Source organism: Mobula birostris, chromosome 13 (genome assembly GCF_030028105.1).
Source record: "Mobula birostris isolate sMobBir1 chromosome 13, sMobBir1.hap1, whole genome shotgun sequence".
Classification (NCBI taxonomy): domain Eukaryota; kingdom Metazoa; phylum Chordata; class Chondrichthyes; order Myliobatiformes; family Myliobatidae; genus Mobula; species Mobula birostris.
This window is the reverse complement of record NC_092382.1, coordinates 57,445,751-57,734,108: the sequence shown is the minus strand read 5'-3', so window position 1 is coordinate 57,734,108 and position 288,358 is coordinate 57,445,751. Positions and strand designations below refer to the sequence as shown.

General features: G+C 45.4%; 4 protein-coding genes and 1 long non-coding RNA gene across 19 annotated transcripts; 3 read left to right on the top strand and 2 right to left on the bottom strand.

Annotated features, from left to right (window-relative positions):
• Positions 1–53,183: 53,183 nt before the first annotated feature.
• On the bottom strand, positions 53,184–78,461 carry LOC140207625 (NACHT, LRR and PYD domains-containing protein 3-like). The gene is made up of 10 exons (XM_072276177.1): positions 78,350–78,461; positions 71,019–71,111; positions 68,662–68,828; positions 60,199–60,370; positions 60,031–60,096; positions 56,200–57,934; positions 55,027–55,113; positions 54,664–54,834; positions 53,418–53,585; positions 53,184–53,271 (listed from the first exon to the last, which is right to left on the bottom strand). The coding sequence occupies exons 2-10, from the start codon at positions 71,077–71,079 to the stop codon at positions 53,184–53,186; spliced, it is 2,715 nt and encodes a 904-aa protein (XP_072132278.1). The 5' UTR covers positions 71,080–71,111; positions 78,350–78,461.
• A 6,348-nt stretch (positions 78,462–84,809) lies between these two features.
• Positions 84,810–138,755, top strand: LOC140206866 (NACHT, LRR and PYD domains-containing protein 3-like). 9 transcript variants are annotated; one of them, XM_072275126.1, is made up of 16 exons: positions 92,508–92,593; positions 112,383–112,473; positions 113,475–113,563; positions 115,965–116,131; positions 120,282–120,453; positions 120,547–120,612; positions 125,135–126,935; positions 128,078–128,170; positions 128,340–128,510; positions 128,733–128,903; positions 129,039–129,209; positions 129,411–129,581; positions 130,401–130,568; positions 130,704–131,531; positions 134,980–135,108; positions 137,083–138,755. In XM_072275126.1, exons 2-14 carry the CDS (start codon positions 112,403–112,405, stop codon positions 130,789–130,791), a joined length of 3,399 nt encoding a protein of 1,132 aa, XP_072131227.1. In that variant the 5' UTR covers positions 92,508–92,593; positions 112,383–112,402; the 3' UTR covers positions 130,792–131,531; positions 134,980–135,108; positions 137,083–138,755. The 9 variants fall into 9 exon arrangements, with proteins under 9 accessions (XP_072131231.1, XP_072131229.1, XP_072131227.1 ...); XM_072275124.1 differs by having other exon boundaries at positions 137,017–138,755; XM_072275125.1 differs by having other exon boundaries at positions 134,980–135,183.
• Positions 93,764–117,001, bottom strand: LOC140206868 (uncharacterized). Its single transcript, XR_011888412.1, has 5 exons — positions 116,740–117,001; positions 102,606–102,747; positions 102,291–102,330; positions 97,499–97,590; positions 93,764–94,339 (listed from the first exon to the last, which is right to left on the bottom strand). It is a non-coding gene; the product is annotated as an uncharacterized lncRNA (long non-coding RNA).
• Positions 138,756–141,122: 2,367 nt separating the features above from the next.
• LOC140206865 (uncharacterized) lies at positions 141,123–187,542 on the top strand. 5 transcript variants are annotated; one of them, XM_072275122.1, is made up of 7 exons: positions 141,123–141,257; positions 150,874–150,944; positions 162,942–163,185; positions 166,567–166,751; positions 168,374–168,559; positions 179,923–180,054; positions 187,007–187,542. In XM_072275122.1, the coding sequence occupies exons 4-7, from the start codon at positions 166,575–166,577 to the stop codon at positions 187,220–187,222; spliced, it is 711 nt and encodes a 236-aa protein (XP_072131223.1). In that variant the 5' UTR covers positions 141,123–141,257; positions 150,874–150,944; positions 162,942–163,185; positions 166,567–166,574; the 3' UTR covers positions 187,223–187,542. The 5 variants fall into 5 exon arrangements, with proteins under 5 accessions (XP_072131223.1, XP_072131222.1, XP_072131220.1 ...); XM_072275121.1 differs by lacking the exons at positions 179,923–180,054; positions 187,007–187,542 and having other exon boundaries at positions 141,127–141,257; positions 162,942–164,819; positions 168,374–168,857; XM_072275119.1 differs by lacking the exons at positions 141,123–141,257; positions 150,874–150,944; positions 162,942–163,185 and adding an exon at positions 164,078–164,819 and having other exon boundaries at positions 166,567–166,679.
• A 48,644-nt stretch (positions 187,543–236,186) lies between these two features.
• On the top strand, positions 236,187–272,096 carry LOC140207624 (NACHT, LRR and PYD domains-containing protein 3-like). Of its 3 annotated transcripts, XM_072276174.1 has the most exons (11): positions 236,187–236,361; positions 240,174–240,293; positions 246,540–246,632; positions 250,546–250,638; positions 256,024–256,190; positions 258,062–258,233; positions 258,336–258,401; positions 263,145–264,882; positions 265,983–266,069; positions 270,388–270,555; positions 270,720–272,096. In XM_072276174.1, the coding sequence occupies exons 2-11, from the start codon at positions 240,191–240,193 to the stop codon at positions 270,805–270,807; spliced, it is 2,775 nt and encodes a 924-aa protein (XP_072132275.1). In that variant the 5' UTR covers positions 236,187–236,361; positions 240,174–240,190; the 3' UTR covers positions 270,808–272,096. The 3 variants fall into 3 exon arrangements, with proteins under 3 accessions (XP_072132275.1, XP_072132276.1, XP_072132277.1); XM_072276175.1 differs by lacking the exon at positions 246,540–246,632; XM_072276176.1 differs by lacking the exon at positions 250,546–250,638.
• Positions 272,097–288,358: the final 16,262 nt, after the last annotated feature.

Genomic DNA, 288,358 nt, shown 5'->3' with positions numbered 1-288,358 from the left:
CAACAGCTCTTGCTTCCGATATAACCCATCTCTTCATTAAACCTCTTTTATTTTCCTCTTTCTGTACCTGCAGCCTCTCTCTGCCACCATGAACTATCTTCCGGTAGCAGATTTTGCGATTTTAAAACTTACGACAAGGAAGCAAGACAGAGTGGTAGAGCGAGGGAGAGCGAGAGCGATAGTGAGCGTGGAGAGCGCGAAAGTCAGAGAGAGACAGGGAGAGAATAAAAGCGAGAGGGAGACGGAGAGGGAGGGAGATTCGGAGAAAGGGGGAGTAAAAGGGAGAGAAAGACTGCGGAAGAGCATGAGCTAGAGAGAGAGAGTGAGAGAGAGAGATGGATTGAGAGAGATGGAGAGAGAGAGAGATGGAGAGCGCAAGAGTGGGAGAGCGTAAGGGAGAAAGTGGGACTGATAGCGAGAGACGGAGGGGCAAGAGAAACAGAGATAGAACGAGTGGGAGATAGAGAGAGTGTGGAAGAGGTAGAGAGATAGAGAGAGGGAACAAGTGTGGAGAAGGAGATCGAGGGAGTGCGAGAGCGATAGTGAGTGTGCAGAGCGTGAAAGACAGAGAGAGACAGGGAGAGAATGATAGATGTGATGGAGAGAGAGCGAGAGGGAGACAGAGAGGGAGGGATTTTCGGAGACAGGGAAAGCGAAAGGGAGAGAAAGACTGAGGAAGAACGTGAGCTAGAGAGAGAGGGTGAGTGAGAGAGATAGAGAGCGTAAGAGTGGGAGAGCGTGGTAGAGAAAGTGGGACAGATAGCGGGAGAGGGAGGGCAAGAGAAACAGAGATAGAACGAGTGGGGGAGAGAGAATGTGGCAGAGGTAGAGAGAGAGATAGGATGAGAGAGAGAGAAAGAGAACGAGTGGGGGGAGAGAGAGGAGAGGTAGAGAGAGAGGTAGAGAGAGAGAGAGAGAGAGAGAGAGAGAGAGAGAAAGAGAGAGGGAGAGAATGAATAGCAGAGCAAGAACGAGAGCGACTGACGCAAAATGGGACCAGATATGGTCTAATCATATGCAAAATGCAGGAGGAATTGATGTCAGGCAGCAACTATTGGAAATTGTGCACTCGCCGTTTAGGTCTAAGGCTCTTCAACAGGTTTGGGAATTAAAAAAAAAAAAGATCCAGCTCTGCTTAAGGTTCTCAGCTCATTACAATGACTGCTTACTCTCTTCCATAGATGCTTCCTGGCCTGCGGAAATTCTGCAGCACTTTGTGCGTGTTACCTGGATTTCTGACATCTCCAGACTTTTACTTGTTTGTGATTGGTCTAATACTGATCAATATCAGAGTGATATTGGATGGTGCCAACACGAAACCGACCCAAGACAAACATGAAGCGAATAATGAATGAAAAGGACCGTCTAATAGATTGCAGAAAGCAGAAATAGACACATGATAATTGATTGAATTATCAGTTATTTTTGAAATCACGGAAGCGGAAAGTTGGACAGTCACTCTGAACAAGCACAAACTGGAAGATTATCATTCAGCGGATTAGAACACAGATTACTGGGCGACGCAGTGATTCAGCCATTACACATGTTTGCTTGAGAGAAGGGCAGGATTAGTAGCTAAACATTCCAGATGACTCACGCAGACCAGACGAAGGACAAAGAGAGTGAGGAGCTGCGCTGCTGATGATGCAAAATGTCACAGAGGCAAAGTCATCCCAGATGCTCAACTAATCAGACAATGCGGAGCGAGCTCAAGAACTAGACATGTGGAATCACCGTAATGGGATTGTATCTGTAGCCTGTAAGAGAGATATGCCGGGAGTTTATGGGCTGATGTAAAAAACAATAGGGCAGCTATAGTGGGTGAATAATCTCCTCAGCGTGACTGTGATTCTCTTATAGCATTAGGTTTGAATGGGGTTTAGGGTTTCGGTGCGTTCAAGAAGGTTTCCATAATCAACATGTAGTTGGAAGACCAGGGAAAGAGATATTCTTGACTTAGCATAGGGAAATAACATAATTGGATTTCCATTGGGAAATATTTACGGAGTATAATTCTGGAGGTTTTTCAAACGGTTATTGATAAGAGTAAGAGTGGACCTGCAGGAGGATAAATGCAAATTCGGGGAAGGTTAATGTCAGTAGAAATGGGCTGGAATTTTAGAGAGTTGTCATTGTGCCGATACTATTAGTTAAGTAAAGTATATGAATGTCACTTACCGTCCTGTTGGTCAAAATTCTTTGGTACCATCCAGGTACCTATCCAAACTTCTTTTAGATGGTGACACCGAGCTCATATTCACCACTTGTGCTGGCATCTCATTCCACATTCTCACAACCATTTCAGTAAAGAGCTTTTCCACATGTTCCTGTTAAATTTTCACCTCTCCCACGTACCCATGACCTCTGGTTGTCATCCCACCCAACCTCAGTGGAAAAAGCTGCTTGCATTTACCCTATCTATACCCTCAAAATTTTGTATACTAACAAATCCTCAAAGTAATGTATAATTTCCTTGTTTATGTTTAGAGCCTTTTTTAGATGTATAAGATGATGAGGGGCATTTATCGTGTGGACAGCCAGAGGTTTTTTCCCAGGGCGGAAATGGATAACAGGAGGGGGCATAGTTTTAAGGTGCTTGGAAACAGATACTGAGGGGGATGTCAAGAGAAAGGTTTTTTACACAGAGAGTGGTGGTGCGTGGAATGCACTGCCAGCTATTTGTGTGAGAGTTGTTCAGTTACTGTGGGGCCAGGAACCCATGCAGTTCAGTGGGAACAAGGAATAATACCAATGGACAGAGTCAAACTGAGCCAAGTCACAGATTGGAGACAGTAGAAATGCCGCATTCTTAGAGAGACAGGAAGAGCATCAGAGAATTTGATGGTCATTCCAGATACCAGCACTGTGCCCAGTTAGAAGGTGATTTCTCTCCCCAGCTTGGGTTGAACCTCACTGTAACAGTGTGTTGTCAGATCATACCTAGTCAACTCAAGTGATCTCATCTGAAATACTGTCCTTCACTCATTGATGGATTTTGTAAATCTTTTTACAGGTTAAAAATGACAAGGAATTTGTCTACGGGAATCTCGAACACAACACGCTAGTTTTGCTGTCTCTGTCCAAATAGTTAAGAAGTGGAACACAGGATTCACTCAATCATCCTTCCTGCTCAGACTGTGGGGAGGGATTCACTCGATCATCTGAACGACTGACATGCCTGTCATATTACACAGCGGGGAGCCCATTCATCTGATTAGACAGTGGGAATGGATTCAGTCGGTCATTTCCACTGAAGGTGCATCAGCAAATTCACACTGGGACAAGGCCATTCACCTGTTCTGTGTGTGAGAAGGGATTCAGTTGGTCTTCCCACCTGTGGACACACCAGTCAATTCACACTGGGCAGAGGCTGGTCATCTGCTGAATTTGTGGGGAAGGATTCACTCGGTCATCTGACCTAATGGCTCACCAGTGAGTTCACACTGGAGAGAGGCCATTCACCTGCTCAGACTGTGGGAAGGGATTCACTTGGTCATCCCAACTGAAGGTACATCAGCGAATTCACACTGGAGAGAGGCCATTCACCTGCTCAGACTGTGGGAAGGGATTCACTCAGTCATCCACCCTAATGGCTCACCAGCGAGTTCACACTGGAGAGAGGCCATTCACCTGCTCAGTCTGTGGGAAGGGATTCACTGAATCATCCTCCTTAAAGAGACACCAGTCAATTCACACAGGGGAGCGGCCATTCACCTGCTTAATCTGTGGGAAGGGTTTCACTGAATCATCCTCCCTACTGGGACACCAGTCAGATCACACCGGGGAGTAGCCATTCACCTGCTCAGACTGTGGGAAGGGATTCACCTTCTCATCTCAACTGAAGGTACATCAGCGAGTTCACACTGGAGAGAGGCCGTTCACCTGCTCAGACTGTGGGAAGGGATTCACTCAGTCATCCCACCTACAAGCACATCGGTCAGTTCACACTGAAAAGAGGGATTTCACCTGCTCAGAATGTGGGAAGGGGTTCACTTGCTCATATGAACTGAAGGTACATCAGCGAGTTCACACTGCAGAGAGGGACTTCAACTGCTCAGACTGTGGGAAGGAATTCACTTGCTCATATAAACTGAAGGTACATCAGCGAGTTCACACTGGAGAGCGGCCGTTCACCTGCTCAGTCTGTGGGAAGGGATTCACTGAATCATCCTCCTTAAAGAGACACCAGTCAATTCACACAGGGGAGCGGCCATTCACCTGCTTAATCTGTGGGAAGGGTTTCACTGAATCATCCTCCCTACTGGGACACCAGTCAGATCACACCGGGGAGTAGCCATTCACCTGCTCATACTGTGGGAAGGGATTCACCTTCTCATCTCAACTGAAGGTACATCAGCGAGTTCACACTGGAGAGAGGCCGTTCACCTGCTCAGACTGTGGGAAGGGATTCACTCAGTCATCCCACCTACAAGCACATCGGTCAGTTCACACTGAAAAGAGGGATTTCACCTGCTCAGAATGTGGGAAGGGGTTCACTTGCTCATATGAACTGAAGGTACATCAGCGAGTTCACACTGCAGAGAGGGATTTCAACTGCTCAGAATGTGGGAAGGGATTCACTTGCTCATATAAACTGAAGGTACATCAGCGAGTTCACACTGGAGAGCGGCCGTTCACCTGCTCAGACTGTGGGAAGGGATTCACTCAGTCATCCACCCTAAAGGCTCACCAGCGACTTCACACTGGGGAGAGGCCGTTCACCTGCTCATTCTGTGGGAAGGGATTCACTTGCTCATCTAAGCTGAGAGTACATCAGCGAGTTCGCACTGGAGAGAGACTGTTCTCCTGCTCAGACTGTGGGAAGGGATTCACTTTGTCATCTCAGCGACTGAGACACCAGTCACTTCACACCGGGGAGTGGGCATTCACCTGCTTAGTTTGTGGGAATGGATTCACTCAGTCATATTACCTACTGGTACACCAGTGAGTTCACACTGAGGAGAGGCCGTTCATCTGTTCAGACTGTTGGAAGGGATACACTCGGTCATCCAATCTACTGGCATACTGGTCAGTTCAGACTCGGGAGAGGCCATTCACTTGGTCAGAATGTGGGAAGGGATTCACTCGGTCATCTCAACTACTGAGACACCAGCGAGTTCACACTGGTCCGATCCCCGACTAAGAGTTAAGGAAGAGATTCTCTCAGCCAAATCAACCATCATTGAGTTCCCACTGGGGAGAAGCTGTTCACCTGCTGTGAATGTGGGAAGTGATTCACTCAGTTATCTAACCTTGTGACACCTTACGGGGTTCACACTGGGGAGAAAGTTTCAATAAGCTGCATGCTGGATATTTGTCCATCACCGTTGCTGAATGTAATTTCGAGAGTGTCTGACGGTGCTGAACTGTGTAATTATTGCTGCTGCTCAGCACACCCAGTTCTGCACCCTGGTCACTGGGCATGGGAGGAGTTTCTTCTGCTGCACATTCACCTTTAATGGGACTGGAGTTTAATATTCTGGATCTGAGATAGATAAATCAGTTCTATTTTAAACTCTGTCTCTGGTACTTAGTGAATTTACAACACAACTAGTGTACAGTAGAGAATCAACTCAGGCCGGCTGGACCCTGCCAGTGATTCTGTTCTACAACAGTCCTTTTAATTCCTCCCCTGTTGTCCATCTCTCGCTCTCCCTGTGGTGATGGGTTCCAAAGAGTCACCACTCTGTGGGTGAAGAGGTTTCCTTGAATTTTCTGCAGACTGAAGAAGTCGAGCTGACTGCAGTTCTGTCTGAGATGTTCTTCACCCCTCTAATCTCTGGGCTGAGGAAGAAGGACATTGGGAGATAAACTTATTCAGGGCTCATTTCCACATTATGGGTCATTTTCCCTGCTTGTAAAGGATTGTCAGAAAAAAAAAATACAGTCCTCTAAAGACTGAAAGCAGAATGGGAAACCATCAGTTGGATGTTCAACGAAGCAGGGTCAGAAACCAGAGGCTGGTCTGAACAGGGCAAAGTTTTGGGCTCTGGATGATGGTCGGGGTAAGAATGTATGATGAGGAGAAGGGAATCAGCAGCGGGGCGTTGCAACGAATGACAGAGTAACAACGTTTGGAAACTGATTGGCAGAGAAAATAATTCAGTTGTCTGACTGATGACACAAACAATGCCTGTGGTGAGGTGCTCCACTGGTCGAGGATGTGTGTGTTGAGAATGGTTTTATCTATTGAGGGAGTTGTTCCTGCTTGTTTATCCCGTAATATTATATCTGGATGGTTATTTTAGATTATCCTATCAGATGTATTGATTATCATATAAATTGTGAGATTCTGTCCCTAACTGGATCAGGCTTGAATTTATGGTGCCTAAATGAAGTTATGGTGGTCATTCATGAGTAGGTATTTTAAAGCAAGATTTTGGTGAATGATATTTGCCACTTGATTGTACCTGCATAAGTAATCAGATTGAGTTTACCTGCTGCAGGATCCTGGAACGTGTTGGATTGTGTCTGGTTTCTCTTGGCAATTTCTGCATTTCCTTGTTTGTTTGTTTTGTATGTTTTTTTTTCTTTTTGTTAACCACCTTGTCCAGTATTTCTGCAAGGAACCCCTCTGTTTCTGGGAAGAGGTCTCCAACTCTCAGTCAGGTGCTCGATGCTTCCTTGTCACCATCTTGTCTGCTCAGATCATTGGGATGTCTCCCATGGAGGGTCGTACTCATTCCACTGGTTAATGTTTTCTTCCATAGTGATGATTCATTTTTCTGAGTTAGCCTCTCATTTAAGTTTTTTCGTCTGTATCTCTTATCACAATTGCATATGCACATGGGGCACTGAATCCTGTTATTTTTTGATGAAAATATATACTTAGAAGTTTTCTCTGACTGTTGTGTGATTTTTTTTCATGTGTGTTATTCTTTCTCCTTCTATCCAGGGTAGTGTTAATCTAAGTGGGTTTCAGTGTAAATAGTCTTCTCTAAATTTGTTATTTCGGTTCTTATTTATCTTTGTAACTTTTACTGATTGAAATGGGTCCAAGATATTTTTATATAAAAAAGTCAATGTCGGTATTGGTGAAACTGTTTATTGCCTTTGTTGTATTTGTTAACTACTGAGCTCTGTTTGGCAGGTTTTTTCAACAGCCTTGAACTAAATTTTGTCAAAGGTTTTCTCGATTTTGCACTACTTTCTATTGTTTTTGCTTGTTGATTTTCCAGATATGTGGGTATCAAGAGTCCCAAAGATGGGTCTTGGCCCGAAATATTGATTCCCATCCATAGATGCTGCCTGACATGCTGAGCCCCTCCAGCACTTTGTGTGTATCTCTCTAGATTTCTAGCATCTGCAGGTCCTTTTGTTTCCCAGATACTTATGTGTTTCTTGAAAGAACAAGCCACAAACAAGCTGGTATTGGGGTTGTGTGCCTCTATTGGTAAAATATTAAATAAAATCATTAGAAAGACATGGCATAGGGTTGGAAGGTGTACAATCTGTGGGTAGAACAGCAAATGTAAAACAAAAAAAAAATCCCTGATGGGAATTTTATAGAGGCTCCGAAACAGTGGTCCACAAATTACAATGGGAGATAGAAACTGCGTGCCACAAGGGCAATGTTACAATAGTCATGGGGGATTGTCATGCAAGTGATTAGGAAAATTAGGATCATGTTGGTCTCAAGAGGAGGAATTCCTGGAATGCCTTCAAAATGCTTTTTTTAGAACAGCTCTTGATTGAGTCCACTTGGGGATCGGCTATTCTGGATTGGGTGTTGTAATAAACCGGACTTAATTAGGTCACTTTAAGTTCGAAGAACCCTTAGGGGCAAGTGATCTTAATCTGATCAAATTCACCCTGACATTAGAGAAGGAAAAGCTAAAATCAGATATGGAATAAAGAGAATTTAAGAGCAAGAGAGAAGAAATGGTCAAATTTGATTTGAAAAGAACATGGGCAGGGATGAAAACAAAGCAGTGATAGCAATTCGGAAGGCACAGGATAGACACATCACAAAGAAGTAGTAGTATTCTGAAGGTAAGGTGACAAAACTGGCTGATAAGAGAAATCAACGACAACTTAAAAACCAAAGAGAGGGCATAGAGCAAAATTTACTAGGAAGTTAGAGGATTGGGAAGCTTTTAAAAACCAACAGAATGCAACTAAAATAAATAAGAGGGAAAAGATGGAATACATAGGTGAGCTAGCCAGTAGTGTTAAAGAGGATACCAAATTTTTCTTCAGGTACATAGAGTGTAAAAGGGAGGTGGAAGTGGATATCAAACCACTGGGAAATGATGCTGGAGAGGTAGCAATGAGGTGGGGGTGCAAGGTGATGGTAGATGAACTGAATAAGTATTGTACATCACTCTTATCTGTCGAAGACACTGGCAGGAATATGGAAGTCCCAGATGTCAGTGGTCAGAATGTGTAAAGTTATGTTACTCGGGAGAAGGTTCTTGGGAAACAGAGATGGTCTGAAGGTAAATAGGTCACCTGTACACCCCAGAGGTCTGAAAGAGGTGGCTGAAGAGATGTGGAGGCATTAGCAATGATTTTTCGAGAATCGTTAAGGAAATTATATCCTCAGAAGTTTTTACATTCACTACTCCCCATCTCCCACTTTCACCGATCACCTACCACTTCTTCCACCCCTCTCACCCCCACACTTCTTCATCTGACGTCTCATCTTTTTCCCCAGTCACCATGAAGGGTCTTGGCCCGAAACGTCGACTGTTTACTATTTCCCATATGTGCTGCCTGAGTTCCTAGCTTCCTCCAGCTTTTTGTGTATGTGTTGCTTGGATTTCCAGCATCCACAGATTTTCTCCTGTTTTTGATCAAAGCTGGAGCGAGGTCATATAATATAGCAAGAAAGTAGTGGGAAGCTAGAGGATTGGGAAGGTTTTACATAACCAACAGGAGACAACTAAAAAAAACACACAGGAGAGACGATGAAAAATGAAGGTAAGTGAGCCAATAATATCAAGTACCAAAAGTTGTTCAGGTCTATAAAGAGTGAAAGAGAGGCAAGAGTTGATATTGTACCGCTGGAAGATGATGCTGGAGAGTCAGTAATAGAGCAAAGAAATAGCGGCCGAGCGTAATTAAGTACTTTGTGTCAATCCTCACTGTGTAAGATGGGGTGTCAGGGAGGGGTAGCACCCCTGGTGGGGGAACACGTCGCGTCCTTTTCAAGGCGGTTAGTCCACCTTTGGTCCCCACCTGGCACTCAGCTCTCACCTGTGGCTCCTCGTAGCTGTTTGCATGCGACAGCGGCCACACCCCGGGCAACGGCTTCGACAAGCCAGCTAAACCAGGTGAGGGTAGCCGACGGGTCTCAAACCCTCGGTGAGATAGGGAGTTGTCTATCCCAGCATGTGAAGACAGACTCCGGCGGATTGAGTGGACGAGACCAATGGAAAGTCCAACGGTCAGGAAGGCGGTCTCTGCAAGCGTCGTGGAACGTGTAGAGCAGGACAAGACACTGAAGACGTCCTGGTCATCCACTGCGCCTAGTCCCATCTCCAGCCGTCTAGACTCTGTCTTGCCACTGGACCCAGATGGGAATTGGGAAGAGAGAGTGAGGCTGACGCTGCGCAACTCTCCCTCCCTTCAATCTAAATCACGCGCTAGTCTCGACACCATCATTATGGTGTTGAGGTCCTCATCGACGTCAACGATGGACGAACAACAACAAGACACTAGCAGTATAAGATCATAAGACACAGGAGCAGAATGAGGCCATTCAGCCCCATCGAGTCTGCTCCGCTGTTCTATCATGGCTGATCATGGTTCAGACTCAACCCCATGTACCTGTGTCCTCGGCATATTCTGTAATGCCCTGACTGATCAGCAAACTATTAGCTTCTGCCTTAAATGTACTCACAGACATGGCCCCCACCGCCGTCTGTGTCAGAGAATTCCATAGATTCACTGCTCTCTGACTAAATAAAATCCTCCTTAACTACCCTAAAAGGTCGCTCCTCAGTTTTGAGGCTGTGCCCGCTGTTATGGATACAAAAAACATACGAAATATCCTCTCCTCACCCACCCACCACAACACGCTCCTGTCCCCACTTTACCCGGACCATTGGCCCCGCTTGCAGGGCAACAGTCTGCCGGTGTTTGACCCCCAATGTGGTGAATCACTCTGCTCGCCACCACCGTGGGCTCAGACATTTCCACAGATGAGCCCCTCCTGTCCCCACCGGGACAAACATCCTGTCCGCCCCCTCTCTCACCGTCTTCATCCTTTCAATAAAATCCCCCTCTCCCTCCCCGGGGAACCGGCATCAAACCGACGGGCCGAGCGGTCTCCTCCTACCTCTCAGCGATACATCAGACTCCGGCCGCAGGAGACGCTTCACAAACGCCCCAACTTCCCTCAGAGGGAAATGGAAATAAATCAGAAAGCGGACATTTACTTTGGGGTTTGTTCCTCTTGAGATGCCAGCGGGGTAACGCCCTCTCGGCTGGTCCGCCTCCGCTATTGGGCGTAAACAGTGATTGACATCGCTTCGGGCCAATGACTACAGCGCAGCGGAGGTGAAGGGTGGAGGGGTCTCGTGGTCGGCAGCTCCGCCGTTAAAGCAACACACATAAGAGTTTCTGTGAACGCAGCAGACCAGGCAGCATCTCTAGGAAGAGGTGCAGTCGACGTTTCAGGCCGAGACCGTTCGTCAGGACTAACTGAAGGAAGAGTGAGTAAGGGATTTGAAAGGGGGAGGGGGAGATCCAAAATGATAGGAGAAGACGGGAGGGGAAGGGATGTAGCCAAGAGCTGGACAGGTGATAGACAAAAGGCATACGAGAGGATCATGGGACAGGAGGTTTGGGAAGAAAGACAAGGGATGGGGAGGACCCAGAGGATGGGCAAGGGGTATATTCAGAGGGACAGAGGGAGAAAAAGGAGAGTGAGAGAAAGAATGTGTGTATAAAAATAAGTAACAGATGGGGTACGAGGGGGAGGTGGGGCATTAGCGGAAGTTAGAGACGTCGATGTTCATGCCATCGGGTTGGAGGCTACCCAGATGGAATATAAGGTGTTGTTCCTCCAACTTGAGTGTGGCTTCATCTTTACAGTAGAGGAGGCCGTGGATAGACATGTCAGAATGGGAATGGGATGTAGAATTAAAATGTGTGGCCACTGGGAGATCCTGCTTTCTCTGGCGGACAGAGCGTAGATGTTCAGCAAAGCGGTATCCCAGTCTGCATCGGGTCTCACCAATATATAAAAGGCCACATCGGGAGCACCGGACGCAGTATATCACCCCAGTCGACTCACAGGTGAAGTGTTGCCTCACCTGGAAGGACTGTTTGGGGCCCTGAATGGTGGTAAGGGAGGAAGTGTAAGGGCATGTGTAGCACTTGTTCCGCTTACACGGATAAGTGCCAGTAGGGAGATCAGTGGGGAGGGATGGGAGGGACGAATGGACAAGGGAATCGCGTAGGGAGCGATCCCTGCGGAATGCAGAGAGGGGGGGAGGGAAAGATGTGCTCAGTGGTGGGATCCCTTTGGAGGTGGCGGAAGTTACGGAGAATAATATGTTGGACCCGGAGGCTGGTGGGGTGGTAGGTGAGGACCAGGAGAACCCTATTCCTAGTGGGTTGGCGGGAGGATGGAGTGAGAGCAGATGTACGTGAAATGGAGGAGATGCGTTTAAGAGCAGAGTTGCTAGTGGAGGAAGGGAAGCCCCTTCCTTTAAAAAAGGAGGACATCTCCCTCGTCCTAGAATGAAAAGCCTCATCCTGAGAGCAGTTGCGGCGGAGACGGAGGAATTACGAGAAGGGGATGGCGTTTTTGCAAGAGACAGGGTGAGAAGAGGAATAGTCCAGATAGCTGTGAGAGTCAGTAGGCTTGTAGTAGACATCAGTGGATAAGCTGTCTCCAGAGACAGAGACAGAAAGATCTAGAAAGGGGAGGGAGATGTCGGAAATGGACCAGGTAAACTTGAGGGCAGGGTGAAAGTTGGAGGCAAAGTTAATAAAGTCAACGAGCTCTGCATGCATGAAGGAAGCAGCGCCAATGCAGTCGTCGATGTAGCGAAGGAAAAGTGGGGGACAGTTACCAGAATATTTTTTTTTCCCAAAAATACTTTATTCAGAAATATTACAAAATAAAAATAATTACATACAGGAAAAGAAAACCATTCGTTGACTGTGAGTCCTTATTCAATACAGTTATTAACAATAAAATTTTGCGTTGACTCTGTTCATTTATAAATGAAAGATGTTTAAAGTAAATCATGCGTTTACTCTCAACCCTTGGTCAAGAGTTAAGACTTAATAACAATCAAAATTTTCAACAATAAAGGCAGGCAATGGCTCTAATACTTTCCCAAATTAACAATTCCACCCACTCCTTGGGCACCATGTTGATTATCTGTCCACACCGTTACCAGAATAGTCACGGAACATAGATTGTTCCACAAAGCCAACAAAAAGGCAGGCATAGCTCGGACCCATACGGGTGCCGATAGCTACACCTTTAGTTTGGAGGAAGTGGGGGGAGCCAAAGGAGAAATTATTAACAGTAAGGACTAAATCCGCGAGACCGAGCAGAGTGGTGGTAGAGGGGAACTGATTAGCTCCGCCGTTAAACTGTTTCAGCTCGAGCACAGCAGCGCGTGCGTGACGTCAGGTACGCGCGATGGGAACCATGTGTGACGTCAGGCTGGTGGGTGGGGGTGCGCTTGTAATTAAAAACACTTGAATGGACATTTCTTATGATTTCAGCTGGACAACAACATTAATCACGGGTTTCATCACTGAATCCAGTGTTGTGAGATGTAAAGTCCCCTGTTATGTGTCCGGCTGTGCCGTGTTGTTGGTGGAGTGGGCAGCGTGGTGTTTGTCTCGATTCGGGTCACAGCACCAGAATTGCCAGCGGGGTCCACACACAGTGTATTAGTGACCAGAAAACCTCCCGTCCCTGCAGTCTTTGTCTCCTGGTAAACTCAACACCCTGACAATGTGGACCATAGATACCCCTTCCTCACCCGCTCTGTTTTGATTCAGATATTTTCCCCCTTCCTTCTCAGTCCTGAAGGAGGGTTCAACTGGGTACGTTGACTGTACATAGATGCTGCCAGGCCTGCTAGGTTCCGCCAGCATTTTGTTTGTGTTGCTCTGGATTTCCAGCATCTGCAGACGTGTTTGTGATTTATCTCTCCGTTGTCCCTCCCGCCTCCGGCCACGGGTGGCGCTGCGGCGAACCTCCTGGTAAACGCAGGCGCAGTGCCAACCGCAGCTGTTGCCGTTGCCGGTGTGTCTGCCATTCAGGCGGCGGTGAGTGAGTGGGTTATTCCTGGAGTGCGTGAATCGGGGGCCTGCTGCAGTGGGAAAGGGCCGGGACCGAGTTCTGCCGGTCGTCCCGCAGCCCCGGTTTTAGCTTTGCGTCCGAGCCCGGGCTGTGGGATCAGTTAGTTGTGGTTCCCAGGCTGGGAAGGGGTTTGGGGTGAAGGGGATCTGTCGGTGTGTGTGGGTAGAGGTTATGGGTGGACTGTGGGTGTGGGGTGAGTGGTTGGAAAGATGTGGGACCGTAGTCGGGTGGGGGGAGGATGGGGTTGCTGTTGTGAGAAAGTGGGATGATCGGACGTTCCGTGACCCGGGTCAAATAAAGTTGTAAACAGGGGAGGATCTGCTCCGTTGTATGGGACGCTCGGGTATCCGTTCAGTGAGCAACAATTCTCTCCTCAAATTAATTACTGTCTAATCTTGCTGTTAACATTGTGTTTGTTACAAAGTCCCAGAGTCTGGGAAGAGCTGTCACCGTCATGGGCTGTTGGTGCAGACTGGGATGGCGGTGGGGTGTCAGTGACCTCTGTCTGCACAGTGGGTTCTGGTCAGTATACACATCTGGAGTTTGTAAGGGGAAAGGGAGAAAGGGAGGGGCTGAGGAGAAGAGTTTTAAGCGGAGAAGCGGGGTGGAGGGGCACAGGAGTTGTCTGATAGATCATTTTAATTGTTTTTGTTTTATATAATCTCACAGATGGTGACTGAGGAAGAGGCTTGGTCAGGGAGGATACCCGGAGGTGAGCAGGTCACACATGGTATCAGGAGAGTGACAGTGATGTGATTTCCTGTGTCACGGGTACAGACAGTCGTCTCAAGTGAGGAGTATGTGTGGAGATGCAGCTTCCCTGGAGGTGGAGGAAAGAGGACACACCAACAGGTGGAACCAGCTGTGGGAAGACATGGTTTGTCAGGTCTGACGATGAGCTGAATGTACCACAAACTTCAGACTGAATCAGAAAACCATTCTGAGGGTATTTGAAATGTCAGAATCAGGGGAGATGTGATTGCATGTGCAGAGGGCAGGGGTTGTGTCTCCATCAGACCCTCGGTGAGGTGGTTCAAGTTACAATGTGCAGGGATAAAAGCACAGTGTTTGGGACCGGATTTAATCACTGATTCTGACACAGTGAAAGGGTTAGTTTTGCTGTAATGAAGCAACATTAATGGAAGAAGACACAGGAACTTCATCAATTGCCAGTTGTTTAGCAGAAGTGACCAATCTGTATGTTACCCTGTCAGAAACAGATATTCACAGTGGTGACAAAGGGGTTCAGTCTGGTTTATTTCAGGTTGGAGAGGAGTGTGGGGTTTTGAAATCAATGCCTTGTGGTGCCACCATCGTTAATTTGTCATGTCCGGAATGGTGGATCACACAGCACGGAAACAGGCCTTGATCTCCACATGCTCCACTTCCTTGTCTTTGGTAAATATTGATGTAAAGTACTCTATCAACTTCAGCCATATCTTTTGTATCCAACCAAATGCTCCCCTCCCCCTTTGTCCTTGAGTGGTCCCACACTCTCCCGTGTTATCCTCTTGCTCCTGATGTATGTATAGAATTCTTCAAGATTCTCTTTAATCATACTTGCCAAGGAGTTTTTATGGGCCGTCATGGCTTTCCGAATTCTCCTCGAGTTTTGCTTTTATTTCTTGAAGTTCATTTCTGGCTTCATATTAATCCTCCATGTCCCTGTTTGATTCTAGCTTCCTAAGCTTTCCCTACTTTCCATTTTATTCTGGACTGCATTCACAACATCCTTGCACGCTCTCTATCTGTGCTGGGTTAAGAGCTGGTGCTTTCAAGGCAATGGCAAACCCCTGCTATAACTTGCCTTGAATGCGATTTCCCAATACGTCAGAGCAGTTCTGGAGGAAATCGTCCGCTAGCTGGAAATAATTCCAGATGCGACATACCTTTCCTCATCTGCCTCAGGATAGCAAACATCTCCTCTTCTTTAATCTGTACAGGGACCATGATGTTAATGCCACTTTCCTACACTTCCATAGACTCTGTGTCCATCTCCTGAGTAAGTATTTCAGATCTTCCCCGTCTGCTTTAGTTCCAAACATAGATTACCATTCTGGTCTTCCAGAGGACCAACTTTGTCCCTTGCAATACTTTTGTTCTTAATCTATCTCTAGAATCCTTTAGGATTACTCTTCATCTTTTTTTCTGTGAGAGCAACCTCATGCCTTCTTTTAGACATTCTGATTTATTTTTTATGTGTTCTCTTGCATTTCTTATACTCCATCAGAACTTGCCTGCCTATCCTTGTGATGCAAATCCATTTTGTGCTTCACTGGGGTTTCAATATCTCTTGAAAACCAAGGTTCCCCACAGTTTCTATCATTACATTTTATTCTGACAAGGACATAACTGCTTTGTACTTTCAAAATTTCGCTTTGAAGGACTCCCATTTATCAAGCACATCTTTGCCATAAAGCAGCTTGTCCCAGTCCACAGTTGCCAGATCCTAGTGTCTTAATTCCGGGTGTTGTTCCATGCCCTGAACACATCCATCTTTCCTACACTGCTCCTTGTATTGAAATATACAGGATTGAGCATATTCACTGCACCATACTCAACTTTTTCATTCCTGACTTTGTCTGAGGTCTGAACAGTATTTGTCTCTACAACCCCTCCACTATCTGTTCTGTTATTCAGGCCCCCATTCCCCCTGCAACTTCAGTTTAAACAACCCCCCCCCCCCCTACCCCCACCTCCCACCAGCTCTATCACCCCTTTGGTTTTCATCTTCCGGATCAATAAAAACAGGGTGCATACCAGGTACAGGCAGATAGGAACAAATGGGGTACTTATGAAGTACAGGATATTCAAGCGAACACTTATGAAAGAAATAAAAGAAGGCATGAGGTTGCCCCAACAGACAAGGTGAAGGAGAATCCTCAGGGATTCTGCAGAGATGTTAAGAGCAAAAAGGTTGCAAGGGACAAAATTAATCCTCTGGAAAATCAGAATGGTAACCCATATGAGGAGACCAAACTGATGGGGGAGATTTTTTTTTGCATCCGTATTTACACTGGAGATGGACATAGTCGATGGAAGTGAGGCAAAGCAGCATCAACTTCATGGCCACTTTACAGATTACAGAGGTGGAGGTGTTTGCTATCTCAAGGCAAATTACCATGGTTAAATACCCAGGGCCTGACAAGTTGTTCCCTGGGACATTGCAGAAGACAGTGCAGTAATTGTCAGGGCCCAAGCACAGATATTTAAATTACCCTTAGTGACAGGTGAGGTACTGGAGGATTGGAGGACAGCATCTGTCCAAGAAAGGGTCTAAAAATAAACTAAGATATTGTATGTTGGTGAGTTTGACATAAGTAGGGGGAAAGTTATTGGAACGTATGTGCAGGAACCGGATATATAAGTATTTGCATAGATGTGGGCTGATTAATGATAGACAGCATGGCTTTGTTCATGGTAGGTTATGTCTAACCAATCTTATAGAATGTCTCAAGGAAGTTATCAGGAAAGTGGATGAAGGCAAGGCAGTGGATATTGTCGACATGGACTTTGGCAAGGCACTTGACAGAGTCTCATATGGGAGGTTGGTCAAGAAGGTTCAGTCACTCAGCATTCAAGATGAGATAGTAAATTGAATGAGACACTGTCTTTGGGAGAAGCAGACTGTGGTAGCAGATGGTTGCCTCTCTGACCGGAGGCCTGTGACTAGTGGTGTGCCACAGGGATCAGTGCTGGATCTGTTGTTGTATGTCCTCTATATCAGTAATCTGGATGATAACATGGTTAGCTGGATCAGCAATTTTGTGGATGACACCAAGACTGGGGATTTAGTGGACTGTGAGAAGACTATCATGGCTTGCAGTGCGAACTGGACCAGCTGGAAAAATGGGTTGAGAGTTGGAGAATGGAACTTAATGTTTACAAGTGCGAGGTGTTGCACTTTGGTAGGACCTGCCAGTGTAGGTCTTACACAGGGACTGGTAGGGCACTGAGGACTGTTGTTGAAGAAAGAAATCTGGGAATACACGTCTATATTTCACTGAAAGTGGTATCACAGGTAGATAGGGACAGAACGAGAGTTTTTGCACCTTGGCCTTCATGAACCAAAGTACTGAGTACAGGAGATGGATGTTATGTTGACGTTGTACAAGACATTGGTGAGGCCTAACTTGGAGTATTGTGTGCATTTTTGGTAACCAACCAACAGGAAGATGTAAAAGCGGTTGAAAGAGTTCAGAAAAAATTCACAAGGATGTTGCCAGGTCTGGAGGACTTGGGTTATAAGGAAAGGTTGAACAGGTCAGGAATTTATTCCTTGGAACGTAGAAGAGTGAGGAAAGATTTGATGGAGGGTCATTGATGGGGTAAATGCAAGCTGGCTTTTTCCACTGAGATGGGGTGGGACTACAACCAGAGGTCATGGGTTAAGGCTGAAAGGTGAAACGTTATGTGGAACAAGAGGGGAAACTTGTTCACGGAGACGGTCATCCAGGTATGGAGTGAGCAGCCAGCACTAGTGGTGCTTGCAAGCTGAATTGCAACATGTTAGAGGTTTGTATGGGTAACTGGATGGTAGGGGTATGGGAGTAGGAAGTTTAAGTAGCTCGACGCAAAATTGATAGGCCAAATGGTCTGTTTCTGTGTTGTACTTTTCTATGACTGTGACAAGAATCTTAAATAATACTAATATTCACTCTATTTCCTTTTAACAGCTGTGCAGACCAACCATACATCTGAGTAGGAGATATTTACATGGCATTAAAACTGTGGGACTTTAACAGTAAATAGAAGAAAATCCCAGCTGCAAGTTAACAAAGGCTATTTGTGTGAGAGTGTTTCAGTTGCTATGGGGCCAGGAACCCATGCAGCTCAGTGGAAACAGGGAATAATACCGATGGAGAGAGTCAGACTCAGCCAGGTCACAGATTGAAGATGGCAACAATGCTGCATTCTTTCAAGACAGGAAGAGCATCAGAGAGTTTGATGGTCATTCCAGATACCAGCATTGTGCCCAGTTAAAAGATAATTTATCTCTTCACCTTGGCAACTAGAGTGATCTCAACTGAAATGTTGTCCTTCACCCATTGATGTATTTTGTAAATCTTTTTACAGGTTAAAAATGACAAGGAAATTGTCCATGGGAATTCAAACACAACACATCAGTTTTGCTGTCTCTGTCTAGATATTTTAGAAATGGAGCAAGGGATTCAATCAACCATCCTTCCTACTCAGACTGTGGGAAGGGATTCACTCGATCATCTGACTGACTGGCATGCCTGTCATTTTACACAGGAGAGGCCATTCACCTGCTCATTAGGCAGTGGGAATGGATTCACTCGGTCATCTGAACTGAAGGTACATCAGCAAGTTTACACTGGGCTGATGTGTGTTCATCTGTTCTGTCTGTGAGAAGGGATTCAGTCGGTCTTCCCACCTGTGGACTCACCTGACAGTTCACACTCGGCAGAGTCTGGCCATCTGCTGAATTTCCGGGGAAGGATTCCCTTGGTCATCTGACCTAATGGCTCACCAGCGAGTTCACACCAGAGAGCGACCATTCACCTGCTCGGACTGTGGGAAGAGATTCACTTGCTCATCTAAACTGAAGGTACATCAGCGAGTTCACACTGGAGAGAGACCATTCACCTGCTCAGATTGTGGGAAGGGATTCACTCGGTCATCTGATCTACTGACACATCAGTCAGTTCATACTGCAGAGAGGGATTTCTCCTGCTCAGGTTGTGGGAAGGGATTCACTCGGTCATCCTACCTACAGAGACACCAGTCAGTTCACACCGGGGAGAGGCCATTCAGCTGCTCAGACTGCGGAAAGACATTCACTCAGTCATCCCACCTACAGATTCACCAACAAGTTCACACTGGGGAGAGGCCATTCACCTGCTCAGACTGTGGGAAGGGATTCACTCGGGCATCTCACCTACTGACACATCAGTCAGTTCACACTGCAGAGAAGGATTTCACCTGCTCAGTCTGTGGGAAGAGATTCACTTGGTCATCCAACCTACGGAGACACCAGTCAGTTCACACTAGGGAAAGGCCATTCACCTGCTCAGACTGTGGGAAGACATTCACTCAGTCATCCCACCTACAGAGTCACCAACGGGTTCACACTGCGGAGAGGCCGTTCACCTGCTCAGACTGTGGGAAAAGATTCAATTCATCATCTCAACTACTGAGACACTAGTCAGTTCACACAGGGGAGAGGCCGTTCACTTGCTCAGTCTGTGGGAAGACATACACTCATTCATCCACCCGGAGGAGTCACCAACGAGTTCACACTGGGGAGAAGCTGTTCACCTGCTCAGACTGTGGAAAGAGATTCACTCAGCCATCCACCCTATTGGCACACCAGTCAGTTCATAATGGGGAGAGGCCATTCACCTGCTCAGACCGTGGGTAGGGATTCACTCAGTCATCTTATTTCCTGACACACCAGTCAGTTCACACTGGGGAGAACGTATGATGATGAGAAGGGAATCAGCAGTGGGTCGTGGCAACGAATGACAGAGTAGCAACATTTGGAAGCTGATTGACAGAGAAAATCTTGCAGTTGTCTGACTGATGACACAACTAATACCTCTGGTGAGGTTCTCCACTGGTCGAGGAACATGTGTGTGTTGGGAATGGTTTTATGTATTGAGGAAGTTGTTCCTGCTTGTTTAATCTCTAATATTATATCTGGACGGTTATTATAGATTGTCCTATCTGTAATAATGTATCGATTATCATATAATTTGCAAGATTTGTAAGAAAATATAGTAATAATTATTATAGGTTTACAAACCCTCTATAGACAAAGCGTCTCGGCCCTAAACGTCGACTGTACCTCTTCCTGTAGATTCTCCTTGGCCTGCTGCGTTCACCAGCATTTTGTGTGTGTGTGTTGTTTTTTGGCGAATTATATTTACCACTTGATTGTACCTGTGTAAGTAATCAGATTGAGTTAAACTGCTGCAGGATCCTGGAATGTGTTGGATTGTGTCTGGTTTCTCCTGGCATTTTCTGCATGTTTCATGATGTTTGCTTCTCTTTTATGTACTTTTGATTATTTTTAATGTTAACCTGAGTTTCTGTAAGGAACTTTTCTTTCTGCGAAGAGGTCTCCAACTTTGAGTTGGCTGTTCAATGCTTCTTTGTCAACATCTAGTCTGCTCAGATCGTTGGGATGTCTCCCATGGAGGGTCATACTCATTCCACTGGTTAACATTTTTTTCCATAGTGATAATTCATTTTTCTGAGATGGCGTCTCATTTAAGTTTTCTGTTGTGTACTTCATGTCAAAATTGCATATGCTCACATGGAGTGCTGAATCCTGCTTTTTTTTTAAGCAAAATATATATTTAGGAGTATTATCTGACAATTGTGCCAGTTTTTAATGTCTGTAATTCCTCATCCTCCATCTGTCCTAGGTAGTGTTGAGCTAACTTTGTTTCAGTGTTAATACTGTTTTCTAAATTTGCCATTTCAGTTCTTATTTTTCTTTGTAAATTTCCATAACATATCGGAACGGGACCAAGATATTTTTTTCTGAAAGAATACGTTAATATGGGTATGGTGAAAGTGTTTACTGCCTTTGTTGTATTTGTTATACTATTGAGCTCTGGTTGGCATATTTTCATAAGACTTGAAGTAAATTCTGTCCAATGTTTTAATTATTTGATACTGTTTTCTATTTTTTTGCTTGGTGATATTCCAGATACCTGGGTATCAAGAGCCCTGATGAGGGGTCTTGGCCGGAAACATTTATTCCCAGCTCTTGATGGTGCCTGACCTGCTGAGGTCCTCCAGCACATTGTGTGTATTGCTCCAGATTCCCAGCATCTGCAGTGTCTCCTGTGTCCCATATACTTGTATGTTTCTTGAAAGGAAAGGGGTTGATAGATTCATCATTGGTCAGGGCATGAAGGGATACAGGGAGAAGGCAGGAGATTGGGGCTGAGGGGAAAATTGAATCAAACATGATGAAATGGTGGAGCAGACTCGATGGGTCAAATAACCTAATTCTGCTCCTATGCCTTTTGGTCTCATGTTTCATATTCATCTCTCGGTTGTATTGTACCTTACTGATCTGTTTCATATTCCACCAGCTGTATTGCAACTTTCATGTTTTATTGCTCTGCACTGATCCTGTCCAATGTTCATGTTTACATTTTTAGAAATGATTAAGGTCCATCTATAGAGGGTTTGTAAACCTATAATAATTATTATATTTTCTTGTTTCTCAGCTCCAGCTGATAAAACTTGAGGTACAGGCATCATGAAGCACACTGATTTCTCAGTTTTCTAGCAACTTGTCTGCTTAAATCGCTGGGTTGTCTTCTATGGTGGGACATGAGTGGTTAACTTGATCTTCTATCGTGACCATTTCTTCATTTTCTTAATTGTGTTTTTATTTCAGTGTAGAGATTGTGAAGGCATTAGAGTCATAGAACACCACAGCACAGAAAAATGCCATTCGGCCAATCTAGTCTGTGCCAGAGCATGCATCTGCCTAGTTCCAACAACTTCCACCTGGACCATAGCCCTCCATATCCTCCTCATCCATGTACCCATCCAAACTTCACTTAAATGTTGAAATTTCCCAAGCCACTTACTCTGGCAGCTCATTCCACATTCTCACTGCCTCTGAGTGAAAAAGGTTCCCACTCATGTTTCTCTGAAGGATTGGGTAATGAACTTTAAAGTGTCTCTGGATTTTGGAATGATTCTGGCAGACTAGAAAATTGCAAGTGTCACTTCACACTTTAAGAAGGGAGGGAGACAGAAGAAAGGAAACTATAGGACAGTTAGTCTGACCTCAGTGGTTGGAGTCCATTCAGGATGATTTTTCAGGATTGTTGGAGGTGCATGTGTTACGTACCCCGTAACTGGGTTACCAAACCAGCAGAAATGGACCACTTAGTTGGAGTCTGGATTACTGGAACTAAGAAAGTTTTATTAAAGAAACAAGTAACACAATACTCTAATAGTAAGGATATAAATGCAACAGGTTAGCAATGATAAAACACACATGAACACAGAACTAGGATAATAGGATCAATCAAGCTCTATCGCAGTCTAGGGGTAAAATGATCAGTCACAAGTGACAGAGGTCAGTTTATTTCAGTTCGCAGTAATTGCCGTTGGGGAGAGAGAGAGAGAGAGAGCGAATGCTGATATTCAAATCGGATTCAACAGACCTTTGATATTCCTCGCAGTTAGCTTTCAGACGAGCCCTTTTTAATGTCTCCTGAGGTCACCGACTGTGACCCCTCCGTTCCGGATACAATCGTTCTTCTGCGGTGAACTCGGCACCCAGGCAAGGGTGGACACACACACCAGGTTCCTGCCGATCGTACCGTCTCACCCTGTGCATCTATGGTTGGTCCCGCGACCAGACCTGCAAAACTCGCACCAACTTGTGGGGGCACACCGCACTTCCAGGGTCTCATTATCTCGTGGTGTCGTGGTGTCTTGCCTGAGCGAACCTGTTCCTTTTATCCCCCTGCTGGGGTATCGCCTGTCCATCAAACTTCAAACAGTTCAGGTTCAAAGCAACCGGTTTCTGACAATACTCGGAACTGTGTCTCCTTTTTGATAATTCTTCTCGTCTCTCTCTTATTAGCATTTTGAATGTTTCCCCCATTTGTCTCTTTCATCGGCATCTTCTGATAACTTGGTCACACATGATCTAATAGGCCTAAGTCAGGGGAAAACTTGTTTGAGAAATCTGTTGGAATTCTTTAATGAAATAACAGGCAGGATAGACAAAGGAGAGGCAGAGGATGTTGTTTGGATTTTCAGATGGTCTTTCACAATGTGCTGCACATGAAGCTGCTTAACAAGATCACAGCTCAAGGTATTACTGGAAAAATACTGGCATAGATTGAGGATTGGTTTACTGGCAGGAGGCAAAGACTCAGAGCAATGCGAGCCTATTCTGTTTACTGCCGGTAGGGAATGGTGTTCCGCTGGGGTCGTTATTGAGACCGTTTCTTTTCATGTTAGATATCGACGATTGGATGAGAGAATTGATGGCCTGGTGACCAACTTTGCAGTTGATACGAAGGTAGTTGCCGGACATGTAGGTTAGAGTAAAGCGGGTGTCTGCAGAGGGACTCAGACAGGTTTGGAGAACAGGCAGTGAAGTGCCAGATGAAATACAGTGTAGAGACTGCAGTCTGCAGTCGGGGACTCGGGTTCACTCAGCATAGTGTTGCACGAACATTATTAGCAAAATGTTCTGATACAATACGGGTTTCATTTTGTTACAGACAACATTAACATTTTGGTACTACAAGTAAAGTACATTTCCACAGTGGTGGAGAAGTGTCCTGACACCCCTCACCATCCCTGAAAACCCTTCAAACCCCTACATCACTCTCCATTTCTGTAAACCCCTCCGACCCCTACAGCACCCCTGCAAAACCCTCCACCATCCGCCCTGGTGCGTTCAGGTGACAGATGACCGGAGAAAGACACTGCCCATGGCAGACGGCAGGGATCATAAAACACCCTCACACTTTCTCTTGGTAGACTTATCGATCTGCATGGCTGTCTTGACTAAACCTCTTCCCACTTCACTTCTGTTTAAAAAAAAAGAAGCAAGCTATCCCCTTTTCTCAGTTCCTTTGTCTCCACTATATCTCACAGGGTGAGATTTTCCTTTCCAGGACATCAGAGATGGTCTCCTCCTGAACAGAATGGGTTTCCCTTCCTCCAGCATTGATGCTGATCTCAGTCCAATCGATTCTATTTCCTGAAAATCCGCCTTCACTCCATCTTATAGTCACCTTAACATTGACAGAGTCCCTCTTGTCCTCACCTGCAGCCCCATGAGCCTCCACATCCAAGGCATCATCATCCACAACTTCTCTCATCTCCAACAACCAAACGCCCCGCCAACACTTTGCTTTCCACAGAGATTTCCCTGTCTATTCGCCCCTCCCCACTCATCCCTTTCTTGGAACGTGTCCTTCCAAGCGAGGGAAGTGCTACACCTTCCTACTTACCTCCTCCCTCAGCTCCATTCAGGATCACCATCAGCCCTTCCAGGTGAGGCAACACTTCACCTGCGGGTCTGTTGGGTTCTTCTACTGTATCCAGCGCTCCCAGTGCGGCCTCCTGTACATCAGTGAGACCCGATGTAGATTGGGAGACGGCTTTATCAAGCACATTCGTTCCGTCCGCAACAAACTGTGTTTCCCGATGACCAACCATTTAAAATCCACGCTTCATCCCAATATGACATGCCGGTTCATTGCTCTACTAACAAGATGAGGCCACTCTCTGGTTGGAGGATCAACACCTTATATTGCATCTGAGTCACCTCCAACTTGACGTCATGAGCATCGATTCCTTTAACTTCCACCTCAACCTTCTCTTTTCCCTCTCCCATTCAGTCCTCCCTCCTCGCTTCTCCTCCACTGCCTCATATTTCTCTCCGGTGCCTCCTCTCCTGCTCTTTCTCCCGTGATCCACTCTCCCATGCTGTCAGATTCCTACTTTTCAGCCCATTACCTTTTCCAAGCAATTGTGTGCTTGTCGGCATCGAGAACAGAATTTTTAGCTGAGAGAAAAAGTAAAAATAGGAAACATGCAATTCTACTGGAGTGAATGTAGAGGGGAGTCGGATGAAAATTTGTTAGAAATCTGGAAGTGAGATGTCATTATTTTCCTCGAAGCAGAGTAGGCATCGGTGGTTTCGGTCAAAAAAAATTGCGCAATTCGGAATCAGTGCTGTGGTGTTAAATATTCCTCCATAACATTTTTGTCTAATGTGACGGACAAGTGCAAGCTTTACTGTAAGTTCGTGTTAACTTTCTTTTCCATTTAATTGTTATGCAAAAGACTAAAGTAGGAAATGAGCGGCATTTTTGCCGATTTGGTCTTGAATGTCCCCAGAACCTGTCTGGCTTTCTCAGACCGAAAAGGGTCTGGCGGTGACGAGGGCGGGAATATGGTGGAAAGCTGAAAATAAAAGGTAGAATGAGCTTAATAATCGGTAGGAGTGGAGTCGCGGGGTGCGGGTGTCGGAGAGTCTGTTCCTGTGCTGTGTTTCTCTCGGGTGCTAAACCAGATTTACTCTCCCCCGCTGCCACGTTCTCCGATGACTGCCGGTTCTGTAGAGTCAAGATCGAAAACATTGCGACCGCCTCCGAGAAGAGCTCAGATATTTTTTTATTAATTAGTTGAATAATTGACGTGAGCGGATATTTTGCTGCGCTGATGAACTGCTCTCTGAACTTGGACTGCTTTACTCCATAAACAAACGTGTTTGTGCAACAACATAATATCATCAGCATGTCTCCGGTGTGTTGAAAAATGTGTTCAGAATCATTTTAATTATTTGTGTAGCCCCGCCTGGCCAGCCTCAGGGTCGCTCAGCTCGCCGTCGTCTGGGGAAACAGCCCTCAGCCCCGCCAAACTAGATGATTGGCTTGTGTGGATGCTGTGTGATATACCCCACCCCGCCCAAATAACAGACAATACACCAGATACGATTAAATGAATTACAGTTTTATAGATATTACTGGAACTATATAATTAATAGAGAATAAAATATAAAAGGAAAATAAAAGGCGCCACACCTATCAAAGTTCTATCGCTTAGTGTACAAACAGTTGGAGCTCAGGACCCTCCTCGTTCACCCTGCGTCTCCCCTCGGACCACCTCGACCTGCCGCCTGGGACCAACAACGATGGTCGACTAGACGCTCCACACGCGTCCGTCTCCGTCTCCTCTCCTCGCCGAACACCCTGGACCTCGGACTCCTGCTCGGGGTCCGACCCTGTTAGCGGACTCACAGCACCTTGTCCATCCTCTGTCTCTCTCTCCCGCCTTCTACCAAAAACCCACATCACGATAACTTACAGACACACAGAAAGAATAGCATCTATCCCAATTGGTTTGTTCACCCTCTTATCTGTACGTAATCCAATCAAACTGCTAGCGGGAGGACTTTCTCAGCAGTTAACATAACAAAGAAGCCATTTCAATTATAACATAACAAAGAAGAAACGCCTTACACTCTTCCCCACCAAATAAAATTCATGTCCTCATGACATTAACAGAGTTCACCATTTCTCCTTACAAAACACAACACTCAACCCAGGTGCATAAAGCAGTGACATAACTTCCCAGGGTTGTAGAGATCACACCATTTTCTCCCGGCGCTGTATAAGTCAACCTCTCCGGGGGGTGCCTACTCCTCTGAGACCTCTGTACCTCCTCAGCTGACTCTTCTGGCTCGGACTCCACAGGTGACACCCTGGGCGTACCTGTCGGACCCTCACCCTCACTGGGATCCCTCGGCACCTGTGAGCCCTCTGCCTCGGGCTCTGGTTTCACCCTCTCTTTCCCCAATGCTGGCTGTATTTCAGGTGGCTCCTCAGCACCCTCCCTCCTCTCCCCTAACTCAGTGGGGGAAGGGCCAGGAGCCTCTTCTTCCGGTACCGGGGAATCAGTGAACGGAAAGAGGTGCCACACGTCCGAATCATCGTCTTCCGATGACATATCCCTTTTCGGGGTGTGGACCGGCCCCGTCCCTTTCGCAGCGGGCTCTTCCCTCGCCCTGCGCCCTTGCAGAGTTCTCATACCAGCCGTAAACTCCCATTCGGGCTCTGGGTCTACCTTCACCTCTCGACCCAGAGGCAACAGGTGGTTCTGATGGAGTACCTTGACAGGCCCCTTCACACCCTCTGGCCTCACCCGGTAAACAGGTAGATTTGGCATCTGGCTCTCTACCACATAGGGGGTGGCCGCCCAGCGATCCGCCAACTTGTGATTACCAGGTAGTCCTAAATCCCAGATAAAGACCCGATCTCTCGGCAATAGTTGGGAGAATTTTACTTTCTGATCATACCTCTTCTTATTCCTCTAATTCTGCTTGGTGGCCGCCGTTTCAGCCAACTCGTACGCCCTTTTCAACTCTCTCCTTATATCGGACACATAATTCAGATATGGCTTCAAAGGTAATTCACCCACTTCAGTCCCAAAACACAGATCAATGGGCAACTTCGCTTCCCGCCCGAACATCAGATAATAAGGCGAGTACCCCGTAGGGTCATTGCGAGTACAATTGTAACAGTGAACCAAATGGCCGATGTGCTGACTCCACTTACTTTTCTGTCCAATCTCCAAGGTGCCGAGCATGTCCAGCAGGGTCCGGTTAAACCTCTCGGGCTGAGGATCACCCTGCGGGTGATAGGGTGTGGTCCTGGATTTCTCAAACCCAAGCATACTCAGTAATTCATGGATAAGTCTGCTCTCGAAGTCCCGTCACTGATCACTATGGATCCACCAGGGGAGGCCATAATGAACAAAGTACTTCTCCCATAACAGTCTTCTGTGTCTGCAGGACTGGCTGGCGGAGTTTGGTGCAATGTGAGAAAAATGACCGGACATACCAGTTGCATGTCCTGTTGATGGAACATATGGCTGGGAACCAGGGGTTTTTGGCGGGGAGTTGGAGGAGAGACCGTGAGGAGAAACGGAATTCCGAGCCGACACTATGGTCATGTACTGATGAATTAATTCAGAAAAGATTGGAAGACTTACAAGTTGGAGAAGATCAAGGAAGTGGTCTGACTAAGGTGAACAGAAAACTGAGAGCCCAGAGAGGGGAGTTTGACTACACTCCAGAGGAGATGAAGCAAAGGAGAACAGACCTCGGAAAAGGTACTATCGACAGTTTAAATGAAGTGGAAAAACTGAAAGTTGACCCAAAAGAAGTCATCAGGAAGAAAAAAACTGGAGGCTGAACATCCTTTACCTGCTGCTTTTCAGGTCAGGGTGGAAGAAGCTGGTGGGGTGCGAGAGGTCCCGGGTTCAAATCCCGGACGAGCCCCCAAATGTAGCCCCCATGGCCAGCCTCAGGGTCGCTCAGCTCGCGGTCGTCTAGGGAAACAGCCCTCGGCCCTGCCAAACTGGGTAATTAGTTTGTGTGGATGCGGTGTGACGTACCCCACCCCGCCCAAATGACAGACAGTACACCAGATACGATTAAATGAATTGCAGTTTTATAGATATTACTGGAACTATATAATTAATGGAGAATAAAATATAAAAGGAAAATAAAAGGCGCCACACCTATCAAAGTTCTATCTCTTCGTGCACAAACAGTTGGAGCTCAGGAACCTCCTTCTTCACCCTGCGTCTTCCCTCGGACCACCTCAACCTGCCGCCTGGGACCAACAACCATGGTTGACCAGGCGCGCCACAGGAGTCCGTCTCCGTCTCCTCTCCTCGCTGAATACCCTGGACCTCGGACTCCTGCGCGGGGTCCGACCCTGTTAGTGGACTCACAGCACCTTGTCCATCCTCTGTCTCCCTCTCCCGCCTTCTCCCAAAAACCCGCGCATCACAATAGCTTACAGACACACAGAAAGAATAACATCTATCCCAATTGGTTTGTTCACCCTCTTATCTGTAACATAATCCAAACAAACTGCCAGCGGGAGCACTTTCTCAGCAGTTAACATAATAAACAAGCCATTTCAATTATAACATAACAAAGAAGAAACGCTTTACACTTGGATCCAGTCCGGCAATGGTGTAATAAAGGAATTTGACAACATTCACTGACCACAGGATGATGAAGCTTCCGGAGATGGTGAGAAGTAAGATCACAGACCTCCTCCTGCTCCCCATCTCTGGGTCACTGCGGTTCTCCGCCTTGCTCTGACTCCTCAGCCCTTTACGGACGCGACTAGTCACCAAAATGTGTCTGACTGTCAGAGCGTTGAACAGTAGTATTAACAGGAACTGGAGTAATGGCGTGAGGACGGTAGAAAGCCGGTCATATCCCACCCACCCGGGATCCATATAGTAGCCCGGTATTTCAATACAGTCCCAGGGTATATTGTCAATCACTTTCACAGGATGATATATAAAGACGAAGGGCACATTATTAAAGCAGAGCAGAACGCCGGTTGTCGTCAGAACCACAGCTGCAGTTTTCCCGGTGCAATATTTTATTTTCCGCTTCTGGCAACAAATGGCGACAAACTGATCAAAAGTAAAAGTGACGGTGAACCAGACAGAACAGTCTGTGACTGCCTCTCCCAGGGCAGAGATCACACTGCACACGGGGGTGATGTACAGGAAAGTCCCGGGGAGGTAATAATAACTGCACCGCCACAATATCACCGCAAACACGATGGTCAGTAGATCCGCCGCTGCCGTAGCTGTCAGCAAAACAGAAAATCTAAAGCAGCACTTCAACACTACACATGCTGCCAGTTTCAATGCCAAATACCCTGCAAAATCAGATCAACACTAACAAAACATCGCAAATATAATAACATCATAAAGCACTCCATTTCTACCAGCTATAGGTCAACATCTGCGCAAGAGAGCACAACAGCTGCATCATTGCATGTGTCATGGGATCTTGCCAAAGCTAAGAAGCCATTCGCTGATGCCGAGTTGATTGAAACGTGAGCAATTGATACAGTTGGCGAAGTTTTAAGTCATGATGAGAAAACGGTTGTGGAGCTATTAAAGACGGTGCCATTGTCGGCTAACATGGCAACAAGAAGAATAGAGGTTTTAGCGGAGAAGTGTACATGTGTGAGTCATTGTTTCCTTCAAAGAACTCTATCAAGAACCAGGACAGAAACAGACTCTCCAATGCACATCTCGGCCAGTGCCTCAGGATTCCCACAACAGAATACAGGCCCGACATCAGAAGGATTACCTCATCCCATCACTGTCACTTCTCTCACTGATTGGTGAGTCAATCAATTTATTTTTGTCCATTTGTCAATCTTATTGCGGTATAATAATATTACAACAACAATAATACTGATAATTTCATTTATAGCTACACTTCATACTTCAAATGCTACATAGCTTAATTTAAAAGAAGAAATAGATTAAATGAGAGAAGAGAAACAGTGGAAAAGGCAGTACTACCAAAACTCCGTGTGGAAGATGTGTTCTTTGTGTGGAAGAGAAGTGGTGAAGACTACCATGTTTACTGTGTGTGTGTGTGTATGTGTGCGTGGGTGTATTTTAACTCCAAGATGAGGTCTCATGTTATGGTCCGGTCTGTGAAGTCCGCATTCCGGTTCACGGTCCGGTCCGTGGACTCGGGACTCCGGGTCTTCCAGCTGTCCCTTGTTTTGGTTGAATTATTTATAGGCACCTGATTCTCAACTTGAGGCTTGGAATATAAGTAGCCTTGGGGTTGAGTGTGGGCTGCTGATATGTCTTGTCAAGATCCCCTGGGAGCAACCTGCCGATGGAAGGCTGGAGTGGCCACTTGCCATCTTTAGGCCGCGATTGGGGAATCATCCCCTCATTGAGCCTTGCTATCAGTAGTCGGAGCTATCTTTGCGGTATGGATTCGGCCGTTTCCTGAGCCAGCTGAGTGGTCGTCAGTCACTCCGAGTTAGACAGAGAGCCGGCTGTTTCCGTAGCCAGCCGAGTTTGCCGGCCGTAACTGCTACTCGGAGCAACCCCAATGCAGAGATGGAACTGTCTGTCATTCTTTGGTGTTTGTCTCTTCTCGTCCTCGTCTCTGTGGGGTTAATCAGGCCATTCTGCCATTGCCCTGCAGGGGGATCTCATGTCTTGTCTTGTCCTCGCCTCCATGGGGTAAGTCAGGACGTTCTGCCGTTGCCCTGATGGGGGGACCTGTCTTGTTTGGTCTTTGTCTCTGTTGGGTGAGTCCAGCAGTTCTGCCGTTACCCGACGGATGGTCCCGTCCCACCTTGGTGTGGAGAGGTTGATTCCTGGTTTGTCTAAGTATAATCCCGGCTCTCTGTCTATGTACTGTCCTGTCTCATGTTGGTGTCGTGCTAAAGATGAGTCCCGGCTTTTCGAAGGATAACTCCCGGCTCTATGTTGATGTACATTTCCCAGTCTGTCTCCAAGCTCCAGCCTCCGAGATATCAGCTTCCGCATTCCAAGTCCCAAGACCCCAGCCTGTAGCCTCGAGACCCAAGACCCCAGCCTGCAGCCTCGAGATTCGAGACCCAAGACCCTGGCCTGCAGCCACGAGAGCCCAGACCCCGGCCTGCAGCCTTGGGAGCCTAGACCCCAACCTGTCTCCAAGTTCAAGAACCAAGACCCCAGCCACGTCCTGTCTGGTAGCCATGTCATGTCCTTGCCTGGTTCCGAGGTCCGAGCCCGAGGCAAGTCCCAGGTTCTGGGTCCTTGTCCAGTCTCTGGCTCAGAGTCCAGGCCTTGTCTCCTAGTCCATAGTTTCCAGTCGTGGTCCCGCTCTCCCTAGCCCAGACTCCTAGTTCATAGTCCCTTGTCCGGTTTCCCTGTTTCTTGTCCATGTCTAAGCCCAGGTCCTGCATCCTTGTTCTGTTCCTAGTACTTCAGTGTCTGTGTCTTGCATTTGGGTCCGCTACCATCTCAATGTGACAGCTGACAGCTGCGAGAGCTAGAGTCATAATTAAATGGTTGGTTTTGGACTTATTTTGTTTCAAGAGTGCATTTTTTTCTTGTGTGACCCACAACTCAAGCTTTCAGAATCCCAGGCCTATATTATTACTACTACTACTACTACTACTACTACTAATAACATAATATTAATGTTAATAGCAGCAACAACAACATCTGCTCATAGCTGTGTACATACATCTATTGAAACTTCTGGACACATCTTCAGTGATGTTCCTGGAATCATCGGGTGTTTCGGGTCTTTCAACATCATACAGCCTCCTCCAGGTGACCCAGCCGGGGCTGATCAGACCCCAGCTTGTGTCCAGATGGCTAGCTACTTATGACTCCATGGCTCCCCTCTTTTGAGCCACAGCCATCTTGAGGCCCTCTCTGCTGCATCAGTCCACTGCGGATGGCTCTCCTCTTCCCCTCTCGCTCGATGCCCAAAATGCTGAAGGCTCTAACTAAAGAACGGGCTACGAATCCCCTACAACCAACCTCCACTGGGAGACACCTCGCTCTCCATCCAGCCTGCTGACAGTTGCTGACCAGTCCTGTGTACTTGGAGAGCTTCCTTTCAAAGGCCTCTTCCAAGCTATCTTCCCATGGGACTATCAGCTCCAGCAGCACCACTTGCTTAGTAGACTCAGACACTAGGACAATGTCTGGTCGCAGGGTGGTGGCTGCAATATGGTTAGGGAACTTCAGTTGCCCTCCGAGGTCCACCAACAGCTGCCAGTCCCTTGCAGAGGTCAGAATGCCTGCAGATGTTCTTTTGGCAGGTATTGGCTGCTCCCTAGCTCTGACAAGGACAATGGTCTGCTTGGAGGGTCGGGACCGCTTCGCCCACTCAACTCCTGCGCTGACGGCTTCAGCGATGGTCTTTAGGATCTGATCATGCCTCCACCTGTACCGTCCCTCACCAAGTGCCCTTGCACAGCCGCTGAGGATGTGCTCCAGGGTTCCTCGCTTGGAGCACAGTAGGCAAGGAGATGACTCTGCCTTGCCCCATGTATGCAGGTTTGATGGGCTTGGAAGCATATCGTACACTGCCTGGATGAGAAATTTGATGCGGTGTGGTTCGGCTTTCCAAAGATCAGCCCAGGTCACTTTCCTCTCAACCGCATTCTCCCATCTTGTCCAAGCTCCCTGCTGCTTCATTCCCACCGCTTTGCAGGCTCTCATCTCCTCCACTACTGCTCTCACCTCCTCCTGAACTAGACGACGCCTTTCCTTCCCTCTGGTGTCCATTTGGGGAGTTGGAAAGGCTCCTAGCCCAGCTCGGCCTCGTGTGACCACTCCCACCAGCCTCCTGTGACGCAGCTTCGCCTCTGCCTCCTGAATAGCTTCCTCTGCCCTCCACTTCCTGCCAGTACTTACTTGGATCCCTGCTCCAGCCACCTTCGGGTCACCTGAGTCCCTATACTGTAGCACTTCTCTGGCTCTTATTATCTTGAATTCTTCCTCCAAGGATTTGAAGGGCAGTTGCAGTTTGTTGTGGTGTCCATAGAGTGCGATGCTGCTCAGGCTCTTTGGCAGCCCCAGCCATCTCCTGAGGTGGTTGCTAACCCTCCTCTCTAAGGTTTCGGCTGTCGAGATCGGAACTGCATAGACAAGGATGGGCCACAGAATTCTGGGAAGAATGCCATGCTGATACACCCGGGCTTTAAACTTCCCAGGTAGGCCAGACTTGTCCACAGATTTCAGCCAGCCATCCAATTCGGTGCAGGTTGCCTGAATGGATGTTGTGTCCCTTAAAGAGCTGTCAAAAACTTTGCCTAAGCTCTTGACTGGCTTTTCTGTGATGGTTGGGACGGCTGTGCCTGCGATGCTGAACCGGAACTTGTTCTCCACCTTCCCTTTCCTCAGCACCTTCGATCTTGATTTGGTGGGTTTCAAACGCATCCGGGCCCACTCCACTAGCTTTTCGAGCCCTTGCAGAATCCTCCGGCAGCCTGGGACTGATTATGTGGTGACTGTGAGGTCATCCATGAATGCCCTGATAGGTGGTTGCTGTTGAGCGGAATTCATTCTGGGCCCTCTGCACTCTGGCTCAGCAGACTTAGTGAGCATGTTCATGGCTAGGGAGAACAGTGTCACTGAGATAGTGCACCCTGTGATGATGCCGATCTCCACCTTGTGCCAGGTTGATGTAATTGCTCCTGAAGAGACCCTCATCCTGAAGTTGCTGTAATAATCAGCGATAAGGTCTCTGATTCTGCTGGGGACGTGATGTTTGGTCAGTGTGAGCTGCACCAGCTTGTGCGGAATGGAGCCATATGCATTCGCCAAGTTGAGCCACAACACTGACAGGTTGCCCTTGTTCTCTCTGGCCTCCCTGATGAGCTGTGTCACCACACCGATGTGCTCCAGACAGCCCGGCATCCCTGAAATGTCACCCTTCTGGACTGATGTATCAATATAGGTGTTCTTTGCTAGGTAGGTGCACAGCCGGTTAGAAACGGCACTGAAGATCTTCGCCTCGACACACAGCAGGGAGATGATGCGAAACTGATCTATCTGGGTGGCATTTTCCTCCTTCGGTATCCACACCCCTTCAGCCACTCTCCACTGTTCTGGGATCTTCGTCCTTCTCCAGAAGATTCTCAGGATCTTCCACAGACGCAGCAGGAGTTTGGGGCAGTTCTTGTACACTTTGTACGAGGTGTTGCTTGGTCCTGGAGCCGAGCTTGCCCTTGCTTTGCGGACGACCTCTCTGACTTCCTTTAGTTGCAGCTCTGACACGTCGAACTGCACATCCGGTTCAGGTGGGTCTATTAGGATGTCACACTCTCCCAACTCCTGCTCCCTTTCAGGATCATTATATATCTTCTTCAGACGTTGGTCTATGTCTTCCTGCGAACAAGCCAGTTTCCCACTGCGCTTCTCCCCCAGCAACTCCTTGGTGAACTTGAAGGGGTTGGCGATAAAGGCAGCACGTTTTCGAGCCCTTTCACGACACCGCCTCCGATGCCACTCTGCGCGGCGGAGGACCCTGATCTTCTTTCGTAGTGTGCACATCCGCTGGGCCAAGCCAATGTGCACAACTTACTGGCGCAATAAAAAATCCCTGGACGTTATGGCCCTTGGCTTGGCATGTTTGACATAATTTGGCCCTCGTGGAAAGCTAATTGGGGAACCCTGGCTTAGATCACATGAACTTATCCCTCTCCGACACGTGTTATTCTCCCAGCTGGTCTGCATAGATTTATTTGTTACTTCCTCCACGTGGATATTAAAGTTTTCCATTTAGTCCCTGTATTACATTTCCAAATTGCCTCTTCTGCTTTTATACATTTAATTACATCCTAAGTTCCCTGTATTGGCCAAATTTCATTTCTCAAGTTTTTTAATTTCAGCATGGCGACAGGCATCTGAACCGTTCCTCATCTTTGGGGTTATCCCGACATAACCGATACAAAGGGGTTCCAACACCCGGCTTATCCAATGTCTGTCCCAAACTTAAAGTGCCAACTCCTTAACTTATCTCTATGTACTAGCCCAGTGTCTTTGCTCTCCACACACACTTCAGGGTCCTGACCTTTGCGTGGGGGACTTCCCGTCTTAACAACCGGTCTGAGACCGGGTGGTTGAGATGGGCACTGTAATTAACCTTATTTTCAGGGACTAGAACCCCACTATCGGAGGACTCTCACCTCCTTTTCCGAAAACTTACAGCTCTGAGGACTCTAACCTCCGAACTCCGGGGAATCGAACCTCCCTGAGACGAATCCGTCGGCGTACAAGTGCCGTCACGACAGAGCTCTATGGGACAAGGGGTCGACTGAGTGATGGGTTAATGAGAGAGATCAAGGTAAATCTTACCTTGTGGGCCCATCCGTCTCACGTCACCGTCACACAACTGATCACTTATTCATTCCACCTAGGAGCTCCGTTTACGTTATAATCCCATCCTCGTCACCACGTCATGTCGGTTTGTTTTCTTGAGATTCTTACACAGTTGATACAAATGCAATACGCCAACTTCTGTGGATAGCCACGATTCTTTATTTAAGCAAGTACAAGCTTTTTGGAGGATCGCTTAACAAACTTCGCAGTACTTGCAGAGCCCTGTCAAGCGATGCTCTTCGAACAGGGGAACAGTCCTCCCTTTTTATAGGGTTTTACACCACAGTCAGTCACGTATACAAGATACAAATTTTAGCTACACCCGCAGTCACGTGCCTGGCAACACTAATAGTACAAGACAAAGATACTTCAGCACCTAAAGCAGAAGCAAAGGTCATCCACCCAAGTACTATGTGTGTGATTAGTATCAAAATTCTTGCATGTCATCAGCACAGATTAACCCTTTAAAATCTCAATAGTACTTGACAAAGACCACGTAATCACCTGAGAGCATCTAATTTCCAGCAAGTTAACAGGACAAATTATCCTTTAACATCTCATCTGTTGGGTGGAAGAGTGAGGGAATCCTTTCCCACAGTTTGACTAGTGAACGGCTTATCTGCAGTGTGAACTTGCTGGTGTCTCTGTAGATCAGATGACCGAGCGAATCCCTTCTCAGTCTCAACAGATGAATTGCTTCTCCCCTGTGTGAACTGACTGGTGTGCCAAGAGGGAGGATGACTGAATGAATCCCTTCCCACAATCTGAGCAGGTGAACAGCCTCTCTCCAGTGTGAACTCGCTGATGTACCTTCAGTTTAGATGACGATGTGAATCCATTCCCACAGTCTAGGCACGTGAATGGCCTCTCCCCAGTGTGAACTCGCTGGTGCACCATGAGGGTGGATGACTGAGTGAATCACTTCCCACACAATGAGCAGGTGAACGGCCTCTCCCCGGTGTGAACTCGCTGGTGAGCCATTAGGTCAGATGACCGAGTGAATCCTTCCCCACAAATTCAGCAGATGACCAGCCTCTGCCCAGTGTGATCTGACTGGTGTGTCCACGGGCGGGAAGACCGACTGAATCCCTTCTCACACACAGAACAGATGAACAGCCTTGCCCAGTGTGAACTTGCTGATGTACCTTCAGTTCAAATGCTCTAGTCAATCCAACCCACTGTCTGAGCATGTGAATGGTTTCCCCCCTGTGTAAAAGGACCGGCATGCCAGTCGTTCAGATGATCGAGTGAATCCCTCCCCACGGTCTGAGCAGGAAGGATGATCGAGTGAATCCCTTGCTCCACTTCGTAAATATCTGGACAGAAACAGCAAAACTGGCGTGTTGTGTTCAAGATTCCCATAGACAAATTCCTTGTTGTGTTTAACCTGTAAAAAGATTTACAAAATCCATCAATGGCTGAAGGACAATATTTCAGATGAGATCACTTTAGTCACCAAGGTGTGATCTGATATCACACTGTTACAGTGATGTTCAACCCAAGTTGGAGAGAGAAATCATCTTCTAACTGGGCACTGTGCTGGTATCTGGGATGACCATCAAACGATCTGATGCTTTTTCTGTCTCTATAAGAATGGGGCATTTCTGCTGTCTCCAATCTGTGACCTGGCTCAGTTTGACTCTCTCTATTGGTATTATTCCCTGTTCCCACTGAGCTGCATGGGTGCCTGGCCCCACAGTAACTGAAACACTCTCACACAAATAGCCTTTGTTGACCTGCAGCTGGGATTTTCTTTTATGTACTGTTAATTTAAAGTGCCACAATTGTAACGCCATGTAAATATCTCCTACTGAGATGTATGGTTGGTCTGCACAGCTGTTAAATGGAATTACAGTGAATATCAGCACAAACACGAGGAATTCTCCTGACGAAGGGTCTCGGCCCGAAACGTCGACTGTACCTCTACCTAGAGATGCTGCCTGGTCTGCTGCGTTCACCAGCAACTTTGAGAGTGAATATCAGTATTAATTAAGATTCTTCTCACAGTCATAGAAAAGAACAACACAGAAACATGTCTGGCCTATCTAGTTGGTGCCGAGCTATTTTAACTTTCTACTCCCATACCCCTGCCATCCAGGTACCGATACAAACCTCTTAAATGTTGAAATTGAGCTTGCATTAACCACTTGCGCTGTCTGCTCATTCCACACCCGGATGACCATCTGTGTGAAGAAGTTTCCCCTCATATTCCCCCTAACGTTTCACCTTTCACCCTTAACCCATGGCCTCTGGTTGTAGTCCCACCCAATATCAATGGTAAAAGCCAGCTTTCATTTACCCTGTCTATACCCCTCATAACTGTGGTATACCTCCATCAAATCTCCCATCAATCTTCTACATTCCAAGGAATAAAGCCCTGACCTGTTCAATCTTTCCTTATAACCCAAGTCCTCCAGACCTGGCAACATCCTTGTGAATTTTTTCTGAGTTTTTGCAACCTCTTTTGCATCTTTCCTGTAGATTGGTGACCAAAACTGCAACAATACTCCAAGTTAGGCCTCACCAATGTCTTGTACAATGTGAACAAAACATCCATCTCCTGTACTCAGTACTTTGGTTTATGAAGGCCAACGTGCCAAAATCTTTCTTTCCATCCTATCTAACTGTGACACCACTTTCAGTGAATTATCGACCTGCATTCCCAGATCCCTTTCTTCTACAGCACTCCTCACTGCCCGACCAGTCACTGTGTAAAATCAAGGTCGTACCAAAGTGCAACACCTCGCACTTGTCTCCATTAAATTCCATTTCCCATTTCTCAAACCATTTTTCCAGCTGGTCCAGATCACACTGCAAGCCATGATAGTCTTCCTCGCTGTCCACTACACCACCAATCTTGGTGTCATTCACAAATGTGCTGATCCAGCTAACCACACTATCACCCAGATTACTGATATAGATGACAAACAACAGCAGATCCAGCACTGATCCCTGTGGCACACCACTAGTCACAGGCCTCTGGTCAGAGAGGCAACCATTTGCTACCACACTCCAGCTTCTCCCAAAACCAGTGTCTCATCCAATTGGTATGCACCCCCTTTTTATTGATCTGGGAGATGAAAGCCAAAGGGGTGATAGAGCTGCATGGTGGGAGGTGGGGGTAGGGGTGGGGGGTTAAAAAGAGGATGCTGTCTAAGTTGCATGCCATCTTGGTCAATGTATCCATTCCACTACATAATGTACTGGGTGGGCACAGGAGTACATTCAGCCAGAGACTCATTCCACCGAGATGCAGCACAGAGCGTCATAGGAAGTCATTCCTGCCTGTGGTCATCAAACTTTGCAACTCCTCCCTTGGAGGGTCAGACACCCTGAGCCAATAGGCTGGTCCTGGACTTATAATTTACTGGCATAATTTACATATTACTATTTAACTATTTATTTCTATTTTCTATTACTATTCTATTTCTATTATTATTTCTATGACTATTACTATTTACTATTTACTAATAGTAATATTACTATTACTATTTATTATTTATGGTGCAACTGTAACAAAAAACAATTTCCCCTGGGATCAATTTCCCCTGGGATCAATTTCCCCTGGGATCAATAAAGTATGACTATGACTAAACTAAAGTTGACAGGGGGAATGGGAGCCTGAATAACAGAACAGATAGTGGAGGGAGACAGATGTTGTTCAGTCCTCAGACAAAGTCAGGAATGAAAAAGTTGAGCATGGTGCAGTGAATATGCTGAGCCCTGTATATTTCAACACAGGGAGCAGCGTAGGAAAGGCGGATGTGTTCAGAGCATGGAACAACACTGGAATTATGACACTAGGATCTGGCAACTATGGACTGGGACAGGCTGCTTTATGACAAAGGTGTGCTTGGTAAATGGGAGCCCTTCAAAGCGAAATTTTGAGAGTACAATGCGGGTATGTGCTTGTCAGAATAAAACGTAAAGTTAGAAACTGTAGGGATCCTTGGTTTTCAAGAGATATTGAGACCCCAGTGAGGCACAAAATGGAGTTGCATAAGATAGATAGATAGATAGGTATACTTTATTGATCCCGAGGGAAATTGGGTTTCATTACAGCCACACCAAACAAGAATAGAGCATAAATATAGCAATACAAAAACCACAGACAATCAAACAACAATATGCAAACTATGCCAGATGGAAATAATTCGAGGACCAGCCTATTGGCTCAGGGTGTCTGACACTCCTCGGGAGGAGCTGCAAAGTTTGATGGCCACAGGCAGGAACAACCTCCCGTAACGCCCAGTGTTGTATCTCGGTGGAATGTGGCCGGAGTCCAACAGCAAAACGTTCAATATCCAGCCTACAAACACGTTCCTCGGTCGTAATATGACCAGGATAACAGGGATAGGCAGGTAGGTTCTTATGGAGTATAAGAAATGCAAGAGAACACATAAGAAATAATCAGGATGACTAAAAAAGGTATGAGGTTGCCCTCACAGAAAAATTGAAGGATAATCCTAAGGGATTCCAGAGATAGATTAAGAGCAAAAGTATTGCAAGGGACCACGTTGGTCCTCTGGAAGACCAGAATGGTAATCCATGTTTGGAACCAAAGCAGACGGGGAATATTTTCTTCATCTCTATTTACCCAGGAGATGGACACAGGGTCTTTCGAAGTGTGGGAAACGGCATTAACATCGTGGACCCTGTACAGATTAAAGAAGAGGAGATGTTTGCTATCCTGAGGCAGATTAGGGTGGATAAATCTCCAGGGCATGACAAGGTGCTCCCTCGGACCCTATGGGAGGTAAGTGCAGACATTGTCGGGCCCCTAGCAGAGATAATTAAATCATCCTTGGGGACAGGGGGAGTTACTAGATGATTGGCGAACAGCCAATGTTGTTTTGCTATTTAACAGAGAACATAGAAATCTACAACATATTACAGACCCTTCAGGCCACAAAGTTGTGCCGACCGTGTAACCTACTCTAGAAACTGCCGAGAATTTCCCTAACACATTGCCCTCTATTTTTCTAAGCTCCATGTACCTATCTAAGAGTCTATTAAAATACCTGATTGCACCCGCCTCTACCACCGTTGCTGGCAGTGCATTCCACACACACACCCCTCTCTGTGTAATAAAACATACCCATGACATCCCCTCGGTACACATTTCGAAGCACCTTAAAACTGTGCCCCCTTGTGTTAGCCATTTCAGCCCTGGGAAAAAAACCTCTGGCTATCCACATGATCAATGTCCCTCATCATCTTACACACCGAAAAGAGGCTCTGAACATAAACAAGGAAATTATACATTGCTTTGAGGATTTGTTGGAAGTATACACAAATATGAGGGTAAATGCAAGCAGGAATTTTCCACTGAGGTTGGGTGGGATGACAACCAGAGGTCATGGGTAAGTGGGGAAGGTGAAAATTCAAGGGGAACGTGTGGAAAAACTCTTCCCTGACTGTCCGAGTAGGCCCACTGTCACTGCCTGCTCCTGCTCCTCTGAGCTCCTGCCCACATACCTCGACTCCATTTGGTTCAGTCCCTTACTACAGGGGCTCCCAACCACCGGGCCGCGAGGAAACGAGATGACTTGGCGATATGAGTCAGCTGCACCTTTCCTCATTCCCTGTCACACCCACTGTTGAGCTTGAACACACGCGAGGTCATTACCTGCGCGTCATCCATGTGAGTGCGGGAAGATCAACTCCTCGAGCTTGCAAATGACGGCGGGCTGAAAAGTATGTTTGATATAACATCTCTGCCAGCATTTTGCCTCCAACTTCAACTCGGCCTTTCAATTTACTTGGTCCGTTTCTGACACCTCCCTCCCTGTCCTCAATCTCTCTGTCTCCTTCTCTGCAGACAACCTGCCGATATCTTCTGTGAGATCAATCTTGTCTACGTTAGCAGCATCTCGCCAAAAGTGCACATTGAGGAGAATGGGGCAAGGGGTAGGGGAGGCCGGAGTGACAGCGAGAGGGGGCCGAGGGCAAGGCGGTTGATGGTGAGACGGGAGTGATGGCGAGAGGGGGCAGAGGGCAAGGCGGGAGTGACGGCAAGGCTGGTTGAGGGCAAGGTTGGGGTTGAACGGGAGAGGAAGGGAAGACGAAGAGGAAGATGGACGAGGGGAATAGGGCTGAATGGGGGAGTGGGTAAGGCGGGGGAGACTAGGGGCAGATGAGGACGGGAGATGTGGCTGGAGGGGAAATGGAGAAAAGGAGAGAGACAATCGGAGGTGGAGTGTTGAGTGGGAAGGGGAGGGTGGAGAGGGGAGAGGGGAGAGGGGAGAGGGGAGAGGGGAGAGGGGAGAGGGGAGAGGGGAGAGGGGAGAGGGCCAGTGGAAATCTGAATAAGGAAGACAGAAGTGAAAGAGGGGATAGTGAGACGAGGTGATTTGGACGTGAAGATGAAGTGGGAGGGGACAGGGAAGAGGGGAAGGGAAAGGGGAAGTGTGCGTAAGAGGGAGAAAGTGAAAAAGAGGAGAGTGTGAGGGAAAGGCAGTGGATGGTGTCGGAAAGGGAGACAGAGAGAAGGTGAGACTGTGTAGGAAGAGGGCAGAGTGTGGGGAAAGGGAGGATTGTAGGATAAGGGAGAGAGTGGGAAGCCAGAGAGGCTAAGAGGGAGAGGGGAAGAACGTGTGGGAAGGGGGATGTTTGTGAAAGTTGGGGGTGAGATGTTTTCAAAGCAGGGAAGAGTGTGTGTTTGTGTTTTTTTTAAAGATACGGCCATGGTAACAGGCTCTTGCAGACAAATAAGCAAATAAGCACGTGATGCTCAATTACACCCACGGGACATTTAACCTGCTGTCTGATGCGTCTTTGGGCTGGGGAAGGAAACCGGGGCACCCGGAGGAAACGCACGCAGTCACGAGAAGGACACACAAACTCCTCATAGACAGCGGTTTGAACTGAACCCATGTGCTGGTGATGGGGGGGAACAGGAAAGAACGTGTGGGGAGAGGTGAAACTGTGTGGGAAAATGGAAACGTATGTTGGAAGTGGAGAGAGCCTGCTGGAGGTGGGAAAGTGGAGGAGGGGAGGGCAAAGACGAGGGAGGGAGATCCGGAGGGAGAAGGGACATAACAGCGGAGCAGGAAGGGAGAATAGGGAGGAGGGGCTGAAGGAAATGGGAGAAGGGAGAAGGGAAGTCACGGGGAGAGAGATGAGAATGGGGTGGAAGAGGGATGGGGAGGGGATATGTAGAGTCGGGTATAGGAGAGGGAGCGGGCGTTGAGAGGTGGGCAGAGGGAGGGGGAAGGGAATGGGAGAGTGGGCACGGCCGGAGGGGAAAGGAGGAAGATGGGGCAGAGGAAGGGGGAAAGGGAAGAGGGTGTGGGAGGGAGGTGAAGATGCTGTAAAAGGGAGGTGTATGTGGAGAGAGTGGGCGAGAGAGCGGGGAGAAGTGGGAGAAAGGCAGAGAGAGGGAAGGGCATCACCATCACCGTTATACAGACCCCAGGAATCAGACCCTTCCATCTCCTCTGCCTCCTGAAGCGCACATCCCCATCGTCCACCCACCGCCTCCCGGAAACCCCTGCCCTACCACATTATCCCTCACTCTGTGGCAGCTGGGCTGGCAGAACTCCTGGCATTCAGCGCCTGAGACCAGGGTTCGATCCCCACACTCCCCCACCTCAAGGTGCAGACAGCCCGTGAGGCTTGCAACTTCCATTCTCCACAGGGTAGAGCGAGGGGATGTGGCGGAGAGGGAGAAGGGATTGGGGGCAGGGGGTGGCAGGCCATAAGTGAAGGGGCTGCAGTGAGGGAGGAATAGACAGTGAGGGGTGAGGGAAGGATGGAGTGTAAGAAGGGGAAGGAGGAGGGGTGTAAGGGAAGGGGGAACCTGTGAAGGGATGCAGGAGGGGAAAATGGGAGGGAAGGTTACGCGGGGGATTGGTGAGGGTTGGAGGCAAAAGTGCTGGGAGGAGGGGGAGAAGGGTGGCTAGAGGTGTCGGGGGGAAGGGAGGAGAGTGTGAGGGGAGAAAATGGTGTGAAGCAGTGGTAGATGAGTGCGCAGGGAGGGAGAAGGTGTGGGGTAAGGGGAAGGGTGATAGGAGATTAGATAGGGAGTGAGGGTGAGGAGGGAGGAGTGTACAAAGGGATGGGTAGGAGGAGGGAAGAAGGTATGAATGAATAGATGGAGGGCGTGAAAGGAGGAGGTGGAGGTAAACTGAGGGAGGGGCTGAAGTGAAAAAGAGTGTGTGAGCGTTTGGGATAGGAGGAAACTGCAAAGGAGGGGGGATTGTCTGAGGGGAGGGATGAGAGGGTGAGACGAGGAACGGGAGGAGAGGCTGATGGTTGAGGGGAGAGAGATCTGAGTGGAGAGCGAAGGGAGCAGGGGGTGAGGGGATGAGGGGAAAGGGAAGCAGACGGAGCAGATGGGCCGGAAGTAAAGGGGCTCGAGAAAGGGACGAATAGAAAGTAACAGGGGAGGGAAGGGAGGAGGGGTGTAGGGGAGCTAGGAGCGTGTGAATGGAGGGAGGAGGGGGAAATGGGAGGGAAGTTATGCAGGAATTGGTGAGGTTGGGTGGTGCGGTGAAGGTTGGTTACGGGGTGTGAGGGGAAGGGGGCAGGGAGTAAAGGGGGAGATTGAGGGGTTTGGAGAGGGAAGAAGGAGGAGTGTACGAGGTTGGGTAGGAGGAGGGAGTAAGGTGTGAAGGAGTGGAAGGAGGGAGTGAAAGAGTGGAGAGAGGAGGGGTGTGCAGAGAAGTGGGGGATGAGGGAAGAGAAGGGGACATAAATGGAGGGGGGTGGTTAAGAGGGGATGAGAAGTCTGCCTATCAGGTCGAGAGAGCACGGACACCTGATTGGATGAGGTCCAACCAATCATTAGGGAGGGAGGGACAATGGGGGGTATAAATACCACTGGACTATACATTGCCTGGCATCACCCCTGATGAAGACGGCAGAGTTTGTCCTCGAAGCATTGGCTACAATCCACACCTGCAACCGGCTGGAAAGCTGAGAAAAGTGAATTGGTGGGGGGTAGGGGGGGGGTGAGAGGAAGTGAGTATTCAACACTTTCGGAACAGCTTCTTCCCCTCAGCCATCAGATTATTGAACGGTCCGTGAACACGACCTCGCTACTCCCCTTTGGGTTACTCTGAAACACAGTGATTGTTATGCCCTGCTGTCCAAAATTAACAAATTTCACTAGTTGGGTGTTTTTATTTTTCATTGATTCTGTTAAAGTTATTATTTTCTACATTTAAAAACGCAAACACGAGGAAATCTGCAGATGCTGGATTTTCTCCACAACACATATAAAAATCGCTGGTGGAACGCAGCAGGCCAGGCAGCATCTCTAGGAAGAGGTACAGTCGACGTTTCCGGCCGAGACCCTTCGTCAGGACTAACTGAAGTAAGACTATCTCTTCTTTCAGTTAGTCCTGACGAGGGGTCTCTGCCTGAAACGTCGACTGCACCTCTTCCTAGAGATGCTGCCTGGCCTGCTGCGTTCACCAGCGATTTTTATGCGTGTTGTTATTCTATACATTTGTTGAGTCTGACCACAGAGTTGGTATATGGTGAGATATCTGTATTTTGATGATAAAATGTGCTTCGAACTTTGACTGATGTCAGTGATAAAAGCTTTTAAGGTCTAATGTCAGGGACCAGCATTCATGTGACGCAACATTTGGTAATACTGTGGGCCGAAAGCCCTGTTCCTGTACCGTTTCAAAGTGATTTTCAGTGTGTTGTTTTACCATAACGGGGGTTCAGTCATTATCAGCAAAGCTTCGTCCCTTTCAAACCCGCTCCCAGCACTTCCGATGGGAGCTGCTTCCACGTTCTCAACAGTTTCTCCACAGGTTGCTGTACACTATTTCACCTTTAAACTATGACCCCTCGTGTGTGAGGGAGAATGTGGGGTGGAGAGCGAAGGCGGGATGGAAGAGGGGAAGGTGCGGGAGGATAGAGACAGCTGTGAGAAGGAGACAGTGGGGAGAGAGAAAGAGAGGGGATAGTTTATACTTACTGTCATTCAAAAGAAGTAACTGTTTGAACTTACTAACCATACCGTGTACATTCTCAACCAGATTATTGACATAGATGACAAGTAGCGTAACCCTGGGAACATCATTAGGCAGGGCCTCGAGTCCAATAAACAGCCTCCCACCATCACTCTCTGCTTCTTGCTATCAGGCCAACTGGAAATCACATCACTGGCACTCTCCTGTTACCGTGTCTGACCTGCTGACCTCTGGGTATCCTCCCCGCTCACTCTCCTCCTCAACAAGCCTCTTTCCCCAGTCACCATCTGTGAGATCATAAAAAACAACTAAAATGATCCATTCGACAGCTCCTGTACCCACCACCACTGACCATGCTTCCCCAGTTAAAACTCTCTCTCCTCAGCACCTTCCCTATTCCCTTTCCCACTGTCAACTCCAGATATGCCACCAGATCAGAACCCACTGTCAGGACATTTATATCTCACAAGAGGCTGTAAGAGGACAAATCAAAGGGACAAGAAAACTTTTAATTGGGGAAAGGCAAATTATGAGGCTGTAAGGCTAGAACTTGCAGGTGCGAATTGGGATGATGCTTTTGCAGGGAAATGTACTATGGACATGTGGTCGATGTTTAAAGATCTCTTGCGGGATGTCAGGGATAAATTTGTCCCGGTGAGGAAGGTAAAGAATGGTAGGGTGAAGGAACGATGGGTGACAAATAAGGTGGAAAATCTAGTCAGGTGGAAGAAGGCAGCATACATAAGGTTTAGGAAGCAAGGATCAGATGGATCTATTGAGGAATACAGGGAAGCAAGAAAGGAGCTTAAGAAGGGGCTGAAAAGAGCAAGAAGGGGGAATGAGAAGGCCTTGGCGAGTAGGGTAAAGGAAAACCCCGAGGCATTCTTCAATTATGTGAAGAAAAAAAGGATGACAGGAGTGAAGGTAGGACCGATTGGAGATAAAGGTGGGAAGATGTGCCTGGAGGCTGTGGAAGTGAGCGAGGTCCTCAATGAATACTTCTCTTCGGTATTCACCAATGAGAGGGAACTTGATGATGATGAGGACGATATGAGTGAGGTTGATGTTCTGGAGCATGCTGATGTTAAGGGAGAGGAGGTGTCGGAGTTGGTAAAATACATTAGGACTAATAAGTCCCTGGGGCCTGACGGAATATTCCCCAGGCTGCTCCACGAGGCGAGAGAAGAGATTGCTGAGCCTCTGGCTAGGATCTTTATGTCCTCGTTGTCCACAGGAATGGTACCGGAGGATTGGAGGAAGGCGAATGTTGTTCCCTTGTTCAAAAAAGGTAGTAGGGATAGTCCGGGTAATTATAGACCAGTGAGCCTTACATCTGTGGTGGGAAAGCTGTTGGAAAAGATTCTTAGAGATAGGATCTATAGACATTTAGAGAATCATGGTCTGATCAGGGACAGTCAGCATGGCTTTGTGAAGGGCAGATCGTGTCTAACAAGCCTGATAGAGTTCTTTGAGGAGATGACCAGGCATATAGATGAGGGTAGTGCAGTGGATGTGATCTGTATGGATTTTAGTAAGGCATTTGACAAGGTTCCACACGGTAGGCTTAGTCAGAAAGTTAGAAGGCATAGGATCCAGGGAAGTTTGGCCAGGTGGATTCAGAATTGGCTTGCCTGCAGAAGGCAGAGGGTGGTGGTGGAGGGAGTACATTCAGATCGGAGGATTGTGACTAGTGGTGTCCCACAAGGATCTGTTCTGGGACCTCTACTTTTTGTGATTTTTATTAACGACCTGGATGTGGGGGTAGAAGGGTGGGTTGGCAAGTTTGCAGATGACACAAAGGTTGGTGGTGTTGTAGATAGCGTAGAGGATTGTTAAAGATTGCAGAGAGACATTGATAGGATGCAGAAGTGTGCTGAGAAGTGGCAGATGGAGTTCAACCCGGAGAAGTGTGAGGTGGTACACTTTGGAAGGACAAACTTAAAAGGCAGAGTACAAAATAAATGGCAGGATACTTGGTAGTGTGGAGGTGCAGAGGGATCACGGGGTACATGTCCACAGATCCCTGAAAGTTGCCTCACAGGTGGATAGGGTAGTTAAGAAAGCTTATGGGGTGTTAGCTTTCATAAGTCGAGGGATAGAGTTTAAGAGTCGCGATGAAATGATGCAGCTCTGTAAAACTCTGGTTAGGCCACACTTGGGGTACTGTGTCCAGTTTTGGTCACCTCATTATAGGAAGAATGTGGAAGCATTGGAAAGGGTACAGAGGAGATTTACCAGGATGCTGCCTGGTTTAGAAAGTATGCATTACGATCAGAGATGAAGGGAGCTAGGGCTTTACTCTTTGGAGAGGAGGATGAGAGGAGACATGATAGAGGTGTACAAGATAATAAGAGGAATAGATAGATTGGATAGCCAGCGCCTCTTCCCCGAGGCACCACTGCTCAATACAAGAGGACATGGCTTTAAGGTAAGGGGTAGGAAGTTCAAGGGGGATATTAGAGGAAGGTTTTTTGCTCAGAGAGTGGTTGGTGCGTGGAATGCACTGCCTGAGTCAGTGGTGGAGGCAGATACACTAGTGAAGTTTAAGTGTCGCCTCACCTGGAAGGATTGCTGTGGACCCTGAATGTTGGCGAAGGGGCAGGTGTAACACCTGACTTGCTTGCAGGGATTTTAGTGCCAGAGACAGGAGTCATTCGTCTCAAACCATTGAATAAGTGAGTGTGTTTCCCAGATCCATGTATGGCCCGAGCTAGTCCAAAACAGGCAGTGCAATGTGTTCAGGAGGCGGTTTTTAACGAATTCACTCTACGTTTCTGACCTGGGGATTAGCCACCTCTCCCATTCATCAACTCGGGAGGTTATTTTTAAATTTTATTTTACGGAGATACAGTGCAGAATAAGCCCTTCTGGCCCTCGGAGCTACAACACCCATCAATCCCTCAAATTAATCCGAAACTAATCCCGGGAAAATTTACAACGACCATCTAACCTGCCAACAGGTATGTCTTTGGACTGTGGGATGAAACCAGAGCACCTGGAGGAAACCCACATGGTTACGGGGAGAATGTACACACTTCTTACAGATGGCTGGTCATAACTTGGAAGAGGCAAGTGTGGAAATAGACGGTGAGGTCTGGAAGTGATAGGCGCCAGTATAAAGACTGAATTATTCAGTTGAAATTAACCTGCACTACTCCGTCCCTTCCCAGTCCTGATTCACCCAACTCCGCATTAACAACCCGACAGAAACACCTTCCCCCTCACCCAGCTTCCTTCTCCTCCTGCACCTAGTCCACTCTACATCTATGATGTCCCTTTCCCCCTCAGTTCCCAACTGCCCTCCCTCCTTCCCTAACTTAGGCCTATTCTCCACCTTCAGTTCCCATCAGAGTTCCTCATCTGCAAACCACCCATCACCTCCATCCCTCTACATCTCTTTCCACCCCTCCCTCCTCCATCTGCCAGTCACACTATCCTCACCGGGACCTACATGAAGAAGTTTGGTATTATCAGAAACTCTGCTGTCAGTAAAACAAGACTTGTTCTGCAGAGAGCAATTCTGAGAATCCCTAATTAGGGCATGGTTTTTCAAATGCTCATACATCTTATCTGTACGAATTTTCTCCACTAACTTCCTTCGATGTAAACTCGCCAGTCTATTAGCTAACCCCTATTGACATCAATGGATCTATGGTTGAAAGGGTGAATAGGTGTAAGTTCCTTGGTGTACACATCACCGAGCATCTCATGTGGTCTGTACGTACCGTCTGTGTGGTGAAAAAGGCACAAAAGAGTCTCTTTCACCTCAGACGGTTGAAGAAATTTGGCATCAGCTCCCAAATTCCAAGAGCTTTGTACAGGGGCACAATTGAGAGCATCCTGACTGGCTTCAGCACTGCTTGCATATGAAGGATGTAAGTAAGGAATTCAGTTCAATTCTTTACACAATATTTCTTCTCATCTACTCATTGGGTAAATAATCAGGATCAGGTTTAATATCACTGGCATATGTCATGCAATTTGATGGTTTTGCAGTGGCAGTACAATGCAATACATAACAATAACTGTAATTGTGTGTGTATATATATATATATATATATATATATGTGTGTGTGTGTGTGTGTGTGTGTATATATATGTATATATATATATATATATATAATATGGACCCCAACCCTCTTCTTCTCGGTCGTCCCAGGAAACCTGGCCCGTTAGCCCCTCACTAGCAACCACCGAATCCCACGGCGATAAACCCACCTTTATTGGGCTTCGTACGTCTCGGGTGTGTACAACTTTGTTCCTGTCAAACCTGTCAGGTTAGGATGTCTTGCCCGACCAGTCCCCAGTTTGAGTGATTGACTGCACCACCACCCCTCCTAGCAAGAAATAACAAATTGTACACTGCAGGCAGTTTATAAAGAAGTACATTTAAGAATCTTAATTTAAGCGGTTATTAAATGAAAGAAAAAAAAATCAAAAATGGTCCATTACTCTCAAACAGTTAAATGTGCAGAAGTTAGAGCTCATCTGAAACTTCCCTGTCACTCACTCGCCGGACCCTCGGTCAGTGTGAAAGCTCACACCACTTTGCGATCGTTGCTCGCAATCCATCTCGAACAAATGCTTCTCCCACAGGAGTGTTGGTTCTTCCTTCTTGAAGCCGTTCATCTGCATAAAGCGCCCTGTGCGACAGGGACGGTATCCTAAGCCATACACATCCCCACCCCAGACCTCCTCCAGGTCCCGCCAACAACGACTCTCTACCAAGCATTCTCCAGAACCTTCTCCCAATTCCACTACACCGACTGGCTGACAGCACTTTGCTAATTTGCCTCTTATCTCAGCTCAAACCCAAACAAGCTGAGAGCCAAAGAGAGCGCTCTTACAGAACTGCTAAAATGAAATTGAGTGAACTTGGCCTTTTCTCTTTGGAGTGACGGAGGATGAGAGGTGACCTGATAGAGGTGTATAAGATGATGAAAGGCATTGATCGTGTGGATAGCCAGAGGCTTTTTTCCCGGGGCTGAAAAGGCTAACATGAGGGGACATAGTTTTAAGGTGCTTGGAAATAGGTACTGAGGGGATGTCAGGGGTAAGTTTTTCCACACGGAGAGTGGTGGGTGCGTGGGATGCACTGTTGGCAGCGGTGGTGGAGGCGGATACCACAGGGTCTTTTAAGAGCCTCTTAGATAGGTACTTGAAGATCAGAAAAACAGAGGGATGTACGCTAGGAAAATTCAAGGCAGTTTCTAGAGTAGGTTACATTGTGGGCGAATGTCCTGTCATGTGATGGAAATTTTTACGTTCTATGGAAATACCTACAGCATAGCAGTAAAAATCTGAACTATGGCTACCCCCACCAAAAATAGTCATGCCCTCGTGACTTTGAAACCTATCAACCCACCATTAATAACAATTTTCATCAATTCCGTGACGCCAGGACCGCCAATCCATTTGTGAATGGTAGTGACTCGGGGGATAGACACAACAGTCTGTTCCCCTGTTGCGTCATCGGGACGCCAATCTGGGGTTTCCTGAGTCTTTCAGACTTCCTTCTCGTTTCTTCGGCTGCCCCGGCTTCAACCACCCCTTGTGGCCCTGCCTGTCTACTGGACGGTGCCTCTCCCAGTCTACCACTCGTGTGTTCCAGTAGCCCAGGCTCTGCCGCCCCGCTGCATGACTGAATTTAACTTCTGTCAGTTAACAGTAATGCGGCCAAACACCCTCACCCTCCGCTGGTGCTAACCAGTGAGACTTCTCTCAGAAAGGGGTGTCCTCGGTCGCTTCAATAGTCTGGCAGGTACTCCCGGAGTAACCAACATCGGCCTCACCAGTAGAAAGCACATCTTCATCTCCCAACACCTTCTCACTTAAGCTTCCTTCCCATCCTTCAGACATTCCGGCAAATTTGGGGGTTCCTGTCACTCTAGCTATCCCCACCTCCCCCCCACCCTGGGGTGTATGAAGTGTCAGGGAGGGGTAGCACCTCTAGTGGGGAACATGTCGCATCCTTTTCAGGGCAGTTTGTCCACCTTTTGTCCCCACCTGGCACTCAGCTCTCACCTGTGGCTCCCCGTAGCTGTTTGCATGCGACAGCAGCCACACCCCGGGCAACAGCTTCGACAAGCCGACGAAACCGAGTGAGGGTAGCCGACAGGTCACAAACCCTCGGTGAGATAGGGAGTTGTCTATCCCAGCATGTGAAGACAGACTCCGGCGGATTGAGCGGACGAGACCAATGGAAAGTCCAACGGTCAGGAAGGCGGTCTCTGCAAGCGTCGTGGAACGTGTAGAGCAGGACAAGACACAGAAGACGTCCTGGTCATCCACTGCGCCTAGTCCCATCTCCAGCCGTCTAGACTCTGTCTTGCCACTGGACCCAGATGGGAATTGGGAAGAGAGAGTGAGGCTGACGCTGCGCAACTCTCCCTCCCTTCAATCTAAATCACGCGCTAGTCTCGACACCATCATAATGGTGTTGAGGTCCTCATCGACGTTGACGATGGATAAACACATCTACTCCCCCAGGAGGTAGCAGGATAGGTTTAGTCTGGGTGCAACCCACATTTCCCCCTTTCTCCTCATCATCCTGCTTAGGAGGAACTTGCAGCTCCTCAGAAGCTGCTCTGAACACAGGGTGAATGAACGAGATTTTCAGAGAGTTCTCTCCATTTCTCTCCTCGCATGCTCCCAGGAGCCTTCTCACAACGGCAGTGTTTGTTCCCACAAGAATGGACCATCCTTCTCAACCGGATCCGGGCAGACCAAAACTAATGTGTCATTAGTCTTAGTTACTCCAACGTCTGCTTCCATAAACTCCAACTTCAATGCCAGGTAACCATCGTATTGATACCCATCAGTACTAACCCCCAGAATCTCCAGGGCACTGAGTGTTGTCAATGGTAAGAGCGTCAGATACCGGTTGCAAAAGGATCTATAAACTAAAGTAACTTGAGAACCTGTGTCGAGCGTGGCTGTCACATAAACACCTTCAGTCCATGTAAATACATCAGAACTGGGTCCCACTAAATCTTCAGGAATAGTGTTTGGTACTTCTCCATTTCCCTTGGCACACTGATAGGACCATATCCTCTCCAAAACGTCAGCCCGTTCCTTAACTGGGTCCCTCCATAGTTTTACCTCGTTTTGACTGTTTGATTGCTGGCTGACTTACTTTCCGAAGATTTTCCTATCCTTCACACTCTCACTTGAAGTGTCCATCTTCTTCACAGTGGTAACGGAAACTGCCGGTCACTTCTCTGGTTGAGGGATCCTGTTCAGAAGCAGGCCTCTGCTTGTTACATCCCATCGGCTCACCGTTGGTGTCCTGGTTGGTGACGGCACCCGGAGATTTCAACCGCAACATGTCCGCTGTAAAATCTTTCACGACATCCTGTAAGACTCCTGTTGGGCACTGGAGGTCGTTTCAGCAACAGCGGCTACTACTGAGGCCTGCAGCCTGCTGACGGAGGCCTCCCACTCCTCCATCACCTGTTCCACTCTCTAACCTCTCCGAGGGACTCGGTAAAGATGGGAAGAGGGCGCATCTTATGGGCCACTCCAGTACGCAGAGCAATCACACCATGTGTTAGCGCTCCCTTCACAACTTGCACCAACCTCCTTTGTGGCGTGCACACTCCCGAGAGGATAGGCGGCTGAGTCACTTTGCTGCAGGGCCGCCTCTGCCGCGACTGGACCCGGGGTCCGGTAGGACTATTGCCCGGCGGTTAAAATGCAGTGTGTGGAATCGGCCAGGGATGTCCCCACCCCGTGGCAGAGACGTCCGCTCATTCGGATGGTCAGAGGGTCACTTTCAGACCGTGTCTGGACTCTTGTAGAGACTTCAGTTGCTTCTTCCCATTTTGACTGAACTGATTCCCCGACACGCTGGAGCAGGTGGGAGAAGGGCGAGAAAAGCAACAATGACAAAGCAGTGTCAGTACATCATGTTTCAACAACACAGACAATTAACACGGGGAAAGCCACACGTGCGCTGAGTTCTCATCACATCGTCGACTGCAGAAAACACTCACCAGATCTGTCTGAGGCTCGGGAGGGCGTGTACAATGTGGCGGAAAGCAGGGAGAGACCCATCTGTGAAGGAGTTCGATTTGAGATTCAACACCTTCAGAGAGCGGTGTGCACTGAGAGCAGAGACGAGATCCTCCATGCAGTCATCTGTGAGATTGATATTGTACAGCCTGGAGGTGAGAGGGAGGGGGAGACAGAGATAGATAAATAGAGAGAGACAGGGGGAGAGATAAAGAGACAGAAACAGAGATGAGATAGAGTGAGGGAGAGGGCGTGAAAGGCAGGGAGTGGGACGACGGGAGATAGAGGGAGGGAGAGGGTGTGAAAGGCAGGGAGGGGGACGACGGGAGATAGAGGGAGGGAGAGGGTGTGAAAGGCAGGGAGTGGGACGACAGGAGATAGAGGGAGGGAGAGGGTGTGAAAGGCAGGGAGTGGGACGATGGGAGATAGAGGGAGGGAGAGGGTGTGAAAGGCAGGGAGGAGGACGATGGGAGATAGAAGGAGGAGGAGGGTGTGAAAGGCAGGGAGGGGGACGACGGGAGATAGAGGGAGGGAGAGGGTGTGAAAGGCAGGGAGTGGGGACGACGGGAGATAGAAGGAGGGAGAAGGTGTGAAAGGCAGGGAGGGGGACGAGGGGAGATAGCAGGAGGGAGAGGGTGTGAAAGGCCGGGAGGAGGATGAGGGGAGATAGAGGAAGGGAGAGGGTGTGAAAGGCAGGGAGGAGGACGATGGGAGATAGAAGGAGGGAGAAGGTGTGAAAGGCAGGGAGTGGGGACGACGGGAGATAGAGGGAGGGAGAGGGTGTAAAAGACGGGGAGTGGGGACGACGGGAGATAGAAGGAGGGAGAAGGTGTGAAAGGCAGGGAGGGGGACGAGGGGAGATAGAGGGAGGGAGAGAGAAAGAGAGCGAGAGAGATGAAGAGATAGAGAGACAGAGAGGGATAGACGGTGGGAGAGAGAGACGGAGATGTAGAGAGACAGAGCGGAAAAGAGAGAGGTGGGGGAGAGTGGAAGTGACAGAGAGGGAAAGAGTGGAAGAGAGAGAGCGAGTGGAAAAGAGAGGGAGAGTGTGCAAGAGTGGAAGAAAAAGAGAGGGAGAAAGTGGGAGGAGGAGAGAGGGGAAGAGAAAGGGTGAAGGACAGATTGAGAGGAAACAGTGAAGATCCAATCAGTGATTTAATTACTGATCACATCAGTGTTCAGACACTCAGTGACTGAAAACGCGTTCTCTCAGTGAGTGCTACTTACTCCAGTTTCTGTATTTTACAGTCCGGTTTCCTCAGAGCTGCCATCATAAGTCTCAGTCCCGAATCATTCAGTTTATTCCCACCCAGGTCCAGCTCTGTCAGAGAACGATTCATGCTGATAGCAGAGGCGAGATCTTCTATGCAGGAAGCTTTGAGACGGTTCCTGTCCAGCCTGGAGATGCGAGTGAGGGAGAGTGTGGGTGTGCAAGACAGCGAGCGAGAGAGGAGAAAGTAAAGGGCACAGGGCGATTGGACACGGTGCAAATCCCCAGTGTTTATCAGTAACACAATTACTGATCACATTAATGTTCAGTGTCAGACACCCAGTGACCACAAACACGTTCTCACACAGTCTGGTACTTACTCGAGTCTCTCTATTTTACAGTCTGGGTTCCTCAGAGCCGCAGACACCAGTTTCACTCCAGGTTCTCGCAAGTCATTTGTTCCCAGTCTAAACACAAAGAGAGATGCAGGTAGATTCAAAATCTGGGGTCTAATATAACAGGATTTCACTGTATTAACAAAGGAAACATAATGAAATTAAGAGTGATTTAAAAGTTATTCCTCTTTCACTGCAGCTCCTGGTTATTTGTGAAATATGTTTAATAAAATCCTGTGCGTGTGCATTACATCTTATTCCCGTACGCTGTCTGCTGGAGACATTCCCGGTGCGCGTGAGAGCTATCGAGAGAAATCTCCCACTCATGAGGGGGACAGAGGTCTACCAAGATCATATGACTTTCGACCGGGGGTGGAGGGGTTGGGGAGCCAGCGGAAAAAAAGCGCGGTGACGGCAGGCGGAGAAACATAACAGTGGGTGCGGCGAGTGAGAGAGACAGAGAGAGGGAGAGATTAACAGACAGACAGCAGGAGTATAAGAGAAGAGTGAGAGAGAAAGGTTGAGAGAGAGGGAGAGAGGTCGAGAAAAAGTGGGAGATGAGAGAGTGACTGGGAGAAGAGAGGGGAAGAGGGCAGAGTGAGAGAGATGGAGAATGAGAGTGAGGAGGGGTGGTGAAGTGATGGAGAGGGACAGAGTGAGTGAGGGAAAAAGGAATTGTTAGTGGACCATATAGCAGAGTGAAAGAGAGACGGGACTGAGGGAGTGGGTTATGAGTCTGGGGGAGAGGCAAGGAAGGAGAGAGGGAAAGGGGTTTTGGAGTGAGTGAAAGAGATAGAGACAATGATAGAAATAGGGGGGGAGTGGGAGTGAGAGGGAGCGAGCAAAGAGAGACAGAGAGAAAGTGAGAGAGTGAAACAGAACCGGACACAGAAAGATAGAAAGAGAAAGAGAGACTGAGAAAGCTAGAGATGGAGAGATAGAGTAAGAGAAAGCTAGCGAGAGAGACAGACAGAGAGGAAGAAAGAATGAGAGTGAGGGACAGCGAGAGAGACAGAAAGAGGGAGAGGGAGAGAGGAAGAGCGAGAAGGAGAGAGAGAGAGAGAGACAGAATGACAGGGACTTTCGTTGAGGGCAGCAGAAGTAAGAAAACGTGCGATAAAAAAAACGATTTAGAGTGTGAGGAAAAATGACGTTTACCTCAAACCCTGGCACTTGTGCAGCCCGGATGCCAGTCGCTGGAGTGCGTCACACTGAATGTAGCAGTGATCCAGGTCGAGGTGTTTTATTGTATCACAGAACCCGATGACATGAGACAGGACCGCACAGTCAATCGGGGTCAGTGTCATTCCACTGAATGAAAGTGTTTCCACAGATTCCAGTGCGGCCTGAGCCAGTCCACGATTCTGAGACTCAAACAGGTAGTGCAGTGTGTTCAGGAGGCTCCTTTTACCGGCTTCATTCCTTGTGTTTCCACTCTGACGTTTGACCTCCTCTTTCACCCAGTCGATCACCTGGCGGGCTGTATCGCCAGGAAATGGGCCCAGAAACTCCTTCCATCGCCAGGCTGACCCCAAGGAGAGACCAGCAACAAAACGGAGAAATACCTCAAACCGCCCATCTTCCCTGCTATGTGCTTCAGTGAGGAGTTTCACAATATCCCTGCGCTCTGAGTTCAGGAATTGTGCGAGTGCAGCTACAAACTCTTGGATGGTGAGGTGTGGGAATGTGTACACCACGTTCCGGGCAGAATCCTTTTTCTCCAAAAGCTCCATCAGGAATCCGGACAGGAACTGGGAAGGCTGCAGATTGTTCTTGATCAAATCTTCATCTGTAAACACAATCTTCCTCTCGGACACTCCTCTGAAGGCCATCTGACCAACCCTGAGTAACACATCACGGGGGTTCTCAATCTCACGGCCGTGGTTTTTCAGGATGTTGTAAATATAGTAGGAATACAGTTGGGTGATAGTCTTGGGAACTCGCTGCGGGTCCCTGACTCTTTGTGTGAAGAAGGGGCCCAGTGCCAGAGCGAGGATCCAGCAGTAGGAGGGGTTGTAGCTCATGGTGTACAGGATCTCGTTCTCCTCCACGTGTTTAAAAACAGCTGCCGCCACCGTCTGATCTTCAAAATGCCTGATGAAATATTCCTTCCGTTCATCACCAACAAATCCCAGGATTTCAGCCCAGACACTGATCTCTGCTTTTTCCAATAAATGTAACGCAGTGGGGCGGGTGGTCACCAGTACTGAACACCCTGGGAGCAGCTTGACCTGGATTAAACTGTACACGATGTCAGAAACCTCAGACCACCACTCGGGATCTGGGCACTGGTGCTTGGGTTCTGTGTATCTCCGACTGTCAGCAAAATCGATTCTGTGTTTGAATTCGTCCAATGCATCGAATATAAACAGCAATCCCTTTGGGTTCTTCCAGACCTTTCTCAGTAACTTCCCAAAATAAGGATACTGATTCAGAATCAGTTCCCTCAGGTTTATTCTACAGTTAATGGAGTTTAAATCCCGGAATTTGAAACTGAAGACAAACTGGAATTGTTGGTATATTTTCCCCGTGGCCCAGTCGTGAACAATCTTTTGAACCATTGTTGTCTTCCCGATCCCAGCCACTCCGGCCACCGCTGCTGAACTCCCAGATTTGTGTTTACTCCGTGTAAAGCTGCTTTGGAACAATTGATCAGTTCGAATTTTTTCTAGCTCTGTGCGGAGATGTTTCTGTCTCCATTTTTCATGGACCCGACCCCTGGCCAGCAGCTCGTGTTCCACCAGTCTCCGATCTCGAACATTAGAAATGACCGTGAGCTCAGCGTATCGATCAACCAGCTGGAAAACCTTCACCTTCTCCGTCATCAGGATCGTGTTCACTCTCAGTGTTTCAGTCTGTGTCCGCAGAGTCTCCTTGTGTTTCCGTTGAACATCTTCAATAGGAATAGTGAGAAAGTTATCACCGCACTAGATGTGTGAAAACATTGAAAACTCCGATTGGAACATTATTAAGCTGACAGGAAATAACTCAGTTTCTATCGATCAGAGTGCGGGAAGTGAACCTCTGCAGAGGCAACTGACTCGAATGTGATCAATGACCAAGGGAATCTCAGGTCCTCATCCAGAGTGGTGAAGGTAGAAAGTGCCCCCCGGTACTTTATGACACCCTGCCCGTTCACTTCACGCACGTTCCTTTCGAAAACACAGCACCCACTTTCTTGACAACACATACACACAATGCTGGAAAGAACTCACCGTTTTGTGTGTGTTGCTTGCATTTCCAGCAACTGCAGGTTTTGGCTTGTCTGTTTATCTATCTATCTCTATCATCTATCTACTTATCTGTATATCCATCTGTCTATCTTTTTATCCAGCTATCTCTTTATCAATCCATCTTTCTATTTATTTATCCATCTATCTATTTCGTTACCAATCCATCCAGCTATCTATCCATCCAATTATCTATCTATCCATCCAACAACCTATCTTTCCATCCACTTATTTGTCAATCTTTCCATCCACCTATCTGTCCATCTATCCACCCATCTATCAATCTACCTCTTTATCCATCCATCTATTTATCTCTTTATCGATTTAGTTATCTTTCCATCCAACTACCTATCCATCCATCCAACTACCTACCCATCCATCCATCCATCTATCTATCTACCTCTTTATCCATCCATCTATATCTGTCCCTCCACCCATCTACTAATCTATCCATCTATCTATTCATCCAACGATCTATTGGTCCATCTATCTATCTCTTTATCCATCCAGCTATGTACATACATATATATCTTTCAGCCATCCATCTATCTATTTATTCATCCATCTCTGCATCCAACTATCTATATATCTATCTCTTTATCCGTCCGTCTGTCCCTCCATCCATCCGTCCATCCATCCATCGATCCATCTATTCCATCTCTTAGTCCATATATCGATTTCTTCGTCCATTCACCCGTCTATCCTTCCATCCAACTATCTATCTGTCTCTCATTGTCAGTCATGGGTGCCTCGTTCCCCACTCAGTATTCTTTTTCTTTCTCGGGATGAAATTCTGCTGTTTCTCCAAAGCAACCCTGCGAACCTGTTCCACGGCTTTAACTGCTACTGTCCCTTTCTAATCTACTCTGACTATCTCTTCACCCATTTCCATTTAATCAACTGTGACGCCTCTACGCCAGATTTCAGATTCTCTCACAAATGCCGGGTTAACATCTGTCATAGTTACTATCACTTGTTCCTGATCGGCCGCTCTGACCTTCTGGTTGGTCTCGCTGCCTCATCATCCATCTTCCTGACGTTGTCTGAAAGTCTCACACCCGTGCCCAACTCTCAACAAGCCCCATTCACGTAACGACCCCATATTTATGTTTCTGTACTGGAATCCCTCCGCAATGACTTGAATTAACAACTCTTATTCTCTGTCAGAGACCATTGCAAGTCCTTAAATGTTTCTGGTGTCTGACACCTAAATTAGCCCAACTGCCCTCACGATCCACGTGCTCCTTCAATTCAGTCATGCCGCTGCTCCGAGGATCCCAGAACACTGACATCCCAGGGTAAGACCATAAGACAGAAGAGCAGAATTAGGCCATTCTGCCCATTTGGTCTGATCGACCATTCAGTCATGGTTGATCCCGGATCTCACTCAACCCCATAGACCTGGCTTTTCACCATATCCTTGGGTGCCCTGACCAATCAGTGAAACAATCAACTTCCGTCTTAAATGTACCCACGGACTTGGCCTCCACCACGGTCTATGGCAGAGCTTTCCACAGATTCACTACTCTCGTTAAAATAAAACCTTCTTACCTCTGTTCTGAAGGGTCGCTCCCTCAATTTTGAGGCTGTGCCCTCTTGACCTGGATGCTCCCCACCATAAGGAAACATCCTCTCCACATCGACCCTAACTAGTCCTTTCAACACTCGACAGACCTCTAGATTTCATTCACTAAAGCACCTGAAATTGTACGGGACTGCAGTGAAGTAACTGGTTTGAGATGACTGCATCATCACTTACCCTTTAGTTGCGGGGACAAATCACAAAAGCCTCGGGTGATACTCATGTGCTCATAAGGATCAGGACCTGTCGATATTGGAAAGCTTTCATGAAATCATGTCTGGCAAACATGGTTAAATCTGGAACTTGCAAATCTGATTTTAGGCTGAATGTGTTGCTTTACCGTACCGAGTTCCTGGATTTCCTGTAGTATCTTATCCAGCTTCGGTAATCCGTCCCTCATTTTGACAAAGGATTCCCACATCACCCTCCGGGCCGGGGCTTCTTTCTCCATCACCAGACTGAGGAAAAGTTTGGAACTCTCTGCTGGGTTTCCCTTCTCGACGAGCTCGGCGACTTTCTGTAAAGGGGAGCAATAAATTTATTGTGAATATTTAGGGGATTGGTTCAAAGGGAGAAGGGTGTGGGGGTCAGTTTTTTTTTTAAATCAGAGACCCGTGGATGCCTGGAATGCGCTGCCTGGTGTGGTGGTAGAGGCAACTGCATTACAGGCTATCAACAGATGTTTGGATAGGCGCACAGATGTAAGGAGGATGGAGGCATATGGATATCGTGTGGGTGGGAGGGTTCAGGAATACTGGAAAACCTTCTCCACAGTCCACACCCTCCAGTCCTTTCAATATTTCATGTTGGTGCGAACATGTCGGCCCAGCGCATCTGTAGATGTGAACTTCCCCATGTTCGGGACACTTACAAAGATTGTTGTGTAAAAAGGACCCAAAGGATCATTGGGGGCCCGAGCCACCCCAACCACAAACTGTTCCAACTGCTACCATCTGGGAAACGGTACTGCAGCACAAAAGCTGCGGGACACTTCTTCCACCAGGCCATCAAAATCAATTCAATTCAACGAGATTCTCCCTCATTCTTCCAAACTCCAGGGAGCAAGGGTCCAGAGCCACGGAATGATCCTCGTCTATTAAACCTTTCCTTCCGCGCGTCGCCTCTAGCCCCTCTCCAATGCCAGCTTGTCCTTTCTAAGGGACCCTCAAACTGCAGAATATACTCCAAATGCGGCCCGAGCAATGCCTCAGCATTATATCTATGTTCATACATTATCACCCTCTCCAAATTAATTGTATCTTTGCATTTGATTTTTCTGTCACCGACTCCAGCACTGGAACCTACGATTTCTGAATTTGCTCCCCGTTTGGAAAATACTCTGTACCGTCACTTCTCTACACCTTATCCCATCTGATCGTTCCGCTCTGTCCAAATACTTCTGGAGAATACCTGTTCTTTCAACTTTCCCTGTCTCTCTACCTTTCTTCAAATCTGGCCACAAAGTCGTCCAGCTCGTTAAGATATAACGTGAACAGAAGAGGTTCCAAAAATAAGCTTTGCTAGAAAAGTTTCTAACTCGAAAAACTAGGGTCAATTGCTTTATTTGCGCACTTGAATTTTCAGAAAGCATTTGACAGGGAGCTGCGCACGAGGATGGAAGAAAAAAAAATCCCCGTCATTCCATCAGCTTGCCTCCTGTTACTCAGCCAACGTTCTGTCCATGCTGGTATGTTTTCTGTGATACCACGGGATCTTGTTTTGTTTAGCATCCTCGTTTGCCACTCCCTCTCAAATGCTTTCTGAAAATCCAAGTGTGTAAATAAGGCAATTGACTCCCCTTTGTCTATTGTGCTAGTTACGTATTAGAGCATAGAATAGAATAGTACAGTACAGTACAGGCCCTTCGGCCCACAATGTTGTGCCAACCCTCAAACCCTGCCTTCCATATAAGCCCCCACCTTAGTTTCCTCCATATACCTGTCTAGTAGTCTCTTAAACTTCACTCGTGTATCTGCCTCCACCACTGACTCAGGCAGTGTATTCCATGCACCAACCACTCTCTGAGTAAAAAACCTTCTTCTAATATCCCCCTTGAACTTCCCATCCCTTACCTTAAAGCCATGTCTTCTTGGATTGAGCAGTGGTGCCCTGGGGAAGAGGCGCTGGCTGTCCACTCTATCTATTCCTCACATTATCTTGTACACCTCTATCATGTCTCCTCTCATCCTCCTTCTCTCCAAAGAGTAAAGCCCTAGCTCCCTTAATCTCTGATCATAATGCATACTTTCTAAACCAGGTAGCATCCTGGTAAATCTCCTCTGTACCCTTTCCAATGTCTCCACATCCTTCCTACAGTGAGGTGACCAGAACTGGACACAATACTCCAAATGTGGCCTAACCAGAGTTTTATAGAGCTGCATCATTACATCGCGACTCTTAAACTCTATCCCTCGACTTATGAAAGCTAACACCCCATAAGCTTTCTTAACTACCCTATCCACCTGTGAGGCAACTTTCAGGGATCTGTGGACATGTACCCCAAGATCCCTCTGCTCCTCCACACTACCAAGTATCCTGCCATTTACTTTGTACTCTGCCTTGGAGTTTGTCCTTCCAAAGTGTACCACCTCACACTTCTTCGGGTTGAACTCCATCTGCCACTTCTCAGCCCACTTCTGCATCCTATCAATGTCTCTCTGCAATCTTTGACAATCCTCTACACTATCTACAACACCACCAACCTTTGTGTCGTCTGCAAACTTGCCAACCCACCTTTCTACCCCCACATCCAGGTCGTTAATAAAAATCACAAAAAGTAGACATCCCAGAACAGATCCTTGTGGGACACCACTAGTCACAATCCTCCAATCTGAATGTACTCCCTCCACCACCACCCTCTGCCTTCTGCAGGCAAGCCAATTCTGAATCCACCTGGCCAAACTTCCCTGCATTCCATGCCTTCTAACATTCTGAATAAGCCTACCGTGTGGAACCTTGTCAAATGCCTTACTAAAATCCATATAGATCACATCCACTGCACTACCCTCATCTATATACCTGGTCACCTCCTCAAAGAACTCTATCAGGCTTGTTAGACACGATCTGCCCTTCACAAAGCCATGCTGACTGTCCCTGATCAGACCATGATTCTCTAAATACCTATAGATCCTATCTCTAAGAATCTTTTCCAACAGCTTTCACACCACAGACATAAGGCTCACTGGTCTATAATTACCTGGACTAGCCCTACTACCATTTTTGAACAAGGGAACAACATTCACCTCCCTCCAATCCTCCGGTACCATTCCCGTGGACAACGAGGACATAAAGATCCTAGCCAGAGGCTCAGCAATCTCTTCTCTCGCCTCGTGGAGCAGCCTGGGGAATATTCCGTCAGGCCCCAGGGACTTATCTGTCCTCATGTTTTTTTAACAACTCCAACACCTCCTGTCCCTTAACATCAGCATGCTCCAGAACATCAACCTCACTCATATTGTCCTCACCATCATCAAGTTCCCTCTCATTGCTGAATACCGAAGAGAAGTATTCATTGAGGACCTCGCTCACTTCCACAGCCTCCAGGCACATCTTCCCACCTTTATCTCTAATCGGTCCTACCTTCACTCCTGTCATCCTTTTTTCTTCACATAATTGAAGAATACCTTGGGGTTTTCCTTTACCCTACTCGCCAAGGCCTTCTCATGCCCCCTTCTTGCTCTTCTCAGCCCCTTCTTAAGCTCCTTTCTTGCTTCCCTATATTCCTCAATAGACCCAGCTGATCCTTGCTTCCTAAACCTCATGTATACTTCCTTCTTCGTCCTGACTAGATTTTCCACCTCACTTGTCACCCATGGTTCCTTCACCCTACCATTCTTTGTCTTCCTCACCGGGACAAATTTATCCCTTACATCCTGCAAGAGAACGCTAAACATCGACCACATGTCCATAGTACATTTCCCTGCAAAAACATCATCCCAATTCACACCCGCAAGTTCTAGCCTTATAGCCTCATAATTTGCCTTTCCCCAATTAAAAATTTTCCTGTCCTTTTTGATTCTATCCTTTTCCATGATAATTTTAAAGGCCAGGGAGCGGTGGTCACTGTCCCGCAGATGCTCACCCACTGAGAGATCTGTGACCTGACACGGTTCATTACCTAGTACTAGATCTAGTATGGCATTCCCCCTGGTCGACCTGTCCACATACTGTGACAGGAATCCATCCTGGACACACTTAACAAATTCTGCCCCATCTGAACCCTTGGAACTAATCAGGTGCCAATCAATATTAGGGAAGTTAAAGTCACCCATGATAACAACCCTGTTATTTTTGCAGCTTTCCAAAATCTGCCTCCCAATCTGCTCCTCTGTATCTCTGCTGCTACCAGGGGCATATAGAATACCCCCAGTAGAGTAACTGCTCCCTTCCTGTTCCTGACTTCCACCCATATTGACTCAAAAGAGGACCCTGCTACATATTAGCTCAAATAAATCTGACCGATTCACCTCATAGAAGCCGGCAGATTCCGGCCTGTTTTATCACGCACCTCGAAGTATCCTGAAACTTCATTCTTAATGATGGACACCAACATCTTCCCAGCTACTGAGGTCAGGCAATCTGGCCTATAATTTCCTTTCTTCTTCCGTCCTCCCTTCTTGAAGTGTGGAGCTGTACTTGCAATTTCCAGTCCTCTGGAATCACTCCAAATGGAAAGAGAACTATGAATGTGTCCACAATCTACTTAGCATCAACTTTTTGCGCCCTGGGGTGGAATCCATCCCATGCAGCTGACTTATCTCCCTTCAGAACTTGGAGCTTCGCAAGTTTCCTCCCCCTATGTAATAGGAGCTGCGCTCAGCTCTGTCCTCTGACACTCATATGACTGGTGTCTTCCACAGGGAGGGAAAATACTTACTGAGCTCTCCCGCTGTTTCTTTGTCTCCAATTACTACTTCACCAGTGTCACTTTCCAGTGATCCAATATCGACTCTTGCTTCTTTTTAACTTCCTTATATGACAGTAAAAAGCAACGTTTTGGTATCCTTTTTTATATTATTGGCCAGGTTACCTTCATATTTCATCTGTCATCTCATTATTGTGTTTTTGTCACTTGGTGCTTAGGAGCTTCCTCATTCCCAACTCCTCACTAGTTTTGTGTTGCATCACGTGCCCTTTCGTTTGTTTTTACGCAGTTTTTGATTTCCCGTGTCAGCCACGGTCGCACCCTCCTCTCTTCATCGTGCCTATTTCCTCCTCGGGATGAACCTTTCAAATTGCTAGCAATATCTTCAGCCATTGTTGATCTGCCGTCGTCCCTCCTAATGTTTCCTTCCCATCGATATTGGCCAGCTGTCCAACAGTGCCTCTGTAGTTCCCTTTAATCCACTGAAATACCAGTGCGTCTGACTGGAGCTTCTGCCTCTCAAACCACAGGCTGCATTCTATCGTATTATGATCACTTCCTCCTCGTGGTTCCCTTACATTAAGCTCCCTGGTTATAAACCCCCCACCCGCAAATCCAGAGTTGCCTATTCCCTGGTGGGTTCAACCACAGACTGTTATAAGAAAGTCAACCGATAAGCATTCTACAAATTCCTCTCTTGGGACACAGCACGAACCTGATTTTCCCTACATCCCTGCATATTGAAATCTCCCGTGGTTATCGTAACATTGCCCTTTTTACTTGCCTTTTCTATTTCTCGTTGTAATTTGTACCCCACGTCCGGACTGCTCTGTGCAGGACTGTAAGAACTCCCAGCACACTCACTTTGGCCTTGCAGTTTCTTGTCTCTACCGACAGGGATGCTACAAATTCTGATCCAATTTCGCTCCTTTCTTATGTTTCATATTCAGTTTTTTAACCAACAGATTCACTCCCCCCAATACACCCCTGCCTGTCTTTTCGATATGATGTGTATCATTGGATATAAACCTCTCAACTATGATTTTCTTTGATGCCCACAACTGTATCCCGCTGAATTTCTAACTGTGGAAGAAGATTAACAGCCATATTTCATATATTCCACCTGCATTCAAATCGAACATTTTCAATCTGGTTTTCGTCACTTTTTTCAGTCTTTCTTCCATGTCACTGGAATCTATTTTTTATTCATATCTAAACATAGTCTTTTTTTTTTGAAATTCTGGAAACTTCCACAACTTATCCTGCATTTCCCTTTCATTTTTCATTCTCTTGTAAAGGACCCCTAAAAGGGAAATAGGAACAATAAAAAAGGCATGAGGATCTTCTAGCAGACCAGGCGAAGGAGAATCGAAAGGGTGTCTACAGATTTATTAAAAGCAAAGGAATATCAAAGGCAAAAATTGGTCCTCTTGAAAATTAGCCTGGTCATCTCTGCATGGAGTTGATGATTTTTGTTTACTTTGGAGACGGTTGCAGAGTACACACACTGAGGCAAAAGAACAGTGAGGCAGTGGGCCCTGTGCTGATTACAGGAGAGCAGATGTTTGATGCCTTGAGGCAGATTCGGGCGCGTTGGAGAGCTAAATAGTCCCATTGATGAATAGAAGTTTTCAGAATAAACCAGGAAATTATAGGCCATCAGTAGTGGCAAGGTTTCGGAAGAGGTATTTTAAAAATCCGGATATATATCTGTTTGGTTCGACAGGGACTGGTGAGGAATACTCGACGTGGCACCGTTTGCCTGTATGTGCTACAGTATGTCATGTCTAACCAATCCTACGCAGTTGCTGTCGAGGAGATTACTAGGAAAGCTGATGAAGACAAATCAGTTTCACAGGATCTCACATGCGGAGGTTAGTCAAGGTTCAATCACTTGGCATTCAAGACGAGAAAGTTGAATTTGACATTGGCTTTGCGTGAGAAGCCAAAGAGTGGTAATAGACGGCTTCCTCTTTGACTGGAGTCCTGGTGTGCCGCAGGGATCCGTGCTGGGGGTTTGTCTCCTATATCAACAATCTAGATCATAGGATGAACACAATTTCCGAGGACACCAGGACGGGCGGTGTAGTGGACAGTGAAGAAGTCCATCATGGTTTGTAGCGCTATCTGCATAAGTGGTCTGAAACTACAAGTGGAATTTAATGCAGATAAGAGTGAGGTGTGGCTTTTTGTGAGGACATGGCATGGCAGGGCTAACACAATGAACTGAGAGGGCAGTAAAGTGGAGGGATCTGGAATGCAGATGACAGTTCCCAGAGGGATATTTAATACAGATAATAATACAAGAGGGATCTGGAATACAGATAATATTTCCCAGAGGGATCTGGAACACTGTTGATGATTCCCAGAGGGATCAGGGTACAAATAGTAATTCCCAGAGGGACCTGGAATACAGATGATAATTCTCAGAGATAGCTGGAATACAGATGATAATTCCCAAAGGGATCTGAAACACGGTTGATGATTCCCAGAGGGATCAGCAATACAGATAGTAATTCCTGGAGCATCTGGAATACAGATGATAATTCCCAGAGGGATACGGAAATGCAGATGTGCACAATTATTTAAAATGATGTCACCGGTAGGTTTGTTCGTATTTCGTGTTTCTGGCACGTTGGCCTTCATAAGTCACAGTACTGAGTACAAGAGTTGGGATGTTGTTCATGTTGTAAAAGACGTTGGCGAGGCTTACTTTGGAGTATTCTGTGCAGTTCTGCAGCTATTTACCAGAATGAGCTAGGGAAAAAGACGACGGTTCCCTGAAAGTAATGTCACGGGTCAACAGATGGTTAAAAAGATCAGTTGCCATGCTGGTCTTTATCAATCAGGACACTGGGTAGAGAATTTGCGATAGCACCTTTCAGTTTCAGATGCTGGTGAGGACACATTTCAGTCTTAGTTCCCTTGATGCAAGAAAGATGCCAATGAGCTGGAAAGAGTGCCGAGGAGGTTTACAGGGATTTTCTGGGATCTGAGGTACTGGGTAATAGAGAGAAGCTGCTCAGTTTGAGACTGTTTACACTGGTCCGTACAAGATTGGTTTTACACTGGTGCATGAAATGTGAGAGGCATCTGTAGAGTGAACACAGCAGTCTTTTCCCCGGGGTGGAGAATTAAAAAAACTAGAGGGCATAGTATTATGGTCAGGGGGAAGGGGGACTTGAATAGGGTCCCGAGCAGAAAGGTTGTTCACACAGAGGGTGGCCAGTGTATGAAATCAGCTGGAGGGAGTGGTCAAGGCAATATATATCAACAGCAGTTAAAAGATAACTGGATAAGCATATGGACAGGATATGTTCGGGCGTTATGAACCACATGGAGGGAAATGGGACTAGCGTAGATCTGATCTTGATCGGTAGGGATCAAGTGGGTTGAAGGCCCAATTTTTAGCTTAAAATGAATTCAACAGCTACAGCACATTAGTCCACGACTGCGGGCGTTAACCTGCAATATTATTGAATCAGGATGAACGAACCTCACGCTCGCCTTTACACTCGTTACTGAAGAATGACAATATACAAACTTTAGCCCTGTTTCTGGAATATGGAGTGGAGTGGAGGACAGGCATCTTTCTCCAAACGAAAGAGTTAAACCCGGACAAACGCAACTTTCTCGTGGTTAAAATTGGACAGTCGAGATGATATTTCTACTGGATAGTTATTATTGACAGCGACTCATTAATTTACACTCCCCACACCAACGTGTTGAGCATGGTTGGAAGGTGCAATCGATTCTGAATCTACAGGCCCAGCTCCCCGCCTGTTATTGCAGTATGAGTGTTGGATGGTTGGGAGAAATTGTTCTGTGACCAGTGTCATCACTGCAGCAAACAGAACCGAGAATCGAACCAGACTGTCTCTTCCCTCGCGTTGCGATCGGTTCTGTCGCCGCGAAGAGAAACCGGCCAAATTCCGCCCGCTCACCTCATGCTCTGGTCCGCTGAAATGACCCTCCCGTCTCAAAGTCAGGCTGAGTTCTTCGACACCTCCTTCGATCGCGTGCTTCAGTCTCTCCCGGTAGAAATCTGCCAGCTGGAGGAGCTGGTAATTTTCGCACTGGGCCAGGAGCTCGGAGATCATTGGCTTGGTACCTGCAAATACAAGCGGGAGAAGTAAGCACCGTGGGCGCAGCACCCGCCCCACATTCGCTCGCCAAAGTGAGCTCTGCGGGGCCATCTTCGCTGTCCGCTCCGTCTGCTTCTATCACCATCATCGGTACAATATTACTGTCTCCTTCAGTTTGTCGGCGTTGTTATCACCACTAGCATTATGAGAAAAAGGGTGCAAAACATCCAACAGTCGGACTACGAGCTCGGAGACGGGGAACTGGGCCAGTAGATTGAAAGTCGCTTGCGTCTGCAACACACCTCCAAATGACAGCACTCCGCAGCCCTCTCCCACCCGCCGACACTCACATCTAACGATGTTCATTGGGTCGCAAATTCCACTTGGATTTGCAAAATTCCCATCTTCCTCGAGTATGCCCGTTCTGAATTATTTACTGATCTAGTGTCTTGCCTGATCTCTAATTGGCTCAACCACAGTTTGAGACCGTCGTCACACCAGCTCTTCCATACCACATTCCGGAGGGAGGGAACCCCTCCATTTCCGAGGGCAGGCGATGAGTGGCTGCAGTATATTTGGAGTCGCATGAAGACGTGGAGTGGCACTGCTAGATTTCCATTCATGGATTGGATGTTTGAACCATTTGCGGTTTTGTAGATAATACAGCAGTTTCAAATTTAAAAAAAAACAGACCCTGGCCTTTCACCCTGATTTTGTTATTCCAGATACGGTGGGATTTGAACCTGAGTCATGCTAAAGGTCCTTGGATGTCCACAGCCAAACTAATGCCACATGTCTGCCATTTAAAACTCTCGCCTTTCCTATCCTCATTTAAGCTTCTATTTCACTCCTCCCATTATTGTTCCAGTCGCTGCCCAGGTATAACAATGTTTTCAAATGTTCTGCTGGAAATTCTGTGCCTTTTCTTCGAACAATGCGGGTTTTACCTGGGCAATTCTGCCATTATTGTCAATAAACATATCCCTCACCACCAGAGAGCGGCTTTCAGATGACCTAACCGTAATCCTCGTGCAAGTCCACGGCCTCCTCTACTGTCACGATCAGTCCACACCCAGGTTGGAGGAGCAACACCTTATATTCCACCTGGGTGGCCTCCAACCTGATAGCATGAACATCGATTTCTCGAACTTCTGATTATGGCCCCATCACTCCACTGTCTGACGCATCCCGATCCCATTTTCCTTTTCTCACCTTATCACCTTGCCTCCCCATCGCCTCCCTCTGGTGCTCCTCCCTCCTTTTCTTTGTTTCATGGCATTCTATCTCCACCTATCAGACTCCTCCTTCTCCAGCCCTGTATCTCATTCACCAACCAACTTTCCAGCTATTTCATCCCACCCACTCCCGGTTTCACCTATCCCCTTGTGTTTCTCTCTTCCATTCACACACCTTTAAAATCTACTCCACGTCTTTTTGTATATTTATTCTCCAGTCCTGCAGAAGGGTCTCAGCCTGAAACATCGACTGCACAATTTTTCCATAGATGCCACCTGGCCTGCTGAGTTCCTCCAACATTTTGTGCGTGTTGCTTGGATTTCCAGCATCTGCAGATTCTCTCTTCTTTGGTGTTTTTTTTTTTTTAATTTACTCTTTTTTAATAGGTTCCGCACAACATTGTGGGTGGAAGGGCCTGTACTTTACTATTCTACGTTTTCTTAGCATTGAAGAAGGTCTGGGGAAGTTCTGGGAATGAAATGGTTAATGCACGGGGAACTTTTCATCGCTCTTTACCTGTACTCGCTGGAGTTTAGAAGAATGAGAGGGGATCACATTGAAACTGATCCAATATTGAAATGCCTAGATAGATTGGGTGTGCAGAGGACTTTTCCAGTCGTGGGTGATTCTGGGACCAGACAACACAGCCTCACTACAGAGGGACAACTATTTAGACCAGAGATGATATAGAATTTCTTTGGCCAGTGGGAGATGAATATGCGGAATTCATTGCTACGGATGGCCGTGGACGCCAAGTCATTGGGTCTAGTTAAAGCAGAGGATGGTTCTTGGTTTGCTAGGTCATCGTGTGGAGAAGGCAGGAGAACGGGGTTCAGAAGGAAAGTAAATTGGCCACGATGGAATGACGGAGCCAAGTGAACTAACTCATTTCCTATATCTTATCATCTGATGGTTACCTTTGAACCCCAAGCATCAAATTTGGAGCAAATGTTTATATTTGAAATAATTCTGTAACTCACCTGTTTCCCCTCTCTCAGCTAAGGACCCTCGAACCCCGTCCTTGTTTGTGCCTTCAGCCATGGTGGGGATGAAGTTTTCAATATTCAGGCTCCCTGCAATGAACAGAAGAGAGACACGAGGATTGTCAGAAGGATGACTTATCTTTGACAGCATTGAAGTGTATTTGCTGATCCCTCAATTGAAAACAGCTCCCCATTAGGTTGTTGAAGTCATACCACAGAGAAATAGCCCTTCAATCCATCATGTCTACACCAACCATCCGTACTAATCCTAATTACAGGCACTTGGACAAATCCTGCAGCACATCCTGCCAGTAATAGTCGTCAGTAAACTTAAATATGGCAAAGAAGTCATACTTTGTCATGCAGACATGAACATAAAGCAAATGGAGCTGGTGAGGGGCGGGTGGGGGGAGATCAAGCCAAAAGTCTTGTGGTGATTGTGAAGGAGATGTTGCATCGGCCATATCAGAGTCACATAAGGCATCTATCAAGAGACTAATGACCTGACAACTCTCCATAACTTATAAGTCAGCAGTTTGTTAGCATATGCCTCAGTTGAGCAGATAAATGCAACACCAACTCCCAGAAAACCCAGAACCATCCAGGACCCCCCGATTGACTGGCACCCAGCCTCCGCCTGCACGTCAATTTCCTCCAAAATGGCCACGCAGTGTCCCCGCGTAAGCAATCCGCACCACTACTCTCGCTGGATGTTCCAGCAGCACCTCTGAAACCACTGACCTCCAGCACCGACATGGACAAGGACCTCAGTCCTGCAGTCATAGAAAAATGTAATGCATAAGCAGGACTTTTGGCCCATCTAGTCTGTGCCGAACCATTTAAACTGCCTGTTCCCATCGACCTGGGCCCGGATAGGTACGTGGATGGTGAGGGGTATGGAGGGCGTTGCTCTGGGTGCAGGCCGATGGGGCTAGACAGATTAAATGGTTAGGCACAGACTAGATGGGCCGAGGGGCCTGTTTCCTTGTTGCAGTTCTGTATGATTCTGTGTTTCTTGCTCTGACTTCTCACGTTTTTTTTTCTTCTCAGGACTTGATGAAGGGTCTCGGCCCGAAACGTCGACTGTTTACTCCATTCCATAGATGCTGCCTGGCCTGCTGAGTTCCTCCAGTGTTTTGTGTGTGTGTTGTTCTGGACCTCCGGCACTGACAGGATTCCTCATGTTTGTTCTTGTCCATACCCAGCAATGCCCTCTCAATCCATTCAGTTCCAACACAGTTGCAGTTGGGCAAATGGCCTCACAGTTGGTGCCCACAGCCCATGGATGAATAGGCAAAATGAACTCCCGAGCTTGAGATCTGTGCGAGGTTCGGGTCTGCGCGGTGCTCATAGTGAATATACTGGTGAGACTTGGGAAATCGGAGCACATAGCAACAAGAGTGGTCCAGGAAAGTTGCTGGTATATATACAGACGGGAAAGGGGGTTGTAGTTGGTTTGTACTCTGCATGGACGATGATGACCAGTGGTGTTTCGTTGGGATCTGTTCTGTGATCTCTCCGAGATTCAGCGGGACTGTCGGAAGGATGTAGAACTGGGCTGAGAAGTGGCAGATGGAGTTCAATCCAGATAAGAGTGGTGGCTTATTTCCGGAGGTCAAATTTGGAGACAGGATATAATATGACATGACCCTTGGTAGTGTGGATGATCAGCGAGATCTTGGGGTCCATGTCCATAGGATATTCAACGCTGCTGCGCAATTTGACTGTGTTGTTAAGAAGGCTTATGGTGTGAGGGCCTTAAAGATCCGTGGGATTGAGCTCAAGAGCCGTGAGGTAATATTACAGCTCTATACGAACTTCATTCGACCCCACTTGGAGTACTGTGTTCAGATTTGGTCATCTCACTACAGGAAGGATGTGGATACTATAGAGAGACTGCAGAGGAGATTTACAAGGATGTCGTCTGGATTGGGGAACATGCCTTATGAGAATATGTTGAGTGAACTTGTCCTTTTCTCCTTGGAGCGAAGGAAGATGAGATGTGACCTAATAGAGGTGTATAAGATGATGAGGGGCTTTGATCGCGTGGATAGCCAGAGGCTTTTTTTTTCCAGGACCAACACGAGGAAGCATAGTTTTAAAGTGTTTGGAAGTAGGTACAAGGGGGGATGTCAGAGGTAAGTTTTTCACACAGGGAGTGCTGGGTGCGTGGAATACACTGCCAGCAACGGTGGTAGAGGCAGATAAAAAGGTTTCCTTTAAGATACTTTTAGATACGTACATGAAGCCGAGAAAAGAAAAGGGTTGTGTGGTAGGGAAATTCAAGGCAGTTTCTAGGGCAAGTTACATGGGCGGCACAACATTGTGGTCGGATATTACAGCGGGACCTCTTGTTAACCATTTCCGCCTTGGGGAGAAAAACCCGCTGGCTATCCACACCATCTGGCCTCTTATCATCTTATACACCTCTATCAGTTCACCTCTCATCCTCCGTCGCTCCAAGGAGAAAAGGTCACGTTCACTCAACGTATCCTCAGAAGGCATGCTCACCAATCCATGCAACATGATCGTAAAACTCTCTCTATAGTATCCACATCCTTCCTGTAGTGAGGTGGTCAGCCTTATCCACAGACTGGACTTATGTCAGTGACATGCTTGGACCGTCTTCTGATTTCGTGCTCTGATTTCCAGTAACTCACAGACTATAGATGCAGTGTCCGTACTCTAATTCAGCAATTGCTACCTTATGGAACTGTTCGTTGTGACTGTGAAGTGACTCTGATTCAATGGGTTTCAATAAGCACTTCTAACGTTGGAGGAACGTATACAATATACATCCAGAATTTTCTTTTCTTTGCAAACATCCACTAAAACAAATTAGCGCCCCAAAGAATAAATTATATTTATTCGTTAGAAAACAAAGCCCCCCAGCTCCCCCACTCAAAAAAGCATCAGCAAGGCAACGAGTGCTCCCACCGCTAGCAGCAAAAGCATCGACGTCAATGAATACACAGACTTGCAGTGCCCCAATGACTGCATGTTCACCCAGTCATTCGACATACCACAGGCTCTCTCTCTCCCCAATAAGGGAAAAAAAGAGGTGTATCCGTTTCACAGACTTAACAAACAACTTGCTGATGTACAATGTTAAAAGTTTGATGCATCGCTTTTTCCGGGCTCTGTTCCCAGGCTGTAAATAAGAAAAAAAAAAGGTGTACTCAGGGAAACGAGGAGATTATTTATGCAATATTCAGAATAGGTTTGGTCCATTGAGACAGGTGAAGGATTCATCATTGATATGCGATGTGACAAATCTAGAACATAAGAAACAGGAGCAGGAGTCGGCTCATCGAGCCTGCATCGCCATTCAATAAGATCATGCCTACTGTGCAAAAATCTACCCAACCTTCTCTTAGCTATATTTACTGAGGTAGCCTCCACTGCTTCATTGGGCAGAGAATTCCACAGATTCACCACACCCTGGGACAAAAGCAGTTACTCCTCATCTCCGTCCTAGATCTACTCCCCCAAATCTTGAGGCTACGTCCTCTAGTTCCAATCTCACCTACCAGTGGAAATGACTTTCTTGCCTCTCTTATCTATTCCTTTCATAATTTTTACATTTCTGTAAGATCTCTCATTCTTCTGAATTCCAGAGAGTACATTTCCAGGTGACCCGATCTCTCCTCATAGTCTAATCCCCTCAGCTCTGTAATCTACCTGGAGAAGGTCCTCTGCACCGAACAATAAATTATAAATTATGATGAGAAATATATAATTAAATAGTTGTGCAAAAGTATAGCGCAGTAGAGTTCATGGATCCACTGTCCATTCAGGGCCGTGGGGGTGGTGTCTGAATGAGAAATGCACTCTGTGGCTATATTATTACGTACACCCGGACACCGGCTCGTTAATTCAAATCAGCCAATACAATAGACAAATACAGGGATGCTAGAGGATCACGAAATTTTTAAATAACAGCAGGTTCGTCAATAATTAGGTCAGATTTAGACACCGGCCCTCGTGGGGGCAGGGTGGGGGGTTATTGTTGTCTAAATAGAAAATGCACTCAGTGGCGACTTTAATACATACACCTGCAGACCGGCTTTATTGTGGAAACCAACCAATCATGTGGCAGCAACTCGATGCAGACACGACCAAAAGGCTCAGCTGTTGTTCAGTCCGAAGATCAGAAAAGTGGGCAGAAATGCGATTTCAGTGACTTCAACCATGGAACTATAGTTCGTGCCAGTTGTGGTGGCTTAAGTATTTCAGAAACCCACAGATCTCCAGGGATTTTCATGCACAGCATCCGCATAAGATGGTACAATGAAAAAAAAAACATCAGAGAATAATATCTAGGGTAACTCAAGCTGACATGAAGACGACACTGACTGAAATTACCAGGCGTTACGACAGCGCTGCGCAGAAGAGCCTCTCTGAACTCTCCAGCCGAGAAGTGGAGACCCACAGCAGCCGACCATGAACATACACTCAGAGGCCAGTTTGTTAGGTATAGGAAGTGCCCACCGAGGGTAGACTTCAATATTTTTAACAACAATGAGGTGATATTTACTTCAGGATGTACCGGCGGAAGTACCTCGTCTTTGCTAAAATGCACTTGCAGATCTGTAAATCTGCACAATTTTAAAGACAATATTTTACTATTCGATATACTACCGTTAAAAGCGCATTAACTGAAACACCTTAACGTTTCCCAATAGAGGCTCTGACGTTACTTTGCGCCGAACGTCTATTCTGGTAGCAGAGTTCCTGAATCTAATGTGCCCCAACAGTAAGTGAAAGCGCCCTGGGTAATGATCATTTGATAACAGGGGCTTCACCCTAATCAGCCAGTAACCCCACATCCTGCTCCACGCAAGGAGCACATGAGGACTCATTCAGACATGCTGCTCACTTCAAAATAATGACTCCACTGGACGGTGGCAGTGATTCACCTTCTCTCGACAATTCCATCTGCCCCGGAAAGAGGATTCGCGACCTGCATCATGCTTCAGTTTGCTGGGGCTATTGTTCACATTAAGACTGGTTTATTGTCAGACTATAAAACCCAGCGACATCCGTAGGGCAAAGATCTCCGTGGTTCTATTCTACAGAGACAGCGGAGTGAGTGCTGTGAATTCTGCTGAAAAGTTATGAATTTGGAATAATAATTTTCCTTTCATCACCGGGCATTCATTTCTCCAGGATTTATCTGCGCACGCGCTGACGGGAGCTGCAGCGATTTCAAGGTCAGGCCCGTTTGTAAAGCAGACTTCAGCAGTTGTCACCAGTCGGGATAATTACAGTATTGGGAAAGGTAGCAACAGCGCCGAGATTATGATCTGCATGTTATGTGTGTTAACAGTAAATGAACACACCCTGGTTAATGTTCAGCTGCTAACATTCAGATAAAACTGGACTGCACCCTAATCAGCAACTGATTCCACACCCTGTTCCACAAAGTTGGGACGGAACCACACAATTTCCTATTCAAGCAACTTGTCCCAAAGTGCAGTCCAATTTAATATCATTACTTCAGTGCGCGGTGACAGATAAGTGGTTAACAGTCAGAAGCGGACAGGGCCGGAGTCAGAAGCTAGAGAGTACCCCGGCGGCTGTCCCCCTTAACAATAAGTACTCCTGCCCGCGTCCTGATTCGGTTCAAATGTGCTGACACCTGTATTTACTGTTCACCTTGGGACCGGTTTATTGTCAGACCATAAACCCTGAGAACAAAGGTCGCTGTGGGGTGATTAGACGGAGCCAGCAGAAGAAAGCGGGCTGTGAGTTCTGATGAAAAGTTATGCATTTTGAATAATCTTTCCTTCTGAATGTTCAATGTATTTCCGTTGGCCAGAGTTAACCGGGAGCCTGCTGCCTGGAGCTGCACTGATCTCAGTCTCGGCCCTTTCATAAAGCCACCGTCAATGGGACCAGAACAGTAATACAAACAGAAACATAGGAAACCTACAGCACAATACAGGCCCTTCGGCCCACGATGCTGTGCCGAATATGTACTTACTTTAGAAATTACCTAGGGTTACCCAAAGCCCTCTATATTTCTAAGCCCCATGTACCTATCCAGGAGTCTCTTAAAAGATCCTATCATATCCGCCTCCACCACCGTGGCCGGCAGCCCATTCCACCCACTCACCACTCTCTGCATTAAAAAAATACCCCTGACATCTCCTCTGTACGTGCGTCCAAGCACCTTAAAACTGTTTGCTCACCATTGGGCAAGGCAGAATCTATACCCGAGGCGGTCATCTCTGGGAGACAATCTCCTTTACAGCAATACACAAAGATAGAATGTCCTTTACCTTCACTTACGACGTAACTTCCTGGATATCTTTGCCTGATCACCTCAGCGCACAAATACAATTATCCCTGTTTACCTTCTTCCTGATGGTACATTTCCCTGATATCACATTTAAATTTACAAATACATCAACCAGTCCTCAGCAGTGAGTGAGAGAAAAGCGCTGAGCATTAGATTCGCTGGGGCCCTTCACTGTCAGAAGGTGTTACTGGCATACTGAACAAGGAGCAGGCAATTTGGCCCCTCAGTCCTGTTCCATCATTCACTTTGATTGCGGCTACTCTGATAGTAATCAGAGCACCGCAAATCCTGCGACAGCCGGCAACAACCCACTCCCTCCCTTATCACACTGAAATAAACAGATCCTAAAAAAATGTTTCTCTTTCCCCTTGAGGAAAAGAGTCTAAAGACAGATTAGTCTCACACTGAGAAAAAGAAACATAAACCAGAGAAACTCTGCATATGCTATGAATCAAGGCAACACACACACACACACACACACACACAGAATGCTGAATGAGCCCAGCAGGCCAGGTAGCACCTATGGTAAAGAGTAAACAGTGGAAAACCCTTCATCGAGACCGGCGAGAAAAGAAGTCTTATTTGGTCGACATCTGATTCAGTTATGGGTCGGCACAACATCGAGGGCTGAAGGGCCTGTACTGAGCTGTGGTTCTCTAGTGTCTAGTGTCTAGTTCCTCCACAATAGTAAACGTGTTTTCCAGATCACTGTCGAAGCCCCGCCTGATCTTATAAACTCTCACCGTAGGCACCATCACTCGACCGAGCACAGTGCCAGTACATTCAGAAGCCCCTTCCCCTCATTCATGTAAACACCATCGGATACGATCAAGTGTTCCCATACTGGACTAAGTACCACTGGGCACAGTGATTCAATGATAATTAGGGCAGATCTCACCCGTGCTCATACCAGAGACTGGGTGGAATATTGCGATGGCTCTCTAAATGGGAAATAAGAGGGATATTTTATCAACAACCAGTGAGATTTAGAAAGTTTCATTTTAAATATCACTGCCAGAATTACCTTGCCTTCGCCAGAAAGCCCTTGCAGATCCAAAAAGCCGCACAGTATCGCCCTGCCGGATACTCCGCTGCGACGAGAGGACTGATTAAAACACCTTACAATTGCCCAGTGCTGTCTCTGTTCTGACTTTGTGCTGAGTTTATGTTTCTGGTTCCTGGAAGCCTGAGCACCTGAAAGTTATGTATGCTAACAGTAAGTTAACACACCCTGGTTAAAGTTCAGTTGATAAAACTTTAATAAACCTGGACTTCACCCTCATCAGCAGGTGACGCCACACCCTGCTTCATACAAGGACTCATTAACATAGAAAAGCTACAGCAGAATACAGGCCCTTCAACCCACAAATTTGTGCCGGACATGTCCCTACCTTAGAAATTACTAGGGTTGCCCATAGCCCTCTATTTTTCGGAGCTCCATGTACCTGTCCAAAAGTCTCTTAAAAGACCCTATCGTATCTGCCTCCACCACTGTTGCTGGCAGCCTATTCCACCCACTCACCACTCTCTGAGTAAAATACTTGCCCCTGACATCTCCTCTGTACCTACACCCCAGCACCTTAATCCTGTGTCCTCCTGTGGCAACCATTTCAGCCTTGGGATAAAGCCTCTGACTATCCACAAGATCAATGCCTCTCATCATCTTGTACACCTCTATCAGGTCACCTCTCATCCTCCGTCGCTCCAAGGAGAAAAGGCTGAGTTCACTCAACCTGTTTTCATAAGGCATGCTTCCCAATCCAGGCAACATCCTTGTAAATCTCCTCTGCACCCTCTCTATGGTTCTACATCCTTCCTGTAGTAAGGTGACCAGAATTGAACACAATACCTCAAGTGGGGTCTGACCAGGGTCCTATATAGCTTCCACATTACCTCCCGGCTCCTAAATTCAAGTCCACGGTTAATGAAGGCCAATACACCGTATGTTTTTTTAACCACAGAGTCAACCTCCGCAGCTGCTTTGAGCATCCTATGGACTCGGACCCCAAGATCCCTCTGATATTCCACACTGCCAAGAGTCTTACCACTAATACTATATTCTGCCATCATATTTGCCCTACCAAAATGAACCACCTCACACTTATCTGGGTTGAACTCCGTCTGCCACTTCTAAGCCCAGTTTAGCATTCTATCAAAGACCCACTGTAACCTCACACATCCCTCCATACTATCCACAACTCCTTCAAACTTTGTGTCATCAGCAAACTTACTAACCCATCCCTCCACTTCCGCATCCAGGTCATTTATAAAAATTACAAAGAGTCGGGGTCCCAGAACAGATCCCTGAGGCACACCACTGGTCACTGACCTCCATGCAGAATATGACCCGTCTACAACCACTCTTTGTCTTCTGTGGGCAAGCCAGTTGTGGATCCACAAAACAATATCCTCTTGGATCCCATGCCTCCTTACTTTCTCAATAATTCTTGTATGGTGTACCTTATCAAATGCCTTGCTGCAATCCATATACTCTACATGTACTGCCCTTCCTTCATCAGTTATCCAGATAAAGGGATCTACGTGCTGCTCACTTCCATATGATTACTCCAGTGGACGGTGGCAATCATTTATGCTTCTCTTGACAATTCGATCTGCCCGGGAGAGAGGATTAGCGACCTGCATCGTGGTTCGGTTCGCTGGGGCTATTGTGCATCTTTGGACCCATTTATTGTCAGTCAACAAACCCCAGCGACACCCACAGGGCAAGCATCACCATGGGTCAATTCTACAGAGGCAGCTAAGTGAAGTGCCCTGTGAACTCTGATGAAAATTTACACATTTGTAATAATCTTCTTCTTTTTCTTCTGAACAGAAGTCATTCGTTGTTCTCGGCTTTATCTGCACACGCGTTGCCACTTTCTCCAGGATTCACCTGTGCACGCGCTGCAGGGAGCTACACCGAGTTCCGGGTCAGCCCGCTTGTAAAGGCGAACGTCAGCAACTGTTACCAGTTGGGCAACGAAGAAACAGCACCAGGAATACAGTCTCTTGGAGATAACCACGTGTACATAACAACAGCAAAATAACAGTACATTTCACTTTCATCCATGTGCTCATTTACTGGAAATAAGTGACCGCTGATCAGCGCTTACTCTCTTCACGTTTCCCCCGCAATCACGTTTACTTCACATATGTCTCAATTGTTTCTCCTTACGGAGTAATGAAAACCCCTCTTAGAATTACAATTCCCTGGATATGGTTTCATCAGCCAGAGTTTTAATTACATCCAGCTACCGGATTCACCATGAGAAAGGCAGATCTGACCAGGATCTCAGCACCTTCACGTTCCCTCTCACCAAAAACATCACACTCTCTTGTCAATTCAACTCAATTCAATTCAATAATTGACTCGTTAACTTGAGCCTGACAGGGTGGCCTTGTCCTATTGATGTGCACTCAATGCCTCTGGACACTCAGAGATTGTGGTGAAGTACAGTCAGCCCTTACCTCTGATGTAACCAGACGTTGTTAAGTACGGTCCTGGATACCATAGACTCACGGTCCCAGGTGAGCGACCAACCTGCTCACTCGGCACGGGAGTTCAGGTTGACCAGCCAATGCCTGGACTGCTCGGTTAAGTAGAACTGGTCGCTCAGAACAGATTTGCGTGCAAGTCTGACAAGCTGTCTTATTCTTCACCCATCCCTTCCAATGGGGCGAAGGTTCTCTGCTAGATCACCGAGAATTTGATCTGCCCACCCCAGATTCTGAGCTCCGCCAGGACTTTGACCGGGGATGGCCGGGGCAGGACGACTTTTAGCTCAATCATTCCTTACCTGTCCCAAGACAGAGAGCTGCCGGATGTCTATTTACTCCCACTGCAACTGCGAACAAGTTCGGTCAATGCACACACACACAAAATGGTGGAAGAACTGAACAGGCCAGGCAGCATTTGAGTTACTCCAGCATTTTGTGTGTATGTTGCTCGGATTTCCAGCATCTGCAGAATTTCTCTTGTTTGTAACAAGATTGGTTAAATGTTTTCTCAGTACTTTTGGTTTCTGGGAGCTCATTAATATTCATTTCTTGACATTGTCATTGAGAGATTATTGCAAATTCAATCCTAGCCCTTGCTGCATCAAGCTCAGAAACACAAGCTAATTACTGTATAAACCAGCAGTTTTTCTTTTTCACAACCAGAACTTGCTGATCCACACCTACGGGAAACATTTGTGGAATATGACTCTTCTTAAAAAGATAATTACAAGTTTTAATGAAACTGATATATATATATATCAAGTTTAAGAGCCATGAGGTAATGTTCTGGTCACCTGATTACAGGAAGGATGTGGATACTATAGAGGGAGTGCACAAGAGACTTACAAGGATGTTTGCCTGGATTGGAGAGCATACCTTATGGGAATAGTGTGAGTGAACTTGGTCTTTTCTCCTTGGTGACGGAGGATGAAATGTGACCGGATAGAAGTGAATAGGATGATCAGAGGGATTGATCGTGTGGAAAGTCAGAGGATTTTTCCCAGTGCTGAAATACCTATCGCGAGAGGGCACAGTTTTAAGGTGCTTGGAAATAGGTACAAGCGGGGATGTCAGAGGTAAGTTATTCACACAGACTGTGGTGGTTAACTGGAATCCACTGCCAGTGACAGTGGTGGAGGCAGATACAATAGGGTCTTTTAAAAGCCTCTTAGCTAGGTACATGGAGCTTAGAAAAATAGAGGGAAATGTGGTAAGGTAATTCTAGGCAACTTCTAGAGTAGGTTACATGGCCTGCACAAGATTGTGCACTGATGGGCCTGTAATTTATTATGGGGAACAAGAAAATGGTAGACGAATTGAACAGGTACTTTGGATCTGTCTTCACTAAGGTAAACACAAACAATCTCCCAGCTATAATAGTGGCCAAAGGACCTAGGGTAATGGATGAACTGAGGAAATTTATATTAGGCAGGAAATAGTGTTGGATAGACTGTTGGGTCTGAAGGCTGATAAGTCCCCGGGACCTGATGGTCTGCATCCCAGGGTACTTAAGGAGGTGGCTTTAGAAATCGTGGACGCATTGGTAATCATTTTCCAATGTTCTATAGATTCAGGATCAGTTCCTGTGGATTGGACGGTGGCGAATGTTGTTCCACTTTTCAAGAAAGGTGGGAGAGAGAAAACAGGGAAATATAGACCAATTAGCCTGACGTCAGTGGTGGGAAAGATGCTGGAGTCAATTATAAAAGATGAAATTACGACATATTTGGATAGCAGTAACAGGATCGGTCTGAGTAAGCATGGATTTACGAAGGGGAAATCATGCTTGACTAATCTTCTGGAATTTTTTGAGGATGTAACTATGAAAATGGACAAGAGAAAGCCAGTGGATGTAGTGTACCTGGACTTTCAGAAAGCATTTGATAATGTCCCACATAGGAGATTGGTGGGCAAAATTAGAGCACATGGTATTGGGGGTAGGGTACTGACATGGATATAAAATTGGTTGGCTGACAGGAAACAAAGAGTAGTAATTAACGGGTCCCTTTCGGAATGGCAGGCGGTGACCAGTGGGGTACCGCAGGGTTCAGTGCTGGGAACGCAGTTGTTTACAATATATATTAATGATTTAGATGAGGGAATTAAAAGTAACATTAGCAAATTTGCCGATGACACAAAGCTGGGAGGCAGTGTGAAATGTGAGGAGGATGTTATAAGAATGCAGGGTGACTTAGACAGGCTGGGTGAGTGGGCAGATGCAGTTTAATGTGGATAAATGTGAGGTTATCCACTTTGGTGGTAAGAACGGGAAGGCAGATTATTATCTAAATGGAGTCAAGTTAGGAAAAGGGGAAGCACAACGAGACCTAGGTGTTCTTGTACATCAGTCACTGAAAGCAAGCATGCAGGTACAGCAGGCAGTGAAGAAAGCTAATGGCATGCTGGCCTTCTTAACAAGGGGAATTGAGTATAAGAGCAAAGAGGTCCTTCTGCAGCTGTACAGGGCACTGGTGAGAGCACACCTGGAGTACTGTGTGCAGTTTTGGTCTCCAAATTTGAGGAAGGACATTCTTGCTATTGAGGGAGTGCAGCGTAGGTTCACAAGGTTAATTCCCGGGATGGCGGGACTGTCATATGTTGAAAGATTGGAGCAACTGGGCTTGTATACTCTGGAATTTAGAAGGCTGAGGGGGAATCTGATTGAATCATATAAGATTATTAAGGGATTGGACACGCTGGAGGCAGGAAGCATGTTCCTGCTGATGGGTGAGTCCAGAACCAGAGGCCACAGTTTAAGAATAAGGGGTTGGCCATTTAGAACAGAGTTGAGGAAAAACTTTTTCACCCAGAGAGTGGTGGATATGTGAAATGCTCTGCCCCAGAAGGTTGTGGCGGCCAAGTCTCTGGATGCTTTCAAGAAAGAGATGGACAGAGCTCTTAGAGATAGCAGAATCAAAGGTTGTGGGGATAAGGCAGGAACACACACACACACACACGCACATATATATAGTTACAAAATACACGTGGACTAAGATGTTAACTGTCCTGTGCTATCACCAGTGGATTCATCAGTTGATCTGCCACCTGTCTTCAGGAGTTCAGCCTGCTTATGATCAAGACTCCCTCGAGGTGGTGGGCCAGCAGTGCTAAAGCACCACCTCCCACTGGTGAGCTTAAAAACTTGGCATCTGCCTCTATCACAGTTGTTGGTCACTTCCATCCAACAGATAGTCAGCTCTTCAGGTGTCTATGCAACTACTGAAGAGTTTGCAAAAGATGGATACACTGTCCGACAATCTGCCCCTCTGGACATAGTTGGTCCACACCCATGCTGATCCTTTCTCTGCTTCTTCAGCTACAGCCCTGCTGGTTGACTTGATCTCTCTTCTAGTGAAGCCAAGGTCACGCAGCCACTTCTGGAGAGTGAACGCAATAAACCCACGGCAGCCTACTTCGAATGGATAGCATGAAACCTTCCACCCTCTGTCTCTGCACTCTGATCTTAATTCTGCATACTTGGTTAAATTGCGCTCATGGGCTTCATCGACGTGTTTTCCCAGGAGACTGTGAGTTCACCAATAACCACTTCTCTACTGGTGTCAGACCATATGATTATATCTGGACGCAACACTGTGAAAGCTATTTGTATATATACAGATACATGTACAGATGATGAGTGTTTAAGGTAAAATACAACTCTGGAAACTCTCAAAATCTGATAGCAATTTTAACAAGTAGACACTCAGACTGCAGACATTGGTGAACTTTCCTTTCTATATCTTTATATTTCTATTGATTTTTCCCCCTGTAACAGAAGTATTTAAATACAGTATTAAATTAGCTTTGTTCACGGTTGAAGGTGAGCGCGAAATTTCAGCAGAGAAGCCGCTCCCTGCTCTGAGGAATGTCTGCGAGTCGGAATCTGCTCTGCAAACAGGCAGCAGCTTACACACAGAAAATCGTGCTGTGAGTTTCACAGAACAGAACAGCCATCCCAGCTCCTCACTCATAACTACTAAATGACCCTCGCCTGATTGTCTGGTATGAAGTTAGAAGAAAACGACATGAAAATATACCCACATGGAGACTAAGCATTCTTGATGAATTAAGGTGAGAATAATTCAGCTTCTGATGTTTATTTCCAGTCGACACGTTGCCTATGTTTTGGATCAGTGATCAAGAAGATTTTCACAAACGAGAAAATGTTGCAGATGCTGGAAATCCAAGACTCACACACAAAATATTGGAGGAACTCAGGAGGCCAGGCAGCATCTGGGAAAAGAGTGAACAGTCGATGTTTTGGACTGAAATCCTTCGGCAGGACTCCTTTCCTAGATGCTGCCTGGCCTGCCGAGTTCCTCCAGCATTTTCTGTGTATTTCAAGAAGTTATTCACTCTATTTTGTCTCTTCTGGTGGTCGTGGTATTTGTGTTCTTGCAGTTTCCTGTCTGCACGATAGAGATTTTCCACAATTTATGTCAAGGTTAAAAACTTCTCGAATCAAGGGTTATGATTTCAAAGCAAGCATGCGATAAGCTGTTTGGCCAACACGGCTTCTGTTTCTAAACCTTGTCATTTCAGATGAATGCATGTCGTTTTTCTCTTCGTGACTGTGTTTATTGTTGGTCTTTCAAGGTGCTTTCCTCAACATTCTTTAGACATAAAGATGTTGATTTTGTTCAAGGCCTCAATACACAGCAAACAGTGTGTGTGTGTGTGTGTGTGTGTGTGTGTGTGTGTGTGTGTGTGGCAGGGGGGTGGAAGTTGTGATCAGTTACAGAAAGTGGCAGGCGGCATTGTGGAATGAAAGCCATTATTTCATTGTGTAAGGCAGGAGGCTCGATGGGCTGAGTGGCCAATTTCTGCCTGGTATGTTCACAAGAAAAGCTCTGACTACAGAGTTACTGTAATCTAATTTAATGAGTACGGACCAAGGCAAATAACCTACTGTTGAGCCAAAACCAAACATTGCAGTAAATCATCCAGATCGTTGACAGAGACGACAAGCAACAATGAACCCCGCACCCAACACCGCTGCACCCCACGAGTCACTGGTCTCCAGTCAGGGAGTCAAACCATCTTCCACCGCTTACTGGCTTCTCCCGTGAAACCAATGTCGAAGCCAATTTACCACCTCATCCTGAATGCCAAAATGCCAAACCCCTGAACCTTCTTGACTAAAGTCTCCCACGTGGGACTTTGCCAAATGTCTTGCTAAATTATATTAAACTATATATTTTTTAATTCTGTAAATTAACTGTTCTTTCTCCCAGAGCAGTAAGTGTCACGTTGTTTCCATCTGGTAACTGACTAAAAACGTTCTTGCACATTATACTTTCACTGCTCTGGGGAGAAATTAACCGTGAAAGGTTTGAAATGGGGGTGAAGTTATGAAATATGAAATTGCGTAGTTGTGCTGTTGCCCAATGCCCAGGAGCTGATAACCCCAGGGCTGCTGTAGCACCTTCCACACTGTAAGTGTCCTCTCAGGGTAGTGGAGTGAGTCTGCTTCAAAAAGCCTCGGATATCCCTATGAACACAGCCCCAAATCGGCAAGGCCCAGAGTCCGGCTCTGTGGAAAGTGAAATGAGAAAGATGGTTTCCCATCTCCAATGAACTGAGCAGTGGCATTACTGCCCTACGGTGGCTGTGACTGGGTCCCAGGGGTGGGGAATGTCATCTTTGTCCGTCTATCTGCCCAGTTTGTTATTGGGGAACAGAGAAGAACACAGGAACTGGATCTTCCGCCCAATGGACCCAATTGGAATAAATCCCCGAAGAGTCATCAGATCTGGATGTCATATTGCAGGCATAGGTCGTGAACATTGTTGGCATTGCGGCAGCAGTACAATGCAATATATGATAATAGGGGGAAAAAAACTGCATTACAGTAAGTATCTGTTACTAAACGTTAAATTAAATAAGTATTGCAAAAATAATTTCAGTGAAGTAGGATCATGGGTTCCATGTCAATTCAGAAATTGGATGGCAGAGGGAAGGGAGCGATTCCTGATTCGTTGAGTGTGTGCCCTCAGTCTCCTGTACCACCTTCCTGGTGATACCAATGAGAAGAGGGCATCTCCTTGGTGAAGAGATCCTTAATGATTGACGCTGCCGTTTTGAGGCATCGCTCCATGACGATGTCCTGGATGCTACGGAGGCTACTGCCCATGATGGATCTGACTGAATTCTCAACTTTCCTGGGAGAATTTCGATCCTGTGTAGTAGCTTCTCCACTTCCCCCACCCCACCATATCAAGTGATGTGCAGCCAGTTAGAACAATTCTTATGGTACAACCGTAGAACTCTGCAAGTCTTTGGTCACATCTCAAGTCTCATCAAACTCTTAATGAAATATAGTCTCTGCCGTTCATTCTTTGTAACTGCATCGATGTGTTGGGCCCTGGATAGATCCTCAGAGATGTTGACACACTGGAACATGAAGTTGCTCACTTTTTCCACTGCTGACTGATCAGTGATGATTGGTGTGTGTGCGCCCTCATCTTACTCATTCAGAAGTGCACAATTAGTGTGTTGGTCTTCCCGATGTTGAGTGCAAGGTTGTTGCTGCAGCACCGATCACCTAGGTGATATACCTCGCTCCTGTTTGCCTTCTCGCCATCTGAAAATCTGCCAACGATGGCAGAGTCATTAGCAAATTTGTCACTGGCATTGGAGCAGTGCCTAGCTGCATAGCCATGGATGCAGAAAGAGTAGTGCAGTGGGCGAAGCACATATCCTTGAGGTGCACCAGTATTGATTGTCAGCGATGTGCAGGCATTATTTCCGACCCGCACAGATTGTGGTTTTCCAGTGAGGAAATGGAGGATCGAGTTGCAGAGGGAGGTAGAAAGTCCCATGGGGTTGAGATTTTTGTTCAGAACTGTAGAAATAATTGCGTCAAATGCTGAGCTCTAGTCGAGAAACAGCGGTCTGATGTAAGAATTCGTATTGTCAAGGTTATCCAAAGCTGCGTGAGGAGCCGAAGAGATCGCATTGTGACCTATTGTGGATACAGGCAAATTAGAATAGGCCCAGGTCGTTGCTGAGAGAAGAGCTAATTCTAGCCATCGCAAACCTCTCAAAGCACTTCATCACAGTAGTTGTAATTGCTGTGGACGATAGTCTTTAATGCAACTCACACTGCTCTTCTTGGGCACTGGTATCACTGTTAGCCTTTCAAGGGATGTGGAAACTTCCAACTGCAGCAAAAATGACCCCATCTCCGAAACATTCATAGAATACAACTCCTGTTGTTCTGGGGTGGCTGAAATCCCTTGTAACTCTGTGTGACGATAGCATCCACCACATCCTCTCTCTCCCGAAATCGATGGAAACACAAAATTTTCCCATGATCTCATTAGTGCCCCAGGATTAGTTTCAGTAAGGGTCTCTAGTAATGCCAAGAGTGTCCCAAGATGGTGTGCAGAATGGCACATGGTAATGCTATTCAAAGACCCAAGTAGGGCTCGGTCTCAGACACCAGTAATCCCATCAGTGTCCCCGGATAGGGCGCAGAATGGGACCCCAGTAATCAGATTCATTATCTCAGGGGTGAGGTTATGCAGAGCGAGAACCTGTTTGGCTATGTAATGAGGTCGATACATCAGGACTGTTTACTCCTGTCCCTGTTGCAGCCTGTCTGTTTAATGTTAATTTAATAAATATCTCAGCAGTTGACTCTGGATCTGCGTCATATTTGGTCACGCTGCTGCACTGTAATTCTATATCAATGCAGAATGACGGTGATAACTGGGAACAATTTAACTCATTATTGTTAATTTGTTAATGATGGTGAATTTAAAGTCTGGAAGAAAGTGTTGAAGTCGAATGGGTCAGGGACAGTGGAAGCGGACAGATCAATTGTCTTTGCTCCTGTAACGTGCTTGGAGATGGAGGCTGCCATTTTGTGGAACTGTTTTACATGCACCACTTTGTGAGAGAAAGTTGCTTTTTTTCTGTGTTTAAAATAGGCACAACAATGCTTCAGGTCATCTACTAAACTAGAGATCCTTTCCAAAGAAGGTATTTGTGAGGTGTTCTTTGATATAATACAATATGCAGTTTTCTGAATGCTGGGGATGGTGGCAGCCTAATGTGATTCGAGCTGATTACTGAAGAGAATGCATTACGTTTCCCTCCCTAGTTATCCTCCTGCTCTTGATAAATGTATTGACTGCCTTAGGATTCACCTTAATCCAACTTGCCAAGAATTTTTCATGACCCCTCTTGGCTTTCATAATTCCCTTTTTTAGTTATTTTCTGGTGTCTTTATACTCCTCATGTGTTTTGTTTGATCCTAACTCTGAAGCTTTATATAGGTTTCCTTTTCCTTCCTGACCAAATTTATCACCTCCCTGGCCATCTGATGTTCTCGTGCCTTTTCACCCCTGCCCTTTCTTTTCACAGGAGCTTTTGATAAATATGAAAAGTTGAATGATTCACACAGTAAGGAGGAGAGTGATGGGGTGATCAGGGGGAGGGGAAGGGCAGGGTGAGTGTGTGAAAGGTGGAGGGGGGAAGTTGAAATTGTGTGGGGGAAGGAGAGAGAGGGGGAGACGGGGGAGTGAGAGATGGGGAATGAGGGGAGAGGCAAGTGAGGGGGAGGGAGGAACAGAGAGAGGGGGAGTAAGAGTGATACATATGGAGGGAAAGAAGGGGAAGAGGGTCAAAGAGAGGGAGTGAGGTGGGGAGAGGAAAGCAGGGTGAGAGAGGTCTATAAAGAGGGGCGAGGGGATGGAGAGGGGGAGCGGTATGGAGAGGGAATGGAGGGGCAGAGAGAGAGGAACAAAAAGGGAGAGTGGGGAGAGTGACTGAGAGGCTGAGAAAAAGTGAGTGAGAGGGATGGATGGATGGTGAGAGGGTAATGGGAGGCGTACAGAGAGGGGAGTGGAATGGGGGAGAGGATGAAGGAAAGAGGCAGAGAGAGATGAGCGAGAGCGCAGAAGGAGTAAATAGTGGGGAGAGTGAGGAAGTGACAGGGAGCAGGAGATAGGGTTAGGGAGAGTAGGAGGGGAAGTTGGAGTAAATGGTCTCAAGGAAGTGGTGAGTGAGTGGGATGTCGAAGGAGGGTGCACAGGAGGCGTCGAGGAGGAATGTGTGAGTGAGAGGAGCAGGGAATAAGGAAGCGTGTGACTAGGTTGACAAGGAGAGACGGATGAGTGAGATGGGTGGTGAGGTGGGAGGGTGGTGGGCTGTACAGTGAGGAAGAAAGGTGACCGATTTGGGCGGCGAGGAAAGACGGGCGAGTGAGAATGACATCAATGACAGAGCAATGAAGGAGACGGGATCGAGGCAGAAAAAGTGAAGGTGTGGGTGCGGAGGGGTAGGAAGGTGAGTTCTGGGGGGGATGATGAGAATGGACGGCGAGGTCTACGGGTGATGAGTGAGGTGAGTTGGGAGGGGTGAGGGAGAATCAGGGAGAAGAGAGCAGGGTGAAGAGCGGTGGTCCCGGTCTCAACTCCCACACGGGGATTTTTCCGTAAACAATTCCCGGTCTTTGAATCTTATCGTGCACCATTCCTGGTCTCCATATCCCACACTGGCTGCTTTACTGCGAATGATTCCTATTCTCCCTTTCACACACCAGGAGTTTCACTCTGCACGGGTCCTGGTCTCCCTGTCGAACTGTTAATCCGTTGAGCTTATTGACCTGTCCTCCATCCCCTCCCATCCATTACCTATCCAAGTTTCTCAAATAGATGTTGTTAAGACCTCAGACAGAGTCAGGAATCGAAGGTTAACCATGTTGTGATTAATGTTCTGAGCTGTGTATATTTCAATGCAACAAGTATTGAAGGAAAGGCAGATGAGCTTGGATCATGGATCAACACATGGAATTATGATATTGTCACCATTATTGAGACTGGCTTGCAGATTTTCTGGGGTTCCATTGTTTTACACACGACAGAGTGCGAGGGATTAACGGGCTAGGGATGGCTTCACTACTCAGGGAAAATGTCATGGTGTGCAGGAGGGACAGATGACAGAACTCATCTAGTGAGGCTTTATGGGTAGACCGGAGAAATGAAAATTGTTTGAACATGTTAATGAGTCAATCTTATAGAACACTCAAGAGTCTGTGGGATTTAGAAGAACAAATTAGTAGATGTCAGTGAATATTGCAAGAAACATAATTTGTTATAATTTGATTTTAACCTTCCATACACGGACTGGAACTCTCATACCGTATATTGAGTAGATGTACTCATTTATTTGACAAATGTCTTCAGGGAAGTTTCGTTAATCAGTACATTGAAGTCCCAAACTCTCAAGTGTGATACTCAATCTCCCATTAGGGACTGAGCTAGGACACACATAACAGAAGTCTGTGTAGGGAAGCTCTTTGATTCTGGTGACCACAATGTCATCAGATTGAAAGGAAGTGTGGACAACAATAGCTCTGTTCCGTGGGGTGAGATTCTAAATTGGGCAAAGACCTATTCTGATGGCCTCAAAAAGGATCTGACTAGTGCGGTTGGCTATATTGTGGCAAATGAGTACTTGGTAAGTGGGAGACATTGAAAGATAAAATTTGTAGACTTCAATGTGCCTGTCCAAATAAAAGATAAATATGCCAGTTTTTCAAGAGATATTGAGGTCCTGGTATAGAAAAAAAAATAGGTGCATAACAGGTGTAGGCAGGTAGGAAAAAATGAGGTACTTCTGGAGTTGAGGAAATGCAAGATAACATTGAGGAAAGAAACCATGCAGGCTATAGGGTGGCCTAAGGTTGTCCTAGCAGACAAGGTGAGGGATTATACAGATATTTTAAAAGCAACAGGATTGCAGGGGACACAATCGAACATCTGGATGATCAGAATGGTAATATATGCATGGAGCCAACAAAGATGGAGGAGTTCTTAAGTGGATTTTTGTTTCTGTGTTCACTCGGGAAAATAATCTATAGAAGTGAGGCCATGGATGTTTGGCATATTGGGCAAATTCGAGTGTATAAATCCCCAGTGACTGAGAAGTTCAGCCCTCGGACCCTGATAGAAGCGAAATTGCAGGGATGCAGCCGATATGTTTATATTATGCTCAAAGACAGGACAGGTACCAGAGGATTGGAGGATACCTAATTTCATTCCACTGTTTGAAAAAGGCTCCAAAATTGAACCAGGAAATTATAGGCCAGTGCACTTGATATCAGACATGGGAAGACATTGGAAGGACGGGTTATAGGAGTACTTAAATAAATAGGACTGATTAGGAATATCCAACATGACTTTGTGTGTTCCAGACAATCTATTGAGTTTTTCAAAGAACTTACAAGGAATGTTACTAGGAAAGTTGATGAAGGTAAGGCACTGGATATTTTCTACATGGACTTTAGCAAGGCAGTTGACAAGGTACCACATAGGATGTTCACCAATAAATTTTATTCTCTTGCCATTCAAGGTGGGGTAGTAAATGGGAGTAGACATTGGCATAGCGGAGGAAGGCAAATAGTGGCAGCAGATGTTTGCCTCTCTGACTGGTGGAATTCTGCAGGGATCGGTGCTGATATCCTTCATTGTTTGTCATAAAAGGACCCCTACATGATTCGTGACTTTTCGATGACTGACATCGGGCAATGATTAATTAATAGCAATAACAGTCGGTGCTCCAGGGTTCAGTGAAGAGCCAGTGAGACGGCACCTACTGCAGCTCTGTTGCGCCGAGAAGCAAACAGTCGCGGATATCATGCTGCGCATGCGCTTATCTCCGGATGGGCGGCCGTTTCCTTCCGTCCTTCTGCATTCGGTGTTACCTCGGTCCGGAGTTTGGGGAAAGTTTTCGTCCGTCGAGAGAGGCTCCCGGCTCACCGGTGAGTATTTGCGCCTGTCGCGGAGTGTTGCTGGTCTGATATTCGGCGGTGTCCCCAGTTCAATTCACCGAACGGAAAGAGCACTTTAAAACGGAGAAATTGTACTTTCCGGACGCAGCGCCACTTGTATGAGTTCCTGCCTTGTCGGCCCGTTCAGGCAAGGCAATCAGATACAGATCTGACACACGCTCACGTTTTGTACAGCCTGTGATTCCTGATTCTTCCTCGTTATAGTGTTACCGCCGCCCACTGTAATGGGAGGATAACAGGAGCCAGATCCCGCCTCCCAAACTTATTGTAATTTAAAAAGTTGACCAGGGCCCCACAGGACTTAACCGTCCCTGAACATCCTGCAAACAAGCCACCGCAGATCTACCCCAGAAGACAGAGGACCAGAATTAGGCTATTTGGCCCATTGAGTCTGCTCTGCCATTACATCGTGGCTGATCTAATTTTCCTTCTCCCTGTATCCCTTCATGCCCAGACTAATCAAGAATCTATCAAACTCTGCCTTAAATACACATTAAGCCTTGGCCTCCACAGCTGCCTGAGGCAAAGCATTCCACAGATTCATCGTCTCTGGGTAACGACATTCATCCTCATCTCCGCACTGAAAGGACGTCCCTCCATTCTGAGGCTGTGACCTCTGGTCTTAGACCCTCCCATAAAACGGTCCCGAGCACTGAATCAGCACTGAATAGCACTGGCATATGTTGTGAAACTTGTTGTTTTGTGTTACATCCGTTAACATTTTCTAGAGTCTGGTAACGTCCAGGATCGCATCAAACTCCTGATGAAATATAGCGGCTGTCATGCTATTTGTAATTGTATCCATATGTTAGGCCCAGCGTAGATCTTCAAAGATGTTGACAAACTGAAACTTGAAGCTGCTCGCTCACCCTTCCACTGCTCTTCCCTCTACCTCCCCTTCCTGAAATCCACAATCAATTCCTTGGTCTTACCGATTTGAGTGCAAGGTTGTTGTTTTGGTACCGTTCAATCAGCTGATCTCTCTCTTTTTTGTAATTTATTTTTTTATTGAAGTTCACCATCAAAGAAACATTTCCATAAAATCTATTTCAGATACTGTATATATATATATATCAAATAATCATATTTGTTACAAATCTCCACATAATATTTATGAGGTATACACTTATAGACAGGAGAGGAAAGAAAGAACAATCAAAATAAGAAAATTATGTACAGAGTAGGGAGTGATCTTTTTTTTAACAACATATTCATTAACTTGCGAGAATAAAATCAGGCCTATGAGGTGTTATGTAGTTAAACCATTTTTCTCCGTATGAATCAAATTGTTCCAATTTATGATTAACAGATGCTGTTATCTTCTCTATTTTGTAAATGCCCATTGTAATTTCCATCCATACATCTAAAGCTGGGATCTCCTGTGACAACCACTTCCTGGTAAGGGTCTTTTTACCAGCCACCAGCAGGACATTCATTAAATATTTATCTCATTTCAACCATTCTTGAGGTATATACCCAAAATATATGGCCTTACTCTCTAAGGTTATTTCACATTTAAAGATGTCTTGTAGGGCATTATGCATCCCACTCCAATAGTATTTGATAATGGGACATTCCCAGAAAATATGATATTGGTTTGCATTTTGATTTCCACAATTTCTCCAGCAAACAGGGAGGTTACTATCATAATGGAATTTCTGAGAGGGTGTAATAAAATATCTTATCAAGTTTTTTCCACCCGAACTCCCTCCGTTTCTGTGAAATGAAATGAAATATCTTTATTGTCATTTCATAGTACAACTTGTCATGCACCAATACAGCGAAAATGAGTTTGCGACTCTCATACTCAATGCTCTAAAACAACAAATAAAATAAATAAACAGTAAATAAAATCAAGTAACCAGCCAGTATTGGTACACTTCCATTGATACCTCCATTTTAGTGTCCATTCTTCCTCATATTATTATCCCTCCTTCTTTCTCCCATTTTGTTTTAATGTATGAAGTCGAATGTGTTTTAAGATTTGACAAACCCTTAGACATGCTTGAAATGATTCTACTACCATTGTCTGAATTGTGTGCTTTTCTAAATAGCTCTATCAGACATGTACTTGCGTTGGTTACATTTTTAACCGTCCTATTAAAATACTGTCGCATATGTAAATACCGATAAAAGTCTTGTTTTTCTAATAAGTGTTTCTGTTTGACCATTTCAAAACTGAACAGTGTTCCTTCTTTCATTATATTGCAAATAGCTGTTATTTCTTTAGCTGTCTAGTCCTTAAATCTAGCATTCAGTTTATTTCGCGTAAAATCTGAGTCATATGCACACCATTTAAGAATTGCCATGTTTCTCTCTCTAGTTTATATTCTTTTATAATAGTTTTCCATGTTTTAAGAGTCCATTTCACCCATGGGTTATCAATAATATTTATGTAACTTTGTAGGTTGTTATCAGCCAAAATTGCCTGTATGGGGATGGAAAGTATTCTATCCTCAATGTTTTTCCATTGAGCGTCATATGATGGGTTGCACCAGCATATCACAGCTCTCAACTGTGCTGCAAAATAATAACGTCAAGAGAAGGTAGGCCCCATCCCCCCTTTTCTTTGGCTAATTGCAAAGTTCTGCGACAAACTCTAGGCCTTTTACCTTGCCATATATATCTTGATAGCATCTTGTTCCATTCATTGAATTGATTTTGGTTAATCTCTATTGGTAGGGTCTGAAAGAGATATAGTCGTCTGGGCAGTATATTCATTTTAATAGATTCAATCCTTGAACTGAGACCAAGGAAAGGAATTAGGTTCCATCTTGTTATATCTTCCTTAATTTTTTTATATATAGGCTGATAATTGCATTCTGATAACTTTGCCAAATCTTTTGGCATAACGATGCCCAAATATTTGATGGACTCTGTTTGCCATGCCTAAGGATATCTACTTTCAATTTCTCTTGGTGGGCTATAGTTATATGAAAGTAGTTGGATTTTATCTACGTTGCTCTCGTATCCTGATAATTGGCCATATTGTTCATAGGAATGCATCAATTTAGGTGAAGAGTATGTTGGTTGACGTAGATAAATCAAAATGTCATCCGTGTAACAGGCCGATTTACGCTCTGTCCCTTTAATAGTAATTCCCCTAATATCTTCATTTTGTCTAATGTGTTGAGCTAATGGTTCCAGATATAATGCAAAGAGTAGCTGTGACCATGCACAACCCTGTCTCGTGCCCCTTTCTAACGTAAAACTATTAGGTAAATATCCATTGATTTTAATCCTAGCAGTAGGATTGTCATATCGTGCCTGTATAGTTTTAATAATTGTGTCATGTAGACCAAATCTATGTAAATCTCTGTAAAGAAAATTCCAATTAACTGAATCAAATGTCTTTTCAGCATACACACTTATCACAATTGCTTAAATTTCATTTTTCATATGATCCATAATGTTGTGAAGTGTCCTTTGTATATTGTCTTGTGACTGGCGTTGTTGTATGAAACCCGTCTGATCATTATGTATCAGTGTGCGTAGAAACTATTCTAATCGTTTGGCCGTGATGGAGGTAAATATTCTATAATCCACATTAAGAACAGATATTGGTCTAAATGACTCACATTCCATTTTATCCTTGCCTTCTTTCGGTACAGCTGAGATTACCTCCTCCTTCCTGCTGGGTGGCATTTGCACCTTTCTTAGAGCCCAGTTCAGTGTGGGGAGTAAAACAGGAATTAACACATCTCTAAATTCTTTATACCACTCTGCCGTATATCCATCTGATCCTGGTGACTTGCTTAGTTTAACCCTACTAATTGCAGTTTTTAGTTCAGCTTCAGTTATGTCAGTAGTCATCATTCTATTTTGTTCTTTGCTTAAAGTGGGTAACTCTAAAGAACTCAAGAAGTTGTCAATTTGGGTTATGCTTCTCCCTGGAACTTTGGAATATAGAGTTTTGTAAAACATTTCAAAAGCTTCTTTAATTTCACTTACCTTATTTTTTTTTATCACTTTTGTTCTTGGATCCCTAATTCTATGAATTGTATTTTCTGTTCTCTTTTTTTTCAGTTTCCATGCCAGTATTTTCATAGATTTAGGTTCACTTTCATAGTGTCTTTGTTTCAGAAACATTATTTTTTTTCTAATTTCTTGTGTAGCCAGACTATTAATTTCATTCCTAACTTTTTAAATTTTCTCTAGTGTGTCCTGTGCCAAACTCAATTTGTGTTTTTCTTCTAGTTCCTTCAGCTTATTTTGTAATTCCTCCAATGTTTTATTCCTTATTTTTTTCTTATATGAAGATATTGCTATAATTTTCCCTCTTAAGACAGCCTTCAGAGTATCCCATAGAATGGGAGGTGAAACCTCTCCATTATCATTGAATTCTAAGTAAACACCAATGTCTTTTTTTAATTTGTTCCTTAAAATAGGGATCATTGAGTAGACTTGAATTTAGTTTCCAAATTGTATTCTTTGGTTGTAGATCAAAATCAACAGATAAATATATATGGGTGCATGGTCACTTACATCTATTGTCCCAATTCCACAGGTGATTATTTTGTCTTTATCTTTTCCAAATGTTATGAAATAGTCTATTCTTGTATATACTGAATGGGGGGCAGATTAACGAGTGTAATACCTTCTGTTCGGGAAAAGGTCCCTCCATATGTCAATTAGACCAACATCTTCAAAAAAAGTGTTAACTTTCTTATGTTAGGACTTTGTTTCATAAGTTTTTCTATTGGAAGAATCTAACTTCGGTTGTAATTGTAAATTTAAATCTCCCCCACATATCAAGAGACTTTCTGTTTCTGTTACCATAATATTAATAATTTCCTGAAAGAAACTAATATCACTTCCTGGAGACACATATGTGTTTAATAAAGTAACTGGATTTCTATCTATATTCCCCCTTACCAGAATATATCTGCACTCCTTATCTCCCATTTTGAATGCTTTTTCAAGATTTAGCTTGCTTGAGATGAGAATAGCAACTCCTCTTCTATGCCCTGATTTATATGAGCAGAAAAAACAAATTAGTGAAGCCCATTCTTTTACTTTTCCATGCTCATTATCACTTAAACGAGTTTCCTGTGAATATACTACCTGGGCTTGCTCTTTTTTTTCATTTTTGATAGAATTTTACTGCGTTTGATTGAATTTAACAGCGCATTGACATTAAAAGAAATGAATTTTACTTTGTCCTTAGCCATGTGTATTTATCTGTTAGTATATCATTGAAATTTGTAGAATATAACTTAATCGATCTACTCCCTGAACAAATAAGAGCCAAGAAATGCGAATAATAAAAAAAGGTAACAAAGGTGTGATTCCAAGGCTGGGGTCTCTAGCACAACCCAGTGTTGTGCTAGAAGAAACTTCTAGCCGTGGGGGATAGACCCTCCTACCTGTGAGTTGAGGGCCCCCACTGCAGTACCTATAAAAGTAAGTAAAACAATTTATGTCCATTTCCCTGTGTATTCCTCCCACGTATATATTCTCATTTAGGTGGGGAAAAAGGAGTGAATGAATGAATAAAAAAAAATATTAATATAAAAACCACATTATAATACGTATTTCTGGAGATAGGTATATCACCGTCTATTTTTGCTTCCGTTTAGTTTATCAGTACTTTTAAAGTTAGCCAAACCTTATGGCTCTTCTGGAGGAGGTGAGGGCTGCCCTCAGAGAACTCACAGTCTCTTCCTAATATCCTTCCCTCGTCCTCCTCCCGTCCCCTGCTTTCTCGATACTCTTACTATTTCCCATGCAGATCGGGATAACTGCTCAGCCAGGCTTTCCCTCGGTCTGACCACGCTAACGAGCAACCCTCTGTTGTTCATGTCTGTAGTCGCTTCTTCCACCGTCTGATATAGCTGTATCCCTTCTTCATAAAACACCCTCAGTTTAGCAGGGTACATGGTTTGGAATTTAATCTTTTCTTGCTTTAATATTTGTTTCACTTTGGAATATTCCTTCTGTTTCTGTAGGACCACTGGGGACTAATCTTGATCAAAATATATTAAATTCCCTTTCCAAAATAAACTCTTCTTTCCCCAGGCCCTTCGTAGAATCTCCACCTTGCTCTTGAATCGAAGGAATCTAAGTACTGTTGACCGCGACTTACTTTCTCTGTCTCTGGAAGGCCTCGGGATGAGCACACGATGCGCCCTCTTAATTTCAATCTCCATAGTCGGGGGAATCTCCAGCGCTTCCAGCAGCACCTTTTCTGCAAACTCCATCATTGACAACCACTCTGCTCCTTCGGGAACATTATAAATCCTACTATTTTTCCGTTGCGATCTTCCCTCCTGGTCAAGCAATTTACTTTCCTGTTGATTTAATATTTCTATCATCTTACTTAGTATCTGTACCACGTTTTGCACGCGATCTTCCACCTTGTCAATTCGTGTCTCTGCCACCGCTATTTTCTGATGGACGTTGGCGAGCTCTGACTTTATATCATTTAGTTGTTGTTTTATGTCATTTTGGACTTCCCTTATCTCTTCCAGAATCTTTATCATATTTACCACTTCGCCTGAACAAGGCCCATCGTCAGCTTTGCCGCCACATACCCGTGTAGGAGAGCCGCTCGTTGTACGTCTCTCTTCCATAGGCTCCACGGTGATGCTTTTTTGAAATCTCCTTTCTTTTTCCCCATTCTTACACCCCCCCCCCATCAATTCAGATATTTTTGAATGATCTTATATTTGATGGATTAATGGGGCAAAATATGCGTTTTTCTGGAGGAGCTACTGATTTAAGCTGCCATTCTGGACGATGACCTCACCGGAACCCAGCTGATCTATCTCACAGCTGTACACCACCTTATCACCATCTGGAATTCTACCAGCAATAGTTGTGTCATTAGCAAACTTCAGGTTGTCCTTTGAGCTGTGCCTAGCCACACAGTCATGGGTGGAGTGAGAGTGGAGCAGTGGGCTAAGCGCGTATCCTTGAGGTGCACCAGTGTTGACTGTCAGGAAGGAAGAGAAGCTATTTCTGATCCACACACTGTGGTCTCCTGGTGTGGAAGTTAACAATCCAGTTTCAGAGAGAGGAACAGGGGCTCAGGTTTTTGGAGCTTTTAGATTAGAATTGAGTGTATATTTGTTGTAATCATCAAAAAGTAGTCTGATGCAGGGTTTTCTCTTGTAGTTCCGTCTGGCCAACATCGCCCTCACCTTGATCCAAGGATGTTAATCTTAGGATCATTATCCTCCACTCATTCTATTGACTATCCGTGGACACCCAGCAGGTGTGCTATGATCACATTATATACAGATAGAGGTAAAATTTACTTCAGAGGACACTGTTTTCCAGTCCTTGGAAGACTCGTGCCTGCTGTTGATATGTAATATGACTGTTCCACCAATGCATATAGCAAGAAAGACTTGATTATTCACGGGCAGAATAGACGATAAACAATTCTCATTAGTAGTGAATCTACAAGTGTTTTCCTGACACTTGACGACAATGTGAATCCCTTTCAAAGGGCAGGTTACATTATTCCCATTGAGGAATGTGGAACTTTGCAGCAACATAAAACCTGCCTTTACAATCACCATCTGTACCCAGAGACATGTAATGTGACATAAGGGTACCTTGTCTTCAAGCCATTCTTCTGTCTGCCCTCCTGATACCCAGTTTGGTACCTGATAGGGATCAAGTTGTAATAAATTTGTGCCAGTCATGGTTATTAATCATGTAGACCATGTGGCACAAATCTCAGTCTTATGTGTTTCCTTCGTAGTTGAGTCTGTATATGATCAGTAACCAGGTTTGTTGCACCTTGAAGGGGCTTGACTGCATCCAGAGTTACCTGGGGTACATCACAAACAATTTGATTCTTCTGGCACAAATCTTGATAACCTTCTCCAGTAATATACTTTCTACCTTATTGTCGCCAAACAATTGATACCAGAACGTACAATCATCGTAGCGATATTTGATTCTGCGATTCCCGCTCCCTGGATTACAAATCGATAGTAAATATTAAAAATTTAAATTATAAATCATAAATAGAAAATAGAAAAATGGAGAGTAAGGTAGTGCAAAAAACTGAGAGGCAGGTCCGGATATTTGGAGGGTACGGCCCAGATCCGGGTCAGGATCCGTTCAGCAGTCTTATCACAGTTGGAAAGAAGCTGTTCCCAAATCTGGCTGTATGAGTCTTCAAGCTCCTGAGCCTTCTCCCGGAGGGAAGAGGGACAAAAAGTGTGTTGGCTGGGTGGGTCGTGTCCTTGTTTATCCTGGCAGCACTGCTCCGACAGCGTGCAGTGTAAAGTGAGTACAAGGATGGAAGATTGCTTTGTGTGATGTGCTGGGCTGTGTTCACTATCTTCTGCAGCTTCTTCCGGTCTTGGACAGGGCAACTTCCATACCAGGCTGTGATGCACCCTAGAAGAATGCTTTCTACAGTGCATCTATAAAAATTCATGAGGGTTTTAGGGGACAGGCCAAATTTCTTTAGTTTCCTCAGGAAGTAAAGGCGCTGGTGGGCCTTCTTGGCAGTGGACTCTGCTTGGTTGGACCAAGTCAGGTCACTTGTGATATTTGTGACGTCAGTCCCCTAACATTCACTGTGTATGTTTTAGCCTGGCTTTCCTGTCAAAGTGCAGCACCTTGAAATTTTCTATGTTAAGCTCCACTTGTTATTTTTCAGCCCATTTTCCCAGATCATCTCGATCATCTTACAAGCTTTGATCGCTTTCTGCACTGTCCACTCTACCCCTAATCTTGATGTCATCCACAAGCTTTTGATTCTGTTTGCCCCGTTATTATTCAGTCATTCATATAGACGATAAACAACAACAGACCCAGCACCGATGCATTGGACTAGAAAGTGACACTATATACTGGCTTCTCTCACTAAGCCAACATTGAATCCAGTTGACTGCTTCATCCTGAATGCCAAATAACATATCCCTTTTGGACCAACCTCCCATGGGGTATTTTGTCATAGATCATGCAGACAACATTCAGCTTTCCCTTCATCAAACTTCTTGGTAACAGCTTCAAAAGCATCCGTAAAATTCGTTGGATGTAATCTGCCACGGGCAAAGCCATGTTGAGTATCCCCAATTAGACCTTGTTTACCCAAACACTTATATATGATGCCCATTACAGTACATTCCAAAAAATATAGAGGAAAAAAAATACTGAATTCCAGTCAGTATATGTCTGTCTATTAAATAGTTCAGTTGAAATTTGTAGTGTAAATGGCTCAGTGCCATTCAGAAATTGGATAGCAGAGGGGAAGAGGCTGTTCCTGAATCACTGAATGTGTGCCTTCAGACTTCTGTACCTCCTTCCTGATGACAACAATGTGAAAGGGACAGATCCTGGGTGACGGGGTTCCTTAATGATGGATGCTGCCTTCCTAGGGTACCGCCCATTGAAGATGTATTGGATACTGCGGAGGCGGGTGCCTATGATAGAGCAGACTAATTTTACAAGTTTCTGCAACTGATTTTGGTCCTGTGCAGTGGACCCACCTTCTCCCCCCTCCCCCAATAGCAGACAGTGATGCAGCCTGTCAGAATGCTGTCCACATTACATTTGTAGAAGTTTTTGAGTGTTTTGGGTGGCAAACCAAATCTCAAGCTCTGAATGAAATATAGCTGCTAACTTCCCTTCTCTCTAGCTGTATCAATATGTTGCATCCAGGTTCGAACGCATGGTTCCTTTTCAAAGACAGGATACTTACACTGAATATTGTAGACCAAACTATTTCACTAGGAGAACGTCTGGAAAGAAGGAAGCAGAAAAAAAAATCAGCGTGCCTTGTCAATGGGAGCGTGTTGTGGGATGATTTACATTCATTTGTCTCGAGCAGCAACTACTTACAGAGCTCATATAAAAACTAAACATCTTCAACTAGTTGAGAGATTGGTAAAATAATAACGGAATCAAATGCATCTTCGAGGAAAGAAATATCGCTGAGATGCAGAAACTGAAATGTGAGCATTACTCTTTTTAGCTCAGGGACAGATTTAGCTCGTTATAGAACTGTAGTTGTTACCTTGAAGCTTGTCTCAGAAGAGCAAGTTCATGGGCCTGCTGAACAACAGTCCTTGAACGCAATAATCAGGAGCAGATTTGCTTCGTCACATCCTTGTTGCCAATTTCAGCCCAGGTAGAGTTTGAACATGTATGATCAGTATCTGTGGGAAATAACAGGAGAAAAAGAATTGAATACTTAGCAAACAATGCGCATACTACTGGTGTCTGGAGGCCAGTGATGTTACAGTAACCCTTGCCCCTATCAGCTGGAGCTTGCTGTGGGTAATAAACGAGTTGTGGTGCGGAAAGTATAATCCGACTCAAGCATAATATCATATCGGGCCTGAGCTTGCTATGCTTCCTCTGAAGCACAGATAGAAGGGCCGAAAGAAGCATAGTCAGTGTTACCAGACGTTGACATAAGAAAAGTGAGTAAACGGACAAATTTACTCCAAAGTCCAAGTTGCATGGAACAGGTTGTTTCCGAGCAATCACTGAGCCCAGGAGGTAGATGTGAGCTAGGTTAATGCTTTCCAAATGGAGCTGAAATTTACTTGGTGTGTGTTAATTTACCTCTGCAACCATAACACTGACTTGCTGGGATCAGAATCAGGAGGGTACACATGAGGGAATATACTGAGAGAAGTCATCCATCATGTTCCTCTCCATCACTGTCCGCTCACACTATCAAGGCACTGAACAGTAATTGAACAATAACGGTCGGAAATTACTAAATTATCAAATAGACAATGGATATGTGACAGATTCATTCTTAAAGGAATTAGCAGTGTTCTTCCATGATTATAATTAACAAAATTGCTTATTACTATATTACTCCCACACCCACTGCTTTTGGAGATATTTATGAAATTGTCCCCCCTCCTTTGCAGTTCTGAACGTCGAGCCAGAGCTATGGATTTTTAAGGACAGGGCAGCCCAGACCATCTGCACTCGCCAGTGTTTCCAGTGGCAGGAGGTTGGTTCACCCTTCTGCACTGATCTCAGTTTCTGGCATCACTGAGACCGGGGCCCAGGAGAGTGGCGGCAGCTGCAAATTTGTTTCATTTATATGTTTGTGCGATGTGGCACTGCATGCAAGATCGGCCTCATTTCTCCTTTCTATATACCCCTGTATTAAGTGTATCACTAAGTCATTTCTAGGAGGATGGTATAAATCATCTCCAATGCAGGGGTTTTCTGATGGGTATTTGGAGAGGAGGTTCCCTTCCTGAAAGAACAGCCGCCAGCATATTATTTAATTACTTTTAATTTCATTATCGCCAATATAGGGAGGATACATTACAATGTAATTTATTGTTACCTGCACTGTGGTCAAGAGCAGCCATGGCAAGACCCATAGTTACTGTTCCATCATAATCCTCATACTGTGAGCATGATACACGTAAGCACAATGATGTGGCCATTTGACCATTCCATGCTCCATTGGAGAATGTGGGTCTACCTGACTGGCAGACCACAGTTTGTGCAGCTTAAGAGCTTTGTGTTAGACATGGCTATGAACAGCACAGTGGCCCCACAGAGGACTACATTGAACCCCTTCCTGTTTACCCTGTACCTAGCTCAGACTTTACATACAACACTGAGTCATTTCATCTGCAGAAATTCTGTGATGTCTCAGCAATGGGTGTATAAAGAGAGGATGGGAGGATGAGTACAGGGCCCTGGTGGAGGACCTTGTCAAATGTTTCAAGCTGAATCATCAGCAGCTTAACATGAGTAAGACAAAGGAGATGGTGGTGGACTTTAGGAAAACTAAGCCAGCAGTGCTTCCTGTTACTATTGCTGGTGAGAGTATGGATGTGGTGAGGATCTACCACTACCTGGGGTGCACCTGGATGACAGGCTTGAGTGGAGCACCAACACAGAGGCTTTGTACGAGGAGGGCCAGAGACACCTCTACTTCCTAAGGAGACGGAGGTCCTTTGGAGTATGCAGGTCTGTCCTTCACACGTTCTACCAGTTTGTTGTTGCCAGTCAATTTTCTATGCGGTGATGTGCTGAGGCAATGGCATCAAACCGGTGATGCCAACAGGCTCAATGAACTGATTAGAAAGTCTGGCTCTGTTATATGAGTCAAAGTGGACACACTGGAGGCTGAGTTAGAAAAAAGGATGCCATGGAAAATCCGGGCAATCTTGGACAATGTTTCTCACCCCCTGCATGCCACCTTGGCTAAACAGAGGAGCACTTTCAGAGATAGACTAAGGCATGCACTGCTCCAAGGAGCTTGTTATGAAGTCATTCTACCCCTTGGCCATTAAGTTCTCTAATGAGTCAGTCTATAACTTGGGAAGTGAATATCCCCTTCAGTTAGGTTGTTTGAGTTAACTTATTTTTCGTTCTTTCTTACTTTTCTAGTATTTATATATTTGTGCATTTGTAATGCTACAGTGACACTGCAATTTCCTTTGGGATCGAAAAGTATCAATCTATCTGTCTTAGCCTCAGCTCCACTTTCCTACCAGTTCACAGTAACAATGGACTTGCAGGATAACTATCCCCAAGAAAGTGAAACGTCACACACTTGAAATGACTGATTTGTGATTTGTAAGCAGCTGAAAAGCTCTTACAAATGGTGTCAAGAGATTAGTCTCATGTCTGGGGCTCTTCTTTCCTTGCTCATTCATTGGTGAAACTATGTGCTGTGTGCTGATTTCAGTTATTGTATCACATTGCCAATTCATTAGCATGAGCAACATGCTATATTCTCAGTGAATGTCCACAATTTACTTTTGAAACCTTGCATGTAAGACTGTAGATGGAAATGACAAGCACCATTGTGCATATTTGCACATGAAGCAGCTCCAAATTAAATACTATGGTGCTATTTTTCCATAGCTGTGAGAATCTCACAAGTCACAAGTTGTGTTTGAAACTTCAAACACAATTCACTCTCTTTTTCACTATTATAGATCCTAAAACATGAGGATGGAATAAATCTGCTTTTTCTACAGACCAGTGAATTCGTTTTTATCTGTTTATTTCATTTATTTCTTCCATTCCCAGAGCACTCATCCTCCGCTGATTCCTTTATGAGAAATGCACGATTTGAGGAAAATTGCCAAGTATTGACAATTGTTTATACATGGCTTTTCAATATTCAAGTTAGTCCAGTAAGCCTAGTAGGTTGTTAAGCAGAGGTACAGCCGAACAGCTCCCATGGAGAATCCCAGACCCATCCATTCACTGGACAACAGCAAATGCTGGAAGCATCATGAACTGTAAGAGAGCTAGCACCAGGGTACAAAGTTGAAAGGGTAACAACCCTTTGCAGGTCAGGTCTGAATGCCACAATCTCCCAGATGTAATAGTGGCCAAAGGACCTAGGGTAATGGATGAATTGAAGGAAATTTATATTAGGCAGGAAATGGTGTTGGATAGGCTGTTGGGTCTGAAGGCTGATAAGTCCCCAGGACCTGATGGTCTGCATCCCAGGGTACTTAAGGAGGTGGCTTTAGAAATCGTGGAAGCATTGGTAATTATTTTCCAATGTTCTATAGATTCAGGATCAGTTCCTGTGGATTGGAGGGTGGCTAATGTTGTCCCTCTTTTCAAGAATGGAGGAAGAGAGAAAACAGGGAATTATAGACAGGTTAGCCTGACGTCGGTGGTGGAAAAGATGCTGGAGTCAATTACAAAAGATGAAATTACAACACATCTGGATAGCAGTAACGGGATCGGTCCAAGTCAGCATGGATTTACAAAGGGGAAATTGTGCTTGACTAATCTTCTGGATTTTTTTGAGGATGTAACTATGAAAATGGACAAGGCAGAGCCAGTGGATGTAGTGTATCTGGACTGTCAGAAAGCCTTTGATAAAGTCCCACATAGGAGATTAGTGGGCAAAATTAGGGCACATGGTATTCGGGGCAGAGTACTGACGTGGATTGAAAATTGGCTGGCTGACTGAAAACGAAGAGTAGCGATTAACGGGTCCCTTTCGGAATGGCAGGCGGTGACCAGTGGGGTACCGCAGGGTTCAGAGCTGAGACCGCAGCTGTTTACAATATATATTAATGATTTAGATGAGGGAATTAAAAGTAACATTAGCAAATTTGCCAATGACACAAAGCTGGGTGGCAGTGTGAAATGTGAGGAGGATCTTATGAGAATGCAGAGTGAATTGGACAGGCTGGGTGAGTGGGCAGATGCATGGCAGATGCAGTTTAATGTGGATAAATGTGAGGTTATCCACTTTGGTAAGAACAGGAAGGCAGATTATTATCTAAATGGAATCAAGTTAGGAAAAGGGGAAGTACAATGAGATCTAGGTGTTGTTGTACATCAGTCACTGAAAGCAAGCATGCATGTACAGCAGGCAGTGAAGAAAGCTAATGGCATGCTGGCCTTCATAACAAGGGGAATTGAGTGTATATATATATATATATAGAGCAAAGAGGTCCTTCTGCAGCTGTACAGGGCCCTGGTGAGAGCACACCTGGAGTACTGTGTGCAGATTTGGTCTCCAAATTTGAGGAAGGACATTCTTGCTATTGAGGGAGTGCAGCATAGGTTCACAAGGTTAATTCCCGGGATGGCGGGACAGTCATAGGTTGAAAGATTGGAGTGACTGGGTTTGTATACTCTGGAATTTAGAAGGCTGAGAGGGGATCTTATTGAAACATATAAGATTATTAAGGGATTGGACACGCTGCAGGCAGGAAGCATGTTCCCGTTGATGGGTGAGTCCAGAACCAGAGGCCACAGTTTAAGAATTACAACAGAGTTGAGGAAAAACTTTTTCCACCCAGAGAGTGGTGGATGTATGGAATGCTCTGCCCCAGAAGGCTGTGGAGGCCAAGTCTCTGGATGCTTTCAAGAAAGATTTGGATAGAGTTCTTAAAGATGGTGGAATCAAAGTTTATGGGGATAAGGCAGGAACTGGGTACTGATCGTGGATGATCAGCCATGATCACAGTGAATGGCGGTGCTGGCTCGAAGGGCCGAATGGCCTACTCCTGCACCTATTGTCTATTGGCTATTGAGGGATTGAGGTGACAAACCACAGCCAAGGAATGCGAAATGTAGTGTATAATTTAGCAATGTTCAGACAGAAGAGCAGGATTGGATCGACAATGTAAGACAATTCTGAGACTTTCTGGCCAACCAAACGATATTCACCAACCACTATTGGGCACTAATGGCTCCACCTTGCGGTTCCTCAGGGCCGAGCCCAAACAAATTATACAAGGGTGAAGGGGACAGTAGGATTTGGGTCCGATTGTTAAATTCATTAACAAGAGGGAGGACATGTGTTTCTTTGTTGATATACACTGCTTCAGGAGGCCATGTTGCCTTCATGGGTCCAGTTAGGTGCAGGACATTCGGAAGCTGTGATTGCAATCCAAGTAGTTACCCATGACATAAATGAAAAGAGCAGTGAATTCTTGCTGGTGTAATGGACAAAACACGGCACGATATTATAAAATACCAGCTGAAATTGATGAATATCTGAAGTGGGAAGGTAGAGCAGATTAATGATTGGCCTTGAATAAGGGTGTTGGGAATTCTCTACCACATACTGCTGTAGAGTTAGAGTCATTAAATAAGTCCAAAGTGGAAGGCTTGAAATACCGAAGAATCTGGTGGCGTTGGGGAGAACAGTGATGTGGTCATCAAGGGATTTGGATTAACATGGATTGTATTGACATCATTGAAGACTCAGTGATCTCCTCCTGAGCAGGGTTCTTCCTGATGTCTGAGAGTAGCAAATCTAAAGTCGTTCCAATTTAAATGTTTGGGAACAAGACCACTAACAATATGGTAAAACAACAGCACAGACCTGTGAAGGTGAGGCATTTGCTGTGTTTTCTTCAAGTTCTCCAAGTGGCCACGTGGGTTTGAAACTTGTTTCTATTCTCTTCCCGAAACGCGTTGGTAGGGTACTGTTTCACTATCAGTGTGATCTTTTCACATTCACCATAATGGTTTACAGCAGGTAAACCATCTCTTCCCAAAACGTGTTGGTTGGTTAATTTTTCGTCATGAGTTGCTACAATACTACCAGGCATTGGGAAATAATCCAAGTAAGCAAAATCTTGACTAACAGGAAGAAGAATGAGCAAGAGAACTGGTGAATGCTTATTGAAATGGCAAAATGCCAGGTGACAATCCTGTCAGAATGAACCTGCGTTCCAGTGCACACGTCACAGGCAATCAGGATACAATCATACAGAGCTTTTGATTAGATCACATTTCAAGTGTGGAGTAAATTCTGATATTATTGTCTCAAAAGGGCGATACCCAGCAGATAGGGAAATGATGTAATGAAGGATTTGGAATGTAATTACTGGAAGTCTCATTGGCATATTGTGAGAGACTAAGTGGGCTGAATGTTTAGAAGCCGGAAGAGGCCTCATTAAAATGTTTCTACATTTTGGAGTCCCGCATTGGAGCATGTCTGCAGAATACTTCACTAGGCAGTCTAGTTCCTTATCAGTCACTGAACAGCAACAAAATGAGAAGAAATTTCTTCACTCGGGTAACAGAAACACTGTGGAACTATCTATGCACAGGCTCTGGCATAGATAGAGCCATAGAACACTACAGCACAGAACACAGGCCATTCAGCCCTTCTAGTCTGCCAAAACTTTATTCCGCTAGTCCAGGGTTCCCCAATTAGTTTTCCACAAGGGCCAAATTATGTCAAGCATGCCAAGCCGAGGGCCAAAACGTCCAGGGTTTTTTTTTACTGTGCCAGTAAGTTGTTTTATGGGCAGATGTTGTTGTTGGTGCTATTACCATTATTATTAGTAGTAGTAGTAGTAATGATGGTAGTGGTAGTAGGCCTGGGATTCTCAAAGCCTGTGTTGTGGGTCACACCAAAAAATGCACTCTTTAAACAAAATAAGTCCAAAACCAGCCATTTAATAATGACTGTAGCTATCACAACTGTCAGCTGTCATATTGAGAACTCATCTGGGATCATCAGTGAATGGCTTCTTAAGTTTGGCAAGATTCCATGACACATACAATGATGCAGCTGTTGTGCTGTCTTGTACAGATGTTGATTTATTACTGGATCCCCTACAGTTTGCTTATCGTCCAAATCGCACTACAGAGGACGCAATATCCACCACACTGCACACAGTTCTCTCTCACTTGGACAACAAAGACACTTATGCCAGAATCCTGTACATTGATTTCAGTTCAGCGTTCAATACCATCATCCCGCAGAGACTAGTGGAGAAACTGTCGCTGCTTGGCCTTAGCACTGCCATGTGTCGCTGGATTCTGGATTTCTTGACAGAGAGACCACAGTCAGTCCGTGTTGGCAGGAACATCTCTGACTCCAACACACTGAGCTCTGGATCCCCACAAGGCTCTGTGCTTAGCCCATTGCTGTTTACACTGCTAACACATGACTGTGCAGCCAGATTCAAGGAGAACCTGATCATTAAATTTGCAGATGATACCACAGTCGTGGGGCTCATCAGCAAAAATGATGAAACTATGTACAGGGAGGAGGTCAAACACCTAGAGAGCTGGTGCAGGGATAACAAATTGCTGCTTAATGCCACCAAAACCAAGGAGATGATTGTCGATTTCAGACGGTCTCAGTCTGAGCACACACCCCTCAGCATCAGCGGCTCCACAGTGGAGGGAGTGGAAAACATCAAGTTCCTTGGGGTGCAGATCTCGGACAATCTCACCTGGTCCAGGAACACCACTGGGATTGTGAAACGGGGCCCAGCAGAGATTGCACCTTCTGAGGAAGCTTAAACAAGCATCACTCCCCACTAACACCTTAACTACATTCTACAGAGGTGTGGTTGAGAGTGTGTTGACCTTTTGCATCACAACCTGGTACTCCAGCTGCAGTGCTGTCGACAAAAAAGCCTTGCAGAGGGTGGTTAGGGGGAGCAGTGAAGGTTATTGGGGTCTCCCTACCTTCTGTCTAAGACCTCTTTCTGATTTGATGCTTCCAGAAAACACGGTACATCATTAAAGACGCCTCACACTGTCTCCATGAACTGTTTGTTCTTCTGCCATCAGGCAAACATTACAGGAGCGTCAAAACTAAAACCACAAGGCTACTAAACAGCTTCCTCCCACAGGCAGTCAGACTGCTAAATAGCTGCTCTACCTGACTCTGCTTTGGACACTTTTAACTTGCACTGGACAATTATAACTTGATTTTAACTGACATGTGGCTGTTGTGTTTTACTATTTATTGTAATGTTTATTATTTAGTCTTGCTTTTGTTATGTTATGATTGCACTGCCCCTGAGAAACGCTGTCGCATTCTGCCCTGCAGAGCTGATTTATGGTTAGAATGACAATAAAGTTTTTTGAATCTCTTTATAGATAGTAGAAACGGAGTGCTTTATGATGTTATCATATTTGCGTTGATCTGATTTTGCAGGGTAGTTGGCATTGAAACTGGCAGCGTGCATAGTGTTGAAGTGCTGCTTTGGATTTTCCGATTTGCAGACAGCTACGGACTGCATGCATATTAAGCATGTCGGTTTAGCATTGATATGGTCCGGTAAAATAAAACAAAACTGATCAGTCCAGTCAGATTTGAACTGACGGTTTTCCTCGTCGACTTTGTGCTTTTTTGATCAGGCCATGTTGTTCTTGGTTTAGGGCCCATGTCTTACTGCTGGTAACAAATCACTTAATGACAGTTTCACTTTTAGATGACAGATTCACTTCTTAGATGACAGGTGGGTAGCTGGTGCGTGCTGCTGTCTAGTGGAGGACTGTAGAGAGCACGCAGTAGGTCGCGCGCTCTGCGGGGGCATAGGTCAAGTGTACAGAGTGGGATGAGGTTAAAATAAATTAAGCAGCGCGCGCTTTATTTACATGTTATGACAGGTGCGTTCATGTAAGTGCCCATGGGTCGGCGCAGTCCAGACATTTGGTTCTCGCGGTCTGGACCTGGCCCGCGGTCCGCGTATTGGGGTTGTCTGCGCTAGTCCCATTGACCCGCACCCACCTTCCAGACCTCTCCCATCCATGTATCTATCAAATTTGTTCTTAAAACTTAAGAGTGAGCCCGCATTTACCACATCAGATAGCAGCTCGTTCCACACTCCCACCACTCTCTGAGTGAAGAAGTTCCCCCTAAACCTTTTCACCTTTCACCCTAAAGCCATGTCCTCTCGTATTTATCTCTCCTAATCTAAGTGGAAAGAGCCTACTCACATTTACTCTGTCTATACCCCTCATTATTTTGTAAACCTCTATCAAATCTCCCCTCATTCTTCTACGCTCCAAGGAATAAAGTCCTAACCTGTTCAGTCTTTCCCTGTAACTCAACTCCTGAAGGCCCAGCAACATCCTAGAAAATCTCCTCTGCACTTTCAATCTTACTGAGATTCAGAGATTAAGGGAGCTAGGGCTTTCAGAGATTAAAAAAGCTAGGGCTTTACTCTTTGGAGAGAAGGAGGATGAGAGGAGACATGATAGAGGTGTACAAGATAATAAGAGGAATAGATAGAGTGGATAGAAGCGCCTTTTCCCCAGGGCACCCCTGCTCAATACAAGAGGACATGGCTTTAAGGTAAGGGGTGGGAAGTTCAAGGGGGATATTAGAGGAAGGTTTTTTACTCAGAGAGTGGTTGGTGCGTGGAATGCACTGCCTGAGTCAGTGGTGGAGGCAGATACACTAGTGAAGTTTAAGAGTCTACTAGACAGGTATATGGAGGAATTTAAGGTGGCGGGTTATATGGGAGTCAGGGTTTGAGGGTCGGCACAACATTGTGGGCCAAAGGGCCTGTACTGTGTTGTACTATTCTATGTTCTATGTTTACTGATATCCTTCCTATAGTTAGGTGACCAGAACTCCACATGATCTCCATCATGGATGATGTCGCCGAGACGAGAGAGGGTCTGGAAGATATCAACAAGGAAGGACAAGGGTGTGTTACGAATGTTTTAAAAATATAATTGTTGCTCCTGACAACTGAGGAGCATCTAGCTTGCAAAAATGCATTTTTACAGAGAAGATAAAAAACCTGATCTCATTTAAAATGATGATTTTTTTTGTGAAGTAAAAGAATCCAATATTGTGGCAAGTGTGATGAAATATAGAAGAAATTTTACCCAAAGGGCAGCAGAGACGATTAGCGGTGAGTGATAACCTTAACACTAGACTGTAGAATAACAAGCCACAAGGCCCACAAAACAAGAGGGAACAGAAACTAAACACAGCAGGCTACAAGATAAACTTTAGGGAAGGAGAGTGAAAACTCAAGCAGCTGGTTGAGATCGGCTGGATAGATGAGTTGTTAAGAACTGTGGGGTGACATAGGCAGATTAATACTAGTACTGTACCTGGGTGGAGGCAGGGAGGTGACTGCACATGCAGACCTGGCGGGAAGAGATAAGAAAACAAGTTGAGGAGGAAAGATTCCATACAAGCTTTCTGAAGGTGGTGTGGGTGAATGATGCAAATTAACTTACCACTGCCTCAGTGTTTTTACATTTGTACTCCAATGTATGACGGGGTGGGGGTGGGGAATCACTGAAATAGGTTACATTTTAAAAATAGCCCAAGTATGAAATGTAATGTATTTGAATTGCTTGCATACTATAGGGGCCATAGAGATCAGGAACCGGGTCTATGATTCCTTCTATATGATGTGAAGAGAACAGCGTATGGGCTCTGGGACGGGAGGGTACAGGGTGTTGTCGGAAAATATGTGTAATGAATGTTTCCCTCTGTGATCAGCTAGTTTGTGATCCAGGAAGGATGGGGCCCAGGAGAACGGACAGTGTGTAGCCTGCTAGGGCTGGGCTTCAGGGGATTGGACAGTGCTTGAATGGACAAAGAGTGGATGACATGTGCATAGGGGTTATCAGGACAATTTTTTCTCATAATAATTTCCTTATCATCGTATTAATGTTCCATCTCTTACAGAGCACCAGGAATTGGAACGCTGATCTCCATCATGGATGATGTCGTAGAGATGAGAGATGATCTGGAGATATCAACAAGGAAGGACAAGGGTGTGTTCCAAATGTTTTAAAAGTATAATTTTTGCTCCTGACAACTGAGGAGCATATGGTTTGCAAAAATGCATTTTTACAGAGAAGATAAATAACCTGTTCTGAGGGGAGGTGGAGAGCACAACTACAGCTACAGGGGGAATGGGAACTTTTGAGAAGTTGTCATTAACTGGTCTGTCTAATGTATGAGAAGTCAGGAGATTGGGGCTGAAGGGAAAAATGGATCATCTATAATGAAATGCCAGAGCAGAGCAAATGGGGCAGATGCTCCTATATCTTATGGTCTTATTAAAACAGTAAGCCACGCAGAATGAAATGGTTGTGAATGGCAGGTTAGACACGTTAGTTGGGGCATGAGAGCAATGAGATTAGCCGGAAGAAATAGCTAGTTAGTCTGACGTCAGAGCTTGGGACGATGTTGGAGTCGATTGCTAACTATGAGGTCTCAGGGTACTTGGATGCACATGATAAAATAAGCCATAGTCAGCATGGTTTCCTTAAGGGAAAATCATGACTGTTGGAATCCTCTGAAGTGATAAAAAGTAGGATCAGTTGATGTTGTGTACTTGGATTTTCAGAAGGCCTTTGACAAGGTGCCACATATGAGGCTGCTTAACGAGCTATGACCCCATGGTATTGCAGTTGAATATATTCTGGCACGTACAAAGCAGTGGCTGATTGTCAGGTGGCAAAATGTGGGCTTTACTGGTCTGCTGCCGGTGACTAGTGGTGCTCCACAGGGGGTCTGTGTTGGGACTGGTTCTTTTTGCGTTACATGTCGTTGGTTTTGATGATGGAACGGATAGCTCGGTTGCAGGGTTTGCCTACGGTATGAAGGTAGGTGCAGGGGTAGGTAGTTTTCAGATTGTAGAGAAGCTACAAAAGGACTTAGACAGATTTGCAGAATGGGCAAAGAAATCACGATGGAATACAGTGTCGGGAAAAGATGCAGGGAGAAGCCAGGAGTTTGGAACTGTGAGGAAAAAATGGATGAGCCATGATGAAAAGGCAGAGAAGGCTCGATGGGCCAAATGACATAGTTCTACTCCTGTATATTATGGTCTGTTCCAGGGAGAAATAAAAAGACCAGCACTTGAAACCAAACCTAAAAATGGAAGCTGGTGAGAGAGTAAGTGTTGGTGTTTAGTGTGAGAAACAACTCAGATAGAATGTCCTGCTCCTCTGCTCAGTCTATGGACAGAATTAGATTTTTTAAACAGATACTTAGTTATTCTGATAGAAGTGATATTCTGAGGTGGTATTAGTAACTGAGCATTGTAATTACTAAATCTAATGTTTTTGGCGGGAGGAGAAGATGGCAGCGCGATGCAGCTCGCAGCGGCCACTCCGGTGAATGATGTCTGTTATCTGTCAAGTAGGGTGCCGTGCACAATCCTGATTTGATGGAGACATGTGAGAGCACAGAGGAACATCTGTGAAACTTCTGGAATGCCTACTTCGCTGCCATTGCTACTGTGTGATCCAGAATCTCCAGAGGGGAAGGCCCCGAGTCCTGGGCTTTGCTTGTTGCTCGGTAGCCGGGGTGGGGTCAAAGCACTCGGCAGAGATGGTGCTCGGTGTCAGAGGGCTGGTCGGAGGCTCGAAGCTTTCAGATGGACTCAGGGTCGGCTGCGGTCGGGTGCTTCCAATGCATCGGCAAGTTTGTGGCGCTTGGAGTTCATGGCAGGGAGAGTTTCTCCCTTCTACCGTCTGCGTGAGATGATGGGGCTATCGGGACTTGAGACCTTTTTTTTTACCGTGCCCATGGTCTGCTCTTTATCAAATTACAGTATTGCTTTGCACTGTTGTAACCATATGTTATAATTATGTGGTTTTGTCAGTTTTAGTCTTGGTTTGTCCTGTGTTTCTGTGATATCATACTGGAACATTGTACCATTTTTCTAATACATTCATTTCTAAATGACAATAAACGAGGACTGAGTGTCCTCATAATCTAATCATTTATCAGATGTCGGTGCTGCTAGTAAGACAGTGGTTGACTGTCTAATTGTAACTTTGATGACATTTGATCGGATATTCAGATGTGATCCCGTCTGTATCCAGAGGATGGAACCCAGTATCCATAAGGGTGGGCTCGGAAGAATCAAACAATGGCTGAGACGGGGAGGCTGGGCCCACGATATCGGAGAGTTGGCATGTGAGAAAGAGGAATGTTGTGTCTGCTCTGAGTCTGGGGCGCAGTGGCGTCGATGGAGGGAGAAGTAGGATATCTGGTCTTTGCTGAATCTTTGGATTCGGAACTACACTGTGAGCTGAGATATTTGGTGAGCAGGCTGCGGAGTGGCCAATGTTAACGAATGCCAACTGGACCGGCTCCGTGATGCTCATGTCGAGGGAACAGTCATGGTTCATCTTTTAAATTCACCCTTCATATTCACAGGTCCTATGACGACAATCTCTGAGCACATCTCACAGTGGAACGATGAACAACTATTTCAGCTGTCAAAATTCTACCGGGAAAGACTGAAACAGGCGATTGAAGAACGGGTGGAAGAACTCACCAAAATGCTGAGACTGGAGGGACACATCAGTAAGGAAGAACACGAGGTGAGTGGGAAAAATATGGTGACTTCTGTTGGGTCTAACATCACAGAATTGAAGGTATCAATGGGAAAGAAACCAAATTGCCTCTTCTCACAGGCCTGCGGCTGTTTGGTGCAATATTAACACTGATCTCTGATCATTGTCTTCTTTGGCAGATCTGGCATCTGCACGGGAACCTGTGAGCTGGGGTGCTGGGAACTGTCTTAGGGGTGATCTCTCATTGATCATGTTATAGTTACTGTTTTATAGATTTGCTGAGTATGCCTGCAGAAAAAAGGAATCTCAGGGTTGCATGTGCCGAGATGTGTGTACTCTGACAATAAACTTTGTACTTTAAAGTTAGGGGAGCATGTTCTTTTCAAACTTAACATGCATACCACAGTGGCAAGTGAGCAGTCGGAATGTACCATCCCTGGTGAACAGATGTGAGTTAAAATTCGAGCCAATCTTTCTGCAAGGCTGTCGTTTAAATTCACTCAGTCAACTCAGCCACAAAAAAAGACAGACCTTGCAGATGGTGACTCAAGACAGGTTGAATCACGGCTGTCTTTCCCTAGTTAGCTAAAATTAACCATCACTCCAGCCCTGGCCATCACCGTATCGGTTCCTACCGTTGTGTGAGAGGCACCAGCTTCTCCAGGTGCTTTATCAGTGACCTTTCTTTCATCGAGAGTTCCAGGTGGGGTGTCTGGGTGGGGGTGGTGATGGCTGTCTATTGCACAAAGTTCTGTTTATGACTGGTCAGCACACGTGGCAAGATATAAACAGCACGTGGCCCGGGCTGTGGGCAAACACATTGTTGCTGGTGACAATTTTCAATAAACGTGGATGTGTCCACCTTCCCTTGGCATGCCATGGCCTCAGCTCACCATCAACAACCTGGAAGACAGAATTTGCAGTTAATAGTGTCATGCACCAGTTACCTTGTTCTGTGTATGAATTGTTCCACCTGATCTCATCTGAGAATATCTGGAAAGCTCCAACCTCCACATAACAAAAATCAAATCAGCCGTACTGCCTTCAGCAATGGATTTAGTTTTGGCTTTAAAAATACTCAATTAGTATAGTCAGACAGTGAGAAAGAAGGGAGGAAGACAAAAGAGAGGAAATTATAGCCCAGTTAGCCTAACTTGGGAAAGTGTTGGAGTACATTATTAAGGACGAGGTTTCAGGGTACTAGGAGACAAATAATAAAATGTCAAGATCAGCATGGTTTCTGTAAAGGCAAATATTGCATGAAAAATCTGTTAGAATTTTTTGAGGAACTAAGAAGCACGGTGGACAAAGAAGACAGTGGATGTCATTTACTCAAATTTTCAGAAGGCATTTGATAAGGTATAACAAGAAAGATATTGGCAGGGATAGAGGAATGGCTGACAAGCAGGAGGCAGTGAGTGGGAATACAAGGGGCATTTTCTGGTTGGCTGCCTATGACTAGTGGTGATCCTCAGGGGTCAGTTTTGGGACCACTGCTTTTCACATTGTCAAAGACTTACTGGAATGACTGGCTTTGCGGCAAGGTTTGCGGATGATACGAAGATAGGTGGAGGGGTAGATAGTGCTGAGGAAGCAATGCAATTGCAGCAGGACTCTGACAAATTGGAAGAATGGGCAAACAAGTGACAGATGAAATACAGTGTTGGGAAATGTATGATCCTGCATTTTGGTAAAAGGAGCAATAGTGCAGACTGTTATTTAAATGGGGAGAAAATTCAAACATCAGAGGTACAAAGGGGCTTAGGAGTTCCCATGCAAGCCTCCCAGAAGGTTAATTTACGGGTTGAGTCTATGGTAAAGAAGACAAATGCAATGTTGGCACTCATTTCAAGGGGAACAGAGTATAAGAACAAGTAGATAATGCTGAGCCTTTATAAGACCCTGGTCAGTCCGCACTCGGAGTATTGTCAATTTTTTGGGCCCCTTATCTCAGAAAGAATGCATTCCCGCGAGAGAGAGTCCAAAGCAGGTCCACGAGGATGATTCTGGGGATAAAGGGGTCAACATATGAAGAGCATTTGGCAGCTTTGGGTCTGTACTCACTGGAATTTAGAAGAATATGTGCGGATCACATTGAAACCTACCAGATGTTGAAAGGACTAGATAAGGTGGATGTGGAGAGGGGCAACCTTTCAGAACAGAAGTAAGGAGGAATATTTTCGGGCAAAGAGTGGTGAATCTCTGGAATGCGCTGCCACAGACAACGTGGAGGCCAAGTCCACGGGTACATTTGAAGGGGAAGTTGATAGATTCCTGATAGATCAGGGCATCGAGGGACATGGCGAGAGGGCAGGTGTATGGGGTTGAGTAGGACCCGGGATCAGACATGATGCCGTGGCGGAGCGGACTCGATGGGGTGAACGGCCTAGCTCTGCTCCCATGTCTTATGGTCTTATGGACAGGCTGCCCAACGACAAGTGCAAACACAAGGGATCCCACAGATGCTGGGAATCCAGAGCAACATCTACAGAATACTGAATGAGGAGAATACACAGTCGTGGCTTTGGGCCAAGACATCAACAGTAAAAGAATGTTATGCTGGGGTGAAGTTGTGCACTGTGGCGGATGATAGCTGAAAACAGGTTTGTGGGGAGGTGGGTGGGGAAGGTGATAGGTGGAAAAGGCAAAGGGCAAAAAAAGATGGAAGCTGATAGGAGAGGAGAAAGAGAGCACATGATAGAAGATCCATAATTGGGAATAGTTAAAAAGAGAGAAGGGACGGAGAAGAAATGGCTAGAGGTTAGAGAAGTGAATTTTCTATCATCGGGTTAGAGGCTACACAGTCAAAATATGAGGCGTTGCTCCCAAAACCTGAGCGTGGCCTCGTCGTGGCAGTAGAGGAGGCCTTGGTCCGAGTTTCTCATGCTGGCTTCTCATCCCTTCCTTTCCAGTCCTGATGGAGAGTCTTGGCCCCGAACGTCGTTTGTTAATTTCCCTCCATAGATCCTGCAGGACCTGCTGAGTTCATCCAGAATTTTGCCATGTTGCTCATGAAGCAGTGCCTGTTGACTCTACCTGATCACAAACTGTCTTTCCCAGTGAAGATTAATCCTGCCTCTCTCATCAGTTTCTAATAATCACCCAGCCAGTGAGGTTAGTCACGAGGCATATAATCACCCGTCTTATATCTGCTGTTCTTGAATAAAAGTAAAACAAAATAAATACAGGGGTTTTCTGTTTTTCAGTAACAGAATGACTGGCTAATGAAGGTTTATCTGTTAAACGGTTAAGTTGAAATAGGTAGTGCAAAAATAAAACAAAAAAAAATGCAGTGAGGTAGTTTATGGGTTCAATATCCGTTTAGAAATCGGATGGCAGAGGAAAAGAAGCTGTTCCTGAATTGCTGAATCTGTGCCTTCTGACTTCTGCACCTCCTTCCTGATGGTGGAAATGAGAACAGGTCATGCCCTGGGTGATGGAGTTATGGTTACTGACTTCCTAAGGCACCGCTTCTTAAAGATGTCTGGGATACTACAGAGGCTCGTGCCCATGATGGAGATGATTAAGTTTTAGAAGTTTCTGCAACTTACTTCGATCTTGTGCAGTAGCCCGCTCATCTCCACCAGCCACACACCCCTCGCCCCATTCTAGATGGCGTTGCAGTCAATCAGAATGCTACATGGCACTTGGTGAAAGTTTTCGAGTTTCTTAGAAGATAATGGAGATACTGAAGATAATGCCTGATTAATGTCTTTCCTCGTGTCAAATAGCAGCCCAGTTTATGTTACATCAGGCACTCAGGTACATCTAATCTGTCCAATATTGCCTTGTTTGAAGAACCTTCTGAGGCATCGTCCCTTGGTTTTCCAGTGACGGCCTCCCAGATCAATAATGCAGTCTTGCATTCCCCACAATTATCAAGCTTGAAACTTCCTTACTGGTAAGTCTGTAGAAAGTTGGATATTGAACATGGGAACTGATCACATTAAACCTGTATTGATCATTCCCCACTCTGCTACAACTAGTGAATTCAGAGTTTTATTAGTTTTCATTTCCTGTTTTCCTGCTGATGACTCGATCCAAGGATTGCAGAACGAGTGATGAGCCCGTCCAGTGACTGTACCTTGGCTGCTGAGACGTCCCATGACTGGGCAGTGGCTTTGCTCATGTGCTATGTCAGTACACTCCTCAATATATTTGTTTTTGTTATTTATAGGAAGTCACTGAACTTGTGCGGAAGCGAAACCGGCCAGAAGGATCAAATGTATTCTTCACCCTGGTGATGGGGAAAGGCTCCCGAGCCCAGAAGGTGATGTGGGAAGCATTTGTGAAAATGCGAAACGAGTTACCGAAGTTGGACAGAATATTGAAGGAAATCCAGGAGCTCGGTACAGTAAAACAACACATTGAACACAAAGTGACAATAAAAACCATTGTAACTGGAACAATATGATTCAATTTTAATTTATTGATTTAAACAGGGGCTGATATACCAGAATACATGAACATCAGCGAAGGGTTAACCGAATTACCACCTCAGTTAAAAGGTAAGAGGTTTCACTTTCTGACACCGCTGACTTGCCAGAATCAGTGTGAGCCAGAGCTGCTGCTTCCCAGGTTTGCACAGTCTGGGAGACAGGAAAAAAAATGTTTGATTTGAAGGGAATGATCACGGAATTCACACCCAATCGCTCACCTGTTGCAGTTTAAACTTTTAATCATCGAATCAAAGACAAATTTTGAAAATGTGACAATGAATTATATTAATTGATCCATCTATTTAGCACCGTTGGGCCTTGAACGCTTAGCACATTCTGTGACACCCGTAGACCAGTGTTCAGATTCTGATGAACCACTGAGTCTCATTAACTCTTACAGTGGTTATGATATTAGATTCTGAAGACACGCAGTCCTCTTTTATTGTCATTTAGTAATGCATGCATTTAAGAAATGATACAATGTTTCCTCTGGTGTGATATCACAAAACACAGGACAGACCAAGACTGAAAAAACTAACAAATCCACATAATTATAACATATAGTTACAACACCATAACTTGATGAAGAAATCCATCAGCACAGTAAAAAGTTTGAAGTCTCTCAAATGTCCCACACCTCACGCAGACGGGAGAAGGAAGAAGAACTCTCCCTGCCATGCCCGACCACAGTCCGAATCTGAGCCATCTGAAAACTTAGGGACTCTGATCAGCTCTTCGACGCTGAATACTGAGCGACATCTCTGTCCGAACGATTCGATCTCAATCTTGATCGCCAACAGCAAGCAAAGCTGGGGATTTTGAGGCCTTCCCTCCAGAAGATTCCCTACCGCGTAGTAACGACAGCAGCAAACGGGTGTTTCAGAAATTTCTCCAGGTGTTCCTCTGTGCTTTCACGTCTGTCTCCATTGTTATGTACGCGTAACTGGGTTGCCAAACCAGCAGAAATGGATTACTCAGTTGCAGTCTGGATTACTAGAACTAAGAAAGTTTTATTAAAGAAACAAGCAACACAGTAATCGAAAGGATAATAAATGCAACAGTTCAGCAATGATAAACACACATGTGCACAGAATTAAGATAACAGCATCAATCAAGCTCTATCATTGTCTAGGGGTAAATGACCAATTTCAAAGTGACACAAAAGTCCAGTTCGATTTAATAGTTCAGTTCGCAGTAATCGTTGCCATGGCGATGGACAACGTGGGGGGAGAGAGAGAGAGAACGGGAACGACTGATCATTCAGAAACGGCTTCCACTCACAGACCGGCGATATTTGCTCTCAAGCAGCTTTCGGGCAGGTCCTTGGCGATGTCACCTGAGGTCACCGACTGTGACCCCTCCTCCAGATGCGGTCGATCCTCTGCAGTGAACCCGGCACCCAAGCAAGGGCGGACACACACCGGGTTCCCGCTGATTGTACCTTTCCACCCTGTGCATTGTCTGGTATTCCCACCGACTCGTGAGAGGAACACTGCTTCCAGGGTCTCGTTACCTTGGGTGTCGTGTGTGTCCTGCCTTAGCGAACCTGTCCCTTTTTATCCCCCTGCTGGAGCATCACCTGTCCATCACTTCAAACAGTTCAGGGTTCAAAGGGGGAGCCGCTCCAGACAGCTCTCTCTCCCGTCCCTTCATTACACATCTCCAGATGCGGTTTCATTGTGTTCCTTATCTCTCTCTTGAAGACAGGTGGCAGACCAACTGATGATCACACAGGACAGCTAACATCTTATCTATGTGTATTCTCGTCACAGCGTCTATGGCTTGGTCCCGCGAGCAGCCCTCCAAAACCTCCCACCGACTTGTGGGAGACGCACCGCTTCCAGGGTCTCGTTACCTCGGGTGTTGTGTGTGTCCTGCCTTAGCGAACCTGTCCCTTTTTATCCCCCTGCTGGGGTATCGCCTGTCCATCACTTCAAACAGTTCAGGGTTCAAAGGGGGGGCCGCTCCAGACAGCTCTCTCTCCCGTCCCTTCATTACACATCTCCAGATGCGGTTTCATTGTGTTCCTTATCTCTCTCTTGAAGACAGGTGGCAGACTAACTGCTGATCACACAGGACAGCTAACATCCATGTGTATTCTTGTCACACCATGAAATCAGAGTTGTCGACAGCCCCTATTTAACAGATAAGATATCATTTTTCACTGCTCTCTCTCCTCCCACTGATGTTGGCGAAACCCCCAGACACGCCACACACGTGACACCATCTTGATTGAGCTCAAGAGCCATGAGATGCAGTAATGTTGGGTCTCTTTAAAACTCTGACTGGACCACACGTGTAAGGTTGTGTTCAGTTCTCGTTGCCTCCTTATAGGGTAGATGTGGAAACTTTAAAGAAAGTTCAAAGGAGATTTGCCAGGATACTGCCCATATTAGATTACACATCCTAGAGCAATCTAGAACTTCCCTCTTTTGAGTGGAGGAGGATGACAGGCAACTTCATACAGGTGTATAAGGTGATAAGAGACACAGGTAGAACCTACAGCCATCACCTTTTCTCCCCGGGTCGCAATGGCTAATACCAGAGAATACACATTTACTGTGATTGGGGGAATGTGCAGGAATCTGTTTTGCGGAAACAGATTTCCAGATTCGGCAAGAATGTATGAGCAGCATTCTTCATCAATGATAGCACATGGGCTGAGCTTCCCCGTGAGCAGGTAGTATAAGGTTGTCCCCCTGCAAGGCAACAGTACGTATAGACATAATTACGATCGATACTCGGATCAGGGCTCGATCTGTGCTTGAGCACGTTGGCAGTCCTGTTAGGCAGTGTCTCCATCACAAAGGTCATATGTATCGGTTCCCAGGACAGGCTGGCTGTATCACACTGGGGAATAGTCATAGTCATAGTCATACTTTATTGATCCCGGGGGAAATTGGTTTTCATTGCAGTTGCACCATAAATAATTAAATAGTAATAAAACCACAAATAATTAAATAGTAATATGTAAATTAAGCAAGGAAATAAGTTTAGGACCAGCCTATTGGCTCAGGGTTTCTGACCCTCCAAGGGAGGAGTTGTAAGTTTGATGGCCACAGGCAGGAATGACTTCCTATGACGCTCTGTGCTGCATCTCGGTGGAATGAGTCTCTGGCTGAATGTACTCCTGTGCCCACCCAGTACATTATGTAGTGGATGGGAGACATTGACCAAGATGGAATGCAACTTTGACAACATCCTCTTTTCAGACACCACCATGAGAGAGTCCAGTTCCATCCCCACAACATCACTGGCCTTATGAATGAGTTTGTTGATTCTATTGGTGTCTGCTACCCTCAGCCTGCTGCCCCAGCACACAACAGCAAACATGATCACACTGGCCACCACAGACTTGTAGAACATCCTCAGCATCGTCCGACGGATGTTAAAGGACCTCAGTCTCCTCAGGAAATAGAGATGGCTCTGAACATTCTTGTAGACAGCCTCAGTGTTCTTAGACCATTCCAGTTTATTGTCAATTCGTATCCCCAGGTATTTGTAATCCTCCACCATGTCCACACTGACCCCCTGGATGGAAACAAGGGTCACCAGTGCCTTAGCTCTCTTCAGGTCTACCACCAGCTCCTTAGCCTTAGAGTAGAGGCCTTCCACCGCTGCTTGCCACCCGGGCAATAGGATACGGCCTAGGTTAGAGGGAGTTAACTCCAGGGAGAGTTCAGACAAACGTGGCTTGTTTTCTCTGGATTGGTGTGGTCAGAGGGCGGAAACAGACAGAGGTTTATAAGTCACTGATAGATAGAGTTGACAGCCAGTACTTGTTTGAAATGCGTAATGCCAGAGGGCATGTGTTTAAGGTGAGAGGGGGATGCTCTGAAGGAGATGTGTCGGGACAGAGAGTGATGGGTACCTGGAGTGTGCAGCCAGGGTGGTGGTGGACGGAGACACTTAAGGGACTGTAAACACGAAGGGAAGGGAGGAATATGGAGCCTGCAGGCAGAAGGGACTGAGGTTAATTTAATATTGTGGTTGCCCATTCTTTCCAACCTCATTTTCCTCTGCAATTGAAGATATTCAGATTTTCTAAGGGCTTCATAAGGACAATGACCTGAAAGGTTAATTCTGCTTTCTTCTACACATGCGATGACTGTTTTGATAAGTTCTTCCAGTAGCTATTTTAACTTGACAAAACATCGCCTGTCAATATGAAGATAGTACAGATTCTGACATTGCTCATATGGCTGGACAGCATCTACAGAGGGAAATGAACAGTCCACATTTAAGGCTGAGACCCTTAACATGTGGATTTTCAAACTTTATTCTCAAAATAAAGGACCTGGAAATGAAAGGGTCTTGAGTTGGTCAACACAGGCAGTTGCAGTGGAGTATTAGAGATATGTTCACCTTCACAGCTGACAGCTCTGTGAAGACTTGATTTTATTTATTTATTTTTTTTTTTGCAGATTGGTTACAGGCCAAACAGCTGTGTCTTGGTGGATTTTCACTTTTGGTGGTAACAACCACAGCACTTTAGAGTTAACTGTTGAAATTCTAGTGATTTGAATTTTGCATGTATCGCTATTAAGTTGAGTTTCTAACTGTGTCAATTTTCTTTCTGTTCCCATGGAAGATGTTCATGAGAAACACAAGATGACACTGCAGGAAGAAACTGAAAAGCTCAGAGTGAACACGATTCTGCTGAGGGAGAAGGTTAAGGTTTCCAAGCTGGTTGATCGATACGCTGAGCTGACGGTCATTTCTTCTGTTCGAGGACGGAGGTTTGTGGAACACGAGCTGCTGGCAAGAGGCCGAGACCATGAGGAGTGGAGAATGAAGCATCTTCGGGGAGAGTTGGAAAAAATCCATGCCGATCAGTTGCTTGAAAGCAGCTTTTCCCATAACATAACTTACTGGCAGCGAATAAAGAGATTCTTAGGATTTGACTCTGTGAATCCAACATCAGTGAACAGAGTGAAACCTGGGAATTCAGCAGCAGTGGCCGGAGTCCCGGGCATCGGGAAAACAACAATGATACAGAAGATTGTTTATGACTGGGCCACGGGGAAAATATACCAACACTACCATTTTGTGTTCAGTTTCAAATTCAGGGATCTAAACACCATTAACCGTGAAATAAGCCTGACGGAACTGATTCTGCAACAGTATCCTTACTTTGAGAATAGTCTGGAAGAAGTCTGGAAGAACCCGGAGGGATTGCTGTTTATATTTGATGGTTTGGATGAACTAAAGGAGAGAATTGATTTTACTGAGAGTCGGAGAGACACAGAACCTCAGCAATGCTGTGCAGACCCAGAATTCCGGTGCCATGTGTCGGACATTGTGTACAATTTAATCCAGCACAAACTGCTCCCAGGGTGTTCAGTGCTGGTGACCACCCGCCCCACTGCGTTACATTCATTGGAAAAGGCGGAGATTAGTGTCTGGGCTGAAATCCTGGGATTTGTTGGTGAGGAACGGAAGGATTATTTCTATAGGCATTTTGAAGATGAGATGGTGGCAGCAGCTGTTTTCAAACACGTGAAGGAGAACGAGATCTTGTACACCATGAGCTACAACCCCTCCTACTGCTGGATCCTCGCTCTGGCACTGGGCCCCTTCTTCACAAAAGGAGACAAGGACCCGCAGCAAGTTCCCAAGACCATCACCCAACTATATTCCTACTACATTTACAACATCCTGAAAAACCACGGCCGTGAGATTGAGAACCTTCATGATGTGTTACTCAGGGTTGGTCAGATGGCCTTCACAGGAGTGTCTGAGAGGAAGATTGTGTTTACAGATGGAGATTTGATCAAGTACAAACTGCAACCTTCCCAGTTCCTGTCTGGGTTCCTGATGGAGCTTTTGGAGAGAGAGGATTCTGCCCGGTGTGTGGTGTACACATTCCCACACCTCACCATCCAAGAGTTTGTAGCTGCAGTCGCACAATACCTGACCTCAGACCTCAAGGATACTGTGAAGATCCTCGCTGAAGCCTGCTGCATGACAGATGGGCGGTTTGAGGTATTTCTCCGTTTTGTTGCTGGTCTCTCCTCGGGGTCAGCCTGGCGCTGGAAGGAGGTTCTGGGTCCATTTCCTGTCGATACAGCCTGCCAGGTGATTGACTTTGTGAAGGGGGAGTTTAAACGTCGGAGTGGAAACACAGAGAACGAAGCCGATAAAAGGAGCCTCCTGAACACATTGCACTACCTGTTTGAGTCACAGAATCGTGTGCTAGCTCAGGAAGCACTAGGGTCTGTGGAAAAACTTTCACTTAGTGGACTGCGACTGACCCCGATTGACTGTGCGGTCCTGTCTCATGTCATCGGACTCTGTGATACAATAAAACACCTCGACCTGGATCACTGCTACATTCAGTGTGAAGGACTCCAACGGCTGGCACCCAGTCTCTACAAATGCCAAGAGTTGGGGTAATTCTAAATATTTAGATTTTCTATCAGTGAAAATTAAAGATTTAATGTTAAACGTATTTAGCCAAATAAATAGCCCTGTGTCATTGTTTGCTCGCTTTACCGATGACTAAATATCTTAAATTTGTCACTGACTGATGATTAGCAGACTAACAGTATCGTATCCCTTCTGGAGAACGGCAGCGACTATCATCATGTGTTGCACAGGGAGCAGCCACATCCCCATTTATTGCCAAAGATCAGAACACAGCTCTGTTGTCAGTGCGCGATCTGAACTTCTTGTAAGTGACCAGATGTTAGCTTAACACAATAATGACACAGCCCTTTCCACTTTTCAGTCGCCTGCATCCCTTCACCCATTTGCAGCCTCCTCCTTCTCTGGGCCAGGCAGTCAAAGACTCAGTCACAACAGCCACCATCTTCATTGTCCAGTCGGTGATACATAGACGTTTATAGCAGCCAGCAAACAGTTACAATATACCGGCTGCAGCAGTTATCCTGAGACTAGAGACGTAACTGGACCAATTTTGTGGCCACCCTGACACCACATTTCAACTACTGAGCTGGAAAGTGGTATGATCTGTTTGCTGTCTATGGCTCTGCTTGAGACAGAGTCTACAAAAGTTTCTCAAGAATGGTTGGGTTTGAAATGAAAACTGACTGCTATAAATGAAGGGAATTGGTACTTTGAAAAATTGCATCTCCACCAAAATTCTGCCTGTCTGGAAAAGTTCCTTGAAGGGCTTCCCAGCTGCAGTTCGTGCTGATCTGAGATAGTACAGGAATATTGCACATGTCAGATCGAGTTTATGTTTAATTTTATGGAATGTGGCCCTTCCTCTGTCAATCTGGGATTTAATGTGCATCATAAATTATGCAGGTTTGACAAATATGAACTAAATTATAACAACAAAATAATTCAGAAAGCAAAACTGGACAGAGATAAGTTTAGAAAGAGCAACAAAACACAGACCTTGAAAACAAGTGGGATGTAACATATTGGGATTAATTCTTAATGTGAGAATAATTTAGCTGAAAACTTCTTCACTACTTAATGTTTACTTGAAATATCAGAATGGCAAAATGTGTCAGGTCATGGGTCTGGTCCAGTTTGTGTCTCACAACTCTCTCTTTTCCTTCAGATTGACAAACAATGAATTGGGTGAGGGTGATTCAGCAATGAACCTAATCTCTGTAGCTCTGAGGGAGCAGGATTGTAAAATACAAAAACTGCGGTAAGAACCATACTATGAGAAGTCTGATTCTCTGATTATATCTAGAACAGAACACAGTTATGAACAATTAACAATTAACGTAACTACTGGTAAAATCTGGTGATTTATATTGAGTTGTTTCTTCTGAGGTCTCAGTCTCCCTTTTTTTCCTTTGATTATGGGACACCAGATTGGGCAATAATTGTATCACAGACTCTCAGACTGCAATCCTCGCCTCTGCTCTCATTAAAAACCGCTCAGTGACGGAGCTCGATATGAAGGACAACAGATTGGGAGATACAGGTGTAAAAAAGCTGTTAGGAGTTCTAAATAACTCGGAATGTAAAATACAAAAATTGGGGTAAGTAGTGGAGAGTGACAGATATTGTTCTAATTTCAGTTGTACAACGTTAGTGTTATTATCAGGAACACAGATTGAATGGTGTACTAATTTTCTCTCTGCCTCTCACTCTCTCTCTGCTTCTCCTTCTCTCTCTCTCTCTCACTGCCCCCCTCCCCCCTCTCCCCCCCCACCCTCTCTCTCCCCCTCATTTGCTCTCACTCTAATTCTTCTGGTCACAAGACTGAAGAACAATAGTTTTACAGCTTCTTGCGCCAAGAATCTTGCCTGCATTCTCAGAACAAACCACTCACTGATCAAACTGGAACTGGATAACAATAAACTGGAGGATTCAGGAGTCAAACTGCTCTCTGAGGCTCTGAGGACCCCATACTGTAAAATACAGGAACTGTGGTAAGTACCAAACTGAGAAATTGTACTTACAACTTAATGCCTAATGTTGTAGAATGTGTTTGGTACTTTTTGACCTCAGCTGGAATAATAATGACAAATTTGCATTGGGTTTCATTTGCTTCTTTTGAACTGCAGGTTATGTAGAATCGGTCTCACAGCTTCTGGCGCAGAGTATCTCGCCTCCGCTCTAGCTACTAGCCCGTCACTGGTGGATCTTGCCCTGGACTATAATAATCTGGGTGATTCAGGGGTGAAGCTGATATTTGGACCTTTGAACAGCCCAGAGTGTAAAATACAGAAACTACGGTAAGAGTCAGACTATGGAGAGGTCATATTTTACAACTACTATGTGTCTGAAATTTAATTACATTTAAGAGAGTGGATCATTGTTAGTATCAATAATGTTAAGTATACAATAAGAGATGAGGAGTATTATCAACAAACAGTGAATTGGAAGTGAAAACAGATCCTCCTCTTTCCACTTCCATCTGCGTCTCTGTCCCTCAGATTATGGGATGTCGCTCTCACAGATTCGTTCAGTGAGGATCTTGCTATCGCTCTCAAAACAAACTGCTCCCTGAAGCTTCTGTCACTGGGTGATAACAATATCGGAGATTCAGGGGTTAAACGTCTGTCTGAGGTGCTGGTGGAGCTCCAATGTAAACTACTGGAACTAGAGTAAGTATCAGTGTGACAAGGTATGTTCTTAACTGACTGTGAACATCTTTCTCAATGCGGTAAAAACGGCCCCAGGATGACTGACCTTCGTCATAAATTGGCACATTGATTACAGTGACCCAAGTGATGAGACGTTCATCTCCAACGTCACCAAATATTGCACAGATCCCAGCTGGAGTTCATGCAGTTCTGGTGATCGTGTGAAAGGAAGAATGTTACAGCGCTGCAGATGGTGCAGTGAAAGTTGACAGGATGTTGGTCTTCATTCAATATCTCGATCAGAAATGGTAACTGTGCCTCCACAGATTCTACATGGCCATCTCAGTCCTCCAGCGATATGTGATTCTCTCCATATTCCAGAATCTACTGTCAAGTTGCCCTTGCTAGGGTATCTCCTGGAATGGGATATTTCTGTTATGAGAGTCTGGGGAGGCTCAGTCAGTTTTCCCTGGACGGAGGAGGTTTAGAGTGGTTAATGAGATATTGAAAAGTAAGGTATAGATAAATACTACAAGACAGTTCTCCCTATGTAGGATGGCACAGAGTTTCATGGACAGAGATGGGGAGTAGTTGCTGTGGTGATTTTCAACCAGAGAATGGTGCGTACCAGTACTTCACAGCTGGAGAGAGTTTTGGAAGCAGAGTCTTGACAAAGTGAGAAGAGACGCAGTAGTGGACAGAGTGGCCTGTTTCAATGCTGTATGGTGCCATGACCCAAGACTCACTAACTCTATCATCCATGTTAGTTTCAGTGAGAGTAAAAATAAAAACATACTCACGATTCATCTGACTCTTGTTCTTTGTCTTTGCGATCCCCAGTCTGCACAGTAATGGTCTGACCGATTCTTGCACAGAGTCCCTCTGCTTCGTTCTCAACAAAATGAGTTCACTGAAAATTTTGGACCTGGGAGGAAACTCATTCACGGACAAATCGACCGACTCGTTCCGCCGGCTGATACTGCGACGCAAGAGCTTGAGGAAAATCACGTGAGTACTATATTAATGTTTAATGCAATAAAACTTCACTGGGCTTTCCTGGAAATATTTGTTGCTGAAGTAGCAAGACCACCGCCCTGCTAGTCAAACTGTATAACGTCCTCTGTATTCCTACATCTGTTTCAGGCTGAAGGGGAATCCATTCACTGCAGAGGGGCAAAATCAACTGATGTCATTGCGGGGAAACAGAAATGGACTTAGTGTTAAACTGTGATTCATTCAAATGTAGAGTACTATCTCCTGTGGAATAGTATTCATCGATTTCACAGTCACAACTCGGATTGAAACCCTAAACAACTGCAGCTCCGGATGAGCATGTGCCAGTACACGTCATCAGGTGCCCGAGTGCAGTTTTGGGTGTCAGAGCTGTCTGGTCATTGATTAATCTTCTGCCAGATCCCTCAGTGTCTGACATCTGAGCTCCTTGGAAATGCAGACAGAACTCGCCCAAGGTCTGCTCCAGCTGCCCTGCCAAGACATAGTGGGAATCCAAATCATTAATACTAGGTTTGAATTCATCTGGGCAAGCAGCTGTCCATTCAGACTGCAAACGTTATTCGTCAAATATCACTTTATTTTGTTGAGTTTTGGATTTATTGTGAAGAAAGCACGACAGCGCCTCTACTTTCCCGGGAGACTACGGAGGTTGGCATGTGCTCCAGTTGCACTGCCAAGAGATAGTGGGAATCTAAATCTTTAATGCCAGGTTTGAATTCATCAGGGCAAGTAGCTGCGCATTCAGACTGAGGCTACATCCACACTACGCTGGATAATTTTGAAAACAAAGCCTTTTCTCTTCGTTTTGACTCTCTGTCGACACTAAAACGGCATTTTCATCCCCCGAAAATGAAGATTTTCAGAAGCAGTCTTCAGAGTGAAGAAATCTGAAAATGCCTAATGTCTGTTTCGAGCTGAAATCCATCATCAACACTGGTATCCATTTTGAGAACAGTGGTGAGTACCTGATACGGCAGGCGTTATTAGTCTTTCCCTAATTGTGTGAGATTTTGCACACTTCTACTATCATTTTGGAAATGTTATGAGAAGCAATGAGACCACAATCCAAGTCATTTGTACCTTTCTTTCCAAATGACTTGAGTGTGCAACGCTTTTCAAATGCTTCTATCATCTTCCGGAACCGAGTAAAACCATCAGTAGCTTTTTCAGTGTGTCATTTATGGAAGTGTTGCTGCAATCTTGATGGTTTCGTTGTTTACAAATAAAGCACATGGGGCGTAGCTGATCTGACAGAAAGTTATAAAACAAAACTTCAGATACGTAACATTCCAAAGTCGCACTTTTTGTAGTGTCTATTTCTTAGCAAGATTAGAATTCAAGGTTTCACCTCCTTTAAGTCATAAGACCATAAGATATAGGAACAGAAGTGGGCCATCCAGCCCATCGAGTCTGCTCTGCCATTCCATCGTGGGCTGATCCAATCATTCCAGTCATCCCTGCTCCTCTACTTTCACCCCATACCCATAGATGCCCTGGCTAATCAAGAAACTATCAATCTCTGCCTTAAACACAACCAATAACTTGGCCTCCACAGCCACTCATGGCAAAAAATTCCACACATTTACCATCTTCTGACTCAAGTAATTTCTCTAATCTGTCTGTCCTTTTGCAGCCTCCCAATTTCCTCAAAACATCCTGTCCCTCCAACTGACTTGATATCATCTGCATCTTTGCAACAAAACCATCAATTCTGTCATTCAAGTCATTGCCATATACAGTAACATAAAAGAATTGGTCCCAACACAGATCCCTGTGGAACACCACTGATCACCAGCAGCCAATCAGAAAAGGTTCCCTTCATTACTATTCCTTGCCTCCTGCCAATCAGCCACTGCTTTGTCCATAAGGGAGTCTTTCCTGTAACACCATGGGCTCATAACTTGATAAGCAGCCTCATGTGTGGCACCTTGTCAAAGACTTTCTGAAACTTCAGCTGCATATCATCAACTGAATCTCCTTTGTCTATCTTGCTTGTCACTTCAATTAATTCAAAGACTTTCAACATACTCGTCAGGCAAGATTTTCCCTTGAGGAAAACATGCTGAAAATGACTGAAAATACCCTGAAAACACATCCTCAATATCTGACTCCAATATCTTCCCAAAGAGTGAAGTGAACCTAAGTGGCCTATAATATCTGTTCATCTACCACCTTCCCTTCTTGAAGAGTGGACTGATATTTCCAAATTGTCAGTCTTACAGAACCATGCCAGATTGAATTGATTATTGAAACATCATTACTAATCCCTCCACAATCTCTTCAGTCACCCCTTTGAGATCTCTGGGATGTACGCCATGTGGTCCAGCTGGCCTTTACCTTCAGACCTTTCTGTTTCCCAAGAACCTGCTCCTGAGGAATGTACTATAAATATTTCTGACCACTGATATTTGGACTTCCACAGTGAAGACTGATGAAAAATACTGACTCAGTTCATCCGCCAGCTCCTCGCCTCTATTACCACTCCTCCAACATCCCTTTCCGTTGGTCCGATATGCACTCTCATCTTTCCTTTACACTTTATGCAACAGAAGAAACATTTAGGATCCTCCTTAATGGCCAGCTTACCTTCGATTTCCATATTTTCCTTCTTAATTATTTTTTTAGTTGCCTTTTGTTGGTTTTTAAAAACTTCCCAATCCTCTGACCTACCACCATTTTTTCTCTGTTGAATGCCTTCTCTTTGCTGCCTATGTTGGCTTTACCTTCCTATTAGCCACAGTTGTATCATCTTGCCTTTGGAATATGTTATGTATGTAGCCTGGTTACACAACAATGCTATTTTGCTATGTTTCATAGAAACCGTAGAAACTACAGCACAGAAACAGGCCTTTTGGCCCTTCTTGGCTGTGCCGAACCATTTTCTTCCTAGTCCCACTGACCTGCACACGGACCATATCCCACCATACACCTGCCATCCATGTATCTGTCCAATTTATTCTTAAATGTTAAAAAAGAACCCGCATTTACCACCTCGTCTGGCAGCTCATTCCATACTCCCACCACTCTCTGTGTGAAGAAGCCCCCCCCAATGTTCCCTTTAAACTTTTCCCCCCTCACCCTTAACCCATGTCCTCTGTTTTATTTCTCTCCCCTTGCCTCAGTGGAAAAAGCCTGCTTGCATTCACTCTATCTATACCCATCATAATTTTATATACCTCTATCAAATCTCCCCTCATTCTTCTACACTCCAGGGAATAAAGTCCTAACCTATTCAACCTTTCTCTGTAACTGAGTTTCTCAAGTCCTGGCAACATCCTTGTAAACCTTTTCTGCACTCTTTCAACCTTATTTATATCCTTCCTGTAATTTGGTGACCAAAACTGAACACAATACTCCAGATTCGGCCTCACAAATGCCTTATACAACCTCATCATAACATTCCAGCTCTTATACTCAATACTTTGATTAATAAAGGCCAATGTAGCAAAAGCTCTCTTTATGACCCTATCTACCTGTGACGCCACTTTTAAGGAATTTTGTATCTGTATTCCCAGACCCCTCTGTTCCACTGCACTCCTCAGTGCCTTACCATTAACCCTGTATGTTCTACCTTGGTTTGTCTTTCCAACGTGCAATACCTCACACTTGTCAGTATTAAACTCCATCTGCCATTTTTCAGCCCATGGTTCTTTACTGGCAACAACCGAACTCGGCACACATGTACAGATCAATACGCACCTAATAGCACACGCAACAACGTGTTGCTACAACATAAAGTAGTTCCATATTATACAGTAGCTATACGGCACAGAATACTTTTTCCTCTTTGGTACTTATATCCTGTGCCTCCAAATTATTTACAGAAATTCCTGCCGTTCTGTTGTCATCCATTCCAGTATTCTTTACTTACCAATTCAGACCAATTCTTCTCTCATGCCTCTGTAATTCTCTTTATTCTACGGTTATATTGACACATTTCACGTTAGCTTCTCCTTCTCGCATTTCAGGGTGAATTCCATTATATTAAGATCACTTCCCCCTCTTGGTTCTTTCGCCGTAAGTTCTCTAATTAATTCCGGTTCGTTGCACAACACCCAATCGAGAATAGCTGATCCCCAGCTGGGCTCAACCAGGAGCTGCTCTAAAAAGCCATCTTGTGGGCATTCTAGGAAACCTCCTCTTGGGATCCAGCACCTCCCTGATATTCCCAATATATTTGCATGACTATCTGCCAGGAATACTGTAATATTGCTGTTTTGGCATGCATTTTCCTTGTCCCATTGTGATTTGTGGAAGATATACATACTACTGTTTTGGGTCTCTGTAAAACTCCCATTGGTGTCTTTTCACTCTTGCTATTCCTTTGTTCTACCCACAATGACACAACACTTTCCGACTCTATGCTACCTCTTTCTAATGATTTGATTTTATTTTTTACCAACAGAACCATACAACCTACTCTGCCTCCCTGTGTGTCCTATTCAAGAAACATACAAGTATATGGGACACAAGAGACCCTGCAGATACTGGGAATCTAGAGCAACACACACAATGTGCTGGAGGAGATCAGCAGGTTAGGCAGCATCTATGGTTGGGAATCAACATTTTGGGCCAAGACCCTTCCTTCATCAGAACTCTTGATACCCAGGTACCTGGAATATCAATAAGCAGAGAAAATAGAAAGTATTGTGAAAAAGAGAAAACATATGACAAAATTGACTTCAAGGCTTAAGAACATTTGCCAAACATATTTCCATGGTATAGCAAATACAACAAAGGCAATAAACTCTTTCACTATTCCAATATTAACATATTCCTTGGCAAAATATCTTGGTTCCATTCCGATGTGGAAACTTTACAAAGAAAAATAAGAACTGAAATGACAAATTCAGAAAAGACTATTTACACTCAAACACACTTAGATTAACACTACCGAGGACAGAAGGAGGAAGAGCTATAAACGACATTAAAAAAAAATCACTCAACAGTCAGATAAGATTTCTAAATTATATATTACCGGAGAAAGAGTTTAAAACAAAACTGATTTATTTGTCCCAGATCCAGAATATTAAACTCCAGTCCCATTAAAGGTGAATGTGCAGCAGAAGAAACTCCTCCCATGCCCAGTCACCAGGGTCCAGAACTGGATGATCAGTGGGAAAAATTGCAGAGTTCAACATAGTTTTAAACTTAAAACTTTTCTGACTCCAGTAGTATGTCATAAGGTTACGTACGTGACTGAACCCCTTCCACATTCACAGCAGGTAAACAGCATCTCTGCTGTGTGAACTTACTGGTGTCTCCTAGACCAAATAGCTGGGTGAATCCCTTCCTTCAGTTCAAGCAGGTGAACGGCCTCTTTCCAATGTGTACTCACTGGTGTGCCAGTAGGTCGGATGACCGAGTGAATCCCTTCCCACACAACGAACAGCTGAACAGCTTCTCCCCAGTGTGAACTCTCTGATGTACCTTCAGTTGAAATGACCGAGTGAATCCTTTCCCACAGTCTGAGCAGGTGAATGGCCATACTCCAGTGTGGACTGACTGGTGTCTCTGGAGAGTGGATGAGTGATTGAATCCTTTCCCACAGTCTGGGCAGTTGAACAGCCACTTCCCTGTGTGGGCTGATTGGTATGTCTGTAGGCTGGATAACTGAGTGAATCTCTTCCCACAATCTGAGCAGGTGAACAACCTCTCCCCAGTGTGAACTGACTGATGTGTCAGCAGGTGAGATGACAAAGTGAATCCCTTCCCACAGTCCGAGCAGGTGAATGGCCATTCCCCGGTGTGAACTGACTGGTCAGCCATTAGGTCAGATGACCGACTGAATCCTTCCCCACAAATTCAGCAGGTGGCCAGCCTCTGCCCAGTGTGAACTGACTGGTGTGTCCGCAGGTAGGATGACTGATTAATTCCCTTCCCACATACAGAACAGTGAGTGGCCTTGTCCCAGTGTGGAATTGCTGATGGACTTTCAGTTGAGATGACTGAGTGAATCCATTCCAATAGTGTGAGCAGGAAGGATGATTGAGTGAATCCCTTGATCCACTTCCTAATGGACAGGAAGGACAAAACTGGCGTGTTGTCTCTGAGATTCTGGGAGACAAATTCCTTGTCGTTCTTAACCTGTGAAAAGATTTACAAAATACATCAGTGGGTGAAGGCAACATTTCAGATGAGATCACTTTAGTCACCAAGATGTGATCTGACATCACACTGTGCTTGGGCCCTGACGATTTCTGCACTTGTCTTCCGCAGAGTCCCAGGAAACAACTTGTCAGGGCCTGGGGATTTATCCACGCTAATGTGCCTTAAGACAGCAAACACCTCCACCTGTGTAATCTGTACAGGGTCCATGAAGTTGATGCTGCTTTGCCTCACTTCTATAGACTCTGTGTCCAACTCCTGAAAAATAGAGATGCAAAAAAAAAAAAAAAAAAAAATTTTAAATCTCTCCCATCTATTTTGTCTCCTCATATAGATTACCATTCTGATCGTCCAGAGTGGGCATGGTTCTGTACTGACCTTCTCCATGTTTCTGTGGCAGAGAAGCTGGCCAAACTTGACTGGAAGGGGAGACAGGTAGGAGTGACAATGGAGCAGCAATGGCTGGAGTTTCTGGGAGCAATTCAGGAGCTGAGTGATTGATACATCCCAAAGAAGTGGAAGCATTGTAGAGGCAGGAGGACACAACCATGGCTGAAATGAGAAGCCTAAGCCAACATAAGAACCAAAGAGAGGCCAAACAAAAGAGCAAAAAGTATTAGGAAGCTTTTAGAAAGCAACTGACGACAACTAAAAAAAAACATCAGATGAGCTCAGGGCATGAAATTATGATTATTGTAGTCATTAATGAATCTTGGTCGCACCCAACAGTCTGAGGCATTTAGAGGAACAAAATATCCGGGGCCTCGATATCCCTTGAAAACCAAGGTTCCCTGCACCAGTTAACTTTCATCTTTTACTTTGACAGGCACATACAAACTTTTCACCCTCAAAATTTCACTTCTGAAGGCCTCCCACTTACCAAGTACTCCTTTGCCAGAAAACAGCCTGTCCCAAACCACACTTGTCAGATCCTTTCTGATACCATCAAAATTGACCATTCTCCAATTGAGAATTGAACCCATGGTTCAGTCCTCACTTTTTCTATATTAACTTGGAATCTCCTGACATTATGATCACTACATACAAAGTGTTCCGATACACTAATTTCTGTTACTAGCCCTGGATTATTTTCTAATAGCTTATTGCACACTTCTATGTCGGGAGTTCGACGTGCTGACTTCGGGCACATTTGACAAACTCTACCTATCCAGTCCTTTTATATACGGGAGCCCCAGTAATCTTTGGGAATTTAAAATCGCTCACTATATGAAGCATTCTTTCTTGGCATAGTCTGTGATCTCTCCACAAATTTATTTCTCTGAATTCCTCAGATTGCTGGGTGCAAACAAGTCCCAGTAATGGCTACAATATCACATTCCATGCCCTGAGGTGTCTGGTGTCAAGAAAACAACCTCTCTCTCATTGTCACAAAAACAAAGGAGCTGATTGTGGACTACAGGAAGAATGGAGACAGGCTAACCCATATTTGCACCAATGGATCTGGGGTTGAGAGGGTGAACAGCTTTAAGTTCCTCGCCAGACACATCACAGAGGATCTCATGTGGTCTGTACAACAGTGCCTCTTTCACCTCAGACGGTTGTAAGAAGTTTGAAATGCAGCCCCAAATCCAAAGAACTTTCTGCAGGGACACAACTGAGAGCATCCTGACTGGCTGCATCACTGCCTGGCATGGGAACTGTACTTCCCTCAATCACAGACTTTGTAGAGTGGTGTGTAAAGCCCAGCACATCTGCAGTTGTGAACTTCCCATGATTCAGGAAATTTACAAAGACAGGAGTATAAAAAGGGCCCGAAGGATCATTGGGGACCCGAGTCACCCCAACCACAAACTGTTCCAGCTGCTACCATTTGGGAAACAGTACCGCAGCATTAAAGCCAGAACCAACAGGATCCGGGACAGCTTCTTCCACCAGGCCATCAGACTGCTTAATTCATGCTGATACAATTGCATTTCTAAGTTATAGTGACTGTTGTGTTCTATTATAACTTACTAAAAATTGCATGTTGCACATTCAGACGGAGATGTGACATAAAGATTTTTACTCCTCATGTATGTGAAGGATGGAAGTAATAAAGTCAATTCAATTCAATTCACCCTCTCCACTATCTGTTCTGTCATTCTGGCTCCCATTCCCACTACAACTTCAGTTTAACCCAGCCTGCCTCCACCACACTAGCACCAGCAAGCCTTACCACTACGACATTAGTCCCCTTCTAGTTCTGGTACCCTAACTACTGAACCCACATCACCCCTTTGACTTTCCTCTGCCAGGTAACCCCCCCCCCCCCACCTCCTCCAACAGTTTCTAAAGTGGTAGAATATATAGACCACAGAAAACCTACAGCACAATACAGGCCCTTCTGCCCACAAAGCTGTGCCGATCATGACCCTGGCTTAGGACTACCTAGGCTTACCCATAGCCCTCTATTTTTCTAAGCTCCATGTACCCAACCAGGAGTCTCTTAAAAGACCCTATCATTTTCACCTCCACCACCACACCGCCAGTAGACCCATTCCATGCACTCACCACTCTCTGCATAAAAAAAAACTTACCCCTGACATCTCCTCTATACCCACTTCCAAGCACCTTAGAACTATGCCCTCTCGTGCTTGCCATTTCAGCACTGGGAAAAAGCATCGGACTATCCACATGATCAATGCCTCTCATTATCTCGTACACCTCTATCAGGTCACCTCTCATCCTCCGTCGCTCCAAGGATAAAAGGCCAAGATCACTCAACTTATTCTCATAAACCATGCTCCCTAATCGACACAAAGTCCTTGTAAATTTCCTCTGCACCCTTTCTATGGTCTACCTGTTGTTGTGGGGGATGGCCACAAGATGGCTATTTAACCTCATTCCCCTTCCTGACTCTCACCCAGTTTCATGTGTCCTACACCTTGGGTGTAACTCACCTCTGTTCAATGTCATATCAATCACCCCTCCGACTGCTGATGAATCCAGAATTCATTCATTCCCAGCTCCAACTCCTTAAACTGGTGACACAACATGTGCACACTGAATGTTATATATGGAGGTTCTCATTTTAACAGCTAGCAAATCATGGTCAATAATCATTTTTATCTGCTCTGGGTTTGATTGATTTCATCTGCACTCTCACACAACCTACGTAGCAGGTCTGCAGTGGGTAATGAAGAATTTTCTCAACAGAGCATTTGAACACCGTCCATACGTGATTTGCTTGCTAACTGATGCTATAAAAAGTCATTTTTTCAAATATCGCTCCATTTCTTCCCACTTGCAAATTCTCCAGCAACTTTTGCGTCACCACAATACACACAGGTAACACCAGTTTCTGTTTTGTACATAAATATTTCCCCTGAACCCTCCCCCAGGTGACTGACAGTGGTAAACTCATTGATGGCAATGTCAATGAATATGAAGGGAAGGCAGTAGTCTGTCCCATTGGAGTCTGGCACATTTGTGATGTGAAAGCTACTTGTTGCCCAGTGCAAAGGTGTTTGATATCATTATGTACCCAGACAGAGTGGGTCAAAGTATGTTCTCACGGGTGGAAAAGTCCAGAACAAGAGGAGGTAGAACAAGCAAAACACACAAAATGCTGGAGGAACTCAGCAGGGCAGGCAGCATCTATGGAAAAGAGTACTAATGCTGAGTTCCTCCAACAATTTGTGTGTGTTGCTTGCATTTCCAGCATCTGCAGATTTTCTCTTGTTTGTGATTGGAAGTAGAACAAAGGTGATTTTCTCACCTGCTGATGTAAAAGATTTTGTCCCCTTTCTCCGAGTTCCCAATCCTTGCATTTAGATAGCTGGAGCTCAGCTCTGTCTGAGAGATCCAGCGGTTCCCATTCTCTCATCAGCCGGAAGCTCCCTGGGGCCCGTGTGCAGATCGTGGGGCTGAGAGAGAGGGACGAGAGCAGGACTGTCCCGGGATTGCGGGTCACGGTATCCGCATCTCACAACAATTGTCCCGAAGTCAGTCTTAAAATCCCGCCCGGAGATTCTCTCTTACCTCTTGCGGATCCTCCCGAGGCCTTTGTGTATTGCGCGCATGAGTGATATTCGGGAAAATGCGCAATCCTGACGGCTGCGAATTTGATCGGTGCTTCAGCGACGGCTAAATTTACAACTCCCGGCTTTATGGGTAACCAGGGCACCATTAAAAGTTTCCGCAAGCACCGCTTCCATGTCCATACCTCAGTTTTTTTTGTGTGTGTAGAAAACTCAGCAGCTATTTTAACACAGAAAGCGGGTCCCATAAACAACATACTCTATAGCAACTGGTATTCCGTGTATCTAATACCAAAGTACAACCTCTTACAAAGGCAGAGTGGCGGGCAACTGGAGTCTCTGCCTGCGGCGGAAAACCCCACCAGTCACGTGATCCCATTTGCCCCTCCCATTTGACCGCGGATGGGCAGCATCTGCGTCTGTTTCCGAGGCCCCGCCCTCCGGATGATGTAACACTGACGCCGCGCATGCTCACTGTATCCAGATGGGTGGTGTTTTCCTTTCGGCTCAGTGCTGAAGCCGATTCATCTGCGGCAGCGGGATCGGGAAAGGTCGCGATCACTGTCCGCGGGCCGAAGTTTTCACTTTCCCATCGGTGAGTATTGAGACCGATCCCGAGCGGGGAGATCTGATGTGGGCCGTGATCCCCGAACTGAGGGCCAGTTACTCATTCAGTACCCAGTTATCTGGGCTCGTCAGAAATGTGTCGACTTCACTGAATCTGCATTGAACGATCCAAACCAGGATCCCAGGCTGTCTATTTCCGCAGAATTGAAACGGGAGTCCCGTCAGCCGGTCACGTGAGGCTGTTTTACCGCAGATCTGCCCCGCCCTCCGCTTTGTGACGTAGGATCACGTGGTGTGCCAGCCGTGGGGGTGGTGTGTGAGTGGCAGATTCAGCTGTTGACTCTGTGAGGCTGGGTCCTGGTGTATCACAGTTTTTGATCCAAGTAAAATGGACCCGGGGTCGAGCTGCCCGAGTTTATGAGCCGCTGAGTTCTGGGATCAGATCTTTGTTTCTGGAGTTCCTTTGGAAACAATGACTGCTGATCTGAGGAGAGACTCGAGGAAATCTGCAGATGCTGGAATTTCAAGCAACACACATAAAAGTTGCTGGTGAACACAGCAGGTCAGGCAGCATCTCTAGAAAGAGGTACAGTTAGGACAAGGGTCTCGGCCCGAAACGTCGACTGTACCTCTTCCTAGAGATGCTGCCTGACCTGTTGCGTTCACCAGCAACTTTTATGTGTGTTGCTTGTAACCTGAGGAGAGGATGCGTTCCCATTCCATCCTCACAGGTAGTGGCTGCTCTGTGTTTGCATCAGTAGAAATAAAATAGACCAGTGTTCAAACTGTGTTTGGAAATTCCCCCTCACTGTCTATCAGGCAGTGGAAATTAAACATAAACACAAGATGCAGGAGATCTGCACTAAAAACTGAAAATGTGTGAGGCCATTCTGATAAAACGTTATTAACCTGAATCGTTACGTTCGTTCCTCTCCCTACAGCTGTTCCTTACCTGCTGAGTGTTTCTGGTAATTCCAGTTTTTTTAATGTCACTCACCCTGGTGTGGTTTATATTTCCTGAAATGAACCTGTTTTAACCTGGAAATGCAAATGGCTCGTTCTGTGATAGTAGAACATGAAAGAAAGCACAACTTTTCCCTGGTACCAACTTGTCTGTTATTCCTGGAAATGTGTCCTGTACATTTGTTGCTATCAAGGTTTACAAGAATAATCTCAGGAATGATCGGCTTTATGTATTGTCACGTACCCCGTGACGGGTTAAAGAACCAGCAGAAATTGAAAACAGTTTGGAGTCCTGTATTGCTATTAACTAATACTATTTATTAGTAACTATGCAATACAGTAATATAAATGCAGATATATCAAACAGGTTAGCAATGAATATGGAAATCAAGCTTCTTCAAGTCTAAGGGTAAAGAGATAGTCTTACGATGATGAGTAAAGTTCAGTTCAGTTTGTGGTATTGAGTTGAGTAGTGATGGAGAGAGAGAGAGAGGGAGAGATTTGAGTCTTCAGGTGAGCTGATGCTGTCGATCTTCCTGTTGTCCTCTGAAATCCTTTTGAAGTCACTGACTGTGACCACAACAAAGGGGGCCGTTCTTCTGTGGTGGAATTATCAACCCACGCGAGGGTTGGACACACAAATAGCTCCCCACCGGTCACACCCTTTTCACACTGCAAGAGCCGCTGATCGATTCTCCAAAACCCACCTTTTCTATGGGCACAACAAAGCTCATTCAGTGTCCAAAACCATTGTGTCTGTAGCTCTATCATCTGACCTTCTATTTATCTCACCGCACTGAATACCAACTGCCTATCAAGTAGCTCCTCCCTTCTCTCTGTAAGAATACAGAAGCTGAGAGTGTCCCTGCAAAAGTGTAAACATACTGCCGAAAAACCATAACATCATCTCAAAGCAGTCTTCGTCTCTCTCTCCTTCTTTCTCTCTCTTTTAACAAGGTGTCTGGTGTTGAATACCCCTCTATCTCTCTTTTCAAAAGCACAGTTCATAGGGGTAATTCACGACCCCTGTCACACCCCCTTCTTCAAAAAAAAATTGACACAGGCAAAACTTTTAGTTTAAATGGAAATTACAGAGTTTAAAACAATACATGTATAATTTTCAGATAACAGAGCAAAAACGTGTACAATTTCTAACTTAACATCTGGATAAATAATCAGCTATAATATTGTCAGTACCTTTCACGTGTTTGATTTTCAGGTCATATTCTTGCAATATCAGACTCCAATTTAACAACCATCTATTTTTATCCTTCATCTTAGTTAGAAACACCAATGGATTGTGATCCATGTAAACCACAAGTTGTCTCTGGGCAGGACAAATATAGACTTCAAAATGTTGTAAAGCCAGAATAAGTGCTAGTAATTCCTTTTCAACAGTGGAATAATTTTTCTGGTGCCCATTAAATTTCTTGGAGAAATAAGCTACTGGGTGTTCAGTGTCATCCACACCCTTCTGTAACAGTACTGCCCCAGCAAGTTCGTCACTAGCGTCTGTTGCTATAGAAAATGGTTTGGAAAAATCAGATGCTTTGAGCACATGATGATAACATAGGATGGTTTTTAGTTGTTCAAATGCCTCCTGGCAACGGTCACTCCATACAAATCTTTCACTCTTCGCTAGGAGTTTTGTTAGGGGGAGAGCAATGTCAGCAAAGTTCTTACAAAACTTACGATAATACCCAACCATTCCTAAAAATCTCCTCAAAGCTTTCTTGCCGGTTGGAACAGGAACCTCAGCAATAGCTTGAACCTTGGCCTGTACAGGAGCCAGTTTGCCCTGGCCTACTACGGAGCCCAGATATGTAACTGTGGCATAGCTAGATTCACTCTTATCCAGGATCACAGTAAGATTGGCCTTGGAAAGTCTTTCAAACAGTTTTTCTAGACCTGCAATATGCTCTTCTTACATGTCATTCCAGACCACTAAATCATCAATATAAGCCCCCGTGTTTTCTAAACCTCTAATCATAGAATGGATCATTCTTTAAAATGTCCTTGGAGCATTTTTCATCCCGAAGAATAAAACATTATACTCATACATTCCAGATGATGCCAAAAATGCTGATATTTCCTTAGCCCTCTCTGTTAAAGAAACACCCCAGTATCCTTTTAACAGGTCAATTTTTGTAAGGTATTTAGCCTTTCCCACTCTATCAATACAGTCATCCACTCTCTTTCCTTGTTCCTTCTTGTTTCCAGTTTCTTGTTCAACCATTTTACTTTTCTCTAAATTCATTCCGTAAGGATGCTCTTTGATCGGCTGGGCTGAATTTACAATGACGTCATGCCCTGCAGAGGTACACTGTCTTAGAATGTCAGGAAATAAATCTTAATGCTTGCTAATTAATTCTTGCAATTGTTTTTGCAGTGTAGCTTCCAACTGATGGACCTTATCAGTAATATTTTTCAAAACAATGGAATTCTTAAATCTTGTTGATACTAGATTCAAGATTCAAAAAACTTTATTGTCATTCTAACCATGCATCAGCTCTGCAGGGCAGAATGAGACAGCGTTTCTCAGGGGCAGTGCAATCATAACATAACAAATGCAACACTAAATAATAAACATAACAATAAATAGTAAAACACAACAGCCACATGTCAGTTAAAATCAGTTATAAGTGTCCAGTGCAAGTTAAAAGTGTCCAAAGCAGAGTCAGGTGGAGCAGCTATTTAGCAGTCTGACTGCCTGTGGGAGAGAGCTGTTGTGGTTTTAGTTTTGATGCTCCTGTAACGTTTGCCTGATGGCAGAAGAACAAACAGTTCATGGAGAGGGTGTGAGGGGTCTTTACTGATGTACCGTGTCTTCTGGAGGCATCGACTCTGAAAGAGGCCTTGGACAGAAGGTAGGGAAACCCCAATAACCTTCTCTGCTCCCCTAACCACCCTCTGCAAGGCTTTTTTTGCAGCTGGAGTACCAGGTTGTGATGCAAAAGGTCAGCACACTCTCAACCACGCCTCTGTAGAATGTAGTTAAGATGTTAGTGGGGAGTGATGCTTGTTTAAGCTTCCTCAGAAAGTGCAATCTCTGCTGGGCCTGTTTCACAATCCCAGTGGTGTTCCTGGACCAGGTGAGATTGTCCGAGATCTGCACCCCAAGGAACTTGATGTTTTCCACTCTCTCCACTGTGGAGCCGCTGATGCTGAGGGGTGTGTGCTCAGTAGGTTAAAATGATTCTGCACCTCTTCCCCAGCCATCACAACTCCATTTGTTTTCATAACAGTACCCACAGGTGCTACCTTATCAAACAAGTGTTTTATTTTAATTTGAACATTCTGCAAACTTTCCTTTGCAAGGTCACAGACCTTGTTAAGTCTCTCCCGCATATTGACCCATATTTCCAAATCAGACCATAGTTCTCCGAGTAGGGTCAAAGGTCATTTTGGCCTGTGACCACACACAGGTTCAAATAGACTACACTCCAATGATTTTTGAATCGAATCTCCAACAAATAAGAGTAGGGGAACCCCCTCATGCTGTTTTTTTTTTTCCATTTTCCACACAATATGTTTTAATCATGGCCTTAAGAGTGGAGTTGAACCATTCCAAGGCTCCCTCGGACTCTGTGTGATATGCAGATGACCCAATGTACCTAGCTCCCAATTCTACGACTATCCCCTGGAATGTTCTCGAAGTAAAGTTACTACCCTGGTCAAATTGAATTTCTTTGGGGAGACCTACCAGTGTGAAAAACTTACTGAGTGCTTTTACCACAGTCTTGGCCTTGATGTTTCCAAGAGGAACGGCTTCAGGGAACCTAGACACAGCACATATAATTGTTAACACATATTGATGACCAGCTGCAGTCTTTGGAAATGGGCCTACACAATCCACTATGAGCCTGGAAAAAGGCTCACCAAAGGCAGGTATTGGTCTAAGTGCTGCTACTTGAATAACCTGATTAGATTTCCCTCAACCTGACAGGTATGGCAAGTCCTGCAAAAATTCACAACATCCTTTCTTAAATTAGGCCAGTAAAGTTCCTTCATAATCCTGTTTCCCCCGGCATTTTTAAAGTATGACTATTCACTGTCTTTCTCACTCCATGATGTCCACCTAAAGGCATACTGTGAGCCATGTTTAAAATTTCAGCCCTGTAAAGTTTCGGAAGCACTACCTGATGCACAACAGCCCAATCCTCACTTGCAGGCACAGTGGCTGATCTCCACTTCCTTATCAACACCCCATCTTTAAGATAATATCCTGCTGACTCTCTCTGAACCTCCTCTTCTGTGAGAGCTGTCTCCTTTAAAGCCATCATTTCAGAATCTCGCTTCTGTTCCTCTATAAATTCCTCCCTCAATAAGGACAAACCTTTCCCATACACCTTACTCTCATCACCTTCACTACCCTCCAAGTCCTGCTGGAATATGGAAGGTAGAAAAGTCTATCACACATCATCATCTTGGAGAGGTGTCAACCTCCCCCTCATTGTTTACTAAACTTAGCATGATCACCAGACTTATAAAAACCATGTGTATATTGTGGAAGATCCACTCATCCAAACAATCCACTTATCTGATTTCTATGACCTCTTTTTTGACTTGTTTCCATAGCAACTCCTACAGATGGCTTTTTCTCAAAACCGTAACTAATGCGTGGCTGAGGGATTGGAGCAGGGGGCAGGGATTCAAGTTTTTGGATCATTGGGACCTCTTTTGGCGCAGGCATGACCTGTACAAAAAGGACGGGTTACACTTGAATCCTAGGGGGACCAATATCCTGGCAGGGAGATTAGCGAGGGTTACTGAGGTGACTTTAAACTAGAATGGTTGGGGGGTGGGAATCAAATTAAAGAGGCTAGGCGAGAGGAGGTTAGTTCACAACAGGGGGCTGGGAACCAGTGCAGAGAGACAGAGGGGTGTAAAGTGAGGGTAGAAGCAAAACGTACTAAGGAGAAAAGTAAAAGTGGCAGGCCGACAAATCCAGGGCAAGCATTAAAAAGGGCCACTTTTCAACATAATTGTATAAGGGCTAAGAGAGTTGTAAAAGAGCGCCTGAAGGCTTTGTGTGTCAATGCAAGGAGCATTCGTAACAAGGTGGATGAATTGAAAGTGCAGATTGTTATTAATGATTATGATATAGTTGGGATCACAGAGACATGGCTCCAGGGTGACCAAGGATGGGAGCTCAACATTCAGGGATATTCAATATTCAGGAGGGATAGACATGAAAGAAAAGGAGGTGGGGTGGCGTTGCTGGTTAGAGAGGAGATTAACACAATAGAAAGGAAGGACATAAGCCGGGAAGATGTGGAATCGATATGGGTAGAGCTGCGTAACACTAAGGGGCAGAAGACGCTGGTGGGAGTTGTGTACAGGCCACCTAACAGTAGTGGTGAGGTCAGACATGGTATTAAACAGGAAATTAGAAATGTGTGCAATAAAGGAACAGCAGTTATAATGGGTGACTTCAATCTACATGTAGATTGGGTGAACCAAATTGGTAAAGGTGCTGAGGAAGAGGATTTCTTGGAATGTATGCGGGATGGTTTTTTGAACCAACATGTCGAGGAACCAACTAGAGAGCAGGCTATTCTGGATTGGGTTTTGAGCAATGAGGAAGGGTTAATTAGCAATCTTGTCATGAGAGGCCCCTTCGGTAAGAGTGACCATAATATGGTGGAATTCTTCATTAAGATGGAGAGTGACATAGTTAATTCAGAAACAAAGGTTCTGAACTTAAAGAGGGGTAACTTTGAAGGTATGAGACGTGAATTAGCTAAGATAGACTGGCAAATGACACTTAAAGGATTGACGGTGGATATGCAATGGCAAGCATTTAAAGGTTGCATGGATGAACCACAAGAATTGTTCATCCCAGTTTGGCAAAAGAATAAATCAAAGAAGGTAGTGCACCCATGGCTGACAAGAGAAATTAGGGATAGTATCAATTCCAAAGAAGAAGCATACAAATTAGCCGGAAAAAGTGGCTCACCTGAGGACTGGGAGAAATTCAGAGTTCAGCAGAGGAGGACAAAGGGCTTAATTAGGAAGGGGAAAAAAGATTATGAGAGAAAACTGGCAGGGAACATAAAAACTGACTGTAAAAGCTTTTATAGATCTGTAAAAAGGAAAAGACTGGTAAAGACAAATGTAGGTCCCCTACAGACAGAAACAGGTGAATTGATTATGGGGAGCAAGGACATGGCAGACCAATTGGATAATTACTTTGGTTCTGTCTTCACTAAGGAGGACATAAATAATCTTCCAGAAATAGTAGGGGACAGAGGGTCCAGTGAGATGGAGGAACTGAGCGAAATACATGTTAGTAGGGAAGTGGTGTTAGGTAAATTGAAGGGATTGAAGGCAGATAAATCCCCAGGGCCAGATGGTCTGCATCCCAGAGTGCTTAGGGAAGTAGCCCAAGAAATAGTGGATGCATTAGTGATAATTTTTCAAAACTCGTTAGATTCTGGACTAGTTCCTGAGGATTGGAGGGTGGCTAATGTAACCCCACTTTTTAAAAAAGGAGGGAGAGAAAAACCGGGGAATTATAGACCGGTTAGCCTAACGTCGGTGGTGGGGAAACCGCTGGAGTCAGTTATCAAAGATGTGATAAAGACGGAAATACTTATGTGCATTCTCCTGCAGGGGTTTGAGATCCAGTTGTCAAAGGGAAGGCAGGTAAGAACTGCCACCATCTGACAAGTGGACTGCCTTAGTCAGGTTACAGCTATATGTGTGTATATATATATATATATATATATATATATATACACTAACCCCAGACATTACTATTGGAAGATGTTATTTGAACTGGTACGCCCACCAAGTCTGTTGGTGCAAAACTTAATTACTTAGATAAGAGAGTTCGCTAAATCAAGGTTTTAATTACAGATGGATGCACTGTCCCAGCCTTATCAGTTATTCCCTTTGCAAGGCCCTGACTAAATTACAGACAGATGATCATTCCTGTGATTATTCCCATCACTTCGCTATCCAGCCCGATTAAAATTAGTTCCCAAAGATTCAACTCCTCCTATTTTTCTGGACTCCAAAGCGGCATTGGACTATGTTAACTGTAGTTTGGTTGCAGCCGAGGTTTGAATGGTTTTAGGTCTGGTGAATTATTGTTATTTCAGAAAGAAAAGAAGCTTTCAAGATTTCTGATTTACTTCAGATGTCCTTTGATCGATGGACCATTTAAAGAAGATGTGAACTTTTTGATGTGACTGATGAATGACATTTCCGAAATCTGTTTGGTTTACTGAGCGAATTAACACAGCGAACAGATTATTAACCAGTTTGATTATTTGTGCCTATCCTCTTTTTTCCATTAACTAAGTTACAGTGTTCATAGTTCATAAGGACTTTTTCTTATATATACATAGTTGGGAGTGCTTAGAAGATAGATAGTTAGTTTTCTCTTCTAAAAACAGATTTTCATTGGGTGTGTAAGTTAAATGGAAAATGGTGCTGATTTTTCTTCCTTAGAGATTACAAAGACATTCTTCTTTTTGTTTAACTTTATGGTTTTGGCATTTTTGGAGATTGTTTCTGCATTCCCCAGCTTATTTTTAAGGATTAAGTATAAACATTTTTTTCCCTCTGCAGGGCTTTCCTATTTTAGGGCTGTGTGTTTTTTTCTGTAACTGGGGGGAGGAATTAAGGAAAGCTTTTAAAATCACCATTAAAATGGGCAGCTCGCAAAGTGTGTCTCTTTTTTTACTTCTATGGGGACGCATTTTGGCTCTTTTTGTCCAAATTTCGGGCTTTTCAGTGTGATGGGAGGACTGGGGTTAGTATTGAGTTATAAGATTAATTGTAGGATTAATTTTAGTTTTCTTTATTGTATTTTTTTCCCATTACGGAGTTCCGGAGCGTGCGTGTTTTGTATATGGTTATACTTATCACCGCCAGTTTTGATTAGCCTGCGCTGGTATGCGTGTAATTATGTGTTAAATAATTTCTTTATTTCGTGGTAGCTAAACAGATAATCATTATAAGTTGGAACGTATGTGTTTGGAATCATCCTATTAAGTGAAAGAAGACTTTTAAAATCATTAATCAATTCCAACCCAATATAATTTTTGTTCAACAAACACATATCAAAACGGGCGATCAAAATAGGTTTTTTTAAAATGTGGAAGGGCCTTCAATTTCACGCTACTTGGCAAAATAAAACAAAGGGAGTATCTAATTTTATTAAATCTAATATTTTGTTTATCTAAGAAGACATTGTGTCAGATATTAATGGTAGATTTTTAATTGTTAAAGGAACAATTTGTAATAGAAAAATTGTCCTGGTTAATCTGTGTGGACATAATGTAGATGATCCTCCTTGTTTTTAAAAATGTATTTACTTTATTGCCGGATTTAAATGAATATAGGTTGTTAATGTTTGGTGATTTCAACTGTTGTTTAAGTCCTTTGATTGACAAGAGTTCAACCAATCAGTGGCTTCCGAGTTGTTCTGCATCACTTATTAACTCCTTTTTAATTGATTATTGCCTGGTTGAGGTTTGGAGACATTGCATCCAAATGATAGAGATTATTCTTTTTTTTCACATGTTCATATAAAAAAAAATTGAGATTCGATTATTTTATAACTGATCTCCGATTTCTGTCCAAAGTCCAGAAATGTGAATATGATGCTATCATTTTCTCGGATAATGCGCCTTTAAACTTAGCTTTTGAATTGAATTATGTCGTTATAGCATATTTGCTTTGGCGTTTTCCAGAAAATTGATTACAAAGTTTGGACTTCGTCAAATTTATTGAGACTCAGGTAATTTTTTTTTTCTTTTTAATAATATGGGAGATGTGTCAAAATTGATTATATGGGATATATTTAAAGCATACAGTGTTTTGCGCGGTCAGATATCTCCTATTTAGCTAAGCTTAAGAAACGGACGAAAACAGAGTTAGATAAGATTTCAAAATAAATTAAAGACTTGCGGAATAATTATGCAATCTCTCCTAACAGTGATTTATTCAAACAAAGGGTTGAACTACCATCACAATATAATTTATGATCAACTTATTCTAATGACAGAAATTTTCTTAAATTGAAAAGTCAATTTTATGTGTTTGGAGATAAAAATAATAGGCTTTCTTTTTAAATCTTTCTATTGGACAGAATGCAACTTGGACAGAAATTTTCAAGTTCTGTCCAAGTTGCATGCCATCTTGGACAATGTCTCCCATCCACTACATAATGTACTGGGTGGGCACAGGAGTACATTCAGCCAGAGACTCATTCCACCGAGATGCAGCACAGAGCGTCATAGGAAGTCATTCCTGCCTGTGGCCATCAAACTTTACAACTCCTCCCTTGGAGGGTCAGACACCCTGAGCCAGTAGGCTGGTCCTGGACTTATTTCCTGGCATAATTTACATATTACTATTTAACTATTTATGGTTTTATTACTATTTATTATTTATGGTGCAACTGTAACGAAAAGCAATTTCCTCCGGGATCAATAAAATATGACTATGACTACCAAGTTCATAAACATAATAACAACAGTGATATGAAGAGATTGGAATTACCTTATTGTTAATAAACATATACAAAGTACTACAAATAGTACATGTGTAATAGACTTCCAAACTCTCGATATAGTTAATCATGAAGAAAAAAATAAATAAAAAGAAAGGGATGTTGCAAAGAAGAACCCCAAAAATCAAAAGAGAGCTAAAAAATAGAACTAATTGCTAAACCCCCCAGAAAAGCAAACAGAACAAAACCAATATATTAGATTAGATCGAATACATTCATTAATGTCGTCAGCTCAGCTCCTCTATTCACATATTCTAAGTTAGTAAAAAGGATTCGGAAAAGGTCAAACTACATCATATGAAAATGTTGAATAAATAGCTTACAAGTCTCTTCAAATTTAACCGAAGGATCAAAAATTACACTTCTGATTTTTTCTAAATTGAAACATGATATAGTTTGGGAAAACCATTGAAATGTAGTCGGGGGGTTGGTCTCTTTCCAATTCAATAAAACGGACCTTCTGGCCATTAATGTAACAAAGGCAACCATCTGACAGGCTGAAGAGGATAAAGGTCTATGTTCCATCATTGGCCAACAAAAAGTTGCTGTAATAGGATGGGGTTGTAAATAAAAATGCAAAACTTTTGAAATAATATCAAAAATAGCTTTCCAGAATTTTTCCAAGAGAGGGCAGGACCATAACATACGAGTCAAAGAAGCCACCTCAAAGTGACATCTGTCACAAATAGGATTTATATGGGAGTAAAAACGAGCTAGATTAACTTTAGATATGTGGGCCCTATGCACTGCCTTAAATTGTATCATAATATAGTTAGCCCATATAGAGGAAGATATATAGGTAAGTGAAGTTGAAGTTCCCTTTCCCATTCATTTTTAAATTTATCAGATCTACCTGGCTGTATTTTCATAATTATGTCATAAATAGTTGTTATTAATCCCTTCTGATAAGGATTTAAACCAAAAATGTTGTCGGTGACGTCAGTAGAGTGTGAAATCGGAAAGGTAGGCATCATTGCTAATAATAGTCATAATGAGCTGCTAATAATCAGCTGTTAGCATCTCAGATAAAAGCAGCTACAGCCGAAAGACCCACTTTAAAAATTCAGAAGAGAGATGGTAGTTTATCATGTAATTATGAAGACATTAATACAAATTTTCAAGACTTTTACATTGACGTTTATAAATCTCAGTTTTCAGTTGATCCTTCTAAAATGAATGCCTATTTACAAAAGATCAATTTTTCTCAAATTTCTGTTGATGATCAACAAACTCTTGATGCTCCTATCACTGAAAATGAAATTCAGAAAGCTTTTTTTTCCAATGCAATCTGGTAAAGCTCCTGGACTGGATGGTTATTCTGTAGGATATTATATAAAAGAATGAAAAATTGCTTTCTCCATATTTGTTGGAAATGCTTAAAGATTCTCTTTTGATAGGAGAGTTACCTCCCACATTTTATGAAGCTTCTATTTCTTTAATTCTTAAGAAAGATAAAGACCCAACACACTGTGCTTCATATAGACCTATTTCATTATTAAATAAGGATGCTACAGTTATTTCAAAAATAATGGCTGATAGGCTGGAGAATATACCAGCTAAAATGATCTCTTAGGACCAAACAGGTTTTGTAAAGGGCCGTTATTCCTTCTCTAACACTCGGAGACTGTTAAATGTTATATATTCATCCTTTTCTAAGACTCCCCAAATGCATTGTCTCTCTCGATGCTGAAAAGGCATTTGACAGAGTTGAATGGAAAACTTATTTAACGTTTTGGAGAAATACAGCTTTGGTATTAATTTTAATAAGTAGATTAGAATGATATCTGAAAGCTTTATTGCTACACTTATTACCAATAATTGCAGATCTCCTTTTTCTCGGCTTTCGCAGGGTACGAGGCAAGGATGTCCACTAAGTCCCCTGTTATTTAATTTGGTGCTGGAACCCTTGGCTATTGCACTTTGTGAAGCTAAAGATATCCATGGGATTTTCATAAATAGGACTATTCATAAGATCTCCCTTTATGCTGACAATCTCTTAGTTTATATGTCGAATCCTGAAGAATACATTCCTAGTTTATTGAAACTATTAAACGAATTTGGAAAGTTTTCGAGATATAAATTAAACCTTCATAAAAGTGAATTAGTTCCTCTAAATGATTCTGCTTCTATATATGATGACATTCCTTTTAAAGTTTGTAGATGGAATCCACTTACACTGTTAGCCGGCCGAATTCATGCAGTTAAAATGATCGAAAATATTTATATGTATTTCAAAATATCCCTTTGTTTAACTAAGAAGCTTTTTGATCAGGTTAACCCTATTATCTCATCTTTTGTTTGGAATTGTCATAAGGTGGTGGCTGGGAACGGACCCAAGTGGAAGACACAGACACTGAAGTACTAGGGACAGGACTAGGATACAGGGTGAGGGCTAGGACATTGACACAAAAACCAGGAACCCAGAACAGGACTGGACAAGAGAGCTAGGAGCCCGGGCTTGGACTCCGAGCCAGAGACTGGAGAAGGATCCAGAATCTGGGTCTTGCCTCTGGCTCGGACCCCACAAGTAGGCAAGGACGTGACTTGGCTGGCAGGCAGGACGAGGCTGGAGTCTTCAGGCTTGAGGTGAGGCAAGGCTGGAGGCTGGAGACTTGAGGCGAGGCTGGAGGCTGGAGACTTGAGGCGAGGCTGGAGGCTGGAGACTTGAGGCGAGGCTGGAGGCTGGGGACTTGAGGCGAGGCTGGAGGCTGGAGACGAGGCGAGGCTGGAGGCTGGAGTCTTGAGGCGAGGCTGGAGGCTGGAGACGAGGCGAGGCTGGAGACGAGGCGAGGCTGGAGGCTGGAGACGAGGTGAGGCTGGAGTCTTGAGGCGAGGCTGGAGGCTGGAGACGAGGCGAGGCTGGAGGCTGGAGACTTGAGGCGAGGCTGGAGGCTGGAGACTTGAGGCGAGGCTGGAGGCTGGGGACTTGAGGCGAGGCTGGAGGCTGGAGACGAGGCGAGGCTGGAGGCTGGAGTCTTGAGGCGAGGCTGGAGGCTGGAGACAAGGCGAGGCTGGAGACGAGGCGAGGCTGGAGGCTGGAGACTTGAGGTGAGGCTGGAGACTTGAGGCGAGGCTGGAGGCTGGAGACTTGAGGCGAGGCTGGAGGCTGGAGACGAGGCGAGGCTGGAGGCTGGGGACTTGAGGCGAGGCTGGAGGCTGGAGACGAGGCGAGGCTGGAGGCTGGAGTCTTGAGGCGAGGCTGGAGGCTGGAGACGAGGCGAGGCTGGAGACGAGGCGAGGCTGGAGGCTGGAGACTTGAGGTGAGGCTGGAGTCTTGAGGCGAGGCTGGAGACTTGAGGCAAGGCTGGAGACTTGAGGCGAGGCTGGAGGCTGGAGATAAGACGAGGCTGGAGGCTGGAGACTTGAGGCGAGGCTGGAGGCTGGAGACGAGGTGAGGCTGGAGGCTGGAGTCTTGAGGCGAGGCTGGAGGCTGGAGACTTGAGGCGAGGCTGGAGGCTGGAGACGAGGCGAGGCTGGAGTCTTGAGGTGAGGCTGGAGTCTTGAGGCGAGGCTGGAGGCTGGAGACTTGAGGCGAGGCTGGAGGCTGGAGATGAGACGAGGCTGGAGGCTGGAGACGAGGCTGGAGACTTGAGGCGAGGCTGGAGACGAGGCGAGGCTGGAGGCTGGAGACGAGGCGAGGCTGGAGGCTGGAGTCTTGAGGCGAGGCTGGAGGCTGGAGAATTGAGGCGAGGCTGGAGGCTGGAGACGAGGCAAGGCTGGAGTCTTGAGGCGAGGCTGTAGGCTGGAGACTTAAGGCGAGGCTGGAGGCTGGAGACGAGGCGAGGCTGGAGACTTGAGGCGAGGCTGGAGGCTGGAGACTTGAGGTGAGGCTGGAGTCTTGAGGCGAGGCTGGAGGCTGGAGACTTGAGGCGAGGCTGGAGACTTGAGGCGAGGCTGGAGGCTGGAGACGAGGCTGGAGACTTGAGGCGAGGCTGGAGGCTGGAGACGAGGCGAGGCTGGAGGCTGGAGATGAGACGAGGCTGGAGGCTGGAGACGAGGCTGGAGACTTGAGGCGAGGCTGGAGACGAGGCGAGGCTGGAGGCTGGAGTCTTGAGGCGAGGCTGGAGGTTGGAGACTTGAGGCGAGGCTGGAGGCTGGAGACGAGGCGAGGCTGGAGGCTGGAGTCTTGAGGCGAGGCTGGAGACTGGAGACTTAAGGCGAGGCTGGAGACTTGAGGCGAGGCTGGAGGCAGGCTTGGCTGGAGACTTGAGGCTTGGGGTCTTGAAGCTTGGCTTGTGGCGTGGCTCGAGGCTTGGGGTCTTGAAGCTCCTCCTGAGCAGGGCGCGGATCACCACCCGCCAGAGAAAAGGGACAGGAAGGGACAGAACTAACCGTAGGGTAACGGCAATACGGCCTGGCTTGCCCAACAGAGGCAAGGGATAGGAAGGGACAGAACCAACCGTAGGGTAATGGCAATACGGCCTGGCTTACCCGACGGAGGCTAGGGACAGGAAGGGACAGAGCCAACCGCAGGGTAATGGCAAGACGGCCTGACTTACCCAGTAGAGGCAAGGGACAGGGAGGAAGCTAGGTGCAGGGTGGCTCCAAGACTACAGGCAAGGCGATGCGAGAGTTACTGGAAAGACAAGGCAGGGCTTCAGGCGTGGAAACAGAAGGCAGGGGAAAGGGTACAAGGAGTAAGGACAAGAATATCTAGCAGCCATACCCTGGTCTCTGGAGGTATTAATGTAGCCAGCCCCAATGAGAAATAGCTGCCTCAATTAGTGCTCAACAGGAACAGAAACAGGGTAGACAGGAAAACCTGGAGCAAGGGTTGATGGACCGGACCATTAACCGGAATGCAAATTTCACGGTCCGGACCATGACAGGAAAAATAAAAGACTAAGAATTGATATATATCATTTACAAAAATTAAAAGAGGATGGAGGTCTTGCTCTGCCTAATTTAAGAATGTATTATTGGGCTGTTAATATACATTATATGTGTTTTTCGTTAAATTGGACTTATAAAAATGAACGATCACCTTGGGTTGATTTGGAATTGAAAGCTGTGAAACAGTTTCATTTAACCTCATTATTAGGACCTTCTATACCTGTACAACTGGCCAAAATTGCTGAATTAAATTTATATCCTGTGATTAAGCAGTCATTATGAATTTGGTTCCAGTTTCGTAATTTTTTTTGATCTCAAAAAATTTAAACTTTTTAGTTTATTGAAATTATTTATTTAAACCTTCATTAAGAGATCCTACCTTTCTTCTTTGGAGGAATAAAGGAGTTTATTGCTTCATTCATCTGTTCCAAGATGGCCGATTGATGTCTTTTGAGAGTTTAGCAACTAAATACTCTCGCTTGTATTCACATTTCCTGCAATATCTTTAGGTCTGTCTCTTTTACAAGAATATTTAAGTAATTTTCCATATATACAGGATTCTGTCCTGTTATATTTTATTTCAAAAATGAGCCCTTTTGTGAAAGGTTTTATTGGGAAAATTTATAATTTATTGTTACAACAGCATAATTACCCTTCACTTTAGATTAAGCAAGATTGGAAGACAGAGCTTAACATGACCTTGATAACAGAGGATTGATTGTGGATTTTGAAGTTGGTTAACTCTTCTTTGATTTGTACCAGTCACTCTTTAATTCAATTTAAAATTGTACATCATTACTATTTGACAAAGGAGAGACTGTCAAAAATGTTTCCGAATGTTGATAGTCAGTGTGATAGATGTAAAACTGAGACAGCTATATTGACACACATGTTTTGGTCGTGTTCTGTATTGAAACATTTTTGGAAATCTATTTTCTCGACAATTTCTAAAGTTTTAAAAATTAATTTATAACCTCATAAATTGACAGTTTTGTTTGGTATAATCCCTCAATGTATTCATGGTATTTCTCTATCAGACCAACATGTAATTGCATTTGTGACGTGATTGGCCAGAAGGGCTATTTTGTTGAAATGGAAAGATGCTTCTGCTCCTACTTTGATACAATGGTTCTCTCAGGTGATGCTATGTCTTAGTTTGGAGAAAATCAGAAGTCGAACTTTTGACCCTCGATCTTTAATAATAATTTTGTTGATCTTTAATAATAATTAATAAAAAAGATTTTAAAAATGAAAATCAGTTATTCCCTTTGCAAGGCCCTGACTTAATTACAGGCAGATGTTCATTCCTGTCCTTATCAACGAGTAGTCCTCTCTGTACTCAAACAAGGGTACAATATATAATGTTATGAACTAATGAGGGTATAATGTATAATGTTATCAGCTCTCAGTGTGTCTCTCTGCAAGCTGCAGAGAACTGGTAATGAGCCTGTCTTAGCTAACCGCTGAAGACAGAGTTTACTTCAGTTCAAACATTCCTATTCAGTCCCAATTATTCTTTCAGTCAGAGGTTACATAGGTTCAAAATGACTTTTTTATATATCCTCAATTTCTCAGGAGGATTCAGGGGAAATATTTATGTACAATATAGAAACTGGTGTTATCTGTGTGTATTGTGGCAATGCAGAAGTTGCTGGATAATTTACAAGTGGGAAGAAGTGGAGTGATATTTGGAAATCTGACTTATAGAAGCGCAATTTAGCAAGCAAACTACATATGGAAAATGTGCAAAAGCTCTGGGGAGAAAATCCTTCATTACCCGTTACAGGCCTGCTACATAGGTTGTGTGAGCGCGCAGATGAACTCGATCGATCCCAGAGAAGATCAAAGTTCTTATCGACAGCTGTTAAAATTAATACCTCTCTATATAAAATTCACTGTGCACATGTTATCGCTGGGTATAAAAATGCACAGTACAAGATTTATGTGCACACTGGTCATTACAAATTAGAGGGGACATTGGTGGGAAAGTGGGGAGACCTCCAGTGTCCCTGATGCCCTCACCTACAAGATGTGCATCCAGCTGCAGCTTGTAACCCTGCACTTTAAGGAGTTGGAACTTGAAATGGCTGAATTCCGGATCATCCAGGAGTTGGAGGGGGTGATAGATATGACATGAAGAGAGGTGAGTTACACCTAAGGTGCAGGTCACTGGAAACTGGGTGAGAGTCAGGAAGGGGAAAGAGTTTAAATAGCCATCACAGAGCACTCTTGTTGCTATCCCGCACAACAGCAGGTGGACCACTTAGGAAACCGTTGGGGGGATTACCTGGCAGAGGAAAGTCAAAGGGATGAGAGGGGATTTGTTCGTTAGGGGAACAGAACAAAAGGGGAATAATATGCTAGTGGTAAGGATTGCTAGTGCTAGTGTGGGGGGAAGGGTGATGTGGTTAAAATAAGTTGAAGTGGGAATGGCAGAACAGATAGTGGAGAGGGTGAATTGAATTGACTTTATTACATACATCCTTCACATGCACAAGGAGTAGAAATCTTTATGTTACATCTCCGTCTAAATGTGCATTATGTAATTTATACTACAAACCCCATTTCCAGAAAAGTTGGAATATTTTCCAAAATACAATAGAATCAAAAATCTGTGATATGTTAATTCATGTGAGCCTTTATTTAACTGACAAAAGTATAAAGAAAAGATTTTCAATAGTTTTACTGACCAACTTAATTGTATTTTGTAAACATACACAAATTTAGAATTTGATGGCTGCAACACACTCAACAAAAGTTGGGACAGAGGCATGTTTACCATTGTGTTACATCACCTTTCCTTTTAATAACACTTTTTAATCATTTTAGAAATGAGGATACTAATTGTAGTAGATTTGCAATTGGAAATTTTGTCCATTCTTGCTTGATATAAGACTTCAGCTGCTCAACAGTCCGTGGTCTCCGTTGTCTGATTATCCTCTTCATCATGTGCCATACATTTTCAATAGGAGATAGATCTGGACTGGCAGCAGGCCAGTCAAGCACACGCACTCTGTGTCTACAAAGCCACGCTGTTGTAGCCCATGCAGAATGTGGTCTGGCATTGTCCTGCTGAAATAAGCATGGATGTCCCGGGAAGAGACGTCGCCTTGATGGCAACATATGTCTCTCTAAAATCCTAATATACGCCTCAGAGTCAATGGTACCTTCACATACATGCAACTCACCCATGCCGTGGGCACTGATGCACCCCCATACCATCACAGATGCTGGCTTTTGCACCTTTTGTTGATAACAATCCCAATGGTCATTTTCACCTTTGGCACGGAGAACTCGAAGCCCGTTTTTTTCTGAAAACTAGCTGAAATGTGGACTCATCTGATCACAGCAGACTGTTACACAGTCTTTCGTTCCATCTGAGATGAACTCGGGCCCAGAGAACTCGCCGGCGTTTCTGCATAGAGTTGATGTATGGCTTCCTCCTTGCGTAATACAGTTTCAAGTTGCATTTCTGGATGCAGCGACGGACTGTGTTGAGTGACAATGGTTTTCCGAAGTACTCCTGAGCCCAGGTGGCTATAATTGTCACAGTAGCATGACTTTTCTGTGCACTTTTCAATCTTATTTTAACTCTGTCCCAACTTTTGTTGAGTGTGTTGCAGCCATCAAATTCTAAATTTGTGTATATTTACAAAATACAATTAAGTTGATCAGTAAAACTATTGAAAATCTTTTCTTTGTACTTTTGTCAGTTAAATAAAGGTTCACATGAATTAACATATCACAGATTTTTGTTTTTATTGCATTTTGGAAAATATCCCAACTTTTCTGGAAATGGGGTTTGTAATTTATAATAAATTGTTTGTACATAGGACAGTCAATATAACATAGAAATGCAATTGTATCAGCATGGATTAATCAGTCTGATGGCCTGGTAGAAGATGATGTCCCAGAGCCTGTTGGTCTTTTTGCTGTGGTACCGTTTCCTGGATGGTAGCAGCAGGAACAGTTCGTGGTTGTGGTGAATTGGGTCCCCAATAACCTTCGGGCCCTTTTAACACACCTGTCTCTAAAAATGCCCTGAATAGTGGGAAGTTCAACAAATGCGCTGGGCTATCTGCACCACTCTCTGCCAGGTCCTGCGATTAAGAGAAGTACAGTTCCCATAAAAGGCAGTGATGCAGCCAGTCAGGATGCTGTCAATTGTGTTCCTGTAGAAAGTCCTTAGGATTTGGGGCACCATCCCAAACTTCAACTGTCTGAGGTGAAAGAGGTGCTGTTGTGTTTCTTTCACAACTCAACTGGTATGTACAGACCATGTGATATCCTTGTTGATGTTTATGCCGAGGAACTTAAAGCTGTTCATACTCTCAACCCCAGATCCAGTGATGTCAATAGGGGTTAGCCTGTCTCCATTCCTCCTGTCGTCCACAATCAGCTCCTTTGTTTTTGTGACAATGAGGGAGACGTTGTTTTCTTGACACCAGTCAGATGTTGTTCAGACCTCAGATAGAGTCAGCAATCAAACGTTTGAGCATGGTGCGATGAATGTGCTGAGCTGTGTATATCACAATGCAAGAAGCATCGTAGGAAAGCTAGATGAGCTCAGGACAGGGAATTATGATATTGTAGCCATTATTGGAACTTGATTGCACCCAACAATCTGAGGGATGTAGAGGAACAAGTTTGTAGAGAGATCGCAGACCATGCCAAGAAACAAAGATTAATTCAGAAAGTGATTTTAACTTTCCATATATTGACTGAGCCTCCCATTCTGTAAAAGGACCAGATGGGGTAGAGTTTGTCAAGTGTGCCCTTAATCAATACGTAGAATTCCTGACGTAGAAGTGTGCAATAAGCTATTAGGGAATGATCCAGGGCTGGTGACAGAAATTAGCGATAATAATGTCATGAAATTCAAAGTAAATAAGGAAAAAGAGAAGTCTGGTCCATGGGGTGAGATTCTAAATCGGAGAAAGGTCAATTTTGATGGTATCAGATTGTTTTGGACAGGCTGTTTTCTGCAAAGAAGCACTTGGTAAGTGGGAGGCCTTCACCAGGGAAATTTTGAGGGTGTAGAGTTTGTTTGTGCCTGCCAAAATAAAAGTTGAAAGGTGACTGGTGCAGGGGACCTTGGTTTTCAAGAGATAATGAGGCCTGGGACATTTCTTTCCCAATGCCTCAGACTTTTGGGGACCCAGACTCATTAATGACTACAATATCATAATTCCACGCCCTGAGCTCATATGACTTTTTTTTTAGTCATCTTCTATTAGCTTCTAAAAACTTCCCAATAGGTTTTGCTCTTTTGTTTCCCCTCTCTTTGGCTTTTATGTTGATGTTGGCTTCTCATTTCAGCCACGGTTGTGTCCTCCTGCCTTTCCAATGCTTCCACTTCTTTGGGATGTATCTATCACTCAGCTCCAGAATTGCTCCCAGAAACTCCAGCCACTGCTGCTCCTTTGTCACTCCGACCGTATCCCTTCCAAACAAGTTTGACCAGCTTCTCTGTCATAGAAACATGGAGTAGTTCAGTACGGAACCAGCCTATTTGGCCCATCTAGTCAATGCCGAAAAACATTTAAGCTGTCTAATGCAACCACCTGCACCTGGACCATTGCCCTCCATTCACCTACCATCCAGGATCCCATCCAAACTTCTTCTAAATGGTGAAACCGAGCTCATATTCAACTCTTGTGCTGTCATCTCATTCCACACTCTCACGACAATTTCAGTAAAGAGCTTTGCCAAATGTTCCCGTTAAATTTTCCCCTTCCCCACTTACGCATGACTTCTGGTTGTCATCCCACCCAAACTCAGTGGAAAAAGCTGCTTGCATTTACCCTATCTATACCCTCATAATTTTGTAGACTTCTAACAAATCCTCAAAATAATGTGTAATTTCCTTTTTTAGGTGTATAAGATGATGAGGGGCATTGATGGTGTGGATAACCAGAGGTTTTTTTTCCCAGGGCTGAAATGGCTAACACGAGGGGGCATAGTTTTAAGGTGTTTGGAAATAGATACCGAGGGGATGTCAGGGGTAAGTTTTTTACCCAGAGAGTGGTGGGTACATGCAATACACTGCCGGCTATTTGTGTGAGAGTGTTTCAGTTACTGTGGGGCCAGGCACCCATGCAGCTCAGTGGGAACAGGGAATAATACCAATGGAGAGAGTCAAACTGAGCCAGGTCACAGATTGGAGATGGCAGAAATACCCCATTCCTAATGAGACAGGGAGACTATCAGAGAATTTGATGCTCATTCCAGATACCAGCACTGTGCCCAGTTAGAAGATGATTTCTCTCTCCAACTTGGGTTGAACTTCACTGTAACAGTGTGATGTCAGTTCACGCCTTAGCAACTGAAGTGATCTCATCTGAAATGTTGTCCTTCACCCATTGATGGATTTTGTAAATCTTTTCATAGGTTAAAAATGGCAAGGAATTTGTCTACGGGAATCTTGAGAACAACACGCCAGTTTTGCTGTCTCAGCCCAGATATTTAAGAAGTGGAGCAAGGGATTCACTCAATCATCCTTCCTGCTCAGACTGTGGGGAGGGATTCACTCGATCATCTGACCGACTGGCATGCCCGTCATTTTACACATGGGGAGAGGCCGTTCATCTACTCAGACAGCAGGAATGGATTCACTCAGTCATCTCAACTGAAGGTACGTCAGCAAGTTCACACTGGATAAGGCCATTCCTCTGTTCTGTGTGTGAGAAGGGATTCAGTTGGTCATCCCGCCCATGGACACACCAGTCAGTTCACATTGGACAAAGGCTGGTCATCTGCTGAATTTGTGGGGAAGGATTCACTCGGTCACCTGACCTAATGGCTCACCAGCGAGTTCACACCGGGGAGCGGCCTTTCACCTGTTCAGACTGTGGTAAAGGATTCACTCGGTCATCCACCCTAATGGCACACCAGCGAGTTCACACCGGGGAGCGGCCGTTCATCTGTTCAGACTGTGGGAAAGGATTCACTCGGTCATCTGACCTAATGGCACACCAGCGAGTTCACACCGGAGAGCGGCCGTTCACCTGCTCAGACTGTGGGAAGGGATTCACTCAGTCATCTACACTGAAGGAACATCAGCGAGTTCACACTGGAGAGAGGCCGTTCACTTGTTCAGACTGTGGGAAGGGATTCACTAGGTCATCTAAACTGAAGGTACATCAGAGACTTCACACTGGAGAGAGGCCATTCACCTGCTCAGACTGCGGGAAGGGATTCACTCGGTCATCCGAACTACTGGTACACCAGTCAGTTCACTCTGGGGAGAAGCCATTCAACTGCTCAGTCTGTGGGAAGAGATTCAGTCGGTCATCCACTCTTCAGAGACACCAGCGAGTTCACACTGGGGAGAAGCCATTCAACTGCTCAGCCTGTGGGAAGAGATTCACTCAGTCATCCCATCTACTGAGTCATCAGCGAGTTCACACTGGGGAGAAACCGTTCACCTGCTCAGAATGTGGGAAGGGGTTCACTCGGTCATCCCAACTACTGGCACACCAGTCAGTTCATACGGGAGCAACCGTTCACCTGCTGTGAATGTGGGAAAGGAATCATGTAGTCATCTCATCTGCAGAGACACCAGTGAGTTTACACCGGGACGAGGCCGTTCAGCTGTTCAGACATTGGGAAGAGTTTCTCTCAGCCTTCTCAATCAAACGTGCATCATTGAGTTCACACTGGGAGAGACGGTTCACCTGCTGTGAATGTTGGAAGGGATTCCCTCAGTAATCTAACCTTGTGACACACTATCGGGTTCACAGTGGGGAGAAAGTTTCAATAAGCTGCATGCTGGATATTTGTCCATCACCGTTGCTGAATGCAATTTCGAGAGTGACTGTCGGTGCTGAACTCTGCAATTATTGCTGCTGCTCACCACACCCAGTCCTGCACCCTGGTCACTGGGCATGGGAGGAGTTTCTTCTGCTGCACATTCACCTTTAATGGGACTGGAGTTTAATATTCTGGATAAGAGACCAATAAATCAGTTCTATTTTGAACACTGTCTCCGGTACTTAGTGAATTTATAACACACCTAGTGTACAGTAGACAGTCAACTCAGGCCGGCTGGACCCTACCAGTGATTCTGTTCCATGACAGTCCTTTTGAATTCTCCCCTGTTGTTCACCTCTCGCTCTGCCTGTGGTGATGGGTTCCAAATAGTCTCCACTCTGTGGGTGAAGAGGTTTCCCTTGAATTCTCTGCAGACTGAAGAAGTCAAGTTGACTGCAATTCTATCTGACATGCTCTTCTCCCCTGAAATCTCTGGGCTGAGGAAGAATGACATTGGTAGTTAACCTCCTCATTCATGGCTGATTTCCACATTATGGGTCATGTTCCCTGTTTCTGAAGAGTTAACATAGAAGCATAGAAAACCTACAGCAGAATAGAGTCCCTTCAGCCCACAAAGATGAGCTGAACATGTCCCTACCTCAGAAATTACTCGGGTTATCCGTAGCCCTCTATTTTTTCTGAGCTCCATGTACCGATCCAAAAGTCTCTTAAATTATCCTCCCCCACTGTTGACGGCAGCCAATTCCACCTGCTCACCACTCTCTGTGGAAAACACTTACCCCTGACATCTCTGCTGCACCTTCTCCCCAGCACCTTAAACCTGTGCCCTGTTGTGGCAGCTATTTCAGCCCTAGGAAAAAGCCTCTGACTATCTGCATGATCAATGCCTCTCATCATCTTATACACCTCTATCAGGTCACCTCTCATCCTCTGTCTCTCCAAGGAGAAAAGGCCAAGTTCACTCAACCTGTTTTCATAGGCATGCTCCCCAATCCAGGCAACATCCTTGTAAATCTCCTCTGCACTCTTTCTATGGTTTCCACACCCTTCCTGTAGTGAGGCGACCAGAACTGAGCACAGTACTCCAAGTGGGTTCTGAATAGGGTCCTATATATCTGCAACATTCCCTCCCGGCTCCTAACTTCAATTCCACAATTGATAATGGTCAATACACCATACACCTTCTTAACCACAGAGTCAACCTGTGCAGCTGCTTTGAGTGTTCTATGGACACAGACCCCAAGATTCCTCTGATCCTCCACACTGCCAGGAGTCTTAAATTAATACTACATTCTGCCATCATATTTGACCTACCAAAAGGAACCACTTCACATTTCTCTGGGTTGAACTCCATCTGCCACTTCTCAGCCCAGTTTTGCATCCTATCAATGTCCTGCTGTAACCTCTGACAGCCGTCCACACTATCCACAACACCCCCAACCTTTGTGTCATCAGCAAACTTACTAACCCATCCCTCTACTTCCTCATTCAGGAAATTTATAAAAAAAGTCACAAAGAGTAAGGGTCCCAGAACAGATCCCTGTGGCCCACCACTGGTCACCAACCTCCTGGTTGTGCCCAGCTGGGAATCAGCTATTCTGGATTTGGTGTTGTGCAATGAACCGATTTAGAGCACTTAAGGTAAAAGAACTCTGAGGGGCAAGCGATCTTAATGTAATTGAATTCACCCTGAAATTTGAGATGGAGAAGCTAAAGTGAGACGTATCAGTATAACCATGGAATAAGGACAACTGCAGAGGCATGAGAAAGGAACTGGTCAAATTTGATAGGGAAAAAAAAGCACTGGCAGGGATGATGGCTTAGCATCAGTGGCTGTAATTACGGGAAGGAATTCGGAAGACACGGGATATATACATTCCGAAAAGGAAGAACTATTCCAAAGACAACATCACACAACCTCAGCGAATGAGAAGGCAAAGCCAACATAAAAGCCAAAGAGAGGGCAGATCACAGAGCAAAAATTGATGGGAAGTTAGATGATTGGGAAACTTTTCTGAACAAACAAGAGGCAATTAAAAAAGTAATTAAGAAAGAAAAGATGGAATATGAAGCTAGCTAATTACATTAAAGCTGATACCAAATGTTTCTTCGGATAAATAAACTGTAAAAGAGAGGCAACAGTGATATTGGACCAGAGGGAAACGATGTCTGGTGAGAGTGGGGTGGGTAGTAATCGTGAACAAGGAGATGGCAGGTGAACTGATTTAGTATTTTGTTTCAGTCTTCATTATGGAAGCAACCAACGGGAAGGTGGAAGTCCAGATGTCAGTGTCAGAAGTGTGTGAAGTTGCCGATACTCGAGAGAAATTTCCTGTGAAACAGAAAGGTCTGAAGGTAAATAGATCACCTGGACCAGGTGGTGTACATCCCAGAGTTCTGGAAGAGGTGGCCGAAGAGATTGTGGAGGTATTAGTAATGATGTTTCAAGAATCAATGAAGTCTGATATGGTTGCGGAAGACTCCAAATTTGGAAATGTCACTCTGCTATTCAAGAAGGGAGAGAGGTAGAAGAACAGAAGTTTCAGGACAGTTAGTCTGACCTCATTGGTTGGGTAGATATTAGTGTCAGTTGTTCGGGATGTGTTCTCAGGGCACTTTGAGGCACATAATAAAATCGGCCTTCAGCATGTTTGCCTCAAGGGAAAATCTTGCCTGAACAGTGTGTTGAAATTCTTTGAATTTATTGAAGTGGTAATAGCAAGATAGACAAAGGAGAATCGGTTGATGATGTGAACCTGCACTTTCAGAGGGTGTTTGACAAGGTGCTACACATGAGGCTGGTTAACAAGTTATGAGCCCATGATATTACAGGTGTTCCAAACTTCATGGGTATCTTGTGACTGTCTTATGACCATGATGATACAATGATACAAAGATTGGAGGTGTAGTAGACAGTGAGGAAGGTTTTCAGAGCCTGCAGAGGGACTTGGACCAGATGGAAAAATGGGCTGAAAAATGGCAGATGGAGTTTAATACAGACAAGTGTGAGGTATTGCACTTTGGAAGGACAAGCCAAGGTAGAACATACAGGGTTAATGGTAAGGCACTGAGGAGTGCAGTAGAACAGAGGGATCTGGGAATACAGATACAAAATTCCCTAAAAGTGGTGTCACAAGTAGATAGGGTTGTAAAGAGAGCTTTTGGTACATTGACCTTTATTAATCAAAGTATTGTGTATAAGAGCTGGAATGTTATGATGAGGTTGTATAAGGCATTGGTTAGGCCGAATCTGAAGTATTGTGTTCCGTTTTGGTCACCAAATTACAGGAAGGATATAAATAAGGTTGAAAGAGTGCAGAGAAGGTCTACAAGCATGTTGTCAGGACTTGAGAAACTCAGTTACAGAGAAAGGTTGAATAGGTTTGGACTTTATTCCCTGGAGCGTAGAAGAAGGAGGGGAGATTTGATAAAGGTATATAAAATTATGATGGGTATAGATAGAGTGAATGCAAGCAGGCTTTTTCCACTGAGGCAAGGGGAGAAAAAAAACAGAGGACATGGGTTAAGGGTGAGGGGGGGAAAGATTAAAGGGAACATTAGGAGGGGATTCTTCACACAGAGAGTGGTGGGAGTATGGAATGAGCTGCCAGACGAGCTGGTAAATGCGGGTTCTTTTTTAACATTTAAGAATAAATTGGACAGATACATGGATGGGAGGTGTATGGAGGGATATGGTCCGTGTGCAGGTCAGTGGGACTAGGCAGAAAATGGTTCGGCACAGCCAAGAAGGGCCAAAAGGCCTGTTTCTGTGCTGTAGTTTCTATGGTTTCTATGATGTAATTAAGTACGTGATGAGCATGATGTAATCGTCTTGTGGAGGTCACATGATGTAATTTTCCCGCCGATGTGAGGTCACGTGATGACATGTACTCACCAGGTATATAAAGAGAGACCTCTGGTGCGATGTAGTTAGTTTTTCCAGTTGAGTTTTAAGTTTAGTTTGTTATTTAATTCGTCAGATACTCTGTTATGCTGCATATTCGTTTAGTTTCCCTCTAAAGTGGAGGTCTATTTTCTATTGTGTGTAGTATTGGAGAGTGAAGACCTTACTAAAGTACAGGAACTCACAGAGTCAAGTAAAGCTGATGTCGTTCGGCTCTCTTGGAGAGGATCGACCTTTATTGAATCTTTGTTCAAGAAATAGTGACCTGCATCTGACATATCATCTGCTAAAGCAGGAAGAATTGTGCAGTAACTATTCTCCAGAGGAAAAGGTCAGTTCCTTTAAACCATTTTATTTCCGTCGCCGTGAATCCTGCGGACAAGGCAGGTTCCGGCTGGGGTCAGCAGTAATGTCACGTCCTCGAGGAATTCTTTACTTTAGGAAAGTCTCTCCTAACTGACTGTATAAATCTCTCGGACTTTCGAATTTACCATTCTAAGAACTGGGTTCGAATTTACCACTTTAAGAACTGTTTTCGCATTTACTCTTTTAAGAACTGTTTCAGAGTTGCCGTAGATCAGTTAACTTCTGATTAAGTTAGTCGTTTAAATACATTTTGCTACTTTTGAGCAGAGATTAATAAATGTTTGTTTGTTTTTATAAAACCTGACTCAATTCTATATTCATTGTTACCGGTCACTTGACATGGGAAAGATTATTGCATGGATAAAACAGTGGCTGATTGGCAGATGCAAAGGATAGTAATAACGGGGATGTTTTCTGGTTGGCTGCCGGTGACTAGCAATGTTCCACAGGACTTGGATGACAGAATTAATAGCTGTATTGCAAAGTTTGCCGATCATATCAAGAGAGCTGAAGGGCCAGGTAGTTTTGAGGAATCAGAGAGGCTATAAAAGGACTTTGGCGTTTAGAGGAAAGGGCGTAAATGAAGCAGATGGAATACCGTGTCCCGAAGTGTATAGCCATGCACATTGGGGAAAGAAATACCGAATACACTATTTTCCAAATAGTCTAAACTTGGCGGCACTTGTGCAGGATTCCTTAAAGGATAATTTGTAGGTTGAGTCGGCGGTGAGGAAGACACCGAGTCCTAGCCCAGACCCTGAGTCCCAGCCTAGTCCAGGGCCTGAGTCCTTGTGTTGTCATGGTCCGGTCCGTGGACTCAGGACTCTGGGTCTTCCAGCTGTCCCTTGTTTGGTTGAGTTAATCATGGGCACCTGATTCCCATCTTTCAGCTTGGAATATAAGTAGTCTTGTGGTTGAGTATGAGCTGCTGGTTTGTCTCGTTAGTCCCCTTTGGAGCAACCTGCTGATGGAAGGCTAGTGAAACCATCCGTGATCTCTAGGCCTGGTTGGAGGACCAACGCTTCATTGAGCCTTGTTGCCACTCGTCAGAGCAGTCATCGTGATATGGATTGGCTGTTTCTGTAGCCAGCCAAGGTTGCTGACTGCCACAAGACTCAGAGCCACCCCAGATTGAGCTCTTTTCCTGTCTTTGCCTCTGTTGGGTAAGCCAGGCCGTAATTGCCGTAACCCTGTGGTTGGTTCTGTCCCTTCCTGTACCTTGTCTCCATTGGGTAAGCAGGCCATTTGCCGTTACCCTGCGGTTGGGTCGGCCCCTTCCTGTCCTTACCTCCGTGGGGTGAAGTTCCCTGTCCTGCCCAGGAGTTCCATGTCCTGCCCAGGAGAAGGTCCAAGAATCCAGGCCTTGAAGATCACAACCCAAGCTCCAAGAACACAAGCCTCGAAGATCTAAGACCCCAGCCTGCAGCCAAGCTCAAGACCCCAACCTGCAGCCATGCTCAAGACCCAGGACCCCAGCCTGCATCAAAGCTCAGGACCCAGGACCCCAGCCTGCAGCCAAGCTCAAGACCCAGGACCCCAGCCTGCAACCAAGCTCAAGGCCCAGGACCCCAGCCTGCAGCCAAGCTCAGGGCCCAGGACCCCAGCCTGCAGCCAAGCTCAGGGCCCAGGGCCCCAGCCTGCAGCCAAGCTCAGGGCCCAGGGCCCCAGCCTGCAGCCAAGCTCAGGGCCCAGGGCCCCAGCCTGCAGCCAAGCTCAGGGCCCAGGGCCCCAGCCTGCAGCCAAGCTCAGGGCCCAGGGCCCCAGCCTGCAGCCAAGCTCAGGGCCCAGGGCCCCAGCCTGCAGCCAAGCTCAGGGCCCAGGACACCAGCCTGCAGCCAAGCTCAAGGTCCAGGACCCCAGCCTGCAGCCAAGCTCAAGGCCCAGGACCCCAGCCTGTCTCCCGGCTCAGGCCTGTAGACCCCAGCCTCGTCTTGCTCTGAAGCCATGTCATGTCCTTGCCTGGTTCTGGAGTCCGAGCCCGAGGCAAGACCCAGGTTCTGGGTCTTTGTCCAGTCTTGGGCTCGGAATCGAAGCCTTGTCTCCTAGTCCATGGTTTCTAGTCCTGGTCCCACTTTCTTAAACCCAAGTCTGCATTCTTGTCCCTGCTTCTTGCCTGTATCCTGTCACGTCCCTAATCTAATTGAGTCCTGTTCCTTGTACTTCAGTGTCTGTGTCTTCCATTTACGTCCGTTCCGAACGCCCCCGTTGTGACATGTCCAGTACGCTTATTCCCGCTTCCGTTTTGCTCTTCCTGTAACGAGTAATGAAGTCAATTTTGTTAACCCTACTATAAAACGTGTTTGTGACCTGTATTTGGGTCCGCCCCGGTTCCCCCATTATGACAGAAGGCAGGCAAGTCTCCCGGACAGATGGTGTACATTCAAGGGTTTAGAAACAATTAGCTGAAGAGTTTGTGCAGACATTCGGGTCATAGAGCAGTACAGCACAGAGTAATGCCATACGGCCAGTCTAGTCTGTGCCATCCCATCAATCTGCCAAATTCCAGCAACTTCCACCGTGACCATATCCCCCATACCCCTCTCATCCATGAACCCATCCAAACTTCTCTTAAATGTTGAAATCCAACCGGCCACTTGCTCTGGCAGCCCATTCCACAATATCACCACCTCTGAGCGAAGAAGCTCCCCCTCATTTTCCTCTTAAAGAATGAGCCATGGTCTTTGAAGAATCACTAGACTTGGGAATGGTTATGGCGGACTAGAAAGTTGCAAATGCCACTCCATTCTTTAAGAGAGGAGGGAGGCATAAGAAATGAAATTACAGGACAGTTAGTCTGACCTCAGTAGTTGGGAAGATGTTGGAGTCCATTAACGATGAGGTTTCAGGGTACTTGGAGCGGATGATAAAGTACAGCCAAAGTCGGCATGGTTTTCCTCGGGAGAAATATTCCCAGATAAATCTGTTGGAATTCTGTGGTGAAATAAGAACAGCGGTGAATGTTGTTTGTTTGGATTTTCAGATGGTCTTTAACAAACAAGGTGCTGCACCTGAGGCTGATTAACAAGGCCACAGCTCATGGTATTTGGTGTTTTTGTGCCTGTTCCCGCTGGAGCTTAGAGGGGGAGTTCCCGAATACTGAAAAGCCCAGATAGGGAGGATGTGGACAGGATGTTTCCCTTAAGGCAGAGCCCAGGACCGGGGGCACACCCCCAAACTACAGGGAAATCAATTCAGAAGGGAGATGAGGAGGAAGTCTTGTGGTAATATGTTTATTCAACACGGCCGTGACTGATCTATGCTTCTGTGCCCATTCCCCTCCATCTCCACCTCAAATGTACCCAGACACCCACCTTCACGCCCTCGGGGCAGCGAATCTTAAGAAAAACGTACATTCAACTCAGCTAGATAGATAGATAGACACTTCACTGATCCTAAAATAAATTACAAGGAAGATTTAGAATTCCAATAATTTCCATATGTCTCAATTTAAAATGAGCGGCCCTTTTCGATTCCTGTCCGCTTCTCTCCCACTGATCGACAGAGATATCTAATAGTCCGTCTCTTACCCTCGTTTATCTCCCACCATCTCAATCTCTAGTTTCCATCCCCGTTTAACTCCCACTGCCCATCTCTCTTCCCTCCCATATTCCCTCCAACTTCTCTCCTGTGTCAATCCCTCCAACGCCACTCTCTGCCCCCTCACTTGCTCCCCATTTATTTCTCACCCACGTCCATCTCACTTCCCGCCATTCTCTCCCCTCACTGGTTGTCGCCGCCGTCTCTCTCCCCTCTGTTTCTCGCCTCGGACACTTCACTCCCAACTCTCCTCAGTCTGTCCCGCTCACTCTCCCTCAACCAGTCTCCCTCTTCCCCTTGGTTCTCTCTCCCTCCGTGTCTCCTTCATCCGACTCCAAATGTCAGTGAGTTCCGATGTCCAGACAGAACACCAAGGCTGGTTGCCTTGTCGACAATTGTGTCTCTGTCACCATCGCACATTGTGACGTGGGACGGGGTGCTATCCTGGTGTGAACACGGGCCGAGATTCAGTGTCGGTGTCATGGTTGTGGCGGGGGGTGGTGGGGGGGGAGCGGATGAGGATGGTGGTGGTTTGGAGACAGAAAGGGGAGAAGAGAAGTGAGAGTGACAGAAAGTTCAGGTGAGCGGAGTAAGAGAGGGAGGTGAGGGAGACGGAATGGGTGTAAAAGTGTGAGCGGAGAGGAGGAAAGGGAGAGTAAGAGAAGATGGAGGAGAGAAACAGAGAGGATGGTGTGCTGAGGAGTGAGAGGATGGTGAATGGTAGGGAGGAAAGGAGTGACAGATAAAGTGAGCGCACTATGGAGAGAGGAGGGAGCAAGATGTTGAGGAACCTGTGCACACTCAGTTTTGAGGGAGTTCCACTCCCTCTGTCCCACTCACAGTAACTCTTCTAAAGATGTATTTTCATCAATGTAACAGGATTCAGCACGCTGCGATCATGTGCTATTCTGAACTGAAATGAAAGGCCAACCCAGAGAGATGAAGAGATCATCACAGTAGAACAGTGATTCCCTCTGGGGGCGGTTACGTGTCCTAAGATGGCTTTAGGAACAAATAACACTCGCCAGGCGTTCAAGATTCCTGATGGGGCGGTAATCTGTCTCGAACTTGAAGCACCAGACCTGAGCGACCGTTAGTAGAACAGGCACTTCCAAAAAAAGATGTGGCGCTGGGATACAGGAAGAAGCATAGCACTGCAGGCCTTGGGCATTCGTCATCACAACGCATCTGACACTCGGCAATCTCGTCCGACCATACAAACGTCACGGACGTTGTTGGGGATGCTTAAGTTAGCAACGAGGGTGCTCGACAGTTCGCCTTGACTTGCGGCACTAGGGGTGAAATAGGTTGGGAAACACTGCTATTGAAAAAGAGTTAGCCAATAGATGAGTGTAATTGTCCATGGATGAGATTCCCACAATGTGAGCAAACGAGGAAAGCGTCCAACGTCAGGCTCAAACTGAAGACCTCTTCCCAGAAACTGAGTGGTTCCTTGTGTCAATACAGGACCAGGCAGTTGACACAAAAATAACAAAAATGCACATTAAAAGACTAACAAGTTCAAGACGAAGTGTGCTGTGCCTCTCTCGGGCTCCAAAGCAGAATCTGTCAATTGAAACGAGAAACATTGGAGTATCCAACAACAATTAATTTCAATCTGGTTACTTACACAGGCACCATCAAGTGGCAAGCATCATTCACCAGAATCTTGCTTTAGGAATCAAAGTCATGAAAGACCCTATAGTTTACTATAAACTCTCGCCTGATCCCGTTTTGGAGTTGGAGTCTGACAATTATATTACGACCAACCCATTACACTGGACAACAAAGATTTTGCTTCCTGAATACCTCTAGGTGTATCTTTTGAATTCTGGGCTACTGATCATGAAAATCATGATGAAATTTCCCTATCACACACCATTTTTAATAAACTTATGTTTATGATTTCAATTCATAATTCAAGTCAATTAAAATGTTGCCTACAATGTAAGCTGGAAAGTTTCTTATCTTGTCCAGGCATGCTTGGGCATGCTTAGGCAGCGTGGCAGCTGCATGGCAGGACAGGTTTTAGTAATAATTATTGGGTTCAGGACTGTAAGGATGGAATTTGCTATCTCCAGGCACAAAAATTACTCTGAAGGATTTTGAAATTTGAGACAGATGTTTCCCAGAATAACTGATGCAAAGATTAAGGAAAGCCTTTTTGTTGGTCCACAATCAAACAGGTCATCAATAGAACATAGAACATAGAATAGTACAGCACAGTACAGGCCCTTCAGCCCACAATGTTGTGCCGACCTTCAAACCCTGCCTCCCATATAAGCCCCCACCTTAGATTCCTCCATATACCTGTCTAGTAGTCTCTTAAACTTCACTAGTGTATCTGCCTCCACCACTGACTCAGACAGTGCATTCCACGCACCAACCACTCTCTGAGTAAAAAACCTTTCTCTAATATCCCCCTTGAAATTCCCACCCCTTACCTTAAAGCCATGTCCTCTTGTATTGAGCAGTGGTGCCCTGGGGAAGAGGCGCTGGCTATCCACTTTATCTATTCCTCTTATTATCTTGTACATCAATGACAGGCAATTTGAAGAATTTCTACTGGGACCGGAGAAAATCATATGGAAGGCATTCAAGGAAGTTGTTGATCTTTTTTTTCTCGGCATCTACAGAGCACCATGCTACATGCAGCTGGTTGAAAGCATGCTTCAAGCATATGAAACCATGAAATGCAACATGTCACTAAAGGTTCATTTTCTGCACTCCCATTTAGACTTCTTCCCTGCAAATCTCGGTGCTGTTCGTGACGAACATGGTGAAAGGTTTCACCAGGACATCGCGGTCATGGAGAAAAGTTGCCAGGGCAACTGGAATCCATCAATGCTGGCGAATTATTGTTGGATACTTAAGCGAGAAGCCTCAGACACTGAGTACAAATGAAAATCATAAACAAAATATGTTTAACTTAGTTGAACTTTTGCAAAGCATCAGCACCATTAAGCAATTAAACATATTATAGTCGATAAAAGTTAATTTGTTATTTCTCCAAATTCCTACGTGATACAAGTAGTCTGAATTTATATTTATGTTAATCTTCAAGCAGTCTATCATAAATAAAAAAAAAAATCTGAGGAAGCAACACTTTTGAAAGATTTGTTGTCCAGATAGGGCGATACATGATCCCTGTCCGGATATCACAGGGTAAACATGCAAAGACAATTTACTTGATAGGTACAGCAACTCCTACACACAACACACAGAAATCAGTATGAGAAAATCACCAGGAATATGCTGAATTGATAGTGGAAAATGAAAGTCTGCGATTCATGAGCAGGGTAAACATTGTCCCAATTGTAGTGTATGCATTGATCGTGTGGATATTCAGAGGCTTTTTCCCGGGGCTGAAATGGTTGCCACAAGAGGACACAGGTTTAAGGTGCTGGGGAGAAGGTACAGAGGAGATGTCAGGGGTAGGTTTTTTTATGCAGAGCAGTGAGTGGGTGGAATGGGCTGCCAGCAACGGTGGTGGAGGCGGATAAGATAGGGTCTTTTAAGAGACTTTTGGATAGGTACATGGAGCTCAGAAAAATAGAGGGCTATGGGTAAGCCGAGTAATTTCTAAGGTAGGGACATGTTCGGCATAACTTTGTGGGCCGAAGGGCCTGTATTGTGCTGTAGGTTTTCTATGTTTCTATGTTTCTATACGACTGGTGTCATCCCAAAATCACTACACAATAACGTTAAACAATTGGACCTGCCGGACAATAATAAACACTGCTAGAAAAGGCTGAACATTCATCGCAACTGAGAAATGAGTTCCTTGTCTATGTCCATACTTCATGTTTTACCAGTTTTAACTGAGAAAAAATAAAAACAACGTTAAACATGCGATTGTACTGTGGTGAATACAGGGCAGCTTCAACGTGCAGTTTGCACGGGTGGAAATTTATGAAAAAATCAGGAAGCGATGTGACATTTTTCCTTGAAGCAGAGTAAGCATTTAGTTGCTCCATGGAGATTTGTCCAATTATAAACCAAATCCAGGAGTTCAGTAGTGTTAATCATTTCTCCTTGACAGGTTTATCTAATATGAAGGACAAGTACTGTAAGTTCGTGCAGACTGTTGACTTTCTTTTTCATTTCTGTCATGGTCCGGTCCATGAAGTCTGCATTCCGGTTCACGATCCGGTCCATCGATCCATGTTCCAGGTTTCCTGTTTTCCCCCTTGTTCGGTTGGTGCCTTAATTGAGGCACCTGATTCTCATTTCGGTCTGGCACGCAAGTAGCTCTGCGAACCAGGGATTGTTTGCTGGACTGTTCCCTTCCCTCTTCCTGCCGCCTGAAACTTTCGCCTACAACCTCGTCAGTATGCCCGTCAAGTTCAACAGCTGCAGTGAGACCAGAGCCTTGCCACGCCAAGATAAGGAACTATCTATGGTTGAGTTTGGAACTGTCTCTTCTTGCCTCCGTGTTTAGTGTCCGTGTCTAAGACGAGTCCCGGCCCTATGACCTGTTCCCAAGGAGGGGTCCTGGTTCTGTGTTCTCTGTTTCTGTGTTTCAAGTCTCAGGCACTGTGGTCCTGTGCTTCAAGACCAAGTCCAGGATCTGTGTTCCAGCCCTGTCCATATCTGCGCTTCGTGTCCTCACCCAGTTCTGGTGCCTCGTCCAGCCCAGGAGTACTTCGCCACCTCGGTGCTGGAGATTCCTCGTCCTGTGCTGGATCGCTCGCATCCGAATCCTCGGCAGTCATCTCGGCCCTGCGTCCAAGAAAGGGTCCCGGTCCTGCGCTCCAAGTAGGGGTCCCGGCCCCGTACCCAAGAGCTTCACTAAGCCGAGTCCAAGAGCCGAGACAAAACTAGTCCAAGATCCTCGTCCTTCCCTGGAGTACCTCGTCTAGTCCAAGAACCTCGTCCTGTCCAAGTCAAGACTTTGTGTTCTCGTCTTGTCCATGTGCCTCGTCCTGTGCAAGAGTTCCACGTCCAGTCCTGTAGCCACGTCTCGTCCTCGCCGAGATCCGGGGTCCAAGCCCGATTCAAGACCTAGGTTCCTTGTCCCTGTCCAGTCTCTGGCTCGGGAGTCCTAGCCCAGGCTCCTAGTTCCAAGTTCCTTGTCCTGGTCCCGCTTTCCTAGTCTTAGTCCTAGCCCAGGCGCGGTGTCCTTGCCTCGTCCAGGGTCTGTGTCCATGTCCTGCTTCGTTCCTTCCTGACTCCCCTAGCTTTCTTGACAAACCTAGTCCTGTTCCTAGAACTGCAGTGTCTGTGTCTTGCATCTGGGTCCGCTGCCAGGTGCAATTTTGCCGATTAGGACTTGAATGTCCCCGGATCCTCTCCCGCTTTATCATTACCGAAAGGGTTGTGGCGGTTACAGGAGCCGGAATATGGTGGGGAAATAAACATAAAAAGTAGGGTGAGTTCAATAATTGGTTGGAGGTGTATGTCGCGGTCTGAAGGTGTGAATGTGTATTTTCCTGTGTTTTGCCTCTCTCGGGCTTTAAAACAGTTTTACTCTCCCCGCTACCATATTCTCCCGTGTCAGTTCTGCAGTGTCAAGATGGAAATCACCACAACCCCCTCTGAGAAGATTAGTTCTTTTGTTTATTAAGTAGTTGAACAATTGACGTGAGTGGGTATTTCGCCGCGCTAATGAGCTGCTCTCTGAACTTGGACTGAGTTACCCCATAAATAAGCGTTTGTGAGAGAGGCACAACACACTTCGTCTTGAACTTGTTAGACTTTTAATGTGCAGTTTTGTTATTTTTGTGTCATCTGCCCGGTCCTGTATTGACACAAGGAACCACTCAGTTTCTGGGAAGAGGACTCCAGCTTTCAGCCTGACGTTGGACGCTCTTCTCGTTTGCTCACATCGTGGGGATCTCATCCACGGACGTTTATGCTCATCTATTGTCTAACTCTTCCTTCTGTAGCAGTGTTTCCCAGCCTATTTCACCCCTAGTGCCGCGAGTCAAGGGGAACCGTCGAGCACCCTCGTTTCTGTGAGGTTGGTAAGGTCGGCCGAGATTGAAGAGAGGTTGCCGATGACGGCTCAAGGCCTGCAGTGCTTTGCTTCTTCCTGTGTCTCAGCGCCACATCCTGTTTTGGAAGTGCCTGCTCTACTAAAGGTCGGTCAGGTCTGATGCCTCAAGTTGGGAGGGGGGGGGTCGCTGACCGCTCCACCAATAATCCTGAACGCCCGCCCCCCGCCCGGTGATCGTTATTTGCTCCTAAAGGCATCTTCGGACACGTCATTACCCCCAGAGGTAATCACTGTTTTATTGTGATAGTTTCTTCATATTTCTGGTTTAAGCTTTCATTTCAGTTCAGAATAGCACATGCTCGCACCGTGTTGGATCCTGCTTTCGTTGATGGATATATATCCTTAGATGATTGACTGTGAGTGGGACAGAGGGAGTGGAACTCCCCCAACACTGTGTCTGAGTGTCCTCAGCTCCCTCAACATCTCGCTACCTCCTCTCTCCATAGTGAGCTCACTTTATCTGTCACTCCTTTCCTCCCTACCCTTCACCCTCCTCTCACTCCTCAGCACACCATCCTGTTTCTCTCCTCCATCTTCTCTTACTCTCCCCTTCCTCCTCTCCTCCTCTCCGCTCACACTTTTACACCCATTCCGTCTCCCTCACCTCCCTCTCTTACTCCGCTCACCTTAACTTTCTATCACTCTCACTTCTCCCCTTTCTGTCTCCAAAGCACCACCATCATCACCCGCTGCCCCCCGCCCCCCAACCATGACAGACTGACACTGAATCTCGGACAGTGTTCACACCAGGATAGCACCCCATCCCACGTCACAATGTGCGATGGTGACAGAGACACAATTGTCGACAAGGCAACCAGCCTTGGTGTTCTGTCTGGACATCGGAACTCACTGACATTCGGAGTCGGATGAAGCAGACACTGAGGGAGAGAGAACCAAGAGGAAGAGGGAGACTGGTGGAGGGAGAGTGAACGGGACAGACTGAGGAGAGTTGGGAGGGAAGTGTCCGAGGCGAGAAACAGAGGGGAGAGAGACGGCGGAAACAACCAGTGAGCGGAGAGAATGGCGGGAAGTGAAATGGACGTGGGTGAGAAATACATGGGGAGCGAGTGAGGGGGCAGAGAGTGGCGTTGGAGGGAATGACAGAGGAGAGAGATTGGAGGGAATATGGGATGGAAGGATGATGGGGAGTTAAACTGAGATAGAAACCAGGGATTGAGACGGTGGAGATAAGCGAAGTAAAGAGACGGGCGATTTGATACCTCTGTTGATCAGTGGGAGAGAAGCGGACAGGAATCGAAAAGGGCTGCTCATTTTAAATTGAGATGTATGGAAATTATTGGAATTCTAAATCTTCCTTGTAATTTCTTTTAGGATCAGTGACGTGTTTATCTATCTACCTAGCTGAGTTGAGTGTAGGTTTTTCTTAAGATTCGCTGCCCCGAGGGCGTGAAGGCGGGTGTCTGGGTACATTTGAGGTGGAGATAGAGGGGAATGGGCACAGAAGCATAGATCAGTCACGGCCGTGTTGAATAAACATATTACCACAAGACTTCCTCCTCATCTCCCTTCTGAATTGATTTCCCTGTAGTTTGGGGGTGTGCCCCCGGTCCTGGGCTCTGCCTTAAGGGAAACATCCTGTCCACATCCTCCCTATCTCGGCTTTTCAGTATTCGGGAACTCCCCCTCTAAGCTCCAGCGGGAACAGGCACAAAAACACCAAATACCATGAGCTGTGGCCTTGTTAATCAGCCTCAGGTGCAGCACCTTGTTTGTTAAAGACCATCTGAAAATCCAAACAAACAACATTCACCGCTGTTCTTATTTCACCACAGAATTCCAACAGATTTATCTGGGAATATTTCTCCCGAGGAAAACCATGCCGACTTTGGCTGTACTTTATCATCCGCTCCAAGTACCCTGAAACCTCATCGTTAATGGACTCCAACATCTTCCCAACTACTGAGGTCAGACTAACTGTCCTGTAATTTCATTTCTTATGCCTCCCTCCCCTCTTAAAGAATGGAGTGGCATTTGCAACTTTCTAGTCCACCATAACCATTCCCAAATCTAGTGATTCTTCAAAGATCATGGCTCATTCTTTAAGAAATGAGGGGGAGCTCCTTCGCTCAGAGCGGGTGATATTGTGGAATGGGCTGCAAGAGCAAGTGGCCGGTTGGATTTCAACATTTAAGAGAAGTTTGGATGGGTTCATGGATGAGAGGGGTATGGGGGATATGGTCACGGTGGAAGTTGCTGGAATTCGGCAGATTGATGGGTTGGCACAGACTAGACTGGCCGTATGGCATTACTCTGTGCTGTACTGCTCTATGACCCGAATGTCTGCACAAACTCTTCAGCTAATTGTTTCTAAACCCTTGAATGTACACTATCTGTCCGGGAGACTTGCCTGCCTTCTGTCATAATGGGGGAACCGGGGCGGACCCAAATACAGGTCACAAACACGTTTTGTAGTAGGGTTAACAAAATTGACTCCATTACTCGTTACAGGAAGAGCAAAACGGAAGCGGGAATAAGCGCACTGGACATGTCACAACGGGGGCGTTCGGAACGGACGTAAATGGAAGACACAGACACTGAAGTACAAGGAACAGGACTCAATTAGATTAGGGACGTGACAGGATACAGGCAAGAAGCAGGGACAAGAATGCAGACTTGGGTTTAAGAAAGTGGGACCAGGACTAGAAACCATGGACTAGGAGACAAGGCTTCGATTCCGAGCACAAGATTGGACAAAGACCCAGAACCTGGGTCTTGCCTCGGGCTCAGACTCCAGAACCAGGCAAGGACATGACATGGCTTCAGAGCAAGACGAGGCTGGGGTCTACAGGCCTGAGCTGGGAGACAGGCTGGGGTCCTGGGCCTTGAGCTTGGCTGCAGGCTGGGGTCCTGGACCTTGAGCTTGGCTGCAGGCTGGGGTCCTGGGCCTTGAGCTTGGCTGCAGGCTGGGGTCCTGGGCCTTGAGCTTGGCTGCAGGCTGGGGTCCTGGGCCTTGAGCTTGGCTGCAGGCTGGGGCCCTGGGCCTTGAGCTTGGCTGCAGGCTGGGGCCCTGGGCCTTGAGCTTGGCTGCAGGCTGGCGTCCTGGGTCCTGAGCTTGGATGCAGGCTGGGGTCCTGGACCTTGAGCTTGGCTGCAGGCTGGGGTCCTGGGCCCTGAGCTTGGCTGCAGGCTGGGGTCCTGGGCCCTGAGCTTGGCTGTAGGTTGGGGTCCTGGGCCCTGAGCTTGGCTGCAGGCTGGGGTCCTGGGCCTTGAGCTTGGCTGCAGGCTGGGGCCCTGGGTCCTGAGCTTGGCTGCAGGCTGGGGTCCTGGGCCCTGAGCTTGGCTGCAGGCTGGGGTCCTGGGCCCTGAGGGCTGCAGGCTGGGGTCCTGGGCCCTGAGCTTGGCTGCAGGCTGGGGTCCTGGGCCCTGAGCTTGGCTGCAGGCTGGGGTCCTGGGCCCTGAGCTTGGCTGCAGGCTGGGGTCCTGGGCCCTGAGCTTGGCTGCAGGCTGGGGTCCTGGGCCCTGAGCTTGGCTGCAGGCTGGGGTCCTGGGCCCTGAGCTTTGATGCAGGCTGGGGTCTTAGGTCTTCGAGGCTTGTTTTCTTGGAGCTTGGCTTGGGATCTTCGAGGCTTGTGTTCTTGGAGCTTGGGTTGTGATCTTCGAGGCCTGGATTCTTGGACCTTCTCCTGGGCAGGACATGGAACTCCTGGGCAGGACACGGAACTTCACCCCACGGACGTAAGGACAGGAAGGGGCCGACCCAACCGCAGTGTAACGGCAAATGGCCTGCTTACCCAATGGAGACAAGGTACAGGAAGGGACAGAACCAACCACAGGGTAACGGCAAATCGCCTGCTTACCCAATGGAGACAAGGTACAGGAAGGGACAGAACCAACCACAGGGTAACGGCAATTACGGCCTGGCTTACTCAACAGAGGCAAGGACAGGAAAAGAGCTCAATCTGGGGTGGCTCTGAGTCTCGTGGCAGTCAGCAACCTTGGCTGGCTACAGAAACGGCCAATCCATACCACGATGACTGCTCTGACAAGTGGCAACAAGGATAAATGAAGCGTTGGTCCTCCAACCAGGCCTAGAGATCACGGATGGTTTCACTAGCCTTCCATCAGCAGGTTGCTCCAAAGGGGACTAACGAGACAAACCAGCAGCTCATACTCAACCCCAAGGCTACTTATATTCCAAGCTGAAAGATGGGAATCAGGTGCCCATGATTAACTCAACCAAACAAGGGACAGCTGGAAGACCCAGAGTCCTGAGTCCACGGACCGGACCGTGAACCGGAATGCGGACTTCACGGACCAGACCATGACAACACAAGGAGTCAGGCCCTGGACTAGGCTGGGACTCAGGATCTGGGCTAGGACTTGGTGGCTTCCTCACCACCGACTCAACCTACAAATTATCCTTTAAGGAATCCTGCACAAGTGCCGCCAAGTTTAGACTATTTGGAAAATAGTGTATTCGGTATTTCTTTCCCGAATGTGCATGGCTATACACTTCGGGACACGGTATTCCATCTGCTTCATTTACGCCCTTTCCTCTAAACGCCGAAGTCCTCTATAGCCTCTCTGATTCCTCAAAACTACCTGGCCCTTCAGCTCTCTTGATATGATCGGCAAACTTTGCAATACAGCTATTAATTCTGTCATCCAAGTCCTGTGGAACATTGCTAGTCACCGGCAGCCAACCAGAAAACATCCCCGTTATTACTATCCTTTGCATCTGCCAATCAGCCACTGTTTTATCCATGCAATAATCTTTCCCATGTCAAGTGACCGGTAACAATGAATATAGAATTGAGTCAGGTTTTATAAAAACAAACAAACATTTATTAATCTCTGCTCAAAAGTAGCGAAATGTATTTAAACGACTAACTTAATCGGAAGTTAACTGATCTACGGCAACTCTGAAACAGTTCTTAAAAGGGTAAATGCGAAAACAGTTCTTAAAGTGGTAAATTCGAACCCAGTTCTTAGAATGGTAAATTCAAAAGTCCGAGAGATTTATACAGTCAGTTAGGAGAGACTTTCCGAAAGTGAAGAATTCCTCGAGGACGTGACATTACTGCTGATCCCAGCCGGAACCTGCCTTGTCCGCAGGATTCACGGCGACGGAAATAAAATGGTTTAAAGGAACTGACCTTTTCCTCTGGAGAATAGTTACTGCACAATTCTTCCTGCTTTAGCAGAGGATATGTCAGATGCAGGTCACTATTTCTTGAACAAAGATTCAATAAATGTCGATCCTCTCCAATATAGCCGAACGACATCAGCTTTACTTAACTCTGTGAGTTCCTGTATTTTAGTAAGGTCTTCACTCTCCAATACTACTAACAATAGAAAATAGAACTCCACTTTAGAGGGAAACTAAACGAATATGCAGCATAACAGAATATCTGACGAATTAAATAACAAACTAAACTTAAAACTCAACTGGAAAAACTAACTACATCGCACCAGAGGTCTCTCTTTATATACCTGGTGAGAACATGTCATCAGGTGACCTCACATCGGTGGGAAAATTACATCATGTGACCTCCACAAGACGATTACATCATGCTCATCACATTATTAATTACATCATAGAACCATAGAAACTACAGCACAGAAACAGGCCTTTTGGCCCTTCTTGGCTGTGCCGAACCATTTTCTGCCTAGTCCCACTGACCTGCACACGGACCATATCCCTCCATACACCTCCCATCCATGTATCTGCCCAATTTATTCTTAAATGTTAAAAAAGAACCCGCATTTACCACCTCATCTGGCAGCTCATTCCATACTCCCACCACTCTCTGTGTGAAGAATCCCCCCCTAATGTTCCCTTTAAACTTTTCCCCCCTCACCCTAAACCCATGTCCTCTGTTTTTTTTTTCTCCCCTTGCCTCAGTGGAAAAAGCCTGCTTGCATTCACTCTATCTATACCCATCATAATTTTATATACCTTTATCAAATCTCCCCTCATTCTTCTACGCTCCAGGGAATAAAATCCTAACCTATTCAACCTTTCTCTGTAACTGAGTTTCTCAAGTCCTGACAACATGCTTGTAGACCTTCTCTGCACTCTTTCAACCTTATTTATATCCTTCCTGTAATTTGGTGACCAAAACTGAACACAATACTTCAGATTCGGCATCACCAATGCCTTATACAACCTCATCATAACATTCCAGCTCTTATACTCAATACTTTGATTAATAAAGACCAATGTACCAAAAGCTCTCTTTACGACCCTATCTACTTGTGACACCACTTTTAGGGAATTTTGTATCTGTATTCCCAGATCCCTCTGTTCTACTGCACTCCTCAGTGCCTTACCATTAACCCTGTATGTTCTACCTTGGTTTGTCCTTCCAACATGCAATACCTCACACTTGTCTGTATTAAACTCCATCTGCCATTTTTCAGCCCATTTTTCCATCTGGTCCAAGTCCCTCTGCAGGCTCCGAAAACCTTCCTCACTGTCTACTACACCTCCAATCTTTGTATCATTGTATCATCATGGTCATAAGACAGTCACAAGACACCCATGAGGTATGCAACACCTGTAATATCATGGGCTCATAACTTGTTAACCAGCCTCATGTGTGGCACCTTGTGAAACACCCTGTGAAACTGCAGGTTCACATGATCAACCGATTCTCCTTTGTCTATCTTGCTATTACCACTTCAATAAATTCAAACAATTTCAACACACTGTTCAGGCAAGATTTTCCCTTGAGGCAAACATGCTGAAGGCCGATTTTATTATGTGCCTCAAAGTGCCCTGAGAACACATCCCGAACAACTGACACTAATATCTACCCAACCAATGAGGTCAGACTAACTGTCCTAAAACTTCTGTTCTTCTATTTCTCTCCCTTCTTGAATAGCAGAGTGATATTTCCAAATTTGGAGTCTTCCGCAACCATATCAGACTTCATTGATTCTTGAAACATCATTACTAATAGCTCCACAATCTCTTCGGCTGCCTCTTGCAAAAATCTGGGATGTACACCATCTGGTCCAGGTATCTATTTACCTTCAGACCTTTTCTGTTTCCCAGGAACCTTCTCTCGAGTAATGGCAACTTCACACACTTCTGACCACGGACATCTGGACTTCCACCTTTCCGTTGGTTGCTTCCACAATGAAGACTGATATGAAGTACTAATTCAGTTCACCCGCCATCTCCTTGTCCCCAATTACTACTCACCCCACCCTCCCCAGGCATCGATTCCCCTGGTTCGATACCCACTCTTGCCTCTCTTTTACACTTTATGTATCTGAAGAAACATTTGGTATCATGTTTAATGTAATAAGCTAGCTTCATATTCCATCCTTCATTTCTTAATTACTTTTTTAGTTGCCTCTTGTTGGTATAGAAAAGTTTCCCAATCATCTAACTTCCCACCAGTTTTTGCTCTGTTATCTGCCCTCCCTTTGGCTTTTACGTTGGCTTTGCCTTCTCATCAGCCGTGGTTGTATGATGTTGTCTTTAGAATAGTTCTTCCTTTTCGGAACGTATATATCCTGTGTCTTCAGAATTGCTTCCCGTAATTACAGCCATTGATGCTTTGTCGTCATCCCTGCCAGTGTTTTTCTCCCTATCAAATTTGGCCAGTTCCTCTCTCATGCCTCTGTAATTGTCCTTATTCCACAGTTGTACTGATACATCTCACCTTAGCTTCTCCCTCACAAATTTCAGGATGAATTCTGTTATATTATGATCGCTTTCCCCTCAGGGTTCTTTTACCTTAGGTGATCTCATTCCGTTTATTGCACAACACCAAATCCAGAAATGCTGATCCCCAGCTGGGCACAACCAGGAGGTCGTTGCCCAGCTGTGTGCCTCAGTTATCTGTTCACACCCTTACTCTTCGTGATTTTTAGAAGTAACCTGGATGAGGAATTGAAGGGGTGGGTTAGTAAGTTTGCTGATGACACAGAGGTTGGGGGTGTTGTGGAGAGTGTGGAGGCCTGTCAGAGGTTACAGTGGGACATTGATAGGATGCAAAACTGGGCTGAGAGGTGGCAGATGGAGTTCAACCCAGACAAGTGTGAAATGGTTCATTTTGGTAGGTCAAATATGATGACAGAATGTAGTATCAATGGTAAGACTCTTGGCATTGTGGAGGATCAGAGGGATCTTGGGGTCCAAGTCAATAGGACGCTCAAAGCAGCTGCACAGGTGGACTCTGTGGTTAAGAAGGCATACGGTGTATTGGCCTTCATCAATCGTGGAATTGAATTTCAGAGCCGAGAGGTAATGTTGCAGCTATATTGGACCTTGGTCAAAACCCACTTGGAGTACTGTGCTCAGTTCTGGTCACCTCACTACAGGAAGGATGTGGAAACAAAAGAAAGGGTGCAGAGGAGATTTACAGGGATGTCGCCTGGATTGGGGAGCATGCCTTATGAAAACAGGTTGACTGAACTCAGCCTTTTCTCCTCAGAGCGAAGGAAGATGAGAGGTGACCTGATAGAGGTGTAAAAGATGATGAGAGCCATTGATTGTGTGGATAGTCATGGGCTTTTCCCCAGGCCTGAAATGGCTGCCACAAGAGGGCACAGGGAGTAGGTATAAAGCTTGGGAGTCGGTACAGAGGAGACGTTGGGGGTAAGATTTGTACGCAGAGAGTGGTGAGTGCATGAAATGGGCTGCCGGCAACAGTGGGGGAGGCGGACACTATAGGGTATTTTAAGAGACTTTTGGATTGGTACATGGAGCTTAGAAACAGTTATGGGTAACCCTAGTAATTTCTAAGGTAGGGGCATGTTTGGCACAACTTTGCAGGCTGAAGGGCCTGTATGGTGCTGTACGTTATTCTATGTAAACACTTCAGAAGCAGGGAAAATGACCCATAATGTGGAAATGAGCCATGAATAAGGAGGTTAACTACCAATGTCATTCTTCCTCAGCCCAGAGATTTGAGTGGTGAAGAACATCTCAGACAGAACTGCAGTCAACTTGACTTCTTCAGTCTGCAGAAAATTCAAGGGGAACCTCTTCACCCACAGAGTGGAGACTTTTGGAACCCATCATCACAGGGAGAGCGAGAGGGGAACAACAGGGGAGGACTGAAAAGGACTGTCATGGAACAGAATCACTGGCAGGGTCCAGCCGGCCTGAGTTGACTCTTTACTGTACACAGGGTGTGTTATAAATTCACTAAGTACCAGAGACAGAGTTTACAATAGAACTGATTTATTGTCTCAGATCCAGAATATTAAACTCCAGTCCCATTAAAGGTGAATGTGTAGCAGAAGTAACTCCTCCCATGCCCAGTGACCAGGGTTTCAGGTTTCAGGTTTATTATCACCGGCATTTTAAGTGAAATTTGTTGATTTAGCAGCAGCAGTTCAATGCAATACATATTTTGGCATAGATAATAATATAATACATAAATTAGAACATAGTAAATAAACAAGTAAATCAATTATGCATAATGAATACATTATTAAAATGTGTAAAAACACAAATGCTGCATATTAAAAAAGTGTCCAAAGCTTTCAAAGTCCATTCAGGAATCGGATGGCAGAAGGGAAGAAGCTGTTCCTGAATCACTGAGTGTGTGCCCTCAGGCTTCTGTATCTCCCACCTGATGGCAACAGTGAGAAAAGGGCATGCCCTGGGTGATGATGGTGCAGAACTGGGTGTGGTGACCAGCAGCAATAATTGCAGAGTTCAGCACCAACAGTCACTCTCGAAATTGCATTCAGCAACGGTGATGGACAAATATCCGGTATGCAGCTTATTGAAACTTCCTCCCCAGTGTGAACCCTGTAGTGTGTCACAAGTTTAGTTTACTGAGCAAATCCCTTCCAACATTCACAGCAGTGTATGGCCTTTCCCCAGTGAGAACTCAATGATGCACATTTGGTGGAGATGGCTGAGAGAATCTCTTCCCAATATCTGAGCAGGTGAACGTCCTCGACCCGGTGTGAACTCGCTGGTGTCTCTGTAGGCTGGATGACCGAGAGAATCTCTTCCCACAGACTGAGCAGGTGAACGGCCTCTCCCCAGTGTGAACTCGCTGGTGTCTCAGTAGGTGAAATGATGAAGTGAATCCCTTCCCACAGTCTAGTAGGTGAATGGCCTCTCCCCAGTGTGAACTGACTGGTGTCTCTGTAGGCTGGATGACTCAGTGAATCCCTTCCCACAGTCTGAGCAGGTGAACGGCTTCTCCCCAGTGTGAACTCGCTGATGACTCTGTACGTGGGATGACCGAGTGAATCCCTTCCCACAGTCTGAGCAGGTGAATGGCCTCTCTCCAGTGTGAACTCTCTGATGTACCTTCAGTTCATATGACCGAGTGAATCCCTTCCCACAGTCCGAGCAGGTGAACGGCCTCTCTCCAGTGTGAACTGACTGGTGTCTCTGTAGGCTGGATGACTCAGTGAATCCCTTCCCACATTCTGAGCAGGTGAACGGCTTCTCCCCAGTGTGAACTCGCTGGTGTCTCTGTAGGTGGGATGACTGAGTGAATCCCTCCCCACAGTCTGAGCATGTGAACGGCCTCTCCCCGGTGTGAACTCGCTGATGTACCTTCAGTTGAGATGACTGAGTGAATCCCTTCCCACAGTCTGAGCAGGTGAACAGCCTCTCTCCAGTGTGAACTCTCTGATGTACCTTCAGTTCATATGAGCAAGTGAATCCCTTCCCACAGTCTGAGCAGGTGAACGGCTTCTCCCCAGTGTGAACTCGCTGATGACTCTGTAGGTGGGATGACCGAGTGAATCTCTTCCCACAGTCTGAGCAGGTGAACGGCTTCTCCCCAGTGTGAACTCGCTGATGACTCTGTAGCTGGGATGATCGAGTGAATCCCTTCCCACAGTTTGAGCGGGTGAACGGCCTCTCTCCAGTGTGAACTCGCTGATGTACCTTCAGATTAGATGAGCAAAAGAATCCCTTCCCACATTCTAAGCAGGTGAACGGCCACTCCCCTGTGTGAACTGACTTGTGTACCAGTAGTTTGGATGACCGAGTGAATCCCTTCCCACAGTCTGAGCAGGTGAATGGCCTCTCTCCGGTGTGAACTCTCTGATGTACCTTCAGTTCAGATAACCAAGTGTATCCTTTCCCGCAGTCTGAGCAGGTGAATGGCCTCTCTCCAGTGTGAACTCTCTGATGCCCCTTCAGTTTAGATGAGTACGTGAATCCCTTCCCGCAGTCTGAGCAGGTGAACGGCCGCTCCTCGGTGTGAACTGACTGGTGAGCCATCAGGTCAGATGACCGAGTGAATCCTTCCCCACAAATTCAGCAGATGACCAGCCTCTGCCCAGTGTGAACTGACTGGTGTGTCCACAGGTGGGAAGACCGACTGAATCCCTTCTCACACACAGAACAGGTGAATGGCCTTGTCCCAGTGTGAACTTGCTGATATTCCGTCAGTTGAGATGAGGGACTGAATCCATTCCCAGTGTCTGAGCAGATGAATGGGATCTCTCCTGTGTGAAGTGACGGGTGTGCCAGTCGGTCAGATGAGCGAGTGAATCCCTCCCCACAGTCTGAGTAGGAAGGATGATCGAGTGAATCTCTTACTACAGTTCTTAAATATCTGGACAGAGACAGAAAAACTGGCGTGTTGTGTTCGAGATTCCTGTAGATAGATTCCTTGTCGTTTTTAACCTGTAAAAACATTTACAAAATCCATCAGTGGGTGAAGGACAACATTTCACACCAGATCACTTTAGTCACCAAGGTGTGATCTGACATCACACTGTCACAGTGAGGGTCAACGCAAGTTGGAGAAATCATCTTCTAACTTCTGTCCCTATCTAACTGTGATACTACATTCAGTGAAATATAGACCTGTATTCCCAGATCCCCTTTCTTCTGCAACACTCCTCAGTGCCCTACCAGTCACTGAGTACAGCCTATGTCCTATCAAAAAGCAACACCCCACACTTGCCTGCAGTAAATTCCATTTTTTGGTTTCACAACCCATTTTTGCAGCAGGTCGAGATTGCACTACAAGCCATGATAGTCTTCCTCGCTGTCCACTACACCACCAATCTTGGTGCCATCCACAAATTTGCTGATCCAGTGAACCACACTATCATCCAGATTACTGATATAAATGACAAACAACAACAGACCCAACACTGATCCCTGCGGCACACCACAAGTCACAGGGTTCCAGTCAGAGAGGCAACCATCTGCTACCACACTCTGGCATCTCTCAAAGCCAGTGTCTCATCCAATTTACTATCTCATCTTGAATGCTGAGTGACTGAACCTTCTTGACCAACCTTCCATATGAGACTCTGTCAAGTGCCTTGCTAAAGTCCATGTAGACAACATCCACTGCCTTGCCTTCATCCACTTTCCTGATAACTTCCTTGAGAGACTCTATAAGATTGGTTAGACATGACCTACCGTGTGCAACGCCATGCTGTCTATCCTTAATCAGTCCACATCTATCCAAATACTTATATATCTGGTTCCTGCACATACATTCCAATAACTTTCCCAGTACTGATGTCAAGCGCACCAACATACAATTTCTTAGTTTACTTTCAGAGCCTGCCTTGAACAGCGGAACAACATTGGCTGTCCTCCAATCCTCCAGTCCCTCACCTGTCACTAAGGATGATTTATATATCTGTGCTTGGGCCCCGACAATTTCTTCACTTGTCTTCCACAGGGTCCCAGGGAACAACTTGTCAGGCCCTGGGGATTTATCCATGGTAATTTGCCTTAAGACAGGAAACACCTCCACCTCTGTAATCTGTACAGGGTCCATGAAGTTGATGCTGCTTTGCCTCACTTCTATAGACTGTGTTCATCTCCGGTGCAAATACGGATGCAAACAAAATCTCCCCCATCTATGTTGTCTCCTCATATGGATTACCATTCTGATCTTCCAGAGGATTATTTTTTTCCCTTGCAACGTTTTTGCTCTTAACAGGTCTGCAGAATCCCTGAAGAGTCTCCTAAACCTTGTCTGCTGGGGCAACCTCATGCCTTCTTTTATTTCTTTCATAAGTGTTCACTTGAATTTCCTGTACTTCATAGGAAGGAAGGAAGGAACGTCGACTCAGACCATGACAGGCCTGCATCGGGCATTTTCATGCCTTACAAGACGCAGGTTGGAAGTCTGTGTGGGGCGCCACTCCTCGCACAGACACTAGAGCAATGTGTGGTTAAGTGCCTTGCTCAAAGACACAAACACGCTGCCACAGCTGAGGCTCGAACTTCATAAGTATCCCATTTGTTCCTATTTTCCTGTACCTGGTATGCAACTCCTTTTTATTGATCGGGGAGATGAAAGCCAAAGGGGTGATAGAGCTGCATGTCGAGAGGTGGGGGTAGGGGGGGGATGTTTAAACTAAAGTTGCAGGGTGAATGGGAGCCTGAATAACAGAACAGATAGTGGAGGGGTTGTGGGGACAGATGTTGTTCTGTCCTCAGACAAAGTCAGGAATGAAAAAGTTGAGCATGGTGCAGTGAATATGCTCAATCCTGTATATTTCAATACAGGGAGCAGCGTAGGAAAGGCAGATGTGTTCAGGGCATGGAACAAACCCTGGAATTATGACACTAGGATCTGGCAACTGTGGACTGGGACAGGCTGCTTTATGACAAAGGTGTGCTTGGTAAATGGGAGGCCTTCAAGGTGAAGTTTTGAAAGTACAAAGCGGGTATGTGCTTGTCAGAATAAAAGGTAAAGATAGAAACTGTAGGGAACCTTGGATTTCAAGAGATATTGAGACCCTGGTGAAGCACAAAATGGAGTTGCATAACAGGGAGAGGCAGGTAGGTTCTTATGGAGTATAAGAAAAGCAAGAGAACACATAAGAAATAAATCAGGATGTCTAAAAGAAGGCATGAGATTGCCCTCACAGAAAAAATATAGGATAATCCTAACAGATTCCAGAGATAGATTAAGAGCAAAAGTATTGCAAGGGACAATGTTAGTCCTCCGAAAGACCAGAATGGCAATCCGTGTTTGGAACCAAAGCAGACGGGGAAGATCATCTCTATTTACTCAGGAGATGGACACAGAGTCTATGGAAGTGTGGGAAAGTGGCATTAACATCGTGGACCCTGTACAGATTAAAGAAGAGGGGATGTTTGCTATCCTGAGGCAGATTAGGGTGGATAAATCTCCAGGGCATGACAAGGCGCTCCCTTGGACCCCACGGGAGGTAAGTACAGAAATTGTCGAGGCCCCTAGCAGAGATAATTAAATCATCCTTGGTGACAGGGGGAGGTACCAGAGGACTGGAGAACAGCCAATGTTGTTTCGCTGTTTAACATAGAACATAGAAATCTACAACATATTACAGAGCCTTCAGGCCACAAAGTTGGGCCGACCACGTAACCTACTCTAGAAACTGCCTAGAATTTCCATAACGCAAAGCCCTCTGTTTTCATGAGCTCCATGTACCTATCGAAGAGTCTCTTAAAAGATCCTATTGTATCCGTCTCTACCACCATTGCTGGCAGTGCATTCCACTTACCCACCATTCTCTGTGGGAAAAACTTACCCGTGACATCCCCTCGGTACACATTTCGAAGCACCTTAAAACTGTGCCCCCTCGTGTTAGCCATTTCAGCCCTGGGAAAAAAGTCTCTGGCTATCCACATGATCAATGCCCCTCATCATCTTATACACCTAAAAACAGCTCTGAACATAAACAAGGAAATTATACATTGCTTTGAGTGTTTTTTCAAAGTATACAGAATTACGAGGGTAAATGCAAGTAGGTTTTTTCCACTGAGGTTGGGTGGGACTATAACCAGAGGTCATGGGTAAGTGGTGAAGGTGAAAATTTAAGGGGAATATGTGGGAAAACTCTTCACTGAAATGGTTGTGACAGTGTGGAATGAGATGCCAGCACAAGTGGTTCATGCCAGCTGAATTTCACCATTTAAGTGAAGCTGGGATAGGTACCTTGATGGTAAGGGTATGGAGGGTGATGGTCCCGGTGCAGGTGGTTGCATTAGACAGCTTAAATGTTATCATCATTGTCTAGAGGGGACAAACGGCCTGTTTCTGCACAGAATTTCTCCATGTTTCTATGACAGAGAAGCTGGCCAAACTTGACTGGAAGGGGAAACTGGTAGGAATAACGACAGAGCAGCAATTGCTGGAGTTTCTGGGAGCAACTCGGGAGCTGAGTGATAGATACATCCCAAATAAGTAGAAGCATTGTAAAGGCAGGAGGACACAACCGTGGCTGAAATGAGAAGACAAAGCCAACATCAACATAAAAGCCAAAGAGAGGGCAAATAATACAACAAAAGCTATTGGAAAGTTTTTAAAACCAACAGAAGACAACTAAAAAAAAAAATCAGATATGCTCAGGACATTGATTTATGATTTGCCGTCATTAACGAGTCTTGGTAGCACCCAACAGTCCGAGGCATTTAGAGGAACAAGATCTCCGGGGCCTCAATATCTCTTGAAAACCAAGGATCCCTGCACCAGTTACCTTTCAACTTTTATTTTGTCATGCTCATATAAACTCTACACTTTCACTATTCCACTTCTGAAGGCCTCCCACTTACCAAGTACACCTTTGATAGAAAACAGCCTTTCCCAAAACACACTTGTCAGATCCTTTCTGATGCCATCAAAATTGACCTATCCCCAATTTAGAATCTCAATCCATGGTCCAGACCTCTCTTTTTCCATATTTACTTGGAATCTCATGGCATTATGACCACCAGATACAAAGTGTTCCCATACACTAATTTTTGTCACTAGCCCTGGATCATTTCCTAATAGCTTTTTACACACTTCTACATTGGGAATTCTACATGTTGATAAGGACACATTTGACAAACTCTACCCCAGGTAGTCTTTTTCCAGTATGAACGACCCAGTCAATATTTGTAAAGTTAAAATCACTTACTATATGAACATATGTTTCTTGGCATAGTCTGCAATCTCTCTACAAATTTGTTCCTCTAAATCCCTCAGACTGTTGGATGCAACCAAGTCCCAGTAATGGCTACAATATCATTATTCTATGTCCTAAGCTCATCTGGATTTCCTACGATGCTTCTTGCATTGTGATATACACAGCTCTGCACATTCATCATACCATGCTCAACCTTTTGATTGCTGACTTTGTCTGAACAACATCTGTCTGGGTGTCAAGAAAGCAACCTCTCCCTCAATGTCACACAAAAAAAAGGAACTGGTTGTGGACTACAGAAGGAATGGAGACATCAATGAATCCAGAGTTGAGAGAGGAAACAGCTTTAAGTTCCTCGGCATGAACATCACCGAGGATCTCATCTGGTCTGTGCACACCGGCTGTGTGGTATGTGGCTGTGTACCTCTTCCACCTCAGAAGCTTGAAGAAGTTTGGGATGGGGTCCCAAATCCTAAGAATTTTCTACAGGGACACAATTGAGAGCATCCTGACCGGCTGCATCACTGCCTGGTATGGGATCTGTACTTCCCTCAATCGCAGGGCTCTGCAGAGAGTGGTGCAGACAGCCCAGAGCATCTGTAGATGCGAACTTTCCACTATTTAGGACATTTACAAAGACAGGTGCGTATAAAGGCCCGAAGGATCATTGGGGATCCGACTTACCCCAACCACAAACTGTTCCAGCTGCTACCCTCCAGAAAATGGTACTGCAGCATAAAAGCCAGGCCCAACAGGCTCCTGGACAGCTACTTCCACCAGGCCATCAGACTGATTAATTCCTACTGATGCAATTGTATTTCTATGTTATAATGACTGTACTATTTATTATAAATTACTAAAAATTACACATTGCACATTTAGATGGAGAAGTAATGTAAAGATTTCTACTCTTCATGTATATTAAGGATATAAGTCATTTCAATTCACCCTTTCCACCCATCTGTTCTGCCATTCTGGCTCCAATCCCACCTGCAACTTTAATTTAACCACCAACCCCTGCCACACACTAGCACTAGCTAGCAAGCCTCACCACTAGGATATTAGACCTCTGCTAGTTTTAATTCCCTAACTAACAAAGCCCCTATCAGCCCTTTGAAATTCCTCTGCTAGGTAATCCCCCCTAACAGTTCCGAAAGTGGTCCACCTGTTGTTGTGTGGGATAGCAACAAGAGTACTCTGCGATGGCTATTTAACCTCATTCCCCTTACTGACTCTCATCCAGTTTCCTGTGTCCTGCACCTTGGGTGTAACTCACCTCTCCTCATGTCATATCCATCACGCCCTCTAACTCCCAAATGATCTGGAATTCATCCATTTCCAGCTCAAACTCCCTAACGTGCAGGGTTACAAACTGCAGCTGGATGCACACCTAGCAGGTGAGGGTGTCAAGGACACTTGAAGTCTCCCCACCTTCCCACCAATGTCCCATCTAATTTGTAATGAGCCGTGTGCCAAAAAATCTTGTGCTGTGCAATTTTTACCCAGTGACAACAATATGTGCACACTGAACTTTAAATAGAGGTACTCATTTTAACAGCTAGTAAATCACTGTCAATAAGAACTTTGATATCCTCTGGATTTGATCAAGTTCATCTGCATTCTCACACAACCTACGTAGCAGGCCTGTAGAGGGTTAGGAAGAATTTTCTCACTCCAGCTTTTGCACACCATCCATATCTGATTTGCTTGCTAAATGACACTTTTAAAAGTCAGATTTCCAAATATCAGTCCACTTCCTCCCATTTGCAAATTTTCCAGCAACTTTTACATCGCCACAATACACACAGTTTCTGTTTTGTACATAAATATTTCCCCTGAACCCTTCCCCCAGGTGTCTGACGGTGCTGAGCTTATTGATGGCAATGCCAATGAATATCAAGGGAAAGGCAGTACTCTGTCCGGCACATTTGTGATGTGAAAGCTACTTGTTGCCCAGGACAAAAGTGTTTGATATAATTATGTACCCAGAGAGAGTGGGTCAAAACGTGTTCTCACGAGTAGAAAAGTCCAGAACAAGAGCAGGTAGAAGAAGCAACACACACAAAAAGCTGGAGGAACTCAGCAGGCCAGGCAGCATCTAAGGAAGAGTACTAATGCAGAATTCCTCCAGCAATTCGTGTGTGTTGCTTGGATTTCCAGCATCTGCAGATTTTCTCTCGTTTGTGATAGCAGGTAGAACAAAGGTGATTTAAAAGATTTGTTCCCTTTCTCCGAGTTCCCAATCCTTGCATTTAGACAGCTGGAGCTCAGCTCTGTCTGAGAGATCCATCGGTTCCCATTCCCTCATCAGCCGGAAGCTCCCCGGGGTCCGTGTACGGGTCGTGGGGCTGAGAGAGAGAGGGAAGAGATCAGGACTGTCCCGGGATTGCGGGTCACGGTGTCCGGAACTCACAGTAATTGTCCCGAATTCGATGTTGAAAACCCCACCAGCAAACTGTCTCTTACCTGGGGTCGATGTTCCGAGGCCTTTACTGTACTGCGCGCATGCGCGACATTCGAGCACAAACATCAACCTTGACACCTGCGCATTTCATCGGTGCTTCGGCGACGGCGATAATTGTGACGCAGAGCTTTCTGGGTAATCACGGTGCCATTAAAAGTTTCAGCAAAATAAACACAATCAGATAAATACCACAATAATAATTATAAAACACACAATACGGATGATTAATACATTGATCGTATATCCATGAAATGACGCTAGGCAGAGGAGTGTCTGGACATGCGGTGACTGAGAGGAAATGTTAAATTGGTGGTGATGGGGGTAGTGAAGGGTGAGTTAGAGGGTGGAGACGTTGCTCAGTCTTATTGCTTGGGGAACCTAAATATTTTTTCAGTTTGCTGGTCCTGGTGCAGATGCTATGTAGCCTCTTCCCTGATGGGAGTGGAACAAACAGTTAATGAACAGGGAGCCTTCATGGTATTACTGGCCATTTTATGGCACCAGTCTGTATATATGTCCTTGATGGGGGTCTGCTGGTGCCGGTGATGTGTTGGGCAGTTTGACTATCCGACGTACAGCCTTCCTGTTCACCACAATGTCGTTCCCGTACCTTGTAGTGATGCAACATGTTACGATGCTCTCTGCTGTACTTCTGCTGTAAGACCTGAGTATACGTGTACGATACATAGTCCATCCGTTTTCATCCTCCTGGGAAAGTCGGAATGCTGGTGAGATTTCCTGATTGTGTGGAATGTGTTCTGGGACCATGAAAGGTTGTGAGAGATGTGCATGGCTCAGGAGTTTGAAACTGCTTCCAGTTTCCACAGCTATGCTGCTGATGTAAAGATGTATGTGAGTGGTACAAGTTCTCCTGAAGTCGATAACCAATTCCTTCGTCTCATTGACATTGAGGAAGAGGGCTCAATTTGCCTGGAACCAGCACCTTAGCCCTTCAGTCTGTATGTCATCTCATTGATATTAGTGATGGACCTCACCATGGTCATGTTTTCGGCGAACTTGACAATGTGATTACCCGGGTGTTTGACTGTGCAGTCCTGTGTGAGCAGAGTGTACAGCAATGGTTTCAGCGCACAACCTGTGTTGAGGATGATGGGGAGTGAGGAGCGGTTGTACATAATGTCTTTTTGAAGCCCGTTTGTTCGGAAGTCGCACACCCTGTTGTGAGGCGGTGTATTTAGATGGAGGAGTTGGAATTTGTCATAGAGTGATTCTGTCAGTAAACAGATTGGTGAGTGGCCAATGCGGCATGATTAGAGTTTTTGATCTGTGCCATTATCAGCCGTCTCACGCTCTTTGTGATGATTGGCGGCTCTTCCACCGGGCGGTAGTTGTTTGTTTCTGAAGGTGTAGAGTTCTTTGGTACAGGGATGATGCTGGCTGATTTGAGACCTGGATGAGTGAAGTGCTGACGGTGGCCGTGAAGTCATCAGTGAGCTGGTGTGCACACTGCCGGAGTACTTGGCCAGGGATGTTTTATGGTCAGGCAGCCTCACGGAGGTTGGATCTTTGCAGAGTCCTCTCATCCGCTGTTATTACAAAGTGTGGGAGACGGTAGATTTCGTGACTTGCTTGTGTTGCGTGACTCAAAGCATTGTGTAGAGCGCCAGGGAGGGGGACGTCACTGGTACAGTCAAAGCTATTTTTCCTCACGTGGTCTGTAATGCCGTTGATGCCTAGCCAAATATGCAAAGGATTGTTCCCCAGGTTTGGGGACTCCGAAGCCAAAGGGCACAGACACAAAGGAGCAGAGAGATCAGAGACACCTGCGAGGTAATCTCAATACACAGAGCGAGTGGGTACCTGGAATGAGCTGTTCAGTGTTTTGCATCGTTGGTTATCTACCTCGGGTTTAGTATTCTCACCGTGTTTGGATACTCCCAACACTCTGTGAGCAACTGGAAATTAAACAGATACTCAAGTTGTTGGAGACCTGAAATCAAATCAGAAAATGTTTGAAGCAATTCCGACACAGAATGTTGGAGCTGAAGCATTAACTTTGTTTCTCTCTCCGCAGATATTCTGTGTTTGCCTCTTTCTGGAACATTACGTTGGAATAGAAACATAGAAACATAGAAAATAGGTGCAGGAGTAGGCCATTCGGTCCTTCGAGCCTGCACCGCCATTTATTATGATCATGGCTGATCATCCAACTCAGAACCCCGCCCCAGCCTTCCCTCCATACCCCCTGACCCCCGTAGCCACAAGGGCTACGATTTAAATGATTTAAGTCTCCTGGGAAATGGACTTGCGTAGGACACACAATTTAAATTCGTTCTCTTACAGCACAGAAAGAGGACTTTTAGCCCATCCAGCCTGTGCCATTCTCTGTCTGGACCCACTCACGTGCACCCAAACTCTAGCCCTCAGTACCTTCTTCATCCACGTACACATACAAACTTCTCCTAAATGCTGCAGTTGAAGCTGCACCTGCATTCGCGTCGCCCTCTGAGTGAAATTCCTCCTCAGGTTACCCTTAAATATTTCACTGTTTGCCTAAATCCATGATCTCACCCAACCTGAGGGGCAAAACCCTACCTGCATTCACCCTATTGATACTATCAAGGTTTTGTGAGCCTCCAGCAAGGGTTTGCATCCTGGGTCCACGGATTCCACGGTTAATAGTAGGGGTATATGGCATAAAATAGTTTGGGAACTTCTGCTAGCATTACCCCTCATTCTCCTGTGCTTCAGGGAATCAGTTTATAACTCTTTCAATCTATCCTTGTAACTCCGTTCCTTAAATACCAGCAACATCTGTGTCTGCCAGGGCTCCTGCAGTCTCTTCATTAGCCTGCCAAGAACTGTCTGGTTTAAGCTGGTCCATCTCTGACACGCCCGTGCCCTTTCCTGATCTCTCTCTGTCTCCATCTCTAGAGAGGGGATGTCAACCAACTTCTTTCATAAACCTACTGATTTCTATGATAATCTCGACCGTACCTCGTCCCAACCTATCTCCTGTAAAATGTTCTTCCCCTTTCCCAGTTTGTTTGCTTCTGCTACTTCTGTTCCCAGGATGTGGCTGTCCCCCCTCCGCTGTTCCCAGGATGTAGCTGTCCCCCCTCCGCTGTTCCCAGGATGTGGCTGTCCCCCGGATGTCGCTGTCCCCCCCCTCCGCTGTTCCCAGGATGTAGCTGTCCTCCCTCCGCTGTTCCCAGGATGTAGCTGTCCCCCCTCCGCTGTTCCCAGGATGTAGCTGTCCCCCCTCCGCTGTTCCCAGGATGTGGCTGTCCCCCGGATGTGGCTGCCCCCCTCCGCTGTTCCCAGGATGTAGCTGTCCTCCCTCCGCTGTTCCCAGGATGTGGCTGTCCCCCCTCCGCTGTTCCCAGGATGTAGCTGTCCTCCCTCTGCTGTCCTCAGGATGTAGCTGTCCTCCCTCCGCTGTCCCCAGGATGTAGCTGTCCTCCCTCCGCTCTTCCCAAGATGTGGCTGTCCCCCCCCTCCACTATTGATGCTGTCCTCACTCACATTTACCATACGTCTGTGTTCACTCCATCTTCCACCACCATAATATTGATAGAGTTCATCTTGTCCATACCAACCACCCCTTCAAACTCTGCAACTTCCACCATCACCAAAGAGATCTTACGACTAAACATGGATTTACCTTCTTCGCTCCCACCTCGCCCTCTTCTTTCAACAGGGATTATTCCTTTCACAATTCCCTTGTTCATTCACCCCCCCCCTCACTAATCTCCCTTCAGCCACTTATCTCTGCAAGCGGCCTAGGTGCAACACCTACCCGTACACCTCCTCCCTCACCTCCATTCAGACACAAAACAGTCCTTCCAGGTGAGGAAACACTTCACCTGCTAGTCCGCTGGGGTCATCTATTATGTCCTGTGCTCCCGATGCAGTCCCAATGACATTGGCGAGAACCAGCATAAATTAGTAGACCGTTATATCGAGCATCTCTGTATCGTCTGCCACAAGGGGGACTTTGCAGTAGCCAAATATTTTAATTCTGATTTCCATTGCGACGACTCGATCGATGGCCTCCTCTTGTGCCAAGATGAGACCGCCCTCAGGGTGAATGAGCTACACCTTATATTCCATCTGGGTAAGCTCCAACTTGATTGTATGAGTATTGAATTCTTCTTCCAGTTAACAAATAACATCCCCCCGCCCCCCGCAATTCTCTAATCCCCACTCTGAAATTTAATTTCTCCTCACCAGCCTATTACTTCACTTGGGTCCTTTCCGTCCCTTTCTCCTATTGACTAGTCTCTGATTCTTTCTTCTCCTGCCTTTGAACTGTCCTATACTTAACTTCACCTATAACCTCCAAGTTCGCCTCTTTCTCCTCCCCGACCTTTTTATTCTGATATCTTGCCCCTCCTGCTCAGCAATGAAGAAGGCTCTTTGCACAGAATGTCGACTGCTTACTCTTTTCTGCCTGATGTGCTGAGTTCCATTAGTGTTTTGTGTGTATTGCTTTGGATTTCCAGCATTTGCAGGCTTTCTCGTGTTAAAGTATGGTAATTACCATAACAATTATTTGTGTTTTGTTGAGATTATACCGGGAATATTGTGTAAAATCCCGCTCCCCACACTAACACGGGTTATACAGACCAAAGAACAAACTGCCAGAGGAACTCAGTGGGTCGGGCAGCATCTGTGGAGGGAAATGGACCGTCAACATTTCGGGCCGAGACCCTCCCTCTGGACTGAGAGTGGACGGGAAATAGTCAGAGAAAAGAGGTGAGGGGTGGGGATGGGGCAAGAGCTGGGGAGTGAGAGGTGGATCCAGGTGAGGGGGAGGTGGGAAGGTGGAAATAGTGACAGGGGTGGGAGATGAGTGGCTGGGGCAACACGGGGGGCTGCAGAAGGTGGAAGTTAATGCCATAGAGAATGAACAATTAGGTTAGAGAGTATTTGTTTTGGAGATTCAGCAGGCGGATTCCTGGAGGACGATGAAGATCATTGATCGTCTTCACATAAAACAGAGATCGGCAGAAGTGTGGAGACCAAAGGTAATGAAGATCAGCAGGGAGCATGTGTCTGAGATGGGAGAGCAGCCGTCATGTTGATGGTTTGAAGGGCTGAATGGCATCCTGCTGTTTCTCACTTGATATTTCAGTGTTGCTGTCCCGTGAGCCCGGAGGAATGTGAATAGAAATCAGTGTTTATAAACACAGAGGTGATTTGAATGAAAACAACATATTTCCTATTTTGGTCTGAATTGCGTGTCAGACCGGGATGGGAATTGAGCAGACTTGGGGATGGGGTGGACGGAGCAATGTGGACGGGGAAGTTACGCAGGGAATATTAAAAATGTAATTGGTGTAAATATGAAATAATTGAAAAATGCGGAAGACGGGTCGGCCAGCGTGTGAGAGGTGAGATGCAGGATCACCGGTTCAGGTGGGAGACCCTCCACAAGTCACGTGATCCCGTTTCTCACTCTCATTTCAACACAGATCTGCAGCATCTGCGGGTTTTTGCTTACGAACCCTGCCCCCGCTCTGATGACGAGGCTGTCACTTTGTAAATACTCACATTCCACGGATGGGCGGTAGTTTTCTTTCCGTTCTGTGTTGAAGCGGATCGTCGGCGGGGTGCCTGGGGGGGACGGATGACTTCTCTGCCAGGCAAATGGATCAAGTTCCCATCGGTGAGTATTGAGGCCGGTGCCTAGGGGTGAATGAGACGGACAATTTCCCATCGGTAGTGTATGTAAACTTCTGACCCACTGGGAAAGTGATGAAAGAAATAAAAGCTGAAATAAATAATTCTGTCTACTATTATTCTGACATTTCATATTGTTAAAATAAAGTAGTGATCCTAATTGACCTGAGACAGTGAATGTTTTCTAGGATTTGTGAAAAACTGAGTTGAAATGTATTTGGCTAAGGTGTGTGTAAACTTCTGACTTCAACTGTAGATGCAGCCGTCTGAAATAAGACATTTTGAAAACCGATCCGCACTGGCTGTAAGGTTTTTGCTTTGACATACTTAACCCTCTCTGCAGACACTGCTTTTCACCTTGCCATAATATATGGAAAATCTCAACCGTGTAAACAGGAAACTGTAGGAACACAAACATCATCACCGCCGAAAGAGTTTTAAAACTGAGTGGATAAGTCATTGATCACTGAGACAAAGCACAGAAATGGGTTGCTTAGAAATAAAGATACAAAATAAATATCAGCAGCAAAGCCATTCTCATCTCAATTCCCCGAGAATAGTCTGACATTGTTGACGTTATCAACTCGGTCCGCTCACTGCCCCACACGATCCCTCTCGGGGATATTTCCTAACCATGGCAATACACAAACTGCTGCAAGAATTCAGTTGGTCAGTGAGCATCCATGCATGGAAGCGAACAGTCGATGTTTGAGTCCGATAGTTTTCATGGTGACTGGAAATGAAGCGAGGCGGGAGGACAGATGATTGATTGATTTGTCAGGTGAGGGTTTTTCTGTGAAATTCAGAGCTCAGCGTCTGTGCGCATGTGCCCAGCACATTTCTTGGCACAGGGAGCGGCTTTTCAACTGAAATCATGTTTAATCCGTTCCTCAAAACACTCACATTCAGATGTGAACAAAGTCGCTTTAATATTGTAATTAATGGATTCTGCAGTGTTTCAAATTTTGAAAAAAAAAACCGAGGGTCTAATTTAGATTATGAAGACACGTAGTCCCCTTTTATTGTCATTTAATAATGCATGCATTAAGAAATAATACATTATTTCCTCCGGTGTGATATCACAAAACACAGGACAAACCACGACTGAAAAAACTGAGAAAACCACATAATTATGCATGTAGTTACAACAGTGCACAATGCCATAACTTAGTGAAGACAGTCTGTGAGTACAGTAAAGTTCAAAGTTTATTAAATGTCCCACATCTCACGCAGTCGGGAGAGGGAAGAAAAACTCTCCCTGCCATCCCGACCACAATCCGACTTTGAGTTATCCGAAAACTTCGAGCTCTGGTCAGCTCTCCGACACAGAGTACTGAGCGCCATCTCTGTCCGAGCGATTCGACCTCTTTTTCGGTCGCCAAAAGCAGGCAAGGCCGGGGATTTTGAGGCCTACCCTCCGACCACACAGTAACGACAGCAGCGGACGGGCGTTTCAGAAATTTCTCCAGATGTTCCTCTACGATTTCATGTCCATTCTCCATCAAATCAGAATTGTCCACGGCCCCTATTTAACAGATACGATATCATTTTTCACCGGAGAACTGCGCACGCGCGGCGCGCTGCTATCTTCTCCTCCTTCCAGCTAATTTATATCAAATTCCGATCATCTGCAGCTGCTTTAAAATATTTTTCACAGTTCCTTTCAGATAAATCAGACCATTGTATCTGAACAACAACATTCCTTAATGTAAAAAAAATCATTATCTAGCGCAAGGAACTGGCAGGTTTCCCAGTTGCAATTGCCATTTACCTATTAAATGCTCCTGATGAAAGGGTGAGAGGGCGTGTGAGGGTAAGCGGGAAATTAGGTGTAAGGTTTATGGTGAGGGAAAGTGAGGGTGAATATGGGGGATGGGGAAAATAAGTGTGAGAGTGACTGTGAGGATGAGTAACTGCGAGCGTGAGTTTGAGGGTGAGGTTTAGAGTTAGTGCAGAGTGAGGGAGAGGGCCAGGAGGAGTGTAAGGGAAAGGTGAGGGGGAGAATGTGGAAGAGTGAGGGTGAGGATGCGCGTGAGAGACATGGGTGGGTGAGGGGGAAGGTGAGTGTGTAAGAAGTTGATCGTGCAATTGACAGCAAAGTTTGCGGTGAGAGAAAGTGTGAGGTGAAAGAGGGAAGTGAGAGTGACTGTGGGGAGTGACGGGTGGCTGAGGGGTAATTCGTGTCTGAGGGTAAGGAACGAGTTACGCGAGTCTGAGGGTAGGGAACAAGTTGGGGTGAGGGGCAGGTTGAGAATGTGGCGTCGTGATAGAGAAGGGAAAATTTAATTGGAGAGTCATTGTATGAGGGAGAAGGATGCAGAGGGCATGTGGTAGAGGAGGAAGAGTGGAAGGTTGGGAGAGAGGGAGAGGTAGAGAGCGGGTTGCAGGAGGAGTGGGGTTGGAAGACGGGAAGTGGTTGAGATGGAGTGTGAAGCAGAGACAGCGAGGCGGTGAGTGGAGAGACAGAGGGCGATGGAGAACAGATAGCGTGAGGGATAGCGGAGCGTGTGAGACATAGACAAGCCCAAAAGTAACTGAGAGAGAATAGAAGATGAAGGTTGAGTGGGCAGTAGGAGCGAGCGCGAGAGGTGAGAGGGCGTGAGTAGGAGAGAATGGAGACAGAGGGTGTGGGGAGAGGGAAGGAGAGGGAAATAGGGCGAGACAGGGGAGGGGCAGAGTTGGGGAGAGGGGGAGAGATTGGAAGTTGGGGTAAATGGGGACCGGGAGATAGGGAGGGATTGGCGAAAGCGATCGGGAAGGAGTAGTGGAAGAAGATAGAGGGAAATGGAGAGAGAGAGAGAAGGGGTGAGTGAGAGAGAAGAGAGGTGAAAGGGAAGGAGCAAAGCAAGGAAGGAATACGAATGTAGGTGCTGCGAGGGATTTAGGTTGAGAGACGGGGAGAAGAAATATAGAAAGTAGAGGAGAGCTGTGAGAGAGAGGGATGAGAAAGGAGGGGTGTGCTCGAGGGGGCGAGTTTGAATGGGTGTGTGCGAGGGGCAGCTATGAAAGAGAGGTGAATGTTTTGGGAATCGGGGAGAGAGGGATGAGAGAGATGGATAATGAGGATGATGGGTAACACGAATTTTAGAAGAACGTGAGGGGCGCTGACAGATTTGGACGACGAGGCCCTAGAGGTGAGGAAGGGGCATGAGGCAGGAGAGAAGGAGTGGGAGAAGGACGCAGGGGTGAGAACATGGGAGGTGTAAGTGAGAAAGGGGTGGAGGAGGAGTGGAAATGGCGTTGGAGGGGGTTAAGTGAGAAGAGGGAGGTGTGGAGGAGAGACGGGTGGCAGAGAGAGGCAACAAAGAGGGAGGGATGGATGAACGTGATGTGGAGGGTGAGGTGATAGAATAGGGCGGGCATAGGGAGGTTTAGTCAGAATTTGATAGATCAACACTACTTATTCAGTTCATAAGGATGTTAATCCTTGCTGTTCACGTCGCCGAACAAATGCACGCTGAGATTGTTTCCCTGTCTCCGTATCGCACACTGGGAGCTTTATCACGCTCAGTTCCCGTACTCCATATCCTACATCGATAGTCTACCTCGCACGATTACCGGTCTCCATATGACACGGCACACAAGTTCTCGTCTCCGTATCCTACACCGAGTGTTTTCCTCTGCACGGTTGCCGCTCTCCATGCAAAAATGTTAGTCTGCCAAGTTCCGTTGACCTGGTCTCCCCACCGTTTTTATCAAAGCCAGATGAGCCCAGGGCAAGGGCCAATGCATGGAATTGTGATATTGTAGCCATCAGTTTGACTTCGATGCAGGAGGGCCAGAACTGGCAGCCCAGTATTCCAGGGTCCTCCTGTTTTAGACGAGATTATAGGGGAACGAATGACGTCACTGTGAGAGAAAATGTCAAAGCAGTGTACAGTCAGAACAGATGACAGTACTCGTGTAGTGAGGGTTTAAGGGTGAAATTGAGGGGAAAAAAAACAGTGGTATGACCACGCTAATACGCGATATTTCAGAGCCCAGACATCTAAGAGGTTAGAGGAGTAAATTTATGCAGATATCGCAGAATGTTCCAAGAAATATGAGGATTTTATGGAAGATGATTTTAACTTTCTATATATTGACAAAGACTCCCATACTTTAAAAGGACTAGATGGGTTGCAGTTTTTCAAATGTGTTCAGGAAAGTTTTCTTAAACAGTACAGATAAGTCACATGGAGAGAATGTGCTATACTTGATCTCCTATTGGGGAATAAGACAGGGATGGTGAAATCAGTATCTGAAAGGTAACGCTTTGCATCGAGTGATCCTAATACATTGAATTTCAAAGTAAATATGGAAAACGATAGCGCTGGCCCGCAAGTTGAGATTCTGAACGAGAGAAAGGGCGATTGTGATGGTATCACAAAATATCTGGGAAGTGCAGATTTGGACAGAATGTTTTCTGCCAAAGGTGTGCTTGGTAAATGCGAGGCCTTCAAAAGTGAAATACTGACAGTACAAATCATGCGTGTCCCTGTCAGAATAAAAGATAACTGTAACACGTTTAGAGAAGTTTGGTTCTCAAAAGATATTGAGGTACGGGTTAGGGAAAAATGAGGTGCATCGCAGGTTTGGGAAAGGAGGGACAAATGAGACAGTTATGGAGTGTTAGGAATGCAAGGGAACACTAACGAAAGAAAACAAGAGAGCTAAAAAAAAAAAAGGCATCAGGCTGTCCTAGCAGACAATATGAAGGAGAAACCCTTGGGGATTCTACAGATATGATAAGGACAAAATGATTGCAAGGGACAAAGTGGTCCTCCTGAAGATCAGAATAATATTCTATGCCGACCAACTGGACTTTCTTGACTAACCTGCCATATCAAATGCCTGGCAATGTCCTTGTGAACAACATCCACTGCCTGGCCTTAATCAACTTTCCTGACATCCTTTTGTAAAAACCCTATAAGATTGATTGGACATGGCCTACTACTCACTAGGTTATGCTGAGTATCCTTATTCAGTCCCTGGCTGTCGAGATACGTACGAGGGGTGATTGATAAGTTTGTGGCCTAAAGTAGAAGGAGTCAATTTCAGAAAACCTAGCACATTTATTTTTCAACATAGTCACCTCCCACATTTACACGCTTAGTCCAGCGGTCATGGAGAACACGGATCCCTTCTTTGTAGAAGTCGGTGTCTTGGACCTTCAGAAGTAGTCGACAGCAGGGGTGATTGATAAGTTTGTAGCCTAGGTTAGACGGCCTGAAGTTATACAGCTCTCGTTACATGCACGTGCAGTCCAACTCTTTGAGTGATTATACAGAAAGTTTGAAGTTAATAACTCATCTCCTTCCACCTTTAACCACAAACTTATCAATTACCCCTGCTGTGGACTGCTGGACTAAGTGTGTAAATGTAGGAGGGGACTATGTTGAAAAATACATGTGCTAGCTTTTCGAAAATTGACTCCTTCTGCCTTAGGCCACGAACTAATCAATCACCCCACGTATATATATCCCTCATCTCAGAATACCATCCAATTATTTACCCATTACTGATTTTAGGCTTCTAATTTCCTGGGTTATGTTTAGATTCTTGTTTTAACGGGGGAACGGCATTCGCTATTCCACAATTCTCTGGTAGCTCACCTGTCGCTAAGGATGATGTAAATATCTGTGATAGGGCCCCGGAAATTTCTGCACTTGCCTCCCACTGGGTACTCGGGAGCACCTTGTCAGGTCCGGCGGATTAATCCACCTTAATTTCCTTTAGGCAGTAAACAGCTCTTCCTCTGTAGTCGGTATAGGGTCCATGAAGTTGATGTCGCTTTTATAGACGGTGTGGTTATCCTGAATAAATGAAGGTGCAAAATGTTTTTGAGGTCTCCCGCATCAGTTACGATGCATTTCACCAATGTAGAGGAGGACACATGTGGACCACTGGATACAATAGACGACGCCAAGCCGATTCGAAGGTGAGGTGTTGTCTCTCTCGGAAGGACTGGCAGGTGCAGTATTCTGGCCGTTCACAGAGCTGAGTGACGGGAGGGAGATTAGTGGGTTAGGCCGAAAGGGGAACATGGGGAGTGGGGGCAGGTGAGGGTTGGGGGAGGAGAGGGGTGAGGGACGTTTAGAGAGAGAATATGGAAGGGGAAGAAATGGGAGTCGAGAGGCGAGAGAAAAGGAAGGGGTGAAAGGATGGTCAAGGTGAGAGAGGGTTGGTGAGAAAGAATTATTTCGAAGGCTTAGAGCAAGGGCGCTAGAAGAGAGAGAGAGAGAGGGAAAGAGAGAGAGAGAGAGAGAGGGGGGGGGGGGCAAAGAGGGGGACGCCGAGGGAGAGAGGGAAGAAAGAGAGAAAGGATAAAGACGGCTCAGTTATCCTTTCTCCTCCTCTCCTCCCTCACCTTTTCAAACATCGCTGTCCTCTCTCTGAACTCCTCCCCCTTCTTTCCCCACACTTTGTTCCCCTACAAAAGATAACGGGGCTCGATGCTGACCAGCTCGCACCCGCAGGCCTCGTCTCCATTTCTCCAGAAAGTCCGACCCAACTCCTGCATTTGCTTGACCATTGACAATATCGCCCCGCAGCACAGCCTGAACTTGACCGACCCGATAATCTGAGAGGGCGGAAAAACTCGGGACGTGGGCTCGAGATAGGATAATGGTGCCAGCTTCTCCTGACAGCAAACTTCCTGCACGGGCGTCCTTCAATTTGCATAAACCATGGCGTGAGTCGCACACAACCTCGCCATCCCGTCTCTCAAAGCTTTCTCTCCCATCCCCTCTATTCGTGATCCATTATATCCACAGACGGCGGCCATTTCATAATGAGAACCTGCTCATAACTCCACCACCCCCATTCCCCGTTCAACCACTATTGAATGAATCACTGGCCAACTCTCCCAGTCTCGTCACTCCTAATCCCCTCAACTCCCAGTCCCCTCGCTCCGACATTTCTACTGTCCACCTCATCCTGGGTGGCGGCCATTTTGTGATTGGTACATTTGCCAACCGACCATCCAATATCATCGAATACGTCGCACTCGGAAGCTCATTATTCGCTCACTCCCTGGTCATTCATTCAACCCGAACCACCGTCCACCATCCCTCCTTACCATCCCCACCGTCCCCTTGCTCTTCTCTCCCGGACGTCAATCTAAACTTCTGCTGGGAGATACTTTACGACCCGAAATGTCAAACCATGCTCCAGTACTGGGTGATGTACAGCCCTGTCCTCATGGTCTTTGCACTCCTCCGTGTGTCAGTCCCTTCAAGGCGCCCATTTGTAATCTGTCCACTACACCCTTCCTCGATAAGCTTCGAGCGAACGGAATAGGTGGCTTTTAACAGGGAGAATTTCCACGAATGTTTCTGACGGGATGTGGATCAACAACCGTTGCGTGTGAAATGATGTTAACTGTGGGAGAGAGGTTTCTTGTGGCAACAGCTGTCCTAGTGGAAACTTAATAATTTCTTAATTTTACCAATATCAAAAACTCTCCTGAATCGCGAAGGGCTCAGAAAATCTATGGCTAGGGTCCTTCAAGATTTCTTGTGGGAGAAATTGTCGAACGTGTTTGGTTTGATTTCAGCGGAAAGGCGACTCCCTGTACCGGGGCAGTTGAGGGGTGTTCGAGCTGAAACTCGTCCTGCGCTGGACAGCCCCGTTCTCACACAGGGTGGAGCTCAGAACCTTCCAGAACCCAAGATGGATCAAATCCACAGCCTGGGATTCGCTGAATTAAACAGCCAACCTTCGCCCCATTGGTTGTGTTGGAAGAACAAGGAGGAACAATGTGAGCTCTACGCGGAAATCCAGACAGAACCTAGCTGCGACCGGGAGAGACGGTTAACGCAGCCTTTGATATTCCTGTCTGTGTTTCCTCCATTTGCCCCAGTTCCCTCTCCTCCCGACGTCGGACATATCCCGGGCCGGCGAGGGTGTGCGAACCAGAACAGCGGCCATGTATGCTTATTCCAGCTCAGCTGGACCAGTGATCTGTAATGAGCGACGGACACTACATAACAGAATAGCCTCGGGAGTAGCAGCTTAGACTGAAAACTCTGTGCATGGTGAGCACACCGCTCACCCGGGACCGCACTGAACTCCGTCCGGTTTCAACATCACAGTAAGTGTTGTCTCCGATTACTCAGAATGAGGGAGCGTTTACGGAGAGGTCAGTCTGCTTTCGGACCGGGAGGGGATGTAGTGGGAGAAGGGAGCTCTGAGATGTTCAAGTTAACAAATAAACTCCCCCTCTTCCTCTCCTTCTCTCTCTCTTTCACTCACATACAGACAACAAAACTAACTAACAGAGAGACCGTGAAATTTTACGGTCTCAGTCAGAATGCCGTAGATAGACTGATTTAATTAAACATCAAAAGAACACAAATGATTGGGAGTTTAAGGTAGAATAAAATACTGGAAACTCACAAAGTCTGATAGCAATTGTAACAAGTAAACATTCAGACTGCAGACACTGGTAAACTTTCTTTTCTATGCCATCCTCTTTTCATAGCTTTTCATGTGACAGAAATACTTCGATGCAGTACTAAAGAGTGGAGGTGGAATGTCGAACTGGTTTGTTTGTCTTCAGCAGAGAAGCCGCTCCCCGCTCTGAGGAATGTCTGCGTGTCGGAGTCCGCCCGGTGGACAGGCAGCGGCTTGCACACGGAACATCGCGCTGTGAGTCTCACAGAACAGTAACACCGGCCCCTCCCCCGCAGCTACTAACTGACCCTTGCCTGTTTGTTTGGAATGAAGTTGGAAAAAATCGACCTGAAAATATATCCACAAGGAGACTGAACATTCTTACTGAATTAAGGTGAGAATAATTTAGCTTGTGATATTTATTTCTGATCTTCATTTCAAATCGATCTACTATCTATGTTTTGGATCAGTGATGGAGAATCCATTCCCTCCAGTTTAACCCTCTTCTGGCGGCGATGGTATTTGTGTTCCTGTAGTGTCCTGTCAGCATTATTGAGATTTTTCACATTTTACGTCAAGGTTAAAAACGGATCTATAACCAAGGTTACGATTTTGAAGTAAGTGTGCAAAAAAAACTGTTTAGACAACAACGTTTCCCGTTTGCAAAACTTGTTATTTCAGGTGAATGTGTGTTGTTTTCTCTTTGAGACTGTGTTTATTGTGGGTGTTTCGAACCGATCGGCTCGACATCCTGTACAAGCAAAGCCTTTGATTCTGTTCAAGGCGACGGAACACAATAAACAGACGGGGGTGGGGGCGGCGGTGGGAAAAGGGGGGTGGGGGTGTCAGGTTACAGAAAGAGACAGGCGACAGGCGGCATTGCGGTGCAAAAGGAATAATTTTATTGTACGGGGCAGAAGGCTCGATGGGCTAAGTGGCCGATTTCTGCGCGGTATATTTACAGTAACGATTTGACTCCAGAGTTACTGTAAAACAATTAAAAAAAATTAGGACCATTACACATGTAAATTACCTACCGCTACACCAAAAACAAACATCGCAGTAATTAAACCATCCAGATCGTTGATAGAGATTATAAGCAACAATGATCCCAGCACCGATCCCCTCGGAACCCCAGTAGTATCTGGTCTCCAGTCAGAGGGCGAAACCATTTTCTACCGCTTACTGGCTTCTCCCAGGAAGCCGATGCCGAAGCTATATTACCATCTCTTCCTTAATGTTAAGCCCCTGAACCTTCTTGACTAACCTCCGATGTGGGAATCTGCTGAATATCCAGGTAGATTGTTCTCAAGTATCCTAATACTTTTTCATTCGGTAAATTAACTCTTCCCTTTTTCCCCGGAGCAGCAAGTGTCACGTTGTTCCAGTTGATACGTTACCGACATTGAATATTCTCTCACAGTTGTACTCAGTCCCCACTCTCTGGCTTACAGAGTGTTTACAGAATTCACGTTTATGTACCCTATTACTGCACGCCTCTCGCCATGAGAATTAGCATGATTTGACTCTGTTCTGCCTGCCCTCTCCCAATTCACACAGTTTTCTGCACTTCCCAATTAACGCCCTCTCTGTGTTTCTCAAAATCAAACCCTACCTTTTTTTTGCTCTTCTTAGTGCCAGCTGTATGTTGTGCAAAACTTTATTTAAGCTCTTCTGTGAATCGATATGGAGGCTTTGATAGATTTTTTTTACTAATCCGAAAGCATCGTAATTCAGTCCGGCCTGATAGCGATTACGGAGATACGGCTGTAAAATGACCGGGTCTGGGTGCTCATTACAGATTACACGATTGCTGGAAAGAACGGCAGCTCAAAAGCAAAGAGGCGACGTCGACGTTAAGTAAGGGTTTCGAGTGCTTTTCAAGTTTGATATAAGTTACGAGTAATGCAAAGTGGGCGCAATAGTCAGTTCATGTTAGCAGGGAAATCATGCTACGAAAGGAATGAACACCAGAGAGTCTGCAAGAGACGGTTAAGATTAGGTGTTACAATTGCAAAACAAGCGTGACAAGAGCTGTTCAGGCAACATGAGTTCCCCTTTACTAAAACTTGCCGTTTCCGATAAAAGCATGTTGTTTTCTCTTTGAGACTACAGTATGATTCTAACCAATTTAATGAGGTCCTACCAAGGCAAATGGTATCCATATGGAAGCCTGAATAGTTTTCTTTACTATTCCGAAAGCGTCCTCTTTCAGTCCGGCGTAATAGCGGTTACAGAGATGCGGCTGTAAGATGACCGGGTTGGGTGCTCATTATTACACCAGGTCAAAGGACAAGAGGCAGCGCAGATGTTAAGTGAGGAATCCGAATATTCTCTAAGGTTGGTATAGATGTAGCAGTAATGCAGAATGTGTGTGATTTTAAAATCAGACAATGGAAAGAGTAAACACAAGAGGGCCTGCAGAACTATTTGCTAGAATAACCCAAAAGGTCAGGCACCATCTATGGAGAGGAATTTCTCGACCCAATTCATCGAATGTATATTCCGCTCCATAAATACTGCCTATCCTCCTAACTTCTCCAGCATTTTTTGGTTGTTATGGGAACAGTGTCGACTGGACGAAGGTAAATAGCATTTGAAGGTGTGCATCTTCATATTAACAGAGGAGCAATTGCCAAAGCCATCACAAATTAAGGAGCCTGGAACATTTCTTCTTAGACTGTATGTTACAAATTACTAGGAAAAAGGTTGTTTGCCTTTGCTTCTCTCTGTGCAACAAAGAGGAATTCCTAAGAAATGTTGTGAATGTCTCTATGCTGCTGGGCGCGGGAGGTCCCTCAGCTCAGTTGGATACTTCCGGTCCATTGACACTAAAGGGTAAGAGGCCATTATCAAGCCCTACACCTGAGATCCGCCGGCATTCCTCTCAGTATGGGGATTGTGACACTGGGGCACCGGCTAGAGGCTGTACAATGCCGGTGGTCGAGGAATTCCCGCAACGCGGGTAAGCGTGATATGGGATGTGGTTCGACAAGTTCAGCTTGTTCACGTCCCAGTTACTCTTGGAAGTTGCAGTGAGGGTATTCTCCGGAGCTTCTCCGTCTGTCACAATATTAATCTGCGGGCAGATTGTTAACATCTTACATTATATGTAAAAGTATTTGAAAAAAAAAGAATAGATCAACAAGGAATGATTTTACTTTCACCGCGCTGGGGAGAAACTAACTATGAAAGTTATGAAATGGGGGAAGAAATTGTGGAGATGTGCTGTTGCCCGATTCCCAGTGTCTGAGTCCAGGAGCTGATGACCCCGGGGCTGCTGCAGCACCGTCCACACTGCAAGTGTCCTCTCAGGGCAGTGGGAGTGCACCTGCTTCAAAAAGGCCCGGATGCCCCTGTAAACAGAGCTATCAGTCGCCATTGCCCAGTGGATGGTGAAATGAAAGAGGTTATTCCCCATCACTGACGAGCATAGCAGTGACATTAATGCATCACGACGGCTGTTATTGGGTCCGGGGATGGGTATTGATCTTTGTCCGTCTATCTACGCAGTTTGTTATTGGGGAACACAGAAGAACACAGAAAGCGGCTGTTCGGCCCCATGGACCCCATCAGAATTAATCCCGAAGAGCCATCAGAACTAGATGTCATATTACAGAAAAATGTTGTAAACATTGTTGACTTTGTGGCAGTACAGTAATGCAATACATAATAATAAAGAAAAGAAAACGTGTATTACAGTAAGCATATGTTACTAAAATTTAAATGTAATAAATATTGCAAAATAATGAATTTAGTGATGTAGGTTTATGAATTCCATGTCCATCCAGAAATCGGATGGCAGAAGGAACGAAGCTGTTTCTGAACCGTTGCGTGTGTAACTTCAAGCTCCTGTACCTCCTTCTTGATGGTATCAATGGGGAGAGGACATGTCCTGCGTAATTCGGGTCTTTAATGATTGATGCCGCCATTTTGAGGCATCACTCCATGATGGAGCTGAAAGAAATTATAACTTTCCGCAGCCTTTTTCCAGCCTGTGCAGTAGCTCCCTCCGCCCGCACCCCACTGGGTGATGATGATGATGCAGCCAAGTAGAATGCTGTTCACAATATATTTGTAGAAATCAGCGAGACTTGGGTGACATATCAAATCTCTTCAGACGTCTAATGAAATATCGTCGCTGCAGTTCTTTCGTTGAAGTTGCACTTCCCAATCTGCACTCGCAGTTCATGACAGTGACAGCTGTCCCAGACTCTGGGGCTCTGTGACAAGCACAATGTTAAAAGCAAGATTAGACAGAAATTAATATGAAAAGAGAATTGTTGCTTCCTGAAAAGACACGTATCCTGTCTGATGCAATGGACCACTTAATTTACAACTTAATTTTCCCCGGGACCCATATTCCCAGGGTGATGGAACTACTGATCATCCTGTTTTCTCCCAAAAGAGACCCCCCTCAATCACTGTCTACGGATCCACACCCTTCCCACCACTCACCCCACACTCACACGTCCACCCATCACCTCTACCCACACATACAGACAGACCGCCTTCAGATCAAATTTGCAGTCAACAGGGTAAGTTGCAATGTAAGAGGTGGACAAAATCGACAAGTGAGAATATAGGACTGAAGCTGTTATATAGATAGACAGAGAAAACCTACAACACAATACAGGCCCTTCGCCCTAGAATGCTCTGCTGAACATGTACTTACTTTAGAATTATCTAGGATTACCCATAGCCCTCTATTTTTCTCAGCTCCATGTACCTATCCAGCAGTCTCTTAGAAGACCCTATCATATCCACTTCCACCACCATCGCCAGCAGCCCATTCCATGCAGTTACCACGCTCTGCGCAAAAAAAAAAAACTAACTCCTGACATTTCCTCTGTACCTACATTCAAGCACCTTAAACCTGTGTCCTGTCGTGATAGCCATTTCAGCCCTGGGAAAAAGCCTCTGAATATGCACACGAACAATGCTTCTCCTCATCTCATACATCTCTGTCAGCTCACCTCTCATCCTCCATTGCTCCCAATAGTTCACTCAACCTGTTCTTATAAGGCATGCTCCCCAATCCAGGCAACATCCTTGTAAATCTCCTCTGCACCCTCTCTATGGTTTTCACATCCTTCCTGTTGTGAGGCGACCTGAACTGAGCACAATACTCTAAGTGGGATCTGACCACGATCCTATATAGCTGCAATGTTGCATCTCGGCTCTAAACCTCAATCCCACGGTTGATGAAGGCCCATGCACCGTAAGCCTACTTAAACACAGAGTCAACCTGCGTAGCAGCTTTGCTGTCCGCACCACTCTCTGCAGGTTCCTGCGATTAAGGGAAGTACAGTTCGCATAGCAGGCAGTGACACAGCCAGTCAGGATGCTTTCGATTGTGTCCCTGTAGAAAGTTCTTAGAATTTGGAGGCCCATACCAAACTTCTTCAACCGTTTGAGGTGTAAGAGGCACTGTTGTGCCTTTTTCACTACATAGCCATGTATGTACAGACCACGTGAAATCCTCAGTGATGTGGATGCCGAGGAACTTGAAACGGTTCACTCTCTCAACACGAGATCCATTGATGAAAGAAATGTGGCAAATGTTCAGGGGATATTTGGGTGGAGTTCTGCATAGGTACATTTCAATGAGACAGGGAAGTTATTAGATTAGATTAGATTCAACTTTATTGTCATTGTGCCAAGTACAGATACAAAGCTAATGAAATGCAGTTAGCACCTGTCTAGAAATGCAAAGAATAGTGTTATTTACAAAATAGCTGTGAATAAAATAGTGCTACAGCACACAAATATAAAAGTACTGAGACAGTACAATATGGATGCAATACTGCTAGCGCTGTGATGTGAGATTCAGCAGTGTCACAGCCTCAGGGAAGAAGCTCTTCCTGTGCCTGCTGGTGAGGGAGCGGAGGCTCCTGTAGCGCCTACCAGATGGGAGGAGAGTAAAAAGTGAGATGCATCCTTGATAATGTTTTCCGCCCTGCCCCGGCAGCGTTTATGGTAGATATTCTCAATGGTGGGCATTTGGGTGCCGATAATCCGCTGGGCAGTTTTCATCACACGCTGGAGTGGTTTGCGGTCCGATACGGGACAATTGCCATACGACACTGAGATGCAGTTGGTGAGTATGCTCTCAATGGTACAGCGGTAAAAAGTCCGTCGGTATCCTGGGACAGAGGTGAGTTTTCTTGATGCTCCGCAGGAAATAAAAGCACTGTTGCGCTTTTTTGATCAGGATGGAGGAGTTCAGGGACCAGGTGAGATCCTCGGAAATGTGGACACCAAGGAACTTGAAGCTTGGTACACGCTGCACTACAGTTCCGTTGATGTAGAAGAGGACGTGAATGTGACTCCTAGCATGCCTGAAGTCCACAGTGATCTCCTTGGTTTTCTGGGTGTTAAGAGCCAGATTGTTGTCGGCACACCACACAGCCAGGTGCTGGACCTTGTCCCTGTAGGCTGTCTCATTATCGCCCTCCGATCAGTCCAACCACTGTGGTGTCGTCTCGAACTTGATTGTGGAGTTAGAACCATGTACAGGAACACATTCCTAGGTAAAAAGGGAATACAGAAGAGGGCTCAGCACACAGCCTTGAGGCATGCCAGTGTTCAGGGTGAGAGTGGAGGAGAAGAGGTTGTCTAACTTAACTGATTGCGGTCTGTCAGTCAGAAAGTCCAAGGTCCAATTGCAGAGCGATGAGCTGATACCAGGCTGGCGAAGTTTGGCGATCAGCTTGGAGGGGATCACAGTATTGAATGTGGAACTAAAGTCAATGAACAGCATTCTGACGTAAGAGTTGGGGCTGTCCAGGTGGGTCAGGGCAGAGTGAAGTGCTGTGAAGATGGCATTCTCTCTTGACCTTTTGGTGCGATAGGCAAATTGAGAGGGGTCCAGGGTAGTGGGCAGACAGGATTTCAGATGTGACAGATGTGGTATGGTACAGGAACTGTGGTGTATAAAGACTGTAATAAATCTAGTCAAGAAGAAAAGAAAGGCTTACAAAAGGTTTAGAGAGCTAGTTAATGTCAGAGATCCTGAAGATTATAAGGCTAATAGGAATGAGCTTAAGAAGGAAATTAGGAGAGCCAGAAGGGGCCATGAGAAGGCCTTGGCGGGCAGGAGTAAGGAAAACCCCAAGGCATTCTACAAGTATGTAAAGAGCAAGAGGATAAGACGTGAAAGAATAGGACCTATCAAGTGTGACAGTGGGAAAGTATGCATGGAACCGAAAGAAATAGCAGAGGTACTAAATTAAAGTTTTACTTCAGTATTCACTATGGATAGAGGATCTTGGTGACTGCAATGAAGACTTTCAGCAACTGAAAAGCTTCAGCATGTAGATATTAAGGAAGGGGATGTGCTGGAGCTTTAAGAAAGCGTCAAATTGGATAAGTCGCCGGGACCAGATGAGATGTATCCCAGGCTACTGTGGGAAGCGAAAAAGGAGATTGTTGAGCATCTGACGATGACCGTTGCATTATCAATGGGGATGGGAGAGGTTCTGGAGGATTGGAGGTTTTCGCATGTTGTTCCTTTATTCAGGTGTAAGGGGTTTCTGCTTCTATGTTATTGCGTAGGCTAATCAAAATGGCTTCTTTGTTATGTTATAATTAAAATGGCTTTTCTGTGATGTTAACTGATAAGACAGTGGTTCTTCTCCTAGCAGCTTGTTTGGGTTATATTACTGACAAGGGAGATAACGAACCAATGGGTGTCCATGTTATTATTTTTGTGGGTGATATTCTGTCTCATATGGCTGAGAACCACGTGGTTTTGCAGGTTTTTCGGGAGGAGACCTGGAGAAGAAGGACGTGCTGGACGCGCTGTACTCGACCACCGTGATTGGTCCTGAGCGGCGAGTCTAGGGGGTCAGAGGGGATCGCGTGGTGTAGAAAAGACCCCGTTATTTGAGCTCCAACTTGTGTGCATGAAGAAGTTAAACCCTGATAAGTCTGGCACCTTTTTTCCTTTCCCTTTTATATTGCATCTCTATTAATCACATAGTTCCAGTAAGATTTATAAAGTGTAATCTATAAATCGTACATTGTATGCTGTCTGATATTTGATGTGTGAGTTTGTACCCGGTGGTATTACACAGCAACGATGCAACTGTGAGACACGGTTGGGCAGGCGGTCAGGGTTTTCCCTAGATAAATACGAGCCGATAGACCTGAGCGTTACACAAGAAAGGCAATAGAGATAGCCCAGGAAATTATAGAACAGTGAGTCTTACCTCTGTGGTTGGTAAGTCGATGTAGAAGATCCTAAGAGGCAGGATTTATGAATATTTGGTGAAATATAATATGATTGGTGATGGTCAGTATAGCTTTGTCAAAGGCAGGTCGGGACTTACGAGTCTAATTGAATTTTCTGAGGATGTGACGAAACACATTGATGAAGGAAGAGCAGTAGATGTAGTGTGTATGGATTTCACCAATTAATTTGATAAGGTACCTCATGCAAGGCTTATTGAGAAAGTAAGGAGGCATGGGATCCAAGGGAACATTTATTTATTGATCCAGAACTGCCTTGTGCACAGAAGGCAAAGACTGGTTGTAGACGCATAATATTCTGCATGGATGTCAGTCACCACTGGGGTGCCTCAGAGATCTGTTCTGGGACCCTTACTCTTCCTGATTTTCAAAACTGACCCGGATGAGGAAGTGGAGGGATGGGTTTGTAAGTTTGCTGATGACAGAAAGGTTAGAAGTGTTGTGGATAGTGTGGAGGGCTGTCAGAGATTGCAGTGGAATGTCGATAGGATGCAAAACTGGGTTGAGAAGTAGCAAATGGAGTTCAACCCAGATAAGAGTGAAGTGGGTCATTTTGGTAAGTCAAATATGATGACAGAATATAGTATTAATGGTAAGGCTATTGGCAGTGTGGAGGATCAGAGGGATCTTGAGGTCCGGGTCCATAGGATGCTCAAAGCAGCTGCGCAGATTGACTCTGTGGTTAAGAAAGTGTACCGTGTATTGCCCTTCATCAATCTTAGAATTGAACTTCGGAGCCGAGAGAAAATGTTGCAGCTATATAGGACCCCGGTCCGACCCCACTTGGAGTACTGTGCTCAGTTCTGGTCGCATCACTACAGGAACGATGTGGAAGCCATAGAAGGGGTGCAGAGGACATTTACAAGGATGTTGCCTGGATTGGGAAGCGTGCCTTCTGAGAATAGGTTGAGTGAACTCGGCCTTTTCTCCTTGGAGCGACGGAGGAGGAGAGGTGACCTGATAGAGGTGTATAAAATGATGAGAGGCATTGAACGTGTGGATAGTCAGAGGCTTTTTCCCAGGGCTGAAATGGTTGCCACAAGAGGACACAGGTTTAAGGTGCTTGGGAGTCAGTACAGATGAGATATAAGGAGTAAGATTTTTTCACTCAGAGAGTGGTGAGTACGTGGAATGGGCTGCCGGCACCTGTGGTGGAAGCGGATATGATAGGGTCTTTTAAAAGACTTTTGGATAGATACGTGGAGCTTAGAAAACTAGAGGGCTATGGGTATGCCTAGTAATTTCTAAGGTAGGGCCATGTTCGGCACAACTTTGTGGGCCGAAGGGCCTGTAATGTGCTGTAGGTTTTCGATGTTTCTATGTATCTCCGTCAGTAGGGTTTAGCCTGTCTCCATTCCTCCTGTAATCCTCAACCAGCTCCTTTGTATTTGTGACATTCAGGGAGAGGTTGTTTTCTTGACATCACTGTGTTAGGAAGATGAATTCTTCCCTGTTGGCCACCTCGGCAAATTTAATTAGCAGATTGTAGCTCTGGGAGGTGATACAGTCATGGGTATACAGAGTAAAGGAAGCGGACTCAGTACGCAGCCCTGAGGGGTTCCTGTATTGAGAGTCAGAGGGCTGGAGGTGAGGGAGCCTACGCTTGCAACCTGCTGGGGGTCTGACAGGAAATCCAGGATCCAGCTGCACAAGGCAGGATCAAGACCGCGGGTTCTGAGATTCTTGGTGAGACTGGATGGAACTATGGTGCTGAATGCAGAACTGTAGTCCAAGAACACATTCCGACATAAGTGTTCTTCTTCTCCAGATGTGCAAGGACGGTATGTAGAGCAATGGTTGTGTCGTCTGTCGATCGGTTGTGTCGGTAGGCGAATTGCTGTGGTTCCAGTTCGGGTGGTAGCAAGCTGCAGATCTAGCATCAAACACAATCACACACCTGCCCTCTCACCATATCATTCGATGCCCTGACAAAGCAGTAAACTATCAACTTCCGCCTTAAATATACAGTGGCATGCAAAGGTTTGGGCACTGTTGATCAAAATTTCTGTTACTGTGAATAGCTAAGCGAGTAAAAGGTGAATTGATTTCCAAAAGGCATAAAATTAAAGATGACACATTTCTTTAATATTTTAAGCAAGAAAACATTTTTTTTAAAAGTTAAATCTTTTACAGATTCAAAATAACAAAAACTGAAAAAGGGCAGGAAGCAAAAGTTTGGGCACCCTGCAAGGCAGTACTTAGTAAGACCCTCTTTAGCAAATATCACAGTTTGTAAACGCGTATTGTAGCCAGCTAGGAGTCTTTCTATTCTTGTTTGGGTGATTTTCGCCCATTTTTCCATGCAAAAGTATTCTACTTCTGTGAGATTCTTGGGCCGTCTTGCATGCACTGCCCTCTTGAGGTCTATCCACAGATTTTCGATTATGTTTAGACCAGGGGACTGTGAGGGCCATGGCAAAACCTTCAGCCTGCGCCTCTTGAGATAGTCCATTGTGTATTCTGAGGTGTGCTTAGATTCATTATCCTGTTGTAGAATCTATCCTCTTTTCATCTTCGGCCTTTTGACGGACAGTGCGTTGTTTGCTTCCAGAATTTCCTGGTACTTAAATCAATTCATTCTAGCCTCTAACTGTAAATTTTCCCCGTGCCACTGGCTGCATCACAAACCCAAAGCATGATCAATCCACCCCCGTGGTTAACAGTTGCAGAGGGGTTCTTTTCATGAAATTCTGCACCCGTTTTTCTCCAAACATTCCTTTGCTCTTCGCGGCCAAGAAGTTCTATTCAAAAGGTTCAAAGGAACATCTAAACAAGCCTGGAAGTACGTCCTGTGGACTGATGAATTTAAAATAGAACATTTTGCTGGCAATGGCAAAGAAATGTTTGGACAAAAACGGTTGCAGAATTTCATGAAAATAACCCCTCTCCAACTGATAAACACGGAGGTGGATCGATCATGCTTTGGGCTTGTGTTGCAGCTAGTGGCACAGGGAACATTTACTGGTGGAGAGAAGAATGAATGCAATTAAATACCAGCAAATTCTGGAAGCAAACATCATACTGTCTGTAAAAAAGCAGAAAATGAAAAGAGGATGGCTTCTACAACAGGATAATGAACATAAACACACCTCAAAATACTCAAAATATTAAATAAATGTGTCCTTTATAATGTTGTGCCTTTTGGAAATCAGATCATCTGTTACTCACTTAGTTATTCACAGTAACAGAAATTTTGACCGGGGTGCCCAAACTTTTGCAAGGCACTGTACATGGTGAGAATGGGAGAGACTGAAAAAGAGAGTGATGGAGATGGCGATAAGGTAAGTGACAGGGTCGGGTGTTGGTGGGATAGGAGAGAAAGGTGGAGAAGTTGATAGACAGAGCAGAGGGGGTAAACGAGGGGAGTAATAGCTAAAAGGTGAAAGAGTGTTTAAGGGAGAAGAGTGGGAGTGATGGTGGGAGTGGGATTTCATGAGAGTGATAGAGTGGAGGATGGAGATGAGGGCGAGAGTGTGAGGAAGGAGAGGTGTTGGTGACAGGACGAGGAGAAGTGTAAGCGAGAGGGGCTGCGAGCAAGCTGGGGTGAGTGACTGGGTATTCATGGGAGAGGGATGAGCGATGGAGCAGAGCTGGATGATCAGAGAGGAGGGACTGGTAACAGAGCTGTGTGGCACAGAAGAACAAGTGAGTGAGAACGGTGTCAATGAGAGAGGGCTGAGGGAGACAGGTTTGAGGCAGAAGGGGTCAGGGTTTGGGGTGAGCACGAGGGTTGGTGCGAAAGGACGGGTGAGCGTGATGGGTGGGGAAGAGAATGGGGCGGGTGCGTGGGTTGGGGGAGACAGATGCAGAGGAAAGCAAGGTGAAAGAGAGCGGTGGTGAGGAGGTTTGGATGAGTGAGAGAGGTTCTGTGACTGGTCAGAATGATTAAACTGACTGTTTATTCATCCACAGTGGCAAAGTTGTTAATGATGGCTAATCACAAGTCACTGAGCAAATCCATGGTGAGATTACAGTTTCTGGTCTCCGTGTTCCACACTGGGAGGTTTACCACATCAGATTCCCAGCTTCTGTATCACATCATGCCCCATTCCCATTCTCCATATCCCACACCGGGAAGTTTACTCAATGCTATCCAATGCATTAATGCTCTCACTGCATTAAGTATTGTAGGAAGGGCAGATGAGCTCTGGTCATGGATCAACACCCGGAATTGTGATATCGTAAACTTAGTGAGAATTGGTTGTTGGATGGGCAGGACTGGCACTGAGTAGTACTGGTCTCTAATGTTTTAGATGTGACTGACTGTGCAGGTTTAAAGAGGGAGGGGTGGCATTACTAGTCAGAGAAAATGTTGGGGTGGTGCTCAATCGGGACAGTGAGGCGTTATGGAAGGACCGAACAAATAATAAAAAAACAAGTATGCTCACATTAATTGGGCTATAGTACAGACCGCTTTATAGTTTGAGAGATTTAAAGGAACATTTTTTTTTCAGAAGTAATCACAGAATATTGCAAGAAAAATAATTTGTTTGTAACAGACAATCTTAAATTTCCACAGCTGGACTGGGACTCCCATTCTGTGAAAATGCTGGATTAAGTTGAGTTTGGCGAAAGAGTTCAGGAAGGTTTTCTTCATCAGTACATTGATATCCCAACAAGAGAGTGTTTGACACCTTACTTCCTGTTAGGCAATGAGATAGGACACGTGACAGAAGTTTGTGCTGTGTAACTGCCTCCATATAGTGATCACAATAGGGGTGATTTTAAATGTGTGTGTGTGTTTTTTTTTTGTTTGTTTTTTCCTTTACGTCTGTATTTAATTGGGAGATAGGCAAGGAACCTCCAGAAGTGAGGTCATAAACCGAATGCAATTTATAGATGAGGAGGAATTTGCTGCCTTGGGACAAATTAGGGGATTAAATCTCCAGCGACTGTTAAATCGTTCTCTCGAACCCTTAGCAAATGCGGAAAAGGCAAGGGTCATGACAGGTATATTTAAATTATACATTCCGACAGGTGAGGTACCAGAGGATAGGAGGATGGCTAACGTTGTTCTGCTGTTGAAGAAAGGCTGAAAAATTAAACCAGAAAGCTCTAGGTCGGTGTTTCTGACAGCAGTAGTGTAAACGTTATTAGAAGCATCGCATATATAAGTATTTGAATGGACAGGACTGATTTGGGATAGTGAGTAATACTTCGTGTATTATTGCGAACTACATAGATTTTTTTTCCTTTCGATGCGGTTGGGGGAATGTTACCAGGCAAATAGATAAAGGCATGCAGTGGATGTTGTTTGCATGGACTTTTACAAACGCATTTAACAATCCCACATGGGAGGTTGCTCAAGAAATTTTATTTGCTTCACATTCAATGTAAGGAAGTAAATTGGAGTAGACGTTTTTTTTTTGGAGAAGGCAGAGTGTGGCAGTAGGTGGTTGTCTCCCTGAGACAGGGTTTATGACTAGTATAGAGCTGCAGAAATGTTAGTTGGGTCCATTGCTGTATTTTATCTATATCAATGATTGGGATGATAACGTATTTATTTTGATAAGTATATTTGCATATGACACCATGATTGGAGGTGTAGTTGACAGAGAGGCAAATTATCAGAGGTTACAGTGGGATCTGGAGCAGCTTGAAATACTGAGCTGAAATAGCAGATGGAATTTAATGCAGGCAAGTGTGAAGTGATGCACTATGGTAGGTCTAACACAGTGAACGGTAGTCACTAAAGACTGCGGTGGAACAAAAGGATCTGGGAATACATGTCCATAATTCATTGAAAGTAGTGCCAAAGGTAGATTGGGTCATTTAAAAAGAAGCCTTTAGCACAGATTGCCTTCATAAATTGATGTACTGAATGCAGGAGATGGGACGTTATTTTGAGGTTGCATAAAAAATCAGTGAGTCTGAATTTGGAGCAATGAGTACAGATTTTGTCACCTACCTATAAAGAAGAAGTAAATAAGTTTGAAAAAGTACTGAGAAAAGGTGCGGGTTGTTTCTCTGTGAGATTCGGAGCTTTGGGTCTGGCGTAAGCAGCTGACTGGCCCCGCATATTCAAAAGAACTAAGAGCGGTCATTCTACTCAGAGCAAATCCAACCGGCTCGATATTTCGCTCTCATTCGGGTGCGAAAACATTCACATTAATATTCTGCTTAACTATTTCTGCTGCAGGGAAGGGCAATAAATCCGAAAACTGATATAAAGAGCACTACTGATGGTCTTGAAACCGCAACGTTACCAATTACATTTGCTGCCCTGCTTGCTGCGAATCTCCAGAATTTTTTTATTTGTTTCTTCAGACTCACATTATCTACAGTTGTTTCTAATGTTTTTTTTTTCCATCATTCCTTTAAAAAAATCAGTTTGTGACTTTCCCCAGACCATAAGATATCGTAGCAGACTTTAGCCTATCGATTCTGTTCCGCCATTCCATCATGGCTGATCCCCGATCCCACTCAACCCCATATCGTTTGATGCCCTGACCGGTTAGGTGACAATCAACTTCCGCCTTAAATATTCTGATGGACTTGGCCTGTACCGTAGTCTGTGGAAGAGCATTCCACTGATTCACTACTCTCTTGCTAAAAAATAAGTCATCCTTTACTCTGTTCTAAACGGCCACCCCCTCAATTTTGAGGTTGCACCCTCTAGATTTGGAAAGCCCCATCACAGGAAACATGACGTCTACATCCACCCTAGGCAGTGATTTTAACATTCGATAGGCTTCAATGAAATACCCCAGCATTCTTCTAAATTCCAGTGAGTACAGTCCCAAAGCTGCCAAATGCTCCTCCTATGTTAACCCTTTCATTGGTGGAATCATCCTCATGATTGTCCTCTGGACACTGAACAATGACAACACAGGTTTTCTGAGATAATGGGCACCAAACTGTTGACAATACTCGAAGTATGGCCTGATTAGTGTATCATAAAGACTCAGAATTTTCTCCTTGCTTTTATATTCTAATCCCCTTGAAATAAATGAGAACAGTGCATTTGCCTTCTTTACCGCAGACTCAACCGGTAAATTAACCTTGAGTCTTGCCCAAGTACTCCTTATTCCTTCTGCACATCATGTTTGAACCTTCTCTCCATTTTGATAATATTCTGCACTATTGCTCCTTTTACAAAAATGCATTATCATACATTTCCCAATACTGTATTCAACCTGCCACTTTTTTGCCCATACTTCCAATTTTTCTAAGTCATTGCTTCATCAGCCGTACCTATCGCTCCACCTGTCTTCGTATCATCCACAAACTTTGCCACAAGCCATCAATTATCTAAATCATTGATAAACAATATGAAAAGCTGCGGCCCAAGTATTGACCTCAGAGGAACAACACTCATCACCGGCAGCCAACCAGAAAAGGCCCCTTTTATTCCCACTCACTGTCTTCAACCATTCCATTATTCATGCCAGTATCTTTCCAGTAATGCCATAGGAATTTTGTGTTAAACAGCCTCATGTGTGGCACCTTATCAGACGTCTTCTGAAAATGCAAGTAAATTACATCCACTGTCTTCCTTCTGTCCACTCTGCTTGTTACTTCCACAAAGAACTCTAGCAGATTTGTCAGGCAAGATTTCCCTTCACAGAAACCATGATGACTTTGACTTATTTTATCATTAGTCTTCAAGTACCCTGAAACCTCATTCCTAAGAATGGATTCCAACACTTTACCAACCACTCACGTTAGGATAACTGGCCTATAATTCCCTTTCTTTTATGGTCCTCTTTTCTTAAAGAGCGAAGTGATATTTACAAACTTCCAGTCCTCCGGGATTAGATTAGATTAGATTAGATTATGAGGACACACAGTCCTCGTTTATTGTCATTTAGTAATGCATGCATTAAGAAATGATACAATGTTTTTCCAGAATGATATCACGAAAACACATGACAAACCGACTTAAAAACTAACAAAAACCACATAATTATAACATATAGTTACAACAATGCAAAGCAATACCGTAATTTGATAAGAACAGACCATGGCACGGTAAAGTCTCAAAGTCTCACGAAAGTCCCATCATCTCATGCAGGCGATAAACCTCCAACGCTGTCAACTTGCCGATGCAGCATCCCAGAAGCATCCGACCATAGTCTGTCTCGGAGTCCGTCCGAAAACCCCGAGCCTCCGACCACCTCTCCGACACCGAACACCGAGCACCATCTCTGCCGAGTGCTTGGACCCAGGCCCCGGCAACAAGCAATAGCCAAAGCTGAGGATTTGGGGCCTTCGTCTCTGGAGATTCTCGATCGCACAGTAGCAGCGGCATTGAAGCAGGCATTTCAGAAGTTACCCCAGGTGTTCCTCTGTACTCCCACGGTTGTCTCTATCAAATCCAGATTGTGCATGGCCCCCATATGCCAGAATCAAGTGATTCTTGAAAGATCATGACCAATGCATCCGTTATCTCTTCAGCAGTCTCTCTCAGGACTCTGGGAAGTTGTCCGTCTGGCCCAGGTGACTTATGCACCCTAAGACATTTGAGTTTGCCTCCTACTTTTTTTTTGTAATAGCAATAGCACTCACTCCTGCTCCCTGACACTCACAGACCTGTGGCACACTGTTAGTGTCTTCCACAGAGAAGAGTGATGCAAAGTACCCATTATGTTCATCTGCCTTTCCTTGGCCCACCATTACTATTTCACCAGTATCATTTTCCAGTAGTCCAATATAAATTCTCATCTCCCTTTTACTGTTTATATAACTGAAAAATCTTCTGGTATCCTGCTTTATATTATTGGCTAGTCTTCCCTCATATTTCATCTTCACCTTTTATAACTTTTTTGGTTGCCTATTGTTGGAATTTAAAAGCTTCCCATTCACCCAACTTTCCACTCACTTATGCTGTGCTACCTTATATGCCCTTTCCTTGGTTTTTATGCAGCCCTTAACTTCCTTTATCAGCCATGGTTGCCTCCCCAGCCATTTGAGGATTTCTTCCTCTGTGCGACATATCTATCCTGAGCCTCGTGAACTATTTGCAGAAGCTTCTGCCATTATCCCCACCAGTTTCCCCCTTTCAATCCACCTGAGCAATCTCCTCTCTCATGCCTCTGTAATTCCCTTTATTCCATTGTGATACTTTTACATGTGAACTAAGCTTCTGTCACTGAAACCGCAGTATATATTCACACATATTACGATCGCTAACTCCTAAGGGTTCCTTTGCATTAAGTTCCGTAATAAGATCTGGGTATTACACAGCACCCAATCAAAGTATTGTGAACAGGAGGTAGGATGTTGAAGTTGCATAATACATTGTTAAGGCTTAATTTGGAGTATTCTATGCAAATTGGGTCACCTGCCCCCAGGAAATGTGTAAACATCGTTAAAGGTTTACTGAAAAAAAATCTATAAGGATGTTGCTGCGTCTGAAAGATTTGAGTTGTAAGGAAAGATTGAATAAGTTCAGTCTTTATTCTCTAGAATGCAGAAAATTGAGGGATTTGATAGAGGTGTACAAAATCATGAGGAATAAATACAAGCAGGATTCCTTGCACTGATGTTTGGTGTGACTACAACCAGAGGCCATGTGTAAAGAGAAAAAAAGTGAAAAGTTTAAGGGGAACTCGAGGGGATTTATCTTCGTGCGGAGGGTTATAAGAGTGTAGAACTAGCTTCCAGCACTCGTTGTACATGTGAGCTCGATTTCAATGTTTAAGTGATTAGTTAGATGGTAGACGTATGATGGAATGGCCCCAGAGCATGTTGATAGACACAGGCAATTTAAATAGCTCGGTGAAAGGCAGGTTTCTGTCCTGTACTTTTCTATGATTGTGATGGGAAGGTGTATATGAAGATTAGAGTGAGAGTGGCTGGGGGGGGGGTGGGTGGTAGAGGGAAAGAGAGAGGTGAAAGGGGAATAGAGATAGGGACATGGATAGATAGAGATAGAAAGGAGAGAGAGAGAGCAAGGAAGAGAGAATAGGGGAGATAGATGGGGCAGAGACGACGAGATGTTGAGAGGAAGGGAGTAGGCCGGAGTGTTAGGGAGAGTGGGGAGGAAAGGGGAACTGAAGAGTGGGACAAGAAGAGTTGGGCAACAGAGGGGTGAGGATGGTTGGGTGTGCACGCGAAGGCGCGATGGGGTGGATGAGCAAGAGGGGTAGTAGCAAGGGAGAGGTGGGCGACTGGCGAGGTGAGGAGTGAGGGATGCTGGGGATGTAGTGGTGGGGGGAATTCAGTGAGGAGTGAGGAGTGACTAAGGAAAAATTGGTGTGAGAATTGCTTCCAGGAGAGAGGGTGAGGGGTGGGTTTGAAGCAGACAGAGTGAAGGCGTGAGTTGCAGAGGGCAGGGTGAGCACGAATGGGTGGAGAGAAAGGAGGGGTGCGGGTGATGCGTGCTGAGCGGAGAGGGGTGAGTTGGGAGGGGAAAGAGAGAGGGATGGAGGAGAGAGCAGGGTGATGGAGAATGGCATTGGGAGCCATGGATAAATAGAGAGGAGCTGTGTCTGCTCATAATTATTAGACTATCTATTTATTCATCTACAGTGGCAAGGATGTTAGTCATGGCTGATTACAAGTCACTGAAAAAAAAATCCACTGTATGAATACGGTTCCCGGTCTCCGTGTCGCACTCCAGACTTCGTAGTGCAAGCGGTTTCCAGACTCCTATCCCACAAAGCACAATTCCCATTCTCCGTATCCCATCACGCAGCATTCGCCGTGTCCTTCTCCGACACCAGGTGTTTTGCCACACATGATTCCCATCAGGCTATCCCACACCGGGAGATGTACTGTGCACTGTTCCCGGTCTCCGTGTCAAACTGTTAACTTATCGAGTCCCATTGACCCGATCTCTGTACCCCTCCCAACCATGTACTTATCCGAGTTCCTCAAACAAACATTGTTAAGACCTCAGACAAAGTCAGCAATCAAAAGATTAAGAATGCTGTGACTAATATTCTAAGCTGGTAATATTTTAATGCAAGAAGTATGGAAAGCAAGGCAGATGAGCTCAGAGCATGGATCAACACATGGAATTATCATGTTATAGTTGTTAGTGAGAACTGGTTGCAGGAAGGGCAGGATTGGCTGCTCAATATTAAAGGGTTTTGTACTTGTAGACAGGACAGAGTCAGGGAAAACGTCACCGCCGTGCTCAGTTAAGGCACACTGGAGAACTCATCCAGTGAAGCTTTATAAGTGGAACTGAAATATACAAATGGTATTCTACTTTAGTCAGGCTATAGTACAGATCACCCGACAGTCTCAGAGATTTAGAGGACAAATTTGTAGAAATATTCGCAGACTATTGCAAGAAACATAATTTGCTATGGTAGGTGATTTAAACTTTCCGCATATAGACTGAGACATCAAAACTGTAAATTGACTGGATGTGGTAGAATTCATCAAAATGTGTTCAGGAAAGTTTTCTTAATCAGAACTGATAAGTCTCTACAAGTAAATGTGCTATACTTGATTTCCTATTACGATAGTAGGAGATTTTAATTTTCCGCATATTGATTGGGATTCCCATGCTGTTAAAGGTCGAGACGGGTCAGAGTTTGTAAAATGTGTTCAGGAAAGTTTTCTAAATCAATATATAGAGGTACCAACTGGAGAGGATGCGATATTAGATCACCTATTAGGAAACGAGTTAGGACAAGTGATGGAGGTATGTGTAGGGGAACACTTTGTTTCCAGTGATCATAACACCATTAGTTTGAAATTGATCATGGATAAAAATAGATCTGGTCCTCGGGTTGAGGTTCTAAACTGGAAAAATGCCAAATTTGAAGAAACGAGAAAGGATCGATAAGCGTGGATTCGGGCAGGTTGTTCTCTAGCAAAAATGTGATGGTAATTGGGAAGCCTTCAAAGGAGAAATTTTAGAGAGTGCAGAGTTTGTATGTTCCTGTCAGGATTGAAGGCAAAATGAATAAGAATAATGAGCCTTGGTTTTCAAGGGATATTGGAACTCTGATAAAGAAGGAAAGAGAGATGTATGACATGTATTGGAAACAGGGACAAATAAGGTGCTTGAAGAGTATAAAAATGCAAAAAAAAAGTGAGGAAAGAGGGCTAAAAGAAGACATGAGGTTGCTTTGGCAGTCAAGGTGAAGGATAATCCAAAGAGCCTCTACAGGTATATTAAGAGCAAGAGGATAGTAAGGGATAAAATTGGTCCTCTTGAAGATCAGACTGGTCGGCTATGTATGGAACCTACAGAAATCGGGAAGATCTTTAACGTCTTTTGCATCTGCATTTACTGCGGAAATTGGCATGGAGTCAATGGAAATAAGGCAAACAAGTAGTGAGGTCATGGAACCTATACAGATTGAAGAGGATGAGGTGAATGCTATCTTGAGGCAAATCAGAATTGATAACTCCCTAAGATCTGACAGGTATTCCCTCGGACCTTGAAGGAGACTAGTGTTGAAATTGCAGGGGTCCTGGCAGATATATTTAAAATGTCAGTATCTCTGGGTGAGGTGCTGGAGGATTGGAGGATAGCTCATGTTGTTCCATTGTTTAAAAAGTCTCTAAAAGAAATCCGGGAAATTATAGGCCGCTGAATTTGACGTTGGTGGTAGGTAAATTATTGGAAGGAGTACTAAGAGATAGGATCTACAAGTATTTGGATAGACAGGGACTTATTAGGGAGAGTCAGCATGGCTTTGTGCGTGGTCGGTCATGTTCAACAAATCTATTAGAGTGTTTCGATGAGGTTACCAGGAAAGTGGATGAAGGGAAGGCAGTGGATGCTGTCTACATGGACCTCAGTAAGGCCCTTGACAAGGTCCCGCATAGGAAGTTAGTTAAGAAGATTCAGTCACTAGGTATACATGGAGAGGTGGTAAATTGGATTCGACATTGGCTCGATGGAAGAAGCCAGAGAGTGGTGGTAGAGAATTGCTTCTCTGAGTGGAGGCCTGTGACTAGTGATGTGCCACAGGTCAGAATTATTGGATTAAATATTTATTCATCCACAATGTCATGGATGTTCGTCATGGCTGATCACAAGTCACTGAACAAATTCACCCTGAGATTGTGGTTCCCTGTCTTGGTGTTCCACAGCTGGGGCGTTTACCACACACAAGTCCCGGTCTCAACTCCCACACGGGGATTTTTCTGCAAACGATACCTGGTCTTTGGATCTTATCGAGCACCATTTCCGGTCTCCACATCCCACACTGGATGCTTTACAATGAATGATTCCTATTCTCCCTTTCCCACACCTGGCGTTTTATTGTGCACGATTCCAGGTCTCCGTGTCAAACTGCAAATCCACCGAATCCATATATAACCATCATTACAACACGGAAACAGGCCATTTTGGCCCTTCTTGTCTGTGCCGAACGCTTACTCTCACCTAGTCCCACTGACCTGCACTCAGCCCATCACCTTCCATTCCTTTTCTTTCAATATAGCTATCGAATTTTATTTTAAATGACAATATCGAAACTGCTTTTACTACTTCTGCCGGAAGCTCATTCCACACAGCTACCACTCTCTGAGTAAAGAAGTTCCCCCTCATGTTACCCCTAAACCTTTGCCCCTAACTCTCAACTCATGTCCTCTTGTTTGAATCTCCCCTACTCTCAATCCCATTGACCTGTCCTCCATTCTCTCCCATCCATGTACCTATCCAAGTATCTCAAACAGATGTTGTTAAGACCTCAGACAAAGTCAGGAATTGAAGGTTAACCATGTTGTGATTAGTGTTCTCAGCTGCGTATATTCCAGTGCAACGAGTATTGAAGGAAAGGCAGATGAGCTTAGGTCATGGATCAACACATGGAATTATTATATTGTCATCATTATTAAGACTGGCTTGCAGAGGACTGGCAGCTCAATATTCTGGGGATCCGTTGTTTTAGACGTGACATAGTGTGAGGGATTAAAGACGTAGGGCTGGCTTAGGGAAAGTGTCATGACAGTGTGCAGTAAGGACATATGGGAAAACTCATCTAGTGGGGCTTTATGGGTAAACTGGAAAAATAAAAATTGTTTGAACATGTTAATGAGTGTACCTTATAGACCACCCAAAAGTCCACGGGATTTAAAGGAACAAATTAGTGGACATCAGAGAATATTGCAAGAAACATAATTTGTTATAATTTGATTTTAATCTTCGACATACGGACTGGAACTCTCATACTGTATATTGGGTAGATATACTTATGTATTTGACAAATTGTCATGGTCCGGTCCGTGAAGTCCGCATTCCGGTCCACAGTCCCGTCAGGGACTCAGGACTCCAGGTCTTCCAGCTGTCCCTTGTTTTGTTTGAGTTAATCATTGGCACCTGAAGCCCATCTTGGGGCTTGGAATATAAGTGGCTTTGGGGTCGAGTATGGGCGCCTGTTTTGTCTTGACAAGATTTTCAGGGTGCAAGGCTAGAGCGGCCAATTACCATCTGCAGGCCGTGTTGGAGAACCATTGCTTCATGGAGCCATGCTGTCGGTAGTTGGATCTGTGCTGATATCCATTGTTGTTTGTCATCGATATCAATGATCTTGATGATAATTAGATTATCCGGATCAGCAAATTTGCGGATGACACCAAGGTTTGGGGTGTATTTGACAGGGAGGAACACGATCAGAGCTTGTAGCGGGATCTCCATCAGGTGTAAAAATGGGCTGATAATGGCAGATGGAATTTAATGCAAGCTTACAAGCTGCGTACGTCGGTAGGACCAACCAGAATAGGTGCTACACGGTGAAGAAAGAGTAGGGCACTGAGTGCGGTAGAACAAAGGCACCTGGGAACAAAGGTCCACAATTCATTGAAAGTGGCGGCACGAATAGATAAGATAGCAAAGAAATCTTTGGTACATTGGCCTTAATAAATTATTCAGAACAGGAGATTGCATTATATGTTGTAGGTGTATAAGACGTTTATATGGCCTAATTTGGAGTATTGTGTGCAGCTTACGTCATCTACCTACAGGAAAGATGTAAATAAGTTTGACAGAGTACAACGAAAATTTACAAGGATGTTGCCGTGATTGGTGGACCAGAGTTATAAGGGAAAATTGGATAGGTTACAACTTTGTTCCTTGGAACGCAGAAGATTTCAGGGAGCTTTGAAGGAAGTCTACAAAATCATGAGGGGTATTGATAGGGTACATGGAGTAGAGGGATGGAGAGAGTGAGGTTTAGGTCAGGGGATAGTGGGGAGTGTCATTGTCCGGTTCAGGTTCCCTTTAAATTCATTTTGTTCGTGTTACAATCCGGACCATTGACTCCCTGTTTCCCTTTAATTCCCTGTTTTCCCGTCTCCCTCGGGCTTGGTTATTAAAGACAATTTACTCCCGACTGAAGTCTTTGGCTTCAGCCGTTCGGTGCGAGAGCATTATGCTGTGTAACGACGTCGCTGAAGCTAGTACGAGCCAAAGTAATCTTCCCGGAGCAAGCCAAGTCTTCTCGCGTGCACATGCAGCGATCGTGCATGCAGCCTGGTACAGCCGTTCCGATCTATTCTTACTTTCTTCTTCTTACTTTTTAATTTACGTTATTTTTTTGTTTTTCTCACGGTAACACGTCGAAGCTGCATCCTCTCTAACATGCTGGTAGAGAGAGTTTTATTTGGGTTTTCTTTCGCGCTGGAAATGGTTACATCCCGACACGCGAGACAGAAGCAAAGTCTCATTGTGTATTCCACGGACCAGCAAATACCGGCCGGTTTAGCGAGCAGAGCGGCGGACACCCCTGCTGAAATCCGGAGGAAAACAGAGGATGCAGAGGGGGATCACAAAGCCGAGGAAAGAGGACCGGGTTGAGACAATAGAGATTTTTGGAGAAGAGGAGCTCGGTGGGTAATACCGTTCCGGCTGACCGGATATGCACTGAGAGCGGTAAGCATTAAGGAGTTGGGTGTTTACTGATCTGGTTAACAACGGATGGTGCAATCCTGGGCATATTACGATCAAGGAACGTCTTTGCAAACTGGATATTGAACTTTTTACTGTTGGACTTCGGCCATATTCTACCGTGATACAACAGTTGGCGGCACGGGAGGTCGTTTCTGCCTGTGGCCATCGAACATGCAGCTCCTCCCGTGGAGGATCAGACACCCTGAACCAATAGACTGGTCCTGGACTTATTTTCCATCTGGCATAGTTTGCATTTTGTTGTTTGATTGTTGTTTTTTTTTTGTATTGCTATATTTACGCTCTATTCCTGGTTGGTGCGGCTGTAAAGAAACCAAATTTCCCTCGGGATTAATAAAGTATATCTATCTATCTATCTCCCGAAGCAAGAGCCAGCAAGCCGCCTTCCCTTGCCAGAGCGGGTCCGTCAAAGTTAACCGGCCGGGGTGAGTCAAGAGCTCGCCGCTGCTTGGAACGTACTTGTGGCCAGTTATAGTACTGTCCATCGTTGTGCTGTCTCCGTATCCATGTCCTACGTCTAAAACGGGTGACCGGCCCTGAACCCTAGAGGGGTCCTGACCGTGTCAAGAAGAATCCCGATTCCGTCCTGTGTATAAGGAAGATTCCCGGCTCAGTGTTTTATGTCCTGTATCTGAGTCTGTCCAGAGAATAAGAAGACTCCTGGCTCCATATCCTGCGTCAAAGAGGAGACCCGGCTCAGTGTTCTTTGTCCAGTATTTGAATTTTCAGTGTCCAGTCCTGGCTCCGGTGTTCCCCGTGTCCAGTCCTGGCTCCGGGGTTCCCAGTGTCCAGTCCTGGCTCCAAGTCCTTGTCCATTACGCTTATTCCCGCTTCCGCTTTGCTCTTCTTGTAACGAGTAATAAACTCAATGTAGTTAAACCTAGAAAACGTGTTTGTGTCCCCTCTTGCTCCGCACTTATAACAGGGAGTGAGACTCCCATTTTTTAATCAGCACGCAACTTCCCCCTCCATCCCCCCCCCCCACCCCGTGCTCATTTTCAATCAGTGCGTCATTCCCTCCCTGTCGGCCATTTTAACGTGCGTGACTATTTTCAGAGAGTGCATCACTCCCTCCTTCGGTCACACTTCTGGCCATTTGGAATACATGACTTTTAAGAGAAATAAATTCAACAAGTATTTCCGGCGGGGGTCGGTCAACAACCTCTGCTCCTGAAATGAAACGCGCTGTTAACCGTGGGCGAGGGGGTTTCTTGTGATAATAGTTGTTCGGATGGAAATGCGATAATCTCTCTAAGTTTTTTTTTCCCCCCAGTTAGTGGAAATATATAGTCGAATGTGTTTGGTTTAATTTCAGCAGAAATGCGTCTCTCTGTACCTGAACAGCAGAAGGACGTTTGAGCTGGAACTATACCTATGCAGGACAGTCCTGTTTACACACGGGGCCGAGCTCAGATCCTCTCGGGACCTGGGATGGATCAAATTCGCAGCCTGGGATTCGCTGGGTTAAACAGAGAAACTCCGCCCCACTGGTTGCATGAGAGAAAAAGGAGAGATTTACACGGAAATCCGGACAGAATGGTTAGCGCAGCCTGTTTGTTTTCCACTCTAAGGTTGCTACATTGATCCCACTCCCGCCTCCTCCCGCTGTCGGACCCGTCCTGAGCCGGTGAGAGTTAGTGTGACCCGGACCGCGACAGTCCCGCTCTACCCTGGCTCACCCGGCCCTGTCCATCTGTAATGACCGACGGACTCGGGAGCAGCAGCTCAGACTCAACTCTCCGTACAGGGTGAGCCCACCGGTGCAGGACCATTGTCGGTCACCCGGGAAGTCAGTCTGTGATTTCCCGGGACCACACTGAACGCCGTCCGGTTACAGCATCAGAGGTAAGTGTTGTGTATGAGTCTGTACAAGTATTCAGCGTTCACAGCGAAACTCGGCTTTGATCGGGATCGGGAGTGAATTTAGTGGCAGAGGGCAGTCCTGACATATTCATGTTAACGGGTCAATCATTGTCCAAATGGATTAAGAGAAACGACGTTGTTACCTTGAACCAGAAATACTCTCCAGGGTGGTTTCTACTGAGTGAGAGCTGAAGGCATCTTTCACACCGGTAGCAACATGTGAAATCCCACGGGGCAGTGATCTGTCACCGATCTCTCTGTCCCTCATTAAAACGCAAGTACTCAGAATAACAGGTCGAAACCCGGTTATATTACGAAACGTCGCTTATGGGAATGCTTTGGTTTGATTTATTTGAAGGAAGCTTGAAAATTATTTTTAGCGCATCTACAGATGACAGGAGTCTGAGATAAAAACAAAATGCTGGAAACTCGCAGCAAACAGGGGAGCGAAGTAACTGGTAACTTTGCAGGTTCGAGACCCCGGGTAATGTCCTTACATCGCGTCACTGGTTCTATCGCTCTTCCCTGTAGCAGAAAGTGTTAATTACAATATTAAACTTCCTTCACGCTTGAATGACGGTGTTTTGTCGAACGGGTTCGATTTGATTTCAGCAGAAAGGCCGCTCCCTGTTCTGAGGAATGTGCACGGACAGGACAGGCAGCTGCTTGCTCGCAGACCCTGAGCACCGAGTCTCACAGAACAACAACCCCCACCTTCCAAATCAGTCAATCATCTGCCCTCTTGCCCTTTCCATTCCACTCCTGATGAAGGGATTCTGTCCGCAACGTCGACTGTTTACACTAATCCGTAGAGCTGCCTGACCTGAGCTCCTCCAGCATTGTGTGTTGCCATGGTTATGGGTTTTCCGTGTGGGGCGGTGGGCGGAGCTATTTGTAACAAAATGATACACAGTATCCGCACTATCAGAGTATTCTTGGGGAATTAAGGTGAGAATATTTCAGCTTCTGATATTTATTTCGGAACTTTATTTCCCAACAACCAGTTGTCTGTGCATTGGTTCAGCCATCAAGGAGATATTTGCTCTGTTTTCAGCCACTTCTGGCTGTGGTGCCTCTTGTGATCCTACTGTTTCCACAGGTTAAGTTAAGATTAAGAATAGCTCCACAACAATGGCGAACTGTTCCAAGGCAAGGGTGCGAGATCTGTGTAGCAAACACCTGTTCCATTTTCAAAATTTCTTATTTCAGACGAATACATCTACAAAAAGGGTGTTATTTTGCATATCAATGCACACTGTATATACAGTATAATGTATATATGTACAGTATGTATATGTATAGTAATATCGTATATACAGCATATAAAGTATATATGTGGTCCATATATGGCAATGCATATACAGTACTTGAAATAGTATTCACCACCCACCAAAAAAAAATCTTTATTCACATAAATGAGTATTGCAACCAGGGATTTTAATCAATTTAGCTGAAGTTTTGTTGTTTTTTTTTTTCTGTGAACCCCATCCTCTTTCTCTGCCACAGCAGAACCCAAATCCATGGGAGAATTGTAAAGCATGAAAAATAAATAAAGCGGTAATATTAGCCGTTCAAATGTATTCATTCAGTCCTTCAGTACTTCACGTACTTGCTGTTCTTCAGTACTTGGGTGAAACACCTCTTGCAGCTATTATAGATAGTAATATTTTGGGACAGTCTCTATTAGTTTTCCACAACATGATGGAGTGAGATTTCTTTATTCCTCCTTGCAAAATTGCTCAAGCTGTGCCAGGTTAGTTGGGGAGCGGCGGTGGACAGCAGTTTTGATTTTGCTAGAGATGTTCGATAGGGTTAAGATCAGATCGCTGATTGGGCTACTCAGAGTCATCAATTTTCTACATTTGAAGCTACTTCATGTTTGCTCCCGCAGTGTGCTTTGGGTCGTTGTTCTGCTTAAAAATTATCTTCCTCCCCACTTTCAGATTTCTGGCTGTGTCGAGGGTGTTTGTTTGCTAATGTTTTATACAAAATCTCTGTATTTAGCAGCTTTCATCCTCACATCAAACCATACCAGATGGTGAGTCGTGCTGATGAAAAGCATCCCTGTAGTATGATGTCACATTCACCATTCTTTATAGTAAGGATGGTGCTCACTGGCTGATGCACAGCATTACACTTACATACACACACTGCTTAGTGTTGAGGCCAACATTTCCAGTTTAGACATACGCAATCTTTGCAGTATCCCCTAAGTGACGCTGCACAATGTCATATGGGCGAGGATATGCCTTTTTTAAGAAGTCAAATCCATTCAGTAGAGGCATTGAATAACAGAGCAGAGCACTTACTTGGGGCATATCTTAAAGAGTAACACTGAGAAAATAATAAATATTTCCTTTGTTTATTTGGACAGGACACTGTTGCAGAAAGTTAATATTGGACCACTGGAAAATGATGCTGGTGAGGTAGTAATGGAGGACAAATAAATGGCAGATGAACTTAATGGTTACTTTGCATCTGCCTTTACTGCTGACAACACTAGCAGTGTGTCAGAGGTCTGAGAGCATCATGGGGCAGGAAGTAGTGCCATTGCTATTACAAATTTAAAAAAAAAAAAAAAAATCTCGGCAAGCTTAAAGATCTTAAGTTGTATAAGTCACTTGGACCAGATAGATACATTCCAGAGTCCTGAGAGAGGTTGCAGAAGAGATGACGGATGCCATTAGTCATGATCTTTCAAGAATCACTTGATTACAACATGGTCCCAGAGGACTGGAAGATTGTAAATGTCAATCCACTATTTAAGAAAGGAGGAAGGCAAAAGAAAGAAAATTATAGGCCAGTTAGAGCCGATAGTGCAGGTACAACAGATTAGAGATAAAGGTGGGAAGATGTGCCTGGAGGCTGTGGAAGTGAGCGAGGTCCTCAATGAATACTTCTTTTTGGTATTCACCAATGAGAGGGAACTTGATGATGGTGAGGACAATATGAGTGAGGTTGATGTTCTGGAGCATGTTGATATTAAGGAAGAGGAGCTGTTGGAGTTGTTAAAATACATTAGGATGGATAAGTCCCCGGGGCCTGATGGAATATTCCCCAGGCTGCTCCATGAGGCGACGGAAGAGATTGCCGAGCCTCTGGCTGGGATCTTTATGTCCTCGTTGTCCACGGGAATGGTACCAGAGGATTGGAGGGAGGCGAATGTTGTTCCCTTGTTCAGAAAAGGTAGTAGGGATAGTCCGGGTAATTATAGACCAGTAAACCTTACGTCTGTGGTGGGAAAGCTGTTGGAAAAGATTCTTGGGGATAGGATCTATAGGCATTTAGAGAATCATGGTCTGATCAGGGACAGTCAGCATGGCTTTGTGAAGGGAAGATCGTGTCTAACAAGCCTGATAGAGTTCTTTGAGGAGGTGACCAGACATATACATGAGGGTGGTGCCGTGGATGTGATCTACATGGATTTTAGTGAGGCATTTAAAACGGTTTCACACGGTAGGCTTATTTGGAAAATTAGAAGGCATGGGATCCAGGGAAGTTTGGCCAGGTGGATTCAGAATTGGCTTGCCTGCAGAAAGCAGAGGGTGGTGGTGGAGGGAGTACATTCGGACTGGAGGGTTGAGACTAGTGGTGGCTAAAAAGGATTGGTTCTGGGACCTCTACTTTTTGTGATTTTTATTAACGACCTGGATGTCGGGGTAGAAGGGTGGATTGGCACGATGGGCTGAATGGCCTAATTCTACACCTATGTCTTAAGATCTTATGGTTTAAATATTTCTATGAGCTTCAGTGATGTGTTGTGTTGCTCCTTAACCTGCATTTTCATTTTGAAGGCAGCAAAACAACTGAAATGGGAAGTATATTCACTAAAACTCAGCCTGAAAACTTACCGCAAGGGGAAGTTGATGATGCCACAAAATTGAAACCCCCTGGAAGCTTTGAACATGGAGCAGGTTAGTAGACTTCAAATTGTTTAAAATTAAGCATCTGGTAGTCACTCGAGTATTACTTATGAACTCATAATGTAGCCCTCTGGTAAGCTTCAGGCTCGCTCAGCTCGCTTTCCTCTAGAGGAAGCAGCCTTCGGCCCTGCCAAATGGGTAGTCAAGTTTGTGTGGATGCTGTGTGATGCAGCCCACCCCTCCAAATAACAGACAATGCACCATATGCGATTAAATTATTATAATTTATAGCTATTACTAGAACTATGTAATTAATAGAGATAAAATATAAAAGGAAAGTAAAAGGTGCCAAACTTATCAAAGTTCAACCACTTCGTGCACAACAGTAACGGAGTCCTCTTTCCACCATTCAATCACCTCCGACCACCTCGATCCGCCACCTGGGACCAACCACGGTGGTCGACCAGACACTCCACACAAGTCTATCTTCGTCTCCTCTCCTTGGCAAAGACCCTGGACCTTGGACTTCGGCTGGGGGTCCGTCTCGTCGGCCAGCTCACAGCATTGCATCCACTGTCTCGGTCCCCATCTCACCTTCTCCGCCAGAGCCCACACATCACAATAGCTTACAGACACACAAGAAAGAATAACATCTATCGCAGTTGGTTAGCAACTGAATACAACTCTTTATAACCCAAACTGCTAGAGAACTTTCTCAGCAGTTAAATAACAAAGAAGCCATTTTGATTAGCCTAAGCGGTAACATAAAAGAAGAAACCCCTTACAATAATAATTCTGAAATTGGGGAATGCACAACAGACCGTGAAATCATATTCCTCGAAGGGCAGGCATGATTCAGTACTCTGTGGGACCTTTTTAGAAATTATAGCTGTTGAAATAGATGAGTGGGAGCCGGTGGACATAGCATAGAATTTATTTCTTCCTCCCTTCGTTTACGGCATGTCCCAACAAGTGCGTGCCGCAAATTATACGCTAGTGACTAATTAAACTACTAGCCCAAACATCTTTATAATGTTGGAGCAAACCGGAAACATGTGGTCACGGAGAGAAACGTATAAAGTCTTTAGACAACAGCAGCAGTTGAACGCAGGTCACTGTGGCTGTAAAGCATTCTGCTAACTACTATGTCACCATACCACCCTAAACTAAATTCCTAACCAATTCACCTTAACTTCCAACTCAAGTCTTCAAATCCTGGCAACATCATTGTAACTTTTCTGTGCACCCTTTCAATCATGTTGATTTCTTCTCTGTCGTTAGGTGACCAGAACAACACACTCTGATCCAGATTAGGCCTCACCAATTTCTTCATACACTTCAACATATTTATCCTTCCAAAGTACACATTTGTCTGCATTAAAACCCATGCCACTTTACAGTCCCTTTCCTGGTAAATCCCTCCTGCACCATGTCCAGATCAGTTGCATCCTCCGAAAAGGGAGGTAGGTTGAATGTCAGGTCCCGGGATTATGGTAGCACATGGCTGGGTAGGGTCCGCGTCCAGAAGGATGGGGCAATATGTGAAACGGTGAAGGCAGGGTGCCTGGAATGAAACATCGTAAGACCCTGTGAGCATGTGCTGTCTACCAACGAGACGTTATGCGACCCGTGTAGGATAGTGTCCTAGAAGATGGGATTATCAAACTAGACTCGGAAAGGCTAATGGAAGGTGGGTGAAAGGGGCCGTGAGATGGGGGCAGACCTCTCTCAGCGTGCCACCCCGGGGAGATGCTGGTAGAGCAGCCTGTTTCTCAGGCAGGACTGCAAATGAAATCTCTCGAAATACAAGCTGCTACCGGTGAATTTGCAGAATACCTGCTGGTGGCCGATTTGAGAATAGGAATAAGAGTGAGCAGAGTACATAGGTACATGGTCCACAACTTGAAATCCATAGACTCCTCGGTTAATGTTAGGGGCTCATTATATAATAAAGGTTGTGAACAGACCGTTTACAGTAATGGAGAATTTTCTTTCGAGAGGACTTGAAAAAGAAATTTTCAGGAAGAGGTTTGCTGGAGAAAGGAAAAACAGAGGGGTTGGAATGTTAGCTGTTAGTTTCAAATTTCCAGTTTAATTATCGGCAATGATTAATTTGCCCCAGATGCACATTTTCCTCAGAAATGTGGGCTTCCCGTATCTTAAATAAAGATGCACAAATGTCCACGTCGACTGAGATTATACCTGGCCATTGTGGGACCAGAGTTAATCTAAACTTATTTCCGTGTAAAAAAGAAAAATATACCAGAAAAATCACAAGAAGGAAAAAAAAATCTGTATTTGCACCGTTCTTCCTTGCAGGTAACTGCAAACCTTAAAATGAACATTCATGTCCCACCATGACAAGCTTTCACACATTTTTCGGAGAACCAAGGAAGCGACAGAAAGCTGATGGATGGGGACCCCCGGCAATTTAACACATCATGCAATGTCTTAAAAGCACAGCCTCTTGAAAATGGTCTCTGGACCCTGTCTCTCACAGACATAAATGCAGACTCACACTCTCTTCTCTCAAATAAACTCAGTGTTGCCATATTTTACACATTTGAAGCATGCAAGATATTCACAATTTAAACCATGTCAGAGACCTCTTGTTCCTAAGGGTTAAACAGTTTCAGTTACAATTCGAGAACATTGAAAAAACTCCGAGACTTTAAAACAAATAAATATTCAAAGTTATTCACCATGCAAAAGAAAATAACATTAGACAAGTTTAAATCGTGAAATCCCAACAGTAACTAAATTACCAACATACTTGGACCTTTCTGTAAATCCAATCTCATTAATTGCCTCCAGAGTATTACTAAAGTTAAAATATAACTCCTGTACTTCCATCTCCTATGCTGTAATCATTCTCCTGAGTACCCATATCTCAGTTTGTGTACGGTCACTGGGATCATGCAGTCTCACCCCTTTCAAGATTCAAAGTTGCTGTCAGACACAAATGTATACGTTGCGACAGCCAACTTGGGAAGAGTAGAAGGACCGAGTTGAGTACGTGGGTAAGGGTCCCAACTGGGAGTCCATAGACGCCTCGGTTAATGTTAGTGGTCCATTGCATAATAAAGGTTCTGAACCCCTCATTTAGTGCAATCGGGAAGATGTTTCGAGAGGACTTGAAGAAATCCTCAGGCAGAGGGTTTTTGGAATCAGGAACGCCAGAGGGGATGAAGTGTGTGGGTTGTTATGAACACCACATTTGAGAAACAAGTACATGGGCGGCAGGGCCTAATGGAATACTTGGTAGGGCTCAGAAAACCTGTGTCAACCAACTGTTCAAGTTTATTTTCAATTTCTCATTGCTACATTTGCAAGTTTCCACCTGTTTCAAGCGCACAAGAAAAGCAGGATAAGATGTCTTAACGACTATCATCCTTGAGCGCTCATATCTATGGTGTGGGAATTATTTTAGAGGTCAGTTATGGCTGGAATCAATTCCCACTTCAGCAAGAACCTGGATCCTCTGTAATTGGCCAATCTCCACAATAGGCCTACAGTGGATATGATCAAATTGCATCTCCACGTGGCCAAGGATCATCTCGACAATACAAATACCTATGCCAGGATTCTGTTATTTAACTACAACTCAGCATTTAACACTATCATTCCTACAATTCTGATCGAAAACATCGAGAACCTAGGCATTTGTATCTCTCTCTGCAACTGCACTCTCAATTTCCAAACCGGAAAACCAAAATCTGTGCGGATTTGAAATGCAGTGCCTATGAAATATTCACTCCCCTCACCTTGGAAGTTTTCATGTTTTATTGTTTTACAATGGATTTAATTTGGCTTTTTTTGACACTGATCAACATGAAAATGACTTTCTCGTGAAAGCCAAAACAGATCTCCACAAAGTAATCTGTATTAATTAGAAATATAAAGCACAAAATAATTGATTGCATGGGTGTTCATCCCCTGTAATAGGACACACCAAATCATCACTCGTGCAGCCAATTGATTTTAGAAGTCACACAGTCAAAGTATTTCAATTGTTTGTAGTAAAACTACACCTGTATATAGAAGGTCCAACTGCTGGTGAGTCCGTATCTTTGCAAAAACTACACCGTGAAGACAAATAAATACAACAAGGATCTCCGGGAAAAGTTGGTAGAAAAGCACAAGTCAGAAGATGGATACGAGGACTTTTCCAGGTCACTGAATATCCCCTGGAGTACAGTTAAGTCAATTGTCAAGAAATGGAAAGAATATGGCACAGCTGTAAATCTGCCTAGAACAGGCTGTCCTCAATAACAGTGACTGTGCAAGAAGTGAATCACTGAGGTGGGGGGGGGCACCAATGGTCCTATGATAACTCTGGAGGAGTTACTAGCTTCAGTGGCTGAGATGGGAGGGACAGCGCATACAACAACTATTTCCTGGGTGCTTTACCAGTCACAGCTTTATGGGAGAGTGGCAAAGTGAACGTTGCTGTTGAAAGAAACTGGCATGAAATCTTGGCTACAGTTTGCCAGAAGACATGTGGGGTAGGAGACACTGAAGTCAGCTGGAAGAAGGTTCTATGGTCTGGTGAAAAGAAAATTGAACTTTCTGGCCATCAGACTAAATCTTGTGTTTGGCGCACACCGCACATCATCAAAAACAGTCCATCCCTACCGTGATGCATGGTGGTGAGTTAATCATGCTATAGGGATGCTTTACTACATCAGATCCTGGAAAGCTTGTGAAGATAGAGGTTACAATGAATGCAGCAAAATACAGGGTAATCCTGGATGAAAACCTGATGCAGTCTGCAAGAGTACTGCGACCTGGGAGAAGATTTGTTTTCCAGCAAGAAAATGACTCAAAGCATAAAGCTAAAATTGCTCAGAAGTTGTTCAAAAACAACGTTAATGCCCTGAAGTGCCCAAGTCAGAGTGTGGACCTCACTGCAATTGAGAATCTGCGGTTCGACTTGAAAAGAGCTGTTCACTCATGGACCCCATAAAATCTGACAGAGTTTCAGCAGTAACGTAAAGAATAATGTGGAAAAATTTCAGTGTTCAGATGTGCAAAGCTGATAGAGACTGATCCATGCAGATTCAAGGCTGTAATTACTGTGAAAGGTGCATCTACTAAATACTTCTTGAAAGGGTGAGTAATTATGCAATCAATTGTTTTGTGATTAATAATTGTAATACGTTTGTATCTTTAGACCATTTCTTTAGAAATGTGTTTCACTGTGTCACGAAATAGTCTCTTCAGTTGATTAGTGTCAAAAAGCCAAAATAGATCCATTGTAATTCAATGTTGTAAAGCAAGAAAGCATGAAAACTTCAAAGAGAGATGAATGCATTCTAAAGGCGGTGTAACATCTCCACCTCACTGACAATCAACATTGGTGCACCACAGGGGTGTGGCCTTAACCATTGCTCTACGCTCTCTGCATCCATGACTGTGTGGCTAGGCACATCTCAAATGCCATCTTTAAATTTGCTGATGATATCATCATTGTTGTCAGAATTTCAGATGGAGATGAGGGGCCATTCAGGAGCGAGATGTATCAGCCGGTGTCACAGCTTTCCATGAACAATTTTTCACTGAATTTCAGTAAGACCAAATAACTCACTCTGGACTTCAGAAGGGGTAAAACGAGGGAAGACACACAAGTCCTCGTAGAGGAATCAGAAGTGGAGAGAGTGAGAAATTTCAAGTTCCTGGTTGTCACTATGTCTGAGGGTCTCACCTGGACCCAACATATCAATGCAGCCATTAAGAAGGCAAGACAGTGGCTATATTTCATCAAGAGTTTGAGGAGGTGGGGTAGTGGGACTAAATAGAAGAATGAGCTCATGATAAAATAGTGGAGCAGACTCGAAGGGCCGAATGGTCAACTTCTGCTCCTTTGTCTTTTGGTCTTATTGTCTTATGGAGATTTGGTATGTCACTAAAAGCATTCTAACCGATTGCATCACTGTCTGGCATAGCGGAGGTTGTTACTACACAGGATCAAGGGTAGCTGCAGAGAGTTGTAAAATTATTCAGCACCATGGTGGGTACGAGCTTTCATAGTATCGGGGACATTTTCAAGGAGAAGTGCTTCAAAGAGATGGCGTCCATCATTCAGGGCTTCCAGTACCATCAGAAAGGAGGAACAGAAGCCTGATTCAACAATAGCTTCCCACCCTCTGCCATCTGATTTCTGAATGGATACTGAACCCATGATCACTACTTCACTACTTCCTTTAAAATTTCTTTATTGCACTACCTATTTAATTGAACTATTTCAAATATATATATATATATATATATATATATATATATGTATGTTTATTTCAGAGAGCCCGAAAGTTGAAAACGCCATCCCCACCATGGCTGAAGATGTGAATATGAATGGGGATCCAGCGAACTCCAAAGAGGGAAAGGACACAGGTGCGTTTATAAGGTCCTGCATGGGAGTTCAGTCAAGAAGGTTCACTCACTTGGCTTTCAGAATGTGATAATTAATTCGATTAGACATTGGAGCTGTGGCAGAAGCCATAGGGTGGTAGTAGATAATTGGCTCTTGCACTGGGGGCCGGTACCTAATTCAAAGTTGCTGGTGAACGCAGCAGTCCAGGCAGCATCTCTAGGAAGAGGTACAGTCGACTTTTCAGGCCGAGACCCCTGAAACGTCGACTGTACCTCTTCCTAGAGATGCTGCCTAGACTGCTGCATTCACCAGCAACTTTGATGTGTGTTGCTTGAATTTCCAGCATCTGCAGAATTCCTGTTGTTTGCGGTACCTGGTTGTCTGCTGCAAGGACTGGTCCAGGGTCTGTTGTTGATTGCATCTATATAAACGATCTGGATGATGATGCGATAAAGTGGATTAAAAACTTGCAGATGACACTGAGGTAGGTGGTACATAGGCAGGGTAATAGGCCGTCAAATTTTCCAGCAGGATCTGGACCCGATGAAATTTGGCTGAATATCGCAGATGGAATTTCATGCAGAGATGTGTGAGGTGTTGCATTTTGCGAGGACAAGTCAGAGTAGGATTACACAGCGAATGTTCGGGGAACTGAAGAATGCTATTGAACAGAGGGATCTGAGAATACAGATACACAGAACCTTGTAAGTGGTATCACAGGTAGATAAGGTCGTCAAGAAAGCTTTTGGCACATTGGCCTTCAGAAATCAAAGTACTGTGTTACAGGAGTTCAGATGTTAAGTTGAAGTTCTCTTAATTGAGGACTAATTTGCAGTACTGCGTGCAATTCTCGTCACCTACCCACAGGAAATACATCAACAAGATTAAAAGAGGGCAGAAAAAATGCAAAGGTATGGCCGGGATGTGAGGACCCGATTTGTCAGGAAAGATTGAATAGATTCGGGTTTTATTCTGCAGAGTGAAAGAATGCCAGGAGATTAGATAGGGCTATAGAAGATACTGAGGAGTGTAGACTGGAATTAGTTCATGAATTAACGATTGATGGTGAAATGTTTAAAGGGAAGAAAAAGAGGATCAACTTCACTCAGAGGTTGGTGTGAATATAGTCTTTATTTCCTAGAGTACAGGAGAATGAAAGGAGATTTGATAGAGCTATATAAAATTGCGCCTACACTGGAAGAAGAGATGATGATTTAAGGATGAATGGTAAAATGTTTAAGAGGAACAACAAGGAGATTATCTTCACTCAGACTTTGGCGAGAGTGTGGAACACGGTGCCTGCGGAAGTGGTGGTGGCCGGTACGATTTCAACTTTTAAGAAAATATAGGTACATGAATGGGAAGGACATGGAGGGCTATGTTCTGATTGCAGGTCGATGGGACTAGACAGATTAATATTTCGGCCGAAGAGTCTGTTTCTGTTCTGTGGTGTTCAATGATTCTAAGAAATGCCTGGCGAGGGAATAGATTCACTGAAGACTCTGGTGTTCATTAACGTAGTGACTGGGAAGAGAGATTTCCTGACAAATCGACCCAGCAACAAGAGTTCACCCAGTCTGGAGTGATGGTGATGTGCAGTCCAGACAGTGCTAAAGGAGAAGAAGTCCAGTCTGCCATGTCTGAGATTTTGCACGGCAACGTTCCTGTTTAGGAATACCACACCTTTATTCTTTATTCCCTTACTCTGCCATGTTGAAAACAATGGAAATCTGGGACATCAAATGTCACTAATGGCTGCAGATTCATAATTCCACATGATGATCCATGCTCTGAGCTTATCCACCTTACGAGCAGTATTCCATAGACCATAGAACATAGAATAGTACATCTCAGTACAGGTCCTTCGGCCCACAATGTTGTGCTGACCCTTAAACCCTGCCTCCCATATAACCCCCACTTTAAATTCCTCCATGTACCTGTCTAGTAGTCTCCTAACGTTCACTAGTACATCTGCCTCCACCACTGACTCCTCGCATTCCACTCACCAACCACACTCTGAGTAAAATATCTTCCTCTAATATCCAGCTTGAACTTCCCAGCTTAAAACCATCTCATCTTGTACTGAGCAGTGCTGCCCTGGAGAAGATGCGCTGGCTATCCACTCGATTACTCCTCTTATTATCTTGTACACCTCTATCATGTCTCCTCTCATCCTCCTTCTCTCCAAAGAGTAAAGCCCTAGCTTCCTTAATCTCTGATTATAATGCATACTCTGTAAACGAGGCAGCACCATGGTAAATCTCCACTGTATCCTTTCCAATACTTCCACATCCTTCCTTTAGTGAGGCGAACAGAACTGGACACAGTACTCGAAGTGTGGCCTAACCAGAGTTTTATAGAGCTGCATCATTACCTCGCGACTTTTAAACTCTATCCCTCGATTTATGAAGGCTAACACCCCATAAGCTTTCTTAACTACCTTATCTACGTGGAGGCAACTATCTGGGATCTGTGTACACGTACTCCCAGATTCCTCTGCTCCTCCACATAACCAAGTATCCTACCATTTACTTTGTACTCTACCTTGGAGTTTGTCGTTCCAAAGTGTACCGCCTCACACTTCTCCGGGTTGAACTCCATCTGCCACTTCTTAGCCCATGTCTGCAACCTATCAATGCCTCTCTGTGATCTTCGACAATTCTCTACACTATCCACAACACGACCAACCTTTGTCATCTGCAAACTTGCCAACCCACCCATCTACCCCACATCCACGTCGTTAATAAATTCCCTTCACTAATATGCACGTAATTCCAAACAGTATTCCCATCTTGCTTAATCTTACCGTTCCTGACTTAATATGTAGGCCTTGCAACATTTATTTTTCGTGCAACCTCTCCACTATCTGCATAGTAAAATGCTTTCCATCACCTGCAACTCTAGATTAAAATGCCTGGGTAGGTTGTGAGACCATAAATCATAGGAGCAGATTTAGGCCATTTAGCCCATCGAGACTACTCCGCCATTCCATTTGGCTGACCCAGGATCCCACTCACCCCAATACACCTGCCTTCTCTCTTGTGTTGAGATACATCAGGCAATTTCCATGCGAAGATTGGTGACCATTTTGGGATCAAGGCACATCAGGACCAGAGAGACACACAGGCCAAAGGAGTAAACTGGCAGTTGAAAGAAGAAGAACATGCAGGGTTTTATATACCACATTTGGTGGCATTGCTTGTCTGTGCAGTCCCATAGACATTGAGCAGAATGCAGGTTCAAATCTCACCAGAGATTCTGGAATAGTGATGTGAAGTGATAACATAAATTGGTGAACAGCCAATGTCCGTAATCCTGACAACAAAATTTGTTCATATAACCCACTGAAGTATCACGACCTGAACTTGTTACTCTGTGTCTAAGCACGACGCCTACCTTAATCCACCCGATTTTTACCCATTCTTTAAAATGACGGCATTCCATCCCTCTAGAATGAAGGACACAACAGCTGGAAGTTTTGTAAATGGTGTTCACATCCTAGGAATGAGCAGATTAGAGGTCTGGCTGGATGCTATAATAGTAAATAACCCAAGAGCACATACTCGACGGGAACGTTGGCAATATTGAAATCCGACTGGAATTACTATAAATTTCAGATATATAGACTATAGTTCAATGTTGTTTTTCTATCTATATTATGCATTACACCGATACCACAAAGTTAACCAGTTCACGACATATGCCAGTGTTATTAAACCTCTCCTCTGATTCTGTTTCGGATATGAATAAAATCGCCAAGGCATTGCAGGAATTGTACAAGCGGTAAGTAAATGGGTTTGGATAGATTGTCAGTATGTACGTGATGATTTACCTCACAGACAGAGAGCAGTTTGCAGATGAGGAAAGAGCAGAACAGAAAGCAGTGTCTTACTGTCATTGGAAATCACCTAATCCTCATTCTGTTTATTGCAGAGAGCCAGGATGTTGAAAACCCCAACCCCACCATGGCTGGAGGTATGAATATGCATGAGGATCCAGTGAGCTCCAAAGCGGGACAGGACACAGGTGCGTTACAGAATACTAACAAAGTTAAATGTTGCCTTAACATCAGTTCCAGATTTAATGCCTGGGCCCGTAATTCATAGGAATACAGGGAAGACGTAAGGGCTGAGAAATATAGGGATAACATATACATGTTTATTATAATCACTGCTTGAGAGATTTTATGGACAGTAACTGGGACTGCCATGCTTGTAAATGTGATGACTGAGATAGAGATTGTCAAATGTGTTCAAATAACTTTCCTTAATCAACCGAGCGGTGCCATGGAGCAGCCCACCGATTTAACCTAATGTAATTCGGGGGTAAAATTGCAACGACTAATCAAACTAACCACCGGTACGTTTTTGGATTGTGAGAGGAAACCGGAACATCCGGAGAAAACAGTCGCCACATGAGTTGGAACATACAAATGTGCTCAGCGAGGACACCAGAATTGAACTCCAAATTAAGATGCCCTGAGCAGCAATAGTGTCGAACTAACGGCTGTGCTACAGCGGCGCCCCTGCTGTTCTGTTGTTTGAGAAAGGCTCTAAAGATAATCTGAGTAACTATGATGGACGTGCCATCAATACTGGGAAAGTTATTGGAAGTACTTTAAGTGTTAGAATTTTTATAGACAGGGACTGCTTAAGGATATTCAACATGGTTGTGTGGTAGTATGTTATGTCTATCCAGTCTTATAGAGTAATCAAGGAATATACTATGAAGGTTGATAGAGGAAAGGCAGTAAATCTTGGCAAGCCCTTTGAGAAGATCCTGCATGGGAGTTTAGTCGAGAAGTTTCAGTCATTTGGCGTTCAGAATGTGATAATAAATTGGATTAGACATTGGATTTGTGGCAGGAGCCAAAGACTGGTGGTAGAGAGTTGGCTCTCGGACTGGTGGCCGGTAACTTGTTGTCTGCCTCAAGGACTGGTCTAGGGTCTGTTGTTGTTTGCATCTATATTAACAATCTGGATGATGACGTGGTCAAGTGGATCAATAAGCTTACAGACGACGCCGAGGCTGGTGGTACATAAGCAGGGGGAAAAAAAAAAAATCCGTCAATTTTTCCAGCGGGATTTGGACCATAAGACATTTGTTTTAAAATCGCAGGTGGAATTTCATGCAGAGATGTGTGAGGTGTTGTATTTTGCAAAGGCAAGCCAGTATAGGATTACACAGCGAAATTTTGGGGTACTGCAGAATGCTATAGAACAGGGGAATATGAGAATACAGATAAACAGAACCTTGTAAGTGCTATCACAAGTAGAAAAGGTCATAATGAAAACTTTTTCACATTGGCCACCAGAAATCAAGGTATTGTGTTACATGAGTTCAGATATTAAGATGAAATTCTATTCATTGCGGACTAATTTGGAGCGCTGTGTGCAATTCTCTTCACTGACGTACAGGAAATACATCAACAAGATTGCAAAAGTGCAGAAAAAAAATACAAGGATATTGCCGAGATTTGAGGACCTGAATTGTTGGGAAAGGTTGAATAGGTTCGGACTTTATTACCCAAACCAAAATAGAATGAGAAGACTAGACAGAGCTATAGAAAATTATGAGGAGTATATACTGGAATTAGTTCATGAATTAAGAATTAATGGTGAAAACCCTCACTAACTTTTATAGATGCACCGTAGAAAGCATTCTTCTAGGGTGCGTCACAACCTGGTATGGAAGTTGCCCTGTTCAGGACAGGAAGAAGCTGCAGAAGATCGTGAACACGGCGCAGCACATCACACAAACCAATCTTCCGTCCGTGGACTCACTTTACACCGCACGCTGTCGGAGCAGTGCTGCCAGGATAATCAAGGACACGACCCACCCAACCAACACACTTTTTGTCCCTCTTCCCTCCGGGAGAAGGCTCAGGAGCTTGAAGACTTGTATGGCCAGATTTGTGAATAGCTTCGTTCCAACTGTGATAAGACTGCTGAACAGATCCTGATCCGGATCTGGGCCGTACCATCCAAATATCCGGCCCTGCCTCTTGTTTTTTTTTTTTTTTTTGCGCACTACCTTACTTTCCCTTTTCTATTTTCTATTTATGATATATAATTAAATTTTTTATTTATGATATATAATTAAAATTTTTACTATTTACTATCAATTTGTACTCCAGAGAGCGTGAAGCGCAGGATCAAATATCGCTGTGATGATTGTGCGCTCTAATATCAATTGTTTGGTGACAGTAAAGTAGTAAAGAAATGTTTAAAGGGAACAAGAAGAGGATCATCTTCACTCAGAGGTTGGTGTGAGGGTGGTCTTCATTTCCTAGAGTGCAGGAAAACAAAAGGAGATTTGATAGAGCTATATAAAATTATGCCTTGACTGGAAGAAGAGATCATGAGTTAAGGGTGAATGGTGCAATGTTGAAGAGGAATAAGCGGATTATCTTCAATCAAACTGTGGCTAGAGTGTGGAAAATGGTGCCTGCGGATGTGGTGGATGCCGACACAATTTCAGCATTTAAGGGAATTCTGTCATAAGGCGATGGCTGGGAACGGACCCAAGTGCAAGACAGAGGCACTGAAGTACTAGGGACAGGACTAGAATGCAGGGTGAGGGCAAGGACATGGACACAAAAACCGGGAACCCAGAATAGGACTGGTCAAGAGAGTTAGGAGCCCGGGCTTGGACTCCGAGCCAAGACAGGACAAAGCCCCAGTACCTGGGTCTTGCCTCTGGCTTGGATCCCAGAACTAGGCAAGGACGAGTCCTGGCTGGCAGGCAAGACGAGGCTGGAGTCTTCAGGCTAGAGACTTGAGGTGAGGCTTGGCAGGAGGCTACTCCTGGGCAGGGCACGGTATTCCTGGGCAGGACGCGGATCACCACCCGACGGAGGCAAGGGACAGAACTAACCACAGGTAATGGCGAGACGGCCTGGCTTACCCGACGGAGGCAAGGGACAGGAATGGAGCTAGGTACGGGGTGGCTCCAGGACAAGACTGAAGGCGAGACGAGGTGAGAGTTACCGGCAAGGCTTCAGGCGAGGAAACAGGCAGAGAAAGGGATACAAGGAGTAAGGACAAGAACAATCCAGCAGACACACCCTGGTCTCTGAAGATATTCATGCAGCCAGCCCCAACGAGCATCAGCTGCCTCAATTAGAGCTCAACAAGAACAGAAACAGGGTAGACAGGAAAACCTGGAGCAAGGGTCGATGGACCGGACCGTGAATCGGAATATGGACTTCATGGACCGAGCCATGACAAATTCAGTATATGTACATGACTGGGAAGGACATGGAGGGCGTTGTTCTAGCTGCAGGTCGATGGAACTAGACAGATTAAGATTTCGGCCGAAGTGTCTGTTTCTGGGCTGTAGCGCTGAATGATTCTAAGGAAATCTGGAGAGGGAATGGATTCACTGAGGACTCTGGTGTGCATTAATGTACTGACTGGGAAGAGAGGTTTCCTGTGAAATTCGCCTAGCAATAGGCGGTCACCCAGACTGGAGTGATGATGATGTGCAGGTCAGGCAGTGCTAAAGGAGACAAATAAGGATTTGGAATCCGTAATCATCGGAATAACTCGAGTATTCTCCAGGGTACAGGTCAAAAATGTAGTTAATCATGGAGCACTACAGCACTTTGGCGAATATAGTCCATGCCTCAGTAGGCCAGCTGTCCAGTCTGCCCTGTCTGAACTTTTGCACGACACCTTCCCTGTTTAGTGATACCACACCTCACTCTTTATTCCCTCCTACTCTGCCAAGTCTAAAACAATGGAAATCTGGGACATTAAGTTTCCAGTCCTGCCTCTCCTGCATACAATTCTCATTAATGGCTGCAATTTCATAATTCCACATTATGATCCACGCACTGAGCTTAAACGCCTTACGAACAATATTCCCTGCACTAATATACACGCAACTCTGAACAGTATTCCCATTTTGCCTAATCTTACTGTCCCTGACTTTCTATGTAGGCCTTGCAATATTTTTTTGCACAACCACTCCACTATCTGCCTAGTAAAGTGCTTTCCACCACCTGCAACTCAAGATTAAAATTCCTGGGTAGGTCATGAGACCATGAAACATAAGAGCAGAATTAGGCCATTCCATTATGGCTGATCCAGGATCCCACTCCACCCAATACACCTGCCTTCTCTTCTTATGTTGAAATACATCAGGCAATATTCATGAGAAGACTGGTGACCATTTTGATATCGAGGCACATTAGGACCAGGGAGACACACAGGCCAAAGGAGAAAACTGACAGCTGAAAGGAGGAGAAAAATATGCAGAGTTTTAAATACCAGGTATGATGGCATTGCTTGTCTGTGCAGCCCCATAGACATTGAGCGTAATGTAGGTTCGAATCTTACCAGAGATTCTGGAATAGTGATGTGCTGTGATAAAACAAAATGCTGATAGGACAGTGTCCGTAATCTCGAGAACCAAATTTGTTCATATAGCCCACTCAAGGATCAGCACCCCAACTTGTCACTCTGTGTCTGAGCATGACACCAGACCTAATCCAGTCGATTTTTACCTGCTCTCTAAAATGAAGGCATCCCCTCCCTCTGCAATGAGGTACACCACAGCTGGCAGTTTTGTAAATGGCGTTCACATCCCAGGAATGAGCAGATTAGAGGTCTGGCTGGATGCTATATAAATAAATAATCCAAGAGCACATACTCGACAGGAAAGTTGACAATATTGCAATCCCACTGTAATTACTAACACTGAACATTGTTACATTTTGGAGAGGAGGGGGGATTGCAATATTTTACACCCGCTTCCTCATCATTGTGGTGGCAATGACAGCTTTAGTAGAAGGAAGGAAAAAGTATAACTGAAGCGATGATGCGTGTGGGGCGAACGGCAATGCTGTTCCGTGCAGCTCATGGTGGATTGGGCGAATGTGGGGCCTACATACGGAACTGCGCAAAACTCTTGGCACCCTACCTATATATATGTCCCTAATGCTTTTGCGCAATACTGTAGTAATGTTATGTAATGAATGGTACTGCAGCTGCAAAACAAAAAAAAAAAGTTAAATGTGTGAGTGATAATAAATCTGATTCTGATACGCGTCTTTATTGTGGACTGAAAGGGCGAAGGGGGCAGAGAGAGGGGAATTGTTTGGAAAAGTGTAGGGAAAGAACACCAGAGAGACATTAGTAATGATCAATAAGCCAATTGTTTGGAACCAAATTACCTTGCCTCGGTTCTTAGGGCTGGATGTATCCGTACCCTTACTACAGCCGACCCCAGGCACTTCTATTCTGCTACCTGTCTCACTTCCCTCCCGCCATCTCTGCCATGGATCCCACGCCCCTCCTGCGGTGCACGCTCTTTTCCAATATACTTTTCTCTCCGTCAGATTTACCAACTCGCACTCCACTCCACGTTGCAGAGTACTGTACAGTGTTTTTATATTTCGATTCCCAGATCCCAATTCTACGATCTCAGATCTCCTGACACAGTGTGAAGATTATCAACTGCGCAACATGACCATTTTCTACCGAGAGAGACTGAAACCTGCGATTGAGGAGCGGGTAGAAGGACTCAGCTTGACTTTGAGACAGGAAGGACAATTCAGCAAACGGGAACACGAGGTGAGTGGGAAAAATGGTTGGGATACAGTTCATTTTGGTGAAAAGAGGGATGAGAGACAACAGTCAGTCTAGCTCATCCTCTTGTTTCTCTACACTGCAGTGATGATATTGATCACTGAACAAATTGGGTCCAAAACATTTGCATCAGGGCTAACTGCAGTTTCAAACTTAATTCATCAGTACAAACATGCTGAACTTAACACACTGGTGAGAGAAATGCGATTCAGTGAATCAGCAGCAGAAATAAAAACCCGATTAAAATACCCATGAAGATCTTTGGTCACATTCGGATTAATTTCATTTCTCCTCATGGACGATGTAGATGTCCAGTTCCCTGCTGCCATGTGTGGAAAGACACCTGGCCACGACATCGATATGGTCACATCACTCCCGTACGAAGCCAGGTGCCTGGAATTTCGGTAATGTGTCGTGGTCCTCGCATTAGAATCACACAGCAGGAAAATTGGCCAAGTCGCCCTAAATCTTTCCTATCATGTGTTGCTCAAATTATCTTCAACATTTCATAGCTTCAAACAACGCTCATTATCAAAGTATGTATACAGTATACCACCTTGAGATTCGCTTTCTTACAGACATTGAAGAAACACGATAGGACGTATTCTTTAAAAAAACTCACATAACAGAGACTGCCAAACACCCAATGTTTGAAAAACAAAATAGATCATCCGAACATTAAAAGTAAACAATTATTACCCAGAATATGAACTGCAGAGAACACCAAAGTGGAAAGTGAGTTCACAGTCACCCAAGCCAGATTCACTGTTGCAGCCGGTCCTTGATCCCAGACCAGACCCGCAGATGTGAGTAAATTTCGAGAATCAGTGAACTAAACACCGGCTTGCCCCTCGCAGCTGCAACATCAGAAAGTTTTCGATCTGGTCTGGCACTGAAATCGACAAAACATTGGCTAATTCTTCGCTTTCGGGCCCATTCCCTGCCACTTCAATCTGGCCCCAAGTTCGAATTAGCAATGACCGTGGCGGATGTGTACACTAGAGACTCCAGTTTGCCGAATTCCCCCACAGCACCACACATACACCAGGTCGGTTCAAAAATAACAACTTGCAAGTGAAAGGCTTTGCAATATTCGTAATATAGAAAAGTGTGAACTGTAGAGTTGCTGAAGTTTTCTTTGCTGTCTCACCAGCTCCATTTTTCCAGGACAGTACGAATGTACTCATCATATAGAACCTGATAACTAACTCAAAGGATTCACTTTAGATCAGGACACATCAGCCTGGTCACCTGGGAGGATCCTTTAGAACAGTAGGAATTTGCCGAGTTGTCCCAGAGACTAGTCAAGACACAATCCAATATAATCAAACATAGTCAACTTTTCAACTGTGGTATCTGCCAATAGAGGTCATCACCCCGAGTGCTTGTGGGTAAGAAATGTTCTCACTGATCACATCCATGTCATGTCACTTTCATCATACTGAAAGAGACAGAACCAGACCGGAGAGCGCCGCGAAGCTCTTTGTCCATGAGACAATGCATTGTGCAGCAGCAGTAGAGTTGTTACGAGGCATAGTCTACGGGTTAATGGCAAACGTCTATCTCACATTGCCATCACCAAAAAAAAACATGTCACAGGTCCACAGGCATTATAAAGGAATGTGCAAAGGAGATTACTTCACTCTGCAACAATAATATTAACTTGTTATTACCTTTAGTTCGTGTTTTGGTTCCATTGTATGAACCCATAGATTTGCAGAATGGATCAGGAGACAGACCAGTGGTTGCCCCGGTGTCCTTGGGCAAAGAGACTATTTGAATGTCCGATCAATGAGCAGATATTTTCCTCATCGTTCTGTGTCTCTCCGTCTGATCTTCACTGTTGTTATTCACAGGAAGTCACGAAGCTCGTTGAGAGGAGAAACCAGGAAGAGAGTTCCAAACTCTTCCTCAGTCTGGTGATGGAAAAAGGCGCCCAGGCCCAGAGGGTGATGTGGGAATCCTTTGTGGAAATGAGGAAGGAGTTACCAAAGTTGGACAAAATACTGATGGAAATCCAGGAACTCGGTACAGTGAAATAACACACTCTGCCCTAAATCAGATTGAAACTTTCCATATTTAACAATGCACTTGGCACCCAATTCCATGAAAGTTTTTCGATGTCAACAGGTCCTGATCCATATGAACACATGAATGTCAGCCGAGGCTTTTGTGAGTTACCATCGCAGCTGAGGGGTGAGTGATGAAATAAATGATTGAAACTGATTACTTGACAGAAATGAAGCTGAACAGCAATTGTTCACAGATTGCTGAAACTAGGAGCCCAGCTGTCAGTGTTTGTGGAAAGGGGTGGTCATGACTGGAAATCACTATCAGTCAATTGGTATTCTGAGTTGAAGCTACACTTCAGACCATTCCTGACATGTTGTGCAAATAACTCAGTTCAGTATGCGTAAGAGTCACCTAGGCATTTACATCCAGCAAGGTCCTGCTGCCCAAGAAACACAGACATTGCTGGCAGTCTGCTGATGTGTTGTGAATTCCAACAATGCTGGCTGCTGACACAGCAGATAGCCCCAGATTGTCTGAGAGTGGAAGAGTCGAGAAGTTCTTCCACGGTTAGGACGACATGCTAGAGTTGCGGTGAGCGTACAGTTTTTCAGCATCAGTGATCTAGGTTCAATTCCCGCTTCCAGTCCGTAAGGAGATTGTACTGTCTCTTGTGGCCGTGCGGGTTTCTTCTGGATGCTCCAGTTTCTTCCCACATTCTGAAGCTGGAGTCATAGAAAAGTACTGCACAGCATCAGGCCTACTCCCACTGACCTCCATCGATGTACTTATCCAAACTTCTCTTAAACGTTGAAGTCGAGCTTACATGCGTCACTTGTGCTGGCAGCTTGTTTCACACAATGACAAACATCTGAGTGAAGGATTTTCCCAATATATTCCCTTTAAAAAGTTCACCATGGCCTCTCGTTGTAGTCCCACATATTGTCAGTCGAACATGCTAGCTTACATTTTGCCGATTTATACCCCCCATAAATTTATATACCTCTATCAAAGCTCCTCTCAATTTTCCGCGTTCCAAGGATCACAATCCCAATCCATTCAAACTTTCGTTATAATTCAGGTCTTCCAGATATGGCAACGTCCGTGCAAAATGTTCTCTGTACTCTTTCAACCTTATTTCCATCTTTCCTGTAGGTCATCATAACTAGACCTCAACAATGTCTCACACAACTTCAACAAAACATCCCATCTCCTGTACTCAGTACTTTGATTTATGAAGAATAATATGCCAAAAGCTTTCTTTATTACCCTGTCTACCTGTGACGCCATTTTCAATGAATTATGGACCTGTATTCCCAGATCTTTTTATTCTACCACATTCCTCAGTGTCCTACCATTCACTGTGTCGGACCCTCGCGCTTGTCTGCATTAATTTGTATTTGTGATTTTCAGCCATTTTTCCTGAAGTTCCAGATCCAGCTGCGAGTCACGATAGGATTCCTCGTTGTCGAGTACACCCACAATATTGATATCATCTCAAATGTGCTGATCCAGTGAGCTACATTATAATCGAGATCTTTGATATAATGACAAACAACAATGGACCCAACCCCGACCCTGCAGTACGTGTCACTTGTCTCCAGTCAAACAGGCAACCATCAGTCAGCCAGTGTTGAGTCCAATTTACAACCTCATCTTGAATGCCGAGCACTAAACCTTCTTGACAAAACTCCCATGTGGGATCTTGTCATATACCTTACTAAAGACTATATAGACAACATCCACTATCTGGTCTTTATCAACGTTCCGGGTAACTTCCTCAAAGAACTCTATAAGATTGGCTAGACATGGCCTATTACCCACGAAGCCATGCTGACTGTCTTCAATCAGTCCAAGTCCAGATGTACAGATCAATAGGTTATTTGGTCACATCGGTTTAGTTGGGCAGTGTGAGCGCATGGCTGGAAGTGGTTGCTACTGTACTGTATCTCTAAAAAATAATGAATCCGTTCCTTCAGCCCAACTCCCACGCAGCACAATAAGCACGAGTATTAAAATATACTTCATTTAATCCACATTAGAACCATTGATTGCATATACCTCTGGCAGGGTGTTGATGATGGGGAAATCTGAAGAAACACCTGGCTAGATCATAATACACTGTGAAGCACCATGCAATTCTGAAAGTGACCCGGTACTTGGTCGAACGCCTCCAAACAGCCCTGGAGGTTTCCTCATACACTGATGACCCACATACCCTTGGCAGTGTCTTGATACACTGAACCTCTCTTGCCTTTGATGTATTCACAAAAGCCTTTTGCTTTTTTCTTAACGATTGTCATTCACTCCCAGACTGGTCTTAGAACTCATTTCCAGTATTTATACTCTACTCTTGTCAGAACATTTTCTTTGTTTTTTACTCTCAGTATCTGAGAATACCACCTTTTATCAGTTAAACCACTGATAAACCTTGATGTTAAATTTTCCTTACAATTTATTCCTTTGGCACCTAAGGGGGCACATTGGCCCCAAAGTCCCACTACTCACTTTTGAATGACTCCGGTTTAATGGGTGAAGAATTACCTTCAATCAGCGCTGTGGTATACAATCAAAATAATCCTTCAACTTCAGGATATCTATGTCCAATCCATCTGTTCTCCTTTCCATAACTGCTATGAAGCTTAGCTACATTATCCATATTTAAAATACTTTAACTGCAGGATATCTCCTTGACACACTTTAAACGTTATATCCTCTTCAATCTGTTAATGTAAGGCAATTCAGATTCATTTTTAGGAAAGTTGGAATCCACTTCTACGACGGCACTCTCATTTGTAACAGCTCTGTGTAGCTTATCTACTCCTGTATCTCCTGATAAGGTGTGTGCTATATCTGAATCAAAGTGGTTGCACTCTTTCTGCAAGGAAGGCACAAAGTTCATGTGTAAGTTGGCTTTCACTTCATGGTTAAATAGCTGAACATTCTCTTCAAAATGTAAGTGTTTTGATTGAGATGTTGGCTCAGATTTGTTACTTGAACTTACATGTATTGCTTATTACGTTAATGGACAAGAGTTGGAAATCTAACTTGTTGGTAAACATGTTAAAACTAATATTATCGATCCAGGCACAGTTTCAAAGATAGAAATCAAAAGGGGAATAAAAAAGCGCCGTGATCCAATTAAATCAGTGCCCAAGTGAAGTAATCCAATTCAATATTCGCCACCTCTCAGATTCCCAGTGTCCATATAAATACATTCACTTCCTAACGTCTTCAATTTTTCACATCCCTTTATCAACCGTATCATGGTTGACCACAGTCCTGTTAAGCTGATTGACGGGGTAAAATAGACGCTTATAATCTGCACTTGCTTCATAGTTTCAACTGTCACTATTTTTTTTTTCCAATCTGTATGTAGCCCCCCGGCCACCCTCAGGGTCGCTCGTTCGCTGTCGTTTAGGGAAACAGCCTCTGCTTTGGCAAACTGAGTAATTTGTTTGTGTGGATGCTGTGTGATTTACCCCACCCCGCCCAAATAACAGACAATACACCAGATGCAATTAAATGTTATACAGTTTATTACTGGAACTATATAATTAAAAGAGACTAAAATATAAAAGGAAAATAAAAGGCGCCACACTTATCAAAGTTCAATCTCTTGGTGCACAAACAGTTGGAGCTCAAGGACCTTCTTCTTCACCCTTCACCCTGCGACCCCCTCGGACCACCTCGACCGGCCACCTGGGACCAACAACGGTGGTCGACCAGACGCTCCACACGAGTCCGTCTCCGTCTCCGGGTCCGACCCCGTTAGCGGACTCACAGCACCTGGTCCATCCTCTGTCTCGCTCTCCCGCCTTCTGCCCCAAAACCCCCGCATACAGTATCTTCAAATAAACCAAAACCATAACAACTATCCCAATTGGTTAATAGCACCCTCTAAACCAAAACAAGCTGCTAACGCAAACTTTCTCAGCGTTTAACACAACAAAGCCGCATTCCCCAGATTAAGATAACAAAGACGCAGTTTTAATTAGCCTCCGCAGTAACATAAAAGTCGAAACCCCCTTACATGTAAGACGGCTTCTTTTCCTGTTTATTCATTATTATTTGTAACATTGCAATATATCCCAACGGTAGACCAGCTTATTGGCCAAAGAAATAAATTGAACACACTCTGCAGCCAAAATTCCTCACAACTCACAAACTCGTTTGATTCCATCTCTTTTTGCAGTGGAACAGGAAACTTTCCCAGTGAACTAGTGACAACAGTTGCCCGGCATATTCAACATGGATTTTCTCAAGGAATCTATGCATATTTTGTTCACGTTTTATCCCTAATTTATCTGTACAATACCCCGGATAACAAATACAACAATAAAGACGATTCTGGAAAAAGGTTGAAGAGCTTTAGGAAATGGATATTATAGTTCAGATCAAGGGCTATCATTGGATATTTGGAAGGGTGAAGAGGCAGAATGGCTGAGCTGAAGGAGTAAAGGTTTCATGTGGACTTTTGCGATGAAGCAGGTTGACTGAGAGGTAGTGATGAGCAGAAATTGTCTATGAATGGGAATTAAAGTTGTTAATTCAAAATATTACTGTGTGATTCCAATGCAGAAGGATGACTGGTGTTGGGTCAGAGGACATTGCTGAGAGCTGAGGAACTGGTGTGAAATTTTCAAACAAGTTCAGGGCAGTGAAAAACAAAGGATGAGGCCACCAGGACGCCAGAGTGGCCCATCAGTAAGGGGCTGTTATGAAAGAGATTGTGGAGTCATTATTGATGATCTGTCAAAAATCATTGGGTGTCAGGAAGAGTCTCTGGACAGGAAAATCACATGTGTCTTTATGTGGGCAGGAAGATTATAACGAAATAGCGGTAGGAACTTCCACCTTCACTGTTCGCTGAATATTAGATGGTGGAAGTCTGATATTTTCTGGTTCATATCTCTTTCCCCTTGGAAGACGTTCAAGCGAAACACAAAGAGACTCTGCGGGCACAAACAGAAACACTGAGAGTGAACACGATCCTGATTAGGGAGAAGGTGAAGATTTACCAGCTGGTTGATCGATACGCTGAGCTCACGGTCATTTCTACTGTTCGAGATCGGAGACTGGTGGAACATGAACTGCTGGCGACAGGCCGAACCCATGAAAAATGGAGAAAGAAACACCTTCGCGGAGAGCTGGAAAAAATCCGGACTGATCAGTTGTTTCAGAGCAGCTTTTCCCGGAGGAAATCGAAATCTGGGAGTTCAGCAGCAGTGGCCGGAATCCCGGGAATTGGGAAAACGACAATGGTACAAAAGATCGTTTATGACTGGAGCACGGGGGAAATATATCGACAATTCCAGTTTGTCTTCAGTTTCAAATTCAGGGAGTTAAACACGATTAATTGCAGAATAAACCTGAGGGAACTGATTCTGGATCAGTATCCTTACTTTGGGGAATTCCTGAGAGAGGTCTGGAAGAACCCAAAGGGATTACTGTTTATATTCGATGGTCTAGATGAATTCAAACACAGAATCGATTTTGCTGACAGTCGGAGAGATACAGAACCCAAGCACCAGTGCCCAGATCCCGAGTGGTGGTGTGAAGTGTCTGACATTGTGTACAATTTAATCCAGCACAAGCTGCTCCCAGGGTGTTCAGTGCTGGTGACAACCCGACCCACTGCTTTACAATTATTGGAAAATGCGGAGATCAGTGTCTGGGCTGAAATCCTGGGATTTGTTGGTGAGGAACGGAAGGAATATTTTATCCGGCATTTTGAAGATCAGACGGTGGCAGCAGCTGTTTTCAAACACGTGGAGGAGAACGAGATCCTGTACACCATGAGCTACAACCCCTCCTACTGCTGGATCCTCGCTCTGGCACTGGGCCCCTTCTTCACACAAAGAGTCAGGGACCCGCAGCGAGTTCCCAAGACCACCACCCAACTATATTCCTACTATATTTACAACATCCTGAAAAACCACAACCGTGAGATTGAGAACCCCCGTGATGTGTTACTCAGGGTTGGTCAGATGGCCTTCACAGGAGTGTCCGAGAAGAAGATTGTGTTCACAGATGGAGATTTGATCAAGTACAATCTGCATCCTTCCCAGTTCCTGTCCGGGTTCCTGATGGAGCTTTTGGAGAGAGAGGATTCTGCCCGGTGTGTGGTGTACACATTCCCACACCTCACCATCCAAGAGTTTATAGCTGCAGTCGCACAATTCCTGAATCCACATCCCGAGGATATCCTGAAATTCCTCACTGAAGCCCACAACACGACAGATGGGCGATTTGAGGTATTTCTCCGTTTTGTTGCTGGTCTCTCCTCCCCAATGACAGCTCGGGGCCTGGAGGAGTTTGTGGGTCCATTTCCTCATGAAACAACCTGCCGGGTGATTGACTGGGTGAAGGAGGAGGTTAAACGCCAGAGTGGAGACATGAGGAGTGATGCTGGTAAAAGGAGCCTCCTGAACACATTGAATTACCTGTTTGAGTCTCAGAATCGTGGGCTGGCTCAGGCTTCACTGGGATCTGTAGAAAGACTTTCATTCCGTGGAATGACACTGACCCCGATTGACTGTGCAGTCCTGTCTCGTGCCATCGGACTCTGTGATACAATAAAACAGCTCGACCTGGAGTGCTGCCACATTCAGTGTGAAGGAATCCAGCGGCTGGGACCCGGGCTGCACAAGTGCCAGGATTTGAGGTAACTTAATTTAACTCTCACTCAGATCTGTGAAACTGTCCAATTGTGTTGTTTCAATGTCAAGGGATTTTGGTAAAACTGTAGTAAATCAGATCGTGAAGAACAGTGTGAAATGATGGGGCGGGGGGGCGGGGGGAATCGGTCAGCAATTCCCCAAGGCCAGGAGGGTTCTGTGGTTCCTTGTGAAGGGATGTTGGAGAGTTCATCAGATCAGTGAACAACGGCCACTGGTTTAATGGTAGTAAATTACAGGAATGGCCGTGTTTCTCGCTGCCTGTGACACATCCATTGACAATATTCCTTCTCACTGTTACTGACACCCAGACCGACACTGACTGCAGCAGGTGGGTCGGAGATTCACACCCACTTCCCAGTGAGGGACAAGAGACCGTCAGCAGACTGCCCCAATGAGAAGGGAAGAATACCATTGTGAGATTGTCCTCCCCTGACATTCCCCGTGTGTGACTATCACCATCAGTCGAAATCTGTGGCTTTGCTCAGCACAGTCGGCTCCTCTCCTCTCCCGATTGTGGGACTCTGTTCAGACCCACCCCTCTTGTGCAATCTATTTCTGCCTCCTGTCTTGTGGGATTTTATTTTCCCATCTGTATCCTCCTGTGGGATCTCTCTTCCACATACACTTCGTCCTGTAGGGTCTCTCTTCCCCATCTCCCTTCCTCCTTTGGGGATCTCTCTTTCTCATCCCTTTCCCCCTGTGGGATCTCTCTCCCCACCTCGTCCTCCTGGGATCTGACTTCCACAAACTCCCATGGACAATCTCCACCCACAACTCTCCTCACTGTAGGACTTTCTGCCATCCAACCCTGCCTCTTCCGACACTCACTCGTCAGTAACAATTTTCTGACCATCGGGGAATGGGACAGAATATGTGGAGTTTACAGGGTCTCACCGACAGACAAAATTACTGGCATTCAGTGACTACCGTGGAGCTGGGCAGTGAGGGACATTGACAGTGATGGGAACTCCAATCAGTGCTACACTGAAGGGTTTAATCATTCCTGAAATATCCAAGTGAGAGAAATTCCTTCAGACCCACGGTTTGAATCACTTTGTTCGTCAATTTGTCTGGTTGTGTTTAGACTTGGGGAGAATAAACTGGGAGATTCAGGAGTGAAACTGGTGTCTGCGGCTCTGAGGAACCCGGAGTGTAAAATACAGAAACTGTGGTAAGTACCAGACTGTGGGAGATTGTGTTTACAGTCACTGGGTGTCTGACACTGAACATTAATATATCCATATAACAATTACAGCACGGAAACAGGCCATCTCGCCCTTCTAGTCTGTGCCGAACGCTTACTCTCACCTAGTTCCACCAACCTCCACTCTGCCCATACCCCTCCATTCCTTTGCTCTACATATAGCTATCCAATTTAACTTTAAATGACAATATTGAACCTGCCTCAACCACTTCTGCTGGAAGCTCGTTCCACACAGCTACCACTATCTGAGTAAAGAAGTTGCTCCTCATGTAACCCCTGAATTTTTGCCCTTTAAATCTTAACTCATGTCCTTTTGTTTGAATCTCCCCTACTCTCAATGGAAAAAGCCTATCCACGTGAACTTCATCTATCCCTCTCATAATTTAAAATACCTCTGTCAAGTCCCGCCCTCCCCCCGCAACCTCCTACGCTCCAAAGAATAAAGACTCAACTTGTTCAACCTTTCTCTGTAACTTAGATGATGAAACCCAGGTAATATTCTTATAAATCTTCTCTGTACTCTTTCTATTTTGTTGACATATTTCCTATAATTCGGTGACCAGAACTGTACACAATCCTCCATATTTGGCCTTACCAATGCGTTGTACAATTTTGCATTACATCACAACTCCTATACTCAATGCTCTGATTTATAAAGGCAGCATACCAAAAGCTTTCTTCACCACCCTATCCACATGAGATTCCACCCTCAGGGAACTATGCACCATTATTCCTTGATCCCTCTGTTCTACTGCATTCTTCAATGCCCTAACATTTTTCATGTACGTCCTATTTTGATTAGTCCTACCAAAATGTAGCACCTCACATGTATCAGCATTAAACTCCATCTGCCATCTTTCAGGCCACTCTACTAACTGGCCTAAATCTCTCTGCAACTTTGAAAACCTATTTCATTATCCACAACTCCACCTATCTTAGTATCATCTGCATACTTACCAATCCAATTTACCACCCCATCATCCAGATCATTAATGTATATGACAAACAGCATTGGACCCAGTACAGATCCCTGAGGCACACCACTAGTCACCGGCCTCCAATCTGAGAAAAAGTCATCCACCACTACTCTCTGGTGTCTCCCATCCAGCCAACGCTGAATCCATTTAACTATTTCAATATTAATACCTAACGATTGAAAATTCCTAACTAACCTTCCGTGTGGAACCGTGTCAAAGGCCTTACTGAAGTCCATATAGATAGCATCCACCGCTTTAACCTCGTCAGCTTTCCTAGTAACCTCTTCAAAAAATTCAATAAGATTTGTTAAACTTGGCATTCCACGTACAAATCCATGTTAACTGTACCTAATCAGACTTGGTCTATTCAGATAATTATACATACCATCTCTAAGAATACTTTCCATCAATTTACCCACCACTGACGGCAAAGTCACAGGCTGATAATTGCTAGATTTCCTCTTAGAACCCTTTTTAAACAACGGAACAACATGAGTAATACGCCAATCCTCCGGCACCCTCCCCATTTCTAATGACATTTGAAATATTTCTGTCAGAGCCCCTGTTATTTCACACGAACTTCCCGCAAGGTTCTGGGGAATATCCTGTCAGGACCTGGAGACTTATCCACTTTTATATTACTCAAAATCGGCAGTACTAGCTCTTCTTTAATCATCATAGTTTCCATAACTTCCCCATCTGATTCCCTTACATAATTCAATAGTCTTCTCCTTAGTGAATACCGAAGAAAAGAAATTGTTTAAAATCTCCCCAATCTCTTCTGGCTCCACACATAGCTGTCCACTGTGGTTCTCTCAGGGACCAATTTTATCCCTCACTATCCGTTTGCTATTAATATAACTGTAGAAACCCTTTGGATTTATTTTCACATTACTTGCCAAAGCAACCTCGTATATACTTTTAGCTTTTCTAATTTCTTTCTTAAGATTCTTTTTACATTCCTTATATTCCTCGAGCACCTCATTTACTCCATGCTGCCTATATTTCTTGCAGATATCTCTCTTATTCCGAACCAAGTTTCCAATATCCCTTGAAAACCATGGCTCTCTCAAACTTTTAACCTTTCCTCTCAACCCAACAGGAACATGAAGATCCTGTACTCTCCAAATTTCCCCTTTAAATGACCTCCATTTCTCTATTACATCTTGCCATAAAAACAAATTGTCCCAATCCACTCCTTCTAAATCCTTTCGCATCTCCTTGCAGTTAGCCTTTCTCCAATCAAAAATCTCAACCCTGGGTCCAGGCCGATCCTTTTCCATAATTATATTGAAACTAATGGCATTGTGATCATTGGACCCGAAGTGCTTCCCAAAACAAACCTCCGTCACCTGACCTATCTCATTCCCTAATAGGAAATCCAACACTGCCCCTGCTCTAGTTGGTACCTCCATGTATCGCCGCAAAAAAAAAATTATCCTGCACACATTTTACAAACTCCAAACCATCCAGCCCTTTTGCAGTATAGGCTTCCCAGTCTATGTGTGGAAAATTAAAAGCTCCCACAATCACAACCTTGTGCTTATTACAAATATCTACTATCTCCTTACAAATTTGTTCCTCCAATTCTCGCTCCCCATTTGGTGGTCTACGATACATCCCTATAAGTGTTACTACACCTTTCCCGTTCTTCAATTCCACCCAAATAGCCTCCCTAAACGAGCCCTTCAATCTATCCTGCCAGAGCACCGCTGTAATATTTTCTCTGACAAGCAATGCAACACCTCCTCCTCTTGTCCATCCGATCCTATCACATCTGAAGCAAAGGAATCCAGGAATATTTAGTTGCCAATCACACCCCTCCTGCAACCATGTTTCACTAATAGCTACAACATCATACTTCCAGGAATCAATCCATGCTCTAAGCTCATCCACCTTTCTTACAATGCTCCTAGCATTAAAATAAATGCATTTAAGGAACTTTCCGCCTCTAACTCTCTGTTTATCACTAACGGTGCAAACAACTTTATTATCTCTTTTTTTTCTTCCTTCTCCCCTACGTCTGTTCCCACATTCTGGTTCCCCTCGTCTTCCGCCCCCACCCCGCCCCCGTATCTAGTTTAAATCCACTGGAGCCTCTCTAGCAAACCTACCTGCGAGAATATTTGTCCCCCTCCAGTTCAGATGTAAACCGTCCCGCCGGAAGTGGTCCCACCTTCCCTGGAAAACTGCCCAATTATCTACAAATCTGAAGCCTTCCTCCTGCACCATGTCTTGAACCAAAGTGTTGATCTGCGCTATCTTACTATTTCTAAACTGGCCTGCACTTGGCACTGGTAGCAATCCTGAGATGGCTATCCTGGAGCTCCTGTCCTTCAACTTGGCACCTAACTTCCTAAACTCGCCTTTCAGGAGCTCCTGACTCTTCCTACCCACGTTATAGGTCCCTATATGGACCACAACATCCGGCTGCTCGCCCTCCCTCTTGAGAATACTGAGAACTCGATCCGAGATATCGCGGACCCTGGCACCAGGGAGACAACAGACCATCCGAGATTCTAGACCTCTCCCACAGAAGCTCCTATCTGTCCCCCAACTATCGAATCCCCTATCACAACTGCTCTCCTCTTTTCCCTTCTTCCCTTCTGAGCTGAGGGTCCCGTCTCGGTGCCAGAGACGCAACCACTGCAACTTGTCCCTGGTAGGCCGTCCCCATCAACAGTATCCAAAATGATGTACTTATTATTGATGGGAACGGCCACAGAGGTGCTCTGCTCTTTCTGTCTCTTCCCCTTCCCTCTCCTGACAGTCACCCAGCTACCTGTCTCCTGACTCTTAGGGGTGACTATCTCCCTGTAACTCCTCTCTATTTCTGCCTCTGCCTTCCGAATGATCCGAAGTTCATCCAGCTCCAGCTGCCTAACTCTGTTTGTCAGGAGCTGCAGCTTGATGCACCTTTCATAGGTGTCGTCATCAGCGACAATTGTGCTCGCCCTGACTTCCCACGTACTGAAAATGGAGCACTCAACTGTCCTAACTGCTGCCTCTATTACCTACTCTTAAGGTAATTAAATTAATTTAAGGAACTTACCCGGCCTTACCTCACTTGGAATGAAGTCTCCTTCTACTCCGTCACCCTCTACAACGTCGCCCGCTTCGTTAATCTTCTCGCTTTTAAACACTTAAGCTGCCTCACGGTCCGACTTACACACGCTTGCGCAGTCGTGCCCATTTCAACTGCCGAAGGGGAAAAATGTGATCAGTAATTGCCTTACTGATAAACACTGGGGATTTTTACTGTCTCCTTTCTCTCTGTGTCCTTCCCCCTCACTCTCTCTCCTCTCCAGGCTGTGGGATGTAGGTCTCACAGATTCTGATGCCGAGGATCTCTTCTTCGCTCTCAGTGCGAACCCATCACTGACGGAGCTGTACCTGGGATCAAACTTGCTCACAGACCGATCTGTCCCCGCTCTTCACCGCCTCATACTGACCCACCCGACTCTGGAGCAGATCGGGTGAGTGTTTATATTAATGTGCAATGTGATAAAATATCAGTGGATCCGTGGGTTTTCTGGTGATATTTGTCTGTGAGTGTTGTTGAAACATTAACCCCAGTCTACTGTTACTGACACTGTTGTGTAATCTGTTTATTCCATCTTTATTCTTCCATCTGTTTCAGGCTGGACTGGAATCCCTTCAGTGAGAACGGGAGAATGGAACTGGAGTCTCTGCAGGAAACCAGACCCGGACTGAGAGTTGATCCTTGAACATCTGAATGTCCGAAAAACCCCGCCCGCTGAATGGGGACATTTTGGCCTATTTCCTTGCCCTCTCCTTTAATGGCCACACTCCAGGTGTAATTCCCAACGGTTCTACCGGAACTCGCTCCAGTTTCGTGATCTGTTTTGTCCGAAGAGGTCCCGTAGTGACATAATTCCGCCTCCTGCAGAGCGCTGCTGCTTCCGGCGCGTGTCCGGGTTCGAGAGCTCCCCCAAGTGGGGCGACGGAGATTTACACAGACAGGAAGAGCCCGGATTCAGGGGCTCAGTCAAGGACACTGTTGACCCGGGATGGGATTATCCTGGGAGAGAATCGTTTTGCTCCCTTTGCAGAGTAAGGTGAATTCAGCAGTCTGGTTGATATAATAATGTTAAATAGACAAATCCCTCGGCAGTAAACCTGGATTTGCAGGGATCTCTGACTCGGCCCCGAACTGTGATTTTATAATCATACGGGAGGAGAAGATAGCAGCGCGCCTGTGCGTGCGCAGTTCTCCGGTGAAAAATGATGTCGTATCTGTTAAATAGGGGCCGTGGACAATTCTGATTTGATGGAGAATGGACGTGAAAGCACAAAGGAACATTTGGCTACATTTCTGAAACGCCCATCTGCTGTTGTCATTACTGTGTCGTCGGGAATCTTTCCGAGAGTAGGCCTCAAAATCCACGGCCTTGCCTGCTTTTGGCGACCGAGAAGGAGGTGGAATCTTTCGGACAAAGATGGCGCTCAGTTCTCGGTGTCGCAGAGCTGATCAGAGCTCGAAGTTTTCGGATGACTCAGACTCAGATTGTGGTCGGCATGGCACGGAGAGCTTTTCTTCCTTCTCCCATCTGCGTGAGATTTGGGACATTTGAGAAGCTTTGAACTTTACTGTGCTCACGGACTTCTTCATCAACTTATGGTATTGTTACACTGTTTGTAATTATGTGTTATAATTATGTGGTTTTGTCCGTTTTTTCAGTCTTGGTTTGTCCTGTGTTTTTTGATATCACATCGGAGGAACTAATGTATCATTTCTTAATGCATGCATTACTAAATGACAACAAAAGAGGACTACGTGTCTTCATAATCATAATAATCGGTTCCCCGATGCAGAGTGACGGTGAGAAACGGGATTGATTATTCAACTGGTCACCCGTTGTCGCCGGTCTGTTAAATGTGTGTGACTGTGAGTGAATTGGGTGCAGCTTATTTATTCCTGCCGGTTAGCAGCTTACACATTGTTTAATTTACATTGGTCATGATAAAATCAGTAAACCGCTGCAACTTCCTGTTTTGGTGTCAGACTTGAGTTTTCTGCTGGCCCCGCACCCTGTGCACTGCAGCAGCGGGTCACTGATGAAACAGCGTCACAGCTCCAGGGTGAGGGAGGGCGAACTTGCAGAGTTTGGGTGCCTAGGATCTCGTCTCCACCCAACCCCTATCCTGGCTCATTGATTCTGCCCCCGCGCTGTCCTGGCCTCCGCACACAGTTTAAATCGACTATAATATCAGAGGTAAGTCCACTGAGATCCCGAGTACGAGAGGGGTCAGACACAGAGTGAAACTCCCTCTACACCGTCCCATCACACAATCCCGTGGTCAGACAGAGCGTGAATCTCTTTCTAACTATCCCATCACACGTTCCCGGGTTCAGAAAAAAGTGTGAATCTTCCCCTCATCGTCCATTGCACATCCCGCGGTCAGACACAGATTGAAGTTCCGACTATACCGTAGCGTCACGCACTCCCGTCGTCGGAAACAGTTTGCAGCTCCCTCCACTCCATCCCATAAAACATGCTCGGGGTCGGACATAGCGTGAAGCTCCCTCCACATCCTCCCATCACACACACGAGGGGTCAAACACAGAGTGAATATCTGTCCACACCGTCCCATCACATACTCCTGTTGTCAGGCACTGTGTGAAGCTTCTTAAACACTGAACCATCACACACTCCTGGGATTAGTGACAGAGTGAAGCTCCCTCTGTACCTTCCCATCACACACCCTCGGGGTCAGGCACAGAATGAATCACCCTCTGTGCTGTCCAATCTCGCCCTCTTGTTCCTAGACACGGAGACAAGTTCTCTGCAGAGTGAGATAAATTGTCGCGTTGAAACGGATGATAGAGGACATTCTCAGCTTGAAGCTGTAGCACAAGGACCTGCCCTCCACACCGGTTTATTCTCTGGAGGTGGTCAGAGAGACCAGAAGAAAAGTAGTGGGACGACGGGGAGTGATACAGGGTGCCCGGAGCAGCAGGGACTGGGAGAGGCACAACAGACAGGGGAGTACAAGTGGATATTAGAATCCTGGCGTTTAATAATCACATTTATTTTCAGGGTCGATAAGTAGCCAAGGATGAAATCGAAGATGAGGATAGTTTTGCCAAAACGGGACCTCACCTCTCCCCGTCCTTTCCTAACGTCGGCACGCCCGACAGGACGCCGTCCCTTCCCGTCCACGCACACGGGCCGCGCTCCCAATCAAACTCCGCCCTTTCCCATTCACTCCCATATTCCGCACTCCCAATGGAATCTCTCCAGTTCATTTCCAACGGGACTGAGATCCTGGAAATTGGCGGGGATGTCTGAATTCCGTCTTTGAAAGAACGCCGGGCTGTGTTTAGGAAGTTTGACCAGACCGTCGGTGGGTTTATTCGTTACAAGGAACGTCCAGGGTCGTGTGGATGTTGACTTCGTAAAACTGACGAAGCTCTATCTCCTGGCAGATACGATCGGACCTCAGGAACTTCTGTAAGCTTTCTTGAAGATGGTTGGGGGTGTCCTGAGATAGGTTGATGGTTTCCGTGTCCCCACGCCAGGAGATTCTTTGCTCCACGTTCCCGGTGTCCACATAGCACGCCGGAATTTATACAAACCACGGTTCCCGCACTCCATATCCCAAAGCTGGAATTTTCCCAGTCACGTTTCCCGATCTCTCCACACCGAGAGTTATACTGCGCACGGTTTCTATTTTCGTATGGACACCGGCAGTTTTACCGCACACGTTTCCTGGTTTCTGTATCCTCCTCTCTCCTCGACGCTTGGAGTAATAACGTACAGCATACTGAGATGTAAACTGACATAATGGGAGAGAGTGACGTTCTGACATAAACTGGCCGCTGCTTCCCTTAAAATGTCTGATGTTAGTGATACCTTGTATAAAGTGAGCATCGGGAAGGAAGGGAGTGAGTCGCCGATTGATAACGGCCCTCACCGTCTTTAATGTTGTTGAGAAAAAGGGAGAGATGTGGTGAGTGAAGGAGACCCCGTTCGGCCGGGTTGAAACGGGACCAAGGACGGAGCGAAGCCTTGGTTAAAGTGAGCGGCAGAGAAGGAGTGAAGAACACGTTGACTTCAAATGGCCGACGCTTCACTGGAAATGTCTACTGGGGAGGGAATGACAGATTGGTAGAAGTGAGCACAAGAGAGGGAGGGACGCGCTGATTTAAAATTGGCGAATCCTTGGTTACTATGGCCGCCAGGGATGGAGTGAGACACTGACTTATAATGACCACTGTCGCACACGGAATCTATGGAGAAGGAACATGCGGTGCCCATGGATACAATGCCGGGATCGAGTGTGTTATTGATTGTAATAACAGTATTTTAATGTGTGTTTTATATAGTCTTTCGTATTGTATATACGTTTTAATTTAATATTGTTGTCATTGAATAAACCAATGTATATATCTCAGATAGTCACACATACACCTTTATATGCGGGTTTTGGGGAGGAGGGGTGAGGGTTTGGGAGGAAGAGGAGAGACGGGACGAGGAGTGGACTGATGAGACGGTGAGCGTGGCGAAGTCACTGACTCAATAGGGGACGAAAAGTGGAGGGGCGAAGGTTCCTGTCACAAACTGGTGGCCGAAATGGATAAGATAAAGACGGGCTGAGGAGGAGTGAAAGGGCAGGAAGGGAGCGGGGCTGATGGGATGGGGAGGGAGGGGAAGCAATGGGATGGGAAGTGAGAGGATGTAATAGGATGGGAGGGAGTGGTATGATTACAGGATGGGGAGTGTGGGGGGAGTGCCTCTTTCAATGGTGGAGGAAGGATGGGTGGTGTCATTTCCTTCGCAAATAAGACTAGCTGCAAGAAAGGGGGCGTGGACGGGGTAAAGGGGGAGCAAGGGTTTGGGACGCCGTCAGGGCTGATACGACGGAGAGTTGAGTCTCTCAACGGAGGGAGAGGGAAGCGAGGGAAGGGATCGGGTGGGGAGAGAAATTCCCATCAGAAAATGTTCAGCACCGAGGATATGGTGGATGGCGGGAGAAAGGGCAAGGGGGCGGCGAAAGGAGGGTGTCAGGAGTGATGGGGTGGATAGGAAAGTGACACACTGCGTAACAGAGAGAAAGAGCGCGATGAGGAGAGGCGAATATTGGCATCGCAAAACGGCAGCCAACCAGCATAACATGCAGAGCATCGAGGTGGTGGGGAGAGGAAAGCGAGGGTAGGGAGGGAAGGGGTTTGCGAGTGATGCGATGGGAAACGGGTTGACAAGATGGTGAGTGTGAGGGAGTGACACACTTCGTGGTGGAGGAAATGGAAGGGAGGGTCACACACTGTCACAAAATGGCTGTCGACAGAAGGTTAAATGGAGAGTCAGGAGAGCGGGCACCGAGGGTAAGGAAAAGAGTGGTGAGGAGTTGAGATTGAAGAAACAGGGAGGGAAGTGAGTAATAGGTGAAGAAAAGGATGTGCCTCATTCTATGATGTTTGGAGAGCAGTTCTCAATGGTAACCATCACAAGATGGCCGCCGGCCAGGGTGAAATGTGCGGTGATAGAGGGGAGAGCGATGTAACAGAGAGCATAATGCTTCAGGAGTGACAGGATGCCGAGGATGGGACAGGGCAACTTGTAACAAGGGAGCTGGAACACTGAGGGGTACCCATGGGGAGGAATGTAGCTACGGGTAGAGTTTGGCACCGTTACCACCTCTTCCCATCTCCAAAATACCGCATTATTTATTCTCCCTCCGCTCCTCAGGTCGCCCGGCACGAATCCTTCAGGTTGTCCCGCGGAGCGGGGAACGTGACGTGACTGGGGCCCGTCAAAGGCAGGAGTGGGCGCAGGCTTGCTGGAAAAGATGGAGACAAGGTCTGTCGGTGCGGGCTAGTTATCGGGGAGCGGGGTGAGAGGGAGGGATCAGATTGACGGGGAATGGGAGAAAGAAAAGGTGCGGAGAGGAGACTAGATGAGTAAAACCATCATCGCCTCTGTGTCGTCCATTACCCACTCCCTCAGCCTCTCTCTTTCTCACTCCCCTCACTTCCCCCTCTGTCCCCTTTTCTCTCTTCAGCTCTTCCTCCACGCTGTCCTCCAGCCCCTCTCACTACCCTTTATTTATTTTCTCCCGCTGTCACCATCTCTTTCTCTACCCGACACGCGCTCTTGCTCCTACTCGTCTCTTCCTATCCTCTTTTACTCTCAAGGACCCCAGTCTCTCTACCCCCCCCCCCCCACGCCGCATCTCTATATCCCCGGTCTCATCCCAAATCTCTCCCTCACCCCGACTACTCTCTCATCTACGCTTTCTCTCCCTCTCGTCCTGATCCATCTCCTATCTTGGTCTCTCCCTCTCCCTCATTGGCCTTTCTCCCTGTATCACTCTCCTCCTTCCCCAGTCGTCCTCTCTCCGCCCTTCCAGATTCCCTCTCTCCCAGATTCCCTCTCTCCAACAGTCTCTTTCAAAGTTAAAAGCAAATTGATTATGTATGTACATATATGTCACCAGTTGCAGCTCTGAGATTCATTTTAGAAACATAGAATATAGAAACATACAAAACCTACAGCACAATACAGACCCTTAAGCCCACAAAGCTGTGCCGAACATGTCATTTTCTTGCAGGCATACACAAAAAACAACATAGTATAATAACCATAACAGAATCAATGAAATATGTATGCTGATGGTAATTAGGCAGGGTTTTCTTCCTCCAGTCTGGGGCTCCACTCTCTCCTCTCCCTCGTCTGTCTGCCTCAGACTCTCAGTCCCTCTGCAAACTCTCTATTCCTTCTCTCTTCCTTCTCTCTTTCTCGTTTCTCCTCTGCCGTCTCCCTCTCCCCCCCCCCCAATGACCTCAACGGTGACGTTGAGTGTGAGGTGTGTTGGGGGTAAATGTCTCTCTATCTCTCTCTCACACACTCTCTCTCCCCCGCCCCCCTTTCTCCCTGATGTTGCAGTCCCTTTCTCACAATCCCAAACCCCAGACTCTCCCACGGGAGCAAGTGCGAGGAGAGAGAAAAGGATTGTTATAGAGAAAGATTTACAGGCAGTGAGAAAGAAAAGAGACGGGCAGTCAGACAGGCAGACACATATGGGTGAGAGACAGAAAAAAAAAGAAAGTAAACGCAAGGGAGAGAGTGAGAGAGTAAGTCCTAGGGGTATATGGGGTGTCAGGGAGGGGTAGCACCTCTGGTGGGGGAACATGTCGCGTCCTTTTCAGGGCGGTTAGTCCACCTTTGGTCCCCACCTGGCACTCAGCTCTCACCTGTGGCTCCCTGTAGCTGTTTGCATGCAACAGCGGCCATACCCCGGGCAACGGCTTCGACAAGCCGGCTAAACCAGGTGAGGGTAGCCGCCGGGTCTCAAACCCTTGGTGAGATAAGGAGTTGTCTATCCCAGCATGTGAAGACAGACTCCGGCGGATTGAGTGGACGAGACCAATGGAAAGTCCAACGGTCAGGAAGGCTGTCTCTGCAAGCGTCGTGGAACGTGTAGAGCAGGACAAGACACAGACAACGTCCTGGTCATCCACTGCGCCTAGTCCCATCTCCAGCCGTCTAGACTCTGTCTTGCCACTGGACCCAGATGGGAATTGGGAAGAGAGAGTGAGGCTGACGCTGCGCAACTCTCCCTCACTTAAATCCAAATCACGCGCTAGTCTCGACACCATCATAATGGTGTCGAGGTCCTCATCGACGTACGATGGACGAACAACAACAAGTCAGAGAGAGCAATGAGTAAAACCGAGAGAGTAGGAGATTGAGAGAGAGAGAGAGAGAGAGAGAGAGAGAGAGAGAGAGAGAGAGGCAGAGTGTAAGAGTAAAAAAGAGAGTGACAGTTAAAGAGAGAGAGAGGGATAGAGACAGAGAAAGACAGTAAATGTCAGGATCAGTGTCAATCAAAGATGAGATGTGGACGGAACAGCGACACGTGAAAGGTTCCATTCAGAGAAGCGAAACTCACACCGTAACTCGGGAACAGGAGGAACTAGCGAACGGTGCGACAATGGGAAACCTCAGACCCCTCCCCTTGTGCTACCTTGGTTACTGTGTTTGGGTCAGAGAGAATAGAAATTCTCACTCCCTGTCTGAGTGTGTGTAACTCCTTCAGCCTCTTCTCTCCTCTGTCCACACGCCTCACCTCCTCCATCTCCCCCATACTCCTCACCCATCACAATCCTCACACAGCAGTATGTCAGTAATCTCCAGAAAAGCACAATACTAAACACGATTAGAATAGTCGAAAAGTTCTCAGCAATTGAGAAATGAGTCTGCTCGTACTTCTAGTTTTATCACTTTCAGCCGAGAAAAACAAAATAATACAAATTGACGTGAATAATACATATATCGCATAATATCTTGGTCTGAAACCGATCTGGAAAACTTACAATGGAAATTAAGGACTGAAATTTTAGAAAACACCATGTACACTCAAACGCACTTTCATTAACTCCAACGAGCAAAGAAGGATGAACAGAATAAAACATAAATACTTTACAGAACAGTCAGATAAAACTTCTAAGGATATACTTTCCTTAACGGAAACATGACTAACAACTCCAACGAACATGTACTTTGTGATAAGAAGTACACGAAACTGAAATTAACTGAAGCACAAAGATGAAAATGAAGGAAGTATCACTACAGTAGATACTACCTGTGACGCCACTTTCAATAAATTATGGACTTGCACTCCCAGCTCCCAGCTCCCTTTCTTCTACCGCATTCCCCAGTGCCCTACCGTTCAATCTCCCCGGTTATTTCTACCGAAGGGCATCACCACGCACTTCTCTGCTCTAAATTCCATCAGATATCTTTCAGCTCATTTTTCCAGCTGGTGCAGATCCTCGCTGTCCACGACAGCTCCAAACATACTGTCATCCGCAAATATCCAGGAAACAACATTATCATTCAGATGGTTGATATAGACGAGAAACAAAAATGTGTCCAGCACTGATCCCTGAGGGACTGTAGGAGACACAGGTCTCCAGTCAGAGCTGCAACAACCTACCTCCACTCTCTGGCTTCTGCTACAAAGCCGATGTCTTATCCTAGTTACTCCGTCATCGTGAATGCCGAGCGACTGAACCTTCGTGACCAACCTCCCACGCGGGAGCTTGTCATCTGGTTACTTACACAGACACAATCACGCGGCAAACTTCATTCACCAAAATCTTGCTTTAAAAGGTGCCATACATTACTATAAATCCTCGTCATGTTTCAGAGTCAGAGTCGGACAATAACATGACGACCGATCCAGTATTATGTGCAGGGCAATTCATAATACTTGGAATAGCACACCAGGACACCCAGTCGTAAGCAGAAAGTAAAGGTGATAATACGTGTGGATTTCAAAGATAGGTATACGGATAGTAAGAGTTATGATAATAATGATAATAATAATAATCATAATAATAATAATAGTAATACTTGAACTTAGAGAGAAGAGCGAGAACATACACTTCAGTCAAAAATCTAAAAGGTGTGAACCCTACATTCGGTGGCATAAGGAAGGAACATGCACGAAGCAGCGCAGTCTTACGCCTTCATCAGCGTTTTGGGGGATGCTAACCAGGCCAGTCTGAAAAAAAAACTCTAAGCAATTACTATCAACAGATTACTTGCAATAGCAGAGGAAACAACACACTGAAACACAGTCACACCACCATCAAGAGTGCCTACTGTGCTATTCCACGCCTTCACTTCGGGAAGTCTGATCACCTGGCTGTACTTCTGCTCCCTGAGTACAGCAGAGCCCGAAGACTGCAGCACCAGCAGTGAGGACCAAGAAGGTACGGTGAAGGGAAGCGCAGGAGCGCCTACAGGTCTGCTTTGAATCGGTGGACTGGACTGCATTCAGGAATTCATTTTCGAATCTGGATGAGTATAGTGTGGTTGTTACCAACTTCATTAAAACTGTGTGGCTGAGTGTGTGTCTACAAAGAATTACTGCACATTCCCAAACCAAAGGCCGTGGATGAACCGGAGGATACGTCGTCTGCTGAAGACTAGATCTGCGGCATTTAAATCTGGCGATCTGGTCTGTACCAGAAAATCAGGTATGATTTGTGGAGGGTGAAGCGACAATTTCCAACGAGGTTGGAGGCGACATCGGATGTACGACAACTCTGGCAGGGTTTGCAAGACATTACTCGCTATAAAGCAAAACCCAATAGCATGAATGGCAGCGGTGCTTCACTACCAGATATACCCAGCTATGCGGGAGTATAACTACAGCTGTGCAGACCCCTGCTGAACGCGGTGACGCTCTGATCTTCGTCTCAGAGGCCGATGTCAGGTTGCCCTTAAAGTGTGTGAATCCTCGCAAGGCGAGAGGTTCGATAAAATTCCTGGAAAGACTCTGAAAACCTGTGCCAACCAACTGGCTGGACATTTTCAACCTCTTACTGCTACGGGCAGAATTTCCCACTGCTTCAGAAAAAGGCAACAGTTATACCAGTGGCTAAGAAGATTGATGTGAGCTGCCTTAATGACTATCGCCCGGTAGCACTCACATCGACAGTGATGAAATGCTTTGAGAGGTTGGTCATGACTAGGGAAAAACTCCTGCCTCAGCAAGCACCCGGACCCAGTGCAATTTGCCTATCACCACAACAGGTCAACGGCAGAAGCAATCTTAGTGATTCTTCATATGGCTTTAGACCACCTGGATAATATAAATACCTATGCAGGATGCTGTTTGGTGACAATGGCTCAGCATTTAACACCATCATCCCGCAATCCAGATTGAGAAGTTACGGAACCTGGGCCTCTGTGCCTCCCTCTGCAATTGGATCCTCGACTTCCTAACTGGAAGACCACAATCTGTGCGGATTGGTGATAATATCTCCTCCACGCTGACGATCAACACTGGTGCACCTCAGGGCTGTGCGCTTAGCCCACTGTTCTACTCTCTGTACACCCATGACTAGCTCATATACCATCTATAAAGTTACTGATGATACAACCATTGTTGGTAGAATATGATATGGAGACGAGAGGGCGCACAGGAACGAGATATACCAGCTAGTGGAGTGGTGTCTCAGCAACAACATTGCATTCAACGTCAGTAAGACGAAAGGGCTGATTGTGAACTTCAGGAACGGCAAGACAAGGGATCAGGTACCGATCCTCATAGAGAGATCAGAAGTGGAGAGAGTGGGCAGTTCCAAGTTCCTGCGTGTCAAGATCTCTGAGGACCTAACCTGGTCCCAACATATCGATGCAGTTATAAAGAAGGCAAGACAGTGAATATACTTTAGTTTGAAGAGATTTGGTATGTCAACAAATACACTCAAAAACTTCTATAGATGGGCGAGCATTCTCACAGGCTGTATCACTGTCTGATATGGAGGGTTGGGGGTTGGGGTGGGGGTTGCTACTGCACAGGACCGAAAGAATCTGCATACAGTCGTAAATTTAGGCAGTTCCATCTTGGGTACCAGTCTACTAAGTACCCAGGACATCTCCAAGGAGCGGCGTCAGCGTCCATTTCTAAGGACCCCCAGAACCCCGGGCATGGCCTTTTCTCATTGTTACCATGCAGAAGCCTGAAGGCACACAGTCAGCGATTCAGGAACAGCTTCATCCCCTCTGCTATCCGATTCCTACATGTCACATATACTGAAATTGATTTACTTAATGTTTTATTCTATTATATGTATTGCATTGAACCGCTGCTGTTAAGTTAACGCATTTCACCACACATGCCGGTGATAATAAACCTGGTTTCGATTCTGTAAGATTCTGTGAGAGCGAAGGACATGTCAAGGCACAGATGACCTCACGGTTCTTCACTGGAAACAAGAAAGAGGTCAGTTTGTGACGGTTGTTTGTACCACTGGACACAGACTTCTGAGGTCAAAAGAGTGGAACTGTCTCAATGCAACAAATTTTGCAATTTAAAACTCTGTCTCCCTCTTTCTCTCTCTCTCTCATTCTTCTCTCTCTCCCCCTTCTCTCTCTCTCTCTCTCATTCTTCTCTCTCTCCCACTTCTCTCTCTCTCATTCTTCTCTCTCTCTCTCTCTCTCTCTCTCTCTTTCATTCTTCCCTCTCTCCCACTTCTCTCTCTCTCATTCCTCTCTCTTCTCCTCTCAGTCTCTCTCTCCCCTCTCTCTCTCTCATTCCTCTCTCTCTCTCTCTCTAAGCCAAATACTCAAGCCAATCTGCTTTACAATCATACTATTCTAAAGTAATCTCTTGAAACAAATATCGTTTACTTTTTAAACGTGATTAATAAGAGGAACTACAAATTTTACTTCATCTTCGAAATGTACTTTGCCTCATTTTTTGCTAAATCTGCTGAAAAGTGTCGAAGCAAATTATGAATATATAAAACTTTAATGCTCGAAATTATTTGACAACACCTCCCCACACCTGCTGCTCAGCTGTAATGCAAAAAGGGTTAACTGCATCTGTCATTTCATTAATGCCAACATCGTCATTTCCACGGAGGGTTCAGGCGTCAGAAGGGAGTTCCCCTCTCCTACTAATAAGCATCGGTATCATTGAGTTCTCACTGATCAGCCGCTCCGGCACTCACAGCGGTTCGCTGATCCACACAGCGGGACAGGGAGAGCACACTCTGCGGAAGGAAGGTTTGCTCGTTCCGTAATGGATCAGAGTCCGGGAACAGCAGCGTGGAATGTGGCAGAAAATCCTAAGAATGTCTTCTGGGCTGCAGAATATGTCTTTGCGAAGTATGAATGGATGACCTTAGATCTTCGAATCGCTCACGCATTAAAGTCATTCAAGTGATTTACTACCCTGGTCTCGCTATCATTGCTCTTCCCGGTGAGTGTCTCTTCAAAGCTCAACTATACAATGTTAAATTTACAATTCTAATGTTTATCACCCATTTGAAATTATTGCTACTGTTGCACACTCCAGGTAAGAAATCTCCAAACGTTCAAATTCTGCAACGATGCTGTTCACTGTGGTTCTTGAAATTGTGCGTGTGTAATGGCCAAGGATCCAATTGGTAAACCCCGTTCAATCGTTGCTCACATCAGTTCATGAACGAGGTTCTGATATTTTGCCTCTGGAAGCGTTGCTTCCTTTCAGTCGCTCGATCGTCCGCTCGAAAATATCGACTTTTGAATCAAGTTGCTTCAAACTCCTTGTGTTTGCAACGGAATTTAATCTGACTTCCAAGTGCGGATTATTCTCGCAGACAACCCGTCTGACTATCAACTACCCGCGAAAGTCACTGCACACCCAGCGCCGCCAAGCTTCGTACGTGCCTGCCACGTCACCGAACAGAACATCCCGCCTTCCCACTTCTCCAGAACCGACTGTCTATTCTAAAACTCTCGGGCTGTCCAGGGAATCCGTGGCCCTTTCCGGACGGTTCACCACTGGCATTCGTCCCGCTGCAGCTCCATCTCCGCATTATCGGAATTTGTCAGCAAATGTCTGAATTGTTTCACCTCTGCCCTTTCCTGTGGTAAGTCACGTGATTTAAAACAATCCTTGATTCGCTTTTCAAATGTGATTCTCTTTCGCAGAATTGGGTTATAATGATGATAAACAGAGATTGCTTATTATCTGTCTTCTTCTGTAAGGAGTTACAATATGGTAAATATTCCCGCCTCTAATATTCTCTAGTCACTTCAAACAATATTCATCTGAATAACACTGTGCAGCAGAAAATGTAGTTGTCTGTATGGACTGAATTCTGCAATACCGTTCGAAGTTCAGAATTCTTCCTTGAATTACATTGGCATTTTATTCAAAAAAAAGGAAAGAGATCTCATTTTTACTATATTATAGTTAAACTATCCTCACAATCATTCGCTCTCCTCTGACGATCCACCTCCAATCGATATCAGTATCGGATTTGATTCTACGATTGGAACTCAACAATTATAAAGTGCCACTGTCCTTTCTGTGTCTTTTATTTTTGACCCGCGAAAATTGACTGTGATCTCAGTTAATTAGAGTTGTCCTGGTACAAAACTGATTCCATTCTCCTATTGAAATTCAAAAACGTCCTCAAGTGATCATTTTGTTACCGTCAGCGTTTACATTTGACTGTCAACTCGGTCGGTATTCTGAAGCGACAAAAACTAAACAAAAAAAATCTGCGCACTGAAAGATTACGAACAGGCCATGAAATTCTGACAGCGACGCATTGCTTTGGGGATAAAAGAGGGTCTTTATTGCGGGGAAGCATTTTATTTTTACCACGAATGAAATAAAATGCAAAGGAATGGAGGAAAATATCTTTAATAAGGGCAGGAGTATCTGACGGACCGTGGTGAAAAAAAAACAAAGGAATACCATTTGCCCAGTTAACTTTCGGCTTGTGAACATAGCATCGGCTGCACCAAAACCTGGTCTCCCGCTGAACGTGTCAGAGAGTCGACCAGCTTCTCTGAGATTCAGGTCAGCGGATTCAAAACGGTTAATGGGTTGTGTGAAACTTGGATGGATTCCGCTGCTCGGAATTACTCGCACATTGAGTGAATTCATCGGAACTACTGCTGACAGGATGACCAGTGACAGTATTTTATATATAGCGAGGATGCCCGAGACCTTTCCTCCGTACCGTAGTAATTGTGTGTATTCCACTGTACTGCTGCGGCACACAAAGGAACTGATCTCTTGACTTAAGATAGTGACGTTCAATCTGATTCTGATATGGGTGTCGGTTGTCGACTGAGAGTGGGAAGGGGTCAGGGTGAGAGAATCGTAGTTGGGAAAAGTGGGAGGGAGAGGGGAGGGAGCGGGAAGCACCGGGGAGACATTCTGTAATTGACAATGATTTTCAACATCATTTTCTTCCGCCATGTTTGCAACCTGCTTCTCCGCTCTACGTTGACAATACGGTATTGTGCAAAACGCTTGGTCTACCTAACAATATATATGTTTGCCAAAGACTCTTGCAGAGTAGCGTATAATGATCAGGGGAGGGAGCCTGCCCTTGATCTAAACAGTCACTGTTGAGGAAATTTATCTAATGGAATTTAAGTTTCTGTAGATTTCGTATTTGAAGTTCCATTTGCATCTTTCCCCTCAACATATGCAACGTTACCAATTATCAGTGATCGTTATCTGTGTTTTTCACTGATGTTTCTTGTGTGACATCGGCCCGAAAATATTGCGGTTCATTTTTCACTGATTTCAATTACGATTTGATTCTAATAATTGGTTTTCTTGATAGACTACCTGAGAAGCATTTATTCACTCATGTGACTAGACACAGAGAACAAATCCGATAAATTGTATGATAATAGAAAACGCTTCCGGGTGTGTCTCCACTGATTGTGTTTTATGCTTCTTGCAGTGAACCGGGTGACGATTTTAATCTTGTCCAGAGGAAAGTGCGGTCTCTCCAGAGTTGTCACTCGCTACCTAGTTGCCATGGTAGCGGCAGATCTTATGGTTGTTGTCCTGGACCTGATATTGAGCAAGATTCCGAATATTTACGTGCCAATTGAACTTCTCATCTGGGCTGCGGACACACCAGTGTGTCAAATCCACGCCGTCCTGCTTTACGCCGCCACCGATTGTTCGGTCTGGTTCACCGTCACTTTCACATTTGACCGGTTTGTGGCCATTTGTTGCCAGAAGCTGAAAACAAAATATTGCACCGGGAAAACTGCGGCTGTGATTCTGGGAACAGTGACTGCGATCAGCTGTTTAAGGAACATTTACTGGTATTTTCGACTCTCGGGGTATTATGCAGCGCTGATTCTCCATTTATTTGTGTAGATACCGCAGGTTATGTGCCTTTATTTGTCGGAATGTCAATTGACTTATTTAATTACCTTCTCACTCCTGTAATCCCATTCCTGCTGGTCCTCCTGACGAATGCATTAACCATCCGGTACGTTTTAGTCACCAGCAGAGGGCGCAAGAGACTCCGGCGTGCTGACAAGGGACGGAGTGCCAGGGACCCGGAGATGGAGAGCCGCAGGAAATCACTTATTTTACTGCTGATCATCTCTGCCAATTTCGTCCTGCTGTGGGCACCGTTCACTGTGTATTCTGCTTGGAACCGACTGTCTGCTTTGTCTGCCGTGACACTTCCTGCTGATTCTCTGCGAGGACTGGGCTCGATGCTGCAGGTTCTGAGCTGCTGCACAAACACGGCTCTTTACGCCGTCACCCAGACCAAGTTCAGGGAGCAACTGAAGGACGCGATAAACCATCCCTTCGCTCTCATTGCTGCAAGGACGTCATTAGTTCGTGATGTTTCCCTGCCTGGTCCAAATAATTCACCACCCATTGCAGGCAATCTCTACACCAATGGATCCAGGCGTTCTTCTTCTTCATTTCATTCCTCGCCAGCATGATTCCTCGCACTGGCTCACTGAAGATCATTTTAATCGTTTTTCCTGCATTCACCAGTTTATATCCCCCCTCTCTTCCCCAGTGGAACGACCTATATTTGTTAGTGTAGACCAGCGCCATCGTTGTGACCCACAGCTCTGACGTCAAAATCCCACTGTTCGCCCGTTCCAGCCGCCCTGCTCCGCTCCAGCGTGAAACCTCTCCTGTGTTCCCGAAACCCCTCCCGTTTAACGGTGACTGCGGACGGTCCGGTTCACCCAGCTCGCAGGTCATACTGGAAATTAGCTCTTGTCCCGGGTACCGCTCTGATAAATTCTAGCATTCCAGAAACATCATGCAATCACAATGTTAAGGGAAGTTTGAAAAATCGATGTTAGTGTTGAGGGAATGCGAATGCCAATCCGCAACTTGGGGTGCAGTTGCTCTCGTTTTTTTTAGTATTACCTTGGCCGCAGCGGCATCCGAGGACAGACATGTCGAGGGATTTGCATTGCATTTGCAGTCTCTCCCGACAGGGCTATGGCAGGGCCTGGGTACGGTACTGTGTGGTGACAAACTTAACAATATTTTTAGAGCACGGCCGCTATCAGGTTTTATCGAACGCGGCTGGTTGAAGACAGCCGAAACTCTACGGGTTGTCTCCATCGCAGAGGCCGGATTAGACCGAAACTGTATCACTGAATGTGTCTCACTGAGTAGAGAGGAAGGAGAGCTGACCAAGGATCTGATTTCTGGAAAAGATCAGGAACGCGCGAGTAAAGCTACAGAGTACAGCAAACACATAACTACAGGCTCGGGCAGGTCTTCTGCTCTGCTGATAAAATATTGTTGAAATGATCCCGACCACGATAATATGGACTCTTCACCTCCCAGTTTATTCCGTTGTGATTTTCCTCCTTTTTTGTCTCCTTGTTATTCAGTGTATCTGTAGTTGTTACATTTTATTCAGAATTGTAACTGTTTGACCTTGTTCTGTTTATTCTACTTCACGGCTCTATACAATGATTTGAACTGTACACAAGACTGGAATTTCACAGCATCTCAGTACATGTGACAATATTAAACCGATTCCAATTCCATCCACCTGGAGATCATATCTGAATCAGTCTCCCCACCATGGGGGAGTCACAGTCCGTGGACAGATCAGGCCGCTCACATAGAGTTCCCTTGTCCGGACCACAGTGAGAAGTGAGCGGCTACTTAGATATCACAGGTTCGCAAGTTTTCAGAGTACGAAACGGCGGCACGTCATTTCCGGGAAAAGTATTCTCCCTAACTGCAACTGGATGGCGAAACCCTTATGCCCCTTCTATCCAAATCCTCACCCAGATCCTTCTGATCTGTCAGACTGTCTGCCGCCGCCGGGCGCTCACGCAATCGGTTTCAGATCTTCAGCAACTCACCCGGTGAGGAACAAAGCGATCCGATATTCTCTGTGTTCGCTGTACTTCAGAACCAGCTATGGTGCCTGGCTGCTGACGCCTCCTTGCGTGGGATACATTACAAACTGGTTATCGTCTGCCAATAATCGCGATCCTCTCAGCCTCAGGGTGTTTCGCTACAGCAGTCACAAACCTATCCGGCTCATCGGTTTCGTGCTGGTTTCGGATTAGTCCTCTCACGTGTACCGAGATACAGTGGAACTATGTCTGGCGTTTTGTTCCATGAAACTCCAATGATTACACAGTGTATTGAGTAGAACAATGTACAGCAATATCATGTCTCTGTTCTTGTGCACCGTGTCTCGTGTAATTAAAGGAAGCATGCATTCCAGTTTAGATGGAAATGTTGGGCTGGGGATTCATCGTTCACTGGCTCCGGGAATCTGTTGCATCCAGGAAGCCGTTCTGTTCTCAACCCGGTCTGGGTAAAGAAACGCGGGGGAAATACAGCGCACATTCTTTGGTGTTTTACCTATGGGGATCTGTAGACTTAAAACTCTGGAACGGCTCGTTCCTTCAGACTTATCACAGATTTAATGTCATTGGCGTGAGTTCTAAATTTATCAGACTTCCCGAAAATCTGTTA

Bases quoted from the DNA above. Each gene is read 5' to 3' on its own strand.
- LOC140207625 (XM_072276177.1), bottom strand. From the start codon at position 71,079: ATGGCTGAAGGCACAAACAAGGACGGGGTTCGAGGGTCCTTAGCTGAG. The intron at 60,371-68,661 runs GTGAGCGGGCGG...TCCCCTTTACAG, and splicing joins TCAGCGGACCAGAGCATGAG to AAAGTCGCCGAGCTCGTCGA. The intron at 53,586-54,663 runs GTAAGTAGCACT...TCTCACCTCCAG, and splicing joins TGTAAAATACAGAAACTGGA to GCTGTACAATATCAATCTCA.
- LOC140206866 (XM_072275126.1), top strand. From the start codon at position 112,403: ATGATCTCCATCATGGATGATGTCGCCGAGACGAGAGAGGGTCTGGAA. The intron at 112,474-113,474 runs GTGTGTTACGAA...CATCTCTTACAG, and splicing joins ATCAACAAGGAAGGACAAGG to AGCACCAGGAATTGGAACGC. The intron at 128,904-129,038 runs GTAAGTACCAAA...TTTGAACTGCAG, and splicing joins TGTAAAATACAGGAACTGTG to GTTATGTAGAATCGGTCTCA.
- LOC140206865 (XM_072275118.1), top strand. From the start codon at position 164,624: ATGACAGTCCTTTTGAATTCTCCCCTGTTGTTCACCTCTCGCTCTGCC. The intron at 164,820-166,566 runs GTAGTTAACCTC...ATTTTGTTTCAG, and splicing joins GCTGAGGAAGAATGACATTG to TCTTCATTATGGAAGCAACC. The intron at 180,055-187,006 runs GTCAGACTAACT...ATTCTTCCTCAG, and splicing joins ACATCTTCCCAACTACTGAG to CCCAGAGATTTGAGTGGTGA.
- LOC140207624 (XM_072276174.1), top strand. From the start codon at position 240,191: ATGGGAAGTATATTCACTAAAACTCAGCCTGAAAACTTACCGCAAGGG. The intron at 264,883-265,982 runs GTAACTTAATTT...GGTTGTGTTTAG, and splicing joins CACAAGTGCCAGGATTTGAG to ACTTGGGGAGAATAAACTGG. The intron at 270,556-270,719 runs GTGAGTGTTTAT...CATCTGTTTCAG, and splicing joins CCGACTCTGGAGCAGATCGG to GCTGGACTGGAATCCCTTCA.